Source organism: Numenius arquata, chromosome 4, assembly GCF_964106895.1.
Source record: "Numenius arquata chromosome 4, bNumArq3.hap1.1, whole genome shotgun sequence".
NCBI lineage: Eukaryota > Metazoa > Chordata > Aves > Charadriiformes > Scolopacidae > Numenius > Numenius arquata.
Genome location: NC_133579.1, coordinates 14,362,614 through 14,647,851, shown reverse-complemented (window position 1 = coordinate 14,647,851; position 285,238 = coordinate 14,362,614). Strand labels below are relative to the sequence as shown.

The 285,238-nt window shown below is 42.2% G+C and overlaps 1 protein-coding gene across 4 annotated transcripts; it reads left to right on the top strand.

Annotated features, from left to right (window-relative positions):
- The first annotated feature begins 159,821 nt into the window (after window positions 1-159,821).
- DTNA (dystrobrevin alpha) lies at window positions 159,822-258,851 on the top strand. Of its 4 annotated transcripts, XM_074146437.1 has the most exons (23): window positions 159,822-159,888; window positions 164,624-164,704; window positions 186,748-186,961; window positions 195,254-195,339; window positions 196,897-197,051; window positions 203,726-203,831; window positions 206,329-206,495; window positions 208,967-209,091; window positions 212,156-212,164; window positions 214,215-214,295; window positions 216,181-216,270; window positions 221,758-221,835; window positions 222,444-222,536; window positions 229,363-229,456; window positions 231,953-232,047; window positions 233,420-233,533; window positions 237,894-237,990; window positions 239,489-239,509; window positions 243,986-244,145; window positions 246,986-247,075; window positions 247,590-247,758; window positions 248,711-248,843; window positions 258,696-258,851. In XM_074146437.1, the coding sequence occupies exons 1-23, from the start codon at window positions 159,822-159,824 to the stop codon at window positions 258,849-258,851; spliced, it is 2,481 nt and encodes an 826-aa protein (XP_074002538.1). The 4 variants fall into 4 exon arrangements, with proteins under 4 accessions (XP_074002538.1, XP_074002540.1, XP_074002539.1 ...); XM_074146439.1 differs by lacking the exon at window positions 212,156-212,164 and having other exon boundaries at window positions 229,363-229,450; window positions 231,950-232,047; window positions 239,489-239,506; XM_074146438.1 differs by lacking the exons at window positions 222,444-222,536; window positions 239,489-239,509 and having other exon boundaries at window positions 229,363-229,450; window positions 231,950-232,047.
- The last annotated feature ends 26,387 nt before the right edge of the window (window positions 258,852-285,238 follow it).

Here is a 285,238-nt window from a genome sequence, read left to right as displayed (position 1 = left end):
CTGTGTCATGAGAAAGGGGAGTGAGGTTCAAGTGGTTGGGAGTTCATGGGAAATGAGCTGTCACCTACTCAGGTCCCTAGGACCGTAGATTTATATAGTGTAAAATTATCATCGAGACTGGCCCTTAGTGGCTAGCCTGGTTCGGATAGTCGGATGAACTGGTGGAGATGTGAAGAAGTGCTGTGAGTTACATTTCACATGGTGCTTTCACCTCAAACACTGACAGCAAAGCTTGGGGCTGTCTCTCCTTTCATGCATGAGTGCTTTGGGCAGGACAAGCTTCCCTGCGGTCACCCAGGACTCACCAGCCTAAAACCTGCCATGGGTCTGCTGAGCTGGGGGAGGAGGGTGACCAAAGGGGGCCTTAGCCCATACATTAGCACCCCCTGATACAGTATATCTCCTCTGGGGCAGGACGAGAAAGACACCACAGACCGTGACCATCACAGCTGTATCCAGCTGTATCCAGCTGCATCCATCCAGCAAACCCCAGTGAAGAACAGGGCCACAGGGAAACACAAATCCTTCAACAACCTCTGTGCACAGTCGCTGAGCACTTCACTTCCCCGTGCTGTCGGTCACAAAAAAATTGTTATCCTGATTTCAAAAGCTGCTGTCTTCGGCTATATATAGGCTGTTCTGCATGTGGTTCAACACTGGGCTCTTCACATACCTTAATATCTCATTGTGTCACGCCGGGAATGTTGTTACCATTACCCACTGGTAACGCAGCACACAAGTTGGGGCCGCAGCCCTGCAGACGGTGACACACTTGCTTTGCCCTCTTAGAAAAACAGCCTCATGAAATCGGTGGGACTCGTCACGGTTATATCCCCGGGTGTATCCCTGCCGTGGCTGCAGGACTGCAGCCTGTGGGCTTTGCAGGTAAAAACCGCAGTCACCCACAGAGAGGAACTGGATGAAACTCAGACGCCTTTTTGTGAATGAAGCTTATCTCACGGTGACCCACCTCAAGCAGAGGGGGAAGAGAGGGAATGTTACCAAACATGCGTTCCCAGAGGCAAAGAGAGTGCAAACTCATCCTTCCCTACAGAACACACATGCGTAGAGTGGCCCAGAAAGCACCAGACGCCACTTGTTAAAAATTGGCATCTCTTCAACACAGCTACCAGTGATTTTTCCATAAAACACATTAAGATTCAGTATAAATGCCTTTACGGATTTCACACCACATTAAAAGGAGTGAGTGATTGACTACATTCCCAGTAGCTTATTTTTCATCCTTTGACAGCTGTTAACCAGACAGAAGCATTATTAGGTCAATTTCTCATGCTGTAAAAATATTTGAATATAGGAATTTGGCCAAATTTTTCCTTCTTGTTTCTGGCCTCCGATCAGAGTTGATTAGATTGTTTTGACAAATCTAGAGTGTAACTAGCGCAGCATCTTAACGTGAATGCTGGGTTTAGAACCAACCTCCAGGTTTGCTAAATAGATTTGAAGCTGGAAGTAAAGAGCCACAAGCTCTAATTACAGCACTCCCAAACAATGTTTCAGGGTCATTGGGGCTTGGATTTGGTTTTGCTCTTCACAAAAGTAAGAGCTGCTTGCAGAATGCAGGTATCTGGTTCAAAGGTAGGATCTCCCTGCCATGGTCAAGAGATGGCATATGAAAAATAGGTATTTTATGCTAATGCTGAGGCAAATCTGTTTTTTCCTTATATAGGCTACAGACAGGAGAATAGCCCTTCTGTTCATCAGTCTCTTCAGTCTTTATTACTACTTGTTTGAGAAAACTTGAGTGCTATCTGTGTGTCTCCTGGAATTTACAGCCTCAAAGTAAATTCCCTTGCAATCAGGTATCAAAGTTCTTAAAGCATTACATATGGAAATAAAAGAATTTTCCGGATGCCTCAATACCACTGTCAGAGTTGACTGGGAGCATCTGGTACGGCCCCCCAGGGAATTTACACTACCCAGGCGTTATTCATCGTTTCAAGCAAAACGGTTGTGCAATATCAGCAAGGTGACGCTTACACAGGACCATGTCGTGCTCTCAGTCAGTCAGGGGAAATGCAAGGCAGCAGCATCAAAGTCAATGAGTTGCTCTGCGTTTAATTTAGAGGAACCAATAGCAGGGCCTGAGTGTTTCCGAGACGTTCAGGTGTTACAAACAGTGTCACTTCCCTACCATGGGCTCTGGGCTCCACCAGCTCTGTGATGGGAAACCAAAGTACTTGGTAAATCCCAACTGCATCTGAAAGAGTTTCTCATGGCGTGGGAGGCAAACACCTGAACCCTTCTCAGTGTGTTCCTCTGAATATGATTTACACAAGCTTGTAGAGCATACAGAAAGGGAAAGTTTTGGACCAAACACAGAAGCAATTTTAACACCTAGTCCCCTGGAATATGGTTATTTTCAAATCAATTCTGAGTTTTGAAATGTAAATGTTACTGGTCATCACTAAATTACAAAGTAAGTTCTGTTTTTCAAATGTTTGAATGTTGGGCATTTTCTAATAGGCACACTGGAAATGGGCATATTGAAGGAGCATAAAACACTCACTGGTGAGCAGCATAAAATAGCCATTGCAACTACTAAGTTTACAATTTTAGCATTCTTGAACAATACTAAGTACTTGGTTCTTGTTCCAACTAAATATTTATGATTTTATATGCAGATATATAACGCTTTAAGCAAGCTATTGGCAGAGAAAGTGTACATTTACCTTCCCCTCAGGTTAGAGCCCTGGTAAGCTCCAATGATTCAGGTGTTTGCTTTCCACACCACGGGAAGAATAGGAGTGTCAATAAAGAAGTTCTTCCTGTAGCTACAGCTCCTGGAGAGGCCTCGTAGAATGAGCAAATAACAACCAACCAAGGGGAAAACAAAGCTGCCATGTCCATCTCGATCATAAAGAATACGTTACAGCGTTACAGAACGTTCACATTTCCATTTGCTGGATCAGAAAAGGGGTACTATTTGTCCAGGAGTTTAAAAAAAGCAACACCTTGAGCTCTGAGGTTCCCCACTTGTCCAAAGGCTTTCTGCCAGGCTCTGGCGTGTGTGGGATATAGGTACATCAGGCAGTGCAGGGCAAGGCAGAAGTCCCCGAACAATCACCTCATGAGCGATCCCTGAGCAGAAAGGGAGGCAGCAGTGTTAATGCACTAATCCCAGTCTACCTGACTCTTGCAAAACTGGGCTGAATTAACCCTGGAGCGGCACTACATGATGAGGGCACCACTGCGGCCAGGACCTGGGAGGGTATCTGCACCCACCGCATCACCGGTCCCCGTGCGGCGCTTACCGGGAGCCGGCTGCGGTGCCCCATACCACGCACGTCTCTCCCCTCTCTGCGTGACTCGGGTCCTTCTTTGCATCTGCCCCGACCAAGTAGGGCACTATGGAGTAGTGGATCAGCTCACAGGGCAAAGTGACCACTGGCAAGCTCCGCATATGAGGCATTAGCCCCCATTACTCAGACGAATTAAGACAGAAACCTACTTTTATTTTCCTAGGCTTATTCATATAATTAATTAATAACTCAATCAACCAAGAACAGGCAACGACATAACAGTATTTCAGTGCATCCCTTGGGGGAACACTACACAGAGACAGCACAATTAATTTAGACAAGATCCATTTAGATAGCAAGTTAATTTTAATGGATAGAAGCAGAGACATTTTTTGGAAAACTATGAGGAAGCCAAATTTCCTTTCCCCTTACCTGTTGCCTACCTCAGTCGAACACATTTTTGTCTGAAAGCAGACATGCAGAAAGCCCAGCAAAACCTCTGTTGAATTTCTGCAGATTTCTGGGGCATTCAGGCCAGGCAACGGTGATGACTGAGCTACTCATTGGTGCTCTACTGGGTAAGGAAATTTGCTCCTCCACACACTGAAACTGTATCAACACTGAAATAAGACAATGTCTGGCTCAAATATTTTAAAATCAGTTGTCTTATGTTTTGTCAGCATTAGAAATACAGCTTCCCAGAGCTAAGTCAGTTAGTGAATTAATGAATGTTTGGGGTTTTTCTGTGTGCCTTGCAATGATCCGACTGAAGGGGGAGGGGGGGGAAGTGGCAAATAATCCTCATCCAATTTATAAGCAAACTAGGTTACTTTAAAGTTGTCCTTGTCACCAAGTGCCAAAGTGCAGCATGCAGTTCTCGCCTCCTTGTGGGTTGCCATCTGCCATTACATCTCCCTCTCCTTCCTCTCTCTCCCTGTTGGGGTAAAGTCAGACCATCAGGGGCTTTGGCAGGCGGTGGGAAAAGAAACCAACCCAACACTGTGAGTTTCCTACAGGCCAGTGCAGTCTGCTTCTAATATTGTTTCAGTCTCTGCCTGCAGGAGACGAAGTTAAACAGACCTTGTACTGCTCTCGGGCTCAGTCCCCGAATCGCCGTAAAACCAGTGCACCTGAGAGCCTCTGTTCAGCCCAGCAGATGGGATTCTTGCAGTGAAATGTTCTGCGTTCTCGCACAGCACAGCAACAGTCACCGACTATACCACTTTGTAGTGAAGCAGGGCTTTTAAAGTTTGAATAATACATCTTCAGGCATTTAAAAATTGCTTCCAGTGTTTTTCAACAACTGAATCTCTTAACAGCTCATGGGAGGTTTTTCTGTGCAGTGTGAAATTCTGCCCTTGTTTGTTCAGGTTGTTAAACCCCAGCACAGATTAGGCTCAAGTCAAGGAGAACTTCACTTAGAAATCGTAAGGCAAAATGGGATCCACTAATTGCCATGTGACAACAACAAATCAGATCCAGAGAAAACATCTGCTTTCTGCCTCAACAGTTTACTTGCACTCCAGGCTGCTTTTGCAGCACACAATAAAAGAAAATCCCAAGTGTTACTGACCAAGATCATGCATTTTCTGAACTAGAAAGCAGATTTTAAAAACTGGTTGCAGGTATAGCTGCCCCAAGTCATGGGGTTTATACAAGAGGAAAATTCACTGACCATGAATAAAGACCATGCCTCTGTTTGCCCAGGAAATTTTTAGCTATTTCAAACTCTTTACATCCAGATGGGTATTTGCTTTCCTGGCTTTTTAGGAAAATGAAGCAGGACACAGTGTAGACTTACTAGTTTATGAACTGTTAGTTATAATTTATTTTTATGCTTATGCAAGACGGAGCTTGAACCTTTTGAACAGGATCTGTTCTGTGAAGACCATGACATTCATGTCAAATTTAAGGCCTGAGTATTGGGCAAAGGGAACGTTCAAGAGAGGCTCTTTTATACGTGTGGTTCCATATCTACCATCATTTCGTTCTCGTATCACATCACAACACAGGGAAATGAAGTCTAATGAGTTTTTAGGCAACTCTTGCTATAACCTATATTTCATTCTATTTTAAGTCTGTGAAAACGTAAGTTTAAATGAAATAGCCATGTCTGGCTCTTTGGAGTTAAGTAGGCAATTAATAGAAACCAGTGCAATCTAAGCACCCTGACTCACGTTCCCTGAGGCGAAGAACTGCTGTGGCTTAGGATGCTCTGTTTTGCAGATTAGTTCTCTCACAGCGGTGTCAGCAATAAAATGTTTGCACCTCAGCCGCTGCAATGCCAGAGCAGACCTATCACTGTAAATTCATCTTCATCAGAGGTTTAAACCAATATGCCCGCACCAGACCATGAACAAACATTTTCTTCTTCCAGCTCCTCTACAGAAGTGTTATTTCTAGGCACTGGAGCAAGGTTGACATCTGGGGATGACGGGGCTGGATTTGCCAGAGCTTCTCTGTGGGTGCTGTGCAGCCGGTGGGTGCAGGACTGGGTGTCATCATCCATCGCAGGATGTTTCTCCGGGGACCTGCTCAGTATTTCTGGCAGAGTGAGGATTAAGCAAAGGAAGGACAGGTTTTCCTCTGACGTCCACTGAAAACTGACCATCTTTTCCACACAAAAGGCACTTAGCCGCATCAGTGCACTGAGAGGGAATATTCTTGCATCAACCCTCCCACAAAAGTGGCTTATTTTACATGAGGTTTTAAAAGGTTTCACACTCAGTTGAAATAACAATTGTTTGCCATCATATGATGCAGCAGCCTTCTCCTTTCAGAGTCATTCATGCAGTTTTACCCTGGACAACATGTATAGATCTATCTGCCGCGTGGCCATAAGACTTCGCACAAATCTGCCACGCATTCAGCTCTAATACTCTTCACATGAGGTTACTGGTTCAGTTTGTATCTATTGCTTAATCAATGAGAAATAAAACTCTAGTCACTGCCAAACTGCTGCTTCAGCTAATAAAGGCTTGGTCTGCTTTGCCCGAATATCCTAATTAATAATAATGAAATAATGTAAGTAGATCTGATATATTTGGAACTCTTTTTTTTTTTTTTATTTTCTTTTACCAAAATGAAAACTCAGTAATTCCTGGAGTTTTATTCATCACTGAATTACTCTTTAATTGGAACTGATTGCCTGAGCTGCTGTTTGTAACTGCTGCTCTCCCTCTACCCAGCTTAGGGAAAAACCTTTAACATCACCACCAACGGGGCTGCAATGTTTGCTGTGACAGACTGTAAGATACTGGAATCCATCCCTGGGTAGAGACAGATTTAACATGCATCCTTTTGCCCGAGCAGGTTAGAAAAACTGACTGACAGTGCCTCGCCTTTTCTAGACTGATAAAGATAATGGTTTGTGCCAGTAGCAGGCTGTAAAGGGACGGGCAGCAGCCTTTCAAACACAATACCGAGTAACAAATATCAGTAATTTGCCATCTACTTCTGTTCCCTGTACCTCTGCCCCACGGAGGGCACTGAGCTGAGCTGCTGCGTGCTACAGAAATCCCTGCCTGGACTGTAAAGGATCAGTGGACCTTAGCACTCAGTAATAAGATTAACAGACACAATTTGGGCAATCTGCCCCGAAACAGCTGGATTCCCATCTCCTGAGGAGTCGAAGATGAAACGGTTACGGGAGAGCCAGAAAGGCTGGAGGTCTGTTGAGAAAGGCAAGCCTACTTCTACCTGCCCGGCAAGCAGCGGGTTCTAAACGAGCTTCCAGAAGGGGAAAGGACTGCAGTGACACGGAGGTAAGGGTCCTTACAGAAACATCGCTCAGTGGCCGAGGGGAACAGATCAATCTCTCAAGCCAGCGGTGAAAGATCTTCTGTTGCTTTGTGTTTCTATGGTTTGAAACAATGCAAGAAGCTATAATGCCTTATGACAAAAACGAATTACTCAGAGTAATAGCCTTGACGGTTATACTGTAGGAAACATATTTATTAGAATCTTCCTGTATCGGTACCTAGAGCATGTTTTCCTGCTGTCTTTTGGGGAAAAATGTCTCCGCAGTGTGAAAAACGTGCATCTCTTAAAAAGACTGATAAAATCCTTTTTAATTGGTGGCTGAATTATATCCTTTATAATGTGGTGTGCAATCGTTAGGACACTTTTCATGTGACTTCCAGTCATGCTCGTTAGAAATACTTTATTCAGAGAAGCCTGTCTTGTCCTCTGCAGAAGTCTGCTGGTCCGTTGCCAGTGGGATAAATGGAGAAGTAGCCGCTGCCCTCCAGTTCGGGTGAGGCCTGGATCTCAGTGCAAGCTTTGCAGGAAATACCAAAGATGGAAGAGTTACAAAAAGCACATATATTGCATGCACACAGGTCAAAGATGATCTTCTTCCAGACCGTGTTTTTCACAGAATGCAATAGCAGAATGAATCTCAGCCATGCACTCAAGCTTCCTCTGTATTTTTTCTGCATATGAAACTCCACTCAGTTATAAAAAATGCTGACAGTACTTTACTTCTTATTATTTTAGATTTTATTTCCCTCTTGCTCTTCTCCTAAAGGTAATGTAAACTATGCAAACCAAAACGAGCTGATGTGCGGAAAGGACATTTGGCTGGAGGTTAACTGGGTATGGCCTGATCAAACCGATGTTTCAAGCTCAGAAAAAGAGCAGCCTGGAAAGTCTCCCCAGTGTATGTCTCTGAAAGTTCAAACATGAATGAGTCCGTATTGCCATTCTGAGCTCTCATGTATGAAGAAGCATGGCCAGCTCTAGGCAAAGGGAGCTGCTGCTGGTAAACTGGCAAAATACCTGCAAACCACAAGCTTTGGACCTGGTGTAGGTGCTATCAGGGAAGGTGGAAGGATTCCTGAGGCAGTAGCTCCTGGCTGGGGAATAAAGGGGGAGAAGATGAAGCCAGAAGCTGCTCTCTCTCTCCCCCTACCCCATGTACCGCATTTGGATTACAATCCTACCCCCTTTTCTCTTCAATGACAGTGCTGGCCAAGGCAGGCTGTCACCTCCCAGCCCCGAGGTAGTAAATTCAGCTTAACCAATCCGCTGGGAAACCTTGAGTTTTCTCTGTAAGGAGGGCTCCCGTTCACATGGTAACATTTGATGGAATTCCCTTAAATTCTTCTAACTTTGCTTTTCCATACTTTCCCTGCATTTTGTTTCCTTTCTTTTTTGACTCTTCTATGCTATTTTGGCTATAGCACAGTTCAGTTCTCCTTCTTCCTCCTAATCAGCTAAGTAGCTTTAATATCAAGTCTTCTTTGGGGCTGGATTAGGAGGTTCTTGAACAGTAAGAAACCAAATAAAATGTGCAGTGCAGCCCCATTACCACAAAGTTCAAAGGTATTCATGTTTATATATCAAAGGAGAGGATTATATGTAAATCTTGAGTTCAGATGATTATGCATGGCTCAGGTAGCAGACACACCTGGAATTATGAGCAGTTCCAATTCAAACAGTGTAAAAGTCTGTGCACCCATATAAAAGAACCACAAAAAAATATGGTCCAGGGCAACAAAAATTATTTCAGACCTGGAAAATAAGTTGTACTACATGGGGAATGTGTAAGGTATATTTTGTATTGTCTGGCATAGTGAAAACTCTAGGGAGAAATAAGCAGGGCTTATAAATATTATCAGACCAACAGCATAAATGAAGGAAGGGAATAATTTAGTCTTAGAAAATAACAGGTCAAGAAGAAAGGGCCTCAAGCTAAGAATGGGAAAGCTTAGATTACAAAAATATCTTCACAGAACAATTAGATGGTCATATATATACCTAAAAGAAGTTTGGAATGATGTGTTTCGATTTTTAAAAAGTTCCTATTAGAGTAATTATTTCAGAGCAAACCCCTACTGAAAATCAGCTGTACTAGTACAGAACGGGACTTGCTCTTGGTGCATTGAATAAAAAAGGCAGCAAACTGGGAAGTATCTCTGGTGCCTGCGCCGTACCTGCTGTATTATGTCTTCTGCAAAGTAGGCATAAAATGCTAATACGCCGTCAGAAAAAAATGCCATGATTCTGGCTGCAGTGAGCTTCACGCTTATTTTGCTATGTTGTAAATTTCTGCATATGGCAATATGAAATCTTCTTCTCTTGCTGTAGATATTTAAGTACAGTTTAAAGAAATCAGAAAAATGATGTCTTTGTCAGAAGGCAAGACTGTCCTTTAAATAAATATGTGGGAAAGGACTGAGTGACCTCAGTTCTGACACTGTTATCTGTTCTTTCGAGTACCTAATCCCTCTTCCCAGTGAAGTCAATAGGAATAATGTTTTCCCCCTTCTACACTTTGTATGGATCATATGCCAAAAGCGTATGATGTGGTTTACTTTGGGGTTGGTTTTTTTATGAATATCTCCAATGTAATCAGTAAAGTCAACACTACTCTGGAAATAGGATGCACACTCTTGTCTAAATATCTTTACTCATCAACAGAATACAGAATTTGACTGGATTCCCATTTGCTAATTTGTTTTCTCCACATGGATAGCTCTTCTCTTTGCAACAGCACTTTCAATATCACACATTTAAATGGTTACTCTGTTAGAGCTTATTCTATTTTTCAGAGAGAAAGTAGTGGATATTCCTAAAAAAAATGTTAAAATGTGATTTGAAGATGAAAAACACATTTCTTGTCATAGCACTGTATTTTTAAGGCAGGTCAAGCTTTGAGTTCAAACTAATTGGTAATATTCCTTCAAATTAGTTATGGTTTGTCACAGTCAAAATCTGTTTCTTTATATTAGCATTACATTTTCTTTCTCTTAAGTTCTCATGAGAACATATGTAAATTTTGATGACAGTTTTTCAGAAAACCTGCAAAATACACATCTGAACAGGTTTGAAATGTGGACATAGTCTTAAACTATTTATCAGAAATAGAAAATAAAAAATGCAACATTAGGCCATTGTCTTTAAGTTAGCAGTGCCAAATGCTCTAACTTGTCCCTTAAAAGTCTTGGAACTGGGAGTGAAAACTTGATGAACTTAACTGGCTGCAGAAAGCTCCCAAAGGCTTTCATATGTTTCTTATGTGAAAGAAATAAAACACTTGCAACTATTCCTACTGTGCTACATTTGTGAGAGATAAGTGTATCTAGAGTTCCTTCTGCTCTGGAAACGTTTCTGGAGAGCATATTCTACAGATGGAAACATAAAGTACCTGACATTGCACTTACTCCAAGTTTATGTTGATGTAAATAAAATCCTGGAGAATCTCCTCAGCATAAAGCCCGTCTAAATGAAATCTGGAGTGAAGCCTCAAAAAAGTCTTTCCTCCCATCTAATTTACTAGGACAATTCTCTATTAACATTCAGTTCAGATTAATCAATGTATTGTTCAAATAACTTAATTGTGCTCATTAAAAATCATCATGACTTTACAATAATATATGAAAGACTGAAAGTTAATCCATATTTCAGTCACGTGTAGTTCAAAAGTAAGAACGTCCTAGGGACACTGTGGGCATCCATCAGATGAGTAAAGAAAGATAAACAATGGCATGTAACGTTATCCACTTAAGTACCACTACCCAATCTGTAAACTAATGAGAATTCATTACAAAGATACCAGAGAAAAGCAGATTACCTTGGATTTACGGCAAGGTAAATCTGGTTTTGCTTATTATCTGTTTTCTTGTTTGTTTTCAAAGTCCTTACAAATGAACAGGAATTATCTCCTTCATTGTGCTTTTATATTTTTCCCCTCTGCATGAAGCTGAAAAGAAAAGATTAGTATTAGAAACTTGATTCAGATCTGATCCAGTCTATCAATCTTCTTTTTGAAACACTTGGGCTTGAAGAAGGGAAGCTTCTTCATCCACATTCTCACAAAACCTTTAGCAAGCATCAACTAGTCACACAGGAGATTTTCAAGTGACCACTGAATATATATTTCCTGCAACATGTATGATTTTTCTGGAAGTGTTTAGTGCTGACCTTCTGAAAATTCTAAAGGAGGGCTGGGAGACACCATGGTAGGGGACGCATACATCTGGGAGAACCAACAACAATAGTCTGGAGAAGGAGAGGAGGGGGAAAATGTAAGGCATTTAGAGAAGAGGTGCAAACAGAGGTGAGTTGAGTGTCCAGTGTGAGGTGGCACGCAGTACCAGCACTTCTCAGAGCATCCAACCTATGGACCAGTGTTTCATGCAAGGAAAGGTATTCCCCTAGAATCACAGAATCACATGGGGTTGGAAGGGACCTCCGGAGATCATCTAGTCCAACCCCCCTACCAAAGCAGGTCCACATAGAGCAGGTTGCACAGGAACTTGTCCAGGTGGGTTTTGCACATCTCCAGAGACGGAGACTCCACCACCTCCTTGGGCAGCCTGTTCCAGTGCTCTGCCGCCCTCAAAGTAAAGAAGTTCCTCCTCATGTTTAGGTGGAACTTCTTATATTCAAGTTGGTGCCCATTTCCTCTTGTCCTATCTTCTTGTCCATCTTCTTCCTGCCCCTCGGGGCTCACATCTTTATATTAATCATTATCATAAAAAATTAGTTTCCTCTGAGAGAGATTTGCTGAACTCTTTGTGGATTGTTTTGGTGGCTCAGGCTGAGAAGAGTAGCGTAATGTCATGTCCTCTGGGGCAAGACACTGAATGCCTTTCTATGAGAAACTGGGAGCCTATATACAACTTTTGAAGTCAGAAAGCCTGACCGCTGATCTCTGCGCTGGTAAGGCATACATAGGTCATGTTTATACAAGAACTCCCTGTTGGAGAGGAGCTCCCTTCTCTTGTTAGCCTTCTAACACCTGGATGCTGAAAGGTGTCTATCAAGGTCTATCAGAGTAAACCTCATTTTGGTAATCCCTGCTGATGCACAGTTAGGAACTTTAAAGCAATGCTGTAAATTGCAGCAGTCTGGCAGCTGCTGTAAATTGTATCTACATTGGGCTGGATCAATAAGATCCAAAGTCTCATATTCTGCTCTTACACCAGGAAGAGGCTCTAATGCTTGTTATCATTCTTCTGTCTTAAATAAAGATATCATAGCACAGAGAACTAGGACATTGTCCCTTCCGTGTAAAGTATGGAAACCCTTACCCACAGCCCATTTATCCAATCAGGTCTAAGCCTGTGCGTGTTCCCTGCTTGGTTATGACTGCAGTCAGTCCCCTCATCTCCACCCCATATTGAGGTGTCCTGTTAAAAAAGAGGACGGCTCAGCAGTTTAAGTCCTTGCTGGTGAATAGAAATTTTGCTATTCCCTGTTAAGGTTTGTTGTACATGAGGAATAAATTCTCTTGCCTGTAATATTCTGGCAATGAGTACTTTTTGGAGATTGATTAAATGCTTCAGCTTTTCTCAGTCTATTAATCTCAGCAGCCATTTATTGCTTCGTACACTACAGTGCATTGGGGATTATCCCTTAAGCACTGTGTGTAGAAAGCATGTAGCAGCGAGATACAAATCTCGTGTCTTGGAAATGCTTCTCTGGAAATGAAGAAAAGGAGCTGTCAGTAAAAGCCAGGATAGTTTATATTGGCACTGGATGCCTCAACCTTTTGTCATCAGTACTGAAAACTCCCATTTCCCACATCAAATACGTGATACTAACTCAGAATCCATGGTGTAACCTGGTGTGCCACTGCTGCTGCATCCATACTCGTCTCTTAATTCTTGCTGATACCTGAATCAGTGGAAAGGGGACTTAAACCACTGCAAACTTCTAAGAACAATATGAGCAGCTGCTGTTGTGTATTGGCTGGAACATCCAGCCTCTTAATCCAGTGAACTGTTACCACCACCTGCAAAAGTTGCAGGTATTACTATTCTGCATATTAAGTATATACTTAAAGGTAATATGTGCATCCTAGTGGATTAAGAAAACATACATCAACTATGTTAGCACTGAGGCTACCAACATAGAATCATAGAACTGTCTGTGTTGGAAAGGACCTTTCAGATCATTGAGTCCAACCATCAACATGAGTAAACCAAACCCTAAGAAGCCTCTTACCTCATTCCAAGTTTTTGACTACTTATTTTTTTCTTTTTTCTTACAAAAATTGATGCTTCTCTAACAACATTAGCTTCAGTGGAGTTATGCTAGTCTACAGCAGCAGAGGGGTGGACTCTGCTGTTCACCCACTGTTACTGACTTTGAGAAATCGTCTCAGGACTGTCACTGTCTAAATCCTTTGCTTGGTTGGTTGCTTAATACTGGATTGTCTTTCATTTCAATAATATAAAAACAGATATGTATATGCATCAGGAATTAATTCCCTCTGTGCTGAGTTTACAGTATAGTTAACCAGGTTGTGCTTACCTTTCTAGTTATTTGAATGGGTTTGTATAGAACTTATTTTAGAGAGCTTGATAGCCAATGAGCAGTGAGGCACATGCACAGAGAGAGAAAAGACACTGTGACCAGAGTGTTTTGATGCTCCTTGCGCTTTCTGACTTCCCTTTTTATCCTGCTCTAACATGTTAGCATTTAGGTGTGTCTGTCTACCTATGTTCATCCGTTCTCCCTTCATGCACTCCTAAATCATTGAATCATTGCCTTGCCAGCCCACCAGAGCATTTTGCATACCCTACCTCTAGAACATGTTTCTGATGGGACACATCTTCCACGCTTGAATCCCTTGACTTATGGGAAGAGATGGTATAGAAGATAGAGAATAATATTGAAGCTGAACTTTGCATGAGAAGGACGATTTACAGGGACATATGAAGTCATGGGATTTGAAGTCCTCTGGAAACAGCACAGACAAGACCATCAATTCTCAGGGCACCTGGCCAGGATACAGAGATAGTTTCCTGACATGCTACTCTGGCAGTGACACGGCAAGAGTTTAGGACATCAAGGAGACTATGATGCCATCCAAGAGCCCATACCGCTCTGTCTCCCAGAACGGTGACCTGCTTTCCTATCACACCAAGCTGGGCACTCAGCCCTGCATCTCTGCTGCCTGAGATTCAGGTCACCAACAGCCCAGCTGAGAGTTTTGTTCCTCCCCAGTTCCTTGCCAGCCTCATGTCACTGCTTCCCTCTGAGTCTTCAAAACGCTTCTTGACCACAGGCAAGAAAATCCCCCACTTGCTCCTACTTCCCTGACAAAATAAGCCCCAAATCCATATCCCACCACATTTCTACTTACCACTCAGCTGGCTTAAAGTCTTCTTCAAAAGTGGAGGCTGTCTTTGATCTCGGTCCCCCATGTCACTTACTCTGGTCCTCACAACATCAAATTATTTTCTACGTCCCTTAAGTAAAATTTAAGTTTATCGAGAACAACCCATGTATGATTATCCCTTGTATGATTTGTTGAGGAGGGTATTAATACCAAAAATTAGTGCACCATCATGTTAATATGGAGAAATGTTTTGGGAGCAATATTATAGCAACAGAAATCAGTCTTCTATTTTAGCATCATTAATTTTTGTTCTTTTGCACGCGCTAGTTCAGTGATGACAAAGGGTCCAACATAAATTTTTTTAGCAGCTTTCTTCCTTGTACCAAATTTATTATTTTATTTGTTTTTAAATTGTTTTGTTCTTCTATTTGAGAACCGCCAAAATTATTTTTTTTCTTCCTTTTCCCTTCCTAGATAAGGAGGAGTCTCAAATGCCTACTGGTGGTTTCCGCAGTAGATAAGCCAGATATGTCTCCAGAATTTCCCAAGATTTCGAGCAGCACCCTAGGTCACTGAAAACTATGGGATGAACACCACCACCCTCCCTCAAAATCCAACCCCCGAACCCATGAACCAGTCTTTTTACTTTTGCCAATTCAGCACCTGTAACATTCTTTAGAGGCATCGGGCTTAACCAGCACACAGTTTAAAGTGAACTGAAAAGTAAAAAGTGAAACAAAGTTCAGGGATCTCATGGGAACCTCCAGCTCTCTGACACACAGAGTTTCTCAGACTACAGAAAATATAGGACAAGTGGAAGTAAAAGGGGTAAGAGCAAAGAAATGAATGTGTAGAAGTATTAGAGCGAGAAAGAGAGTTTCAATCTGACCTGGCAGCTGCCAGAAAACAGCCTCAAGATAACAGAGCACAGTCTGGCCAGAACAGAGAGGGCAATTAGTGGCTATGGAGATAGCGTGGCAGCACAGGGGCATTATCAATAGGTCATTATTACTACTGTAAAGAATAGCCTGTCAAAGCTGCCATCCCTTTGCCTCCCCTCACCTTTGACATCTCAAAACTTCGAGATACATCACAAAACTTTGTGAGCCCAGATCCTACCAGTCCCTAGTACTGATTCTACTAGGAAAAGGCATTTGGCATTTGGCTACCATGGCCACAACGTAGCTCAGTCTGAAGAAACCAAACTGCTCCCAAGGATGCCATGAATCTGACACAGACCCTCAATATGTGGGTGATCCCCAATAAGAAAGACTGCTCACCAAGAGCCTATGCCTTCCCACAAAAAGTTCTTATATGAAATTTAACTCATCCTTAACTACACTTTATTCCTACCACATACCCGCTTCATTTCTCTCTTTGCATAGTTCAAAATGTGTGTATGCACCTTTGGTGATATTTGTTCTGATGCACATCAAGGACAACAGAGTCCTATTTTATTTACTTAGTGAAGCTACATCTTGTTTACTGATTAAACATCTTCTATTTTCTCATCAGCTGTTTCTAAAATTCACAACAAATCCATATAGATAATGAAGCTGCTAATTCCGAAAGGCAAAGCATACGACCGAGTGTGCAGTTTGAAACAGAAGAGCAAAACCTTACCAAGGGAAAAAATCTGGACAACGCACAGAAGACCTTTTGGATTTGGTTTTTTTTTTTTAGTTTTCATTAGGGAAAATAGATGACAGTTTGTGAATATTCACTCACAGTCTTTCCCAAACTGACACACATTGCTGCTGCTATCAGGCGTAAGAGTTAGCAGAGAAATATTCTTTTGGTTTTTAAACTCAGTGGGTTGGTATGGAGACAAACAGTATGAGCTGAAAAGAGGGAACAGCATTTTTGCAGAGCTGTCTCTAGCTTCTCATGGCTGGACAACCCTTATGATAGGCAGAGGAGTTACCTCCTTCATGGCAGTATGCAACACAGCCACAGTAGTCCGTTCAGTGTCAATCTCCTTGTAATTAATTAGAAGCAAGATTTTGAGTTTCCCATGTGCTTATTTCCAGGAAAATATTCTTTGACAGTCTGAAGTCATTCCGCCATCACTGGTCACCCAAATTCTGCTGCAAAATCCCCTCCAAACAATCTCCACTTCTACCTGTACAAGGGAAATTAGTAGAAATTAAGAAAATGAATACATTTAACAGACATAAAGCCAAAATATGACACACTGGGAAATGGTTTAGATTATTATTATAAATGGAAATCTTGTGTTACCAGTTCATTAGGGTATTTTTAAAAGTCAATGAGCCAGTAAATAAGTGTTTTATTTGATATAGTATACTTTGATTGCCAAAGTTCCAACAAGCTTCTCAAAGAAGCTAAGCCTCTTGAGAAGAGAGAAGGTATCCTACTAAACTGTTACGCACACACACACCGCAATTAAAAGGTGTAAAATAAAAGACAGGATAAATGGCCAAGTTTTGCAGCAGAGGTTGGTTACAGATACTACTATGGAAATCTATGTTAGGGCTTGTGCTGTACCAGATGTTTACAAGTTACGTAGCAAAAGGATAGAGAGTGAAGTTGCAATGTCTGCAGATGGCACAGATGTTCAGAGTAAGGCTGACTGCAAAGCTGTGCAAAATGGATTCTTGCTGTATTTTATTAATTTGTCACAAAACAGCAAACGAAACTCAATGCCAATACTTACAAATGTAACACACATGGAAAAAATAATATGAACTATACATACATAATGATGAGACATAAAGTAGCTGTTACCACTCAGGACAGTTGACTTGGAGCAATTTTTGGTGGTCAAAAAAAAAGTGAATTTCAAATTAGGATTGTTAGAAGCGGAGCAGAGGAAAATAACAGTAAAAATGATCGTATTGTAAAAATCTATCATGCATGTGAATCCTGAATACAGCAGATATTTCTGATCACCCACTTTCACAAAGAACACAGGAAGGAAGGAAGAAGGTGTCAAAGCAATAAATGCATACAGTGGGTTTTTTTAATTCCAAAATTTTCCCTTGTTGGATCCCCCATGAAGCTTCAGGCCATCTAATTGCTTTTATTATCATCATACAGTTAGTATAATACTGAAAAGGCAACTAGAGATCCCCATTAGTAAAGGTATCTCCTATGTAGGTGCCAGGATTGTACAAATCCAAGGTCTATACTGTACTAAACTTGTATATTAGGAAGACATGAGGCAGAGGTTTTTATCCAGGACCACAAATCTAGTCCAGTCTTCAAAGACAGACAGATCACACTGCAGAAAAAGGAGACAGGCTACAAAATAGCCATCAAGTTACTTCAGGGCAAGTTTCTAAATATTCCTCTGTGTAAATGAAGTGATTAATGGTCTTGCTGTTCCTCCTTGTATCTCTGTAGATCTTGTGGTTGATAATTACATTTTGTTCTTCATTAAAATGGCTCCCCTTTGCTAAAATCTTTGCCGGGTTAATGGGTCAGACAGCCAACATTTGGTGGGATTAATCACTCCAAAGTATTCAAAAGTTTCTCCAGTATTGCCCAAGAAGGCTGTTTCAGGATAGGAAAGCAGGACACGTGGAAGAAGAATTTGTGGAATCCAAGCTGGAGTCCATCTCTCTGTTGGCATTATCTGAGCTGCTCCGTTACAAACCCAGAGTACTTGGCTACAGTTACGTACCTCCATACTGTTGTGTTCATGTCCCCCAGGTGACACGGTTGTATATCTTCATGCCAATAATGCCAACTCAGTAAACCAGCAGCTACCGCTGCCTGTGACTGAAAGCACCAAAACCCCTTATTAAGCCGCGGGTTCAGTTCTGCTGCCTTAAATCCACAAAGCGATGCAATGGCCACTGCTTTACTGTAAGTGAAACAGTTTAAAAATGGTTAATCTGACAAATGTGGTACAAACCCAAATAACCTTTTGCCAGCTGTTTACTACACTTATAGTTGTTCAAAGTAATAACTGATAGGAAGGCTTGGACAGCTGCAGAACAGGAAACCAACATTGATTTAAGCAGATATCTTTCTTTACACAGTAGATGAGTGCCTAGACACAGTGTCATGACCCTTAGACTGAGAGCACCAACAGTTGCACTCTTCTGGCCCCAGCTTTGTCTCCTGAGGAGGTTATTGTGGCTCCCTACGCGTAACCACCCACTGGCAGGAGGATCCCATCCAGCTCGTCGCCAGGCACAGTCGAATGCGTGAGCACTTCTCAGTCCACTTTGGTGTAAAACCACCAAGGTTAGTACAGTCCAGCTTCAAACCAGCTGCAAGCAGATGCCTTTGCACGGCTGATTCTGAGGAGCCCCTTTGCCAGCTTTGCTGTCAGGTGGAGCAGTGGTGGCTCGGTGAAGAGAGTCATCTGCAAAGAGAGTGCAGCTCAGCCCTGCCTGCAAATCCTGCGGCCTCCGAAAGATGCAGCAGTAGCACATTACCTGCATTTAGGTAAGAAGGCGTTTAGGAGCAAGCAAGCATGACCAAAATGATGCATTGCATTAATGCACGAACTGAACAAATCCCTGAAAAAAAGTGCGTGCACAAGATGATTTGCACAGCTTTCTGTGAGGTCTGCCTTTTCTGCCAAGTCTGTCCCTCTCGGTTATTCATGATTTAAGTCAGCAGTATTTATTTAATTATAAAAGTGCTGGAGGGAGTGAGGAAGGGTATGCTTTGCATGAATGTTAAATGCAATCTACCTGTACTCAAGAATTAACATTCATATTTAAGTGGGTCAGTCTCTAAATCAGTTTTGTTAGTCTGTTTGAGTTCTGATGCTTTAAAAAGTACATGACTTGTGTTAGCGTGCTGAAGGCTCCGATAGTTATGTTTTTTTTATAGAGACATCACAAAGTGATGTGACTTAAACAATGTTCTTAAGTCTACATTCCCATGTAGCCCCACTTATTCAAGTAAGCCATGCTAAGGTTTTATCTTCGTGATAACATGATTCTAATAAGAAGTGGACTAATACTAGCTTAGGCCTAACATTATTAAAGCCTGTTATTTCTTTGCTTTTCCTGTTACCTAATTTGTAACTCACACAGCGTAGTAACCAAAGTGCCTGCTGGGAGACTTTTTGAGTAGGTTTTCTTTGCAGCCATTTGCTTTCTTGTAATTGAACGAGGTGGGGCTGAATCTGCCAGTCAATTTTAAAAGGCTTTTTGTGAGAATGTTATGAGCCACCACCTCATGTTTAGTGCTGTGATTGCTTTTGAAAAGGACTGTCTTTTCAAAAGACATCTCGCTTTGTCAAACATTGGAAAGGTTTACTTGTTTTCTTGAAATACAATTATCCCTGGAGTTCTAGAAGTGGTAACGGTGAAAAGGCTAAATGAAGCTGAAATCATTTATATCATCTGTGTCAATTGATCAGCTGACACAAACAGTCGCAGCCTTATTTTACCACATCAGAGTATTGAAACTACTGTGCCCAAATTCTGTTGTGATTTCTGGTGGGTTGTTATGTACTCATTTATTAAGTTTGCCCAATCTCTCTGCTGTCGGTAAGGCTCTGGTTCCGTGTTATTAATATGAGACCACTACAGCACTTGGGAAAAGAAACCTCATCGGGATCAGGGAGGAAATTACATTTCTGCTCAGTTAGCTGGAGCACCCAAAACATGATTCACACTGACGACACTTTATACTGCCTCTCCGAGTTATTCCTCATCCAGTACCGGTGTTAAGAGGATAGTAAATACCTGATCTGGCATATAGTCTGTGCAAACAAAGTTATCCCTTCAAAATATCTAGAACGAATCTGAAGCGGTTGAGTGAGTTGCACTACTTCAGCGCTTTTCATCATCCAGCTGCGGCACTTCAGTTCCCCATTGCTAGGCACCTAAAGCCTCGTGTGATTTCTCTTGGAACCACAACTTAAGACAATTAGTCCCCAATTCTTTGAAATCCATCTGCTTTACTATTAAAGTGATAAACTGTGAAGTCTTACCCTGTTGCGTATAATCTCTCTCCTTCAGAGCAGTTCAGCTGATGCACCAGGGAGGCTGTCCGTGCTCCCGCTATGAAATACAAGATGTGTGTCCTCACCAACTCGCTGCTGCTGGACCTGACACTGGCTGCCGTGGATGTGTAAATAATACAGGAGTTCACAGATAAGCAGGGCTTTGTAAATAAGGCCACTGCTGGTGGTGATAATGTTCTCCCAACAGAAGCAAAACTGCGTACCGCAGGTCTGGTATCTCAAGCGCTACGTCTCTGTGAGATGTGAAAATATCAGGAGTTCATTTATAAGTTTTAGTGAACAGGCTTAAACATTAGCTAAAAATTCTGAGTCTTACTTTGATGTCATCGCTGGAACTGGTAACCGCAGATATCTCATTGGTGGCATTGTTTTCTAGCTGACGCAGCAGATACCACAGCATTGCTACAAAACTTGTTGCCAGTCATGTTTGAACTGACGGTTTGGGAAACCAACATATCCAGAGGTTGGAAACACAGAATTATATCAATATGTGAAGATACCTTTCTCCTGTTGCATGGTGTTAAGTGTCCATGGTGTCTTCTCCACACAAGAGGCAGTAGCTCCCATAGAGCACAGTCTCGTCTATTTAATCTGTCCCAAAACTGTTTAGGAAAATGAAGGCTGGAAGGCTGTCAGTACAGTTTACTCACAGTTACTTGCTCCCCTCCCACTAAATGGGGTTTCTCTCTTTACTGCTCTCCACTGTGTGAGAAGAATACATAGGGGCCTCTCTGCTCGTATCAGTCTTAGATCTCTCTGCCTGACAGAAGATATGAAAAGGTTAAAGAGCTGCTATCGAGGAAGAAACATTTTGTGTATATTCTTCTCAACCCGCTCCCCTGCTACCAAATACCCTGTTTTATTTGTTGTCACTAACTCCTTAAAGTGTAATTACTATTTGATTTCATTTTGTATTTTGTCATTTCTGTTCAATTCTCAGAAAAGTAGCCTATGACTTCCCGTTGAATGTTACACAACTTTCTGGTGTAAATTATAATTTGAGCAAAATCTGCCTTTGGTGAAAATTCTTCCACACAGAATGAAAGAAAAAGAATGATATTCACCGTAATGTCACTGAAGTGATACAGAGTTCAGCAAAATAAATGACTGTATACTAAACATTTGAACTAGTTGCTGGGTAATTCAAAAAATAAAGATATTCTAGGCATTTTTTAAACAGAAGTCTAACATTCTTCAATTTATTCAGCTTTTCAAATGTTTCTGTTCCACAAACTGAATAGCTGAACAGAAAAGAGGATCTTGCAGATGGAAGGCACAGATACAACTACAGAAGAGATATAAAAAATAATTTATTTGATTCATAGTCTCTTCCTACTTCTTTGTCTTCTTGTAGCCTGAGAAATGTTTGGCTGAGTGGGGTTCTATGGCTCTTTATTTTCAAGAAATACTTACTTTGTTTTAATAAATCAGGGCTTTGCCATTTCCTCCATAAATCAGGGGAGGGAAGTAATCCTATTACTTTTCTTCCATGTACAGTCAGGTGATGGAGTTTCTACTCATCTGAGTGTTATGAAAAAATTGCTCTTTGAGATGAGCCCAAAGACTGGTTCTTTTCTGTAGACAAGTAGGTGTGCACTCGGTGTCACACAGCATAAAACAGGAGAGGCTGGGATCGCTGATCTCAGCCAAATTGGTGGTGGCCAGAGAGAGATATTCTCTGGGGTAGTAACACTAACCAGCTCCTGTGTGATTAGCTGTTAACCTCCATGCTCGTTCCTTCTGCTGCTAGACACTAACGATACCTAGCCCCTGGAGCTCCATTTATCTGTTTCTGTCTCTGTTTTCACAAGAGGAAATATGAAATGCCATGCACTTCAGTTGACCTTAACTTTGTGAGATACTGAATATATCCTTGTGCCACTCAAGTTGTTCTGTTGTAATCTTAATGCAAGTTGTTGGAGAAAATGAAGCCTTCTTTCCACTACCTACCTGCACCCCACACCTGGCACTAGCATTAGATGGGGAATACTATAACCACATCTCAGAGCAGACAGAACTATCCAGTCTTTGCTCCAGTGAACAGTTCTGTGTCTCCATCAAAAGCAATCTCTTCGTAAAATTAAATCCACTTTGTTCAGTCACTGAGCTCTCCAAAGCCAAATAGATGTTGATACTAGACTCCGACATCTTACTGCTGTTCTTTCTTTTACAGTTTCAGAGTCGAAGTCCAGACGACTTTTCTCTTAAGTGCTATATGATTTTAATGGATATAAGTGTTGGTCAGAAGCTTAGATAAGTAGATCTACAGCAACACTTACCACCTGCACTTAGCCATACTTAACTTTCAAGACTACAATAAGTAAGAAGGTCAGGATGAAGGAAGGGAAGCAGAAGACCGAAGAGCCAGAGGCAGGGCTGAAGGTAGCCCCAAAGTGGCCAACGCCCAGACTGCAGAATGGGTTGGGGTGGAGGTTTGCTGTGTGGCTATGAGGAAAGACATGGCAAGAGGAAGCTTAGGCCTGGGCTCCAAAAGGGCCAGCACCTTGTCTGTTCTTTTCACTCATGTCCACACAGCTCTCTCTGCCAGCCTCTGGCGTCAGGATTAGAGAAAGGGTGCCAAGATTCCTCCAGGATTTTGAGTAACCTGTGGAGCTAACTGCAGGCTTCTGCTCACAAGGGACTGGTCATTCCTCCTTTGCAGAGTTTCCATGACCACCTCACCCCAACTCCAACCCCCGCTCCCATGAGGCTAGGAGAAACTCAAGCCTGAGCTCTGGGCTCTTTCCAGCCACCCTCACATTACTGCTTCTTCCTGCTCAGCTTTGTCCCAAAAAGCTGGGTCCTGCTATGCATCCTCTCCCGAAAGCCAGCCCCATTCCTCCCGGAGCACTCTAGGGTTAGGGTTAGCTGTGCCCCAGACAATAAATTCCTCAGCAGAAAACTCTTTTTGCAGTCCTCAGCTTCCTTTGGTAGCTACCTCAGGTACCACTCTGCTCTTCCTCATCTTCTCTAACCCCAACCCAAACTCTAACCCTAACTGTCACAGCCCTTGACAAGCTCCCCCCACAGCGGAAGAGAAAAACTCTGTGCTTTTCTCTACCTGAACCTGCAACCTAAAACCTAACCCTAACCCTAGAGTGACCCTTTGGCCATGTCCCTAGCCATGGCCCAGGCTGCTTCAAAGTAGAATTGATTCTGCAGCTCTCAGTTTCTGTCCCTAAATTAAAGTCTTTCTCTTTGCCTATACTTACCCTCAGGCAAAGCTCCCCAGCTCAGGGGAGAAGAAAGGGTAAAAATTAAACTCAGGGTAAGAACAAGGCTTCATACTGACCCAACAGTGCAGATCCTCTGGACTTGTCCCTAGCCCAATACTCTGCACAACTGACTGGAAATATCAAATCTCTGCAGAGGTCTCTGGAGACCTCAACTGCCTCTCGGTACACTTACCTGGTCCCCTACACTTACAGCTGGTAATAGAAACAGGACAAAACAATCAGCGAATAAATAAGCAGCATCTTGTTGCAGCTTGCTGGATTTTACAGCACTTCTTCTACTCTCAAGTCAAGGATCCTGGGAACGGAAGAGAAAGAGGCAAAATGCTAGAACAGAGTGTACATGGCAAAAATAAATTGTGTCCTTTCATGATGCTGTTATTAGAGCTGCAAAACGGTACTCCAGAGATGCTGCAGGGCAGATCCTCAGCTGCTGCAGCCTGGGCGAGCCCTGTACCCAGCAGAGCTGTGCCAGCCGGGGCGAGCCGCCCATCCAGCGTGTCTTGCTCGCGCGCAGTCGGCACCCTGCCGCTCTGCGTGGCAGCAGCCAGCAGGAATTACACAAGGGCGAAAGCAACTGTAGTATTTCTTTTCACACACAGAGTTGGGTTGAGGTTTCATTTTAGATGGACTCAGTCACAAATAGCAGTGGAAACAAGCCAATGACATATATCACCAGGTTGATAAAATTTTTTGCGCTGTGCATACCGGTAGTACAAGAAGAAGCCAAATCCTTCCATTTTATACAGAGCTGAGTAGCTGCTTTTTTTTTTTGCCTGAGTAAAGGTAACATGATTGTACAAAGATCCTTTTGAAGACTCTTAGGACCAAGTCCTTTAGTAGAAGAAATTGTGCCATAGCAAAATATTATGGTATATTACCTTCTATCTTGCAAGAGCTCAGAATTAATTGACTGGTATTGACTACACACTTTAATGCTGAATTGCAGAATTAGATTATTAAGAATTATGTTATCTCTTGTGATTTAAGCTGTTAGACAAAAGTCATGGACACATAAGGTTGGAAGAAACATAAAGGTTCTATCTCCTTTGACAAAGATTCAACTCTATGTAGCATATTCCTGAAAGAAGTTTGTCTGTCTTGTTCTTCTAAAACGTTGACAATGGGAATTCTCTAAGAAACCTCTTCAAATGCTGAGGTACACTGAGAAAAGGATCCTCTAACACGTATCTCTCTTCCTGCCAATCAATCCTCATCTTTTTGTTGGCATGGAGAAGACTTGATTTTCTCTGCAACTCTTTTACACAGGTGAAGAATGTTACCAGGTCATCACTCAGTTTCCTTTTTTCCTAGATCAAATAAATCTCATCATTACTTTTCCTCTTCTCTGGTCATTTTTGCTTTCTTTTTTCTTATAGTACTCCAAACTGGACACACAACCCTCATAATTAGTGCTGAGTAGCACAGAGTAATTATCCTTATATTCACCAGAATGACAGTTGTTTGGCTTATGGGGCAGTAAAGACATCGTAGGGGCAAATGTTTTTCACCAGCATTGTAGTGTTGGCTCATCCTCAGTTCATGACTGACTGTAGGACCCAGAGCCTTGCCTCCAGTACTGCTGCCTAACCAGCTGTTCTCCACTTTGCACCTCTGCATTTGACTTCTCCCACCTAAGAGAAGTCCTTTGCATTCTTTATTGAATTTGATCTTACTGATTTCAGAGCATTTCACCAGTGTAGCAAGATTATTTTAAATTCTAATCCTGCTCGCCAAAGTGCTCACAAACCCTTCCATCTTGATGTCATCCACAGATTTTACTCTCTATACAAATCATTACTCTCATCCCAGTCGTTAATGAAAGCATTGAGTAAAACTGACCCCAGGCAGACCCTTGCGGGACCTCATTTACAACGTTTCCCTGGTTTGACAGTGAATCATTGATAATTACGCAGGACAAGTGGTATTTCAACCACTTGTGCACCTACCAGACTACAGAGTGATGTTAGCCTGGCCTTATTTTATTTTATTTTATTTTATTTTATTTTATTTTATTTTTAGTTTAGCACGTAGGACCACATCAAAAGCCTTTAAGAAGCCTTACTCACATCTGACAGTTAGCATATACCAGCTAGGGCAGGTATGCCCAATGTAGACAGCTTGTGGATGGCATCCTCATAGTTAGTTCGTGTAGCCCGTAGCCAACTGCCAGGCATCTGCCTTACTATGTAGGCAGCAAATGACCTTGTCCTAACAGCGCTGCAGCAGGGCTTCAGCTGACCACCTTCCCCCAGACATAGCCAGAGGGTGGGGAGGGATTCAACTGTACACAGGACCCTTGTAGCACTCGCCCAGTAAATCCAGCACCCAGGGAAAGGGATGGACTTTTGCAGACATAAAGTGTTTTGTGGGTACAAAGTTTCCATAACAGAGGCAAGGCAGCCTCTCGCTGCCTCCCAGAGATATCACGTCACCAGCAGCAATAAGGGTAAGAGCCTATGGCACTAGGCTGTTTGTCCTAAAGAAGAGATTAGATCCATTTAATAGGATTTGTTCTTCAAAAGGTTTTGTTGCCTGGCCGTATTCTACGCGTTTAGGAACAAACTGTATCAAGTTTGTTTTAAAATGTTTCTTGGTGACAGTTCTAGCCTGGCTTCTCTGAAAGTCCCTATTTTCTTCACTTTCTCCTTTTTAATGACAGGTACTATGTTTATCCGCTGGGATTTTTCTTCTAGCAGCTGACAAAGATTATTGTTAGTGCTTCCAAGACTGCTCCGGTGCTTTAAATTTGCCAGCGTAGAGCTCAGCAGGCCTGGCTGATTTCAATGTATCTACATTTCTTCAATGTTCAAAATGTATTCTATACTCATTTTGGACTTTTCTATACACCTGTTAAAATGAGGCATTCTAAGTTTCTGGGTACCAGCACCTTGTTTGTGACAAAAAAACATTGAATATGTCAGTCTTGGCATCACCTGCTTTTCTTCTCTTTCCCCACTAAGTAGCAGACCTTCCTTCAGCCTTCCCCCGTTTCTAACATCCTTTCAAACTTGTCATTACAATTTGTCCCTTGTGACTCATTTTGTGCCTTAGCCTTTCTGTGTCCTTCCTATTCAGGCACCCTTTTGTCCCTGCATCCCTTTCTCTACGGTTGCTTTTGTGTGCTCCCAGCGTTATTTACTTTGCAAGGTGAACCTGGCAGTGCAGTAGGGTATTTCTATGCTGCCAGGGCTCGTTGCAGTCATGAGGACAGAAGGGAGGCTGTGCAGTCACACAGTAGCTCCCTGTCACGCAACGTAGCATGTACACAACTGACAAAGCAGCTTTGGCTTTTTCAGAGCCAACAGTAGGTTAATTCATGGACATGTTATCCTCTCAAGATCATACAGCTTCATATTCACATCCTGCAAGTGTCTGTGAGTGCAGGCCACCGTTGTTTCAAGTGCCTGCTCCCATAAAGATTTTTCCTTTGAACTATTTTAGATGGTGGGTATGGATACACCTAGTTACCTTAAGGATAACTCACATTTTTTCCTTTGCAGATCCTAAAGCATTTACAAGAGACCCCACCCTTTCCTTCTGCAGGTGGAGGAACTGAGATACCGAAGGGAAAGGGCTGTGCCCAGGGGAAACACTCAGCTCAGGCTGGGTTAGGAAGTCAAACCGGGTTGCCAAATCCCCATCCCACATTCTTGCAGCAGCATCGCATTATCTCCACAGATGAACCACTGGCTTTCCTCAGTGTGTGGAGAGAGGTCTTGATGACACACATGTTTAACTTCACTTTCCATTTTAAAATGCTGCATATTGTTAGCTGTTTGGCAAAGACAGCTGCAATGTGCTAATGAAATTAAAGTCTCCGTAAAGCCCTGTACACTCTGAAGTATCATTACAATATCCAGATTCCAAACTCTTTAAAGTTAAAGCTTTTGCATTTGCAAGATGTAGAGCACAACAGCACGGCAATACACCATACACTACATTAATGCCAATAACAGTCGTAAACTTGCATGTATCGGCTGACAATAATTGTGTAGCACAATGTTTTCACTCTCTCAAAAGATGACTGCCACTGCTAGAGGGTATTATTTTTTGAGAATAAAAACTAAAAGGGAATGAAATATTTTACTACTGTAACTGGCAACCTTTACAGTTTCATCCTCTCGGACAACCTGAAATCTGATTGTTTGAAAGAATGAAAATTTTCTGGTGAAAAATCACTCTGCTTCCTCACAGCCTCCTGTGGTATGTATTTGTATTGGTTTGTATTTGTCTTTCTCTCCCTCGTGCTCCTCTCAGATTTCCTTCAAGCCCGTTATTTTCTCTGGTAGACAGGCTGGACTCGTAGGGCGAGGGTGGGAGCCTACTGGAGCTCGGCTGAGCAGCAGCCACACAAGGGCAGCATTAAACCCAGGGAAGGCAGACGTCTCCTGGCTTCCCCAGGCAGGAGTAATGGCCAGCAACACTTGCCGCTAAGAGTGTTTTAAACTCCTCTTGGAGTAGAATAAGTGATACTCTCAGAAGGTGCTTTAGAACTTTTAGATGTGAATAGTCCCCTAATTTTGCACACAAATAAATGTCTGTTGCAATGTATTTCTGGTACAGCGTGACCTCTCTGGGACTGCCACCGTATTCTGAATAAAACTCACACAGCTACCACAAAGCTACTCATTTTGTAATTTTAATCACAATTCTAACTTCCAGGTCATTAAGATAGCCCAGAGTTACACATGTAATCTGGTGCTAAACAGTCCACACCGTTTCTTTCTCCTAAGGAGCAAATAGATAAAATTATTAATGAAAAAATTACAATAACAGTGTACAATGTGTTTTGTACTTGTCTGCCAGCACATCACCCACTAAAATCTTTTATTTCTGTATAGCAGAAATCCTATTTATTTCTGCGACATCTCAGTGTTAAGCAGTGCATTTTTCCAGAGTGGAGTGTGGACTTAATTCTCTGTCCTGTAATGAGTAAAGCAAGCCACCAATGTACAGTGTTGGTATTCTCACTGTAATTGTCTGTATTCTGGTATTTCTGACAAGTTAAAGATCATTGTAATGGTGAATTCAAAAGTCCGGTTTGGATAATGTACCCAAACAGAACAAATTCAGTTTATTATTTGATTGCACAGGCACTTAATCATACAAAATGATGCCCAGTTAGCACAGTGATAGATGAACTAGGGCAAGATTAGATTTGTTAACGGTGACGTTAAGATCAGCACTGTCTAGTGTGACCCCTGCTCTCCTCACACTCTCTTAGATGTAGCAGGTGCGATCTTCCCTCATTCTTCAGTAGTGGGGTGATGTCAAATTAGGAGCCCCAGAAGCTGACAGCAAATGGGTGGGAGGGCTGCTTGGTCAAAACGTGTCGTTATCACGTCTGTCAACAACTTCAGTGTTAGAGAGCCATTTATGTTAGCCTAGAGAAAATTGGCTATGTATGGAAAACTTAAGAGAACTGCTGTAGAGTTCATAGGTGTTAATGCTATTAAATGTAAAACATAGGAAAGCCAGTAAAGGGGTTTGTAAACTGCTTCGTGAATTGCTGGCTGGCAAGAAGAGCTGGTCAACGTGTGATAGAACACCTTCCTTAGACGGTGCAACAGAAAGAAGGGTCAGAAGTGCAGGAACTACTTTGAGCTTCAAACAAAACCACAGTTGGCCACAACTGAGATGCTTCCCTTGTGCTGGAAGGGAAGAAGTCAAGCCACACAGTATAGGTGCAAATTAGAGTCCTGGTTTTGTATGGATGAGACATCTTAAGAACTCAAGCTGAAAGATAATAGGGCAGCTAAGGAAGAACCTGTTGTTAAATTTGCCCTAGAACTACATTTTGAGTTTAAATGACTTCTCGTTCCTGTTTTCCAGCCTTGTAATTAGGAGCTTGACCTCATGCCTGGCTGGAATGAACCTTTAATTTGGTGGATGTTTGCACTTGTGTAGTGTTGATGACAAGCCTAGGAGAAGCTAATGAATTTCAGAGTATTTTCTATCTTGTGAGATAATCCAAATGCCTCCACATAAAAAGGCATGAAGAGGCAGTTTCTGGGGGAACTGCACCCCAAGATATGTATAAAGGATCAGCAAACGGAGTGTGTTGCTTTGCAGGTACAAGAATTAATGAGGGAACAAGATTTTTCAGGTGTTTGATTGCAGAAAGAAGCCTGCTCCAGCAGACAGAGGCCAATGCCTCTCCTGCAAGGAACAGATGTCTGAAATGTATCTCACAATCACAGGCAACACTCAAACTGCCGCGAAGGAACTCAACTCTCTATTTGAATTTGTACCATCAGCACCTCCGTGAGACTAGCCAAAAAAGCAGGATTTCCACTTAACAGAGGCTTCCACTTTTGATTTGGTTTTCATTTATTTTTCATCCATCCATTTTTCATCCATCCAAACCCAACAAACACATTGTTTTCCTGCAAACTGGACATTTGAGGAAAACTTCACTTAACAATATGTCAATGTAATGGTGCACCCTAAACAAAACAACCTTCCTGATGTGGCAGGAGCTCCATCAGATGGGCACACTTGTCTGTCCCAAGACTGCTTACAACACCTAGAGCAGCATCAAGCCCTGATGTCTTGTTCCTGTGGTGCTCTGTCAGGAATCAAAGCACTTTTCTATGGGAATTCTGCCTTCTATGTAATGATAGTTTGTTGAAGAGCAGCCTGCTAACTCTGGTCTCAATCCCCCTTGAAAGCATTACCTCTTGTGCCATGCAAAGAGTGTCACAGCCAGGTCTGTGACCCATACAGAGGGCAGTCCTTCGGCCACTTAGCCTTGGAAGGGCATGCTCTAGAGAATGAAACATTATGGTCTGTCGGGGTGAAACTACCCTTAAGTGCAAATAATTTAGTGCCATGTTAAAACGGTGATGAATTTAGCCCATAATTTTAAGAAATGAAACAACACTCCCCGACAAAGCCTCAAAAGCTATAATTTATAGCAGCCTTCCCGGTTAGCAGCCCAGAGAGCTATGAACGCCCTCAGCCCCGTTAACATCTTAACCGGCTCCCTACTGAGCATCGAGGCCTCCCGGTATATTCTCTTGTGAGCTGGAAACAGACAGGTTCTCCTGGGGTCTGATCTCCTTTATGTGTCACTCTTCCTTTTCAGTAAGGGTACTGTCACTTAAACGTCCCCGTTGAAACACAAGTCTTCGCTTACCTCATCATTACAGTGACAGAATCCCTTGTTGCAGGCTCACTCACTTCATCCTCTGTGACGCTGCCTTTTCCCCACGTTTTTCTACTATACTCAAGGAATAATAATAAAATTCTGTAACTGATATCATCTGCAGACACACAGACTTCCCCTGCTGGCTCTCCATCACCTACTGCACCTCATTTCAAGCTCCCATTTCAATCTCTGTGTCCTCCACGACCTCACACCTTACTTCAGCTGTTTTGTCACCTCTTAAGCACTGCATCCCTCCCATGTTGCCCGTGTGTCTTCCTGAGCCAGAAGGTACCATCGGGCCAGTCTCCGGGGTATCCGTTATGCCTCAATCGCGTTCTCATCCTCTTCTCACCCCTCCTTCCCACAGCATGAGGAGACCAGTAACTGCAAAGTGGTGTAACAGGGCATTGGTGCAAGAATCCAGCCTCTCTGTGCAATGCCTTTCTCCTGTGCTCAAACCCTCAGTCTGCTTTTTAAATGAGGATTATTAGATTCTTAAAAATGTGCATGCAGTTGGGTGGTGTAATGCCCTAGCTATCTAACAAGACACAGTTCTGCCTACAACATGATCAAACCTGCCCCCTTTTTACTCTTCTGCTTCTCTTCTCCGGTCCGAGAATGCTTTTCTCCTTCCCTTCTCGGATCTTCTCATGTTGTTTTCAGATTAGTCAAAGCATCAGTCCCGACACTGGACCAGCGTGGCAGCACCCCAAAAGCCTTCAGCCCTCCTGACAGCAAGCAATGAGCAGGATCCAGACCCTTAAGCATTATCTGAGCTCAAGGTTAAGTACTGTAGCTAAAAAAAGTTATATATATTGGTAATTGCTTTCGTAAGTGGATGGGAAAACCCGTGAAAGCTAAAAAGAGAAAAACCCAAACACCCAGCTTCCAAATTTTGTTGTTTTAAAGACCGTACGTTGCACTTCCAATGCAGATAGCTGTGTCTTATTTTCAGGTCATACGTGATGGGTGGATGAAGGGAAACATGAGGCTGCTTTCCCTGAAACGTGCTGAATTTTCTTCTCGGGTTCCCGTGCATTAAAGCCTACGTGGTTAATCCCTACGGTTTATCCGCCCAGCGCGGGGGGCTGGGGGGGGTGGGAGTGGGAGGGAGAGGGTCACAGAACTTGAGCACTGGAGACAAATTCGCTTCCTGCACCAAACCTAAACCTGCCGATTTTGAGAGCCGCCGGACGAGCAGAAGCTTCTGCTCATGGCTCCCCGAAGCCGGGCTACCTACGGTGCTGGGAAGGCTCCCGCACGCCCCGGGGCTCACCCCTGCTCCTCAGCAGCGAGCCGTGTCGATGCTGAGCGTGTGACACAGCCACCCGCACCGGCAGGGATCCAAACCCAGCGGCAAGGCCGACACGGCGGCCGAAATAACGGCTCCTGTGCCCGGTGCGCCGCGCTGCGTGTCACCCGTGGGATCTCAGCCCCCGCCTGGGGACCGGCGGCGGAGGGCTCCCTGCGGGGATGGAAGCAGGGATCCGCGGGAGCACCCTCCCGTTTTTTGGGATGCTCTCTCCCGCCTGCCCAGCCCGATCGCAGCCGCCGGACCGATCCCCCGCCTCCCTGCCGGTTTTACACCGTCAGAGCTTCCAACCCCGCCGTCCCCCGGGGTCCGCCGCACCGCGCTGCTGCCGCCGCTGCTCCCGCCCCCCTCTCCCCACATCCACGTCCCCGCCCACGCCCCTCCCCGGGAGAAGAGGATGACATCATCCCTCCCGCCCCGCCGCTCCCCACGGCGGGGTAGGGGTAGGGAGGGGGTAGGGAGGGCCGGGCCGGGGGAACGGAGGGGCCGGGCAACGGCTTCGCGGCGGCTTCAGGGCGGGCAGGGCGCGTGCGCAGAAGGCCGGCGCCGGCGCGGTGGGGCGGCGGCGCATGCGCAGGCGGCGGCGGTGGGCGGGGCGCGGCGGGGCTGGGCGGGCGGCGGGGCAGCTCCTGCGCTGACACCTGCAGCATGTGCCAGGAGCTGCAGCGGCAGCGGCCGCCTCTGCCTCTGCGCGGCGCGGCCGCCCCGCTCCGGCGCCGTGCGCGGCGGCGGCGGTGGCGGTGGTGGAGGAGCAGCAGCAGCAGCAGCAGCACCAACAGCAGCAGCAGCACCACCACCACTACTACCACTACCACCACCAACTCCCGCCCGGCATCGGCGGGTGCGCGGTGACCTTACGGAGGGTGCGTTACCTCACAGGTAAATAGTCAGCGGATCCGCGAGAGGAGGAGGAGGAGGAGGAGGAGGCGGCGGCGGGGAGGCTTCCTGAGGTAGCTCATCCCGGCTGGGGGTGCGTGGTGTGGGGCGGGGGGCGATGCCTGTTGCCGTTTACCTGTGTGGGGCGTCGGGGGTGTCTCCTCTCAGCGCCTCGGCGGGGTGGGGAGGGCGGTGGGGGGTGGCCACGGGCCGGCGACCGCCGGCCCGTGGCCACCCCCCACCGCCCTCCCCACCCCGCCGAGGCCGCCCCCGGTTTCCCGCTGAGGCGATCCCGGTGCTGGCAGGTGTGTGTGAGCGCACAGCGGGGTGGGTGGGCTATCTCCCATCGACCCACCCAGCAGCAGGTCCTGGGGTCCCCTCGGCGAGGGTGGGCCGTCCCCCTGCTCCGCCGTCGTCACCTCTGACTGAGGTGAAAAGGGTGCAGAAAGACCCTCCCGGGTCGGCTCGTCGGCCGGCTTGGGTAATTGGTGGTAAAAATCTTAGTCATTGCCGCCAAACTAGCTGGTGCTACAACTCCCATGCTGAGGAGTAGCTGCCCCCGCCAAATTAAATGTCGCTGGCTACCCTGGTGGTCAGCGGGATCCGATGCTTGCCCACTGGATGCGCTTCCCAGCATGGGCGATGGGGTGGTATTTGAAACATTGGTGGGAATGGGTATTGCCTGATAATCTTTGGTAGCTACCGGTGGCCCAGAAGATGTCAAAATGAGAGGTTGGCCAAGTAAAAAGCAGCGTCACAAACTTGGTGCTTGTTGACTTTCAGTGTAATTTGTCGCCTTTGAAGTTTGGTAACTTACTGCTCGCTTCTGAGCGCTGGTACCTCAGCTCTTCCCCTCGTTGTTGGGGCACAGACGTAGTTTAATAATAATGGCACGGACTCTGTGGTTTAATCCTGTCACAGCTATGGAGCCGTTTCCATAACTTTTACCTGAACGCCTGGTTGTCTCTCACATCTATGAACACACACACAACTGGACATCTATTCACTCATAAAACAATGGCAGTAGTGAGTGCTAGATTTTGAAGTGGTGCTGGTTGCCAAAGGGTAAGTGAGCATGAGATAAAAGCCAATGCCATGTCTATTTTAAGTTCATGTCTTTATATTGCTCCTCAAAGAGAATGACCCTACTGACACGTTTTTGGGTTTCACCCTCCTGTTGCAGTCACCAGTCAAGTTTCTGTGTTTATTCGAAGTCGGTATTTCATGCACTAGATGTTTTTGTGGTTTCATGTGGATTTTATTTTTTCTTTGTCGCAAGACAAAGTTAAAATTCAGAGAACAGAATGCCTAAAAATAAATCTCCCCTTCCTTTGAAGAGTCACACATAAAATATCAGCTTCTGACTTGACCTCTCAATGAGCTATAACTGTAATCAGAATGAGGTGCTATAGTCTTGCAGTGGTAGTAGTAAATACAAAATTACACACCGGTCCACACTGTGATCACAGGCAATTGGATAATTCATGCATGTAATACTCGGTATATGTGGCTCTCCAGTGGTGTGTAGTCATTTCCATAAGCAGTTTTCAATGTGTTACTATTTTTGTGAACTGATGCCCAGGACAGATAAACTCTGCAGGCTCAACCATGGTAGATTCAGCTCTCTCTGGGAAGTACCTCAGGACCCAGTTCTGAAAAATCAACGTGTGGCTGTGATTTCTGCATGCTAGAGTAGCCTACTGATCCCACAACTAAAAACCAGGAAAAAGCACAAAGTACATTATAATAAGCTGCTGGATAGCAATCTATTAAGGTTTAGAGGAAGGTGAAGGATGGATTTTTCTGTTTTGTTTGGCTTTTGAAGGTTTAGTCCTTTATTAATGATTTCCTTGATTTCTACAATTGTGCTCTGTCAAATACTGTAGGATAGATTATCTCCTCCTATCCATTCTGCCCAGCGTAAGTCTATTCAGAATTGCCTATAAGGGTCAGCACTGATCTGTCTAACTTCCATGCCAGGCAAATAATCAGATATAATTGCACGGAAATCAATGAATATATACTGACATGAAACTGTGAGAAGAAAATCGGCCCCATGGTGTTTTATATTTGTATAGCTGAAAGCCAAAAATAGCTGTCATAAACACAGCATGTCCTTTCAGAAGACATAGTCAATGCATATCTTACAGTTGTCCAAAAAGTTTCTTGCTTCTGTTTCAGCAGCTTTGGGTTAGCAAAGTGGAGGCAGCAGTCTTGGAATGAGAACTGTTCGGGAGAAACTTTTTGTTCCCGTGACTAATCTCCTTCTCCTTAATTCTGTGCTGTTAATCTTAGCATGCACATACTCACACTACGAGCATTTGGCAAGGGCGATTTTCTTAAACAGGGCTCCTTAAGTGTGTTGCCAGGTGTCACAGGGCTAATTCTAATGACTGTTTTAAACCGCTCCTCTTTACATTAATTATGTATGTTCCTCTCTCTACGCAGAACAGCAAAATGTAAGTGGTATGGAATGTTACATTCCAATTAGTTTTGCCATGCAAATGGGGATTATAGTTGATGGACTGCATGACTTGTCATGTTTTTCCTGGAGAGAGGGGAGTCTTGGGACTGAGTCACCGTGGAAGAGCATGGAGCCCTGTAGGCACAAAACTGGTGCAATGGAGTGATGAGTCAGACCTCTTATCTTTACATTTGGTGTTATGTGGTATTCACGCACAGGGTGTATTGCACTCATTGTGCACCTAGGCAGGTAGCTAGCAGGTGGAAAACTCAATCAGTCCTCTGACTCTGGGATGCCTTTTCTTTGCATCTATTGAATCTATCTTGCATCTATCCTGCTTCTGTTGAAATGAAAGGCTGTTGGTTAGGATCATGTAGGAAATCTACGGTATATTAACTTGCCGAGCAAATGGTGTCTCCCAGGCCATATGTGTCCATTTCTTGCATGTTTCAATTCCAACAGGTACTCATACCTAGATTTTCGCTTTCTGCATTGTAGATTTGCATCAGCTTTTTCAGACTTCTGAGACCTGATAAAGAGTAGAGGAGTTAAGAGCAGTGTTGCATCTTCCTAGGCCCCAATATTTGCCTCCGCCAGATGACTTTTATGAGTATTGCTACGGAATGACTGTATTGTTTCTGATTCCAGAGGAGGCTGGTGTTTTTGCTAAGCTAATGAAAATTATTGGAATTTCTCAGACGTGGTAGCCTCAGAAATATGTTAAACAGTGAGAGCGAAGACTGCTCACTCAGCTATTCTCAGAAACAAAACAAAGCTTTACATCAGAGATGTCTTCACTTAGGCACTTACTCTGAACTTCCTTGAATAGCGATCATTAATAACACCATCTCCTCAAGCTAACAGAGCATGAAAGTTCCTTGATTTATAATCATTTGGGAGCAGATGCTCACAATTCTGTCCACTTACACAAGCAGCACAAGAATGACACTTTTGCTGAAAACAGGGAAGGAGTGGGGGCCAGGGAGGCAATAGTGTGCAGGGCAATCAGAACGGCTGGGAAGAGTAATGCAACAGCTCCCTCTCCTACTTCATTACAAAAACTATTAGAGGGAGCGTGTTTAGAAGAAAATACATGAGGTTTTTTTATTTTAAAGTAGCAGAACATTATTGATCTGTATATTTTTAAATCTCCTGAATGTAACCAGTCACCATTTTGTGATCACCACAGACATTAGCACTGGTTTTGGGGTGGGGAGTGTGTGTGTTACTGGTCTTGCAATAAAAACTTCTGTCTTCTTGCCTTAAACTGGGAAACTGTTACAACAAAGACACACTGGAAAACATGCAGGAAAGATGTGCCTATTTAGGTCTGTCATAGCAATTCCAATTAAAGCATAAATCCTTTATTTGTTTTTAAGTTATCAGATACACCTGTTGTATTGGCTAGTTGTATATAGATATCTAGAGTGTCACAGGGAGGGTTTAGCAGTCTCAGCAACTGAGATAAAATGCAAAGCCACTTGCAAAAACTTGGAAATTGCAATGGTCTCTGTGTCCTGGTGTGTAGATCAGCAAACCTGAGACCAGTTGCACTGATGAGGAAAGTGACACCATAACTGGGAACGTCCAGAGAGACCCATCTCAACTCTAGAGAGATGGACATCTAAGAAAAGCCTTCATATACCTTTTGTTTGGATTTAATTACCGTAGAATTGGAACAGCATGGCGTCACAAGGTGATATGCCCCCTGGAAATCAATAGCATTTCTCTGTTGTCTTCAGTAGAGACAGAGTTTTGCCCCACTATTTCAGATAGCCACGAATGAAATATATGAGGCTAAATCCTTCTCTCATTTACGATGATGTAAATCCAGTCCTAGCGTATTTTCTTCCTCGCAGTGGAGAGAGAAAGAGACAGCAACTCTGCTACCTATCCGCAGCATATCCACAACTGCTGCTAGGGAATAAAATTATTATATGCTGTTCCTGTGTGCTATTCAAAACCTTTACCATTAACTGTGTGACGTCATCTTCTCCTCCTGTATCCACTTTATACTGGTCATAGGTGCAGTGCCCCTGACAGTTTACATACCTGTGTGTATGCCACAGGGACTCAGAGGGAAATTCCGAGCTGTATCTTGTATTGGGCAGAGGCTGCATTTGTATAAGGATGCTCTGTATAGCCCAGAATAGCCTGTAAAGGGAAGTACAGAGATTTTTATAATTGTTCAAAAGAGATTACAACTTAACAGAATTCCATCCTATAATGTACAAAGTACAAAAATAAAGGCTCTTTTCAGTTAAATCCTCTACCAGATTGATGCCAAGAAGCAATGCAATATCTCAAATGATTTGGGCTTTTTTAATCTTCTTAGCTGGAAGAGATGTCAGAAGAGCCAGGGGTGGAGATCTGCAAAAATGAAGTAGAAGATTCATGTGGAATTTCCTCATGTAGTGGTCTCGATGCCTTTGCTTATTTTGCTTAAAATGAGATTCAAACTTCAGAAGCACACTTGATTTTCTTTTCTCTTGGCGCTGACAAGCTCTGCCTTGGCTTTGTTGTCTAAAGAGGTAACAGCAATTAAAATGTGATGTGACAGCGACTTCTATAAACTGTTCTGTGATGTAAGAATCATAACATAAGATTTTTCTGACATGATGAAAATTAACAGGGGAAAGGAAATCTTTCAGCATTATCTGTGGCTTTTCAAAAGTTCAGCCAGACCTTCCTCCTGATCGCCAACTCCTTGCACAGCGTGTGCAAGCTGAGGCCCGTTTAACTGGTAAAACTCCTCTAGAGTGAAGTTTGACCATGCCGTTTTAAATAAAAGCCTGATATAATTTTGCCCTTGGGCCTTCCTGGGGAACAGAGGAGCTGCTGGTTTAGTGCCAGAGTTTGTCATACTTACGGGTGAATAGATCCATTGAACAGTGAGACCACGTTGAGCTGTTCATCTTGGCTTGTGCAGGAAGGTGGAACTGAGTTGGCACCACACTTGGCACCAGGCAGGATGGGTGAGCTGGTTCCATCCAGGAGGAAGAGCCACGTCCAATGGTCCCAAAGCAGCCTCCTAGTGTCTAAATCCACAGATGACTGGAGGAAAAGAAAAGTAGAACATAATGCAACATTTTCTGGAATGTAATTATTACCATTAAAAGATTAAAACCCAAAAGGAAACCACAGCCCATCTCTGTGATAAAGATGAAACATAGTGCAAGTAGAAAAGTAAAGATCAGCTTTACTCAGAAGTGTAAGAAGGAGCAGCATATGCAAGGTGGTATTATGATCTTCCTGGAAAGATTTGAGCTGACTTTAAGATCTGATGCATGTTGTTGTGATCTTGACCCCTGGTTCCTGGGCAACTGTAGTTACTCACCAAGTCTGGACACCTGTGAAAGGAGCTGCCTTTTGTAGGCCATTTGTATATGCCCTTATGCCTCGCAGAATTGCCCTGTATAGTGGCTATTTACATCTATTGAGTTTCCTCACAATTGCCCTGTTGTACTTGATTTCTGCCAGAGCTAAAGTTAAATGATGGTTGGCCTGCGCCGAGCCACAGCAGCATTGTCCACGGTAATCACCGGCACAAAGTAGGTCTTGATCACAGGCTGAAGTACCAGTCAGCTCTCCTCTTTTCTTCCCTCTTTGAAATCTTCTTTGCTTTGGCAGACGTGTCAATGAAGCGTGGTCATGTGGCGTGCAACACAACCTTGAGTTGCGCTGGGAGCCTTGCCTCCCTGGAGAAAGAAAGAAGGGCTCTTGGCTGCCCACCAAAGCCCATCACGGCTTGACAGTTCCGCTTTAGTGAAACGGACCGACCAACTTCTCGGTGGGCAGAGTGCCAGCCTAACAGATGGGCCTGAATGTAGGCAGCCAGCAAAGCACATACATACGTGTAGATGTAGATAATTGTATGTACGGGCATAATAAATAGGGATCTTTGCAGTTTGCAAAAAGTTGTTGAAGCGAAAGGCTGAGTACTAAAGCCGTGAGCCTGAAGAGAGAGTTCTTTCGGGGAGGGGGTACGTCTGAGTGCTCAGAGGAATGATCTGTGCTTTCCTTGTTGCTCTCTGCTTGCAGTTTTGCAGATTATGTAATAAACAAAGGAGGCTATTTAGTCTTTTGAGCCCAGGCACTCTGATTATTACAACTGGGAATGTGGAAAATGACACTTTACTGCAGTGAATCCCCTTACAAACTGCTTGAAGCTTGCTCCCAGCTCAGATTCTACCGATGTGTTTACTAGTACAGCTTGAGATCAGTGGAAATCTGTGCAGGCTACCTTTTTTTCTCAAACTGCATTTTGAAGTATGAAATACTTCACTGAGCAAGAGTTGCATGGAAATCAGTTGCCAGTACAGAATGTAACAAAACTTTCTTTATAGGTCGTGGCTTCCAAAATCTTGGTTTGTGGTTGGCTAGAGAGTAAATGCTAAGCCCCTTCCATGGATGGCAGTCAGCTAACACATGCATGTGGGTCATATAATAATTGATAATTAAACACTTTTAAGTCTTTTGAAGATTTAGACATTAGTTGCATCTCTACAGAAGAGACATAAAACAGCTAGATGACTTGTCTGCCCAGGGGTTTGATTGCAGAAGCCCATTTCCCTTGAGCCCATTTCCCTAATTTTATTAGTGTGATGCTGGAGAATTGCCTGGCCTTGCTGTCTCAGGACACGCAGGTATCTTGCTTGAAAGTCTGGCTCTCCTTACTAGGAGAGAGCACTGGTAGATTGCAGGGTGGGTAGCATCCCACACCCAATGGGAAATTGCCTTGGGCTCCTCTTAAAATTCTGGAAGATCTACGGATGCAGTTTTCCTCTAGCTGATAGGGCAAACCAAGGATCTGTGATTTTTGGTAAAATCTGTAATGAGCTCTGGATACCCTCAGTATAAAAGCAGAGATTAAGCTTTATAATTCTAGGACCCTTAAGTTAGATTAGCAGGAATTATTGGGATAAGAAAAATCTTTGCCTGTATCCTGGAAATAAATTATATTTACCAGATCTAATGTAATCCCTTTACGCTTAACCTGATGACATGGCAGCTGTCTGTGTGACTCCCAAATAAAGTATCGCGGTTGTTGGCTTCTGGGGTGCACACGGTGCACAGAGAAATTTTGCAAGCCAGCAGGTTGAATGGGCCAGCATGCCTAGGGAGTACCTTTTGGCTTGAAGGATGGGACCAGGCTTTTGGTGGGGGCTGACCTACCTGGCAAGGCATCCAAAATGAGTACAACAAAAGGACGTTTTTTAAAGAGGAGCAATAATGAGGTAATTTCTTAGGGCCCAGGTTTCAAAAGATGATTAAAAACTCCTGTAGGCTTCAGAGGCAAGTATTTGCTCCCTTAATGGAAATGATCAGTATGCCTGGTGCATTCTGAGTATGGAATGGAAGGATGTGAGTATAATGCCTGATGTGCACACTTTTACTAACTTTTTCTTCTTCTTTTAGTCTTTCAGATGTGTTTATCATGTGACTCTGCACATTTTTTCCCTTCTTAAATAATAACCAGAACAAGCAGTTTAATGGTAGTGTGCACTAGTTAATGGGAACTACAGAAATTTAAACCCCCTGTGTAGGAATTCCGCAAGTTTCGACTCATTTAATCCCCGTCTCCTTAGCCCACATCTACCATTCCCCTTTGTGCAGATTAGGGGGAGCATAACCCTTAAGTCTCAAGTGGTTTTTATCGGTTTTCTTATCACCTGCATTCAGCTGCTTCTGGTGGGACTATTAGAAAAAACACAGGTGCAGTCCTCCAAAGGGCTGGGAGAAGGCAAACGGAAAGAAAAACAGGATGGAGGGAGGAGGATTGTTAAAAGTGGAATGGAGAAAAATGAGATGTGAAAGGAGAAGGAAAGCAAGGGCAAAAGGGAAGGGTAGAAAGAAAAGACCTGAAACCAGTGGAAAAGAAAGAGGGAGAGGAAAAGAGGAAAAAAACACCCCAGATTATCAGATGAGGACTGTACTGTGTTAATGAAAACTAGTACATGCTCAGCTAAGTTTCTTTTCTCTTAACATGACAGAGCAGGACTCATCTTGCAAAGGCTTCTTTGGGAAAAGGGTCTCATTTGACCTTATGGGACTCCTTACATGAGGAACTTGCTCGAGAAGACCTTTATGGGCTGAAGATCAATGGTAGCAGTAGCAGGGTCAAGCTGTATCTGTTTATGCCAACGGACAGGACACTGATTTCCTTTTTATTACTGAGTCTGCTGAGGTAGGAATATCTTTATCCTCAGTTAAGCGCTGGCACTGAAAAGAGGAAAGTAAGTGGCTGTATGTTTTAAGCCTGCAGACAGGCACATGGGAAGCTGCACTGTATAACCTTCTGCAAAGAAAGGTGATACGTACTATCAAATACTGTAATATTAGAGGTATTACTTTTGTAGTCCCTGTTTCTCTAGACAGGTACAGAAGATTTAAAAGCAATCAGTGTTTGTGAACATCAGTCTATCCTAAAAGGCACTTTGCTAATTTTTCCTTCCTGACCCCTGTTTGATCTAGTCATATTAAGACCGGCATTACTATGGACAACTGCATGAAACTTGTTTGCACAGAAGAGATAAACAATAACTGTTGTACCAGATTAGTAACTTAAAATGCAGCTACTTAGTACATTTCTCTGCACCATGGATAGGCCAGTCTTAGGAAGAAGAATAGGTAGAATACCTTCACGTTTTGGTGAAGGGTATATTTCATTTGTCCCATTGTAATGCTCTTCTGTATTTTCACGGGGAATGCTCCATGGGGCTAGGAGCCCCATCATTGCTATTTGCATTTACACTTAAATGTTGCCATCTTACTTTTAAAAAGAAGCTAGCAGGAGTATAGTTATTCTTGTGCAATTTGTGGCTTTTTTTTTTTTTTCTTTAACACATGAAATCATGTAGTAGGACATTATAAAACTCTCTTGATTAGTTGTAGGCAGACTTTTGATGGTGTGCTTGACTATCAGAACAAACGACCATGGCTTCTTTACCATAAGCTCTGTTCCCAATAATTAATGTAATGTTAGTGGGCTTAGTGGAGCAGTGGGCTATATTACAGTGACTGCAGAGCATGGAAACCTACTGTGTCTTTCTGTCATAAAAAGGCCCTGTCTGTGCTGTAGATCCTATGAAGAATTTGTAGAGATACTTGAAAGGATAAAACACTGTACAAATTCCTAAAGTTCAAAGAGAAAATACCATTCAGGATAAAAAAGGGAGCTTAGCCCAGCAGCAGCTTAACCATATATGACAGATCTAGTGCTAAGTCCTGCGCCATCAATGCAAATGCCTCTGGAGTTCACCAAGTAGCCAGATGGAAGGACTAGAAGAAAGGCTTTGAGTGTACTGACCTTGGGGGGGTGGAGGCAGAGGGGAAAGGCATGTGCTTCCCAATAAATGACTCTGATTTTCTGGGCAGGATACAAACTGGGAAGGTTTAAGACGTGTACAGCTAGATCTGTCTTGCATTTCCCGTGAAAACTACTTTTAAAGGCATTAACACATATTTGTCTGTATTTCTGTGCAAGTATTATGCCATAAATATAATTGGGAACTATGCAAGTTGACAACCCTGTTATTCTAACGTACGGATAGATTGCACCAGGCCTGAATGATGCTTTTGAGAGCTGAGACTTACAAAACTCACTAGCTACGTCCTCTGTCCTGTGCCACATAATGACATGAACCTTGGATCAAAGTTGACCACCTTCAGGCCATGAGGGTAACCGAAAGTTCAGCAAAAAGGCCTGTTTAGAGGTGACACTTCCTTCTAGGGAGTTCTCTGTGACCTTCAATCATCTCTATGTGTGTCCTGGACTCAGCTGTTTCCTTGTCTTGCCAGAAAAAGACAGAAACATGCCATGGAACAGTCAGCCCCACCGTGCTCGTGTTGCCCTCCCTCCCTCCCTAGCACGGAGCTGCTCTCCTCTGCAAGTCCGAGCATCTTCTCTCCCCTTCTGCCAGAGGTGCTTGGATTTAAGCAGCTCTGTCATCTCTCGGCCACTGCTGCATGTTGACCACAGTTGGCATATGAGCATGCAAATTATCTCAGTAAATAATTTGCACTAGTTGTCACGCAGAACACCACAAACCTGGGTGGCTGGGGCAGGCTGGTGTTGCCGTAGGAGATGTGCAGGGACAGCTTTTATGGGCACCCGAGGAAGGGCACGACACAACGGCATTTTAGCGGCTGTATTGATACCGGATGCTATTTCAGGCACCCTGCCCCGTGCTCACAATCTTCGTTTCGAATAGTGCAGACGTTTGGAAGGTAGGAAGTTATGTGGTATCTGGACGTTCTTAATGTTAAATAAAATTAAAATGGACAAGTGCAGTCCTAGGAAAGTATGTGTGAGATTGCGGTCGCTGCTAAGAAGGGGTATGCTTGTTGGAGGGCATATTGCAGCTTTTGGCCCCTTACTGATGACCATAGGCATAGAAATGGTTCATGTCGCTTTTGTCTATTTGTAGGAAAAGGAAGAAACATGGAGCTGCATCTCTGTTCTGAAGCTAACGTATAGATTAAAGATTTTATTTTTTTTTTTTCCCCCCACAGTTTCGTTTTTTAGGAGACTGCAGCAATGTATTCTAAGCAGTCACAGGAGCTTTAATGACAGCTGTTTTGCTTGAAAGCCTGTATCTGTCAGTGTCTGTAACATGATTTGATGTAATCCTTTGGATTTCCTCATGTTTAAAAAAGCTGCAGAGTGTTCCTTGCCTACCAAACCACATTTAACAGTTGAAGTTTTAGCAGGGAATATTTCTCAAATCTACCATTTTGCATATACTCTGTTTGATGATCCTACTGTTTATGTATTTTTAATACATCTCTCACATTAGTCTGAACATCCAATTAAGGACATGGCTTAGGAAAATATGGGAGTTTGGAAAAAAAAAAAAGAAACAGAAATAAAATAACACTAGCAGAAACCCTAGTAGTCCCATATCACTGTGATGTTTCCTGCTCAAAACTGAGGAAAAATATTTAAAAGCAAAGTTGTCTTTCACAGCAGACTTTATGCCTATGAGTCAATCTCATCTTACTACTCAGCTGTCGAGAAAGTTTGTCCTTGAAACCCAAATTTCCCCTACATACACTGACATGTGTTTTGCAAGACCTTGAAACTACACAATGGAAGGAGAGCTGAAAATTGCTGCCAAATCTGTGAGATGGTCATGGTTATCCAGAGCTGACCAGAAGCTTTTTAATTTCATGCGCTACGGTACTGCGGATTGAAGCCGGGGAGCTGCTGTGTGCAGGCAGGTCATCGACACTGAGCGGGTGGCTGGCCCTTTGGCCAGGTGGGGAAATGCAGATTTACCACCGAGGGCAGGATGTTATCGTTCCTTTGAAGTTAGCGGGCGGGCTGTCACTTTCCTCCTGTTTTGTTTGCCCACAACACTTTTTCTCAAGTGGTGGTACTTGAAAGGGGAAGGTATGGAGCGGCACAGTGGGTCCTGTGGCACGCTGCCTCGGTCAGAATGAAAAAGAGGAGAGTGGGGATAAGGGACCTGATTTTAGTGTTCCTGAGGTAGCTGTTCTGAGACCAACCAACTGCAGGGCACTTGATACTGTTTTCATCAGATGACTCTACATGGCCCTGCCTAACGGAGAGAAAAAAAAGCAGTGGTCGTCCCTTTGGTATTATAATTTACATCCCAATTTGCTGATAACCAACATGCTTGTCTTTGCTAAGCTACAAACAAACTAACTTATTTCATCAGATCCAGTTATCCCAAATGACCAGCATCCATTTGGATGACTCTCACAGGGCTTTGGGAGAGGGGAAAAGGGTGTTTGGTTTTTCATGGTGGTATTTTTCCTTCCCTTGCTTTTCTTTTTATCAACTTCTTTCCACAAAAATGACAGCAAAGCTTGCATGTTGTTGTAGTTAACTCTTCATGCATCGATTTAAATTTAAGGACTAAGATACTGGGCCAATATACATTTTTCTAGTAGTCTTAAAATGCAGTAATTAAGAACAATTTACTGTTCACAGAGCCCCAAACAAAAAGGAAATGTGTTTATCACTTGTCTTTGGCAGCCTCACAGCAGTGAGACTTCCTGGGCCTCTTGCAGTCTGCTTGGCTAAGTCCAATGAATCTTTTGTTAACAAGTGGTTAAAAATTCATTAAGAATATTTTTGCTCTTTATGCTTTACCTTATGCTTCTACTTGTGTTTGGGTAGAACATACCAGCGATTGGAACATAATTTGTGAAATATTACTAGATGTTGTTAACCTGTTTAAATTGAAGCTCCAGCATACACTCATACGCAGTCCTTGAGTATTAAAACGTTTGTTAGCGTGTGTTATGTGAGCAGTTAGACTGGAAGCTCAGACCTTGAAAGGGCTGTTGTTATTTTTTTCACACAGCTTATTTCACAGTTTATTCCTTCTTTCCTTTTTTTTTTTTTTTTTTTTTTATAAGACAATCCTCCCCTACTTTGCAAGAGCTGAGTGTTTGATGATACTTTGTTTTGGAAGGTGGTAGCACATGCTTCCATACTATTAATGACTCATCAATGTCATTAGATATTAAGGTGTTTAGCTGGATTTTGATATATAAGGCTCTGCTCCGTGTCGTCTGTGCATCTGTATTAACTGGCTTCCTAACTGTTGCTTTTTTCTATTTGCCAAATATTCTTAGCAGAAGCAACTACAGCAGTTGCTTCTAAACCTGCAGCATTTGTTACTGGTACCTGTACTGTTACCATTGTTTTTTTAATATTCTATTTTTAAATCTTCCTTTTACAATGAAAACACATGGAACAGTTATCAAGAAATGCAGTAAAAAAAGTCCAGTCTAGAAGGCTTTACAGCAAAATACAAAGCAGTACAGCTAATCTGTGCCTTCTCATACAAAAGGAATAACACACAATCTAGGCAGTAGATTCTTAGCTCCACTGAAGTCATGTTTGAGGGGTCTGCCCTGACTCCGAGTGTGTTTCCTGTGAAGCTATTAATAGTGAAGCACCCAGTGCATACACTGGGGCACGATCAAACTACACATCCATCAGAGAAGGGAAATAAATGCTTGAGTATATGCATACATACGTGCATGTCTGCAAAAGTGAGGTGACTGGATTTCTTAGCAGTTTGGAGGGAGGAGGGGAGAAGACAATGATAATGCAAAAAAAAAAAAAGTAAGGTATCAACATCCAGGAGGCTTTTTCGAATTATTTGTACAGTGCATGACAAAAAAACTACAACAACAAAGAGAAGGTCAAAGTCCTAAGAACATGAATTGCACTGGTCAGAGGCCCTTTCAAATGGCATGGGGTCCCTGCCTGCATTAATACCGAAGTGACTTGTTTCAGTAAGAGGGGATATTTTGAACATCAAGAACTGTTCTTCTCAGTGACCTGACAGTATGAACACGTCGCAGAATCACAGCATGGTCAGAGTTGGAAGGGACCTTCAGAGATCATCTAGTCCAACCCTCCTGCCGAAGCAGGTCCACCTAGAGCAGGTTGGACAGGAACACATCTAGGCGGGCTTTGAATGTCTCCAGAGATGGAGACTCCACCACATCCCTGGGCAGCCAGGGCTCTGCCACCCTCAAAGTAAAGAAGTTTTTCCTTATGTTGAGATGGAATTTCCTGTGTTCCAGCTTGTGCCTGTTGCCCCTTGTCCTGTCACTGGGCACCACTGAGAAGAGCCTGGCTCCATCCTCTTGACACCCACCCTTTAGATATTTATAAGCATTTATGAGATCCCTTCTCAATCTTTTCTCCCCCAGACTAAACAGACCCAGGTCTCTCAGCATTTTCTCATAAGAGAGGTGCTCCAGTCCTTTGATCATTTCCCACTTGCAGCTGGAATTGTATTAAGTCAGCCCATTTCTTACTGTGAGGCTTCAAGTCCCAAACAGGTGGGAACTCATCCATTGTTTTATTTACCAACCAAGTGAGTTTGTCTCCTGTGGTATTTAACTACTGCATCCCTGATGATACTGGCCACTGCTAAAAGTAATGATTTGGTTTTGTCAGATTTAGATCTATTTAATAACACTGTCAAATGACAAACGCTTCTGTTTCTGTCAATACACCTCCTTTATAACTTTTTCAGCTGAAGTAGGAAAAAATGACATCATGAAAACACTGGGAGCTGGTACTAGACCTGACTTCCCATCGCAGTCTCTGTGTGCAATCCAAGCTGGTTTAGCGTGATCCAAGTGCCAAGTTAGCCCCTGGTTGCGGAGGGAAGGCTTCTCAGGGCTGAGTGATAATAAGTTGCAACCTTCTGTGTTGCATACACTTATTTCCTCTTTTATTTTCCTATCCAAGCACTTCAGATAATCAAAAATAACTGGCAAATGTTTTTTGCTTGTTTGTTTTTAAGTAGTCTTTTGAACTGACAAGACATGAAATCCTTAGACCAAAGGACAGTATTTTTCAGTAGGTTACAAACGTCTGAAAGTAGAGATGCTGAATATATTTACCTCAGCCATGATTTTATTGCCATAATAAGATTTTTTTGCTTTGCTGCATACACCAGGACTTTAAGATTATGTTAGCTTACGCTGAGCTAAATCCAGACACAGGATTTGGTTGTAAAATATACAAGGAGAGTTTTGTGGCTGCAGAAAGTCTTTACAATCCCCTTTCCCTGAGAAGATATTAGCAGGGTTGAAAGGAATCCATTGCGTAGTGCTTTCATGCCATCCTAGCTAGTGACCTTGTTGTTCACACCGCTGCACGGCTCCCGAGGAGCCAGGGGGGTAATTTCATTGTGCATCTTCCAGATGGCAGTGTCCTTTCCCTGCAGGTATTTTGGTTTTGATCACTCTGCTGAAGCTTGTGTTGACCGAAGGTATATGAACTGGGTGAGGGATGCTCACCTGTGCTTTGTCCTCTTCCGCACAGCGCTCATAACCTGCAGTAGATGTAGAAGAGGCACCTCCTGAGCGTGGACAGCCTGTCCCAAAGGTCACCCACCCATACGGTATGAGTGCCTGAGTAAACCCATGTGCTCCCCCTCAGCAGGAGCATCCACAATGGCTGGAGCTTAACTACTATCATTTGATGATTCATTTGCAGTGCTTATTTTCTAAAAATTGCATAGCCTGTTCTCAAAAGCAAGGCAAAGAAAAAAGCAGCTGTTATGAAAAGAGAGGAAGAAAAACTCACACATACAAAACACAGAGCTTTAAAGAACCAAACTCACATTGTTAGGGTAGGAAAAAACCAACAATTTGCCGGGTCTTATCTTTGAAAAAGATCAGAAATAGAATTATATTTTTGAGGTACTAGTCATATTTTAGACAATTAACAACACTTTTGAGTCTAAGAACGTATGGATTTGAATTCAGTCCTGACTTGCATTTCTTACTTTGTGGCATTTCATGGAGAATAAAACAGGGAATTTTTCCCTGTTGTAAAAAGATATGCTTTTATATTCAGTACTAGTGAATTTTAGGCATGTAATATTGATACTGAAATAAACAAACTGCTTTTTAAGTGTAAGAAGCATCAGAACCAACCAGTCCAAATTTTACTCGGTCATATTATTAAATCTGAAGATGGACTTCATTGTGCTTCTCTTTATTCTAGCATATCTTATAAGAATTTGATTCAAAAAGAAGGAAATCGGCATGACTGAAAAAAATAATTTTCAGTGCTGAGCAATGTTTTGCAAAAAAATTTGCTTTCTGTGAAAACAACTGATCAACAAAAGACTGTAGCTGAAACTTCCCATTCAGAAATTTAATAACATTACATTTAAAAAATTCATGATTGAAATGAAACATTTTGACTTGTCCAAATTCTTTGCTTTCTTTCATCACAGTCTGAATTTTACTTTTTTTTCCTTCCTGAGCTACTGCAGCATTTCGTCCATTCCTCCATGTCCCCCAGTAAGTCAGGCCGGAGAAAACATCTTTCATGGTGTCACCCCTATGCAGCTTCTGTGCCCAGTGGGGAGGTTGTATTTACTTCTGAGATGATGCTTTGTCCAAAAGCAGCCCCACAGTCCAGTCTACGAGGCACCGAAATTGGAAGTCCAGTGAGGTGCCCCAGCAGCCCAGAGAGACACAGTTTATCCCAAAACAAAAACACTCAGTCCACTCTGAAAGTGATACATTTTTTCTGCATGACTTAAACTTGGCTTTTCATGAAGTACGTCATTTGGATTTTGCTGATGGAAGATTTCAGTTTTCAGCTCAAGTTCAAGCACTTGTGTGCTAAAACTCCCGCTGTTTGGTTTTATTCACTCACCAGCTCTCTTCTGAGATTCTCTTGCTGTTCGTTTGCATGCCTTGTAACTGGGAAATATCCTTGTGGTGAAGGCTTATCTTCTTCTGAGGTACATTCGCTGTTGTTACAAGTAGGGAACTGTGGAACCAGTACTCTTTTCTCAAAGTGAAAGAAACACGTCAAGGTCAGATGATAAATTTTCTTGCAGACTGATACACCCATTTATGTTGAAGGTCCTGACCAACTTGGAGCCTGGAGAAACAAAAATTCCTGTCTCTGTGTGCGTATTTAAGGGAATAACTCGCAGATGAGTCATGAATGCAGCATTACTAATGACCCTACCCACACCACAGCTGCTGAACCTTCCTGCAAGGCAGAATGAGCTACAAACCTCCCCCAGATGCCAAGAACATCTCATCAGTACATCAGTACTCCACCATCTCATCAGAGCTGATGGTCTCTGACAGGCTTTCAAACCTGGCCCCCACCTTCTAGCTGAGGAGCGTATGCAGAGAGTCCCAGGAAAAATCTCTTCCCTGCCCCGTGTGTGACGAGACCCACCCACATCCTCTCCATGGTCTCACCTCCTGTGTGATGGAATCTCCCAACCCCTAGTAATCCTCGTAGCACTGAATTTACCTTTAAGTCATGAAGCTGCAGCAGAGAATCACGCTGAGTGAGTGAATGCATGCAAATAAATGTAAACCACAGACAATGTGGTGATTTCTGCAATCTTAATGTCCTGGCTATATGCCTATTAGCATTTTCTTTGATGGACTACCTTTCCTTTGACGTAGGACATCATATATTTTTTTAATGACCTTTGTAAAGGCACTTCATGAAAAAAAAGGTAGAAATAGTGCAGTGTTATTTTAGAATAAATTAAAAATCCTTTTGTGGCTCTTCTTGTTAAGCAAGCAATGTTTCTTCCAGGGCAACAAAAAATATGTTAGTTGAAAGTGGGATGAGAGCAATTAAGATCCAAGAAAGGGCTAATCCTAGAAAGCCAGGATTAAAGAAAGCTGAAAAATGAAGTTTCAGCTGAAGAAGAAAAGACCGATAAATATATTGAAAGCTTTTGATGGCTGCAAAATATATAGAAGGGCGGTTCATTTAATTTTGGCTTTTGCTTTTAGCTGTCAGTTTACTACAACCAAATTTTTGTTTTCATTCAGAAGAACATTTTGAGGAATGGCATTTCTTCTGCTCCTAACTGTGATCTGCAAAATAAATTTGAAAGATTTGCTATATGAATGTTAATTAACTCATTTTTTTCATTAAATCTAGATTTAATTGATTTTTCTTTTTGAATTGAGATCTATCGTTCTTTTTTCTCCTTTGTATTTTGCTTTTCTGGTTTGCTACTGGTCTGTCTTCTGGGCCAGTGCAAGCCCATGTATTAAAAATAAACTGTTTTCGTAAGAATCCTGGCACTTCTCATTTGGAACCCTATTAACAACTGTCTTTTTAAGCCCTGTGCTTCCTTGCAGTAGAGCCAGGGTAAGAGCTTGCCTTTTGATTGCTCCCACTCTCCCACTGCTACAAACTACTCATCTCTCTGAATGGGAGGTATGTGAACCTTTCCGAGAGTTGCCCCTTCAAGGTTCTTCTTGTGGATGCTTCACCTGACAGATGCTTCCCAGAGTAGCTTAATCTGCTACTGCATATTTGGAAAGGTGTTTGGTGGGGTTTTTTTGGTCAAAACTCTGTGTTTGCAGGCTTCAGGAAGCTTTTCTTATTTACAGTCATTCCTACCATCTTACGGTTTCTGTGAACCCAGGTGCTGCTGCTGGTCTTCAGTTGTAAGAAGAACAGTGATCCTGATTCCAATACAAGCATTGCCAAGCAGATGGGCTGGTTTTAAGCATGGCTCTGTTCCCCTTTTCATTCTCAGTGTCAGCAGTAAGAAAACACACCACTTTGTGCACTCTGAAGAAGGACATTCACTGGCTCTTGGTCCTAGATTATCACCTCAGAGGAACGTTCAGAACGAGAGAGCAACCACACACCTGACTTGATGTTCCTGGCACCAGGGGCATATCAGTTTCTGGTGGAGACTCTGTTCTGTTGAATGGCGAGATCAAAACACCTTTGACCTTAAAATCAAGGAAGGAGGCTCCATGACACTGCTGGTAACAGTTTCCAGCCTGCAAAGATGTGGGTTGTGTGTGATTGTGAGGCTTTTCAGGGTCTAGGAACACCAGTTGAGATAAAAAGGCCCTTTGTTGCACTGCTGCCACGTAAATAAACAGTTTCTGTGAAAGTTTTAGTGGTTAATTGGGAGTATGAATACAGAAGCTTCGGGCTTTAGTCTTTTGCTGGCTTTTCCACAAGGGGGATAGAGTTCTCAGGCCGTGTTGCAACTCTACCAACCCTCAGAATACTGGACTGTCTTTTAACATACAGCTGCTAGATGGTACAAGATTTTAAACTAAAACAATATTATCCTTTATAGTATTACAGAAAACCTTGGAAATAAGATATATTAGAAAAACTTAGAAATCGAAACCCACAAATTTCTGAGCCAGTACTGAGATTTCAGGGTGATTTGTAGTGTTATTCTCCATTTTCTTTTGAAAATAAAATTAGAATCAAACACATTTTTTATCTGGAATTAGATAGTCACCAAACAACTAGCTCACCCAGAGCATTTCAATACTGCTGTACCACAGACCAGTTTGAATCTAGGGCTTAATAAAATAATTTTTACCAGTTAAGAATAGCAGTGTGGATTAGAGTTGCATATGTAGCAGTATCCCTTAATCTGAATTAATTGATTCTAGGAAGTGAAAGTCAAGTGCACAAATCTACTTTATGAGCAAAGATAATAGATTTTCAGTTGGGGTGTAGGAGATATGAGCCAATTTACATCAGCGTACACTTACTGGCATTTTTCATGCTTTCATTGATGAAATTAATTGTGTTATTTTATTCCTTCCTCTTCTTCTAGCTTGTGTATCTGAGAATAGGAATTGCGTTTGGTTGTCAAGCATCATTGCATGTTCACTGAGCATCTAAAACCAAAAAGTAATAGTCATATTTTAGAAGGCAAATGAAAATCACTGCTAATTCTTCCTTCTGAGTTGTGCTGTGGATAGAACAGTTTGAATTGCAGAGTTATGATACAAGTGTCTTTGGAAAATTTATTCAAGAAAGAAAAGCTGAAAACAGGCTCAGTCAACTGGTGTGTTAGGTTTCATTCTGCCTTTATCTTTAGCTCCCACAGCAGGAGAAAGAGCTAATTAATGATGTTCTTCTGTATTTGACAAAATACAAATTTACTGTGACTTCCAGACTTTGCTGAGGATGGATTAGGAGTCAGGGAACAGGGAGAGCTGCTGCACATGGTCAGAGTGGTGTGGAGAAATTTGCTCTAAACTTGACCCATATCCCTGCTACCAATCTGTCATTATTCACAAACATGAGTGAAAAATACAACAGATATATTGACGGGGTATCCTAGCAGAGGCTTTCAGTTTTTAAAAATGTTTTTTTAATTCCTTTTGGAAATAATTCTAAGAATTTATAGTTACCAACGTCCTTTCAACTATAATGAATTGTAATAATCAGAATAGTAGAAATACATGTTTGAAGAATAGATGTGAGTAGGACAAACAATCTATGGCATCAATAACTTTATGCACAGAGCTGTGCTATGCAAACCAGCGGAGTTTCTTGCTGTGTGTGAGGTTCAGTGCACGTGTGTATCCTCCCTGGCTCAGAGCCTGGGATAAACAACTTGATCTTCTTTTTGGGCAGATGAAGTGGTGCTGAGAAATGTTTTTTCCGAGACCTTTTAGGTGAAAATCTAATACCAAATTGTTTCTGCTGCGCTTCATTAGAGGTGCTTGCAACTGGATTGCTATTGATTGCCTTTTAAATCTGATTCTGCATTTTAAAAAGCTGTAGCAGAAAAATGACAGTGATGTATCTGTACCGTAGTAGCCCTCTTGTCATATGTGAAGGAAACTGCAGTTTATCAATGACCTGTTAGTGTCAGAGAAGCCAATGACTATTCACAACCCAAAGGCCCTGATCCTACAATCACTTAAGAGTTGTGTGTCCTTATTAATGTAAGTAACTGCACTGAACATCATGGGATTACTCACGTTGATAAAATGATGTGAGGTCGAGTGATCCTGGAATCAGTTCCTCAGAAGCTGTTCATGTCGGGAACAGCTCTGATCGGATAATCAAAATCAGAAAGGCAGCAAGTATGAAAAAGTTACCAGTGCTCATGATACTAAAAGTGCTTTCCAGCTCACAATGGCAAAACACGCAAGGTTAATAATACAGTTTGTGGTGTTAATCACTAAACATTGTTTTGCTACTTTTGTGCTCAGCTTCTGTGGCTGGCTGAAGTTAGTGGGTTGTGCCAGTTAGGTCAGGCTGAGATTTCACTCATATTCGCCTGTTCTGTACTTTCTCTTTGCTTTGTGCTGGCCTGATTTTTTTAAGCAACATTGTTGATACATGTGACATTTCCTTTTCTTCTTTAGCATGATAAAGACATCAGACAGTACTAGGAAATGCTGAGGCATCTTCAGGTCCTGCTATGGCAAAGGAACATCTTTCATGGGTAAAGTTGTCCTGATACGCACATGTGTATAGCAAAAGTCCACAGCTCCACTGAAGGTGGGCCTTTAAGGACTCCACCAGCTGGTGTGAGAGCCTCTAATGATCACATCTCCTCATCCTCACCCTCCTTTTCACCCATCCTATCCCACCCTGCATTCCCCCTCATTTCCCTTCAGGACTACCCTATGGATTTGGTCACCACCTCAGCATCCCAGGGCCCCGGCTCCCTGTGCTGCAAGAAAACAACAAAACACGCTCTTCAGCAGTCACTGCCAGTCAGCCATAGCTTTTCTTCTGTGATGAAGGTTATTCTGAGAGTTTAGCAGTTCCTGCTTGGGGGGATAGGATATTAAGAAATGTGTTTGATTTTTTTCAGTTTATGTCTTTCCAGATTTTTCCCTTTTGTTTTGCCTTCTGTCTTCCTTTATTTTAAATCTCCCCCTTCTTCAGTCACAGTAGTTAAAAAGTTAAAAAACATGAAGTATGTTTTGAAGGCAAATATTTTGAAAGCTGGAAAAAATATGAACAATTGATACAGCTTTCACTGAAAATAAATTTAGACAGTAGTAATATTTATCATTTCACTGACTGTGCCGTGTACAGATGTTAAAAATGGTCCTTCAACTGACTAACATCCCATAGAGAGCTCAGACTCTGCAGGAAGACTTTGAAAGACAGAATAACCTCCCTGCAAATGAAACAGATTGTTTCTGAAGTGCAACAAGCAGCACCTGTTGCTCCTCTTCTCCTGAGTGTTAAGCTACTTTCTGTCAAGACATCAGGTGTGATGGACCATCCTCAGCCTGTTCTATGTCAGCCTGACTGTATCTTTGAAGAAGCATGGAATTTTTTTTTTCCGTGACCATACTTCTTCCAAAAATGGTGAAATGCAAGATTTAAAAATATTTGAACATATTGTCCTACTCTCCCTAATTCCTAGACAGTTTGAGGAAGATTGCTGCCTTTGTTCTTTGGTATGTTGTTTGCAAATTTGTAGTTGGAAGTGATTATAAGAAAGCAAAATATGCACCACGGTAAGTTTCACTTCCTGTGGTCCTTGACCTTTGCAGTAGCCTTTGTTTTGGCCAGTCTTGCTTTTCAACAAAATTAAGTCACATCACGTTCAGATTTATCTGCAACACCACCCTGTATATAGTTCAAACTGTTACTCCTGCCCTCTTTTGATTTGCAAACTACTGCTGTAGTGGCCAGTGTTTAACCCCTGGTCTGTACTCCGAGTAGCATGTCACTGTTAGGGCACAACTGCTCTAATGGCTGAATGTCACGTAGCTGCAACAAAGTGCTTGGGTCAAGCAGCTTGGCCTGGCCGGATTAGCTCAAATAACACTTGCCTATCTACAGTAGTAGAGAAAATATTGGAAAACAGAAGAATCAAATAAAAAGTCTGTGTTTCTTTCTTTCTCTCTACTTCTAAGTGAAAATATTGAACTTGTACTCAAAAGATCAAATGTTTGTCTTAAATATGCCTTTAAACACAGAATGAATTAAACTCAAGTAAAACATGGTGTAACCTGTGACCAAAAATTCTTACCTCTCGTTACACATAAAACACTCAGCTCTTAAATTAGATTCAATATATTCTCCTCAGCTAAGGATGTTCTGTCCCAGCAAAATGAATGTGCATATGAAAATGAAATCAGCGTTGCTTTTATTGTTTGGGGGAGAAGGGATTCTGAGTAAAGCATCGTTACATGAAGTCTGTGTAGCATTTAGGCAGACACTCTAATAACATGTGTATTTATAGTTTATTGCATACGGAGAATTGGTTCCCCCAGCCATTGCCAAGTAGTACCCTGTGAGATCCTGTCTGTCTGCATTACAATCCATGCACAGAAACTCCAATGTCAAGCCACAACTGTGCTTGTATGATTCATAGCTGTTAGAAAGAAAGACTTATTAGTCATCTACTTCATTGGCCTTCCTATATAGAGTTATTCTATATTGTGCTGTACATTTACTACTTTTTTGTCAGTCTAATTTTAATTTATCGAAGTAATGGAGTTCTTACTGCTTTCCTCAGGAAAATGTTCCAAAGCATAATAGGTCTACTGTCAAGAAATGTACTAATTTCCTGATATTTGTTTTTTCTTTATTAACTTAATTTCACTGTGCCAACTACTGTCTTCTGTGCATTTTCCCATGATCTCACTTTGAAACTTAGGCTTTGCACCCTGCAAATGTGTTTTGTTTACTTTCACCTATATATGTGCATATGAAGGGTTAAATAATGACCTCTGCAGGCTTATAAATTTGGCCTGCGTTTCACAGGAGTAAGGCAATAAAACTACTGAAATTAATTGGTTCATTTTAGAGCAACACATCTTTGCAAGAGCTCCAGAAGTAATTACAAAGAACAGCTAAAAACTTCATGTGAGTTGAAAGTTGATTTCTTAGGCGACTTTTTACAAAGGGTTGTTGGACTATCTGAATGTAAGCAGGCAGAGTGAAATTAAGGGAAATTAATTGTGTAGACATTGCTTTTGATTTGAGTTTTCTAGTTTTCTAGAGGATTAATAGGATATTTCAGACAGCTGAAGAATTTACAGTTTCCCAATGGAGGTACACTCCTATGTGAGCTTCCCTACACCCTTTCAGTGCAAACTTGAAACCAAAGTCAGTATTGGCTTTCTGCTACTTCTTGTTTCTGCCCTGAAATGGATGAAGAGCACTCTCTACTCATCACAAATGCATGGTACAAGATGGTGGTTTAAGAGATGCCTTTCTGCTTTGCATTCAGATGAACTTTGTTGCCTCAGACAAGGGACGGTAGCTGAGCCGTAAGATTTGTCAAAATTCATCAGACACCTCGCTACACTTGAAACCTACTTTCAATGGGTATCAGTTGAATAAAAAAAATAATTCTTAAATGGAAAAAGCTCATGTCAGGTTTGCCGTAGCTGCATTCTGCGTGCAGGAATAAAATCTGAGTTAAATTGTGCAACTTTACAATGTCTTGTTTTAGATATGTATGTACTTAAGTGGCTCCACTTAACAGAACACAGCAAGTCTCATTTCCCTACTTCTTTGAAGTTTGCCATCATGAATTTCCTTGCAAACTTCAGACTGCGTGAACAACCTTCAGATAGCTTACATGCTTCTAGAATTCATCTCTGTTTTCCTTCTCTTCCTGGTATTGGACAAGTCTGTTTTGCACTGACTTCATCTGAACTGCCAGCCGTCTTTCCGCTGAATTTGCTATATAATTCCAGTTCACAACATTCCCTCTTCTGCTTTGGACAAAGATTCATCCATGATGTCTTACCTGGTATAGCAAGTTAAAATAGAGACCATGTTCTAAAAGTTTTAGAGTTCATGAGTTTTATTAAGGATCTGTCATTATTTTCCCAGGAAGTGACTATGTTTTATATAATACTTTTTCCCTAGCAAACAGTTATAGTAGAACTCAAGGATTTTGAAAATATTTTCTAACTGAGGCTAAATGTGGGCAAGAGCGTAAATAGAACTTGATTTTACAGAACACATTCTGTAGTTGCGGTGTCTGCTTTATGGAGGACGAAATAAATACCTGCAATGCAGAGAATAAGATGGCAAACATGACTGCCCTTTGCTCAACAGTATCTCTCACTTCTTCTTGAAATATTTGAATCTTAAATGGCCAGCTTACCAGTCCTTTGAAATCAGTGAGAAGACTGCAAATGACATCTCCTGGTGTTTTGGTGTATTCAGTGTTCCTGTCTAAACATCCAGAGAAGCCATACAAGGGCAAGATGACAAAAGAAGATCACACAGATCATACATTTCCTAAGAAAACCTGGGCATCCTAACTTCTTCAGTCTTTGCCAAGGTAGAAGGGAGACACTGCCTTCTGAGATAACAAATCTTAATGTTCTTCTTAGCTCCTTTTCAAGAGCCAGTGTGCTGTTTTACTCTGTAAAATGGAATTAAATGAAAGTCAAAACTGAATCAGTCTTTTGGTTTTTGCCCCGATATTTGCTCTAACTGGCATTGCTAAGGTTTCCATGAATATATTACAAAAACTACAATCAAATGTTCAGCATTTAAGCAGGCTTTTCCATAGCTTAGCTGCTCAGGCTGTCTTTACCTACAGTATGATCTTATTGCCACTGAATGATCAGACTGTCCCTTTTGTTAACTCGAACTGTTTCTTAAAAGGTAGTTGTTCTTTTAAAATTTTAATCGGATCTTCAGACTTTATCTGATAAAGCTGACTGTGCAAAATGCATGAAACAGCATCAGGGTTATTTTATGTAGTATAACTGACCATGCATAAAATTCATGTAGTAAATTAAACCCTGACAAATGTATCTTTTGTCCCTTTTATTCTCATTGAAGTCTGGGTGAGCAGAACATATGGAAATTCCATATATTTAAGAGCCTTAACAGGATCCATGCTAAAAAGGTAAAAATAGTCATTGGGTGTTTGAGGGTATTTAGTCCTACCTTAACATTGCCTTGCTCAGATCTGTAAACTTTGTGCCAAGAGAGAGGTCCAGATTAAATGCCTTTGAAGATGCCAGATGTGAAGCAGCTGCTCTGCACAGAAAGCAAAGATTAGTCCAGACCAAGTAAGTTTTCTAAGGCACTGTAATGGATACATCTGTTGGGATGAACCTCATTTTTGGGATTGTATCAACTAAGGCAAGAAGCAGCAATTGGCTTTGCAAATCAAAATGAAAGCTGTAGGGTAAGAAGTAACCCAGCAGAGAGCAGGCTGGACTAGTGCCCTACCCAGCCTTTATATTCAACTTAAGTTCTACCACCCTTATGGTATAGTGCGTATTTTGCTATGCAGGTTTAATTGGCTATATAAAGCATTTATATTAATTTGCCTTTGAATGTATGCTCTGAAAACAGTGACTTTGCAGATTCATTTATGAACTCTACGTTTCTGTTGGCAGATGAATGATTTTTTGGGGGTCCAGTTTAATAGCTGAGAGAAAACATCAAAAAGTCAACAAAGGCAGCTAAATAAGAGTGTATGGGGCTGTAGTAGTGTACAGGGCTGAGACTTCTAACTATGGAACATAGTTGTCGTGTTCTGATGTCATGTCATGATCCTCAGCTCTTGTGTTGAAGTCAGGTGATAAAAAATTTGTGATCTCACAGCAGTAAAAAATGAAGATGTATGACAATGACATCACTGGAGGTGGAAGGGAAAGGTTGAAGTTGAGAACAGCATGTTTATCTACAGAATAGTTCAAGGAAAAATTGCTTATAAAGTAATTTGCTCTCTTAGTTTGCCCCAGGAAAATTCTTAAGATATTGTAGAACAGCTTAGTGGAACAATAAAAGCAATTGCCAACCTGAGTGTATACAGAAAAACAAGCCTTTTTTAGCAAAGGGAGAAGTTAATTCTGTCACATACTAATGAAGTGTCTGTTTTCAGCTAGAAAAACCAATTTCATTACCTACTCATCGGCCTTTTCTGAACTGCTAGGAGCTTGAAAACTATTCTGAACTCTTACTAGCAAGTTAACCTGCAAGTTCTTGATAGTTGTGTGGTAGTCTATAGACTACGGATACAGAGTTTGCCAGGCTATTTTAGTTTGACCATTTGGTTATTTTATGTGCAAATAGCCTATACGATTAAGTGTATGTGACTCCTTCTGCTGGTACTTCTGTCATGTCATAAATGCAGTGACCCTCAACAAAGAGGTCAATGGCTTTTGTGTCCTGATGCCGTTTGTCCAACAGAGATGTAGAACAGAGCAGTAAAGGGTGAATTTGCAATGTTATTTGACTTATTCAAAATATTTTTTTATAAATGGCAGCTAAGAATGTTTCAGGATATAGGATACCGTTAAATCTCTAATTGCTATCTTCATTATCTTTCAAGTGAAAAATACTTGTTTTCTAGTGAAAAGGGCCTGGTTCAATCTTATGAAAAGTATTTTCAGAGTAACTTAAGGGTAAGTAAATATTTATTACTGGTGCAGAATCGTAGTAAGCCACAGCAGAATTTTGTTAAGAAATGACCTTATAGTTGATGATTATGTTATAAACTTAAACTGCAATAATCTACCTTCAAAATACGGGTCAGTGACTCTCATCACACTGTCATAAAGGCTGTCATCTAGGAAGATGTGGAGTATGCTAAAGGGAATGCTCCTGGGACCTGGCAATTAACACATCCCGAGCACACAGCTTTCACAACAGCGCTCATTCTGCTTGTGACTCTGCGTTAGCAAAACTTGTATTGTTTCATATTTTCTTTCCAGTAACGAAATTCACTGTTACTGAAGCGTAATTTATGTATGCATGAGATGGAGAAGCTATAGGCATTTGTGCAAAAAACTATAGGAAGTATGTTAACTCCTTTTCCTACCCTTATCATAAAATTTTCTGAGGGTCACCACTCCTGTGTGACAAACCTGTGCATCATAAGACTGAGCAGATCATTCGCCAAGGGCTGGAAGGGATTTAACGCTTGGAGTTGGTTCTCCCACTGCTGCTTTTCAGGGTTGGGGTTGGCCGCTGTTGTGAGTGCTGTGTGCTCAGGACCTGTGCTCCCGTGATCCTTTCCCCTAGCCTGATCCTAAATCTTCCTATATGGCAGCCTCTTTGCAGCTGGCAAACATCTCCTCTGAGTGCTGTGTGAAAGACTGCAGAGAAGTCCCCCTGGGTAGCTCCTCTGTCCTCAATCTTCCTTCACATTTTCATTGTCTTCCAGGAAGCAAAGGGCCTTTGTGCCAGAATTGTGAATCTCACCTCACCTATAAATCCAGTAGCATTGATGGGAATGGCACACATATATTTCTTGTAAGATATACCGCCGTTGTTATATGAGTGTTCTATACAGAAACCCCTTATATACCAAATATAAGTATAACCAAGGGGGCCAAATCTAAGTATAAAGCGTTCAAATTAAATCAGCCAAAACACCATGTTTCTATCCAGATTGTCACCGTCCCCCTTTTGTTTTTATCCTCAGTTGCCTGCACCTTAGATATGACAGCGATTTAAGATATGCAGATAAGTATTTTTGTGCATTTTGGAAATCCAACCCTGAGCACAGGTTCATGCATTTTAGGCATCAACGGAGGAGTCTTATTAGCTGGGTATTGCTTGCATACCGCAGACAAAATTTTTCCTTCTGCTAGTACTACTGCAATATTTGCTTAAAAGGAATTGTTGCACAGAGATGTTCGTATGACATCTTTAGTTTCTTTTTTTTTTTTAAGCTCAGACTAATGTTTGCAGTTTTGCAGGGACCTGATTCATGCCCATTGGTTTTGAAAAAAAATGAGTTGTGTCAAATAGATGTCAGCAGGACAAGTTATCTCCTGCTTTTTTGCCAGTCCCTTGGTGTCGTGAAGTGCAGACTTGGAACGTCTTGTATGGTAGGAAAGGAGTGGGCAGACTGTGGATATTAGTACTACTGTCGACCCATGGGGGAGCCAAAATCAAAAAATAACAACCTGTATTAGGTTTACAGTAAAGCTCCTATACATTAAGGAGCCTTCTCAAGAAAATGGACCCCCATGACCTGGGCTGGCAGGTGTTTCTAGAAGAGCATCACCATGGAAAAGGGCTGCCAGCAAGGTGGAGCAACAAAGCACATTATCAGCTCCTCCAACCAAATGGCCTGAGCACTGAGGACAGGCGTGGGTTTTGGCACTTATCCCATGATGACTTCCCTCTCATTAAACCTTTTCTCAGGGCAAAATCTGGTAGAAGGATCCCAAGCAGAGCTGCAGCCTCCCTCCCATTGCAGGGTTTGCTATAGGAGGGAAGGAGCGAGCCTGTGATCATTATGGTTCTGTTTTACTGCCCTGTTGAATATGATGCCTTATTGCTATTTTTAATTTAATTCTTTTATGAGAGTGGAGGCGATAAAACAAATTGTTTCTATGCTTCATTCACACACCTAATGGGAGAACAGTGCAAGGGAGCTGCAAACTATAATTCACATGAGGTACAGCAACAAGAATTTCCAAATGCAAGTATGTGGAATGTGCTGAAAAGCTGATGTTTGCTAATGAACCCACTTTATTCCCCATTTCTCATTGTATCTAATTATAATTTATAACAACAGTGCCTTACATCATGAACCCGAGGTTCATTTGTGCTATCCTGTAGTTTTCATTGCAAGTCAAAGAACACCCATCTAAGGGTGTATATCTGACCTTGTAAAGGCTTTTTGCTGTTTCAGCAGAGGTAGGAGAGACCACAAGTGAGAGCAAAGATTCTTATCAGGGACCAGAAAAAGAGACCAAGCGTTGGGAAAATTGTGCTTGGGATCTGCCCATAGCCATCCAGCTAGGAAGCGAAAGGATTAAAGAGCCCCGCAAGTAGAGAGCTAAGAGCTCAAATTGCAGGGCCATGGGGAATGATGAACAGTGTGAGGGAGATTTAATAAGCCAAGCAGAGAATTGATGGATTTTATTTCCCTTCTGATTTTTGCATTGAGAGTAGGAGAAAGCAGCGTGGGTAATGTGAGACTCTACTCCAAGAGAGGAAGGAGAATGCAAACTACCAAAAGGTGTAAAGAGTGGATTATTGATGAACCTCCTGATAGGCAATGAAAGAAATTGCATACGCTTGCTGTGGATGCCTAATACTATAGATTGTGTGTAAGTGATACCAGTGAGCCGTGTGGGTCTGTCCACTGCTGTTCCAAGAGGGGAAACTAAGGTAAGATATAGGTAATCTCTTAATGTAAATTGACCTTTCTACATATTATGTCTATGTTTGTTCACATAGCTGCTTCGTAATTAGTTCTGCCGGCGCTTGGTTTCCGTATGTCTTAAGGAACGACAGTATATTCTCAGATTTATTTCTATTTATACTAATTAAATACTAGTAAAACTGTCCACCTAAAGGACAAATTATAAATCATCTTTTCCTCAGCTCTATGTTGGACATCTCTATATTCCTAATTATTAAAGCTGCTTTATTTTTTGTGTTCTTCTGTCTTACAAACAGTTAGGTAAGTTTATATTCCTGCATAATTTAGCTATGCACTCCTTACATTGAATTTATACAGAGGAAATCATGAGAAATTATGTAGGAGGAGGATTTCCAGTTATTCAAGGCCTGAAGTGATGAAATTGTATAGAGATTTATATTTTTATTAAGCAAAATCATGGTGTCTCCAGAAGATCTCCATTGCATATGAGCTTGAATATACATGAGAAAAATAATTATAAAGGTTATGTACCTGATTTTTTTTTTTTTAACAAATGGTTAGACAGGGTTGGAAAATAGCGTTGAGCACTATACCTCTTAGGAGGGTAAAACCTATAGAAGCAAGGTAATTCCTGACAATGTGGAAAGTCCTCAAGACAGACTGTATGTTATCCACTGCCAGTGTAAAAGGAAAAGAAAAACATTTTTAAAGTAAAGAAAATGTCTGAGGTATCATCCTTAACAATTTGGAGCAAGAGAATGTCTAGTTCTGCGGGACAGTCGTTATTTGTAAATGTGCTCGGTGGCTGCAGGCTTGTCCCGGACCGACTGCATCGCTTGTCCTTGCTGCACCTCCCCTGTTCTCTGGCTGACTTGTTTTATGATGAAGGCAGACAGTGTATCAGCCCATGGATTGTGATCCAGGTTCTGCAGTCAGCAGCAGTGTCCACTGAACGGTTTGTCTTCCTCTCCTTTCCAAACCTGGAACGGAGAGGAATGGACGGAATCCATTTTCTTTCCATTCCAACTGAGCAGGGAGAGGTCTCCTTCTAGGGCTCTGTGGGCAAAGAGCTTGTGCGATGGAGTGGGGGTCTATCTATTGCCTAGCTAGTGCAACTACAAATTGAGTTGCTTTTCCTGTAAGTATACAGATTAATCCAGGGAGGGTTCCTGTGTGGTCAGCCATGCCACAGAAAGTCAGTGACAATCCTAACAGAGAGAGGAGCCTTCAGGTGCTGAGATGATACAGAGTTATGTGCCCATTTACCTTGTGCCATCGAGGCTTCCAGCTGACTCTGACAAAGTAAAAGTAGATCTGTGCTCAGAAACACACCTGAAGGAGGAACGCAGAGCACGATTTGTAGGTCTGGCTGCAAGGCAGAATGTAAGAAGCGGTATTACCTGCGCAGTGATGTCTCTGAAGCAATGATACAGTAATGGAAATTTGGCAGAGGGGATTGCCATGCCAAGTACCCTATGTCGTCATTGTCCTTCACAGTGAGGAATCCTCAGTCTCTTGGAAGAGAGTTATATCTTATCCTACAAAGTCGTGTGAATGGTGCAGTAGAAATGAATATTTTTAACATACTGTAGCTACGAAGGGCTTGGCATCATCACCAGTTAGTGTCAGTTACCCTGCAATGCTACATGCCTGTGGGAGTGAAACATGGGAAGCCCAAATCACAAATGGGGGTGAATGTCTTTCAACACAGGGTACATTTTAATACTCGGTGTTATCTTTTAAAAATCTTCACTTTTGCCTCCCTCATGCCTTTGTAGTCTTTCTTCAGTCTCTCCTAGTAGCTCAGTTCCATTCCCAGAGGCCTGAAATGAATAAATCCAAACATGCTCTATTTAGACTTCTACCCCATGGCCAGCACGCCCGATACGGCATTTCAGAGGCTGAGGGAAGCAAGCCACATTTGCTCATGGAAAAAAAGAGAGAACTGCAGCAATACAATGACGTAAGGTTTATCCTGCAGGTTCACCTCAGGTTACAACCGGATCTAATTCAGCATGCTCTTGTCAGTACAGCTTAGTTCAGCTAAACCAAGAAAATACAGTTCAATTCTACATACAGCTAACTCCCACATAAAGCATCAAAACCTTTCTGTGCTAAATTTTTATTGCAGGCTTTTTTTTTTTCTTTTTTTTTTTCCATTTGAAGAGCTGTTGGGCCTGAATAATGTGGGTTTATTTATCTGTCTGGTACCAAATGAAACTAATGAGTTTGATTAAAGAACCATCTCAAAGTAAACAAGAGAATCACACATTTAAAGAAGATGTTCCCTCACATCAGATGCTAATGAGGTCAGCCAGGAGGACATTGCTGTTTGGGGCCTCCTCTCGTCCCCAGGGTGCATTTTCTCACTGGGAAGAGGTCCTGCTATGCAGTCTTAATCTAGAGCATGTTTTGAAATAGGTCTTTCAGCTCGTGATGTGTTAAACTGCTTCTTTGTTTTCATCTTCGTAGACTCCGAGAAATGAATTGCATAAATTTTGCAGCAGTGAGATTTTTTTTTTTGTTTTCTGTAATAATTTTACAATTTGACTCTCATATCACAGTGTAGCAGCAAGTTTCATCAGCTGGAAGACCCTGAAACTCCTAGAGCTGCAAATACTCTTAATGCAGTGGCAGACCAGAAGTCAAGTTTGCATTGAACATGTCCAGCAGCTCAACGAAGTGAAATAACGTATCTTGGCCCAAATCTAGGCCAAAGTGTTTTTACACACCAAAGCGAGTAGAGTTGATGTGTTCTTGCTGCCTTCAAGTGCTGCAAGCTACTGGCAGACAGAGCAAAAAGTTGTTTAGAAAGCAAAGTTTTATGGTATACTCCCAAGTCTGTAATCTTTTTTCTTCAACAAAAGTTTTAGACAGAAATATCTTGATTGAACTTTAGTGTTAAGCAAACATCGGTGTGTTGGATCTGACCCAATGCATTGTTCCTGACAGCGCTCGGGAACTGGCCAGCCGATAGTTATGGGATAATGTGACAAAAGGGGGATTTTCTTAATCCTTGGGGACTCCCCTTAAGGGGAATGTCTTAATCCCTTACATTTAATCATTGCTTGTGTCAGGAGGTATAAATGTTTGTCTTCTATTGCTTTAAAAAAGCAAGGTTCATTAAGGATTGTATTGTTTCTTTTTAAAACAAATGAGTTTCTAATGGGAACAAGCAGGAATTCATTAACAATCTAATGAATATTTTTTTTATAGTCCTTTTTGGTCCCAATTATATTATGCTGCAGACAGCTCCACAGGGTAAACTATGCTTTAAGTTTAAAAAGGTAGAACAGAATTTTCCTTAATCTCTTTTAAATTTGCCTGTCAGTTTTAAACTCCCTGTGTAACTTTTCTTCCATATCTCATTAATTATTTTGTCTTTTGACTGCAGCGTATTCTTTTTCTTCTGAGAAAATAAATATGAATGTTTCATTTCCCTTCTTTTTACTATTTATAATTTTTATACAGCTAGCGTACATTCATCATCTCTCTCCTCATTTGCCTCCTCTCCAAACAAAAATCGGTCCTTTCTTCATACAACTGATTTCCTGAGACTCCTGGTAGTTTCTTCCTGGGGTCCGAACCCTTTCTGGGGCTGCTCTTTTTGCAGCCCCTTGGCTAGCGCTGCCTGTAGCATTCCTGATGCCAGGTTTACAGTTCTTTCATTTTATTTGCTTAGGTGGAGGGAGCTTCCGCACAGCCCCTTGAATTTCATGCTGTAGGGTTGACATTGCCGGTGTCATCAGAAGTGGTATGAGCTGGAGTTCAAACAGGTGGTACCGTCGGGCTGCTGTCACAGGGAATGAGATCATACATTCATTCTGCCTCTGTGATGGATTCGTCTAACTCTCTCCAACTTGAGCTGACTTTGATCCCATATAATGAAAAGCCTTAAAATAGAAAATGGAAGGGAACAGAGAGGAGCTTTAATTATTTACTGGCTAGGTCGAATCCATACCTTTTGTAAAGAGACTTCTTTTGTTGTTTTTTGGTCTATTCAGTTTTCATTAAGCCAAATTTAAATCTTTGTGCTCAGCATTGATTCAGATTCTGGGGCTGATTAAAGAGACTTTTGAAGGAAGCTGCGTTTTTTCTTCTTTTGCTTAGTTATTTTTTCCATTTACTAAATGGAATAAAAATGCTCCCTAAACATTTTCAGTATTTTAGTCACAGTAGTGCTAGGAGGTCCCAGTTCAAGGTTTTAGTTGCTCTAAGCACCTTGTGACATGACACCCATCATAAAGCCACTGAAGGCTAGGTAGACGAAACAGATAGAAAGTGGGTAAATTTGTAAATTTCCAAATTCACAAAACAAATCTGTGGCAGATTTGAGACCTGATCAGGTCTCCTGCCACTGCTAGCGTGGTATTTAACTGCGAGCCCACACCGCCTCTGCTGTATTCAGCCCTCAGGTAACGCCTGAACAGCACTGGTACGGAGTGGTGGTCTCCGTAACACAAGTACCTCCATGACTGCCTGCCCTTCAGAGCAGTATTCCCAATTAAAAAGAGGCCCTCGTCATCCTGAACATTTTGATAATGTGTATTTGCCCTCCTCTGAAAACAGTAAGAAGACAGGCTTTTGGTGCGCCACTTCCTTGCATCCTTACACTTACAACCAGCAACAACCTTGCAGTTACCTCTGTAGTCTTGAGCAAAAAGCTTGCTTGATTTATTTTGGAAGCTGGTGTCTTCATAGTGTGTGTGGCTGTAAAATCTGCATGCTTGGGTTGAGGCTTGAGGAACCCCAGTGCCTATCAATATCACTACGTCTACGGCTCCTTCACAAAAATAGACAGTAATGTGAAAGATAGTGGTGGTTCAGAGAAATGTCCTTGCTTTATCCTCACCCTCTTGGTGCCTGTGGATACGTTAACAGACTACTGTACATAGGGGAAAACATGCCTTTAATAGTTCTGTCTGAGCTGCTGTTAATTTGATTTCCCTCAGGTAGTCAGTGTTCAGTCACAAAGTCCTGGAGCAAGACTTTTTGTATCAAGAACTACAAATAATTTATGCTGTAATGTCTGAGGCTCTCAGATAAAGCATACACTTTTCTGAACAAAGCAAAAAAATTTCTTTTATTTGGGGATAAATGTGATGAATTTGGAAAGATGGGAGGGAGTGCTATAATGAAGAGCATGTTTATTCAAAGCAGCTTTGTGCTATCTTACAGCAAATAGACTGTGTCTCCAGACCTGTGCTCTGTTTCTGTGCCACGCACATTGTATATTCGTAGGCTGTTTGTCATAACACTTCACAGGACAGTGTCAAAATCATTTGTAATTATTATTGGATTACTACAGATAAAATATTTTTCAATATCTGTTTCCTATGGAAGTTGTTAGTTTAGTTTATATTTTCATCTCCATTCCAGCTTCTTTCATGTAAACCGGGCAAACGTGAATTAGGTGCATTGTGTCAGTCCTGAGGCCAAACTGCATTTGTTTGCATTTATGTAAATCCAGAGTAGTGCCTTGGAAAAGAATGGGCTGGATTCTGCCCCAAATCATCAGGTCCATTCCTTCACTGGAGCCACTCATTTAGGGGTGGGATTTTTGAGCAGGACTCAATACTGCTGCAGCAGTTCTGGTACTGCTGTAGTATTGCATGGCTCCTATAGCTTTGCAAAAACTAGAACTGAAGAATTTAGGGCGGAATTAGGTCATGACCAAGTGCATTTGAAAATGCCATCCTAATTATTCAAACTTTAAAATTACTGAATGAGTTTCTTTCACATTTACTCTGTTCCATAGATCCCATTGACATTTAAATGTAATTCACTTTATCACCATGTTATGTCATAAAATCTGGTTTCCAGTATTTTCATTAGCTGGTAGACATTCTATAATACAGAAGGAAATAAGATGTGGAGCATGGAGAAAGAAGGGAATGCAGTTAATCTGTTAACATTGCCTTTCTGGAATTCACTGATTAATTTTTTAATCTCATATTGGTATTGGGGAGGTTTTTTATTTAGTTTCTAAGAAAAGTTATGTAAAGTTCCTGAAATTCTCCAGAAGGTTTAAGATAAGTGTATGACTGGTCTTTCAAAGACCTGACATTGCATTCCAGCCTTTAAGACTTTTTTACTATGGAAAGTGCCCACTTTTCCTGAAATTGCTGATTCTTCTTATAATTCCTCCTTATTCTGATGAGTGTGCACCTTCTCAGGGAAAAGTGCTTGAGACGGATTTCTTCCTTTGAGATGTTTTCTACTCTAGTTTGGATTTCCATAAATCAGTGCTAAAAGGAAAGTGTAGACTAACTGAAATACTGCTCTGAAGATCAGAAAAAGCACATTGTAACATTTGGGCATTTGAAAATACGTATTTTTCTTGGGGTACAAGTTTTCACTGTGTTCAAAGAAAGGCTTTCATAGCTTCTGCAAATGTCTTTTACAGGTGGTACCCAGTGCTGCCAATTTCTCAGCCCTCAGAAATAGCATACAGAGTGGGAGTATTGACTGGAGTTGCGTTCAGGTGGTCGTGGGTTAAAAAATTGCCATTCTCTCTGACAGTCAGATTGATAATTCCCACATGATTAATTGACTTCACAAGCCATTTTTCCCCATTTTTTGCCTATGCTTCATGTTGTTCAAATTCAGCATGGCACTGGCGTGACTCACAGGTGGAGTGTTTTTCTCTGTTTGCTGCCTACATTGCCTAACATTGCTGCCGGCAGCCATGCTCTGGGAGCTTTGTGGGCCTTTCTCTGTGGCTGATACTGACACCCATCCGTCTCCGAAGATGAGATCATTGTCTAAATATGTGTAATGAAGGGAGACGATCATGCCCAAGGAGAGGCATTATTTTCCTAAGAATAACACTGGCAGGTAAAGAGCAAAAAAGGTTTGATATGTTAAATGCACGAAGATCCGTGTCGTGCCATCTCCTGGGCGTGATGGTGGTTTCTTCCTCATCAGCCATGACTTTATCCCTTTCCCAAGTCTGTCTGGTCTGTGCTACCCGCAGATTGCTCGCTGAAAGCTGCCATCCCTTATCCCAGCTTCTCGCACTGACATTTGGGATTTCTCCACAGGATGGGTACAGCAGAGGGAGCAGTAGGACAAGCTTCTCCCAGGCTGTCTCCCAAGCCCAGACCCTCCGTCTGATCTAACCTCTTCCCTTCCACTGGCATATCCCCAGCAGCACCAAGACCCCCCCAAGCCCGAAGGGTCTGTGGGACCGGCATGGAGGGGGAAGGAGAGGGCTGTTTGGCAGAGACGCCGACCCCAGCCCCTGCAGAGCACTGGTGCGTTTCAGAGAGCAAGTCAGATGCTGCTTGCTTTTACATAACTCATCTGATGGGATTCCTGTTGTTGGCCTATATATTAATGCTCCAGCTCTCATTAGCTGTTTCTGAGACTTCCAGGCCTCCTCCTGTGTTCTTGCTATGTATTTTTTTCTTAAAGAAAAAAAAAAAAAAGTCACTTCCCCTTTTTCCCGAGGTTTTCATCTGGAGGGTTGAATAAAGTGAGTTTTATTTTAGAGCAGGAGGGTTTTTCGGTGGTATGTGGGATGAATGAAAGGGGATTGTTCCTGCCTTTGGCTCAACTGAACAGGGAATCTGTTTCCTAGATTATCCTCTTCCAGTTCTGAAAAAAGTGTATATGTGTCACTCCATCCACATGCGTGTCTGCCTGCACGCACACTTTAGGCACTGGCCAAATTTCCACGAAAGACCTGTGGTTGTCTGTCCAGGCAAATATAAATACATAATGTTTGTGGTATTTTTATGAAATAACTTACTGGAAACCTTTTTTCAGTGTAGAATATAGCACTGCAATGAAGCCAAGGTGCTGGAGTGAGATGGGGTAACAAAGCCATAACAAAAATACTCAATTCATTTCATAATTTCAAGAATCAGGACATTAACTTCAGGAGAAAGTTATGACCACACATTTTGGTGTTGCAATCTTTACTTTCACAAACATTTCAGTTATTCTTTTCAGGAACAGGCTGCGATGAGCTCTCTTAATTAGCAATCTTTGCTACCGTTTGTGTACTCGGTTGGAGAACATGAAGCCTTCAAAGCAGTAGAGGGTTCTTACCATCGAGGAGACAAAGAGCGTCTCGTGCAGGAGCAAAGGCTGTGTCACGAATCTTTGTAGCTGGCATGTGGGGTGTTTGTTTATTTTATTTCCCTTCCGAGTTTGTTTTTATTTTATTGTTTTTATGCTTTTTTTATTTAAGGAGAAATCATGCTATGTTTGTTTGTCTCACGCTGCAGGACACGGCCAGTAGTTTTGACCTCATTCGACACCTTCTGCTATATTTAACACAGAGGAAGAAACCTCAGCTGTAACTGATTCTGCTTGGCTCTCATGAAGCAGGATTCAGGACAGCACCCCAGTAAGGACAGGACAGGCAACATTCCCCTCTTGAAGCAGCTGTTGCGTGTGTTGGGTGGTCAGTCTGAGCACACACAGCTCTGAACCAGCTGCACGGCCTGCTTGCTGGCTCTTTCCCCAGGTAGGGAGAAAGTACATGAGGGTGTGTGGAAGAGGGTGGGAGTACTGATTAGGGAAGCACCTGGGAGAAGGACAACTGCGGAGGCCTGGGGAAATTAAAAGGGTTATTGTAGAGTTGGCAGCGCAGGTTGGTCGCGTGGTATGTTAAAAGAAGCTGAAAGTGCAGGTGGGCAACGCTCATGTCCTGAGGGGTAGGAGCAGTTGTGAGAGTTTAGAGGAAATGGGGATTACTGTCGTTGGGAACAGTAAATAGCAAAGGATCATAAATCCTTAGGAAAACAATCTTCATTAGATGCATGGCTCACCAGGCAACTTTAATGAACTACAGCTGTCACTTCAAACCTTTCAAGTTCAGCCTGTTTTCAGGTAGGGAACCAATAATGGATGATACAGTCTTTTTATTTATCTGTGAGTGCCATCAGGCCAGGAAAGACTTTTCCAGGACTCAGCGCTGTTTGGGATTAGGTTTACGTGTCTTTTTTATTATTATTATTTTTAGAAAAATATTTTTCTTCCAGCGTGGTAAAATGAAACCATTTACATATAAAACTAATTTTTTAAAAAACTTTTATTTTATTATATCTCAGAGATCTTAACTTTGCTGATCAATTTGGACATCTAACAAAAAGAGTGGTCTTTTTCTTGTAGTGTTTGGATTAGACATAAGTGGAAGCAGAATTGTTCTAGGTGTCCTCTTAGGTATTTTTCAAGTAAACTTGAAAATACATCTGGTAAATAACGGTTTGGTTTTACAGAGAACAAGGCAAGTGCACAGAGTTTCTCTTAGTTTGCTTAATTGTTCATAATTAATGTTTGTACTTTGTTCACATGTAGAAAATTAAAGCCAAGCCCTTTATATCCTGGCTCTTGTAGATGTGATGTGCTTGTATGTAATGATAAACAGTGGTTTAAACTATGGGTTTGTCAAAAAAACTCGAGCAAACTGTAGGAACACAGGAAACAGGGAAGAAGGGTGAGGTAGGCTGGGGGCGTGACGGGTGTGTAGATTGAGCAATATGGAATAAAGCCAGCGCTGGGTCCCCTGTGACAGGCGGAAACTGGGTTCCTGTCAATGCAATGGGAGTCCCCTGCTCGAAGCTCTTACTCTTGAACAAGCCCGTGCTGAAATCATCTGCAGAGGTTAACGAGATTATTCCTAAGAGCATGAAGCACTCTGAGTAAGACCTAGAAGGACTGAGCCCGTAGGGTAGAAGACGCTGCTTGTCCCAGTAAGCCCAAATCTTAAGACTGCCAAGACAAATGAATTCAAGACTCTGACAGACAAGGGAAGACAAAGAGCAAATTCCGTGCGCATTAAAAATAGCTAAACGTGAAGGGACAGACCATGCCTCTCGGGCACTGGGCTAAATTGGGAATGGGTAGGAAGTCACACAGCTCCAAACATGTTACATATTTACACTTGTCACTGGTACCAAATTACTCTCCGCTCCACCCCGCTCCCTTCTCTGCTCCCACGCTGGCTCCAGCTCCAGCTCCTCTACAAGAGCTTGCTATTGGTAGATACGCTTCTCAAATGTAATGCCACAGAGGGCTCTGATCTATTACACTTGGTGATGGTTTTATGCGACAGACCCTGCTGAGAGAGAAAGAGCAGTATTCCCTCTCACGGCTGTGGTAAGTCTCTCCCAGCTGTACACTTGGCGTTGCGTGTTAGACACTGGTATTATTGCACATCTCTTCATCTGAGGAAACTGGACACCTGTCTTCTCCTTTGGCTTAATATCATACAGTTTTTGGACGTATGACCTCTGACTGTCCCATTCATGGGAATGGGATCATGCTGTCCGTTTTGACATCCAAGATTTCCCAGTAATTTCCAGCGTCCTGTTTCCCAAAGCTCCACCTCCCACATACTCTTAAGTTTATAAATAACCTCTTAAGAGGCATGGGAAGCAAACACTTTAGGTGTTCTTTTAGAGGATCCAAACCCCAATTTCTTCTTCCCTGTATCTAGTAAGGGAAATACACAAGTTTAGATAAAAGCGTGGATGTGCTTCTGTGGACTTCCCTGCCTTTGTTTTTCCCCACACTTAAGCACTCTCTAGAGGTAGGTTGGAGTCCTAGAAAAAGCTCAGTCTTAATCCTTCCTGTTCATGACTTCCCTTCTGAATCACCACATTTGTCCATCACACCTTCTTCTACGGGGAGCTTCTTCCTTCCTTCCTTGTTGCCCTAATTAAAAAGGAGCCCTCAGCCACAAAAGCAGGACTTTTCTTTGTTCTCTCTTTTGTCTCTCTGAGGATCTGAAGCACTGTGCTTTTTAAGACCTCTTGTTAACACTTGATCTCTGCTTCTAGTGATTAGCTGCCCTTCGAGTCTGACATCCTTACAAAACAATTGAAAAAAAACCTGATTTGAGATATTGTATTCTCATTGTGTTATATGAAGTTGCTCCATTTGAATGGGAGACACTGTGGCTCAGTGACTTTCTCCGCTCTGAGAGATTTGTGGCAGTCTTAGAGGTGGCTCCATCAGAAAGCGGTGCCAGGCAGCCTTCCTGCAATTCACTGCAGCTCCTAAAACTGAGTAATAGACACATTCCCTGAACCCTCGTATCAGCAATCAACAGTTTTAGGACCCGAGGCAAAGAAGCGAAGTGACTTCCTCCCTGTCTGGCAGGAAGTCCATGGCATGTTTTTCTCTTGCTGGAGTGTTTGAAGTGGTCTGAAAGGCAGGCATTAAGCATACTGAGGTCTGAGTAACAAAGGTGAGTGATTCAAAAGAAATCTTTCAACTTTTCAGGAGTCATCAGCTAGTTTATTCTTTAATATTTGTATGTTGCTGGCAACTTTTCCAGGCCCATGAACCTGAGCTGACTCCAGGTTAAGAAGAGCTCTTGCCTTCCTGCCTGTGGGACTGACCATGAAAATGGCTGTGGAGTTACTGCCTTTTATATCAATATGTTATATATATGTTACCAAGCACGTATTTATATGTATTCTATCAGACAGTGTCATGAAGAGTAGCTGGCAGGCAATGAAATGCAGGCTTCCTTCACGCACACTAATATCCAGCCCTTTGGATGATTCTTTTACCCTCCTTTCCTGTTTGAGCCATTTCCTTCGTTAGCCTGAAGTAAACACATGATTACTTTTACTACTAAATCAGTCTAGCCTCTCAACACCGGTGCTCTGAAAAGTGTAATGCCTCATCAGATAGGGCATTGGCAAGGCATTTATAAACCATGTTTTTAGCTAAGTGATTCTGGGCACAGCTTGACCTTGCTCCCCCCCCCCGACCTGTGCTCGCTGCTTGCTTGGCTGCATCCCTGGGTATGGACCCCTCTCAGCAGCAGCTCAGACAAAGGCCGAAGACTTTAAACCAGAGACATGTACCACGTTGTTCTGTTTGAATTGGTGTGACCATCAATTGATATTTTCCAGTTTCAGTTGAAAGCGCTCAATAATTCGTATGTTTTACATGCGGTCTTGTGGCTTGTTCCATTGCCACCCATGTCTGAGATAAGGCAGTCTTGATGGCAAGCAGTATTCAACTGAATGCCCGTTTACAAATTAAAAACAGGGCTACTTCAAAGGCTGGTATTAAGGGCCAGGGAGGTTTGTCAACATGAGTGACTCCTGAAGCCTCTGGTAGGGATACCCACTTTCTGGGTTACATGCAAGGAATTTTTTTCCCCACTTCAATCACCTGGGATTCTGCCGTTAATCAGTAGTCTCATTATTTCAGAGTCTGACTTCTGAGCAACATGGCAATGCATTGTTACTGTAAGGAGCCACAAATTTAATAAGAGTGGGTGTTTAGAAGCTTTGTGTTTAAGATCTGGTAAAATCTTTTTTGTTGTTGTTGTGGGTTTGGGGTTTTTTTTTTTCTTATACGCCATTCCTCAGTAAAGCTCTCTGCGCAAGCAGAAGTGCTGTAAACATCCAAATAGGAGTCTCTGTGGAAGCTTGACGTGACAGAGGGTGAAGTGTTTCCTTGTACTTTCCTCCCCCCAGCCCTTCAAGCCGGTTGGCTTTGGAGCCCCCTCCAGGAAAGGCTTTCTCTTCCCATCCTCTTTCTGAGCGCCATTCAATCGGCGACTCCGGGATCCAAACCCAGAGACTTTGCCTGGGTGTGGGGGCACAAGCGATCGTTTGAGCTGCCTCCGCACCCAACCACAGCAGTTTTTCGAAGGCACAGACCCGGTTCGAGCTGCTGGCGGGGGGGAGCCCAGGGCTCCCTCCGGGGAAGCCGGCCTCCAGCCGCCCGGTGCCCGCTGTCCGGCGGCGGCTCCGGCGCTGCCGCAGGCTGTCGGGGCGGCGGCCGGCAGCCTCCCTGCTGCGGGCAGCCGGGGTTGGGAGTCGGTGAAATCCTGCCTGCCAAAGCCTCCCTGTGTGTCTGTGTGTGGCAGGGAGGAGAGGCGGGGATGGGGGAGATGGGGGTGGAGTGGCAGGCTTGGGGGAGAGGGAGGGAGGAGAAGGGAGAGAGGAGGGGAGGGGTCCCGGGTGCCTGCGATTGGTAAAGCTCTGCAAAGGCATCTGCCAGCAGGACTTCAGAGGAATGTGAAACCAAATCATTTACAAGTTAAAGATAGAAGCAGAATACACAGCATCTTGAGCCAGGGTTTAAATTCATCCCTCTCCGCTTGGCTTCTCGCAAAGCTCTGCTTGTCAGCTTGCCTCTGTCTCCTCTAACGACTCTAACATTCCCTTAAAAAATAACATAATTCTGGATTCTTTGGAATTACTAAGGTGGCAAAAGAGATCATGGTGCATACCATAGGGTAAGTAGGAAGCTTGCCTTTGCATACATTTGCTAGGGTGATTCCTCTGGGCTTTGCTTCTGCTTTCAGGGCACTCGGCAGTTCCTGTAGGATGAGGTAGATGTTCACGTAGCACATTCCCCGTGTGATTTATTCCCCCTTGTTTTCCCCATACGGATGGTTTGAACTTTGTTCTTCAGTGAAGTGTTAACTCACAAGGTTACTTGCTTTGGTGAACCTAAGGAGTCGTGAGCTTTAATAATCTCACCATTGCCGTTTTGAATGCTGTTTTCCTATCGGCTGAATTGTGTTATAATACCTTTGCTCTTCATTAGTGGGAGATGCTGTTTGAAATGCTGCTTATTATTACAAAGTTGAAAAGAGAGTTGGTTTCCACATTAGAGAGGATGTAATCAATGTTTTTGCATGCTTGTTTGGCCATGGTTTCACTTACCTGCTATTTCCTCATGTGTGAACTTGATCACAACACAGGGTTAATTACATTTAACCTTTCTGTTTGTTTGTTTCCAAATAATGATTTTACTTGGCATTTGTTTTTGATTGGGTATTTTTTTAACATTTTGACCTTTTTGTTTTCTCTGAACAAAAGTCCTTCTAGCAGTAATTAAAGAACGTGCACATTCCCTTGATAGTCCTCACTTTTAAATAGTGAGTTTGTGAGTAAAAGAGGATTCAGGCTGTCATGTTCTTTTTACAACTTGTCAGAAGTAATTTCAGTATCTAGCAGATACAGCACTTCATTGACCGATCGTATTTTGAGACTTTCTCAAATATTTCTGGTGAAGTTGTGGTGTTCCTATGACCAAAAGGATTTTGAAATATCAGAAACCGAGTGGGAAGTTAGATGGAATATTTGTGATACAGCAAGAACTTTTATTCTGAGAGTTTCATCTGAATCCATGCTTTGAATGAGAATCGCCTAAACGCCAGCATAATTTTTACCATTTATTCTGGGCACATGTGTTTTACACTCATAGTAGAGGAGCTCCTAACTTTGGATTTGGTGGCAGTTCACCCAAACATACTCAGAATTCCTGACATGTTAGTACTGCCCGTAATAACTGTAGGAAGTAGGTGCTGTCTGCGGATAACTGAAACGCCTAACATTTTTGGTTATAGATATCAGTGCCGAAGAGGCTCACGTAATGTCAGTCTGTGCCTTGAAAAATATGTGGAACTGGGTGAACCGAAATAGAAATGTTTCTTCTGTTTGAAGGAAAGATGATGCGCCTGCTATGTTTTGTGATCTTTCTTTCATTTGATTGAGTTCAGTTTACCCAAAATTTGCAAAAAATCTGGATATATTTGGGTGAGCAAATCTGCTGTGAAGTGTTTTCTGTGTGGTTAAATGTAGGGGGACGGAGAAGAAGGAAATATATAACCTGTAAGGTAAATCTGGAAAAAAAACTACTGCAAGGGTGAGAAACAACAACTTCAAGTCAGTTCTCTTATAGTTTGTACTAGTTGGGTGTTCTTTTAACTAGCTCAGGCTAGCTAAACATTTCACTGCCATGCTAAATTTCCAGGCCAACAGTTACTTACATTAAGGTATCACTGTAGTATTTGTTTTGGTATTGAAGTGGAAGAACTTTGAAACAAAACGTGTCAAGATGAGTAAAAACTTGCAGTGGGGCTTAGCAAAGCTGTGGTTAGTTTCTGGCTCTTGCACAGGATCCTGTGCAGCTTCAGGCAAGTCATGTGAGCTCTCAGAGCCCCTGCAAAGCTGAAGGGGGTGGAAATACCTTTATTACTTTTCTGTGTTAGGTTATCTAGATAGCAGTTGCTCTGGCTAGGCGTCGCACTCTGATAAGACTTGGCACGATAGGCTTCTGTTTTCAGGCGATGCGCACCCTCCCCAGGGCTATGGCAAAAGGCGGGAGGGAGGAGGAATCCACAGATTTGGAAGCAGAGGTTTGCTGCACCTTTTATAAGCTTCCTAAACCAAAAGAGAAAAATAGACTGACATTCAGAGGTGAGCAGAAAATAGAATTAATGTTCCATGGGAAATTCCTGAGTCAGTTCAAAATTAAATTGCATTTCCCTACCACAGTGTATTGCTTTTCGGAAGTTATAGTTCAGGAGCATGGTGTTCCCATTTCATTATCTGAGACCCTTCTCCCATAATTAAATGTCCAAGAGGCACTGGAGAGCCTCATCAGAAGGAAACCTGCTTTGTATTCTGGGAAGTGAAGCTGCCTGAAAAACATCATTCCTGCAAGGGAACAAGCATCTGACCCAGGAACAAGGAGGTCCCAGGGTAAGGAACTACAGTGTCGTGTTTGGATTGACTTTTAAAAAATACATTCTGGTGTATCTGATCCGCCTGAAGGAACATCTTCCAGTTGTCCTAGCAGTAAATGGGAAATCTTCAATAAACTGATATTCTCCCATAGAAAATGTTGCTGCATTTGATGTAGTTTATATATAATTATGTGGGCATTTTTTCTGAAACGGAAAATCCTTGGCCAGCTGTTGGGGTTAGATGTCTCCTCTCCTCTCCTCTCCTCTCCTCTCCTCTCCTCTCCTCTCCTCTCCTCTCCTCTCCTCTCCTCTCCTCTCCTCTCCTCTCCTCTCCTCTCCTCTCCTCTCCTCTCCTCTCCTCTCCTCTCCTCTCCTCTCCTCTCCTCTCCTCTCCCATTCCCCTTCTTCCCCACTAGCCCCGTGCTCCTCAGGTGACTGGGGTTTGTTGGGAAGCAGGGAGGGAGGAAGGAGAGAGAGACAGAGGGAGACATCTTTTTCTTAAAGGCTTTTGTAACAAGGTGGGTGCTGTGGGTGCTGAAGCCCTCTTTTCCTTGATCTCCTGGACTTATAGCCTCACTGCAGCCTTCCCTTTGCTCCCTCCCCTTTTCCAGGACCCCCACTAATCCCACACAGGGTGAGATAGAGAAGTGCTGCTGGGACAGAGGTGATGGGAGGGTGAAAGGGTGCCTGCCCCCATCCCTTGCCCCTGGATGCTGCAGAGAGGAGAGATCACAGAGGTCCCGGTCTTCAGGGAGATCAAGCAGGGGACAGAACTTTGATGAGGGGAGCACTGGCCTACAGCTGGGGTATTGGTACGTCCTGGGTTTGGGGACTGTGTGAGTGGTTGAGGTGCTATTCTGATGCTGGTTCGGTGTTCACCACTAGCCTGTGCCACGCTTTGCTGTTCTGAGGAGCTGACTGTTGGGTGTCGCTTAGGGACAAGCCCTGATTCGTCACGGTTAGTAACACGTCTGCTCTGGGAGCAGGCGGATGACGGTCCCTCCCTTTCCCTTACCATTAAGTTGTAAGTGACTGTCACCAGAGTTCAGAAGAATCATGCTCTCTGAGGTGAAAATGGGTTTGCAACATTTTTTCCTTTAATAAATCCTGCGCTTCTTTCTTTGTAAACACTGATAAAAAGTGGCAGGCATACCCATATGGGTGTTAAAAATCCTTCCTTGCAGTTATTGTGTATGGTTCCCATTTTCTTTCTTTCTGTCATGATCTTTTTTTTCCTTTGTAAATCTTTGTTTCTAGCCTCATCTTCAAGGTTTTTGCAATTATTATTCTGCCTAAATAAGAAAATAGAGGTGTCATCAGGAACTACTTGGTAAAGAGTGGTAAAGATCAGGACTGTTTCCCCAAGGTTCCCTGAGAATATGCTGGCATTTTTCTGAGCTTAAAAGTACGTAGAAGCAGCTCACAGTGATGTAATTTCCTTTGGGTCCTAATGAATCTGCTCCCAGCGACAGCAGCTAATTTGTTTTGGCAGAGTATGACGGGCAGCGCCTTATACAATGCAACATTCTGTAGAAAGCCTCAGTTCTATAATTTTGTAATTCCGTAAAAAGAGAACCCCCAAAACACCCACAACCCAGACTAATGAAATTATGATGTCCTGTGCAGCCGTGTTACCGCCTCTGAGTTCATGAGTGGACATCCAGGGAAGCTGCCAGTCCGAGCGGTGCCGGACCTCCTGCGCTTACTAGTCATTCCGGCTCCTGCTGTATGGAGGAACAAAGTATTTCCTGAGCTAATTATTACTGTATGAAGTGACTTTACCTGGAAACACAGTGATACTTCCCATTAATAGGATGCTTTAAAATGCATCTAATTGCAGCTGTGGTAGTTGAGAGAATGCCTAATACCTAATAGTCTCGAGAAGACCATCCTCCCTGGCAGGGAGGGTATTACAGGAAGCCAGGCTTTACTGTATCTTTCCTGTATCTGAAACAATTGTATGGCCTGTTGCCGCATTTAACTCTAAAACCTGAACCGGGGAGTATACTCCGAGTAATAAAGAAGATATAGGAAAGCATTGGAAATAATGAATCTTTATTTATTAATTTATTTGTTGGCACGGTGCTAGCTGTTTGCTGAACATTGCCCCTAGGGCAATGGGGGAATAAGTCGGCTTCTCTGCCTGTGATCTTTGACGAGGCGTGTAGGGAGCTTGGCATATCCTTTTCTGAGAGCAGTGACAGTAATACTTGCCCAGTATCTATGAAGTGCTCTGAGATCAAGGGATAAAAAGTGGTACCTAAGTACTGCATTCTTATTTTCTTTTATATCTTTTGTAAGGATAAGACTACTCTGGTATAAAATACCTCCTTGTAAATTTGTAAGAACATTTGCTCTCGGTGGAACCTAAAAAAAAAAAAAAAAAAAAAAGAGAAAAATGAAGCAGAGACAGAGAAGTCTGAAAGGAAGTGGGCTTTAAAAACAATTTATTGACAACTACGGACTAGTTCTTTTAAACGCAATGAAAGTAAGCACAGGCAAAGCCCAGAAGAACATGCTTTTGAGTGAAGCTGTCCTTGAGTACTCATTACCAAATAACAGCTGCAGATAGAATTAGTAATCTTATCCTTTCATTCTACATTTTTTAAAATATACCGTTTAATGAGAGTATATGCTTTCTAGTAATTACTACCTTTTCAGTTCGTGTTCATTCTTAATGTGACATTGTCCTTGGAACAAGATCAGGAAATGCTTTTGATTCTTTCCAGATTTATAAAGCAATGATAGTTTGACTGTTATGTGTTTCTGTCCCCCCTTTTTTTTTATACACAGCTCATTTATATTGGATCAAGAGAGCTACTATATCATTCGTTTGATATGGAAATATCCATTCCTTCAGTTTAGATCATTCTTTTTTCCTATAAATTGACTTCAGAATGACTAACTTTACATTTAAAAAAATGCATTAGATTACAAAGGCAACACATTGATTTCAACATTTTCTAACTTTTGAGCTGATAATTCCTGAAACCTTGTCCCTCTTTTAACTTGGAGTCCTAGCTAATTTGTATAAGTGAAAGCTTCCTCACCTACCTAAGAAATTAAACTGAAAGTAGGAGAGCTGGTTGGTCTTTTGCAGACTAGAACCCAGGAAAAAAGGCACATCGTATTTCCAACTTTGAAAGCATTTATCTTGGTATTTGATGGGTATTTTTAATTGCTATTACAATTACAAATGTTTCACTTTTCTTTGAATATACACGAACAAAATGTTTGTTTCCAAACAGATCAAAGAGATTTCCAAATGGATCAAACCAAACGCAAAGCGTCTCATGGTTTTATTTTTGTCCTTTAAAATTTGATCAATTTGCATGTCTTATTAGGGAAAATAAATCACATTGGTTTAATGCGGGTACAAATTACATTCTGCTGGTACAGGAATACAAGGAGAGCTTAATGGAACTGAGAGTCAAGGCATGTACTCTTCCACGCTATTCTGTAAACAGGTCATGTTTTTCTTTTTAAAAAAAAAAACACTTCTGAAGCTATCACATTACTTTCCCTACAACCTCTTCTGCATCCTCCTGGCTTCCTACCTCTCTCTGCCACCTACCAGGCCATTGATAATGCTCTTCATACCAACATCCAAGTCGTCTTCCCTCCGATTCCAATCATAGAGTTGGATGAATTTTTGGCTGACCCAGTGAACATGTAGTAACAGCAACCAGGACAGGCTGGCAGCACATCCAGAAGTGGTGATTCAGTGGAAGTCCTTGCTCCATCTCCTCCGCTTCCCTACAGAGACTCAGTTAGGGAGGAAATTTCTGGAGGAGACATATTTGCAAACAGAAGAGGTTGTGTGTGGCTTGCAAGAAGCCCCCTGAGCACGTCTCCTGTAGACCCATGTCAGTTCAAACCAGAAGTCATCAGCAAGGTTCAGACCTTCAGCTGGTAGAGCAATTGCTTGCACTCGTAAGCTCTAAAGCTCCCTGTGACCCATCCTCGGAGGGGGATGAAATATGCCTTTCTGTTAATAAGTTCAATGGCTGTTTGCTGATAGCAGCAGAAAGATAACAGTTGTACCTGCCAGACTTCAAGTTTTTATGTGAAAGCATGGAGGAATGAATGCTTCTCAGCAAAGGATTTATAAAGGAATTTTTTATTTTTTTTTTTTAACACAGGTAAAACTATTTATTTTCAATAACTTTAGCTTTGAAAATTGCTGAAAATGTATAAATAATACATTCAGCTTGACTCTAATATCCGGTATGTAAAATTTCAGGTCAGACATAAAATTTAGAAGAGCAACTGAAAAGAAGTTTTGTAGTAGGAAGTGGGTGTGAGCAGAGGAAACTTGCTAAAATGATAATGGCAGGAAGCATTTATGTGAGTCTAGGAGATAGTAAATACAATTTCAGCAATCATACAGCTAAATAAATAAATCAGGTATCTGATGGTTGAAAAGAATCCAAGCGAATGTAAGCTCTTCCTCTACTTTAAATCTGGTGATATATTCCAAAATAGAATTAAAAGTGCTAGAGTGTAGGTCTTTTTTTTTTTTTTTTTAAATAGTTTCCTGCCTTAGGTGAACTCTTAGCAGGATGGTGCGTTTTCACTGAGAGGTGAATAGGTGGCTGCTGAGAGTCATGCACAGTTACTCATAACTCCGTGGTAACTTGGACTAAATGGGCCTAATCTTTGCTGTTACACTGTTTGATATCCACCCACATTGAAGCAGTGTATCCTCTATGAAAAAGGCATAAAGTAAGAAGATTAAGACTGATAATTTTTCAGGCTGCTCACTTTTCCTGAAAGTGGAAATAAATTCCTTGTGCACAAAGCCTCAGATTTTGTAACTGTGGTGTAAAGTACTAAATAAGTCATCCACTGTGTTATGTCCAAGAGAAACCAAGCTTTGCCAGAAAGCAACATCGGACCAGGCAGGTCTGGCCATGCCTATTTCACAGGTCATTAGTCCTATCCTTTCTCTGTTGCACGCCATCGCCATCGTAGATGACTCCTTGGGCTTGTATTAGGCATGACTGTGTATACTGACGGACTCAGTACAGAGCAAGGAAATAAAACTGAGCGTCTCAGCCTCGGAAGAAATATTCCTAATTGTTTTCCCACCCTGCCCCTTGCAGGCAGAGCAGGCAAATAAAAAGAGGGAAAGGTTATGCAAATATTGGCCTGGTCCTTGCTGGGTTTGCAGTATTTTTCACTGTGTGCTAATTAAGAACTCTACATGACTCGATGCCTTTCGTGAGGCTGCATGGCAAGGGCACGCTTGGCTCACCAGGCACTCAGAGGCCAGCAGTGGTGGCGTGTAGCTCCAGAGGCTTCCCTGGGCTGCGTACTGGTAGCTCTTGACACCAGTACAGGCTGGGGAACAACTGGTGAGACAGCAGCTCTCCAGGAAAGGAAGGGGTTACTGTGGATCTCCGTTTGAACATGAATTCAAAATGTCTTAGAAAGGAAAAAAAGAAAAGCACAATATTGGGATGCATAGGAGAGTACAGCCTGCAGGGAGTAATCTCAGTGTGGTGAGTGCTCAGCAGGAGTCCTCTGTTCAGTTTGGAGCACTGCTCTTCAAGAAAACACCAGCCACTTTGGAAGTAGAGAGGAGGGCAAGAGAGGAGGGCGGTAAAAATGACCAGAGATCCAGAGGATGTGCCCCAGGGGAAAAAACTGAAATGTTTATTCCCCAGTGAAATGTCTCCGGTAATCTCTTTTCTGTGCCATAGACAAAGAGTAACGGGTCTAAAATGAAGAAAGATAGGTGAGGAAAACCCTGGGAAAATCCCTTAAATACACTGCCAGTGGATTTTGTGGAGTGTCCGTCACTGCAGGTGTTTGGAATGACTTTAATAAACAGGAGTGAAGTGTATTTGACTTTATCTCGGAGTGGGAGGTGGATTACATATCTTTTCTACCAACCTTATGATTTGGTGATACTGGTGATAATATTGCCCACACAATTATTTTCTTAATGAAAGACGTGTTTTCTAAATTCAGGTTGGAAAGATCTCTCTGCAGAGTGGGATGCATTTTGCTGAGGTGCAGAGGCACTTAATCATCATATAATTTCCTCATTTTGAAATGTTCCTTAGGTAAGTGGTTAAGGCATAAACAGCTGCCTTTGCATTTCAGCTCAGATATCATTATCCTGAAATACTTGGGGACATCACTCTGTCAGCTGGCACTTGACAGTCCATCCTAAATTTGAAACACGTAATTGGATTCTTAGGATGAAATCCGAGTCCCCTTTGAAGTCATGGGTTTTTTATAGGGTAGAAATTTCCCACTGAGGACAGAGTGGTGTCCACTTGTATGTGCTTGGCTTTACTGTCCTAGGCAGGCCTGTTGTTTCCAGGACGAGGACATAAGGAGTGGGTTGTAAGAGCGTGTAACCTTTGCTATGGCAAACATGTGGTTGCAGAAGAGGGCCTTTGGAGTGCTTGTGTGGGTGAGTGAAAGCTTACAACAGGCATTATGTGAGGCGAATTAATTATTTTTTTCCCTTTTTCAGATAATGTCAACAAAACTAATTTACACCATCTGTTCTAAAATAGAGGCAGTCAGTAAAAAAGAAACGCCTATTTTCGTTTTTAAAATTTCGTTTGATAAGATTTTAGGCATTCTGTGTTCTCTTTAGTGTAATGTAATTTTTTTCCTTTTTCTGTTTCAGGAGAGATGATTCTCCCCCAAAACGTTTGTTGGTTGTTTTTTTTTTAATTACCAATGGCCTCTAATTTGCATTTAGTATTCAGATAGTTGCAACTACAAGTTAAACATTTCTCCAGCTACTGGTTAATCTCTCCTGATGAAATGCATGCAGAGAAGTCTCCAGGTGCTATGAATTGGAATAGTTCCACTGCAAATACTCTGGCTTTGTTTATGGCAATATTAATTCAGAGCAAGTTCACTGTTCAGAGTGTAGCTACTTTAGATTTACAGTAGGTGATAGTCAGAATTTCATCCTCAAAAAGAGATCTCCTTGATGTAAAAGCTCAATGTGAATCTCAGAGCTGAGAAAAATTAAAATTTTGTGCCTCGTAATGTATTGTTGCATTTCCACATCCAGGTTTCTTTGCAGGCTTTTCTTAACTCTGCAGTGGCTGTGTAGGAATTGCGTACCTGAGGCTGGAATAAGCCCACAAGAAAGCACAAACCCCGGACTTTAGGACCACCAATATATCAGTTGTTAATAACCTTGCAATGTTATTATAGCTAACACTAGAAACATAATTAAATCGGAATGATTTGAAACTGCCATTAGGGGGAAGAGGATGGAGGAAAACAGTTTCATCCTCACAACATCATGTTTTCATTGACCTACTTACAGTAGGGAAGAAAATGTGTCCCTTCCCGTTACAGCAGAATAGGTTTGTTCAGCAATTTTATAATGCAGCTGCGCAGGAGAAGACCGGCTTTCCTAACCTCTCCAGGAGGATTTGGAGAGGAGACTAACGTTATTTCACACACTTAGTACTAGGAGGTGTAAGTTCCTGTCCAAGCTATAATGCTATTAATCTAATCAATTTGGTAGAAAGTGCTTTGTCTGGAAAAAAAAATAAAAGGAAAAAAAAGACTTGTATTCAGAGGTGAGAAGAAAAGGGCTGTGCCTGGGCTTCAACTGTGCAGAGGAACCTTTTATGGGCAGTCATGTTTCCTTCATCTTCCCCCATGCAAGGTCCCTGCCATCCCCGAGGACCCCATGCCCCCTGCCTGGCGTCCCTTGCAGCTGAGCATCCCTGCCCTTCGCAGGCTGAAGGGAATGGCTGTGGCCCACTTCCCCTTCAGCAGGAGTTCCCTCCCATGCTTCACCTCAGAGACTTACTGACATGGAGGGGATGGTGTAGGACCTGGCCCTTTTTGAGCGCACAAACTCACGCTGACACCAAGCCTCTGAAACCACATGGGACACAGATGTCTGGGTCACTCCAGCCATGGGACATGGTGGTTCCCATGGGATACAGCAGGTTGGGGGGGCGTGGGGTGCAGCCCTCCTCCTCCGGACCTGTCCGTGTGGTGTTTTGCCTTTGTTATGCTGTGCCTGGGTTTAAAAACCATCTTTATCTGAAAATAAACACCTGCAGGTAGTCCTTTCTAGGCCACTCAGGTCACATTCCTACACAAGGTGTTGTTGGTAATTCGGTATTGTCCAGAATCATTAGTCACTGCCACAGTAGCTTAATAATGCATGGTAGGAGCCAGCTGGTAATTAACGAATTAAAGATACCATATACATTTTTCTCAAATATTTCATAAGTGGCGAAAATAATTAGAAGCAGAGCACTTCACTTGTTTAAAGCTGTTACATATACTTAAAACATCTCACCACGTTAGGAAATTATTCATTCTTTTAAAGGTCAGCTAGACCTAATTTTGCCACTGTCCCAGGACTCATAAATATGCATCTAAGAGTTGTGAGGTAGGGAGAGAGCCAGAGTCCTGTCTTTTTTTAACCCTTTCATTCTGCCTTGTTTAACGTATTCATCCCAACGTGCCAGTCTCAGCTGCTCTCTTTTGCACTTAACTTCGTGTTAGCAGTGTCTTGATTTGGGAGGTTATGTGCACATGTGTATGTGTGATGTAATCGGTTGGAAAGATGAAAATCAGCCTGTAATTGAAGTGAAGGAGAGACAAAGCTAACACAAATTGTATTAAACTGCTAAAGTGGGAAAAACACGACAGTATGAACGGAGGTGATGGTGGGTTTGGTTTCATTATGTAGTGTACAATATCCCAGTATGCACAAGCTTGCTTTAACTCACTTGGTATCTCCTTATTTTATCACCAGATTGTGACCAGAGGTTTCAAATTAAGTTGCTCTCAATTACCTGTGCGTGATGGTTGAATGGTAGTGCGCTTTGATATGTCTCCCTTCCATGCTGCTTCAGCCTAGTACTCCTTGATCCTCCTGCAGCCTGACTCCAGGACTGGGCTCTGAGTATCCCAAGCCTTTGACTCTGCTTTTTCTCTGGGGCAGGATCTGATCTGAGCACTCTGAGGCAGAAGAAGCAGGGAACAGAGCAAGAGATCGGAGGAGCATCATTTCTACGGGTAGGGTGCGCTTAACTGTCTTTGTGGGGAGCGCTTGGGTACTGGCAGCTGCTTTGAGAAATAACAATTATGTTTGAAAACTTCCTTCTTGGAGAGAAAAAATTACTGTTGAAGATGTGAATGGGTGCTTTTTGATACAGGGTGCAAAGTCTTCGCCAGACGGTGACAGAGTTTCTGTTCAAGCTTTGAACTCGTGGTACACATGCGAGTGGCTGCACAGTGCAATGAAAAGCAGAGAGGAATCTGCCCCATAATACCTCTGCTCTTTGCTGCATTTATTCACCTCCACGTTGTTTGACGGGAGAGCACCGGGGATTTCAAAGAATGTGTTTCTGAAGCTTATGAAAGAAAAGGAATTCCATGTGCAATTTCTGTTAAGATTTTTAGCCTCTTAGGGTCAGGCTTAGGCTTTTGGAGTGTTTCTGAAAACCTTTTGGTATTACTGCACAGAGGGTAGAGGTAGAAAAGGGCTATTAAATTATTCACCCAAAGCCGTTAGCAGCGCAGACTCGTTCTATGCACCCTGGATTCTCTTTTGTTGTTGGGGGTGGCTTTTGCTTGGGGGTTTTCTGGTAGTGCTTTGTACTGACTGTTGTCTCAGCAGAAAGCCTTCACTGTTTTTACTGTATAGCAGTAGAGCATGAAAGCCTGGGCCACGCTGGAGTCACGTAGCATGTAGACACGGTGAGAGAGTGACCCTGCTGACTGCACTCAGGATGGGGGAGAGCTGACATCCGAGAGGGCAGACAGAAATACCGGAACACGTTGCCCTTTACCTGCAATCCCACAGCAGCGGAGAGAACAGGCCCCACATCTGAGAATGCCAGAGAAGTTGTTGATGCCCCATCCCTGGAGGTGTTCAAGGCCAGGCTGGATGGGCCTTTGAGCAACCTGCTCTAGTGGGAGGTGTCCCTTCCTGTGGCAGGGGGGTTGGAACTTGATGATCTTTATGGTCCCTTCCAACCTGAACCGTTCTATGATTCTGTGATCTCCCAGCCTGCGTGCAAGCAGCAGGGCAGGTACTCTTTGCAGTGCTGCCAACAGTCCTGGTCCCTCCACTGTCCAGACCAGGGAGCTCGTTGAGTGCACTGTGCTTCTCTTTTTGCTGGTATTTCTGGATTTTCCCCACCAGCACAGCACGAGGGCAGGGTGTAGCAATGGTCCCACCTGGTTCTGCCCCTGCCACGCCATCGGGTGGCAGCTGGGCACACACATAGGGACCTGGCAGGGCTTCTGGCATCCACAACTGAGATATAGCTGGAGAGCCTCACCTGTGTATCCCTCCCAGTGACAGAATAGCATTTCCTAGCACGGGAGCTGCCTGTCCCACAGGCAGGGTCTTGCAGAACATCCAAGGATTACAAGGCTCTTCAAATTTTACTACAATCAACATTGAGAAAATCTTTCACATTTTCCATCCCCTGAAGCCCTTCATATACACAAACAATTGCACAGAATTCATAATTATTATGTCCTTTTAAACTGCTGTATTAATGTTGGTACTAGATTTTTTTAAATTGTTTTTTAGCCTTTGAGTTAATTCAGTTCATGACCTTCACACTTGAGGTTTTAAAGTGCCATTACATCCCATAGAAGACTAGATTTCTGTTGAGGGGAATGAAAATAAATAGCATAGCAGGAGGAAAAAAAAAGTTTTCTTCCTTCAATCTGATAGTTCATGTAATTGGGGAAGGTAGGGGGTGTCTTTAATACCTGTCACTCCCCTGCACTGATGCTTTCGAAATATTTGGACACAAGTGATGGAGCTTTCTGTTCACCTGGGAATAAAGGCAGGCATTCAGTCTGAATCTCCTTAGTTGCTACTTTTCTTATCTCACATTACATTGCAGGTTAGTATTTCTGCAAAGAGGCTATACAGAAATCTCACAGCAATTTAAGCCGCAAAGATTTCTCTTTTCTCTAGTTCATTTTGGCAAAATAAGATCCATATAGCTCTGGATTAAAGGACCATTGTGATGTTTGAATATTGCCTTCAAAGCATTGCATCTCAATACAATTACTCAAAAATAAACTTTTTATAGGTAAAATATGTTATTTGCAGCATTTCTATTACGCTGAACAAATCTGTAAGTTTTATTCTAGCTGTATAATTTTCTGGAAGAAAACCCTTTACTTCTGACATGTTTTATTCTGTGCTCATTGCCTCAAATGTTTAAGTCAGACTTAGGCTGTCCTCTCCAGTTTTTATTTTTATTTGATATTTGGGAAGCAGTAAGTTAACCTGTGTCTTCTGTGATCAGTCTGGGTGACCAAGTAATTCCACAAAGACTACTGCTCACCGGCTGATGTCTGCACTTGCAATTTACTTTTACTAAGATAAATGCCAAAGCCCTGCAGCTGAACAATTTGGTTCGAATGCAGATGGCTAAGCTGGAAACCTGCTTATTTTGTAGTTTTTAGCACTGACAGATGAGATTCAGAGTCCCCACCAGGGTTGCACGGGCAGTAGTAGAAGTGGTGCTGGTACTATGAGAAATTTTGCTTGAAGTTGTGGGTGAGCTGCTGTGAGAGTTGTTCAGCGCTCTGCTTACTGCACGCTTACAGAAGGTATTTCCTTTTATTTCAAACAGCCAAGCAAAGTGTCATTCCCAGCCACTGCCTCAGTGTCTTCCATCACTGAAGTAAAACAGCAGGTGACTCGATCCTAATGTGCCATATCTGGCACATTTTGCAGTTGTTTTCTGCTTCTTGATAATGCCGGGGTATGAACTTGAGGTCATTCCAGCTGCTCTGGCCACCTCTCTGCTCACTGAAATAATGACTGCCTGGTTTAGTCGTCACTGTTTGCTGAGGCTGCTTTTACGTGTGCGTTTACTCTGTTTATAGGATCACAAACACTATGTGTAAAGATCTGTGTTGGCATCTTGTAGTGAGAGTTTCCCTGCCGATGGGAACCCAGGCACGCATATCTATGTATTTTTAAAGCAAATGGTTATGGTGATACGTGCAAGCTTATCTGCTCAGCCTGTTCATTTGAATGTAGCCTTCCACGATTAATGGCTCGGATGAAAAATTAAGTTCATCCTGTTTAGAGTTACATGTGTTTATTCAGTCCATTGTTAAAGCTGGTGCTGTTATTCATGCACAATTTTTGCTTCCATGTAAGTTTTATTATACTTTGATATTCTCCTGTAGCACCCGACATACTTTTAAAACCCACTTCCCCAGAAACTGATATTTCACTGTAATTATAAAAGAACATGCATATGAATCACAAATGAGAATATTACCCAACTAGATGTTCCTAGAAACAGGAGAGCACTTATGTGCAATACAATACATTAATCATTTATAAGAAGTCAGCTATTAAAATGATTTTTTTTTAATACTGTACATTGAGTACAAAGATGATGTGAAAAGCCTTTTCACTGAAGATGTTTGTGGGCTTTTGAAACTTTCTTAAGTTCCCATCATCACACTCTTGTCACAGATTTGAAAAGGAAAAGCTCAAATACACTAGTTTGGGTGACTCCAGGTTAAGGTACTTCTAGAGTGTGAGTATATATGTATACATGTGTATATTACACATATATATGTATATGTATCTGTACATATATGGGAGTGTATATTTTGGTGCCATTTCTACAAGCTTTTGTCTTTAAGGCATGTCCACAGAGTGCATGGTGCTTCTCCATTTCAACAGAACTCCTGATGGGCAAGGCGTTTGCCTGCTTAGACACTTTCACAGTCAGGATTGTGGTCATTGTAAGCAGATTTCTCAAATGAACGAAACTGATAAATCTGGCTGAGCTGTCATTTCTCCACAGGGCTTTATCCCTGGGTTGGCTTCAGACTACATATTTGTAAATGTCACAGATAACAGAAAAAGAAAGGAAAGGAAAGCAAAGAATGAAGAAAGCTTCAAGCAATCTTGTTTTGATAGCCTGCATCAAGGTGTAGTGTCCCCACTCCCCATTTGGACACGTGTCTGCAGATGGCAACGTGAGCTCCCCTCTGTTGCTTCCGCAGGCTGGTGGGGTGTGCTCCAATGCCAGTCATGAGCTGCAGAGCTCACTTAGCACCACGCTGTGCCCAGTGATGATACACAGCATATGAGCAACTCCCAGTCTTTTTTCAGTGGTGCCCAGTGACAGGACAAGAGGAAACGGGCACAAACTGGAATATCAGAAGTTCCATCTAAACACGAGGAGGAACTTCTTCACTTTGAGTGTGGCAGAACACTGGAACAGGCTGCCCAGAGAGGTGGTGGAGTCTCCTCTGGAGACATTCAAAACCCGCCTGGACACGTTCCTGTGCAACCTGCTAGATGATCTCCAGAGGTCCCTTCCAACCCCGTATCATTCTGTGATTCTGTGAACTGCTGCAGCTGGAACCAGCCTAGAGCTGCCTTGTACCTGGGCAGCTCAGGGAAGAAGGAGAAGTTGGGGTCTCTCCGTGCTGGCTCTTGGAGAATTTCCCTGGATGATGTTCATTCGCGGTGGAGGTGGCCCGGCAGGAGACCTTTGAAACACTTCTTGGCGTTTGAGGCTTGCAGTGTCTGCTCTGACTCCTGGTTGTGGAGCAGGATTATTAAGAGTCTTCTCAGCACTGGGCAGTGATGCAGGGCACTGTTCTGCTTCCCTGGGCATCTCCACCTCAGCTCCCTTGCTTTGGGGTGATAATAACTGGGCAAGGGAAAGGACCTGCTGCAGAATTGCAGGTGTTTTGAAGCAACTTTGCACCACGTCAGTAGAATGGAGGTACAGTCTGGATCACTTTAAATTCCCTTGTTGATGTAGGCAACAAATCGGAAAAGAGAGGTGGTTTGGGGAATTAATAGCCACGCCTGATAACACAGCATTTAAATAAAGAGCATGATTTTCCAAGTATTGAAGGAAGTGGCAAAAGCAGCAGGAGATAACAGATTTAAAGCTTGTAAATGATCTTCTTTTTTAAACACTAAAGTTTGGGCAAAGAGATTGCAGTTCTCCTAGGAAGAAGAGTGTGTAATGAATAGTTGGTTCCCACCTAAATCCCTTCCACTCTTCATACTGGACAATACAGCAGCTGTGATTCCTGTAGCAGTATTTAAAATGACAGGCGTATTTAAATCTGAGTTTGTCTAGTGAAACTTTGCTGAAACAATCACACCAGCATGATGATCCCATGAGTAAACCAAATCTTTTTTGTCTCTGATGCCATCCTGAGCCTTGTTGTGGTGAAAAACCCAGATGGTCCATGCTTTCTGCTTCCAGATGGATCTGTAGTGATTCTTCTGTTTCCCCCTTTTCCGGGATCCCTCTGAAACCAAGGTGCTGCATATATGTGCCATTCACAGCCTCTCTGATGGAGGAGTGCTGAGAGGAAACGGCATTCCCTCTGTTTTCACCCAGCCAGCAGCAATCTTGATTGCAAACTGGATGTGTGTGCTTGGGGGGCAGGGAGGGGAGATGGGCTTTGACGGAGACCAAAATGAAGATATCCCAAGACCACTTTGTGCTTTAGCCTTCCTCATGGGGTCGAACCCCAAAGGAGATCAGATCCTCTGAGGGTAAAGAAATGAAACCCCCACCTTTCTGACACCCTCCTGCCCTCTGCCTTAATGGCTTTTTGGGAAAGGATATCCATTCATTCATTCATAAGTTCATGAATTTTTTATTTATAAAATAACCCTGTTTCATGCTCTAAGAAATACTGGTGGTGGTGGGCAGTGCATTGCACACATATATTTTCCATAGCTTTAAATGTGGTAACACCCTTTGTGTCTTATTTTCAGAGATGCTGAGCAGCTGTAGCTCTGAATGAAGTCCATGAAAGTGTACATGGCAATCACACTATTAAAGTGTAGCTCTCTTTACCAGGTTTCTCCTCTTTTGCTTTCAACGCCAGACCTTAGTACTTGCGATTCAACTGTTTATTAAGGGTGAACTCCTTATATTTTGTCTCCTATTTATCAAATGTTGTACTTGTAATTTATCCTTGTTTTATGCTGTCATATGCAATTCATGGCCCAGAACAACAGTTCTTCTGACCCTATAGAAAATTGATGGGTAGAACTGCTTGGAAAATAATCTCCACTGGAAATCTTATTAAAAGTAGAATTCAACTAGTTATTACAAAGTTGACAGTCCGATTCATTCACCTGTCCAGGGCAGAATGGAAGGTCAACTAAAATTTGAACCCTTGGTAAAGAAGTGCCACTTCATATTAGAGTAACAGGCAGTCCAAAGATAGGATCACACATTACTAAAGGTAAGAGGTATAAAACCCCTCTTACCAATTTAAAAGCAACAACCTGTACAAGTATGATTATTGAGTAGGACATTGGTATTATAATCTTCCAAATGACAGCTCTATCTGACTGTAATTCATCATGAAATAAAGAGTTTCTTGTGTGCCAGGAGTTCTCTTGATCTGATGTGGGAACTTTATAGCTTAACTTTATGACCCCAGGAAATAAAATACATTATTGCAATTCTAAATCTAGTCTTTCCCTGCCTGAAGATAAAAAAAATTCTGTAATACCCACTATTTATTACACGATGGACACCTAAAAATCCTGAAACTTTGCCTTTTCTTTATAGCTCACACACACCCCTGCACTGAAGCGGCTAAGAACATGTTCCAAGCTACTTGTTTGTCCTTTTTAATTTTGGAGTTAGCAGAAGATAAAAAGTCAAGCTGTTAAACCCCCACCCATCTTCACTTCCTTGGAGTTATTCTGAGAACTGCAAACCATACATTCAGAGACTGGTGTCTCAGCCTGATCTTTTGGCCTATATATGTGCCATTGCAGAAACCTTTTAAATTCATCTGTTGAATGAGGAAAGGAGACTTCAGTGTCGAGAGCTCCTCATAGTCCCACAGGTAGATCTGAGGTACAGTACTGACCACGCCGCCGTCACACGGCTCTGGAAATGCTCGTTTTCTGCCTCGGAAGAAGGAATTGTTTTGCTTCTCTTTCTCTGAAGGTTGGTTTTTGTGAAACCTGCTCCAGTTTTCCTTTCGGCACACAAATAGAATTGCCTGTTGCTTGTCCAGGTATCCTCTTTCTTGCATCTAATCTGAGCGCGTATCTCGGGTTTCTTTTTCATCTGCTGAAATATGACTGTGATAATTTTATCTCAACAGCCTGTACAGCTCCACTTGCCTTTAAGCGGCAGCCTGACTGGCTGTGGGCTTCAGGCACATGACCTTGGGAGGGGGACAGGCTATTCCTGTTGTGAAAGCCTTCTGTACCGGAGCGATGTGTGTGTGCACGTGTCTGATACAACTTGGTGAGGCCATGGCAGACACAAGAAACTGTCCTTCGGTGTCTGTCACTGCCGGACTGCTCAGTTTTTCTGAGCTCGTCCGAGTTCAGCTGGCAGCTCTGCCTCCTTTTTGCTTCCCTCCTCCCTTTATTTTTCTGCTTATTATCAGCTCACTGGGGGGTAGTTGATAGTGTAGTCTGCGATAAACAAAACGCATAGAGTCCTGACTGTGTAATAGGTTGGTAGCACCGCCAATTAGGAAAGTTGCCCAGCAGTTCCCATTATAGTACCCTGGTTTTCAGAGTATTTGTGAAACTCTTAACGTTTGAGCTGAAATTTTTCAGGCCAGCTGTTTTCCTCAGCCTGAGTATTTTTGGGATATTTCAGCTCAAGTGATTCAGTAAGGCTGAGAACAAGGCTAGCATAAAAATAAGTTTTTTTCTTCACCTTAAAAGAAAACCTCAGATATTTTCTTTGGTGTGCTTGTCGTTTGGAGCAAGGATGTAGACTTGAGTAAAGCACATGACCTTTGCATGAGGAGCGCTTCTTTTATTTGTCCCTGTGCCAATCTGCCCATGCTTGGCCTATATAGTAGCCCTCCAGGGAAAACAAATCCAGAGCAGCTTACCTGGGCTGAGAACCAGCTGCAGGTGAAGATTTTTGGCAGATCCAACCCCTCTGCACGTGCTGGAGAGTCTGTGTGCCTGCTCCGGGCATCTGAGTTGTTCCGTAGTCCTGGAGCACCTCGGAAGCTTTCTGCTGTAGTTGTCTTCACGCAGCTTGAGGAGACACGGAGCTCCAGTCTTTGGTTTCCAACAGAACGATGCACTGAGTGAGGAGTTGGCTGTGAAAAATGTGTACCGAGGAGTTAAAGGCTGTACCCGTAAGTCTTTCTTACACACCATGAGGGCAGCGCTGCAGTTTCACAGGCAGAACTTTGGTATCTTCTGTCTCTTAAATGCTGAGGCTGCTAAATCAAACGAACACGTAACACTCTTGTTACCTGATTCCTCTGGAATAGTTCTGCATATAACAGGGCATTGCTCCTTGTTTTGCTGAATAAAGGTCACAGAATCTCCTGTGCTTTGTGGTAGTGATGCTGCTTAGTATTCAAAACAACCTTGATCAAGGATCCCAAAGTACTTTGAGGCTTCCACGTATTGCCCACATGACGTATGCGGAGCATATACATTTCTGGCAGCTCCGGCAGGACAGGAGCAGGCAACATCCTGGGCAGCATTGGCTCAATGGAAAGAAAGTGGCTTACATTAAAAGTTCACTTCCATTTTGGTTTATGAGGAAGTGCTTTTCAAAACTTCTAGGTTTCTACCATATGCCCAACCTTGAGCTAAACAGATCTCAGAGACAAAAAAAACAAACAGAAGGAAAATAATTACATTAATAGTTTGAAACCTTGGTTGTGGAGCGTTGGCCAGTATTGAGTAGAAAATAATCCTGCTGTCATCAGCGTGTCTGATGTTAGGATTACACCTCTCTTCAGCTCTGCATTTTTTTGTTGTTGCTGTTCTCTTAGAGCAATCTCCCTTTTCTTCAGGAAGAACCTTATGATTCAATTTCTGTTTTGGTCTTTGTGGTCAGGTGGATGTTATTTCCCACTTATTAAATGCCTCATACTTACTGCATTTTATCCACACAAATACATTTGCTTGAAAACAATGTGAAATTTGCCTGATGGGGGGAGCAAAGAGTTAATTTTTTTTACTGAGCTAGATAATACTTTCGGATACATTTCTCTATTGACCCCCCCCAATCCTCTTATGTCTGCCTAAATAAATTCTTTGCAATTTATAACGCTATGAGATCACTTTCCCCTCAAAAGATCTTACTTAACGTAGTCCTTTCTTGCTTTCAGACTCACTGCTGCTGCTCCAGTTTCCTCTCTGGTAGTAGTGGTTTAAGAACAAATAACAGACAAAGTTTGCAAGAAATAGTGTTTTTTTGAAAGCCAACTTGTACCTGTTGAAAACAGGAACAAAATTCTGGGAAATGGGAGTGGTGGCATCTTAAAGAGATACACAAATCAAAAATCCTCCCCCCAGTTGTCTGTAAGAAGGTGGCTTTGGGATATTTCCTGATCTCTTTCACAAGATTTTCTGTGCTTGCTTCTCCTGCCGTTCACCTCACTGGACTTCATGTTTCTTGACTGCTCAGTGAGAAATATTCTGGCCAAAGCATAAAGAACATGGGGAAGGTATGAATATGTCCCAGTGACTCTACCTCTACAGTTTCCAAAATCATAAAGTAATTCATCGGGTGGACAACTCAAAAATAAAAAAAAAAAAATCCATAGTTAAGTGGTTTATTAAAGGCAGGGCAGGTTTTCCCACTATGGGGAAATCCATGTTTGGAAACAAACAAAAAGAAATCCCACATCCCGGCAATTTACTCTAGACAAAGGTTGCCTTCCTGACTTCTTCAGGGAAACAACCCGTTTCATGCACTGCAATTGGTGTGTTAAACCACAGGCCTTGGTATAGCAATGTATTAAGGGGTTCAGAAAGCTATAGAGAACTCAGTCATTAGTTAAATACGTTCTGGGCTTTCCTACCTGAATAAATGGAATACCAGCTGCTCAGACAAAAATACTTAAGACAGGAGAGTAATTGGTAAGTTCCATGGACAAACATATGTCCCAGGTTTTAGATAATACAGGAAAATCATGAACTTCATGTTACAGAAAGGAAGGATGCTGAACTGAACGAGCTGATGTGCAGATACAAGCAGCTAAGAGCTTATATTGCTGTTGCAAGTGGTTTTGTGTGTAGAGAAATAACTGCTGTGCCAGCCAGGCTGGGTGCCAGAGTCATCTTCTCTGCTTGTATGGTGCTGAGGTTGCCAGTGCTTACCCCAAACCTGACGTAGCTGTTGGCATAAGCCTAGACTAGCAGTGATCACTTTGATGTCTGAAATATAATACAGTGTATAGGCGACTTCTTTACAAAAGGAGGAGCACAGATAAGAATCCCTGTGTGTCCATGATGAGAAGTAACAGACGGGCGAGGAAGGCACCGTGTTTGCTGGAGGCCGGAGAGGGGAATGAGAGGGCAGAGCACAAGCGCGATTTTCCTGTTGCTCTCCTGCCACTTGCCAGATGCTCTGACCAGAGCCCCGCCACAGCATTTTGTTTGCAAACAAAATTCAGGTCGTTGTGTACAAATGGGGTTAGAAATAAAGGCTTAAAAGGAAAAAAAAAAACAAAAAACAAACCACCCTCCTAGATTCCAAATAGATTTAAAACCTTGGCTGCATAATTGCAAGTAAAAATCTGTGACAGTTCCTCTCCAATCACATGAATCAAGCAGCCTGTAAACAACAAAATCGTTCGGATGATCAGCTGGGGAGTGGATTTAGGATGTCAGCTCAAGTGGGCTCACTTTACTGACGTTAAGCATAGCTTTGGAGAAGAAACTTTGCCTCTGGCTGTGTGCTAAAGGATGTAAAACTCCGGCTCTCAGATAAAATATGTTGTTCAAAGGGTACGTGATACCATGAGATGTGCTTTTCATCCCAGGAATTTGCACCTTACGCAGCAGAACAGAAAAAACATAGTAGGCACCGCACAAAGAAATAGGTAAGTCTCATTCACAAAAAGCACCTTTACTAATGTCATTGGTTAATAGGCAGCAGCACAACATACACCAGAACCACTACTCTGAAAAATACGGTGCTGTGTGAGGATTTTCTTTTTAGCTAGAAGGATGTGGTGCTCTCAGCACTACACTCAGGAACAGAAGCTCGTATTTTTGAGAGCGTCTTTGTTTTCATACTCTCCTAAGATTTCTCCTACCTTAGTGCCACCTCTGTTCATTTAATAACCTCTATTTGGAATTAAGGATACTTGAACGTAAAATACTGATTCTTAGAGAAACTGTTAAAACTGAAGCACCTTTTATGAAGCACAGCAGCTTTTTATGAGTTCTGTTGACGCATTGTCTGGGCTTGCCAAAGAGTTTTGTTTGTACATATCCGAAAGCATGGCAATTTCTTGGACAGGGATGGCTTTTATCTTTATTTTTTGTTCCCAGCATATGGTCACTGCTAGACAAGAAGGCCAGAGTTTGCCCTAATAAAGGCAGATTCTGGCTGCTGCGAGCACCTTAGTGTGCATTTCATTTAAAAAAGAAATAAGTAGCACAGAAACAGTGAGTTTGAGGTATATGATTTTTATCAAAGTAGTTTTAGGTCTGAGCAACCTCTGTCCGGATTCTCGCTTATGGCTGTGGAGGGCATGTATTCAAGATTGCAAGGAAAGTGGCAGTTCTTTCAGATAAATCATCTAGTTTAGAATTAATTATTATTGCCATTATTGTTGTTATTATTATTTTAAAGGGAAAAGGCTGATTTTGAAACATGAGCTTTTCTAAGCAATCTGTCAGTCTTAAATCATTTTGGAAAAGAGCTCTGGCATCCAGATTCATATATCTAGCTGAAGATGTAGAGACCTCAACATACTAAATAACTCACTGGCTGAGACACCGAGGCTGCGTTGATTGTAGTAAACACGCCGCGGAGATGCCTCTGGCACTGAGACAGACTAGCACAGCCCAGCACGTGTCCACGCCGCTGAACTTGGTCTCTGAAGTAGGGCACACACGAGCAAACAGCCTGATGGAAATGTCTCTGGTCCCTGCAAATTCCCAAGCTGTGCCCAGGAGCCCTTTGGAGGAAGGAGGCTGTTGTGGGCCAAAACCATGCCAGGGACTGCTGTAATGCTGTAGAGGTGTAGGCAACAGCTCCAGCTCCCAGAACCGTTCCCTTCCCCAGTTTTACTTACTAATACAGACATGGTCTTATCAGGAAGGTGAAACCAAATACAGAAGAAGCAGGGGTTTGGTTGCCATCACTCACCATCGTATTGCACAACATCGGTTTTGAACCCCATTGCGTGCTGTAATAGATTATTCCATAACTCTGGGCAAGCTGCCTCCCTAACAGCTCCTGAGTTAAGTTGGAACAAATCTGGCCTGGGAAACACCAGAGCCCAGCTTGACTGCTTGTCTTTTGCCGGGCTGGATCTGGCTATCAGCAGGTTTTTTCGAGAGACATTACACATTTGCTTTCAAAAGCCATGAAAATATTTGTGGGGAAATCTTGCCATTGGATACAAAAAAGTTCGTCTCCTGGGCCCAGGACTATAGTCAGTGTGCTGCAGTAAATCACTGATGCCCTAATTTCTGGCATTATTTTTCTTCTGATTTCCTCTTTATCTGGCATTCTGTTTTCTTCTGTTTACAAAGAAGTATTTGTACTGGTACGTTTTACTGGTACCTCAGTAACATGTAACATGGTGCTGTTACTGTGGTTTAAGTAGCGACATGTAGCTCTGCTGTCCTGGAGATCCCAGATGTTACTGGTGCATGTGTGCAAATAGCTAAACAATCTGGATGGGAAAATCTGGTTTCAGAATGGTACTGAGCTTCCAGGGATTTTCAGCGAAAGTCCAAATTGGTCCAAATTGTGTCAGGATGTGCTTGCATGTGGGTGTGAGAGGAATCTCAGTCAGGAGGTGATCTAAAGGACCGGTACTGCGCAGCTCTCATTCCTTTCCAGAGGCAAGTTTTCCTGAGTCATGGCTATAAAGGAAGCATTTGTCCATGTGCACAACACTAAACAGAAAATTCATTCCACACAAACTCTTAAAATTAAAAGCATCAAGTTTGTATCCATTTCTAACTATTATGTGAAGATCTGTTTGCTGGTTGCCCAACTTGTTAAAGTAGCTACATTCAAATACCGTAATAATGGGCATCGTGAGAAAGCATAAATGTAGTAGAACTGCTCATCATTCTGTTTCTACCCGATTCTACCCTGACGTTATCCACAATATCAAAAGGCTTGAGGAAAAAAACCCACTTCTGCGTAGGCCAGCTGAAACTGCTGAGCGCTCTGCAGTTTAATAATAACAATAAACATAGTGACATTTTTAGGGAGGTAGATTTATTTCTTTTCTTAGAAATAAATTCTGTGCTGAGTAAGCAGGCTGGTTCTGTAGTTTCCTTAGTATAAATCAAAAATTTGATTTGACAGATATATATTAGATTCATGCTTTGGGCTAAAGTTTCTACTTTAATTTTCAAATATTTTCATTTTCCTTAGGGACAAGAGTCCTTGCACTCATTCTCCTTGAGTCTTTTAATACAGGAGCTTTGGTTTCCAGTTCAGTGTTTGTAGTTTCATGCTTCTACAGCTGGTACTCCCATAGTGCGATCACATACATTTTAAGATAGTGGCGATTCTGCATGTAAATTGAAGGCTCGGGCAAAGCAGAACTGCCCAGAATCCAGCTCAGGACTTGATCCACAGCCTAATATGGATGTAGAATGTCCCTGGCCTCAGCCTCTCCAAGCACATTTGGAGCCTGCCAGGATCTCACTTTGGACCGTTTGGATGATGAATTCATCCTAAGCAGTAAACAAAATGTGGTTAATGCTCTAAATAGACTGCCCCGTTTCCTGGGTTCGCTGTGGTTCAACTGGTGCTTAATGTCTATAGCAAGATTTTTTTCAAAACAGAGAATTCGCGTTTCAGCTTTTTGTTGTATCCATGCAGACCTACTTAGCAGAACTGTGGCACTGTGAAATTACCGTTTTACTTAAAAACTAAACTTTGAAGATCAATTTCACTCTTTTTAAATGTTGCTCACATTTACAGTTTCCCTGCTTTTCAAGTTTACCCCGAGAAGGATTTTATAAATGTAATACTATCATGCTAAGAAAGAGCTGAGCAGTTCCTGGGTAGGATATCCATGATCCTGGGCAAGCGGCTCCATGTGGCCCTGCTAGAGCTGGGGGTTGGAGCAGATGACCTCCAGAGGTCCCTTCCAACCCCAACCATGCTGTGACTGTGACACAGTGCAGTTTCCCTGCGGCTGCTCCCATTCCTGTGAGAGCAGCCACCTGAACACGGATGTTAACTGCCAGAATCTGACTACTTCATTTTTCTGCTGTTTATAGTTGCCAAGAAAGTTGATTAAAAATGAAAATCTCTCTTCGGTGCCACTCCAGACGTGCATGGTGGAGTTGTCTCCGTAAGAAACCTTAGATCTGCATTCTTTGACCATAGCGTGTGGCCATATGGGTTAGCTGGTAGTGGGAGATCCGTTCATTACACAAAAGCCCACTTCAGAGGTATCTGTAGGAAAAGTCCTGTGGGTCCTAGGAAATGAAGCAGAGGCAGTCCTTTCTACTTTCTATAAAAATATAGTTCAGGAAGAAAAAAAAAAAAAAGGCATTCCCTCTGGAATGTTATTTCTGGCCCTTGTTTGTTTTGAATGGAAGGTCGAGAGGGAAGAGGCTGGTTTCTCTGTTTTACCCGATGGCATTCAATAGGAGGGATTCTCATCCTAAACTTTGTCTCTGAGAACCAGAGCTAGTAACCAGCTCACTAGGACTCCCCTGTTCTGCTCCAGCGTATTGAACCTAAGAGTCACTGGAGAATTACTCAAGCTGCTTTTTTCTGGAGAGCTGAATTACCTGCAGGGAATTGCCAGACCTTCCCAGATAGTAAAAAGCTCTTCCATCACTTCCTGTGGGTGATCTCTGACCATCGTTAATCATGTGTTTAACCATTGTAGTTGCTTTCTACTGTTGTCCTGTGTCATGGAATTATTGACAATCAAGCCCTGTTGGTGTCCTCAGCATTTCATTTTTAATGGCATTGGGGTCATTGAGCAATCTGCCTGATTGCTAGAAAGGCCAAATGGGGGGGAATGACACAGCCACCCACCCCCCAGAGAATAAGAGCTCAGACAGGAAAAATGTGTGTGCAATGTTATGATTGAGATAGAAATCGTGTTATTCCTACTGCTATCCCCAACAGAATTAGCCAAGTTAATTGTTTTGGAGATGTGGGAATGTAGGGTTTTTTGTATGAAACTTCTTTAAGGAAGTAGTTAGTTAACTCTTGAAGACTAAATCATTTGAGGGAATGCACTGCATTTAGGACTTTTGTGAAACTTAATGGATCTTAGATAGATCTAACTTAATCTTAGACTATTTCTCCCATCATTTCATTCCTTTCCTGGTTTACCTTTAGTCCCAGTCTAGACACCACTGAAGATAGTACATTGTTAGCAGGTAAATACTTTGGAGAGGGACCTAATTTACTGTGAAGACTGTGAGACACTCCTGGAAACTAGCAGGAAAAAAAAGGAAGGCAAAAAAAGTGTAGAAAAAAAAAAAGTGGTGAAATGTGTTTTTCTGTGTAGTCCTTGAAAACGGCAGCGTAGCTCTTCATTTTCTCCAACCACTAGTGAATTCTTCTTTAACACCAGGGGTACCCGTAGTGTTGCAGGTTAGTATTTCATTTTTCTCTTGTTCTCACCAACAGTCTTGTAAACACATAGGCATGTGTTTTACTCTGTCCAGGTAATTAACTCTGCCTGGTAAAGAAGTGTTCAAATGCATTGGCTAAACATCATGATTCCTCCTCAGATTCATTGAATTAGAAGATACTTATTAGGTACCCTCATTCACTAATACCTGAGTGCATGGTCCTTTATGCGTCTTGCAAGGTAGCAAAGCAATTGATCAGAAATAATCATCGAATCATAGAATCGTCTAGGTTGGAAGAGACCCTTGGGATCATTGAGTCCAACCATCTACCCTACTCTACAAAGTTCTCCCCTATACCATATCCCCCATCATCTGCAGATCACATTCTTTACTATGTTGCAATGGAAAGAATTGATGCACAAGGACTAAATATGAAAAAAATGTTAGAACTATTTTTCTTATTTAACAGAAGTTGTTAATGAGGAAATTCGGTAGAAAACTACTTTTATACGTGATGAAATTCATAGTTGTTCTAATGCACCAGAAAAAAACCCAAAGGTTGGCTAAAAAGTCATTATTAAGAAGACAGAAAAGGTGAATATTCTGTACCTCCTGTCATGATTTTGACTCTTGGTACAGTTTTGTTTTTCAAATATTTGCAAGTAGCTTTCAAGTTACAGCAGGCAAGCCCAAAGGTTTATTGTTTTGTTTATTATTGTTGTTATTGTTGTTGTTATGCAGTAAAGCTTATCATCAAGGTCTAATAAGTATATTTTCTTTAATTCTTAGTTGGAAATGAAAATAATCTATTTGTTCACTTTTAACATCAACTTAAAAGGATTTTTATAGGCTAGCAGAGAGGCTTTGGGGCTCTAGCACAGCCTTGTATGTGCCTAAGTGATTTTAGGGATGAAATGGACATGGTTAGTTGCATATTCAGACCAAATTAACCAGTCCTTTAAGAAATCTGACATCTTTGAAAAACACAGCTAAGAGGTTTTTTTTAATTCAGCCTTTTCTCTTGACAGAGTATTTTTAAAAGACAAAATGGGTGATTAAGGAAAATCACCTCTGACCCACGTTGAGGCCCGTAAAGCTTCTTACTACCTTACCTACGAATCAGGAGGGTACCAGGGTTTATCTCCTCCAAGCACCACCACATGGCACCACCTCCACCTCCTCATAAATCTGCTGCCCAGTCTGTGGGCTCCCCGAGCTCCCCAGGAGCTGGATCTGACCCCATGGGGCTGGCAGGGCTGCCCGGTGGCATGGCTGTTCCTCCCCAACACTTCTGGGTAGATGTGCCACAGCTCTTACCTTGCCTTGACCCCGTCCTCCCCTCCCGCCGTGAAGGGAGGAGATCTCCGAGCTGAGATTTCAGAACACTTTGTCATGACCTGGTTTATTCACTTCCTTTTGGGCCGGATCCTGCTTGTTTGAGAGCAATAAGCCAGAGCAAACCCACAGCTGTCTCCTCACTGCCCCAGGCCCTGCAGGCAGATGCTCCTTGAATCCATGTAAGCGATCGGGAGACTCCTCTGCAGTATTTCAGTGCAGAGAATCCACCCTCAGCTATGTAGCCAGGCTGGAAACAGGTTTAAAACTCCCATTTTGCACACAAATAAGACTTGAGTGGTGGGGAAATACATGCCTGGTGTAGGCTGCTTGTGATACTGAGTTGCCAGGGCTGGTCACACAGGGCGGTATCCAACTCTGGCCACTGCAAAATGTATCGCAGGGACCTGCCTCCTGCCTTTTTGGATGAGGGATATGTTGGATCACGTAGCAATTCCCATCCTGGATGTGGATGGAGAGCTGGGTGGGCATGGTGTGGAGGGAGGGAAGCCTTGCCTGTGTAAGATGCTGGTGCACTGGCAGAGTGTGCGCCTGAGACCGGGAGCTGGGTGTCCTTTCTGTGTCCAGTAATATAACAAGTGCAGCAAGAGTTATTTGTTGAGTTGAGAGGGATCATATTTTCCATAGGGGACCAATACCTAGTCTTTTTTTGAACTTTCTGTAACAATTGCCAAGGACAGACAGAAAATAAATTGGAGGGAAGGATGAGTTGTAGCACGAACCAGTGAAACACTGTCTCAAGTAACTGTTTGAAGGCTTGTTTTAGCATCTTGAAAGGAAGCAGGAATTCACGTGTTTTATTTTTAGCTTGCAAGGCAAGAGTTATTTAATGCTCCTTTATATCTCATCTCTGAAAATGTTCTCACTGAGGCAGGATCTGCAGTCTTGAAGCTACTTAACCCAAGACTTGCCTGCCTGTGAAAATTTATTTTTACAAAGGGGAATGACTGAAATTGTTTTTCCCCTATAAAATTTTAAGTAGAACTGATTCCAAACTCCAAAATCAGTAGAGTGTTAAAATACTTTCTGCTGCTGGCAGTGATTTGTGATTCACAGTGTATATCAGTCGGGTGCGTTTTGCTTTCAGGAAGTCATAAGCATCTTCAGATTTTTATTGCAGAGTTGCTTTTGTTGCCATTTGCTTTAATTTTGGCTCCCGTTACATTATATACAGTTTGTTTACTTAATTTTTTTGAAAGGAATCTTTTCATCCAGCATTTTGATAGTATTGCTGTGACTGGGCCTTAAGTCGTTAAGCAGAGGTGGGATGAGCTACTGTTAGTGATGAAAAAACCCCTCTCGCATTTCCCTCTCCTCTCCTCCCTGGTCTCTGAACTTCAGTACTGTGGCTCATTCTTCAGGTTCGTGAAAATCGATGAAATATTCATGATACTTCATTTTCCAGCAGTTGGGTAATGAATGAGGTTGCAAGATGTTGCTGGTCAATACTCGCATCTGTTTTCCAGCACTCTTGGGCCAACAAACATCTCCAATGCATCTTTAACCTCCTTGTGAGGCTGCTCTTATTTTCCTTCCTTTTCTTTCCTGTGCGCTAGCAAAACAGGGTCAGCAGCAATGAACTGAGAGCTATCATCTTCCCGAATGGGTATGACAATCTGCAAAGCATGCATTAAAAATAAAACAGGAAGTCAGTGATTATCAATTTTTAGCAAACACGTTTCTACAGATCTTCAGACTGATGCTTAATGATAACAAAAGGAGAAGCTCTGCGTCTGGGCAATATAATTTCTAGTTATTTGTAGTATCTTTTCCCCTTGTTATGGCACAGGCTGTTTTTATTTTAAGGCCATGGACCTGTAAGAAGAATATCAGAGGCCTAATGTTGTTGCTTGTGAACAGCACGTGTTGAACAGTGTGGCTGAGATAAATAGGTATTGGGGTAAAAAAAAAAAAGGGAACGTCTTTTTTTTGTGCATTTACAGTTTGCTGAAGTAAAAGGCAGCATATGGCAACGCTAGCAAGGAAGAAGTCATGCCTCTCAGAGACTCTTCCCTAGCTTAAGGAGTTAGCAATTGCTTCCCACCTTCATAAAAGAAAATTGCTGGCATCCCTGTGCCGAGCGGCGTGCGTGTGGGTGACGGGAAATAAGGCTTCCTCCAGACCTGGCCACCTGCTTGAGGAGCAGCGCTGGCAGTGGGAGGGAAATCCACCCGCCGGCTAGCCGAGAGTGTTGATTGATGTCTGTTTTCACCGCCGGAGGGGAACCAACACCGCTCTGCTGCATGGCGAGCTTCTCCTTTGTGCCTCTCTTTTCCCCTTGAGAAGAAGCAGGAGTGTTTATTTGGACCCCGCTGCGGAGGAGGGGGAACAGCCTACACACCTGCCAGGAAAGGGAATCCTAAACAACTGCTCCCGCTCAGAAGAGATTGGGAGCTGGGCCAAACATTTCATACGTGGATGATTAAAATTAGACTCCTGCATCCATATGTACGTTCTCATTTTGAAAACACTGCCTGGCTTACTTCTTTTCTCTCCTGCCTTTTATGTAGTCCCCTAATGGGTGAATGCTTCCCCCTTTCCTGTAGCTCTGACAGTGGCCCTTGTACTTGCTGAAAGTACATTTGTCTTTCCTCTCTGTAATCATACCTGATCACAGGCACAGGAACACAGCTTCTGTCTTTCATTTTCCATTAATATTCCCTTGACAAGTATCTTTTTGAAAGGGGAAAAAAAGTGATAATCTCTCCTTTGGAAAAACAGCCAAGTGTGGAAACGGACTTGGCTTTCTGCCTCTCCTCCTGTGCTTCTTCTGCCTGAGCAAACTGAGACCTTCCCGCAACCCGCACTCGCTGATCTGAAGAGATCCAGGTCTGGCTGGGAAGGCATTCCGAGGAGGAAGGGGAGCATGTAGGCAGCCCGGCACAGCACTCGGCTGCGATGTGCTTGTCTGCCGCCTGTTCTGTTCACAACCACCAAAACCACCGAAGGATAAAGCAGCAATGAGGCAGCTGGTGCACGGCTGCACGACCTCCGGTTGTGAAGGATGGAGACTTGCAGTGAGCCACGCAAAACTTCTGCTGCGGGAGGAGTTTGTGCCAAATTTCAGCTTTCCGTGTCCTGTCAGTTGGATAAGCACATGGAGATGCTTATCATCATTAGACAGTTCCCGAGAGCTCTGAAGCATTCAAAGACCCCAGTACTTCAGAAAGAAATCCTTATGTTTCAAAAGACTTGAGTATTTTTTGATGTTCCCCTCTTAACAGCTCTTCGTAGGAAAATGAGGAGACTTCCTGGAATTAGCACTGCTAGGAAAGCCCTATTGATGCTGCTGTTTTATAAGCAGCCAGGTGCCTGCACCCTCCTGCTTCACACTGTGTACCCTCTGCAGAGTCTAAGGGCCACAGTGGGGAGAGAGCGGGGGAGACCTGCACTCCCCTGGGGGCTGATCAGTCGGGTCATGATTCAGCTTCAAAGAGAAAAATCCTTCCTTGGGTAGACTCCTCTGGGCAAGGAAGCAGCAGCGCAGCCTCCACTGCACCCTGTGTGTTTGGCTGGTGCGGGCTTCCCCATCACCCAGGTAGTTGAAGGGCTGTCCTGGTCCTGGCCCTTGCACGTGCACCACCACACAGGTGAGCAGCCACCCCTGCACCGTTCCTGGAGAAGAACCTGCTCACACAGAAATGCTGAATTATTTTCCCTGTAGAAGCACATCTCGGATGGTAAATCGAGGCTTGAGTCCTCCCCTCCTGGTCCCAACTGGGGCCTGGTGAGGGTGCATGGGAACTCCCCATGCTGGGTTTCCTTTCCTCTGGAAAAGCTGCAAGCGACTGGGTACAGGCCAAGGCAGAGAGAGGAGGCAGCTGATGCACACCCTGTTCTTGCCCTAACATGGAGTGAGGACATGGCTGCAGGGCACACACAGATACAAAGGCTTTTTTTTTTTTTAATATCAAAACTAAGAACAAAGCACCTTGTATAGCAAAGAGAAGTTTATAGCTTGCTTCAGCCTGGAAAAAGACTTTTCAGAGCAAATAGAGCTGGCATTGTCTCCTAACAACCCTGCAGTGTTTACTGGAGGTAGTTTTATCTCAAGCTGATTTTTCATTCCTGCGTATTTTAAATTGTCCTCCCAGATCCTCAAAATTAAACAAAAGCAGTGACTTCATAATGAAACATCCCAATAAAAAAGCTCAAGTGAAATTCGTACATTTTTACAGAGCAGCTCCCCAAAGCCTGCCAGGCATTGTAGTTTTAAGAGGACTTGCAATTTATGCACAGTCTCTAAGCATCTCCCTCCATGAATAAGAGTTTTCTGATTGTTCTTGTTGTATGGAGTACAGGATATATTCGAGGTATAGTAAATGGCATTGTTAACGTTACAGATGCAAATGTTCGTTGCATACGAGGAGGAGGGCGAGGTACGTGTGAAAGAGATTTCCAGAATTATTAAACTCCTTCTGCTGTCATAAAAATGTTGGCAGCTGAGCAGAGAGGGGAAGCCAAAATATGAGCCCCCGAGAGCAAAAGGGGAGCAGGGCTGAGCAGTTACATGCTGTTGGTCGTGGGAGCTGAACCCTCCCCACGTGTGTAGCCCCTGCCAAGCCCCCGCGCCTGCTGGCTCTCGCCCGGGAAGGCTGTTGCAGCCTGTCTGCCCACAGCCGAAGGAAGGTACAACAGTCATTACATTAAGGAGAGAGGAAGCTGGAAACGATATACAAAGGAAGGAGGTCCTTTGAGAGTCAGGTTTCACTGTTTCAACTACTTAAGGAAAAGCTTGTTTATAATAATAGACTCTCCACGGGAGGGGGGTGTGTGTCTGTATAGGTGTGTGTATTTATGCACGCAGCATATGTTTATGAGAAGAAGGAGCTTTCACTGTGGTCTGTCAGCCTTAAGCACATTGTTTCTATTCTCAAACCCTGTGACTTCATTTTTTAAAAAAAAAAAGACATTAAGAAACTCCCAAGGTAGAGAGTGTGTGTGTGTGTGTGCACACGCGAGGGAGTATGAGTAACTTATCTTCACATTTAGCTGGAGCCTTGGTGTTGTCAAAGCAGCTGAATCACTGCCTGCGAGCTGCCATCTTTGCCATGGTGATAATTTGACAGCGTGCCAGCATCGCTGCCTACCGTCTCTGAAGACCTGACCTTGTAACAACATCAACACTCTTTCTTTGGCTTTTGCTGACATACTCTAGGCTCTGGAAACTGTTTTCAAAACAAATATATAATGAAGTATTGTGCTTGTAAAAGCAATTGTGTTTCTGTCCGTCAGATTATTTTAGGGTGTCTCACCTGCCAAAGGGCAAAGCAAAGGAACAGGCAGGGAGGACGTGGCTCTTCAGATGAAGTGAGAGGCTCTCCGTGTACAGGAACGATGGGAATCAAAAGTAACCTTGACGAAATCAGAAGTTAACGGTAAAGTAGCAACTTAGTGATTCCTTGTGCTCTTCCATCATAATCCAAATTGTTTCTCAAGGTCACGAACAAAGCAAGGACGAGTGAGCAGAGCTCTACAAACAACGCAAAGAACACACAAGGGCCAAAAGCAAAGGAACCTGTTGTTGTATACTGTTATATGTCATTCTTTATGCAGGTAGGAAAAAATCACCATCTAAAATACTGATTAAGACTTTTCATCTAGACATTTGTTACGGAGGAGTGATAGAAACTTGGCTTAGCAGGTGCGGTAAAAGCATTGTCAGTATCTGAGTATACCAATCTTTTTGGCCCTAGGTTTAGGCTACTTTCTTCTGAGTGGCCTGACATGTTCAGGCGTTCCCCAGTCTTGCGTGATTACCTGAGTACTTTGTATTCCCACTGCCCACATACGTGTGCCAAACTTCACATGCCCTTTACTGTGAGGGTGGTGAGACGCTGGAACAGGTTGCCCAGAGAACTTGTGGATGCCCCATCCCTGGGAGTGTTCAAGGCCAGGCTGGATGGGGCTTTGAGCAACCTGCTCTAGTGGGAGGTGTCCCTGCCCATGGCAGGGGGGTTGGAACTAGATGATCTTTAAGATCACTTCCAACCCAAACCGTTCTATGATTCTGCGTGTCCAGTATGTTTGCCAGGACCCAGCTTGCAAAGGAAGCAGAACAAAGCCGACACGGGACTCACCCAACACTTCATACCACTTTGGTCATGGGGACCAGTGGTAGTGAAATGCTGTTACCGATGTGTTTTCTTCTTGCTATCCTTAGTAAACTAAATGAATATAGCAAGTACTGCTGCCCTAAATGACATTTTGTTGAAAGTTTTTATGATACCAGAGATTGTATAGTGGATGCATGACAGGCTTTCCTTAAAAACTGCCATGCAGCGTACAAAAGCCATACATATGGTTAGGTAACAGCAATTTTAATTTTAGATATGGGATTGGAAAAGGCAGTTGGATTAAACCTAGGACTCTGTAGGTTAAGACCAGAATGAAAGATGTAACTGACAAAAGTCTGGAGGCAACATCTTCATGAGACACCCCAGTTTTCACTCCCCCTCAGAGATCTATTTTCAGGTGTTGCCAGAAAGGAGAACACTGTAATTTATATCAAAATGTTTCTCCTGGATCCTTCTTAAAGTGCAATCTTTTAGATTTGTTGAAGCCAGGTGAATATTTTATATACCTGAAGTTCCGCTTTTAATTCTGTATGTAGAAGTAAAAGTTACTCTTGATTTTTCATAGTTGAGGATAAAAATTGTATTGTTTGCCCGCTTTCTGACTTGTCTACTTAAAAAGCCTCCGACAGATAAAGCACTCTGACTTCAGCTTCTTCTGACACTTGGAGGAGCTTTAAGCTTAAATGGGATTTGTCTGGCGTGTATCAGTGTATTACTCTGCCTTTATGTATAGTTTGTGTATGGCCAGCAAAACTTCAGCAGAAAAATGTATTTGAGAGAAACAGCAAACAAATTATATTGTTTCTTTTTACAATTCAGTGCTGGATTTTAACCTGCAAGTTTCTGTTTGGGATGCATTTTCTTTGCAGATCACGTTTCTCCCTCTGTTGATAGCACTTGAATCATTGGGCCAAACAACAAAAACAGGTAAAGGCTGCAAACGGGATTTTCAATGTGAAAATAACTTGCCATGGGACCTATTTTCAAACCTTTAGGCCCTTTGTATTGAGGAAGACTGGGTCTGTCACTCTTCAGGACATTGGAATGATGTAGCATCTCAAACTGCAAGGAGGGGTGCTTGAAGTTGCTGGGCCTGTTGTGTGTCATCTAGATGGGATGTTCGAGTTTAGCTTTTGTGATCAGGAGTGTTTGTGCCTGAAAAAAAAGGGGGTTTGTTGCCTTAACCAGTGGCATAGCTAGGAATGGAAATCTGAATGATCTCCAAGCTATGGTGGACAGGCAATGGCCAAATCATTTTAAATGTGGCCACCGCACAGGTTCAGATTTGGGAAGGCTTAGAAGCTAGTTGGGTGGGCAATGTCTAAAATGTTTGCCTGACCCAAGCTTATAACAGAAATTTGGTGCAAATTAGCCTTTTGAGATACTACTGAAAGCACAGTTGTTTGTGCAATGGAAATGTGCATTTTTTTCTGACAGTGAGAAAATTCAGTCTTTTAGTGCCTGAAATTATTTCACTAGCCACATGGTTTATAATTCGTTCAGCTTTATTCTAAAAGCAGAGACTAGCTTTTTCTGCATTGTTTTCAATTTAAATGTTAACCCCCTGTACAGCAGAATCCTGCTCCTTACAGGCTTGGCTTCTTCTGGGTGGATGGCAAGGACTTTCAGAATGACTTTCCAGGGGACTGTGAGCTTCTACTGGCAGTGTGTAATTTTAGCTAATGGATTTATTAGGTTATGCTAGTTTTTTCCTTTTTGTGTGAGTGGGATCACACAGCAGAGACCCTCTCGGCATGCAGCTTTTAATAATAGGTAAGGAAGATTTTTCTATCAAGGGACAGATGAGAAATTGTTCCTTTTGAGAAAGCTGTTTGAGACCAACCAAGGCAGAACTGCTGGCATGTCCACCAACTGGTGCTGAAAAAATGCAAATTAGTTTTTAAAATAAGTATTGCTTGAGTCTTTGCTTTTGAAACCAAGGGAGCCGTCCATTAGCTGCTTACTGAGCAGAGTATCCAACTGGACCATAGAAGGAGAAGAGGAGAGTGCCATGGAAAATAAAGCTCTAGGCTGAGCCAGATTTCTTTCTGTTTTTGTGCACAAAAAGGTCTTGTTACAGCCACATCCTTTAAGCCCCGAGGAGACAAGACCCATTGCCAAGAAAGGCTTTTGCATCTCTGATCGCATGCTGCCTCTTCCACCAGCCTGTATTTTTCTAAAAATAATCCTGATTTCATACCTTAGCCGATGGACCTCCTAGCAGCCACAATAGACACAGCCTCCCCGGAAAACACGCAGTAGTATGTAAAAGCATTGGCTCCACTCTTTAAGAGAGGTTGTACACAGCTTCTGAAAAGGCATCCTTTGTATTTTGAATTGTGCTAAAATGTAGTAAGCTTATCCCGAGCCCTTTCCGCTTCCCTCAGAACAAACAAGTTGCTGCTGAATACCAGGTAACTTACTCAGCAGAAGAATAAGAATTTCTTTTTTTTTTTTTTCTTTAAAACAAAGAAAACAAGAAGTCACTTGGCAGGGGGAGGAGAAAGGATTTGTTTTTCTAGTCCGTGGGGAAATTTGTCAGGCTGCCCAGTCTGAAAGGTCTGCTCAGGGTGTGTGTGATGGTTGCTAACAGTCAAGGGAGAGTCCCAAGACGGGTGTCATATTCTCCGTTTGATAAACAGAGAGAAGAACAGCCTTTGGAGGCTGTGGGTCTGTGTCACTGCACTGTTGGTGTTAGGTCGCTTTTCCACCCCATGCTTCTCCTCCCTCCTCCTCGTGCCGGGGTCACCATCTTCACCCCTGTGTCAGCTCCTTTATCCGTCTGGCTGCCAGGATGCTCCCGCACCAGCTCTGCTGCCGGAGTAGCAGTAACATAAAGCTGCGCCCTTCGTGGACGTACGAGCTTGCAAACAGCCCTGGGATGTTGCATGTGTATCCATCAGGGGTACCAGAGGGTAGGGAAAATACACTAATGATCATCCAAAATATTTTCCCAGCACAGAGACGTCTGTGGCTTGAGGACTTCCCGACCCAGAGGTGAGGTCTTCATGTTTAACAGCGTTAAGGTACGTCATATGGTGGTATGAATGTCCCCAGGCTTCATGCCCTGAACCAGACCTGCTGGTCTGTGTTGTATGTGGCGCTTTTCCTCTGCATTTTCTCTCCCCAGCAAAATGCAAAGACAGTGCTGGAGTTTGATATCTACCTTGTACTCACGGTGCACCCAGGACTGCCTAGACCTGGCTGAGCAAAGTCGGACCTTAAAATGCTCATTGGATACATCTGTACCCATAAGGTTGCCCAGGCTATAGCCAGATGGCACCAGAGCAGGTTGCAGCCATAAAAACGTTGACATGGGAGGGAGCACCTCCATCATGTAGACTTGTCCTCTGCCATTTCCAGTGGTCAGGAAACAAGTAGCATAACAGCCTCCATCAGTTTCTGTCACCCAGAAATACATTAATTGGATAAAGAGTAAAAGTCCAAAAGCCAGAGGTGTAAAGAAAGCAAGCAGCACTGACAGCATCCTTCTGCAGGTTGGCCGCCTTCTCCCCAGCTGCTGTTTGACAGTACAGCACACCAGCCTTCGGCTCCCAGAGCCAGCCTCGGGCATGTAACAGCACCAGGGGAGGAGGTGGTAAAACACTGATCCCCCTCTGCAGGCTCAGAGCTGCTCAAAAAGCGCTGACAGGGTGACCTCCTGTGCATGGTGTCAGGCCAACATAAGCTGCATGTTGTATGCTGAGGTAGATTTGACATCAGTGTGCTTGTGTGACGGTCTCAGTGGCGGGTCAGGCTTGTGCTGCTGAGTGACGTGTCAGTCACAGGTTGCTTTAATTGTCATAGCATTCTAGGGTTTTAATGTGTGTGTGTGTGTGTGTGTGTACACAACAGGAGTATCAAATGGAGAAAAAAATCCACACCAAGTGAAAGGCTTTTCCTTCATCTTGTCCTGGGTCTTAAAACCAGCAGAGAAATGCGTGACCTCAGTTAAAAGATTTTTTTACTCTGATGTAAGAATCCTAATCTTCAACATTCTGCATAATTTAGTGTGTCTCAGCCCTGCCGTCCTGACGGTACACAATTTTACAGCATATCAGTGGTTTGTTTCTCTCTTTCCATCCCTCATTTATGAGATTTTCCCCAAAAGGTTATTTATCCATTCTAATAAGCAGAGACGTTTTTAATCTGATTTACTTTATCTTGAGAAAAACCTCACTTTGGAAGTTAGCACCCAGTTGGCTTAGTCCTGCTGGTCCAGAACCATCCAGCAGCAAAATCACCGTGTTTACACTGCTGTGAATAAAGAGCTGGGTCCACTTGCCTCTGGGTGTGCGTTGGCTCAGTAGGTCCTGCAGCCAGACTGCCCTTTGAGTTTTGGAGAAGAATCATAGTTTTGCTTTCATTCTGTGGCCAGAGATTAGTGTAATTGTAAGGCCTTGGTGGAAATAACAAGAACATAATAACAGGTCTCTGAACGATATTTCTTTGAAATTCTAGGGGCTGGGGCAAGGGGAAGCCTGGCCTATAAAAACATCAGTGAGTGCTACTTGCTGTATGTTTGGAGTACTGAGGTATTTGGTAGCTGGTGAAAAATACAGCATCCATGAAGAGCCAAATAAAACTATTGACAGTATGACAAGATTTTCCCAAGGGGCTTTGCGCTGCCCAGTTTAGAAATGGTATCTGAAAGGCTCTGATGGGTGAAATGGTCTATGGATTGTGGATTCATGTCTTACCATTTAGTTGTCGAGGTGAGTGGATTGGAAGTTGCAATGAGATGCTGGAAATTGCTACAAAATCCTGTACTGTTTAATAGTCCTATACAACATCAGAGCTGTATTCATCGCTCTAGTAAATAAATTTCTCAAGCTGTCAAAATAAACAAGAAAGAGGTTTCCCACACACACACACATTGCATCTGTAAGTAGTGGTTGTAATGCTTACCTGGGTGAATTCCTTGGGAAACCCTTGCCTTCATCAGAAGATGATGCCTTTCATGTCACTTGTGTGAGGGTTAAGCGCTATTAACCAGAAGGATGAAAGCTGGTGTGGTTGCCTGAGGGAGCCAGAGGGATGTTTAGACTTTTGGCTTGCTTGATTTATTGCTCAATTATTAGACTGCATCCTAACAATGATGCGTGAGAGGCAGGGAGAGCTATACATTTCTGCCCGATTTCTGTTAACAGCCTCCCAAATAACAGCCTGTGTTAGCAGCTGCTTTTTTCTTTTCTTGTCCGGGGAAGAAATGTTTAAAAGCTTTTATACTGTCTGAGTGAGTTAGGGAGAGAAAGAAGGTGCCCTCGTCTCCAGCTCAGCCTTTACGTGCAGTCATTTATGTTTTCACAATGAGTGATGAAATCCAAGGCATGTTGTAATACTGGTTGTTATTTTGTTATCTCCTTATTTATGTGGTAGTTTAGAGAGGGGCTAACAGGGATGTAACTGGTGAAATATTAAGGGCTGAGTGTTCAGGATATGTACCATGTGAGTGGTGGGTGACAATCAACCGATCAATCCGTTTCCCTCCCTCAGACTCTTCACAGCTAATCTTTATGTTGATCCTGGTGGAGGGAGTGTTGCCTTTGGGTAAGAAGGAAAAGTATTTGACACTATGAAGCTACTCTTCAGGGGGATGCGTTTTGTGTATTATGTGGGATAAGTTAATTGTGCTTCTGTGTGTTTGTGTGGAGTGAGAAATGTGACGTACTTGGGCTGCTCGGAGCTGACGCTGCAGATGTTGTTACAAGACACAAGGAACATAGGAACTGAAGCTTCTGAGAAAACCTGCATTAAAACCTGAGCTGACTCCAGTTGGGTTTCCTAGGCAGCTCCAGAAACTACTGATAGGTTCATATAAGCATCAATTAATGATAGTTAATTCTTTTATGATTCATAGCTGAAGTACACGTGCCTTGAGCAAGAAGGTTTCTTTTATAGCTGCTTACACCTTCTTCTCTCCATTTTCACCATCGTTTGCCTCCACTGTGTCCCCTCTCTCCTGCTCTGATCCTGTCTTTCATCATGTCTTTACCTATTACTCTGCCCTCTTCTTCCCTCCTCCTCCTCCTCCTCCTCCTTCTCCTCCTCCTCCTCCTCCTCCTCCTCTTCCTCCTCCTCCTCCTTCTCCCCAGCCTCTTCTGGCTTCCAACGCCACCCTCCTCCCTGGGAGCCCCCCTTTCTCCTGACAGCTGCTGTCGGGTCTGGCTTTCTCGTTCCCCTCCCCGGTGTAATGAGCGCTGACCCGGGGCTCAGAGGGACTTCTCTTAATGTCGGGCTGGTGCTGGACCTGTTCAGTTACAGTCCAGGGAGCGCTTGCAGGAGTGGTCTGGCAAAGGTCTGTCTTGGGTATTTCTAAGCTCCTTGTCTACGTGATCATCTTATCGCATCAGGCTCATAAATTTCTGTGTCCCCAGAAAAATGATGTGAGATGGGATGTGCTATTAATCCTCTTTTATAGATGAGGGACTGAGATCAGAACAAATAGGGAATTAATCCAGGGTCTCCTGAATTACAAATTAGTACCATAATGCCATCTTTATGAATATGCTCTTTGTTTCAGTTTGCCTGCACAATTTTTCTAAGTGCTATTGCAAAAGAATGCGAAAAGTGGAGGAGCCAGCATAGTTGCAAGGCCATTCTGGTTTGGAGACGGTGACTGTAGCAGGAAGGAGGAAGCAGTTAGGGAATTACATTGTTACCAGAAGTGTACACAGTAATGTCCTCTTCATGTTGAAATCTGGCAGTGTTGATAGTATTGGGGTTTTTTTTCATTAACCATTGGTTTAAAGCCATTTTCAAAATATCACACAGAAATGGGTTCATACACATACATTTGTAACAGCCGAGAAGTTAGGAGAATGGCTTTTCCTGGTGGCATTCCAGTTTCAGGGCTCCTGAGCTACAGTGACAGAGAAAAGGACCCAAGCATCTGTCTTCTCAGTCATCGGTGGAGTCCTAACTACTGGACGTGCATGGGCTTCTTTTGGGCTTTGAATAAAAATTCTACCTTAGACCCGAGAAACCTTTCCAAGAAAACTGTTATCAAAACTAGGGTATGCAGATGATGTGTGTTGTGTTTGATAAATCAGCATGTTCTTATTACAAATTCCTTTTGGAAAAAGTCCCAGCCAGCTTGGCTTTTCACACTGTATTATAAGAAATGTTCTCATCTTTCATGAGCAAGTTTTGAACTTTGTTTATAATGCTTGCTACAGGGTCTGAGCAGATAAGCTGATTTCAATTATCTTTCATTTGATCGCTTTCTGTTTCTTTTCAGCTCAGTGTCATTAAAAAAGGGAAAAAAACCCACATTTATTTATGGTACTAGTACTGGATTTAGCTGTAGCAAAAGTCAGCTAAGTTAATCACTGCTGAGGAGAATAGAGGTCTGAACTCTGACTTCACAGGAGAAGTTGTCAGGAACTGAACAAAGATTTTGAGATGCTCTCAAGGGAATCAGAGGGGCTGCCATCCCGAGCTCCAAATAGTACCAGGAGTGGGCTGACTACACAATGGCGAGAGTATTGCTGATTCCCCTTCTCTCATTTGATTCATCCTCCTTCGTCCCAAATATACTAAGCAAGAAACATGGACCAAATGGAAGAACTAGTAAAGTTTCCCATTTGGAAAATCAGACCTACGTGGGTTTTCTGATAATCTGTGAGGCATTTAATCTCTGCAGAATAGTTAGGGTATCCAGGTGCCTGGCATATTCTCTGAAATTTGCCCATATTATGTGTCTACGTGGTGAGGATCAGGAGGCAGGAAACAAGTCCTAGGTGCACCTCCTCACTCATTCCTCCAGGCTCAAGAGAATTTGAACCCAGGATCGCCCTGTTTATCTGGTAAAATTGTAGAACAGCACTAGAACTGTAAAGTTCCCTCCACTCTTATCTACTAGTTTTAAGTATTTATTGCAAATACAGTTGAATAGAAGTGATTTCTAACGTAAGTGTCCTTTTGAATTTTTTTTCTAAAACCAATTTCCTGCTGTAAACCAAAAGTAATGTACCCAGTTATGAATGATGTTGCTTTTATTGTATTCCTTAAGACTTTACAGCTTGCCTCTCATCCCTCTCTGGAACAGTTTTTAAAATAAAATGTTTTCAGTGATATTAAAATATAAATAATAATTGGCTTTCATGTAAAAGCCACATTTCATTTTGAAGTATTTACACAAAGGGTCTGGTATGTTTTACTATTAAAATAATTTCCTTACTGAGACCCACCTTGTTGCTACTGCACCGAAGACGAACAACAGGCTTGGTGTCAGGTGGGGCAAATTCAGGAGGAGAGTGTTCAAAAGAGAAAGTAAAAAAGAGAAATCCACAGCTTTTCCTGAACATCAGTAGCTTTGATTTTTAACTATTTAGGTGAATATGGTATTTTCAAGGTAAATGTGGACCCCGCTCACACACAGATTAAGTTTATTGCATCTCTGAAAAGTTTGTCATAGTTTGTCATAGTAAGTCATAGTAAGAACCCATTGTAGGCAAAGTAGACAGGTCTGTTGGGCTGATGCTACCTGAGGACAGTCAGGATGGACATAGGTTGTCATTACTTACACTATGGGGCAAGAGCATCTTGGTGCCCATTATATTTGTCCCCTCTCCTACGGTATAATGAGATAAATATATTGGTCTATGTGATCTACATTTTGGGCGTTGCTTCCTTCACTCCAAAAAGCTTTCATTCTAAAATGCAGGGGTCCCTGTCTGTTTCATTGTGCATCTTTACCACAGTTGAATGACCCGTCACGCTCCTGTTAGCTGTGGTTGCTTTATGATCTGCATGCATTTCAGCTGGGCTGCTTCTCTACTGACTGCTGCACAGGCTGTACCAGGAGCCCTGGGGTGCCCAGGAGATATGGGATGCCCAGGAGAAGCAGGATGTCCAGGAGATGTGGGAAGCCCAGGAGAAGCACGATACCCAGAAGTCCCAGCTCTCGGCCTTACAGGACAAGCAAACACTTCATTTGCATTCTTGCTCCCAAGTGCTGGCCAACTCTCTCAGTACTAGTTAAATTAAAACTGTTTAATCAGCTGCAGCTGGATTCAACTTGGATGTTTTGAAAACCAATTCCTAGCTATCTTCCCCCAGCATTTTTCCTTAGATATATTAATAATATCCGTACAGACAGATAAGGGTAACATCAAGATTATCTATATTTACACAAGTGCTTCATTTGGAGGTCCACAGTGTAATTCATCAATCATTTCATGTGATTGAGTCCCAAGAGGGCAGAGTCACCTCTGTCTCCTGGGCCACGGTGCACTTAACTCATCAGGTCATAGAGGGTTTTCTACTGCAGTGCTTAAGGTGGAGAGCCATCCCCGAGAATGGGCAGCTGTTAGTCACCTGAAAAGCTCCGTCCTTTCTGCTTGCAGGTCGAAATACCACAGGATTCATAAACATCCTTTCCCCCTTATACACACATCCAGTGACGCAAGTTTTCTTTTGTCCAGAATTGCTGAAGAGGTGCTTTAGGGCAAAGAACACTGTGCAGTTCCACAGTGGGATGAGGACAGATGTGGCTTTTAAGATGTACGAAGCTGGCTAAGGAGAAACAGATCCCACGAAGCTCAGGATAAGTATGGGATTTAGAGGGTAATTTAGGGGCACTTTAGAGCTTCCGTTGCAGGTGAGTAGTAGCAGAGAGAAATCCTTCCTGTCATGCTTCATGTTTTGTTGTTTTACCTGCAGAAGAAAGGCGAGATTAGGTGTTCTTGCATGAACATGAGGAGGAATTTCAGAATACGTCAATGCCCCATGGGCAGAAATGCCACCATGCCTTTTAAACCTGTATGCCAGGGAAGCAGGAGCCAAACTGCTGTCTTACACGACACAAGCCTGGGGGCTGGAAGCTCCTCTGTCTTCAGAAAGGGCTGGATCTGGAAGGGAATAAGTCAGCTTGTCCTCAAGCTCCCATCTGCATCCCGGGACTTTCAGCATCTCTCAGGTGTGAGGAAGTGAGTTAGCAGGGTGCCGGCATCTCTTCCTACAGGCAGGGTACACATGAAATAAAGGATGATTTCTCAGAGCAGAGGCAGAAGAGGAGAAGTTGCATGGGTTTTGGTAGTGCATGCAATACTGTGGAGCTCTTGTCTTTCCCACAGCTCCACAGTGGCCTGCATCTTTTGGTGGAATTAGAGTGGGAAATTTGAGAATGCAGATGAAGTGAGATATGATTAGATGTAGCTCATTTACCAGACGATTGACAGTCTCTGAAAGAAGATAGAAGCATCCATGAGTTTGGTGATATGTATTAGGACAGCTATAGGTGAAACGTTGCCTGGAACCGGGAGATCTGGCTTCCCAGATGTCTCTGCTTGTCTTTCATATGCAGTCAAATCAAAACCTCATTTTATCATTTTTGTCCTGTTTCACCTTTTGTACTACAGATGGCAGTCCTGTATATGCTTCTCAGTGCAAAATTTGAAGGCTGAGAGAGCACGCTTCCATTTGAATGATGAGTTCTAGCTTGGCCGGGGGATCAGAGGAAGTCAGGTCCCCAGAAGGACCAATCAGAGAAGGATTGGTCAGTTAGATTTTGAACCTTATTCATAACTTAAGCCAGAAGTTAGTTTTCAGTTCTTTTTGTTTTCAGGAAAAGGCATGGGCCTTAGTATTGCTATATGTGGCAATTTATAGATGGCCAAACGTTGTTTCTAGAACTGTTTTGATAACACTCAGTTCAGCTGGGTTCACAGTTAACAGATACCTCCTTGCTATGGTGATTGTCTGCTACAAATACAAAATGCTGCTATTGAAGTAAAAACAGCTGTAGTTAAATTTAGGTTAAAACGAAACAAATCACTGCCAAAACAAAGATGATAAACTGATTTTAAGAGAATACTTTTCAGCTGATATTAAAAGTAGAGCTTAAATTAACAACAGTGAAATTGCTAAGAATTATTTGACCACATCCTTGTTTAGTGAAAACTAGTTGAAACTACTGTTTCACTTAGCACGAATGCAGTTTGGGTTGATGCTGTATTTTTAAATGATCAGGAGCACAGTCTATCTGAAGCACCAGGCGGTCTCAGTGTGGTTGTTGTAAGACTTGTGCAGGTCTCCTCAGGAAGGCAGGGACTGTTTCGCCTCTTTTTTTAATCAACATCGCTCCTCTGCTTTCCCACATCGGCCTCTCCAGAGCAGAAGGCTGCTTATCTACTCAAATGGAGTGGGAACTTCTTTTTTTGTGGAAGATAGAAAGGGAAGGGAGAAGATAGAATTTATTTTCATTTGCAATATAAGTAGAAAACAGATCCAGCCTACCAGAGCTGGTAACTAAATGTATTAACTCTTTTCAGACTTCCCTGCCAGAACCCCTTATGCCAAAACTCCTTATGGGATGTTTTTAAGGGAAATCAGTTGGATAAATGTCAGTAGAAGGCAAACCAAACATCTGGCTTCAGTGGCACTTGTGTTTCTCACAGTCTTGACTCCATCCTGCAAGCCCAGATGGATTCCCCAGTGACCCGGTTCAGGGGTGATACCTTTCCTACTCTCTCTCATCCTCTTGCCCCTCTGTTTTCCAGCTGCTGTTAGCTGGCGTTGACAGTCTTTCCATGCACTCACTGACGAGGGGGCAGCTGTGGGCGCTGCCTCTTGCAGCCTTTCTGGGGACCTCCCTCCCCTGCAGAGCCACACGCAGGGACAGAGGGTGGGCGCAGGAAAGGGTCTCCCAGGTGTGCCCGCCGCATACTGGTTGAAGAGACACATGGGGAACCGCTTGCCCGTTTTATATTTGGGAACAGGCTTGCTGCAGTAATTCTGAAGTCTGTTTCAGGCTTCATGTCTGAAGATTGCAAAAAACTGGTTCCCGAGGAAGCTGGGAGCTCGTTTAACCATCTGAGCTAATTTTAGCCGGGATGCACTTCCATTTCCTGCGCAACATTTCACACGTAAACGAGTCTACGTGAGAGAACGTGTGGGCATTATGAACGAGGTCCCAACTTGCAAACTTGGAGCTCTTTGGACATCGGTATGTGTAGTAATTAATCGTATGGCCAGATGAAGGGGTTGAGATGTCCTATTGCAGTGCCCTTAGTTGGACACCGGAAAGTGCTTCATGTACTGCGCAATGACAGAGTTCACTGAAACGTGATTGTTAGTTTACAATAGTTAACGATTTCAAATTGCCTGTGTCACTCCTTCTTCTTTCCTTTCATTCCCCTTTATGTATTTTACCACACTCCCAACAGGAAAGGTCAGGCTTGCTTTGGTTAAAGTACTGTAAAAAACAGTACTGTGGTTTACCTACTGTTTGTAATCACATTTTCCTTAAAGGTTTCTGCGGAAAGGCTTTTACATTCATCACAGTGCTATTCCTCATACCTTTCAGGATAATAGTAGACAGACATATGCAGTTATACTTACAGATTATTGTAATTGTTGCTGATGGTGCCCTACTTTGTTAACATCACTTCTTTCTGAGTAGTATTAGATTTGCTGAGTCAGTCTGTTTTTACTTTTGCTAAATTAAAAAAAAAGACACATTAACATGCTTTCAAAGAGGTTTAGGGAGAGGGAAACCACTACATCCCAGTGCATGAATTAAAAAAAAAATGCAAATAGGCCCATAAATGAAAATCAAGAGTTGTTTTTATTTAATAGTTGCATCTCTGTCAATGCAAGATTTATTGGTTTCCAGTCCTCCCAAGGCTTATGAATGTGCTTAATTGGACTCATTGGCTTCAAAAACAGGGTTTCTTCCACACTGCAGAGCAGGGGCGCAGGAGCTGGCTAAGTTTCAGGACATCCTGTGAGCCTCACTGGTGTTCACGTCGCCTGCTTTGGTTTCCCCTGCGTGGGGGCATGGCGACCCTCCCTCAGCGTGTCTGTTCAGAGATACCTGCTTTGCTCGATGTGAAGCTGGGCCTTTTAAAGAGGGAGGTTAACATCTGATTTGCCTGCTTGGAGTCAACCAGGTGATGGAGATGTATTCTGCAAAATATGATGGGTTAAACGGCGGAAGATTTAGGCTAGTACACGTGGCCTTACATGCGCTTGGCTTGTCCATGATGCAGGTGGACCCTTGGGCCAGCATGAGCAGCAGGGTGGTGGCCCAGGTAAGGCAAGGTCCAGTCTGTGTTTGTCTAACATCCATGCCTGAGTGTGGGTCTGGATCCACCCTGTAATGCTGGGAGCAATGAGGCCCTGCGAGCTCCACAGTCAGTGGGGCTCTTCTCCCTCTGTTTGGGCAAACTTACAGGGAAACGGTTGGGTCTGTGAAAGCAATGAGGAGATGGAAATATCTCAGGCATGTTACTGCCTGCTACTGATCTTCCAAACTTATTAAGGCAAGTTGCTAAAAAGGACAGAAGATAAACACTATAAGCACAGTAAGTAAAAGCATTTTACTATATGTAAAATTGCAGCAAAATCTTGCTCTTTTTCTCCCTTCAAAAATGTAGATGGGTCATGAAGTGTATTCAAATATTAAAGTAAAAGTTAAAAATAGTTTCACTTAGCGTGCTTCCCTTAATCTCTTGTCCAAGTTTTTATTTCAAGTTTACTTTTATTCTATTACTACTTTCTATCTCCTCTGCTATTATATTAAAAAGCTGCGCAAACACAAGTACGAAGTGTTGTTCAAACCATAAAGCAAGCAAAAGAAATAAAAAATTATTTATTTTTAGAATTTTTTTTATTTGAAGTCATTTTAAGTATCACGTAACAGTAACATGTTTGAAAGTCAGAGAGGTGATTTTTTAAAAAAAAATGTTGATTGTATCTTTTAAGGACTGTTCATATAAATACTGTGGTTCTTTGTAGTAGAAGCATAGTCAAACAAAACCCTGTGCAGATTACTGTTGCTTGAGGGCAAAATAACTCCCATAGCATTCAGGATGCAGCCCCACAGCAGAGCACACATGCTGCCTGGCAGCATGGTAACACGGCAGTGAGCTTGAGAGGGACGTGTATAAAAGTAGATAGGTAGGAATTCGTTCTCGTTGCCATGGTGTTTGGACACTGTTTACTTCACCTGTCAGCCGAGTCTGGTTCTTTCTCTCTCTTCTGGAAACCTGCAGCCCTGACCTATAGCCAGGTTCAGCCCCAGGTAGGCACGCAGGTTCCAGTAGCATATGGACAAAAATTTTATTTTATTTTTTTTTTTTAAATAAGGTTTCTGACATTGGTGGCTGAGGAGGAAAACTCCAGACAGTGAAGTGTGCATTATCTGGTCAGTGGTGCTCCAGGTAGCCTAAACCCTGCCTAAGCACGCTGTCAGCCAACCTGTGGGGCTCACAGCCCCGGGTTAGCAGCAGGAGCCCCCCAGAGGTGGGTGCTGCTCCCTCCTTCGTCCTGGCAGCTGCCAGGGAGGATGGTGCCACTGCTGCGTCCTTTGTCCCCAGGGCCCAGGAGAGGCGGTGGAGCTGCTCCTCCTAGTGATGAGATTCTCAGCTCCTGCAGGTCAGTGGGAAGAAGGTTTGGGGGCAATCAATCAGAGGTGGTCCTGAGGTCTGACCCAGCTGGTGGTCTCTTTGCTGCAGTCCCACTCTACCTGCCAGCCCACAAAATTGCTATCAAATAGAGATGCTTAACTGTTGTAAAATCTGTGGCAGTGCAGTGATTATCTCAGATAAGGGGTGAGACGAACTCTCCACATCAGTTTCCCTTGTAGTTTGTGCCAAGCTGTGAATATAAAATGCCAGGTTCTGGTTATAAAAGCACTCTGGTATATATGGCACCCTTCCCTTGATATCCTTAAACTAACTGCAACAAAACAGACAGACATGCATAAAAATTTTAGCTTTTCAACTACTAATGTCATGGTACTATTTTCAGTGACTTTGGTTTTATCATGGTCCCATTACTGCCAGTGAACTACTGTAGTTGAAAGGTTGTTGGCATATCCTTCATAATTTTGAAAATAAAATATCCTTGTCTCCCTCTGGCTGAGTGGTTAAATCACACTACAGTGGCCCTACTTGATAATTTTCTCATGAAAGACTCAAATCCTAGGGTTAATTAAAGCATGGAATAAGTATCTAGGGAGGCATATATAAATGCTAACAGGATTCCTACCATATATCTGCAAACATCACCATGTATAGTTTATGCTAAGCTGAGGACAGAAAATCCTTAGATCTCTTACAAGGCAGAATTTTTATATTTTGTGACAGATACAGCTCCCAAAAAAACCCCCAAACGATAACAAAACCACACAAGATTTGATAATGATGATACATAAATATATCCCTAATAATCACAGGGATTAAAAATTCTGGGAGATTGTATAAAGCTTTGTATTTACAGGAATCTTAATACCCAATTCTGCCAGAGGAACCTGGATCTAGGGTCAGAAAGTGAGGAAGACTGCTGTGTCCGACTGAAACTGCTGGGGAAACTGTAGCAACCAGAATTACCTACAGATAATGTAATCTGTCCAATGCTGCAGGCCAGAATGTTATGGAGAAGAATTGCATGATCCATAATGGTAGGTCATTAGAAATATCGTTTGGCTTCTTGCCTAAAAACCCTGGTTTCGAGAACATCCACTGGCACTCACCATCCACCCCTGGCACCGCCACGGGCACCAACGCAGAGGGAAGGGTGCCACCTCCTTATTTCCACCCTCCTCCTCAGTTGGCCTCCATTTACCCCCTGAGGTTTGTTTTTCTGTACTGGCTTGACCCTCGTTAGTTAATGTTGGTTAGCTGAGGTAAGGGGAAATAAAAGGATGAAGTAACCTAGAGCTTTTGGCAGAAGCCCTCATCCCTCTTCTGTCAGCAGCTGTTTCGACCACACTGGTATAAGGGTCTCTCTAGCCCTTAGATCGACTGGATTTAGGTTTGCATTCCTGTAACTGATTTTGTTCATTTTTGAAGAGGTTAGGGTTTGTCTACTCAAAGCAGAGCCTTAGGAGATGTACTGATACCATCTGCTTTAAGCATCCAACTTGGATGCAATTCAGAGGACAGCGTTAGGAGCAGCAATTCCCCGTAACTTCATTGTAGAGAGGCAGGTGTCTCTACGCAGGCAATTCAGGTCATTCATGTTAGATGCTTAAAATAGAAGATATGCAAATTCAGACCGTCTGCTCTCTTCACCTAGTCCATTGCTTACATCTATTTATGTCTTAAATGTGATTTATCATCGAGCCGCTGAAAGAAACCTTGCACTATTTTCAAATTGCCTGCCCAGTGGAAAAAAAAAACCAAACAAACCCAAACGAAAGCATGTACATTAGATGGTGACTGCGTGCCCATTACAACACGTGTGCCCCCAGCACAGGCACAGGCTTTGTGCCTAAACTGCCTGGGAGGTGGCAGAGCAGGATTGCCGGGTACCGGCAGCAGCCAGGCTGCTTTCGGGTGAGCGGCGAGAGGCCGGTGGTTGGGCTGATTTAGCCCAGATGGTTCTCGAGGCGGTTTGAGCTATTGCCTTTGTAAAAACATGTTAAAATATAAATGAAGAAGTGTGTTTCGCGTAAAACCCTCTCTGCAGGAGCGCAGAAGTGACCACAGTGGTAGGGAACCTAATTGCTAATTTATTTGTGGATGTTTTTTTTTTAAATGTGTCCTTTTGAGAACCATTAGAAAAAGGTCTTTTTATCAAACTGCTCCCTGGTCCCTTGTGCTTGCGTGCTTGTTCCCATGCTTTGGAAGTGCTTGAGCTGCCATTCTGCTGCGTAGTCGTGGTCTGGTTTTCAAACATTAGTTCTCCCCAGCGCTGTAGTGCTGCTTGATATGGCGATGGCTGGCTTCGTGTTCAGTGCCATAGTGACCGTCCCCCTGGAAGGGCAGCAGGACGGGGCGAGGAGCGTGTCAAGCACCCGAGAGAGAGAAAAAATGGAAAACCAGACCTGACAAAGTCTTGACAATGGATGGCAAATACTTGACAACGCTTTGTGGTGGCCAGTGAGTTGTCCTTAGCTAAAGGAGAAGCAAATAAGCAATTCAGAATAGTGAACAAAAAATATGAGTGGCTCACCGGTATTTAACAAAGGATTGCACAGATTGGTGCCAAGTGTGGAAGAGGATGCTTGTGTCAGGATGGGGAATACAGGTCAAACCTCCCAGTTCCTATAGGTCATTCACCATCAGCACATTTACCTTGGGGAAGGGGTAGGAATGATGGGAAAGAGGCTGGAAACGACATATATCATCTCGCTTGGTTTCTTTCTTCCTCTCTCTTTTTGTGTTCCCCTGCCCGTATATCTGGTTTCCCCAGTGGCTCAGCAAGCCTGTAGGAGGCTTCTCAGGACAGCCACGGAGCTGTGGGCAGGCAGGGTCCCTGTCCTCCCTCTCTGCCACGGCGCAGTTCCTCGCTTGGCTTGGTGTGAGGGCGTACCTGGGTGGCACGTCCCAGCCACCCCGGGGACTCATTGCTGGTACGTGAAAAGCGAGGCTGAGCCCTTCAGTCTTCAGACTGAAGAGGTGTTGCTTCATTCTGGCTGGTTTTGGCTAATGTGTTTTATTTTGCATTCAGGGTTTAATCGCAACCAGAGGCACACACCAAGGGAGAAATCCTGTTCAAATAATCGAAATTATTTCTTGGAATGCTGTGGGTTCTTGCACCATAGGGCTTGCTTGAGCTTTTGGCTGCCAGCAGTGTGCAGTGTCGGCAATGGGATACATGGATCCTCGGGGAGGAGGGAAGGGAGGGAAGAAAGGGCTGTAAAGACTTTAGTTGTTACGTCCCTTTTTCAGCTATTAGAAGATGAAGGCTGCAGTGTCCTAACCCAAGCTCTCTGCCTCCCTCAGTGCAAGGTCTCCTCTTCCCATGCCAAACTGTGTCTGTCTCCATGCTGCCTCCCCAGCACTGCCAGAACAAAATATTTGCGGTGCGATGACATGGCTGAGCCACAGAGATGCTTCTGCATGTGTTTCCACCCCTACAGCCTGAAGCATTATTAATTTGAGAAGGGCACCCGGGTCAGCTTGAGTCCAGACCAGCTCATTAGTGCCGGGGTAGCCGCAGCCATGCCAGGCTCTGGCTGTCCCTGCTGTCCCGTGCTCCAGCCTGCAGGGCTCTCCAAAGCCATGCTGGACATGTGCTGTTGGGGCTTGCAAGACCCAGATCTCTGAGGAGCACCTGGCAGTGACATCCAAGTGGCTGTACGAGGACTTGCCTGGGTCCAGCATGGCAGACTGGGAGCCAGAGCTGGCAGAGCATCTTGCCGAGACCCTCGGGAGCCAGCTGGGTGTCCTGCGCCATGCCCACCAGCCCTGCCAGGACACAGAGGCTGGCTCAGCCGGGATGCGGCTTAATTAGTAGTTCTGGCTCCTTATGAAAGCAATTAAGTGGGGAAAAAAGAGTGAGTGCTGGCCTCTATATAGAGGAAAGCCTAAAACTGATTATCTGTGGCTCAGAAATCAGACAGCGAACAGACCCAAGCACAGGTGTTTGCTTTTAATATCTTGCAGTCTCCTGGGGTCTGCAGCCTGACTTTGGGCCATTTGGGCAGCACTGGGGAGGCCTTTCCTACTCGTTGACCCGAGCAGCTGCCCAGTGCCAGGGCAGGGGTGCTGTGCGGGCAGCACGGTGGAAGTCACACTGTCCATCAGGCAAGTGGGGATGGCAAGTAGAGACGTGATTCCCTGTGCCGGTTTCTGCTCAGCTTGGGAAGTGCCAGAGCAGTGCTGGAGCAGCCCAGCTATGCCGTCTCCTGTGCTCACACCGTGTTTTAAAAGGAGAGTCATGTCTTGACGGCTACTGCAGGATGAGTTCCTCCAGAGGGAGTCAGTTCTCACAGGAGCCAGGCTTTGCATTTATTTTGCGTGGCTTGAGTATTGTGTGAGAGGATCAGTTATTCCATGGCGGTAGGAAGAGAGCCCTTTAGAAGGCTCAGTAGGATTTCTGGTGAGAAAACATTTTGGTGGAAAAGCGACCATTCACCTTACAAGTCCAGATGGGCTTCGTGCCATCTGTGTAAGGCAGCCCCTGGACAACAGGTATTTAAAGAACAGCAGAGTAACCTTCCTTTGAGTACATTTGACATTGACTCAGTCTCCTGTTGCATTTTCCAGGTAGTGTATTAACTGACTCTGTTCCAGAACAATAAGTACACAACAATGCTTCAAGCCATGCCTGACCCTTTCCATACAAAAGTGCCACCTGGAAGCTGGTTGCCACCTTAGGAGCACGTTCTAGGTGCCTGGCTGTGTTACAGAAGAGTTTGGGGCTGTTCCCTATTACTGACAAGAACAATTTTTAAAACTGGCATGCTTCTCCTGCATGGAGAAGGTCCTTCAGGTCCCCTGAAGTTCACTACAAACCCATAGGAGTGAAGGAGAACTGAGTTTGGTGAGGGAACAGAGCAGCAGAGATAAAGACTTATAAAGCACGAAATCGCGAGTGACACAGGAGGCTGCTTTTAGCCTTGGGACACCAGAGCGGACATGAATTATTGACATTATGGCTCTGTTAATCTTTGTGTTGTCAGCCCTTCTATAAACAGTGAGCAGGTGCTGAAGGTCCACAAGTCCTGTTGAGTGGGAAAGCCCTCTGGTCAGGGAGCCGGGAAGCTTCTGCTGGGGCTGAAGCTGCCTGACCTGGATCATTTGTTGATTCAGGCAGAGGGATATTGCTCTTCAAAAGCCTGTGTTTGTTTCTTTTAAAACAGGTGACGTCCTTCAATAGTCCATTAATAGTCCATTAGGCTCCCTCGATACGTTTTCTTTTTTTCTTGTTTACCATACACTCAATTAGAGTGAGGTCACTAAAAGTATACAAGACCGACAGTAATGTTAATAGACATGCACGGAAGGTTTGCTTTCCTTGCCTTTCAGCTTTTGGGGTTTTTTTTTGCAATTTTTTGCATGTAAAGTTTGCAAACGACTATGTAACAACTGAAACTCAATCGCATTATACAACTTCAGAATGCGCTTTATGGCCTGTCTGTTCTCCTGATAGTATTTGGGGAAGAAAATTCACTGTGTAGTAACAACTAAGAGGATACGCATTGAGTAATTGTAGAAATTGTTCTGAGGAGAATCCTCTTGCACTCTATGTTTTGTCCCTGTATCCAGAATGGCAGACAGAATTTTAAAAGTGAATAGATAAGTACCTACTTCAAGGCAAGGTAAGGTGACTCTTCCAGGAGCCTGCATTGCTGTTTTCCATCTTCAGGGGTCTCTTAGAACAGCTGCAGCTCCGAACATCTAGAAAACTGGGGATCTGTGAACTCCAAAGCCAGCCTTTGCGGGGGGTTGCAGTGAGATACAGATTCCACAAAGAGCTTTGGCAGGGCCTATGTGAAAAGGGGGTAAAAATATTATGGATTAACTTGGACAGAGTTTGACTGTGCTCATAAAGCAGTATGAGAGAATGAATTAGAAGTTAGGACTTTATTTCTACTTTTATTGTTTTGGACTCTCTAACAGGTTAAGTTGAGATCCATGATAGTATTAGCTGTCTTTTCTGAATCTTCCATCCCATTCAGACAAATGGAAAACTGAGTAGAAAAGTTGGCCTTTTGATGATATAGTTGCAGGACTACATTCTTACTTAAGATGCTCCTGGAGCGATAGTATCTTTCACACTTTGAACAGACTTTTTATCTTGGAAACGAGAAGAGAAGCAGTTATTTTGACTAAAAATTCCTAGCAGGCTTTGGGGAAGGCTGGTTGCTGGGAAAACCCTATTAAGATCACTTCAGAAGAGCCTGGCATAGTTCTTAAGGCACGTATCAGGTTGCTGCCAGTTCAGTCCCTGCTCTTGAAGAAGCTTCCTACAGGTGAGAGGCCTGGCTCCACTGCACCTTCAGTCCTTTTCTTTCTGCTGAAACTGCTGGAGGAAGACTATGGCCCTGCTTCACAGGAAGAATTTTATTCTCAAAGATGCAGTTGCAAGACTAGGACCCTAGAGGTGGTAATTCATGGTCTAATACACTTCCCAAGGCAGGCTTTGAATGGTATTACTAAGATGTCTCAGCAGAGCAAGAATTCATTTGAAGCTGTAAAGCATCAATGTTTAACTCGGAAGGCTCTGCTAAGGTTAGTACTCATGTTTAATGCAGTAGGGCAGTGTTAATAATGTTTATTTAGCATTTTCCATATAAACACAATCCTGTGACACAAGCAAACAATTTGTAAAAGTTTTTGCCAGTCCAAGAGGGTGGGAGTGTGTGGCTGGTTTGTTCTGAAGGTGTAAATCTGGTGTATTTCACCTGTACTGGCTCTGCAGCTATACCGTTGCATTTCTGGCTGCCGAGCATGATTATGTGGTTGCAATTCCTAGGGACCTACATTTTGCAACCCATGAATGGCGTGAACAGAAAAATAACGATCAGCTGTTTAAGGGATCAGTGGTGATTTCACACTATTAACTCATTTGTTTTCTTAAAAATAAACCTCAAGTCCTGCAAAGCAAAATGTATAGTTTAATTGTGTCTTTCTTTTTAGACTTTGCCGCAACTTAGCTCTCACAGGTGGCATTAGTCTATCTGGATTAGATTTGCTGCACAAGAAAACAACCCTGACTTTTACCGGGTGGGTGGACAGGAAAAAAAAAAACCACAACTTTTTGTCAGTCTTTTGTGTTGCAGCAGCTGGATTCATTGCTGCCATGGCAACACACCACATGATGAGGTGTATTAGATTGCTCTGCGCGGAGCACGAGGGGGAAAATGAGCACAGCTCCTTGCTGAAGGTAAAGGTTACGCTGGAGTTTCTGCCGGAGAGCTGGGGAAGGTCAAATGCTCTGGTTCCCAGCACATGTTGTGCTCAGCGGAAAGAAGTAGGGGCGCGTGGCGGTGTTAAACTGCAGAAGCAGGTAAGGTACAACTGCATCAACTGCATCAATTAACCTGAGGTCTTGCCCTCCTCGGTGTGGCAGCAGAACTTCCCAGAGTTTTCTCTCAGTTTCTCCAAGTGGTCTTTTTTAGAGTTACTTGGCTAATGTGGCAATGTGAATGCACTGACAGTGGTTTAAACTGTTAGAGAGACTGTCTTACTGCAGGGAGACCAGTCTCACAGATTAGGAGGTGTCAAGTCAATGCAAAAGTGTAGGTACATTTTTGCTGTTGCTTCAGCTTTACTTTAAGGTGTTGAACAAGTTGTGGTTTTCTTACTGTCTGCACAGTGGTTCAGAACATCTCTCTTGTCAGTGGGAATCCAGGGCTTTACCTACATAGTGATTTTTATTATCAGTACTTTTTAACGATCTGCTGTCTTTAGCGTTTATTAACATTTCTTCTCCCCTCCTGATCAGCTGCATCAGGGTGTCTGAGTCTTCTTGGAAATGAATTTTCATGTCATTTCTTCCTTCAGATTTTATGCTGCCTCCTTAAGTCTGGCAGTTTTGTTAATGCAGTTAAGCAAACTTCAGTGCACCTGTAAGGACGTGAAAGTGGAAACAGTGCCACAGGATATTACCTGTTTTTACCCTGTTAACCATTCATCCACCTACAGGTGAACAGAAATAATTATTGTCAGCATTGAATTATCTGTTTGTTCAGACCCATATTAAACTTGTTAATGTTCTCTATGCACCTCCCATGTTCTGTATGCACCTTCTTTTTTTTTTTGCTTTGACACATAATTTGGTTAAATGCAACAGGCTTTCAAGTAGCTTCCATTAGTTGGAGGAAGACGGCGGTACTTTAGAAAGGTGAAAAACTGAGGGACAAAAACAGTAGTGGAGAGGATGGAGAGCATGCCTGAAATTCAGGGTAGATGGTTCAATACTCTTCCTGCTTCCCATGAGGTGCTTCCAACATTTTGAATACTTTCTATTATCTGCAACTCAGAACAAATTTCTTCCTAACCACTGGCCTCCTGCTTGTTTCACCAAATAGTTGCTTTTCTGTCGTGACAGTCTAAAAGGTGATTAAGAGCTTCAAACTTTTGCTCCATAGATGATTCTGTTTACACAGATAACAAGAGGCAGAGGCGGAAACCCAAGCGCATTTTGTGCGGCTTCAGGAACAGCGGTGAGGCTAAAGCCTCATCCACTCCCTGGTTCTGTCAGAAAGCATAAGGCACGGTATGGATGTGTGTGCGAAGCCAGTCCATGGGAAAGGCCCCAGCACGTTTTCTGGTGCACAGATATAAAATATAAAGAAAAAGTGGCCTGACCCACTGCTTTTACATGGGGTGTAACAAGGGTGTGCAAATGTGCAGTCTTTCTTCACTGCTCTAAGTAAAAGATTTCAAGTTTCTCCAGATACAATCTAATATATTGGGTTTTTCCAGATATATTTATATCCCTGGTGAGGCACTGTTTAAAAGCCCTCATCGCCACTGCAGGCAAATGGGAAGCATTCCTGTGGAAGCTGAGGGCTGGTGTGAAGGTCAGCCTTTCCCCCCTCCACTCACTCCTTTAAGTGGCGAGAAGCGACAGCCTGAGTTATGGTGTAACTAACCCAAGTCTGAGCGGTGGGCAACTTTGCCACAAGCAAAGAGCAAGTGTGCTTTATGTGACGCTGTAGGAACTGCATGGCCAGCGCTCAGATTTAAACGAGGCTCCTTCTTCTGTCATGAGGTGACCTTAACAGAGGTGAAGAAAGAAGCAGCCATCCTGCCCATAGGCTCCCAGGAGAGAATGTGTGAGATAAAGAAGAGCATAAACGACCAGGCCGTTTATGATCCCAGAACAAGAATGATTTGCAAGGAGCTGAGTTGGGATTCTTGAAAATGCAGATTTGGAAAGGGTGGAAATCTTTGAAGGGGAAGATTAGCTGTACAAGGAAACACTCAAGCAAAGTACGACCATGATTTAGCTCTGATTCCACCAGTTCAAACACAGCAAGGAAAATCCAGATCAAATTATCTGAGCAATCAAAGAAGCTTAATCTGTCTAGATTTAGGGACCTTGTTCAATTGGGTGAACGAGGGATCTAATTCAAATACCCAAGAGCTCTTTGTCACTAGTAGAGCACATCCATTGTGGCCCAAACCATAAGGCACCAGAGATGCAAGTGATTCATAGCATAGTATCACTAACACACTAACTGACTGTCCCAGAGATGCACTAGGGGTGAATTTGTCCAGGGAATTCAAAAATTAAGGAATCTAGATAAAAGGAGACAAAACCCCCTCTAATAAGTACTTCCCTCTCCATGAGTTTCATTTGTCTTTGGAATCAGAGCTGTGATAGTTTATCACAAGGTAGGGAGAAAAGGAAGTGAGAGTCTTAGTTAGGGGCTTTGTTGTTAAGCAACAACAACAAAACAAGATAGAAAAGAGTGTCATCTTTTCTAGAGTAGCAAAAAGGTAAGAGATTATGGAAATATGGGTATGGAAAATCATATTCTCGGTGAAGCCTGGTGAACAGAGGCAACATGAGCACTGTCAGCAAAAAGTAGTTTCCTTCACCAGAGTGTTCCTTTGCATGTTTTTTCTGGGATCATGTTGGACTCTACAAATGTTCCTAAAGATGACAATCCTGGTCACGATTTGGTGAAGAATACTGTATTTTCAAGTATCACATTTTGTCCATTTTTAGGATCGTATTGAGTACATATGAACCTTCCCCCTTGGGCTTTTGTTCCACCTACTTTCTACTGTCTCATTAATCCCGTTGAATCTTTTATAAAACCTTCAAAACAAAGGACAGTATCTTATATGTCAATAGACTGGACAGTTTATTAACACCCAGCATCCAGTGCTAACTGAAACCTCTGAAAGGTGCAGTAAAACAAATAGTAATTCTTTATAACATGTGGGTACCTCTTGTACATGAACCAGCTGAGAAAGTCATGGAAGACTGCTAAAATGTACTACTATTACCATCAGAATAATTTCCCTGCACGATTTTGCTATTCAGATTTTACCCAGCATTATAACTATAACTCATTGATAATGTCAGCAAATTTATAAGAAATATCTCATTTGCCCTCTCCTACAGATTAAAATCACACAATTCATTAATATAGTATCTTGTTACTAGTTTTGAATTCATGGAAAACAGCGTAAAAAACAAACGGACTCCACTGGAAAGAAAACAATTATTCCACTTGACTGACATGACTGTGTGTCAGCCTCTGAGAAGAAGGAAATCAAGAAATCTGGGATCTTGATTACTAGGAATCAAAACAGACACAAAATTTTAAGGCCATGTAATATGGTATGTATATGCCTTGTATGCAAATAATAACGTAGGCAAAATTCCAATACGGAACAACTTGCAGTGACTAATAGATGTAGGAATATGTGCATCGATAGGAGCAGGCCAGTCCCTCGCTCAGCCGTCAGATGGCAGAGATATTTTTCTAGGGATAAATATGTACAACAATGACTACAGTAGCAGATGCTAACTCTAGGAACTTGGGCTCCGCATCCGAATGTTCATCTGGCTCAAAACAAAATGGGCAAAAGCATTCCCAAAGAGAGAGGTAACGTCGCCAGGGCCACATCTCAGATCAAGAGGGGGTGTTTTGATAGCAGTCCAGGGTGACTTCTTCACGTGCGGGAACTGTGCTCTCAGGACCAATTGTTTCCTAAAGGTCCAGTCACTTAAAGCATTCAACATGGAGAATTAAAGAAATCTGTTCTTTTGGGAAGGAAGTCCGCTATGAAATCATCCCAGGAGAAGGTGATTCGCTTCTTCATAGAGCACAAGAGCTTGTGGCATCAGGATGTTTATCTTGGATGTCTGTAGGGCTGGCTCCAGTACCCATTTCAGCTTTAAGGGTGTGCTGAAAGAGGTGAAACACACACAACAGTTTGTGGAAAATGAGGCTCTTGCTCCTGGACTGTCGTGGCCGCTGAGCAAAGAAGGGAGGCTTGTATATGAATGCCTCAGGGAGAGATATAAAGCTGCTACCTGGCCACATTTGCCTGTGGTCAAACTTCCTGTAAGTCTTCCTCTGAGGAACTTGCCTTCAATATTGGCAAGTCCCAAGTGCTCACAAATCACGAGTCTGTGCTGCAGAACAGTCATGAGATGTTAGAGCTACCCTACTTTCTGGCTCGTTGCATGTTCTTTTCTGCAGCTGTGAACCGTGGAGAACTTCTAAGTTCACAGCAGAGCAAAAGAGTCTGTTCAGCCTCCTGTTTCCAGTAGTACAGTCTGTTAAGGAGACAATGCTAAATGCTGTGACACCCTGAGAAGAGAGATCTGCTTTTCATGCTAGAGCAGTAGAGGTACAGTGAAAAGAAAAGATCTCTGAGGTGGGCAAGGTGAGTATATAGTGCAGGGACCCTAAAACTTAGAGACTTATTTGGGAATATGTGCAGATAATTACTTTCAATGGGGAATTAAATTCCTTTGAAAGAAGGCGAAAACAGCTTCTTTAACCAACAGCTCAGGGCATCTGGTGGCTCTTTGAAATGTTAGGTCTTTGAGTGGAGAGGGAGCATAGCTTCTTCCTACAGATTTGTCCCCAATAAACCTTTGCTGAGATGGTCTCTGTCTCTGAACATCAAAGACTAAAGCTCCTATCCAGATCCTGTCCTAAGGAAGAGCTCCTCTCTGTGATTCTCCTACCTCCTCTGTCAGCTTCAGGCTATACTGATTAATTAATCTACGATGAGGCTCCTCCCTCCTTGCCTGACCCATGTAACTTAACCCTCATATACATGCTTTTGTGAGTGCATATACACACAGATGCACACACAAACACACTTAAAGCGGGTCGTATAACATGACATGACATGACAAATTATTACAAATTATAAAACCTTCAAAACAAGGGACAGTGTCTTATATGTCTGTAAACTGCACAATGTATTAATCCCCAGTGCTAACTGAAACCTCTGAAAGGTGCAGTAAAACAAATAGCAATAAAAATAATAACTGCAACAATAATAATAATAATGTATGACACTTATTAGACACAAATTACTGAGTTTGTGTTGAATTACTTTGGTTTTCATGATTTCCAAAGAGAAAAATGAGTGAAGAAAAGATTAAATGCCATGAGCTCTTTTATTAAAGGTAAGTGACCTAAGAAGTGCTATCACATGGGGTCAAGGAGAGTAAAACAGGCACAAGCTGCAAGTCTCCCCTTCCTATTACTTAGGAGGGAGCCTATTAATTGTGCCAAGCTGTGTGCTGATATTCTGCGATGCTGAAGTAGCCGTGGCCACCTCTGGGGCTGACCATCCCGCACTCACCCCCAGCTGCAGCCAAACGCTGGACTGAAAGCAAAAGGGGTTTGCAGGGCTGAGAGGCACAGTGCCACCTACCTACTAACTGTAATTAAGAACCTTACTTCTCACGCATTTATGTCACGAGGTGAAGACTAAAAGCCCGTTAGCTGTCTTCAGTTACGGGTATTTTTGTGTGGAGTGCTGCTTAGAATGAAAAGTGGCAGATTAGACTTTCAAGCACCCTTTGACAACGGCAGCGAAGCTGAGGGTGCACTGAAGAATGCTAATACTGGAAAACTGGGAACATCTTGATTGTTAATTCTGCTGAAGTTAGCAGAGCAAAGCAGAAAAAAATGGTTTTTTTTTTCCTTTTCATAACCCCTAGGCTTCATAAATGCATCACACTTCCTTATTGTCAGTTTGCTCGGGAGATCGCTGCTGACATCTCACCTAAGAATTTATTATCATTCCAGTCAGGCTATCTTTCACTTATATTGAAGATCTCTTGGATTTTTACCAGTTTTAAATTATATGGAATGTAGGCAGATGAACATTTAAATTAAAAGGTTAATTGAAACTGAAATATTGCACTGGCACAGTTAATTTGTTTCAGTTAAAATGTTTATTAGCTTAATTGAATATTTACAGAACCAAGGCAAAAAGAAGTTGTGCATGTGTTTCCACACACATAAAAGTAAATGTACTTGTATTCAAAAGGTAAATAGCTAGTAATAGCTAGCCAATAGCCTGTAAGAGAATATTTCTGAACATTTTCTGTAGCCAAAGGCCAATTTTTTTATGGTTGCCTATCAGTCACCAGTTTCTTTTATGATTCTTCAGGGCTTATGAGCACAGTGAAGTCTTCAAAGGTGTCAAGAGAAAGAGCTTACATTGTACAAATGCTTGGGCCGGGAAACGCTGGTAAGGTCTTCTGCCTGACAGAAGAAGACCAAATATATGATTCTCTAGTCTTCTTTGTGGACCTTTGAGACTGACCAGCAAGATCCTCTTGAGGAAGAGCTGTTAGAGAAATCTGTCTGCTTTTTCTTTTCCCTAATTGGAGAGAGGTCAGGCTCTGCTGGTGACAGGAAAGGGAAACAGTGGTTCATTCTGGCTTTCCTGGAAGAAACCAGATTTCAGTTACTTGGCTTTTCTAGGGTGCCTAATTTAACAGTGCAGTCAAATGAAAAAAAATTTTTTTTTCCTTTGAAAGAACTGTATTCCCAATCTAGGGGACAAATTCAACAGCAATAGTAACACCAAACTTAAACTAAACAGGTTATGTCTGTATGAACACAAATGGTTTTTTAGACAGGGCAAGTGCTTACAGTATGTTCTGAAATAAGGAGTAACACATGTTATTTGGAATATGTTTAAAGATGAAAAATGTGCTTTAATTGGATTATTTTAAAGAAGTTTATGTTTGAAAACATCCAAGCTTAATAAAAATGATATTGTGTAATTTCCTATTCAAAGAAATGTTATGGCCCTAAATAGCAACACAAATAGATTATTAAATTTTTTTCAATATCTAATAGATGGACTATTTTAAATTCTACTTTATCCTCTGTACTAGTTTTCTGACAGGTTTTCCATCATTGGGCTTTAGGGAATACACTTAAGCACTGAGGTCTTGAAGCTATGGTAATCTTTAATCTTTAGCAAGTAACGGGTTAGACCTCATTGGCTTTATGGCATTCAAACCTCTCTTCAGAATTTACTGGGTATTCTGCCCATTGTAGCATCTGCCTCAGTTATACAGATGGACATGCTGGGAGAGTATCGTAGCAAAAACTCCAGTGTGTGACAAGTGGGGAGGGTGCTTTTATCCCCCAACAGGATTTTGTGAGTCTATGCATCTTAGCAGCAGCATGGGAGAGGAGACAGTAGGTAGTCTTGGGCAGTGAGGTGGATGCGAAGGTCAGGAGGCTCCTGTTTCACTGGAAGTGTGGCTGTAGCTCTCCTCAAAGAGTATTATCCCACCCTATAACTAACTGCATCAGTTCTGAGCAACTTAAATGTGGCTTCAAAAACAAAGCCTAGTCCTTTGGCCTCCAATCAAAAGAGTTACTGTTTGATTTTGGTGATCTTTTTTTTTTGATGATGATGGTCACCCAGCAGGTGCGAGGTGCCCAAATGCTTCTCTGGTGCACTGCTTCAGATTGCTGCATTTTTCATGAGTAGACTGACCACAAATACCTGTTGTTCGGGTTTTATTCTGTGAGCGTAGTGTGTTCCATGTTAGTAACGTAACTGCTGACCTCTGAAAACTCTGTATACAAAGGTACAATTCAGTGTCTACAGCAGGCTTTGAAAATACTTCCAACACCTTAGCGTGAAAGGTACTGATAGGTGCACCTGAGCTTCCAGGCTGTATGTTCATTGTATTTCCCTTCTCCTCTGGTATCCTTAATGCCCTTCCCACTCCCTTCTTTCCCATTTGTCCTATTCCTCCTCCATCCTCACTGCGTATATGTACTTTTTTGCCTCTGTTTTGCTGTTCCTTGGAGCCAACTCGCGTTTTCTAGTGGCCAGGTCTTCTTCCTTCAAATCCGTCCTTTAACATTTATGGAAGGAATCTCCTCTTCTAGCTCTCACTACCAATAATCCTTGCTCCTTTTCATTGCCTTTAGTTGTTTCTGTATGTCTCGTCTTCTGTTTGTCCTGTCTTTGGTGGCAAGTTTTTCCTGTGTTCATGAAGCACTGGTTACCTGTATGATCATTGATGAGTGCTGATTGTTATCAGCATTGTGGCTGCAATTGTGTTTACACTTCCTATAGGGCCAATCGCTGATGTTATTCAGAGCTATTAATTGGACTACACCCACACTCTATCGTATTGTTGCTCTGTGCCTGATAAAACAACCTGTTCGGTGTATCTGATTGAAATGAGTCATTATCAGAGCCCAGCACTTGCCTGTTGTCTGTTAGGGGAAAAGTACTGAAACCGGGGAGCTTTCCCTCTGCTAGACCTCTCCCATAATGAAGCTCACATCATTCTTCTCCTGAAGAGAAGCTGTTCTCAGGAGAGGCTGTGAGCAAAATGTGTGCCTTGATCCACCTGCAGTGGACGTTCACATGGTTGCCTTGTGTGCAATGCTGGGCATCTCCAGGTAGCCCATGGGGCACCAAGCAAATTTTGAGCTGTCGGCCTGACTGAAAGGTGACATCTGGAGGTGCTGGGGGCTGCGGCACCAGATCTGGGCTCTTGTCTACAGGGCAGCCTCAGGAAGGCTGTCACAGGGTGGTAGAGCCAGACCCTAAAAGTGTGCTCACGTGCTAGAGACTTGGAAACTGCGAAACAGGGAAACAAGCCTGGTTTCTGCACCTCGAACACTGAGCAATGATCTCTGGAAAGGAAAATCTGTGGGGGAATGAGAGACGGTGATGGTGGGGGATCGTGAGCACAGAGGCGAGGGACTAGGTGCTTGCAAAAGAGGAAACCCATTACAGCTGCACCACGTGTAAGGAGATGAAACCGGCTCCTGCTGTGCCTTCTTTTTTCATGTTGCTGTTGCACCTCACTGCTGAGTCTCCTTTTTAGAGTGTTTTTATTACAGTGATATGTTAAATGCAGGAAAATGATGTAATCCTGAGCCATGATTAGAAACTGAAGAAGGAGGATGTTTTAAGCTAGCCATTAGTTGGGGGGGTTCTCCCAGGTGGCAATGTAAAAATCTGTAAATCACATAAATAACCTAAAGGACTAAAAGCAGAATGAAATAATTATTCATTTTGGGTCAGGTTTTGATTTTTTAAGAGCCTAAGCATAATTATTCTGGCACAAGGGACTTTTTAATGATTTTAAAGCAAACAGAGCTGGCTGCAACAGGAAACCTTGTGCCTTTGAAGCAGCAAGCACTCTGGGCTGGGCAGAGTCCCATGAGCTGGAGCATCACCAGCTTAGACTTGCTGTGGGGCTGGGTGGTTGCAGGACTGGGTAAGTGTAACAGCCTTCCAGCCGTCAGGGGAAAAAAGATTATTCACCTCCATTTTCTTTAAATGCCTGGGTTTATGATGATTATACACTAAACCACCACGTTTTACAACAGAAATAAAGAGTTCTAAGTCAAAAGCTGAAGAAGGGAATCTTCCTTGCAGGAGAAATTGGGACTCATCACACTCGACCTGTGTATGGCCACCAGTGAAGCATGCTCTTTACAGGGCTTTTTTATCAGCCTGCTTTCTGCTCCCTCTCAGTTAAACAAGGGGCACATCTCAGCACATTTAACTGAGCTGCATGGAGAGAGAGCAGTGATTTAAAGCTACTGAGTCTCTTTTTTTTTTTTTGCAAGGCAGAGTATGTATCAGGTAGGTACTGAAATAGATCTCGCCGTTCAGAAATAGATTTTGAATAGCAGAACAGCACAAGCCCTTAAGTTTTGGGTGAAGTTCAAAGAAATCCTTCCAGAAAGCCAAATCAGAATTTAGCCAGGCCATTCTGTTCCCATTTGGCTCTCTAAAGCCTAGGAAATAAGAAGGAGTTTAGTCAGCAGTCCACCAGTGTAGTCAGTATTAGCTCAGAAAATGTTCCTCAGTTTGGGGTGTGACTTGGCAATGTAGAGAACAGCTACGAATCTGAAAATAGTGATACATGGAGCAGAAAGTGCTTTTGCTCCCTTTTACTTTTTTTACTAAGCTCACATCACTATTTTGGATTCTGACCAAGACCCAGGATAATGAAGTTGTAAACAGAATAAGGACAAAGTTGCAATGAACTCAACAGTTCATTAGAAAAAAAAAAATAAAAAATTTAATTTTCTATTTACCTGAAATGCCCTGCCCTTGTCCATAAAACCAAAGTTGTATGTGTAAATTGTAATTTCTTATGGAAATAAAATACTCTACACATTGTATTTTAAATTGGGTGCTACCACATGACAGAATATGTCTTCATAATGATATTTCTGATCTTAACTGTCAACCCGGGACATTGTTATTGTGCAGTCGTAACTGTTGGAAAGGGATAGTAAAAATCTGAAGTCCCATAACAGTTTCTGAAACTCTGATCTTTTAGGGAAATAATGCCAGGGCTGTAAGTGCGTTCTACCTGGGAAAATGCTAATCCTTCTTCCATTCCACTACGGCTGGTCAGATGCGACCAGAAAGGTCCCACTGGTGTGCTGGAGGCAGTACAGACCACGACTCTGTCGTCTTCAACGTATTCCATCTGGCTTTTGCAGTTCCTTGCAAAGGGCAGGACTGCTTGAACTATTGCTAATTAGAGTCCTGTCTGTTTAAATTCCTGTTGTGTCACATGAAAAATTGATATGTAAAAACACCTGCAGGCCAGGAAGAAGACTTCTTGCATAAAAATAGCCAATATTTTAAACCTCTTTCTTTTGGGAGTGTCCCACTCAATCTCTGTGCCTTTTCATCCTCTCTTTTCTATATTCACTGTTTGGTAGTTACACTTTTCCTATCAAAATTCTGGAGAGCTAAAGGGTAGATTACATTCACTGGAACCAGTGACTGAAATCATTACATCAAGGTCATTAGGTTAATTTCCTGTCTTTGTAAAACAGCATATAATTTTAAATCCAAAATTATCTAAAGTGGATAAAGATGTGGGAAAAATGAGCTGATATAATGATGCATAAAATCTCCCATCAGTATTTCACATCTGCTACTTCAGAGTGAACACGATTGTGTGGTTTCTAACAAATGCCACCTTTTTCATTGAGAATCCTGCAGTAAGTAAAGAATGGAAGACTTTATCCACGCATTGCCGTCATTCACTGTTTATCAATTGTTATTTCTGATGTTGCTGTTGTGTTGTCTTGACTCCCCCTTGATTGTGAGTCTGTTCACTTTGCAATTTAACCTTGCAGCATTCTAATTTTAACACTGCAACACTGCAAAATAGACAAACATACAGACTAGGCTCTGTTTTCAAAAGACGATGTTTATTTTCATTGCCGAGCTTGATTTTTGGGGGGAGAATGAGAACTCTTCCTTTGTGAAAGGCAGACACCTAATGGACATCTTACAATGTATCCAGAAATAGAGGTATCCTAAATCACAGGTTACTTCTGAAAACACAAGCCATTATGGCTAAAATTAAACATAGGTAAAATCCTGGCAAAATTGACTTCATTGTTACTGAAGTCAGTGAAAGGCTTTTCATAGGTTTAAGTGGAACTGGGTTTAAACTATTTTATATAGAAGATTAAGAGCTTTTACTTCTTTCACATGCAGACATACGCACCCTTCCTATTCCCTTTTCTGCTCTGAACGTACTGTGCTGGAAAAGAGCCGGTTAGATGTTCCCAGCCTTTAGGAGAGGTGGCGTGCCAGCCCTGGGGAAGCATTAACGGGTCTGGGACGGGCACGGCTGCACACCTCAGCCAGCGCCTTGAGTTACCAAACTGGAGGGTGTTTCACTCGACAGGGCTGCAGGAAAAAAACTCCAGGTGGATTTCAACAGGCTTCAACCCCCAGTGTTAAAAGGAGAAATTTCAGACATATTTACTGAGGCTGTCGAGTTCAGCGCAAGACATTTTCCGTAAGACGGTGTGCAGGCTGCATTTGTGGAGGTATATTGTTATAGCAACTTAATAGCTTGGATATCAACTCAAGGGAGTAAGTCTGCGGCAAGCTACGCCATAGCAATACTCAGAGTAAATGACTTCTGACTTTTAAAAGTTTGTTTCCACGGGCAGGTGTTTGTTTTGCCCTTTCTGTGTGGCAGAAATCTTGAGGAGCAGGGACCAGTGTCAGGTCTGTCTTGTTCCAGGTGTTGATCCTGAGGGAGGTTGCCTGGGGCCCTGCAAACAATGGAGCAAGTGCTATTGCATCTTACAGTGGACATCCTTAAGGAAGAAGCAGGGCTTGTACCAGGATGCCATGTTTTCAAGATAAAATTTGCAACGTTTGTTCCAGCCAAGAGAAATTTGCCACAATATTTTGCTTCAGTACTCATGGTAACTCTGGCCAGGAGCCCTCAAAGGCAGATCTCTTAAGTGTCTGCTCTTCGTCTTTCAGGGGAAAACTTTGGCCCAGACCCTGAAAAAATCTAAATGCTTTATTTCAAAGAGCAAACGTTTACTTTCCCACACAATCACCTGCCTGGAATACAAGAGAACTGTTTACTGAAAAAAAAAAAGAAATAAATGACATCTTTTTTTTTTTTGAAGTCACCCTGTAAAAAGGATGAGAACTGTAAAGTCCTTTTTTTTCCAAATCTCTATTTTTCCGCATAAATATCAGCATAAACTGATGCATATACTGAAGTTTGCATTTGTTGTAGGTAGATCCATGACTTCAAGAACAAGTAAAACACCTTTGTACCAGGACAGAGATGGTCCAGATGCTCTATCTTGCCTGGAAGGACAGGAAATCTGTGTAGAAATCTTTTTCATGGATTGGGATATAGCAGAAAAGATTATACAGAGTAGCTGTTGCCTGCAGCAAGCTTAAAAGGTTTAATCTTGAAAAGGTTTTCTATCCCATATACATTCAGGTGTTATCTGTTTTACAGTGAGTGTTTGCAATACTAGGGAAACAAATATAAAGCAAACTCGCTTTTATCCCAATGTAACCAAATGTGTGCAGATGTGATCTCTATTTGTTTGGTGTGCATGAGGAGAATGGGAACAGCTTTGCTTTGGACATTTGAGACAGTACTGTATTTGGGTTTTTTTCAAATCCTTCGCCATATCAAAATCTGAGCAGTCAAGACAAAGATTATGTGACGTGTCTTTTTGATCCCAGCAAATACATTATTCAAGTCTGATAAGGTGTGCTTTTTAAAAAATGTTTGTACTTAGCTTTTCTATTGAAAGTTGAGAAGCGAACAGAAAGCATTCACATATGAAGCGTTGGATTTGGTGCTCAGATCCCCTTCAGAGTAGCTCACATAAAACTGTTCTAGGATCCGAGTTTTCGGCATTGTTCAAGAGTTCAGCTGATGCCATGCACTGTTGCTGACAGATGCAGCAACTTCCAGGGGCTCTAAAATGTTGATTCTCTAACTTTTTCTTTGTTAAATGTGTTAAACATTTTTATGTGTATGGTTTTACAGTTTTATAAATCGATAATCTTAGAAAATTTAAAGTTTTTTAATGATTTCTAGTCTCCCCCTCAAGATACTGACCATTTTAGTCAGTACAAATCTTTCTGATCTTTCAGAAAGATCTTTCAGCAGATCTTTCAGAAGAAAGAAAATATAGCTATTTTTGTCTCAATCTGGAGTATTTTCCTTTTACAGCTAACATGATTTTCAAAAGTCCATATTGGTTTTCTTCGTAATTCAAGATCTTAGATGAAAATGAAGTTTGAAAGGATCCTGTTAGGGGTGGTTTTGCCCTCATTATTTTGACCTTATTAATGCTGCAGGTTATTTATAGCACCGTGACGGCTATGATAAAACCTTCGCAGGCAGACTCGACTCTATCAGAAACTACATATTTGAAAGACTTCCAGGGTTGCTGCTACTTCTGAGTAGGCTCTGCTCCACGCTGGCTTCTTATGGACCCTTTGGGGCTTCTGCTCTGGGAAGCCCAGTTCATATGACTGGCATCCAAATGCTTCCCTTCAGAAGTGCTACCCTGTAGTATTCCTCTCCCTCACCCAAATCTCTGTGGTGTTGTGCATTAGATGGTACAACCTTAAATAGCCTGTTGCTGATATTGTGAGGAAAGACTGGCACTTGATACAAACAAATCTCCTGGTGTTGGAGGCTGCCAGTGGAAATCCTTTCAGTGCTTCTCCTCAGCTGTGGAAAAACAAGGAATACCACCAAAAGGCCTTTCTTTGCCAAATATTTCAATACTTTACAGCATATAAGTCTGTTCCAAGCAAAGGTATTTGTCCTCTCTGGCTGCTGTACAAATAGGATTGAGTAGCAAAACTGTAAATAAAATAAATAAAATTGTAAGCAACTGGAGAAAAAGCCTCTCTGGCTCTTTCAAGTCCCCTTTTCAACTCATTTGTGTTGTAAAACCACACTTCCACAGGCTTGCTTAGAAGCAGGCCTGCAGCTAAATATTTACCCCATAGATTTTGTTAAATTTGTTTCAGTGCCTCTGGAAATGAATTCACACCTCTTATTCCTAAGTACCCTTTGCCTCTGGGCATCTGTAGAGAAATGCAGGTATTAGAAGATCTGAAACAGAGTTGAGATAACTGATAACCTGAGTCGATAGGCAATGGATTGAGAAGACAAAATGATCCTTTGTCTCTCCAGGGTTTGGAAATAGAAATTTTTGAGCTGAAAAGCCAAGCTGGCCTGGGGTATTTCAGGTCCTTCGGCTGGTGCTTGAGAAGGATTTTCTGTTGTGTTGTCAGGCTTCCTGCGCCCTCCAGGTCAGCTCCAGCCCTTCCCAAGTTGGATCTCCTGAGGGGAAAGCAATGCACGTGGGGAGGTGCCACTGCCCCATGCAAAAGTGGGAGAGGTGAAGAGGAAAAGTAAGCTATTCTGTGGGAAATCAGCAGCAGAACACGGTGGTGGCCTACCCAACTGGAAGGACACTGTCTTCCTGAAAGCGCCTTGGTCAAGGGACAGCAAAAAGCCCTGGTCAGCTGAGACAGAGCCTCTCTAAGACCCATAACCATGCAGTGGGCTGTATCCTTGATGGAACAGGCCAGACAGGTTGGGAGGAGCTAAGGGTTGGCCACTCAACCCACCAGAAGCTATAGCAGATGATCTTACCAGTTTTTCTTGGCTGTTCAGTGTCTTACGCTGTGTTAATTCATCTCACTTCTTAGTCCTGCCCCTTTTCTGCGTAGACCTGGTTCTGCTCTACTGAAATGCTTTTGCTTCTCCAGTTGACTTCTCTGCAGCTCTGTCTTGCTCTTGCTTGGGATCCTGCTACACAAGATGCACCTGGTTTCCTGATGCAGAGCCCCACCTCTGACCATGTCTGCCCCCAGACCTAGCCTTGTTATGTTCTTGCTTCTCAGGTTTCTGATCCTGAATGGTTTTGACTTGGCTACCTGGCTCTAATTTGGTCCCGAGCTCTTCAAAGCCAATACCTCATAACAGTGCCTTGTGACAGCATAGCAAGGCTGGCCATTGTTTCTCCTCACATCAGAAGGACACCAGACTGTAAGGAGTTCACTACATCTCTTGAGAGACTGTCCACAGCCCTATACGTCTTTCACTTCAGAGTTCCCCTGTCGAGATCGGACATTTACATGTTCTGTGTTTAAGTATCATTCCTTTTATTCCTAATTAAACCCTTTGTATCACACCTAATAATTCTCTCCTCAACATGAACAGCAGATAGCTTTTTTACTCCCAGCTCATCAGCATTTAACAAAACTGTATAGATTTGATGTAAATCTCTTCCCAGAAATCAGACCGTCCAGTCTCCACCCTCTGAGTATTTCCCCGTCTCTTCTCCTCAGTCCTTCTGCTCTGTCAGTAGCTTCCAGACAACGTGGTGCCTAAACCAGACCATAGCATTGAGTGTGGCTGAACCAGAGCCAAATGAAGGGAGAAGGTCTCTTGCTTCCTGCTCTGATGTGGTGCACTTGATAAGGCAGACCAAAAATACTCAGAAGAGTATTAGACATGGTCTCAGAATTAAGCAAGTGACACCTGAGATGCAAATGCACTTATTCTCACTTTCAAATATCATTAGGCAGCTTAATTCAAATCTGCTTATTACCAGCTTAAAATACTTCAATTTGGGTGCCTCCGGATGAATTTAAGGGCCGGTTCCATCTGCCAGCAGGGTTCAAATTGGACGTGGTTTTGTCAAGGCAGTGATGTGGCACTTCTAACTAACACAGGCTTCTCAGTTTCAGTTTCTGTTGTTTTTTAAAGTAAACTGCTTGCTGCTTTGAAAGCGGTCATTCAGCGTGCGGTCGGAGCATCACACCGGCGAGCTGGCTGCTGGCTCAGCAGAAGGCTAGTTATAGCCAGTGCCCTTGAGGATGGAAGTGGTCTGTGGCTGCCTGCTGGTTATAATTACCTGGATAAATGTGCCTCTCACCTGTGACAGTCGCTTCAAATACATTTTCTTGTCAAAATTCAAGCCTAATGAGGTTACACCACCGAACTAGACCAGGTTGCTCAAAGCCCATTCAACCTGGCCTTGAACACTTCCAGGGATGGGGCATCCACAACTTCTCTGGGCAACACGTTCCCGTGCCTCACCACCCTCACAGGAAAGAATTTCTTCCTAAAATCCAATCTAAATCTCTCCTCTTTCAGTTTAAAACCGTTACCCCTCGTCCTATCACTACACTCCCTGATAAAGAGTCCCTCCCCATCTCTTCTGTAGGCCCCCTTCAGGTACTGGAAGGCTGCTAGAAGGTCTCCCTGGAGCCTTCACTTCTCCAGGCTGAACATCGCCAAACCTCTCAGCCTTTCCTCGTAGGAGAGGTGCTCCATCCCTCTGACCATCTTTGTGGCCCTCCGCTCATCTTCCATTATGGCTTTATGTGTGCATTGAAATGTAAACTGTGGGTTTTGTAGTAAATGTATGTAGAATAATAGACCTCAGCAGAAACAGAAGGTAAATGAGACCTTTGCAGAGGAAGAGGGTGTTGAAAAATTGGTTTCAGGAAGTTTAGTCTTTGGCAGATCATGACAGAAGCACATACAGATGTAAAGTGCTATGTGACCATGTTGTGACTGTTTTGGCACCTCTTGTAACCTGTTGTTATTGTTACAAAAGTAAGTTTCCCACAAAAGTTGACGCATTCTGTGCATCCTAGAGCAATGGTTGCATAGGAGTGTGTCTTCTGTCTTGACTAGCCCTTATTAGGTGTTTCTAAGAATCTATTACTTCACTTTACATGAAGAAATATCTCTTTTAACAACGATTTAGGGATTTCAAAGCACATCAGGAATCTTTGGAGTGATAGCTGCCAGTTTGATAGCTGTGCTTCTTTTGGGCTTTCCTGTGCTCCCCTTGGCTTTCTTCACATTCCCTCCTCACCATCGGAAAGGTTAATTCAGGACACTGAAATTTCTCCAGTCTGAAAGTCTGCTTACAAATAAATTTGTACCAACTGAAATCTTTATGCTGCATTGGAGGGCTTTTTATCACCTAAATGTTCTTTTGCAATATGATTAATAGTGTTTTATTAAAAATGTTCCTCTTCAAGCATATTTTGCATGTGCAACAGCAGGGTCCAACCAGTGTTAGAGGTAATGTGCATATCTGAGCAGAAAGAACAGGATCAGTGAATCATACGTACCAGCCTGGTTCTGCTGTGTCCATTTACAAGCATCACCAGCCATTATCTTTACATTCAATATTTCAAGCATTAGCTTTCTGTTCTGGCTTAGTGTATGAGACTATTTGCTACATAATTATATTGTATTTCATTTTCTTCTGTACACTATTGTAGTAATGATATTGCCTAATAAAATAATGTCAGATTTTAATTAGGTTAAAAGTAATTTGGTATATTAGGTTTTTTGAGAAAATAAACTAGCCGATAGTGCATATCAAGCTGTCCATTCTTTTATGTTTGCATTTGCTTTCATTTCCTGTTGTCCTTTACCTGTTGAAATAAGGATGGGGTTTTTTCTCGAATTGTTTTAAGTTATTATGGCCCTTCACAGCCTTGCGTCTAACATATGGATGTTGTAGTGAGGAAATAAGATGCCTGACTTACTGTTTATTAAATGGATAGTTTTGCAAAAATTCCAGCTCCTAATAAATAGCTGCACCTTATTAATCACTGAAATGGATTATCTAGACTAATGTGAAAGGGTATAATAATGTTGTATGAAAGTAGTCCAGCAACAGGAGGCCTAAATTTGCTGTGAGGCGAAGACACGATACATTTGCATCAAAGACAGTTCTGTAACAGAAAAGCTTGTGCTCACCTTCTGTGGTGGGATACTTGAGGAATAACCAGCGATGTATGGCCTGACGTAAAATGTAGTTCTCCTCAAAGTTCACTTTTTTATAAGAGTATCCTGAAAAGCATCTCAACATACATCCAAATAATAAAGCGGAGAAGGGTGAAAGGGGGAAAGATTCTTGTGCTTCTTACACCCTTCTCTTTAGTTCTTCAATTCCTTTTGCTTTTCAAGTGACCTCAGTACTCTGTAAACTTCCACATCACGTGTGGAAGAGGTATGTTCTCTGTTAGCTATATCTCTGCACATGACTAAAGCTTATCGTGTGTTGGGAGATATTCTACCTCCTCCTTGAAGTGCCATTTCCAAGTACATTCCCTTTTATATACACTGTTTGTAGGCTGTCCTTTTTGGTAGACATTTATTAAGGACTAAATAGAAAAACCTTTGAGCCCGGTTCAGCAATCCATTCCTCTTCAGCTAAGTACTCGGTCAGCACGATGGAATTCAGGCATATGCTTTGAGTCCAGTGTGCGTGTGAAAGCTTTGCAGAATAAGGACAGATTAAAGAAAGCTTTTGTTGAACTGGAGCCCACAGGAGTTTGCCTTTCCTGTGAATTCACCATTACAAGGCTCAGAAAGTTTGTATCAGCCTGTAGTTTCATGTCACTTAAGTTTTTACAAATTTAGGCGTCTTGTTGCTTAATTTTTTTCTGCTGTTTCTTCTGTTACCACATGGTACTGCCAGCCTACCTGTGCTGTTTCTGTTGGGTATAATGATCGTGTTGCTGTACTGCTTAGTACTGATTATTCGTGGGTATGCAGGCAGAGAGTTATGGAACGAGAATGTACAGACACTGATTTTAATCATTCTGACTTTGGGACAGTTAGTATCTAAACTGAGTATCTTGAGGACTGAACTATTATAGCTGAGGCTGCCAAGTGAAATCATTTTAACAATGCACATGGAACTTTTTTTTCCCACCGCAAACTTAGAGACTTAGTCGTGTGTCCTTCAATGTGATCTGGTACCTGAAAACAATTAAAAAGAGTGAGTTGGCATCTTCTTTGAAAGAATCTTCAACTGAATGCAGCCACCAAAATGATCAAGTTGTATCACTTTTACCCAAGGCATCAGAGAATCATATCCCATCACAGAAGGGATATGGACAGGTAAAAGAGAGAAAAATCTCCCATTTTCTTATTCTCTGACAATAGCTAATTCCTAAAAATGCCTTCTTCAGATATTAATTAGATCAGCCTGCAGGCTGCTCTTACTTGCATTAAGGATCTGATTTCTCTCAGCATGAGATTCATACAGGCTCAGTAATCAAAGCTTTTTTTGTCTCAGAAGGTATACTTAACTGAAGTATGCTCATACATTTAATTCCCATCTTAGTGCCATTCCTCTGTCCTAGTGCCCGTTCTCACTGAAATTTAAGACAAATTAACAGCTACCATTATGAAAGAATATACGTGAACAGTTTCATCAGTACCTCATCACTCTTTCGTTTGTAATTTATTTTCCACCTTTCCCCCAATTAGATCTGGAGAGACCTGGATTTCCATGGAAAAGTTTTTAAAGATTCTTTTTTTTTAGCTGTGTTGTTTAGATATAATTCAGACTACTTTTTCATTAATCTATTTGTTATAATATTTCAGAAAATTAGAAAGTGGAAAAGGGTCAAAGGGGTCTATTTCAGACACAAAGACGAAAAAGTTTAAATTCTTCTTGGTTCTCAGTTGAATGATGGAAAACTCTTCTTAGCTGATAAGGTTTTTTTTAACTTGTGTAAATCAATGACTATTCAATTAATTTTTGGATGCTGAAACTTTTGATCAGGTAAGGTGACAAAATCCAACAGCCTCTCTATTAACTAATTTGTTTACTACCCAACAATACTTATTTTAGAGGAAGATTTTCACAGTACATGTAAAGCAGCTCAATAATTTCAACTGCTTAGGAATGTGTCTTCTCCCACAGCTACCATTTGGCTTATTTAGATGTTTTTATAATTCTAAGAAGAAGAAAGTACCTACTGCCCTACAGCAAATAATCATCAAATCCCTGTTTACAAAAACTGACAACTTGTATTATTAAAATTGGCAGAAGCCAGGAAATGCTTCCCAACACAATTGTATCACTGACAGCTTACTCAAATGAATGTGGGTTTAATTATGGCAGCACAAGAAGAACTAAAAGATGCGTTTGACTAAGTAGGAGTTTAATTATACGTGAAATCCTGCAACCTCCTTTGTGCTTCTACAATGGCAAATAAAAAGACCTGAGAGAAGGCCAGAGTACCAAAGCATCAAGAGTATCAATTACATGCTTCTTGTCATAAAGTCCTTATAACTTTTATCCCTTTAGTTTCATTACAGTTTTCCCTGTGAATTATTCTTTGCCAAACTAGCTGAAAGAAGTAGAATTGCAAATTTGGGTGTTTAAAGGTGATCAATACTTTATTGGTGATATTTTTTAGAAAAGTAGTAAAAAAACCCAAACATGAGTTGAAGGAAAAAGTATAGTTTGGGTGAAATACAGGTCCCTGGTGAGGGCATGGCAAAACTCTGTCAACAGATTAACACATCAGACAAGCAGATTTGGTATGGTATATCATCAACTTTGAGGTCTGAGTTTTGGGGTTTTCTTCTTTTTCTGGAATATGTTTTGAGTGTAACAAACAAGAAATGACTGTTAGTGGGGGTTTTTTCTAACTACCCCTCAGCTGAAATAAGGCTCTGAAGCACTGTACATGAGTGTAAAAGAAATCAATATCTGCTTTATTTGTTTTAATATATTTAATAAAACTTAGACAAAATATAATTTTAAAATAGCATTTGAGCAGAGCTTTGAAGAGCTGTATTTGCATCTCTGCCAGTTACCTAAAATCAATCCCTACTCAGTAATCAGAACTGTTCATCAGAAGTGATGGCAATGACGCACTGGAGAAAAGTTTTTCGGAGCTGACCAAAATTACTTTATTGGATCCCTTTATACTCTCAATGGATGAAAACATAGTTGAAGCATTGCATGTTAGCTTTCTTCCCATGTCCCAGGAACCTGACACTGAAAAAGTATGGTTGGAAAAATATATCTAAGCAACTCTTGTAAGACAGTTTTGTAAAGTTTCGCATACACACTGTAAGCCTCAGGTATTGGTTTTCTCAAATGTCTTTCATGTCTGGAGTAGTGAGATTCTCTGCTATACAAGAGAAGTCCTCCTTTGTGTTGCAGAGAAAAGCTGAAAATTATACTCTACAAGCATCTATAAAAAGCAGAAAAACAAAGATTTGGGGATAGATTTTGGTATAGTTAATAACATTTTTAATTCCTAAACTTGATAATGCCTAGTGCACATGGAAAATGACTGGTGGTTCCTTTGTTCCCTGAAGCCAAACAGTTGTGGCATCCTCTGATAAAGTTCTGATTCTGTAGAGTATTAAATATGAAATTAGTCTATTTTGACTCTCATGTTTTCTATCTTCAAATTGCCCTTTTCTCCTTTAGTGATGAACCTCTTCACAATTTGTTTTTTAGGCCTCACAGATAGGATTTGCATAGCATTCAGACTTCCTTGAAGACTGAGTGTTATGAAAATGAGTTGCAGCGGGTGCCTTATTAGGCATTTTTGACAGGGTTCTGCTGAGGATATGAAGGTCCCAAAAGGGGAACTGATGAAAAATCTGTTGGAAAATTCTTTCTTAAAAACAAAAGACGCATTTTGCTAAAGGAATAAATCAAGAGGAAATTTCAATTTTTTTTGGTAATATTAAAGTTGAAAAAAAATGACAAAAGAAGAGGCAGACTTGCTGAGGCTCATGTTGGAGATGAGCTTAGCAACAGCTTTTATTTTCCTTCTTCACTGTAAAAAGCTCATCTAGATAAAATACAAACAAGCACTGTAAGTGAAATGCAATTATACCTAGCCTCAGGAAAGAGCATTGAACAATTTTATTACAGTGCCAAAGATTAGTCCTGGAATGTAAAGCTGAGAGAGACCTATTAGGGACCTGCTTCATTAGAAGATGTGGAATGAGACATTCATACGGCACCAATAAATCCATTAAGGGGAAGAGGGCTCTGAAATGGGCTTTCATGATTCTCGTTATTAACTTCAAGGATTGCTGAGGTTGGTGACTTTGCAAATACAGTTTTAGCCAGCACTCACTGTCCCTTTTAACTCTCTGTTCTCCAGTCCAAATTCACTTTGAAATAAGCAGCCATAACTCTGCTCTAGTTAGCTGAGCAGCATCCTCCTACCAGGGCTGAATTTGGAGAAAATGGGAGAAGAGGAAGAAATCTATGGAAAATTTTCTCCCTCATATTGCTATGCATGAACGGCGTTCCAAACCTAGCTGTTGACTACAGCTTTTAAGATCCTCATAAGGTCACTGTGAGCTAGACCCTGGCAGGCTCCTTCATTTTCATAAATCAAAATTTCCGATGCTGGTAAATCCTGAAAAGTAATAGCAGTTTGTTATGAATGGAGGGCATTTTGATAAAACTGTCCCGAGCAATGGCAGACAAGAAGCCTCTGCAGCTGAAAAATGTTACTGCTTCTGCACAAAGCTGGGTTTAAATATTGACCAGCTGCATAGAAAATAGCATCGGATTTGTCAACAGCCTGAAAAATAGCCACTGAGAAACCAGCGCATTTCTCTGCATCCTAACGCTTCCAATTCCCAGACATACCAAAGCGAATATCTAACATCTGACGTTTCATGGAAGAAAAAAAAAAAGCTGTTTATATCAGGAGTTGAAGATTTCCTCGCTAGGGAAATACAGATTGCTCAGAATAAAGGGTGCTCAAGCCTGGTTGATGGTACTCTTTCCAGAAATGATGTCGAGATACTCACTGATGGTTTTACCAGTCTTCTGGAGCAAAACTTCCAGCTGGAAGTTGCATCCCAGAATGCTCCAAAGCTCTTTGGAGGCACAGCAAACACGGCTGGACAGGACTTGGGCAGAGGCAAGTGTTTCTTTTTTTCCGCTGTGTCTGCTGTCATGGGAAAACCAGCTTTTATCCATCCTGAAAGACCGTCAGGAATGTCACTGGTCAGGATTCAGAGCATCTTTTGTCAAACGTGTGGCTGCGTCACAGCCATCACATGGGACTTGATAAATTTTTCATGCCACAATTAATCAATTTCAGCAGACAGTTTTCCTCACTGGTGTGCTTCCCGCCTCCCCAGGGCTCTTCATCCGCCACGGACAAACGGGATGGGGATTTGTGGAAGCGTTAATGGGGTGGCTTTTCTCACAGCCATCAAACTGTGCACGGGCGTGTGTCAGGTCAGGAATTTTTTATGGTCTCCGGTGAAGTGTATGAAACTCTCCGGAGGGAAGCGCCTTCTCCGTATACAGGCAGTTACTTCTTTTGATGTTTTTTGGGAGCTAATGATTTAATTGTGGCAGGCGTTGCTTTTGCCATGCATAGCGACAGCTCAAGAAATGGAAATATACTAATTACAAGAAAGATGACGTAAAATGGGGGTTAATAAAATACGCTATTTACCCTATAAATACTAAAACAAGAAAAACACTTATGTGTGAGAGAGATTATTACAGTACTTATAAATCAAAGCAGCACAACAGCAAAGGAAAGAAAAATGAAGTATTCAATTCTCACCTTATGTATACAATATGATATTCCTTCCCACATTTTATAAACAAATAAAGTATATTAAAAAAATAGACCAACTATGCTTCTGATACATGATAAGCATGAAGATGAAAATGTAATCAAAAGAGTTCAAACTAAATTATTTCTTTATTTTTTATTTTTCTTCAAGCACTACTAAGGTCATGAAAGTTTTCAGGTTGAAACGCTGATAGAAATGAAACATTCACGGTATCTTTATCAGAGGCTGGAAACCTTATGCTTGGAATGATTTCTGCTCTGGAATGTCTGTAATATATTGAAGCCTTAATACCTTGCTAATTGGTACCTTACTAATTAGCCCGTGACAAGAATTTTAATTATACGCACAGTAGGTGTTCTCCCTACCTGCAGCGGACGAGCTCTTTCCTGGGGAGAAAAGTGAAGGGAAAAAGATAGTGGAAGTCATCGATAGAAGACAAATATAATCTAGTCCCTACTATGCGAAGAGTGTACATTAATTAATATTTTTTAAAATCACATGTGATAGTTTATTCCGTTTACTGTAAAGTACATGAAAGTTCACTTTGTGATTTGCTCTTTTCCCCTGTAGAACAAATTGTATTATTTTTTTTGTTCTGTGACTTGACACGTGTTATAAGCAAAATGAGAAATACTGGAACATGACTGCAGTCAGTTATGCTCTTGGCCAGCCCCGGGGACTGAGCTGGGCCCCATCCCAGGCTCAAAGCCTGAGTCTCTGTCATCTGGGTTAAAGAGCTGAGCTGTGTACCAGTGAGCTGGAGCAAGGTGAAGAAGACTGAAAAGGGAGATGCCCAACACCCATGACCAATGACATTAGTTGAGCCTGGGCTGTAGCACATTCTAGAGTTAAAAATGCATACAAAAAGCTTGGAAGACACAGCTGAGTGAATTCCTATCAATGGTGACTCAAAAATAACAATATTAATGAGCATTGTCTGTCATTTTTCCTCTGTCAGGAAAAGATGCGAAGGAGGGATAGAAGTTATCTATCTGAAAATACTGCCGCTACTAATGTTCTCATTAGCTTAATGGCATATATTCCATTGAAGAGGATTTTAGGATTTTCGTTTGGGATGAAGGCTGTTTTCACAGAATCACAGAATCTTCTAGGTTGGAAGGGACCTTCAAGATCATCTTGTCCAACCATCAACCTAACTGACAAAAATAAACACCCACAAAACAACAAAATGCAACACCATCACTAAACCGTGTCTCCCAGCACCACGTCAACCTGTCTTTTGAACACTTCCAGGGATGGTGCCTCAACCACCTCCCTGGGCAGCCCATTCCAATGTCTGGTAACACTGTCAGTGAAAAAATTTTTCCTAATATCCAGCCTGAACCTCCCCTGGCGCAACTTGAGGCCGTTTCCTCTAGTCCTGTCGCCCGTGACCTGGGAGAAGAGACTGACCCCTCCTCTCTACACCCTCCTTTCAGGTAGTTGTAGAGAGCAATAAGGTCTCCCCTCAGCCTCCTTTTCTCCAGGCTGAATAACCCTAGTTCCCTCAGCCTCTCCTCATAAGACTTGTGCTCCAGACCCCTCACCAGCCTTGTTGCTCTTCTCTGGACCCGCTCCAGCACCTCGATGTCTTTTTTGTGGTAGGGGGCCCAAAACTGGACACAGCACTCGAGGTGGGGCCTCACCTCGGGGTTTTAAAATCTGCAAAATATCTAGTGCAGTGAGTCTTATAAATACAAAGTTTCTTCTCTCTCCAAGGAAGCTTGAGTTGTGTGTGTATAAATATAAAGTTATTTGTCAGGCCTGGTAATCCCCATAAGCCCCAGCAATGAAAAGGGTGATTCAGCTTCTGTAGATAATGGGACATTCTGAAAAATTACCATCAGGTCCAGGGGACATTTTGTATAAGGAGATTTAAACATCAGTAAAAGAAGGGGAGGATGAACTGCACAACAGAGAGAACCAGTTAAGGATTTTTACCCCACTGAAAGGCCACTTTAGGAATGGGCTCTCTGAAGTAAGTGGAGAACTTGCTGTACAATTTGCATTATTTGAAAAATACCTTTTTTTACTTAATTTTGACTGGGAAAATTCTTCCTCATGGTGAATAAGGTCACAGGTGAGGTGAGCCACGTTCCAATGGATGCACTGTAAATACTTAAAAGCAACAGCTAAAGAATATTTTTGTGCAAGAAGCAGTATGAGGGAAGGGAGAATAAAGTTGCACCCCTTTTGCTTTCAGTGAAGTTTGCAGCAATCACTGCAAACCACTGAGACTAGTGATTATTTCATGAATGTTAGAGAATATCAGTGGAATGAAAACAGCAAATTATTAAATAGAGAAAAATCGGTAATATTTACGTGTAAGTTGTGTCAAGAAACTGAAAGAAGATGATGTAATCCTTGTGCCAAAATCAAAATAACCCAATCTCAGTCAATTAATATCAACAGTATATAGTCTGAAAACCAGTTGCACATTGTTTGTAGAATAATTCTGAATACAGAAGTCAGAGAAAATGATGGCCTGTGACCCACTCTACAGATAATAAACGTTAGTCTAAATTGTATTTGCTCTGAAGTATTCCGTCAACTGCCCTGCCTGGTAAAAGTTAACTGTCTTTTGAGAGGGCTTTATTAACCCACCTGTCCTACAAGATCTGGTCATTTACCGTGGCAGATTTGTCTCCTACTGTGAGTTCGATTAGAAACAGAGGAGTGTAGGGAACTCAAACTGGGCTTAGTGGGTTAGTTATCCTGTTTCATCTTTTATGGGCAGAGATTTAAGGCTGATCCAGGTACAAAAGATATTACTACTTGTTGTCTAATTAGGATGCAGGTTGGGTCCGGTGTATCTTGAGGCATATCTCATTTTGCAGGTAGGTGTGAGTCTTCCCTGACACCTCTGAAGACACCAACTACTTCCAGATCAGAGGCTGTGTGGCCACTTCTGTAAAGCACTGTACTGAAAGCTGTTACCTCTGCAGAAAGGCAGGATATATTAGCTCAGACTTAATGCCACGCTACACACATCTGTGTCACATTAGAACCTAAGGGTGAAGTTGAATATCCCTGCAAACAGGCTACAGCCATACCCTTTGTCCGCTTCCTGGTGGGACTGCTGCTCACATCACAAAATGTCCAGCACAGATAACACTTTAGCAGAGCCTTTATCAGTACTCTGAGAATTGAATAGGCTATTTGGAAAAGGCAGTTATAACGTACCACCACTTCGTTTGAACAGTCCATTTTGGAAGGAAAAAAACCCCACACAACAAAACACCTCCTATGCGATTGCCTTTCTTTCTCCGGGAAATAAAAGGGAACTGGTTTTCTATCCTGAGTTCTTTGGTGATGGTAGACTTCAGCATCCAGTACTTTTATCCTTCCTGTTATATACATATGTGGGTTTGCTATGGGATACAGTGGAATATTTTGGATTGCAGGCTTCTATAGAGCGTCTCGTTTATACCCCAGGTGGTCCAATATTATTTTAACAGTTTAGTTGAGATAAGAGTGTAGATTACACTGCAGGTCAGAAGCCCTAACCAGACTTGGCAGGGAGGAAAGGATATGGGTTTGGTAGAGTGATTGCCAGTAGGAAGTAGTGATGCTGACACTGGTTTCATTTTTTGAGTGCTGATAAAGATGTTTATCTGTACTCTGTAGGCTTTAGTCTTTTATGGTTTGAATGCTGGCTGTGAGAGAAGCTGTCTCTTTTCTCTATGCTTTATCCAGCAGTAGCACTCTTCGAAATATTCTGAAGATTTTTATATCTGAAAACTGAAGGAAAACACATTCTTACTTCTGAGCCTTTTACTGGAACTCATTTAATCAGAGACTTACTGTCTTGAATTTGAATGAATATTTGGAGTGTGTTTGCTTGAGTAAATAGAGGGTATTAAGTTGTGGAGTAGAGATTTAGTTGCTGTTGTGTTATGTTTTTTTTTTTGTCTCCTCAACCCAGAATTGGCTAGAAAGGCATTTTCTAAACTATAAAATAATATCCAAATCTTTTATGATTTCTTCTCTCTTACGTAATTTAAACTGAAGATTCCTTATTTAAGAAAACCTAAAATGAATTTCAGAGCTTGTGTTATGTAAGTCAGTTAGTTACATCAAGCAGAAAAACGAACATTGCCTTTGGGGGAGAGAGGGGGGGAAAACAAATGCTTGAAAGCAGAGTCTAGGGAATGGAGGACAATTTGGGGACCAGCTTCTCTGCAAACCATGCCACAGAGAGGGTGGCAAAAGGCGTTGGGTACAGGTGGAGCACCAGTCAACCTCAAAGGTTCTCCGGGATCGATTATGGATGCTTATGTACGTATGTTCAGTCTGGGAATAATACTCAGTATTTTCACATGACTTTGTCTTCCAGAATGATTGAAGATTGTGGGAAAAGAGGAAATACCATGGCAGAAAGAAGGCAGCTGTTTGCAGAAATGCGTAAGTACTTCCTAGAAATGTTTCACTGTGATAGATGCAGCCAGTTGCAATGCAATGTCAGTAAAATTTATGCAAGCTTTCTACCTCAAATAACTGATATCTCCGTTTCACAAATGATTTAATGACGTGAGACCGAAACTACAGGGAAATGGGCTGATTTGACCAAATAGCAGGAGAGAGGGATTTTCTACATCAGATTTTGTGATTGTATTATTTTTAATCAAGATGTTGCATCTTGAGACAAAGATGCTGCAATGAAGAGGAATAAAGGTGTCCAAAAGACTACGTCTTTTAGGGGAAATCTGTAGTGGGCTGACCCCAGCCAGGTGCTAAGCGTCCACACAACCACTTGCTTAATCCCCAAACAGCCCCCAGTGGGATGGGAGACAATATAGGGAGAGAAAAAGCAAGAAAACTCATGCCTTAAGAGAAGGCAGTTGATTAAGTGACAGAAAGAGAGAAAAAATGACAACAAAAACCAACAAATAATGCAAAGGTGGTCACTCACCACCTCCCAAAAGCAGACCCATCCCCAGCCAGTCCCCGAGCAATGTGTCCCCTGGAAGACAAAACTCCCCAACCCCTTTTTTCCCTACCCCCAGTTTTATTGGTGAGCATGATGTTATATGGTATGAACTGTCCTTTTGGCCAGGTGGGGTCATCTCTCCTGGCTGTGTCCCCGCTCAGTCTCTTGCCCACTCCCGGCCAACTCTGGGAGTGGACAGAGCAGGAAACAGAAAGGTCTGGATGCTGTGCAGGCACTGTTCAGCAATAGCTACGACATCCGGGTGTTACCAACACATTTTTAGCCACAGATCTAAAACACAGCACCATGCAGGCTGCTATAAAGAAAGTTAACTCCATCCCAGCCAGACACAATACAGGGACTTACGTACTACACACCCCACTTCAGCATATTTTTTCTAGTTTCTAGTGAAGCTTTGTGTTCCCTGCAGAACAGTATGTCGGGGATGTACTATACTAACAATGTTCCTGCAATTCTCTTGACTCTCATCTCTTCTCTTACAAACAATCCACCATTTCTCAAGGACGTTCTATTACATGTGAAGTTTGAGACTGTTAACCAGTTACTACATTTACCTAAGTTCTGTCTGTAATTACTAAGCTTCCTATTATTTGTTCCCTGCAACACGGTAAAAAATGACAGAACATCTCTCCCGTCTTCTGGGGGAGACAAAGATGAGCATTACTGGGACCTGAGCAACTGTGCACACTGAAAGGCCAGGTCTGTGCTGGTGAGTTAAATGTGCTCAGGACTGTTCTCCAGGGGTGAGACCAGGGGCGACCGAACGCCCTACATCTGCACTCCTGAGCTCTCCAAACTAAGGACTGCTTGCTCAGATGGATTCAGATGGCCTACTGGGAATGGTCTTGGCCCATTTCACTGTGTCCGCTAGCTCTGTTGTAACTCAGATGGATGTTTCTCTTCTTGCTTAGGTACAGCATCCTAGACCAGTGGAGGGAGGGGTTCTTCTTTGGCCAGAAGAAAAAAGAAAAAAAAAACCAAGAAAAAAGCATGATGCATTTGCTCGTTATCAGAACATACTATACTTTTAATTAGAATTATAGAGAGGACTTGAGCTTATATCTGCTAAAGTCAATAGCACAACTTCCATTAACTTCACTTCATTTGAAATATTCCTAGAATGGAAGATAATTGCTTGAGACTTCGCTGTAGGATTTATGGTTTGTTCCCACAGTTTTGAAGGCTGGTTTGCTGTTGGGTTGTTGTGGTTAAGAGGGTGTTGGGAAAATTTACAGTCAGCAGTTGAAGCAGAGGAGGGATTATTTTCCCATACTGTACACAAATAGTTATTGTCTACTATTTTTTTCTTTCACATTTTAGTATTTTGGTATGTTTATTTCTGTCTGGTTTCTCTCACGCGTTTTTCCTTTTTCTATTTGCCTGCTTCCCTTCCTCCTCCTTCTACACCTGCACGCAGATAGCTGGGTTACAACTAGGTAAAAACAGGGGAAAATACTACACTTTTGTGAAAAACTAAATGTTTTAGACAAAGAAATGTCCAGATTGATATAAATTGCTCAATTTTGCATTTTGACAGTCCCTGGGATTCCTGTATAAAGGGTGTTTCACTGAAACAGAAGCTCATCCTCCTGTCCTTGCATTCAGGTGCCCTCAGCTGTGTGCAAGCCCACACAGTCCATGTTTAATAAAAAGCCTGCTCCGCACGCTGTATGTCCTGTGGGCCATGTGAGGGTTCTTAACACTGTAACAAATATAAGCTCCTGGTAAAAAGTTAAACTCCACAACCTGCCAATGTTAGAGGAAGAAAATTCATAATATAGAGGACTTTGCCAGCGTTTTAGGTTGTTGCAGTCGTATCTGCAAGTCTGTGATTAAAACCCCACAATGCTTTTAGAAAGTGGGTCATGTTCCAGGCTACACAAGACAGCAAAAAAAAAAAATTAATCCAAGTTTTCCTGCCTTTTTAAGTAGGAAACTTGTTCTGAACAAGGAGTAGATGGATTTGACTCTAACTTTAGATATGGGTCACTATGTGATTTTCCCTGTATTTAAAGAAGTTTACTTTGACTTTTTTGTTTCTTTTCTTTCAGAAGAGGCATCATTCTAGTTCCAAATTACAAACCTTTGTGAATTAGTATCATAATCAATATCATTTTCTGTAGAGTCCTGTGGTTAAAGCTTAAATTGTGTCTTATATCTCAAAATGCACCACTGACATCAAATCACTTGGCTACCCTTCATCTCACCTGACATGCTCAGGTATATCCAGACTGATAGAGTTCAAAACGTACATCACTGTCGTGCTTCCAGCACATGTTATCCAGCAAGAAAACATCAGCCAAAGCTTGTAATGCATCGCTTTATTATTTTTGCAAGCCGTGTTACGTGAGATGAGCATATTCAAAGGAGACAGAGCGAAACGCTGCCAGCGGGCACAAGGAAGGAGAGGCCACTGGCAATCCTGTAGGCAAGTTACAAATTCACAGTCTCATTTGCCACGCTCAGTCCCGCACATCTTTCCTCTTGTTTTTCAGGACTCTCCATGTGAGGTCACTTTTCTACAGAAGTAGTTTGACAAATAGATCTCTGACTGCGGCAAAATGTGAACCATGATAAAATTAAATGGTCTGTTCCAGGGATTTGTCAGCAAAAACACCTACTCCCAAAAGAATATCAAAATAATACCATCCACTGTGTGTGTAAAAACTAAAGAAAAGAAGCAACATTATTGCCTACAAATTAGTTTATTTAGGATTAATACTGCAACCTAGGAAGCTCAATGAGCCAGAGTCTTACTTTGCTTTGCATATCTACACCTTCTTAAAAGGCTGAAGTTTTTTAAAGGAGCACTGGAAGCTTCTATGAGTAGCTTTCACTAAAGTTAAGAGGGAAAAAGTTAAATTCATTTTACTCATTGGTCCTATTAAAAAAGGAAAGACTTAATGTTACAAGCGTTATCCTCCCTTTACCAGTAAAGAAAGAATTTTTCCAAAACCTATTAATGAGATATTAATGGAGAAGAGAAAAACCTCTGTAATTTAACAATAAAGCGTATGATGAAAAAAATAAAAAAACTTTCCAGACCTGATGTTAAGTAGTTAAGGGTAGCTTCTCCCAGGAGCAGATGGTGTTAAGACAGACAACTGGCAAAAGGGAGTAGCTGGGAACCCTGAGAAGATGGTGTGGGAGAATCCGGTAGGAAAAGAGCAGAGTTTGGGGAGTGGGAAGACTATCATCCTCATTTTCATCTCGCAGGTCAGAGCACGTTTTAAAAATTTGGGTCCAAAGGATGGCAGATTGTTTAAGAAGGTGTGGGTGAATGATGCTGACATGGCCATATGTACAAGTGAGCAGCCAATCTAATAATGTCAAGGTGAATCTTAAAGAAAGCATTCGGGAGGCAAGCGTAAAAGCAGACATACCAGCCAAGGAGAAAGACAGAAATCACAATCTCCTCACCTACTTTTTGAGGTTTTGGGGAAGTGTTACGAGTGGTACACAGCAGCAGGAGGCCTAAGGACACCGTGCCAGTTTCTGTCCCCATCCTGGTCCCTGCCTGCTGCACTTGTACGTGAAGTAGCTACCGGTCAGTTTGCACCCATCTGCTGGGCAGCTGCTTTGGAAATGTTGCCAGATCTTTTAAGTTGGAGCAGCCAGAGCCAAGCTATGGGTGAAGCTGAAGCAGAGAGCTGACCCTTTGAGTTCTCTGTTGCAGAGAACATATCTCCACAAGATGGAGAAAGGCCTCTCAGCCTCTGCATTAGTTTTTCCCCTTTCTGCAGACTGCTGTCAGTCTTTTCATTACGGCATGGTATTGTTTCTAATTTGGTTTGTTGGCAGTACCTTGTTCTAATCTGGCATGTCAGCCAAAGATTTTTGTTATGAGCTTTGTTGTTAAATATTAAAATTAGATGGAGGTTTTCCCTGCTGTTGGAGCCTGGCCAGTGTGTCTTTTAGCCTGCAGCTTGACCAGATTGTCCCTCAAAGTGACAGACACAGTGGGCTGACTATTCCTTGCCTCCCTTCATAAAAGCCTTTTAACACTGCAGCTCCTGCCATTCCCCTTCTTTCTGCTCATCCCTCTCTACTCTCCCTGCAAAGGTGGTAGCCTTGAAAATTATTAAAGAGTGCAGCTCACGTGTCCTCTTTGTTCTCTGGCTTCCTTGCTAGCAAAGGTACACACAGGTCATGTTCCATACAAATGTCACTGTTATTCTCTTCCACTAGGGGCTCAAGATCTGGATCGCATTCGTTTGTCCACCTACCGAACAGCATGCAAGCTTAGATTTGTTCAGAAGAAATGCAACTGTAAGTATGTCAGCACTTCTTTCGCATCCCACAATTATGAGCTTTCCCCTGCACTCCCCAGTCTGTCCTTCAGATCAGTCACAAATGGGGGCTGTTTGGTTCGGCATTGCGAAGGACACAAATCAGAGTGCCTGGGCAGATTTTAAATATTAACCTGTTTATATAAGAAACTTGTCTCAAACATGCCATTGACTCAGTCATAGAAGGGTGGGTCATGATGCAGGCCACAGCTTTATTTAATAAGTACGTTAACTACATTCTCCAGTTTTCTCGTAAAACAACATCTGGGGATTCCAGCAAGATCCTGCAAATCAAATGCTTTTATAGCAACTCCATGGAGAAGAAATGGTGGTTCCAGTCCTCATCTATTTGGGGTGCAGCAAAGTGCATGCAATGTCAGTCAGTCCCCTTTGTTCCAGAAGACCAGCTAGAGACATCTCTTCAAAGAGGGTGAACCTGCTTGTAATCTCTGCGTGCCTTTCTTCCTCCATCTAGGCTTCGTTCTTGAGAAGTTTCCCACTGATTAGTGACTTAGTGATTAGTGACTGATTTCTTCTGAGATTCAGTGTTTCTTCCTTTACGGCTGAAGTTTCTATTAGCACAGCCATGTGCTGTGAACTTTAAAGGGGAAATACATATAAAAATCTGTACTGGAGTGTAACCTTTCTTCTCCATCCAAAATAGGATTCAAATACTTAGAATGCTATGTTTTGGTTTATGCGTTTTACCAGACCTTTATACACTGACTAAAAAGAAAAAATCCTAACCAGGGGAACTCTTGTCAGCAGTAGCAGTAGGGAAAGGACTAATGCAGAGAAAACAAGTTTTTTCAGTCTTCATATCTAAACTGGAATGACAGCCTGGCTACGCTTGTGCTATGCACAGTGGTAAGTACGTTAAGAAATGCTCACTGCAGATCGAGATTAACTGCCCAGGAAGGAGTTCCCAGTTTTCAGGCTACATCTATCTGCGTTACAGAGATGTTTAGCTTATGCTGTCCAGACACACTGGAGAGGCCAAGTTGTGGCGGAAAAGACTTTGGAGAGTGTTTATTGAGTTATTAGCTACGGAGCTTGTCGTTCAATCGCTTCTGCAGCACATTGCTCGTGCTTTTAATATGTGTTTAGCTGAAGTATGAATTGAAGGATTAGTATCACGTTATAAGCAGGATGCCAGACTCAAAACCCAGGAGAGGTTTAGTACCTGCCCAGCAGCTGGCTTCTCCCATTCAGGAGGAAATGCATTGAAAGACACTATTATGTTGTATTCAGTTGTTTATTTTAATTTTTTAAATTTTATGTTTAAGAGGATGACATTTTCACTCTATTGTCATGGTTACAGAATATAATAGGCTGAGGTGACAAAAGTATGCAATTAAGTTGACAGTGATAGCAAAGTCGTAACACTAATTGCTTTGATAACTGTATACAAAGCAAATGAAAAAAACTAAGGGTGCAGTAGCCTCACTGTTGGGAGTGGGTGGCTGGCTAAAAATACTGGTTGTTAGTCTTAACTTTGTTCCTCTTATTTGTCAACTGTGATCCGCTGTTGTGGAACAATTGCATCTCTTTGTAAAGAACCAGTACACATGCCCTTCAGTTTGCCAGCTTGTGCCAAGTGGCTCATGGACAATGCTTGCCTTCTGGTTGCTGTTGATAATCTGGGAGAAGTGATTTGCTGGTCTTATATCAATACCTATACTGTATCAACCTCTTCTGAAAAAAAAGAGGAGGGGGCCGAGACTTAAAGAAAAACGTTTTCCTAAGAATTAGGTTCTGTGCAGCTTAAGGAATTGCGTGTGTTGCTCTGGAATGGGCTGAATGGTGTGTGTCTTTTCACTGTCCAGTACAGCTTTCTTCTGATCATTTCTGTTAGACTGCTGCTCTCCCAGATGGCTTTCTCTCATTAGTGGGAAGTCATTCATTCGCCTGATGTGATTTCAAGCAATGGCTTCCCAAGGCAGAGCTTCTATAACGTTGAGCCACTGAATCGAGCACTGCCCTGAAATGGTTAATATCAGACCTCTGGCTCATGTCAGCTACTCTTTTTTATTTTTTTTTTGTTCTTCCTGCAGAAGTTGCCATTATGCACCACCTAAGAGTAAGTTCAGGAGGAAAAAAAAGAGGACATGAGGAAGAAAACCTTTCTGCTGCAACTGAGCTGTTTCATTTAGGGGAGAATATAAAGAGAAAAAGCTCAAAGGCAGTTCTGCTCCACTCCCAGTGCATAGCACCTCCTGTCACTCAAGCCATCCTTGTCTTCTTTCAGCTGTGCTCTCCTGCCCTGCCCTGGCACACCGGCCCAGGCTTACCAGGAAAAAATTGCTTGGAAAGAGTGTGTTTAAGGGGTTCTTTTAAAGAGCTAATTTAATAAATTGCAGGGAGCTGCTCTTGGCTACAGGCTGAAGGTGTGTGAGGATGGAAGCAAAGAGCTGCTGTGAGTGCCAGAAGTGGCTGTTCCAAGGAAAGCAGAGCAGAGGTTTTATTAACACCATCTTTTTTACCTGAAGGTGTTCATTAGCATAGACAGTCATGGGATATCATTTAAGAGGCAGCTACGTGTATCACAAACAATACACTGTTTGTTTCTGCTGTCTCTAATGCAGACACAGGTTCATCTCCTGGCCTCTCTTTGTGAATTCTTCTGTTAGTATTTTAATGAAACCTTGGGCAGCCGGATGGGTGTCACTGGTGAAGTAGGCAGTGTGCAGTGGGCAAAGGTGCCTTCATCATCCTAGAGCCATTCTCTCTTGCAGCATTTCTCCTTAAAGTGGTTAAGCTATCTGGCCAAAGATTATGGAGGGGGTCACAGTTTACCGCTATGTATCAGAATACCACTACCTATGTTGCACTTCGAGTACTAACACTATTGATCAAATTAATCGCTCCATGGAATTATTTCATTTTCACAGGGGCAAAACTACTTTAAAATATTTCGCAAACAGTCTTCAAAACTGCAAATATATGTCTTTCTGATAACTCCATAAAACTTTAGGAAAATTACTATGCACATGAAAAGTATTTATTTTAGAAAATCTCTCTGAGCATTTAAACCAAAAGGCAGTTTAAATAAAATCAGCAAAGTGAGAAAAATCAATATCAGTCATAGCAATTATTTGTCAAACAGGATAGAGTTGAATCCAGTCCAGCCTCATTCTTCACAGAAGCAAGAAATTCTTAAGAACTCAGAAAAGGATGAATAGATAAATTTTAGAAAGCTCTAATGTTATCTTTCTAAGAAAAATTTCTTCAAATTTAAGCATTCCCCTTTGCCTTTGTTAATTCTACAAATAAATAACAATAACATTTATAATTATTGTTGGCACACCTCTGAATCTGCTAAGTGCCCAAACATGGGATGCAATATGGGACGAAAATTCCAAAAGCAAGAGATGCACACAATTCTACGTGCAGGAATCCTAAAAGCTGTGAAGCTTTGTTAGTGCAGCAGGAATATAAACTCATTTTACTTTTCTGTATTTCTGCTGACAGTTTCTAAAATTGGAAGTAATGAAAAGAGAACTTCTGTAGGTAATGCAGGTACCTCTGAGGATGTGATGGGTATAGGAGGAGATGATTGCAGGCTATTTGCTGGTTACTTTGCAGAACTCCTGTAGCAAGAGACCTGTTGCAATAGCAATAGTATTCTCTGAGTCATAAATACTAACACAAGATGTAGGTACCTTTTTCTTTAAAAAAAAAAAATCAAAGAAATACTAAAGAAGACTTGAGAAGATCTTGAAATTTGTGCGTGCAGAATTCCAAATGAATGCCAGAAGCGTTGGACAGATGGACCCTAAAGAAAACACTGCTGGTGGTTACACCATCTTCAGATCTCAGAATGTAAAGCAGGAGTGTGCGAGCTGATTGTGGCTGCTCTACTGGATCATGATGTGGGATACAGTCTCGGAAATAGCAGCGCCCTAATCATTTGAGGTTAAATTTAATAAAAGGAGGTAGGAAGCAGGCGCAGAAACTTGATCAAACATGCCACGTGTTTATTCCGGTCTGTACTGTACAAAATGTACAAAATGCGAATAGCTAACTTCTTCATCATCTAAATTTTCTAAATGTGTTTTAAAGGTGGGCCTAAATATTGCACACTGCAAAAATCAAGGAGGGGGATGGAAAAACTACAGGTGAGCACCATGAGGTCTGCAACAGTTGCAGAACTTGAAAACCCCATGAACCAGTGTTGCTCTGACAAAGTCAAACATTGTCCTTCACTCCTACCTCCAGTGCTTCAGAGCAGGTTTTGGAGCATCTGATGTACATTCTGACCATACAGACTCCTGCTCAGCTCCCCTTCCTGCAAGGAAAATGCCATCCTGACAAGGTTGATTTAAAGCTGTTTGTCTATATCATGCAGACACAGAAACGCAATAGGCTTTCCTAAAACAAGGCAGGAAGGACCGATGACAGCAGTTGCACACATCTCTCGATATTCACCAATATTCAGGAACCACCAGAAAGCACAATGCATAGTTATCCCCAGTGATCATTGTGCAGTTGGTTTATTTTAATGTTTGGGTTTTGGTGAATTTAGTAAAACCCAATTGTTTATACTGAAAAACAAGCTGAGATGAAATACTGTGTTCACATGCAAATTCCCTCTGGGCTACGGTGGCAGCAGCAGTAGAACATAACAACATACCCTAATCAAAACCATTACACAATTAAACATCACTCACTAATACAGAACTGTACAGCTGGAAAACTACTGATGTCCTTGATGAACTTTCCTGAATGTGTTGCATGATTATTCTGTGACTCTGGCTGCAAAAAGCAGATTTTGCTGATTTCCCTAGATCAGAATAAATCATTGGCAGTTGAAAGCTTGAATCTAAAAGCCATGCCAGCGATCATAATATGGGGCTTAATTAAAGCAGACAAAAAGGGAGCTTGTTTCTCTGGCAGTTTAATCCCAGCACCTTAGGGTTTCAGTGTCTTTGTTTCTCCCTTCAGTATTCTTCTGCGTGAGTGATTCTTTTATTCTTTTTTTAATTTTTATTTTTTTTTTGCCTTATTTTATCTTATCCAAGTTTTGGTACAGCTGTTTCTACATAGGGAGCGCAGCTGCCATGACTGTGATGGAGACCTTGTGAATGTCCAGGGCGGTCTCCTCCACCTCCACCCTGCTCTTCCTCCTATGTCCTCTGGGCTTAAGTAGTCACAGCTGAGACATGTAGGCATGTCAGCTTAATTTCCATACATGCTCTTGGGTGCCTCTCTGATCTGATCTGCCTTTTTACATTTGTTTTAAGTTAGAATAATTTCTCACCCTCCTGAAATTTAATAATTTCCCACTGAAAATGAATGACAGTTATTGTAAACACACTATTTTTAGACACTTTTCTTAAAGCTTTTTTCCGGCTGTACTCTTATACCTCCGGTAACACTACAGCAAGCTGCTGAAACTGGTTTTGTCCTAGAAACTGACAGTTTGATACCAAATGATGACATCAGCCTGTGTGACCTACTGGCCCCCATCAGGGTGGCAAGCACTTTTAAAAATTATTTGATTAAACCTAAATAAAATGACTAGGTTTTGGATCTGGGTTTTGGTTTATTCTGTACTGGGCTGACACATAAAATATCATTTTATCCCATCCCGTTCAAGATGCCATTCACCACAAAATGAAAAGTCACTGTACTTGGTACTCGTAGTAAAAGGAAAGGATATGAAAGTCTTGATTCCACACTGGAAATGGTGCAGTGACCTTTGTGTTATCCAGTGGCTGAGGAAGTCAGCAAGAGATCCAGGTTCAACTTTCTCTTCTGCATGACAAAATACGTGCTGATCTTACATATCCAAAAAAAGAAGTTCCCTAAACACAAAGCTAGAGGATATTCAGAAGTCTTACAGTCTGTCCTGTTGTTGCTTAACCACCAACTCTTCATCTTTTTACTTTAATTGATTCAGGAACTGACAACTGCTTCTCTTTACTTAAACGAGACCTCTTGTTGGCATAGTATAAAGCCATTCTATGTTTGACTCGGTGAGTATTTATTTTCTCTAAAATGAAATGGAGTGCAGAAAAAATGTTTGATGGTGGTATCATCATTGTGCAAGAAGCCCATGCAGATCCCTGCCGTGGCAGGAGTCATTCACTCTCAATATCTTGCCTTTTCCTTCTCAAGGACTGTATAGCCTGTGCAATTTTGTGCTTGCCCCTCATCCTTTTTTTCTCAGGCTGACCATCAGAAACAGAGCCACCAAATTATCATGATTACAGAACTGTTTAGATTAAATAACTTAATCTTTCGTCACTGTAGGTTTCCATGGTTAGTGCTCTGTTCTCATTGTTGGTTTTTATCATGTTTTTCATTTCATCTTGGAAGCAGTAAAGCACAAGATTCGGGCTGGGTCACTGAGCAATCAAACTGAATGACAAGCAATGTTGCCTACTTGAGTAGTGCAAAAGGTCTGCTTGGCTGCAATTTGAAACGTTATTTCCTGAGAAAACAATCTGCCTCTTGAATTTGTGATCAGGGCATTCTCATATTCTTTTAAACCCTCAGCGGTTGGTCTTCTAATGAAATTTGCTCTATAATCCTATAATTTGGGAAAAAACCCCACATTTTTAGTTCTTAGTTTTATTCTTCTCTGTTGACCATCTTGGATATTCTATGATACTATTATCATCATCATTATTATTATTATTATTATTATTATTATTACTATTATTATTAATAAAATGTAAAGGCTGAAAATGTTAGTTGTGTTCTTGTTTTCTATTTTAACAAAAGCTGAGACTTAGAGTCATTCACATGATTCCAAGTGATATACCTTGAAAAAGAAATAAAGAAAAAGAAAAAGCACTCTGTATTACAAGAGTCATGATACCATTGTGTAAGTTACTAATTTGGGTATCCTGCAGCACTTGAATAATGGAAAGAAAGATGAGTTAATGATTTTTAAAACTTTTTTGTTCCTTTGTCTTTACCAGCGACTTAGAGACTAAATGCTCCTGGAACTGCTAGCACCGTTCCATATGGGTTTCCAGGCAACTATGGGGAAAGGACGCATATATTATATATTCTGCATTATGCATCAATTATTTAATCAAAAGTTCAAAAGGGCTTGATTTAGCATATTCCCTGCAGACGAATCCCTCATAAGGATTTTATTCTGTAAATGTTCACTCACAGCACTCCTGAAAATGGGTTCAGCTTTTCTGTTCTTTTCCTTTTAACTGTAAAAGTTTATTAATATACTCGACAGACCGTAATAGCTGTTAGAGAGCTGACATACAACCTGTGTATCTGGCGTGTTCGTTGAGGGACTACTATTCAGCCTTTTCTTCAGTGTTAGCACCAAGTGGACTGTTAATACCTAAAGGGGTTGTGGTGTCTCAGATGTCCCTGGGTATTTGCGCTTGAAGGCTACCACTGCAAGTCTGCCTCATGCAAGATTGATACAAGAGCTATCAGTGGACATTTAGAATTCATTTTAACGTCAAAAAGAGTGAACCAGACAAGGATATGTATCTTAAACTCTCACATTTTCATTTGCTTAGAGATGGATTTTTCAAACACGCCCGTGATTCCAAGTGGCTCCTGTTTAAAACTGAGTTGCAGAAGTTTGTCAGCTAACGTTATTTTGCCCTTTACAGAGGAAAATGACCCAGTTGGCTTCCTTTGAGTCCGAAGCTGACAGGCACACAGACTAGGCCACGTCCCAAGTATACCTACACGCTGCCCTCTGCTACTCAGGTGGCTCAGCCCTGCCGTGATGCAGACAGCTTTTGTAATTGGATCATAGCTGAAAATCTCTTCTTACTGACTTCCTGAACTCTGCTAAAACTACCATTCACTGTGCTATTTCTGATGGCTTTCCCGATGCAGGGGACAGGTTGGACAGTCTGTTCAGTTCCCCACTGGTGTCTCTGAACATCTGCTGCTGGAAACAGGCGTCAGTCACCTTTGTCTGGCAGGCTTTGGATGAGTTACCCAAAACCAGAAAGTTTGTGCGTCTTATTTCACATCAGTCCTCATAATGAACACTTCAAACAAAATAAAATAAATTATTATTAGCTTAGTACTCTTTTAGACAGTTTAAAAATTGCAAAATATATGCAGACATACAGTCTTATGTGAACAAACTTGATACCTTGGTGATAATAGGATCAGCGTGTCTTCTGAGGGATCCTGCTTTTTCACGTGGAAGTTTTTTCTTCTTTCACCCTCTTTATTTTTCCCCTCAAACTGTAACTGTGTATTTAAGTCTCCTTCATCATTCCCCTGTCCTTCTTCAGCTTTCTGTCATTAGTTGTGGCATTTGCTTTATCTCTGACTTCTCTGCAACCCTCATTCTCTTGGCTGCTCTCCCCTTTCTTGTTGTCCTCTTGGCTCCAAGCACCTTTCTTCAGGCAAACCCTCTCTTACAATTGAGCCTTTGTTCCCTTTCCCTGGGCTGTTCTGGTCTGTCCCATTTGGGTATTTTGCTGGGCGTCTCCTGATGTCAGGCGAGCACCTCCATAGTGTGTCAGAGTGCATTAAGCAGTGTTACTTACTGCCTGTCACATGTTGGTCATTCTCTTATTTTTTTGCTGTATGACAACATATTTATGTGAAAACGGGGCGGGGGGGGGAATAATTTAGAAGTCTTCCTTGGAGTACATATCAGTGAATTTGGTGATAGTGGTCCTTTGATCCTAGGGAGCTTCAGTCCATCATCTTGAACCACTGTGGACTCAAAGCATTAAGTCTTGAGGAGTCGTACCTGAGCTCAGTCCATACGTGCTTTCTGTGGAGAGTAAAGGACTGTTATGATGTCCTTGCAGAAAATTGTTTTCCTAAGAAGATAAGCTGCAGCATTTTGCCCTACCTGTGTACTGTAGCTTTGCATTCAAAGTGTCCTTCTCCAATGCGTCTGCTGAGTTGGGATTTTTGCAGAGGATCTTTTGCCTTTTCCTGGTTTTGATGCTTGTCATTCAGCTCCGGAGAATGAGTGGGCACTACACAGCTTTCCTCCACCTTAACCACCTTAACCACCATCTTCCTGCCTAAAGAGTGGTCTCTGCTGCAGCTCCCATAGGTGGTCCAAACTGGCTCCAGCCTTTCCTTGTTCCCTTTCGGTATCCGCCTCCAATAAATTTGACAAATAAAACTGCCGTGGAGCCAGCAAGGATGCTGGTGGTCCATGTTCTCAGCAGTTATGGGCTTCTTCAGGGTGAAGACAGCAAATTGTCCACAGAAGGACAGTCAGAATAATTTTTAGTATAATTTTCTTCTTTTGTAATTCACAGAGAGTGGTTTTTTCCATGTTCATTTGTTTTCAGATTACATCAAAAGTCAGTCTGAGTATCTGTAACAATGTAGATCAGCTTCCTAACACCCCGATTATTCAAAGAGAAGCTTTAGCTTTACTGTTATCTCATGTTTTTATCCCCCAGCTGCACCTAGGATTATTGTCTGTAAGTCTTGGCGGAAGATCTCATACGGCATGTATCTGGTATGCTGGGACAAATTGTGAGAATAGAAGATGTTGGCCATAAAAATAATTTCCTGCTTTTATAAGTGTGAAGAGTCCTCACAATATAATGTCCTCAGTGTGCGTTGTTATTAATACAGGTCTGGGACTCTACACAATGAACGCTCAGCTTCCTGGTGTTAATGTTTGTGATATACGATGGCTTTACAGAGGCAGGTTTCCTTGTACTGAATTAAAGTGTTTCTAGGCTGAATTCAGACTGAATTTTATCTGTGATATTGTTGTTGGCCACAACAGATTTCTCGCAGGGTATTTGCGAGCAGTCCTTGGCCCCAGTGCAAAGTGTGGGCTAATTCCAGGAGAAGTTCTGTCTGTGCTCAGCCTTTTCTTTGCTCCATGTGGATGGATAGATGGATGTCTCCTTTCCTGACAGAAAGTAAATTGAAAGTAACTCTGTTGAACTCACTGACATTACTATGCCACGAAGGAAGGAATGAATCTGTCTCTCGGTGTACATTGTTTGTGGAGGTTGAACTCAATTTCTGATAAATGAAGCCGACGCTGGTATCATACTGCATCTCTTGTAAAGGTGCTGATCTTCCCCAAGTTTAATTTTCCACACTTCATTCATCTGTATTTTGCCTTAAAGCTCTTATTTTGTCTTGGATTTGCAGGATATCTATAAGGATTGTATTTGTAAAATAAGGGATGACAGATAAGTGGCCATGTACACCGAGACTCTTACTCCATCTAGGGGCCCTGACAACATCATTAAAGAGCTTCTCTCACACAGAGGAGGAAGGATAGATGTGCAGGACTGCACCTAAATCCCATTTATCTGTCATTTCACATTCTGCAGTCTTGTTTCCTTTCTCATTGTTGCTGATTGTCGAGCTATGTTTGTGTCAGTGGGAGCTTTTCTCCTTTTCTTGACCTATTCCTCGTACCTGTTTCCTGAGGAGATGTGAAGTTTCAGTGTGTGATGCTGCAAATAGCTGCAACGGGAGCCGCTGCGGTTGCCTCCTGGTGCTGGTGTTCTGAGCAGGCCAGCCGGGGAGCTAGAGCACGGCATGGCTCTCGCAGAAAACATTGCTTCGAATATGGGTAATGGCAGGAGGGCAAATGTGGAAAGATTCTGTGAACACAAACCCAGAGTTTAGTCAAATATTCTCTACGGTTTGTCTGAATGAGATATTGTCTACTCAAATGAATTTGATTAAAAAACGTATGGATCTTACGGATACCAGGATCCATCTCTCCCTATCTCAAAGCTGATGATAGCTCAGATCCCAAAAGATTTTGCGGCAAATAAATCCTGTTGGTTTTAATGCAATAGGTCTTTAAATACCTAGGAAAGCTTGAACCTATGGCAGTAACTAGCACCTCCATTACCAATCTCAGCAAAAGGTTAAGTAAGACTAGAGTCTGAACTGTCCTTATGACTTCAGGCGTAAGATGCTTTTTCACCAAAGTCCTGCGTATCACATGAATGTCCTACTTCATAGCAATGATCTCGCTCTCAACAGCTGAGGTTGATATTGGGATTTTGTCCCAGAAACCCTCTGGGTTGATCCAAACTCTTCAGTAGAGAAGCATATGACATCAATCTTTAGTGTGTTTCTTCTATTCTGGGGGTGAAAAATGTAGTTCAGGTATCAGTCAGTTTACCCAAGCATTAAGTTCAGCTTAAGTATTTCTCTAATTATTTTTAATAGATGTAAACATTATGGGCCAGATTCAGTGCACATTACATAAGAAATTATTTAAATTAGTAGAATAAGGATCAGCTTAAGAATATGCATGTATGTAAAATATTACATCTTTTATATTAAAGGAAACACACAATTCATAGTATTCTGTACCTTGTGTTGCTGTTTACAGTCTTGCCAACCCTAAATGAATAAAAAAAGAAAAATTACAGAAGACAAAATAGCCGTGGGTCAAACTCTGAAAAACAGGAGATGGACCAAGGAGGGGTTTTCTCTTCAAGCGGTTCTAGATGTATAATATGTGCTCGTTCTTTTTCATTGACCTTTGTGATATGACTGAACCTCAAGGTTGATAACGTAATCTCAACTTGTTTTCTACAGCCACCAGGGAGAAATTCTTATAAAGAACTGTTAAGTCTCATATTTTCTTGTCATTATGAGGTATCTTTTAAAGAAAACAGCACTTACAATGAGATTGGGGATAATACCCTATATCCTTAGAGCCGTTACACATACTGCTTGAAAATTAATGAAAAATACAAGTAACTCAGTTTGTTAATATTTGCATTCGCTTTACACTTGTTTTTTGCTGGTAACAGTGCCAAAGCAAGCTGTAGTCCTCTTTTGGCATGGGGAGGCTTTTAGGCGGGATGTATGGAGCTGGCAGTGGTTGTATCAAAGGAAAAAAACCTGAAGTTATTTAAGAGAGAAAGATGTAGTATTAGTCAGACTTGGCATTTTAAGAAACATACTTCTGGAGGAGATTTTATCACTGTAATAAGGACATTCAACATGAAGACATTCTGCCCTGTCACATGTGATTGCTTGTACAGGAACATCCACACCTCCAGATCTCCAAGCACGTGTAGTCTTTATTCAACCGTGGGGATGCACAGCCTTTGATTTGTGTCAGCTCGCTTGATGCTGTGCCAGTGGAGAGTTAAAATGGTATAGCAAATGTGTGCTGCATTTACTAAAATATACCCAGTAGTGCCATCCTGTGGTCAGGACTGTGGCTACCAGAAGGCTTGTGCACCCCGTCCCGCTTGGTTTCTAAAAGCTGGTTTATCTTGGGGTGCTTGGGGTGTTACACACGATGTGAGTTGTGACAGATCTAAACTTAGGTTTTTCTTCTCATATTTTCAGTCATTTCTGAACTTCTAGTTTAATCTCCCAAATAGGAGGGCTGGGACATGGCTTTTTCTTTCCTCTGCAAATATTTTTTGAAATTCTCCATAGTTCAGTTTCCATCACCAGATCTATAACGGAGAAAACTTTAAAAATCAGCTCCAGATACAGTATCACCAAGCCATGGAGATATTTTTTGCCACCTTTTGGGTGTGCAGAAGTGTTTTCCTAATATAGGATTTGCTGTAATACTGTACAGAAGAGTTATATTTCATTAAAAAAATTGAAATGCTGCAATTTTACTAATTGAAATATGAACTCAGATGTAAGGGAAATTGATCTTATTTTAATAGAAATGGGAAAGCTGGTGTGTGTCATATGTGTTTTCTGACCAAGTTTTGTTACCCCGTGTCTCCATGAATTCTTTGGCTAATTTAAAGTTGACACTTGCAAAACCCATTTGAAGGAATTATTTAGTCAGATTGAGGTCTGATTGCACAATGTCTCAGATAAAGCCTTTCTCTTTAAATTAGGATTACAGTGGGATAGCAAGAATAATAGCGGTGCATAATTTAGGAATACCATTGTCTGTTGCTGGGGGGGGGGGTTTATAAATTTTCTGGCTATAGAATACAGGTAACAACAGGTCTGCTATATGCACATTGGTCTTTAATTCATAAATAAGCTTAAGTCTTAAAGCAGGAAAATGATGTCTAATCAATGGATTTAAGCTGTGCGACTTACTAGCAATGGTGCAGAGTTTTAATTGAATGGTCTTTCGTGATTGTCATCAAAATATTAAGAAGCTTAGAATCAGATTTTTTTTATTATTTTATTTTATATATGTCATACTTCATTCAGCATTTTGAATAAATTATTGCAAAGTATGTTTAAAAAAAGGAAATACTTTCGTAGCATCTGGATGACAAGTAGATGACAGCAGTTTCCCAGCCCAGCACTGCAGGGTACATCACCCACCGTTCCCTTTTGCAGAATCGACCGTCATTAGTGCTGCTCCTTGGGGAGACCGATGACCTCTTCTGCCACCCACAGAGAGCCCCTCAGGCTTCACTTAAATATAGGTGAGGCAAAATAGGCAGGAAATGACAGCAAAGGGGGAAGGAACTTTTATTGTAAGTTAAATTAATGTAAAAGAGAATAATTTTACTGGAGATCTTTACATACTCTTACGCAGTGGTGGATTTGTCAGGTACCATATTAAAAGTAAAAAAGAACACATTTCAGTGTATTATTATCCTAATGGTTATTCCTCATTAGTAGCACTTGGCCAAGTTGACAGACACTTCCAACAGGCCACGTTTGTTTAATGTTCTGTAGTGATCAGAATCTGGGAAGGTTTCAGAATAACTCATTTTTCCTTCTGGGCAGAACAGTAGGTGAGGACACAAGGATGCAAGCCCAGGTATGTGGACAGGAGAACCTTTAACACTTTTTGCCAAAGCTTTCAGTGCCTCAGTTGTACACATCACATCCTGCAGATCTCCAGATGCCCAGCAGCCAGGTTTGGCCACTTAGAAGTGTCTCCTGTGAGGGCAGCTGGCCAGCACATGCACAGAGACAGAGCCCAGCTCCTGATGGGCAGGACATCACTTGTGCAGACCAATTCCACACACCGTTCTGCACAATGTGCAGCATGTCCCCTGTGGTATGGTGTCCCCCTGTCCCACATGGACCGGTGATCCACATGAATTCAGTGAGTCCAAACACAGCTGACTTGATACACATGCACAGTAGTTCAGAAAAAGAGATGTTTCCCTTGGCTGGTCTGAATGTTTTGTTCCTTATCAAGACACTCCTGCTCACTTGAGGTGTCCATCATTGGGTGGGCAGGTAGAAGTGAGTAGCCTTACTCCAGCCTCTCGCTGGGCCAGTGCGCACTATCACAGCATGGACAAAGATAACGAGGAGGAGGAGGAACGCATGCAGCTGACAGGACTAAATGATGAAACCATGACCTCACTCTGAGATCCGTTGGCGTTCAAAGGAAAGCTTGAGGGAATGTTTGAGTAGGCAGAGCACCATTAGGACCCTCTATGCACCTCACACAAAACCTCTTGAGGATATGGAGGACTCTCTCCCAAGTGCTCAAGGGGCCCTGGGGCAGGCTGTGTGGGTTTTTTTGTTCATTGTGTGAGTCAGAAAAGGGATAGCTTACTTGAGCAATGGCTTTGGAGAAGAATCAGTGGGGCAACACTGATTCCTCTCCAGCAAGGTTTATTATGTTTTTGCAATATAAGTTAATGACTAGACAAGGACATCAGACAGAATCACTGATGTTGGCAGGGACCTCTGGAGGGAGCAGGTTCAGCTAGAACAGGTTCCTCAGGGCTGTGTCCTGTTCAGGTTTGAGTATCTTCAAGGGTGGAGACTCCACAGCCTCTCTGGGCAACCTTTCACAGCGTTTGACAATTATTTTCTTGTGTTTAAATGCTTTCCTGTATTTTGATTTGTGCCCATTTCCTTCTGTTCTTTCACTGTCCTTTCACTGTCCTTTCCCTGAGAAGAGTCAGGATCACCTGCCTGGTGGATGCCAGCTATGCTAGAAATCACAGGGCTGTATGAACTGTGTCTGGCAGCAGACGTTGGCAAGTGAGGTAGACCAGGGGTCTGAGACATGGAAGCAGGAATAGGAACATACAGGACGTTTCCAGGTACAGTCTGAGCAGAGGTTCAGGTATTTGGGCAGTGAGTAGCCTATGTGTGACAGCTGTCACCAGATGTACCCAGCCAAAGAGCCGGGTGCCTCCTTCTAGCCCTAAGCAGAAGCAACACCCTGGTGCATTTTCTTTTTCATGTAATTTGGCACCAGAGAGCATAAAAGATTGCAAACCATCATAGCTGGCACGTCAATCTCTGTAGTGTTGGGACGTGCAGATAAAGCTTTTGGTGATCATGCTACAGTTGACTGATTTGAGGGGCAGCTTGGCCACAAACAGGTGTAGTTTAGAGGGAAAACACACCTCGCTCAGTCCCCCATTACCCTCCTGGCAGCGGGAGAGAGGGAGACAAACAGGCAGAGTAAGTTACTTCCATGGGCTTCATAGCAATGATGATGACAAATGGCTCCAATACCCTGATTTGTGACGGGTTCGTAGATTCTAATCAAAAAAAAGAAGAATTGTCTAACATATTTTTTAGTATTTTTAGGTTTGTTAGACAAGGAAGCATAAATCTGTCCCTTTTAATGAAATGCACCTGAAATACTTGACATACATTCAAATGCCATTGATTTCAAATGACATTACTAGTATGTTTAAACTCAAGTCTGCCTGGAAGAGCTTTGCTGGACTAAAATCTTAATGAAATGTATACTAAAATTTTGGAAATAATTTAAGTTCTTTAAAAGTTTTGCCTGTATTCACCAACAAAGGAAAATCTATCAAGGAGGAATTCTGTCCTATGAATTGGGCATGTTTAACCTAGATTTAGTTAGACCTGCTGTATATTAAATAAATTTGGATTGATTATTAAAGCCCTAATTTAGTCGCTCCCCTTGTTTGATTAAATGTAATCTCCTCTTCCATGTCCATTTAGTAATAAATGGAAGGATGACATTGTAAAGTTCATGGTTCAGGTGGAATACAAGGAATGCAGTAGAACAGATGAGGAATTTTCCATTTAATGGTAAAAAAGTTTAAGCACACAGGTTGGTTATAATTATTATTTTTTTTACTACTTAACAGATAAACTTCTACTACAGTTTTCTTTTTTATGGTTGCTTAGGGCAACATCATTTCTTGATAACTGATGTTTGAAGTTATCTGGCTCCTTTGAGATTAGTGATATATCCAAGGTTATCTATATCTCACAGCCTTTACATAATACTAAATAAAATGCATGATAGAAAGAAGACTTCATTTTTTCACTGCATAAATAAATTTTAGTTTCTTTGCTTTGAGTTGAAAAAAAAATGAGTGTAGTCCGTTTCTTCTCTCACATTTTGGCTATTAAGATACCTTTATCTACCAAACAGAAAATTACTAGTTGCAAGTAAATTAAAGTTACTAGTTACAATAAATTTTAAATATATTGGTTTCCTGCTGATGAAGAGACTTAAAAACACTTGAAGAAAAGAGGGAGGATCAAGATCAATAAAACTGACACGCATTTATAGTAAGCAACATAATTTTGTCCTAAATTCTGCTTTCTCCAAATGTATCCAGAATACACCTCTTCCACAAATTAACCTGTTGACAGAGTTGTAGGTGTTGGAATTCTGCACTGTAACCATTAATTACTCTTTTTCATCATCAAAGTAGTAAAGGGCAATAGGAAGAGATGTTCTGAGCATAGGTAAAGGCAGAAGGGCAGGATGTAAAACTTCAAAGGTGTTTGAAAACTTTTTAGCTTGAGGAAAATATAAAACTCCTTTCAAACTGAGCCAACCGTCTCCATTCTCCCTTACATCCCGCAGAGAGGGACTCATCAATTCAGTTACAGTGTGTTGGCAACAGGCACTCTCCAAATGTTGTTTTAGCAGGTGAAGGAGCCCACTGAAGGAAATAACATTTGTTATTTGGAGTATATTTTCATGCATTAATCTTAATTCTCTGCAGTTCAGCCAGGTTCTCCTCAAAGTATGCGTTTGTTGGTAACGATTGCTGTGGAGTGAATGGCAGCCATCTGTAATGCCACTTCTGTCCGGAGACTGAACATTATTTACATTCACTAATCACTAGCTGTTAGAGAAATGCTCAAATATGAAACCCTCTATGACAGTGTTTAAACATTGCTTAATCTCATAAAAGTTAAATTAGCAGACGGTGTTTGCCATAGAAGATATAATCATGCAGATGTTTAGCTTACCTGTGACTTTCGGAATCACTTAACAGAAAATCTAAGGGGAAATGTATACTTTAGCAACAGCTCGTGGAAATCATTACATTTTTTTCAGACATCAGGCAAATGAGGGAGATCTTCTAGATTGTATAGCTGTGCTGTTTACAGAGCGCGAGGCCCTTGAAGAGTGTGTGAAGATCGGCTGGGCAGCACGATTTTGGATTGCCTTATACCACCCGAGTGCTAGATACAAGCAGCTTTTACTCCCGCTGCCTAGTGATCACCTGCTGACACTGAAGAAACAGCTGGCAGATTTCTGGAGCTTCACAGATCCATTTCAGAAAGGGCATCTTTCTCATTTTGAGGGATGATTCCCTTTTCCGAGGGAAACGTGGGTAAGGCAACAAAAGCAGCAACAGCAACGAGACGTTAAAAACAAACTTGTAGAGTTTGACTTTGTTGAAGGAATTTAAGGCAGATTTTAGGAGAGAGAAAGCTCTCCTGCATCTGCAAGCTATATGTTACACTGCAAACTCTTTTTGTTAGCATCATCATAGTATGCAGAAAGCACATTTGGGCTCCATTGCACTGCATGTTGTGCAAACAAAGTAAGGAGACGTGCCTTCTTCACTGAGATTAAAACAATCCCAGGGATGGATAAATAAATAAATGGGCATAGCAGATGCTATAGAAAATGGATAGCAGAGAGGATGGAAATCAAAATGAGAGGAATGTAAGCTTATGCAAAGTTTGCAAGGTTAACTTTATGTTACCATATTGGAAATACTACAGATACCGTATTAGCTGTAGGCATAAATTTCTAAGAGTAAAAACGAACAGAGCGGAGCTTGCAGAGGCCTGTGTTGTCTGCCTGTTCCCAGTGTTGATAGGTTGACTTGGCAGCATGATATAATACATAAGAGTCTGCTTACTATGTGAGTAAATGCAAAAAAAGTTAGATTCGAAGAGATTAGTAGGGCATTACACCCAGATGTAATCTGCACAAGGTCAAGCAATGCAGCGTAAGAGGCTGTAGGTAGGATCTGGTAGCTTTTCATACAGATTAAAGTACTTATTAGTCATATTTTATATAAAACCTGAATTATTCCAGATCATGCAGTAGTCAGAAGAGAAAAGACATCTTTTCTTAGTGTTTAATGAGCAAGGTATGGGATTCGTCTCAGTTAACTTTACCAGCTCTGAGGTTACATGTCTCATGTAAACTTGAGGCTTTAGGCTTTGTCTGTAGTCAGTGAAGAAATATGGGCACCTCTCAAGTACCATTCATCCCACCTGTCTCCAGACGTCAGCTTTAAGGTGCCTTTTTCTTCCACCAACACTGGAGGGAGTCTTGATCACCAGCTGACAGTAGGCACCTAATTTTTGACATTTAAATTTAGGTGGGTGAATTCTTGTCCGCAACAACTGACTTAAGGCCGGAGACTTCAGTCCTCTGTACGACAGTCTTAACAAACTCTCCTTGTGATTTTGAGCCAGGCATTCAAACAGGTATTTTCAGAATTACCAGATCTGGTTAAAAAGTCTGGCTTTTGTCCATCTTCCATTTCCTCCTGCAGGAAGTGTTACTTTCCAGCCTCTGCAGAGAGATTTGAAATTCGTGAATAAAATGCAAAATAAAATGGTGCAGTAGGATTGTTGTTTATTCAGCTTCAAGTGGAACCAAAGTGTTTCTGGGGAAAAAAAAAAAAAAGCCCAAGTAAAATTATTTATAGTACAAATGCACACTAGTTCCTCGAGACTAGTATTTCATAGTAGGTGGGGGACTGTTACTGCTGTGTAATTTCTCATAAGTCTTGTTCTTGTGCCCTGGCTTTCTGGCATACCAATGAATGTCAGGATAGCTTATGAGGCTTTCAGGTTAGAGTTAACACTAAAAAGAATATTTTTCTCACAGATTTATTAGTGTACTGATGTTATTAGTCCCCTGTCATCTAGCCTCTGGGTATTTCCCTTCCCAGGACCATCATCAAAACCAACTCTGGATATGACTATGTTATGAAAAATGTAATATCAGTGGGAAAAGAAAAAGAAAAAAAGTGAAAACCTACAAGCACATAATATCAGTACTGGATCATGTGAAGAATGAAGACACCAAGCCCCATTTCAGCTTCATTCCTCGTGCCAGCTGTTTTCCTCCATGCTCTCTTATTCAAGAGTTTTTCACTACTAGGCTGTAGCAATTAAAGTTAAATTGCTGCATGAAATTTTCACTGTTAGGGAGTCTGGATGCCTGGTTCATCCTCCCTGGATGTCCTTTTATCAGTGCTGGGGAAACCATCGCAGTCCCCCGTGACTGCAGAAGTAAACATGTATGGTCAAAGCAATGGGCTTAATGCCATGTTCATTCCTTTGCACTGATGAGGTGCGGGGCTGGTTGAGAGGTACCCCAAGCAGCGCTAATGACATGATTTGTTATCCTTTAAATTCCCCTTTTCCACTGCCATGCTGTTTTTCCTCTACCACACTCATGCACTCCCAGATAAACAGCCTGTCCCTATTTATTCTTTTCCCGCTAGCTTTAATGTTGCTGATTTTACATCCTTATTCAGTCTTTATGATAGGGTTCCCCTAGGAATTTCTGCCTCGGGCAGCAGTGCTGTTAAGCTAGGACCGCTGTTTGTGCTGTTTCTTGGGTTGCTATCTTGTTAGTGTAGCCCCAAGCCAAGGTTGGCCGTCTGCATACGCCTTACTCCCTTATTGTCATTTGTTACGCCTGGTGATTTCTCACGTTGTTATCTTGTTGGTGTAGCTACAGTTCAGGTTCGACAGCTTGCACACATACCCTCGCACCCAGAAGCCAGCCTGGTGAAACTGCTGGTGGAAGCACCTTCTCTTTCGTCTGCTTGGTCTGGATTACCAGAGATAGCCCTCATGGCCAGTGACAGCTAGACCTTGAGGGAAACATCACATTTAACCTTCTGCTTTCTGCCTGCCCGTCCCTTCTTAACAAGGTCACAAAATACATGCGCGTGGTCCAGCCTGTTGCTGCATCTTCTGGCATGTTGCTCTGTGTTTCTTCCTTGGCTGCTTTACAATGGTGACCCAGAGCAGGAAATGCTCATTAACCCTTCTGTCCCGGACCAGATGATGGCCTGCTTTCTGGTGACTTCTTCCATTCTCTGCATAGTCTGGCCTCTGAGCCATGTGGCCAAGCTGCCCAGAAAGGATCGATTATTATGGGCAGGCCATTTTCCTAGAGATCATTCATCTTTCATTTACCCAGATTACCTCTGTGGCAACTTGGCAGTGAAAACTGGTTGAATGGGAATGGGAATGGCTACATTAAAAGGATCTGAGACCTATGCCAGACTTTTTTTTTTACAGGGAAGATGCTCTTCCCCCAGCTAGAAGACAAAAAGGAAGAGTTCAGAGAGGTTGTATGCTCCCCCCACCTGGCTTAATTCAGGATGGCACTCTGAAGACAACCTGCCAGCATACAAAGTCACCTATAGAAGCTTCCTTTTAATACAAAGGCCAAATAAATAATTAGGTTTCACAATGGAACTGCATCTTTCAGTTTTTCCCAATTATTTGCTAGGGAACAGCAAGAAGAAGTGGAAAAGTGCCTTGACTGGTGCCTGAAGTAGTTGCTGCTGCTGTTGCCACTCACCTGTATGGTGTATCTTCCTCTCTGGGCTTACTCATGCGGTAGCAGGGTGTTAGAGATTATTTTTTTTCCAGAGGTAGAATGAAAAAAACCCAATCATAGGGAAAAATTCTAGACTAAGTAAAACGACTATATCTAGTTTCATTATCTATCTAATATCAACTTACATTTCCCTGCCATCAGACCATCATGTCACACTGCAGTCTGGGACAGCACCTGCAAACCAAGCAAGTAAAAATGAAATGATGAGGATTAAAATAACATTTCTCTATCCACAAAAAAAATGTATCTCCTTCTACATACAGATGGCTCTTGATATGTCATAAGACATATCTCAATAATAAGTAATGAGAACTATACAGTAGTTTCTCTGGTAAAAAAAAAAAAGATAATTTGCACTCTGAACCTCATGTTTGTTTCTCATTGGCTTTTTTATTGTTTCTTATAAAAAAAATGGATGATTCGTTGAGTTCAGGTTTGAACTAAATCCAAATTTTGAATGAGTGTAGGGTTTTTTTTATTTTTGGCATGGTGCACCGCTTCTGGAAATGCCAATCTGCAGCAAGCCAATCATACTGCCACAGGAACAGTGCCATGCAAACAAGATTTCTGTTTGGGTACAATATGAAGGGTGAGCAGAGATTGTCCTTTAAGCTGTTCATTGTAGGTTAAAAAAGCCCCCATGAAATTCAGCTTAGACTGGGACTTTTATCAGAGCGAGACATTTAACAAATAGTTTGGCAAATATATTTAGAAGACACAAAAAATTGCTTTGGGATCACTTCATTACGTGTTCTTTGTTTAAATGTAGCTTGTCTACCCTGACTCAATTACAATTCTGTTTCTGTAAAATTTTTTGTTTTCCATTCAAGTTGCTGAAAAGAATTTTCAAAATGTCAGTACCTGTTAAGCACTTAGTATTCACAGGGTCTTCTGAAAAGCCCATCTGCTATGCAAATTAATATCTAAGAGTAATTTCTCAAAGGGGATTCATAGAGGCATGGTTCAGAAAAACAATTATCATATGTTTACTTTCCAGTGATTTCCGTAAAATATAGATTTTGACCTGAATACTTTATACAATGAGGATGATTTCCGAGCTGGAGTTATACTTATTACAACTGGTAATGTCAATATATTGTTTGCTTATTAACAGATTTGAATTTTATTTGCTCTTTCCTCTACCAAGTTCACTCCTCAGTGAAGGAAAATACATTAATTCATTTAATTATTCATGAAGCACATCCTGTGTGGTTCCCCACTCTGTGGGATGAAGTGACTTTTTTCCTCAGTTGCTTTCAGGAGCGCCTGTCCCCGCTGACTCTTTCTGTCCTGTCCCCTAGTGCACCTGGTGGACATCTGGAACGTGATAGAAGCCTTGCGGGAGAACGCACTGAACAACCTGGACCCCAACATCGAACTGAACGTGGCTCGCCTGGAAGCTGTGATTTCCACTATTTTCTACCAGCTCAACAAACGGATGCCGACAACCCACCAGATCAACGTGGAGCAATCCATCAGCTTACTGCTCAACTTCTTGCTAGCGGCCTTTGATCCGTAAGTCTGCCTTTCTTCCCTCCTCTCCCGACTGGGGAAAGGATTTCACTTGCTCCGGAAATATCTTGGGAAAACAATTGAACAAGCTAAATTCTGACCCAAATAAAGAGCATGTGAATAGTGCTAACTAGGGAGAGAACCTAAATTAAGGACCTCTGCATTCCTTTCTGTCGAGCCAGATTCAGCACAACTGTGTTTTCATCCAGTTACTCAGAGTTGTTCCAGTTTATATCAAAGAAGAATTATCTACAGAAACAAATTTACATCCACTTCTAATTTGCCTTGTTATTTATTGACACACCAGTGGCTGACACCACTGCAATGCCTCTGCAGCAGTGACATGGGTTAATAGCTCATTATTTTGAAAGAGCTCATTTTCCTGCAAGTTCTTGCAGCTGTAAGCAATTTTTCTTTTTTTCTGGCTCATGCCAGTGCAGCATGATTTTGAAACCATGACAGAAATAGGATAAAGACCTGGAGGTGATGCAGAAATTCATGTTGTTTATTACTGCACGGGACCCATATTACAAAAAGGACAAGTTTGAGATAGAGTGAACCACTTACTGTAACAAATATACTGTGTATACATATTACAGCTTCTGAATACATAGTCATCAACCTGCACTGCCGTATCCGCAATCCTCAAAACCAAATTACTAGAGAACAGCGGTTAAGTCTGACAGATGCAGATGACCTATTGCCTCTTTATGGCAAAAATTCACCAGCTGAAAACAATGGCCATGACACATTAAAATCAGGATACTGCCCCTCTCCCCCTCCCTCTTTCCTGTCCTCTCACTTGAGGGCCCCAGTGCTGGGTACCATCGAGCACCTTTTGGAGCCAGACCAGCCAGCAGCTCAGTTGCCATAGCAACAGGGAGAAAAAGTAGATGTTCCACATGATGAGGCTTCACCCAACCTACCCTCCGGCCCCTCCGAGGGGAAAAAAAAGGAGCCAATCCATTGTGAAACTCTAGACTTCGGGAATATATTTCTCCCCTCAAGGACAGTAAAAGAAGGAACAGGCATTTTCATTTGTACTGTTGTGGCTGTGACAAGAACATGAAAGGACATCGAAAATGGCCGAACGCGTGGATTGGCGCGTGCCGCGAGCAAACTGCTTCCTGGCTGGTAAACATAAGGAAAGACCCAGGACTGTGGAAGCAAGACCTGCAAAAACATGCTTGTTTTGTAGCTTCCTGTAAGAGGGGTAGAGATCTCAGCTAGATGTCAAATCCACTTGAAGAGGAGAGGATTTTAGTGCTCTGTAGGGAAACCGAGAATGTGCTAAAAGGGGCAAGGTTTTGCCTTCCCTGAAAACATCCCATGTGCTGTGGATCATGACCTGTTTCTGGGCTCCCATAAGGACCTTCCAGGGACAAGGAGGCTGTGACCCATATTCCATTTGCCGAGCAGCAACTCAATCTGTCGTGCTGCCTCCAATCAGGGCGCACTGGATGAACTTCCCAGAAGGAGAACCCAAAGGAGACACCCAAAGGAGCCCCAGGAACAGACTCCCAGCTCTGGGACCTGAGACAGGGACCTACTGCCTATCACCTTTTTTTAAATGCACCAAACCTTTGGGATGAGGTTCAGGTGTAATCTGAGATACGGAGATGTGGGTCTTCATGGAGATGTGGATCAACTAGATCTCTCTCTACTGTAATGGGAGTTTGGACACCTATCACAGATACAGACATATACGTTAAGCATCTTATTCTCAAAAAGTGCCCTACCCTTTAGTACAGTTCAGATTATTTGGGTGTTGGTTTAGCAACAGATCTGGTGGTCCAGATTTTCCTGCTTCTGGTAAACAGAGGGAGGGAGGTGGCTCTACATGCTACAGGGGTGGTGTGAGAGCTGCTGGGGTCTAATCAGACCTGATGTCTCTGCTTCCCATGTTGCTCCCTTCCCTCCCATTCCCTGCAGTGCAGCATAAGGGTCCTTCTCTGCTGAAGGCAGAGGCTGAAGGTGGTAGAAGGAGGAGCAAGGTCTTTTCTGAAGGTCCCGTGCTCACAGAGAAGCAATACGTTACATATAGGGGGAGCAGGAGGGGAACTGTAAGGCAAGATAAAGTCTTTTTCTCTCTCTCCCCCGATTTATAAAAACTGAACAGTTAAACTAAATTGCTTGCAGTCTTCTCCAATGAAAAGAGGAGTTTTAGTAGGTGCATGAATCATACTGAAATCATAACAGTCACCCCTAAAATAATCCTGTTATTTTTGATCTGGGTTCACTCCTCTGTTTCTTTGCCTTGTGTTTTAAGGAAACTGTTGACCTGTAGAAATACTATCTAAATTTCTAGATGAGTACTGAGGAATTCTTTTTTACATTTATTAATGAATGTTAATATGATCACATTTGATTCTATAAACACAGGCAACAACCAAAAAAAAACCCCAAACCCTAAAAAACCCAGAATAGCTTTCTAAGACCAAAACAGTAGACCAAGACCAAATAGATCTTCAGTATAAATGAGAAGGCTGTTTTATGTGAGGATGGATGGGTTTGGTATTTGTGGCTACACAGAACGATGGCTGCTCCTGCTGTACTGTGGGCAGGTCCAGAAAAGGTTGTGCAGTTTCTCATGTCCTGTTCAAAATGCAAAGAAAGAGAATGGAGAAATGGAGTCTGTGACTTAATGTGTATGAAAGGACCACAAGGGACAAGTTAATGTGTGATTTAAAATCTAATAAGCCTACCACTGTCATTTATTTAGTCCTAGTTAATATATACTGCCCCATGTGTACTGTGCTGGCTGAAGATCCTCCAAGCTTTAAACAGAGCTTCTTCCTTTGTTTATAGCCTGCTGAAAACCTGACAGTTTTCTTTGCCTAGAGTATTTTCTAGACTATTTCCCTAGGTCTGCAATACAGATGTCTTCTCAGGAGCTAGAAACTTAAGAGGAACCATGGTGCAATACCGTGGCACATGGGCCAACTTGCCCACTGCCTGTGCTGAACATTCATCCCAATTTTTTTTATGATTTTTTCACAGCCTTGGGGATTCATTAGACCTACAGGTAATTATATTTCCCTGCTGCTCAACCCTGAAGGGAGGAAAAATTATAGTGTATAAGATTTCACGTGACACTAACTCTGGTGCTCCTTCATGCTAAGCCAAAACCAAAGTGCAACCTTATAGAACTGCAAAACAATGAAATCAAAGTTCACAAACAGAAATGCAGTTAAAATTAATTTGCCATTGGTGTGTGAAAGCCATCATCATGTGGTAGAGAACCCCGACAGACCAAAACCAGTGAGCAGAATGAGGCGGTCAGACTTTAAAGAACTGGGACAAAAACATGCCTGACTTGTGTTTTTAACTGCATGATAAAATGGAGCAATAGCTTTTGCTTCAAGGTCTAAGGTGATTAACTGGCTTTATGGAATAATAGCATACTTTCTTCACTGGCACACAAGTACTATATGAAAAAAATGACAAGTTCAAACCTCTCTGAAAAATTCATCCCAGGCCAGTGTCAAAGCCTGTGCAGGAGGCAAGGTGGAATGTCAGCCTCATTCAATCGAGCTGTTCCCAAAAACACTCTTTTTAAACAGACTGTAAAATATTCTGTGCTAGATCATCTCCAGCACTGACTTACTATTGCAATACAGCTATTGCTGCTGCAAAGTTTAACTGACAAGATCATAGCGGATTTTTCTCTGTCCCTTGACATACCTGTCCTACGGATGGGGCTGTGAGCTCTGGGCTATGAAATAAACCCAATCTAAGTGGAGGGGCTTGACTTCTACAAAGAAAAGAGAAAATGTTCATGTCCTTGTTTAATCAAATGCACATTTGAATCATACTGACTTCAATACAAAAAGGTATTCACTATCTGTTCTGGAAGTTTAATTTCTTGTTCATCCATCTGTTCAGAGCTGTCAAGTGTTTAATTCCCTCCTTCTCCACCCTCGCTCATCATTGAAAGCCATACAGGCCAGCTAGCCTTTATGAAGGAAGTGCAGCAAAAACATGCATTTCAGAGATTTGGTCATTATGTGTTTTGCTCTCCTAAATGAAAGAATTTTGCTTGATTCCAATAAAATTTCCTCTCTGAAACCTGTTTGTGAAAATGGGAATTTGTAATTGCAGCCTCTGACATTTCAGAATTGGCTGCCCTGATTAAGGTGGGCACTAGAAGGCCCGCAAGTACGTGAAGAATGAAGTAAAGTAGCTGAAGAAATTTCGTCCCTTTTGAAAAGATAAGTGTTGGGGGAGCACCACTTCATGCCTAGTTAATGAGAAAAATCATATTTTCTCGATGTCTCTTTCATGGGACACATTCGGTATTTCTAAAGATGTGATGTTATTTCTTTGTAGCCTTCCCCACCACATGGCTCTCTCAGTATGAGTATTGCTAGAGATCCTGACAAATGTCAGTGTCATCCATTTGGTACCGCTCCCCTTGCTGACCCGAAAGGCAAATTCCAGCCTTGGAGCTGGACTTAACCTCGTATGGTCTGTGGGTTTATCAGGCAGTCCACAGGGCTTCCTTGCTCCAGGGAGAGGCTGTGTCTCTCTGCAGCCATGCATTTGAGGAGGAAACCTTCTGCTCTTTCGCTGATGTCTAAAAGCCTGTGTTATTTTTTGCCCTTTTTTTCCCCAAGCAGCAGGAGATAACCTTAAGCCCTGGCCATCATTCCGTTTCCTAAGTGCTCCATCCTGTGTTGTTGCTAAGTGCACATCAGCGTCAAGGTTTGCCTTTGCCATCATTTATGCTTCTAGTGCTTTTCTGTAGGGATCTGAAGAGTAACCTTAATAGGAGAGGTGCTACAGAAAATCAAAATATTTTCTGTCCTCTCCTATTTCCACTAGTAAAATTTTTATCTCTTTGCATTAGCCAACCTAAAGCTTCTTTCAGGCAGCACTGACTTCAATAGAGATCTTCGTGCCACTATGATTCACTGTTTCACGATTTGCTTTTACACAGCAAACACTGCGAGGCTCCAGTGCTGCCAGTCAAGGGCATCTGTAGTGCTTACACAGGGCTTAGGGCACTTCTGGATCAAAATTATATTGGCAATTCTTAGGCCCCATTATCCTGTCTGTTCATCAGTCATCTGTATTTAAATATGCACGTGTGTATATGTATGCATGCACACATGCACACACAGATATATATTTGAAGGGCAAATTGAATTTATACTGGCTCTAGTGATGCTTTTATGAATACAAATGACCAATACAAAATACAGTGTCAAAACTAATCAGCTCAAACAGAGAGATTGAAGAGATAAATGAAATATTTTCTTTTTCTGTTCCTCTGTTCCATAACCATTTGAGTATGGGAAAAGCCAATGGCATTGAAGGCGAGTTGATATGTGTCTGCCATTCAATAATATAATCCTATTAGTAAATGTAACTATACCTACTGGGAAAAATAATCTAAATCTGAAGCACTTCCGCATGGGTTTTATTTTTTCCTGTAATTCTTCCATTGCTTCTTAATAACGCCATTGCTTCCACTTAGCATTTGTTTTTCATATATATATATCTAAACTCTATAACAGCTCTTTTAAACGCAGGTGCAGAAAAATTCCCAAAGGGCTAAAGGGTAGCATGCACAAAAAGAATACAAAATGACCAAATTCTCGGCCATAACAGTGCTAGGTTCTGGTTTACACAAATTAGAATCCAGTCAATGAAGGATGGAAATACAGAAGACTAGAAATTCCTGTACTGTGATTTTAATCTTATGAAGCCAGTCAAAGGGAAGAGAACGCAATGAAAAAGAAAATATGCACGAAAGCCAGCGTTAAAGAACATAGTAAAGATTTATTTCTTAAATACTGAAGTAGTGAATTTATTTCTTTTTTTCTGAATCTCTATTTGATTTTCAGACAAAAAGCAGAATTTTAAATGAGTGTAAAGAATATTTATAATTAATATTTAGAATCATGGGTTACACTGATGTAGAACTAAATCCAATTCACCGAACTGTGAAGATTATTAGCTAGCCAGGCTTAGGGAACTGATTCATTTTCTAAAGTCTGGGTGACTTAATGAACATAGCAGTGAAGCATGTAGCATGCTTTAATGTGCTGATATGAGTATACCATTCACGTCTACTCTATATGTATACATTACTGTATTAGTCTGGTTTGCGGTTTGCAAAGAGAGAGAGACAGTCACAAGCCCTCTGTCTTTCCAGAATCAGTTTATCTTTTAGTTCTGATGACACAATTTTCTTCATTAGAATTATGAGTGACAATCAACAGAGTAATTTCAGAAATACTGATGAAGAGCTTAATTTCTATAATTCTATATTTCATATTTTCTATTGTCAGTGCAGTTGGACTATCTTATGTAAGACATAATTATATATATTTAAACAGGAAATCTCTTAGAAACGTAATGTTCCCTGACAGAGTAGAGACTGAAGGTCACAGAAACCCCGCTTCCAAAAAGTGAGACAAAACCTTATTATCTGGTCCCATCATTAGCCCTATCAGCAGAATTTAGAAGGAGACATGGATGCCATTTTGTAAAGCTCACAAACATTGGGTGGCTGACTGTCTTTTAAAGCAGGATGACAACATGTTCTCACTGATGCCATTAAACAGGCATATGGGAAACTATTAAGTAACGCTAAGGAGCATTGGATGACGGATAAAAGTTGCTCCAGTGCAACTGTGGACTCGCACTGCCTTATAGTAAGACTCTGAGAATTCCAAGAAAATGGAATTTTCTTGGAGCACCTCTCCTATGAAGACAGACTGAGAGAGCTGGGGTTGTTCAGCCTGGAGAAGAGAAGGCTCCGGGGAGACCTTATAACAGCCTATCAATACCTGAAGGGAGCCTACAGAAGAGCTGAAGAGGGACTCTTTGTCAGGAAGAGTGGTGACAGGACAAGGGGCAATGGTTTTAAATTGGAAGAGAAGAGATTTAGATTAGATATAAGGAAGAAATTCTTTACAGTGAGGGTGGTGAGACACTGGAACAGGTTGCCCAGGGAAGTTGTGGATGCCCCATCCCTGGAAGTGTTCAAGGCCAGGCTGGATGGGGCTTTGAGCAACCTGCTCTAGTGAGAGGTGTCCCTGCCCATGGCAGGGGGGTTGGAACTAGATGATCTTTAAGGTCCTTTCCAACTCTAGCCATTCTATGATTCTATGATTCTATGATTGTTTGGATGCCAAAAAAATGAACATTAAAAACAGATGAACTTGTGAGAGTGTGATCATTCTCATCTTTGGAAAGGGACTGAACATTACAGCATTTGTGTTCTGCCATTCCTGTCAACACTGGACATGGTTTTGCCTAAACTGGGGGGATAGGTCTTTTAGAAGGTAAGAGTGCCTTGCAGCGTGTGAAGTCACGTATTACTCATGCAGCTCAAATATGCCACGGTTTCTATAATGGCAGTTAATCATTGGGGACCATCATGACTATAGAGGGAGGATGAGGGTAGCAAGAGGAGCAATAAAGTTAAGCCATTGCGTGCTTCCAGGCAGTTGAAGGAAGAGTTGGCAACGTGCTAAAGGTGAACACAGCGTCCTGAGAGTGAAGTATATCGTCTGATTCTTCCAGGGAGAACAAAAACGTTGTTATTTTTACCTGAAAGTGACTGGATTTACAGAAAAAGCTACATCTTTTTGCCCCAAGGCATGCTCCTGTGTGCATTTGGGATTTAATAGCATTATGTAGTTTAAGTTCAAAATATGGAGCTGGGCATAGCCTCAACTTGAACAAAGCAGGGACAAGACTCTTTTACATGTCACAACAAATGTAATTCTGGATGCAGGTATATTCCCCATTTTTCAGCAAAATTCTTAAAGTTTCATGGGGGTCAGGTGTGTCATTTAAAAGGCAATTGTCAGGAATTATTAACAGGTACAACATGCAGCTTGTGCAGTCGTGTGAGCCCTTTCTGCTTTTTCACTTTTGTTCCCAGTGTTGATTTTTTGCACTTATTTGCAATCTTCTAGGGGCAGAAGATATGCATTTCACTTAGGATAGAGACATCCTGAGTGTGATAAGTGCCTTCCAGTGCTACTGTAGCACAAAGAGCAGTAATAATCATCACCTCAGTGTATAATGAGATAAGCAGTTTAGTTCTGAGCTTCATACACATAATAAATCTGTCCTGGGATCTTTACAGAACAATGTACTGATGTGTGTTCCCACAAAGCAAACTTTGATTTTAAAGGCCTTATTTCTTTGTATGTCAATCCACATACAGTGTACATTACAGTATGTCGTCATGTTAATGGTATACATTTTAAATGGAAAGACGTCCATATTATAAAATGGACATATTAAATATGTCTACTTTCTACTTCTGAACAGGGAAGGACATGGTAAAATTTCCGTTTTTGCTGTCAAAATGGCCTTGGCAACTCTCTGTGGAGGAAAGATCATGGACAAATTAAGATGTAAGTCTTTTGGGTGGCATTTTTTACCTCATTTTTGTACTTGGAGAGATAACACTGCAGGTAGGAAAAGAGGGAATTAAGACAAGTTATAGTTTGATGGTTGGATTTGAGGTTTGCACTATATATATCTCCAAGTTAATCCTAGTAAATGTTTGTCTGAATTTCCCACTGGACTTCACATTTTTGAAGGCAAATTGCATATATTGAGATTCTGATTGGTGGATTTTATTTTTTTTTCTTTGGGATAATTGAATTCAGAGTACAGGTAAGTGCCTCAAATGTTCAACATCATGAAGTATCATTTAGCAATTTCTTCAGACTTTTTCTGAATAACATCTCTCTCATTTCACACTTAGTACCATATATTTAGGTACTATTTATATTTCTTCCCATAGGGCACAGACTAATTCCATCTATTTTGTAGAATAGATTCTCATTTAACAGGATTTATTGCCAGTTCCCCAATGGCCAAGGTGTAGTTTACTTGTAGCTGCAATGAAAGACTTTCTCTTTAGTGCTATGATGTCTGTAGCTCAGGTCCAGAACACCATTTTCCAGACTTTTTGACCAAAGGATTAATGTCAGCCTTCAGTTTCCTTGGAGCCTTTTACCACAGACAAAGAAAATTGAGTTTACAAATTGTTGGTGATTAGAGTAAACAAGTAGAAATCCCAGGTGCTAATTGAGTCTTCCAGATTTGGTGCTGGTTTTTAATATGTTATATCTATGTAGAAACTCAAAGACAGATTGAGTTTAAATTATAAGTTGAACACTGTTATAAATTCAACACTGTTTTTTCCCTAGGTTGCTTTAAGAATAGGAGCAGGGTCCATCCAGTGGAAGGCTGGAGTAAGATGATGATTTTTCAGGACAGCAGTCCCAGGGTCCTGTTTTCTGAATTTCCCTTCCAGGTTTCTGCGGCTGACATGACAGCGTGAAAAATGATAAATGTTCCTTAGTCTGTGATGCCCTGCTAAGCTTAGAATAATTTTAAACAAAGAGAAAGGTAAAAGCTGAGAAACATGCATCTCTGGAATAATAAAACTGTGATATTTTTATAGATGAGCAAAAAAGAAAAAAAATATGGAGAAGACTGAAAAGTATTAAAGTATTGCATTTGAAAGACCTTTAGTACTTCGTGTGTCCAAGACAATAATAACTGATTTAATGAACTTATTGTCAAGATTTAGATTTGACACGGTAAGCCAGCAGTAGGCAAAAAGCTGATGTTGCGTATCTTGTCAAATTAGATCCTTCTTATCTGATTAAATTACAGCCTCATGCCATGCATCAGACTTCAGTTTAAAAAATGACCACACACAATGAAAAAATAAGCAGGCATATTCTAATATCAAAATCAGCTACTTGTATGTAAATCATTCTCTTTGTTTTCTATTAAGAGGGGTTTTAATTAAAGATGCGGTAATAGTGGAGGTTTCCACAAGCGGAACATGTTGTTTAGCACTTCTGGTTCAAATCAGATGATACTGAATTCAGAGCAAATATGTAGCTCCCACTGAAGTTGCTGTGGCTTTTCCTTGTCTTTTCCCCCCTCAGATATTTTCTCAATGATTTCTGACTCCAGTGGAGTGATGGTTTACGGCAGATATGACATGTTTCTGCGGGAGGTTCTCAAGCTGCCCACGGCTGTTTTCGAAGGGCCTTCGTTTGGTTATACTGAGCAATCAGCAAAATCCTGTTTCTCCCAACAAGTAAGTGAAGAGTGAGCATCCTAAAGCCATGACTTTCTTACTTTCTTACACATATGTGCATATTTGCCCAGGAAGCGAATGGCTGGGTGGAGGGGAGGTCCACTGTGCTAATTTCTGGCATGTGGGCTGGGTGCCTTCTATAGGAAGCCAGTTTCTATAGGTTCTCCATATCACTATGGAGGAGAGAGAGTCTTAGTCAAAAAGTAATTCAGAGCAGGATTTTAACTTACATATTCCTGAATTAGGGAGCCTGAGGATACTTACTTCCTAATTTAAGCACCTAAGTTAGATACTTACAGTTAGGTGATATAAATACCCCAAGACATGCAATCCTCCACTACAGTTAGTTGTTGTTGCTGTGACTATATGAGACTTCAACTTCTCCATACAAAGCTCAACTCCCACTGAAAAATCAAGCTACATATTTTCCAAGTGATGGTGTACACACATGAGAACTTTAGAAGGGAAAGGAAAATTGCCTTAAATCTTTATTGAAAATGGGAGTCAGTAGGTATTAGAAAACCCCTAGTCTCTTACAGATAACATCAGTGAGATAGGGTCAGGAAAGCAATGAGTTTGTCCTGAGGAAAATACAAGATTTTTCCACAACTCACCAGACTCTGTAGGTGCACTGAGTACAGTGCGTTGGCTGCAGCTAATACCTAGTGCTTCAAAAGAACCTATAATTGGGGCTGGTTGTTCCAGTGGAGAAAGAGAGAATTCCTCTGGCTCTTGCAACACATCACACTGTATAAGTCCATTAATATTAAGTAAGACAAGATGCTGAAACTAGGAAAATGTTAGAAATAAAGTGGTATTTTCCTTCGCTTTATCCTTCCATTCACTAACTGAATACTGTTGAACAAATAAGTTGAGTGGAGCATAAATGTTGTCATTTTCATGCAAAATGGAGTCTCATTTTTTGTTTTCCCTCAGTTTCATCACTAATCAATAGGCACTCCAGTCAACTGAAAGGCATTGTTGAAATTCATTTATTGAATCATAGAATCATAGAATGGTTTGGGTTGGAAGGGACCTTAAAGATCATCAAGTTCTAACCCCCCTGCCATGGGCAGGGACACCTCCACTAGAGCAGGTTGCTCAAAGCCCCATCCAGCCTGGCCTTGAACACTTCCAGGGATGGGGCATCCACAACTTCCCTGGGCATTCTGTTCCAGTGCTTAACCACCCTCACAGTAAAGAATTTCCTCCTAATATCTAATCTAAATCTCCCCTCTTCCAATTTAAAACCATTATCCCTTGTCCTGTCACTACATCTCCTGACAAAGAGTCCCTCTCCGGCTCTCCTGTAGGCTCCCTTCAGATATTGGAAGGCTGCTATGGGGTCTCCCCGGAGCCTTCTCTTCTCCAGGCTGAACAACCCCAGCTCTCTCAGCCTGTCTTCACAGGGGAGGTGCTCCATCCCTCTCATCATCTTCGTGGCCCTCCACTGGGCCCGTTCCAACAGGTCCATGTCCTTCCTGTGTTGAGGACTCCAAAGCTGGACACAGTATTCCACGTGGGGTCTCACGAGCGCAGAGTAGAGGGGTAGAATCGCCTCCCGCGACCTGCTGGCCACACTTCTTTTGATGCAGCCCAGGATGGGGTTGGCTTTCTGGGCTGCCAGGGCACACTGCTGGCTCATGTTGAGCTTCTCATCCACCAACACCCCCAAGTCCTTCTCCTCAGGGCTTCTCTCTAGCCATTCTCCGCCCAATCTGTATTTGTGCCTGGGTTTGCCACGTCCCAGGTGCAGGACCCTGCATTTTGCTTGGTTGAACTTCATGCAATTTGCACGAGCCCACCTCTCAAGCCTGTCCAGGTCCGTCTGGATGGCATCCCTTCCCTCCAGCATGTCGACCGTGCAACCGAGCTTGGTGCCGTCAGCAAATTTGCTGAGGGTGCACTCTATCCCACTGTCCACGTCTCCGACAAAGATGTTGAACAGCACTGGTCCCAGCACCGACCCCTGAGGAACTCCACTTGTCACTAGCCGCCAATTGGACATTGAACCATTGACCACAACCCTTTGAGTGCGGCCATTCAGCCAGTTCCTTATCCACTGAGTGATCTATCCATCAAACCCATGACTTTCCAATTTTGAGACCAGGATGTCGTGCGGGACAGTGTCAAACACTTTGCATAAGTCCAGGTAGATGACGTCTGTTGCTCTGCCCTTGTCCACCAAACCTGTGGCAGTATTGTAGAAGGCCACCAAATTTGACAGGCACGATTTGCCCTTGGTGAAGCCATGCTGGCTGTCTCCAATCACCTCTTTATTTTCCATGTGTCTGAGCAGAGATTCCAGGAGGATCTGCTCCATGATGTTGCCAGGCACAGAGGTGAGGCTGACTGGCCTATAGTTCCCTGTGTCTTCCTTTTTTCCTTTTTTGAATATCGGGGTTATGTTCCCCTTTTTCCAGTCAGCGGGAACTTCGCCAGATTGCCACGATTTCTCAAATACGATGGAAAGTGGCTTAGCAACTTTGTCCGCCAGCTTCCTCAGGACCCGTGGGTGGATTTCATCAGGTCCCATGGACTTATGCACCTTCAGGTTCCTTAGGTGATCTTGAACCTGATCTTCTCCTACTGTGGGCAGTTCTTCATTCGCAGAGCCCCTGTTTTTGCCTTCTGTGACTTGGGCAGTGTGGTTAGAGCCCTTGCCAGTGAAGACTGAGGCAAAAAAGTTGTTCAGTAGCTCAGCCTTATCCATATCCTGGGAGGCCAGGTCTCCCGTTTCCTTCCGGAGAGGGCCCACAACTTTCCTAGTCTTGCCTTTATCCCTGACATATCTGTAGAAGTTTTTCTTATTGTTCTTGATGTCCCTGGCTAGATTTAGTTCTGCCTGGGCTTTCGCTTGCCTGATCTGGTTCCTGGCCACTCGGACAGTTTATTTTATATTTTTTTATATTCTGCCCATTCTATCCGTCCCTGCTTCCACCCTCTATAGGCCTCCTTTTTCGTCTTGAGCTTGTCCATCTCCTAAATCATTTTAAATCATAATGTTTGCACAGGTGAAGCTAGTCTTGTTTCACAGAGGAAGACTTAAGATAGCACTTCATCTTATATTGAAGAATCATATATGTATATATTGAAGAATTTATATAGTGAAGTGACTTTTGGTACTTATGTCTTAAAATAATAAAAGAGTGCTCTTGCATGGCAACAAGGCATTCAAGTTTTGTATGTTGGACATGGTATTATTAAAGATCAGAGAAAGCAATTTCTTTTCTTGAAAAAATGTGATTAGCCTCATTTTCTACCTAAGCAGCCATCAGAAATGGCACTTTCATTGACCTTGCATCCAAATGAGTAGACCAGATGTACTAAGGTGCCTTAAGAAACAAAGTCTCCAAATAGGCATTATACAGTTTAGTTCACAATCTCCACAAGTCTCCAAATAGTCTCCAAGAGAGTCTCCAGACTCTCACAAGTCTCCAAATAGGCATTATACAGTTTAGTTCACAATCTCCATTTAAAGCTAAGGAGAGTTAGGTCTCTGACGGATGTGGGTACACAGAGGATTTACTAAGCTGCTGTTTTACATCTGTAGGCAGCCAAGTGTTCTTGTAAATCTAGTCTAATTTTTCACTTAAATTCATTTTATGTACTTCTTATTATATCTTCACTAGGGATAAACCAGAGTTTTGAAATGAGACTCAAAACAACATATCCCTATGATAAATGATAGCCACAGTCTTAGTCATGCTGTAGGTCATTCTCTCGCTCTCTTGTATTGGACTTAGTGTTATCAAAAGTTGATGCCTTGGGATAAGTTTGGCACTCTCTCTGTTGTTCTAAGTATGGATCACTTTCACTTACCAGAAACCTTTCTGGTATCAGCCCTCTGATACATAGATTCCTCAATTTCAGGGAAAGAAACAATTCTGATTTTGGGGAATGATCTGCTCACAGCGTCAAATCCATTTCTGTTTGCATCTGGAAGGATTTTTTTTTCTACTGCAGCAATGTTTTATTATTCCCCATTGTACTGGTTTACTTGATCAAACCATGTATTTTCTTCCGTCTGTGAACCACTGCTAGATTGAACAGCTATTCAAAGTAGAAACAATAGCATCTCCTCGTCAGCAGATTTATGGAACAGAAATGCCAGAGCAAGTGACTTAATGTTTCAGAATACAAACCTGTGGCTCAAAAAGGAATTTTATAGCCACCACTTTACCCCATGGGTAGGTTTAATATGATGTTATACTGTATTTGAATTTAAAAGTGTTGCTATTATTGTAAAAAACACTTTTTATTTCTCTTATTTTTTTATCCCAAATTAAAAAGTTAGACATGAACTTCGCTTTCTTAGCACTTGGCTAAGTGTTATTCCACAAACCTAGACTCCATCTGCATGTAGCATATATTTAGAAAACAGCTTTCATTTTCAATTTTCCCAGCAGCTGAAAAAAACTGCAGGAGGAAAATATGCCTTTTAAAGTATATGGAAATTGCTGTGCTCATTTAAGAAACACCTTCTAATCCATAAAATCAGTGACCACCGGAGGAGTCCATCCATAAAGCTGTCAGTGAAGCTAACATGCTTTATTTGGTGCAAATCAGGTTTTAAATTATAGCTGCATTCAAAAGGCCTAGTGCATTGCGGAAGAGCAATGTCTTGTCTTCCCATCCATTTGCTTGTTTAGACCAGTTGTGTGTTTGCTGCCCAACTTATCTACCTTCAAGAGCAGAGGAAAGACTTAAGGCTACTCAGCTCTGCAGTATGGGGCACCGGAGGAGCTTTCTTTTCCTAAACTTTGTTCTGCCTTTTCTCCTCTTGTTCTCAGCTCTGCTGCAGAGAGCACAGACATTTGCTGGTGGCGTTGGCCAGCAAAGCCATGCCAAACGTCCACAGCAGATCTCCGAGAGAAAGATCCTTTTCTCTGAGCTTATAGCATAGGATGCCTATTCAGGAAGTGGTTATCCACTCTGCGTGGCTGGGAAGATCATTCATACAACAAGCAGATGGTAACTGTTTGATTGGACTTTGATACTGCAGGTATTGTGGGAAAAGATATTTTGGTGAGACTTAGAGCTCACGTTCTGGCTATTTCTGTATATTCAAGAATCAAGACCATTTTCACAATTAGCCTGAAGTGTTTTCTTTTAGGGACAAATACCTTTATATATTTCCCAGTATCTTGCAGTATTTCAGCCCTGAGAATGTTACAGAGTGATATGTTTTCTACTAATCATTCAGTGCATAAGAGAAATAATGATTTTCTTTACATCTGTTGTCAATTTTATATAAATGCAGCACAGACACTCCATCTGGAAATCTCAGCTCTTAAAAGCACTCCACAGCACACGGAGATGATACATGTCACTGCGTAGCTGCTGTTTTGCTTCCTCATGGGGTAACCACAGTTCTTTAGCAAGTTAAAGCAGTAACTTACGCAATCAAATATGAAAATTTAGCAATCCCTTTGGATATGGGGATGCTACTTAAATATGTATGTCTATAAATTGTATCTGCACACATTCTCAACAGAGCTCAATATTTTTGCATCTTAATTTTATTTTAAAGGAAGGCTGAGTTGATGATTCCATAGAATCATAGAACTGTCTGGGTTGGAAGGAACCTTAAAGATCATCGAGTTCCAACCCCCCTGCCATGAGCAGGGACACCTCCCACTAGAGCAGGTTGCTCAAAGCCCCATCCAGCCTGGCCTTGAACACTTCCAGGGATGGGGCATCCACAACTTCTCTGGGCAACCTGTTCCAGTGTCTCACCACCCTCACAGTAAAGAGTTTCTTAAGAATTCTCTGTCCTTGACCACCCAGTAGCTGTGTACTTTAGTACACGCTTATGTAGCTGGTCTACTAGGTAGGAAAAAACAAGTACTTATGGTTGAGATATCTCAGGCTGAAATATCACTTCTAGGTATGAAAAAAATGAACTAAGATTTGTGCTGACTTTTCCCAGATGCATAAGAACCTTAAGGCCCTAGATTACACTTTTTAAATCAACAGGGATATTTTAGAGTTTAAACCTCTGTGAAAGATATAGGGCCATATGCTTATAGGTGTGGAGAGTTTAGGAACAGTTGCGGTCCCTGAGTGTATGCAAACAAAACGTCCCACAATCACAGCCCACCCAAAAGTAGTTGCTATCGCTCAACATACAAGTCTCTTAAATTACAGTAACACAATTGCCTATGATGGTCTGTCCTTACCCTATATTTGTTTTGAAATTATACTCCCTTGTCATTATTTTCTTTCATTTTCTTTGTTGGAGTACCATCAGTCATTCTCTGCAGTGGCTTTTCATGTGAAAATTGGTAATACATAGGGATACCCTACATGCACTTGTACTCATTATAGTGTATTCAAAACACATGAGAACATGAAGAGTTAAGTGCCAACCTTATTCACAGAGCATCTTCAGGCAAGGACTTTAGAAGAGAGTCTTGAAGTAAATGGGAGCTAGGTGTCTCCAACCCAGCCTTGTGAGAAGGACTGCTAGTCATTACTAGCGTACATTGTAACTACTAAAAATAGTCCAGGAAATCGTTGCTAGTGTCACTTGTTCTTTTTAGTAAACCAAGGCTACAAGTAAACAGTGTCTGAAACTTGTTCCCAAGTGTTTCTGTAAGGACAAGACAAAAACCATTTTGATATGTCTAATTACTGATTCTTTGTGCATGTTTGTTTGCTTGTTTGAGCAGAAAAAAGTCACGTTAAACACTTTCTTGGATACTCTCATGTCTGATCCCCCGCCACAGTGTCTAGTGTGGTTACCACTTCTGCATCGACTGGCAAATGTTGAAAATGGTAAGTAAGAGCTGCTGCCAGCAGAGAGTTACAAGAGTAAACTTTTGTGTGATGATTTTCTCACTCTGTAGATGGTTTCATAGGAGCTATTGTGCTGAGTTCATTGACTCCCATTCCTGTTTTTGCAGTCACTAGTAAAATATTTAAAGAATCCTGTTGGTCATTTGGTCGGGAAGGTGGTTTAATTTTTGCTATGCTCAGGTAATTATCCTGATCACGTCCTCTCCTCCTGTGCTCTGAATAAGGAAAGAGCAATAGGACTTGATTCATTCACACACTTACATTTGGTAAAATATCAGGGCCACAACTTTTATTAGCTGTGACATATGGCAATAGAGAAGGAACAGCTTGGCAGTTTCCGTTCATGCAATATCTTTGGCAAGAGGTGTCCAGTGCAGTGCAAAATACCAGCCAGAAGGTCCTTATGAAGCATCTCCTCCTAAGCTTACATTGCCAGACAATATACAAAATATACAATATACAAAAGGAGCAAGGAAGTTCCAGATTTGTCCTTATCCTTTACTTGTGTGGATGATAAGGATTTAACTGTGGGGTGCCTCTTTCCTCTTTCTTCTCAAGGGTTGTTTTTCCCCAAAATAAGTACATCGCAGATGTTAAAGACAGGAAGGGACCATGAAAATCAACTCAATTGATTATTGCACAGTGCCTGTTGCATGTCCCTGAAGAGTAACATCTTCCTCAGCCTTCCAGCTTGTTGAGCACCTGGGGAGAAGTTCACAGACTCACATATGTAGTCCTCCAGCCAAAGCCTGTTTCTGTAGAAGGTGCTGCCACACTGAGAGTGCAGGGGCAGAGCTAGAAAGCCTGTGCACTGTGTGCATCTCCAAATTGTAGCCCACAAATGCTGCACAGTTCCTCGTGTAGTTCTGGAGGAGTTCCCCAGCTCCAAAGCAGCCTGCTTCTGCTGTCCACAAGGACCAGCACTGCCAATATTAAATAGAAAAAAAACCACAAAACACAAAATGCCTTTTTACTGTCTTGTTTAGCTGGGTGCACTTGTTCCTAATGTGGCATTTCTTGCTCTTCATCGTCAGAAGGCAATGATGCTGACAGTCATTATTCCAACACTGTAAATCTAGAAAAAGGAAGATTTTAAAATGCAGGAAGTTTATACAAAAGTGTTAAAACATTAATTTAGCAAGATAAATTGATTTTTTTTGTAAACAATTTTCCAGCCCAGTATTTTGCCTCAGAGGTTGTTGTGTAAGGGGCTTGTTGAATATTCCTGTGTTTTTGCTCCCTTGAAGGTTTACCTGTAGCGTAACTGAAGCTTTGGGACGCTGCAGGGAAAAAGAAACAGGGGAGGTGGGGACAGGAGGAAGAAAAGATCATATATACTCATCCTTGAGAAATAACATTTATATCATATCTCCAATAAGAAAATGGGGCTGGAGAAAGGCTGGGGGCCTGGGGGGTGTGCAGCCATTTTTTGGTGATAAGAAGAAGAGCAGGAAATTGTATGTGTTCCTTTACTAAATAAATCCCTCTTCCACTGAAAGTTACCAAAGAGGGTAAGGTGATGTTTCCAAGTCCTTCCTGGCTACTGAGCCACCTATCTACCCCACCTTCTTCAAGCTCCTGTCCTCCATCCCTGTCCCTCACCAGCTTCACACTGTTTCCCAGCCTAAAGCACTAACCCTTCCTGCTGCGAGATTCTGGCAAGGAATTAAAAACTTGATGCACTCAGCACTGATCCAAATCCGCCCAGACTTAACCTTACAGTAGAAGAGCAGAAGGTGTCTGGGAACAAGGAGATGTTCAGTACCCCCTGGCAAATTGGATACAGGCTGTAGTGAGATGAAAGGAGCAGAAATAGCAGTATTTTCAGAAAAGGGCTTCAAAACATCGTGACTGGTGCCTTAGCACGCTCAGTGACTTGCATCCTCGTTAGTATCTGTTTCTGAGTGGAAGAGAGAACAGGACGACCAACATCCAAAGCTAAGCGTTCAACTCCACATAAAGGTACCTAAACGATGCCAGTTGTTGTACAGATGAGACAGCAGTAATTAAGAGACAACGACATTCATTTTTGTGCTTCCAGTAAGCAAACAGTTGAGTTTGGCTTTTCCCCCAAAGAGCATCGCTTTAGCTCCTCACAGGACTGCAAAACACCCAGCTTCCCCCAGTAATGCAGCTGAAGGGTGCGGCGGGTTTTCCCACGTATGAATTTCCTCTGTCATGGGTTCTGGGAGACGCTGAACACATCTTTCGCTGCTGCGAGCGGGAGGTGCGGGTGTCAGCTCAGAAGTGACGCAGGGTTTGGGGCTCGGTATCGGAAGCGTTGCCCGTGGCTCAGGGCAGGTTGCCGGGTGGCTATTCTAGTTTTTACGGGTCAAAGCTGCAGGCGGCATCTGACGCTGCAGACGCTAGAAACAACGAAGGGATTCACCCTTCGATTCGGGGCTCTGTCTGTAAACTTTGGCTGGGGGTTTCTATGCTTTGGTTTACGGCTCGGCGTCTCTTTCTCCTTGCGCAGTCTTCCACCCCGTCGAGTGTTCCTACTGCCACAGCGAGAGCATGATGGGGTTTCGCTACCGCTGCCAGCAGTGTCACAATTACCAGCTCTGTCAGGACTGCTTCTGGAGGGGCCATGCCAGCGGTTCCCACAGCAACCAGCACCAAATGAAAGAGTACACGTCATGGGTAAGGGAAGGCTCACGCCTCGCTGCAGACTGCTTTGCCCTCCAGCCGGTGGAGAAGCCCCCGGCCGCAGCTCCGGGCCACCATCCGGCACGGGGAGGCCGGGAGCTGGGCTGCCGGTTCGGATCGGCGACCCCGTCAGGGACGCTCCAGCCTTGGGAGCCGTCGGGAGAGCACGGAGGTGGGAATGGTCCTTTCTGGGTGAGGATGTGGGGCGCCTGTGAGGGTGCGTGACAGTGGGAGGGCAGCGCAGGAGGGGCTGGCAGCAGGGCACCCCCCGCACGGCAGCTTCTCCCCTTCCCACAGGACTCACGATAAAATCGTCATTGGCTTGCTTTGTTTGGCTACATGTAAATGAAGTGATGAATACATAACGCTCATTCACCAATATTTTCAGTCAAGTGGCTGCAGCATATGCGTAGCATTTGGGATGGTCCTGGCACTGTGGATCTGAGCACGGTCACAAGCTTAGATCCACAGTAGTGTTTACTTCCGAGAAAAACACACTTCAGCCTTTCCGTTGTGAAACAAAATAATTCAATGCTTTAAGAGAAGTATCAACAGCTACATCAACCTTCTCTAAAGGGCATCAGACCTGGGGTCTGAGCTTTCCACAGACTGGAGCAAAGCCCCCGCAGAAGCCCTGGGTCATGGAGCAGCCCCATCCTTCAGGGCTCAAATCCAGAGACCGACAGAAAAATCCTAACTAATCTCAAATATTCCAAAAGCCTACTATTATTTAAAAAAAAAAAAAAAAAGCAATGCATATAGCAATGACTCATATTTGTACAGCACTTTGTGTGTATTTTTTAACAAAGTTCTGAAACTTACCTCTTCTAAAATGTCTGTTTTTCTGTTGATGGAGCAGGCAAGGGTTAAATTTGACGTGATTTGCTCTGTATGCCAGTCACACAGCCCTTCGCCGCCTCCCAGCAGATCTGGGTCTGTAATTGTTTTTGTGGGTCCTAATTGTTGCATGTTGCAGAGACTCGAATGGCTTGAGTTTAGCCTCTGAATAGGAGGGTGCCCACTACGTAGCTCTGATTCGATTCCTAATAGCAATTTGTGCTATAAGATCATTTTTTCTGTAGCCAGGGAGCTGTAATTATAGGCAGGAAGTAATTGGAAAACTTAAGATTTCTGCTCAGCAGAAGACAAAGACATGACTACATGCCTAGTGGTTTCAAATGTTTCCTTGTCAGAAGCAAATGTTTTGCTTCAAGTTTGAAATTGCCTTTCTCTAGCATTCATTAGCATTTTTTCAAATCTGGTTAGCATTCTCCTTAATGCATCCTTATCAAGCTCCACATGCAGACTAAAGGTGTTCATGGGTGCAGTGGAACTCAACTGTTCTCAATTCAGAGTGAAGTCGCATTTATAATGAAAGAGAAAAAAGCCTGAACTTTACATATTTAGGTTGGATTTCTGCAACAGAAACATTTCATCATTATCTTGATGACAGTCATAAGTTGATGCAGGATGTGTGTGCACAAATACAATACCACTCCTGTAAAGTTCCAGAAAGATTTTTAAATTTCAGTGTGTAGAGCTGTGTTTCAGGGGGAGGAGCCAGTGCAAGGATCGTTACCCCTGTTTTACTGGCAAAGAAGCTGAGTCAGAGAGAGGTGGGTTGGATTCCCTGAGAATCTCTCACATAGCCTAAAAGACACCTTAGATCTCCAAGCCCTTTCTTAGAAAAGCATTCAACTGCAAAGAGTGTCCGAACAAAACTAGAAAGCAGAAAACAGTGATTTTCTTTTCTAAGACTCGCTGATGGGATTTCAGGGTGAGAAGCATGCTTTTTGCACAGAGCCTCCCCGTCGTTTGGTGACAGCGACCCCTCTTCTAGCACGCTGTTGCCATGACGGGGCAATTCCCGTCGTGCTGGTGTCTGAAATTTCCCGTTCCCCAGTGTGGCAGGGGCTACAGCGGCCACAGGAGGCGGAAGAGGAGCTTTATAACAGCAGGAAAAGAGGACAGGGTACTGGAGCTGAGGAGGGAAATACTAGCCAGGAGAAAGAATATAGCAGCCTTGTGCCTGGCCCACAACTTAGGAAGGAAATGGTGTCCCACTGGGTGTATCTGTATGGACAGGCATCCACAGATTTGTTCTGCTTGCACTCCAAGCTGGTGAGGTGCGAGCCAGCTCCAGGCCAGGCGACACGAACTTTGTGCAGTCCTTCATTCAATACTACCCAAGGGCAACATTGCAAAGCAACCACGGCGACTGCATCTGTCCATATAGATATATCCCCCCCAAGCCTACTCTAAAGGGCCCTGAAGGTAAGAGTAATCTTTCCTCCAAACTGAGCGGTCTTTGCTTTACCAGACTCTCAGGGCGGGAGGGGGGCAAGGGGGTTGTCAGTCAATATGTATGTAAGCTGTAGAGCTTCCTGTTGTTTTGTGCTTCCTATAGCAGAAACAGTATGCACCTTACTTGTCCAGATTACCTCTACCTTCCTTGTTCCTCCCAGAAATCACCTGCTAAGAAGCTAACTAATGCACTTAGCAAGTCTTTAAGCTGTGCTTCCAGCCGTGAACCTTTGCACCCAATGTTCCCTGACCAGCCTGAAAAACCTCTAAACCTGGCTCATATTGTGTAAGTATCTGTGTGCTGTAGAGAAAGTAAGCTTTGTTGTAGGTGTTGCTTACACCAAGCGTAGATACGAGAGCTCTGAACAAAACAGGAGGCAGCTGTGGCATATCAAGCTCAATGCATCACAGGTGCAAATTTGCTGATAGGGGTATTTAGTATAAAAATGTTCTTCTGGTGTGACTTAACTTGAAAAGTCAGTGGGATGTGTATGAATAACCACATACTGGGATACAGTGTTGGCATGTCACCAGTCTACTCAAGATGTAACTATGCAATCTCATGAGTTTCAGCACTTTGGGATGTATTTGTGCTGAGCACATTAGTTTTGTCATCTAGAGACTCTCAACTTCAGTGTATCGCAGGTATGTCTTGACACAAAGCAGCAGAGAAAAGGGAAGTCTTACCAATTTTGTCAAAATCGGTGTCAGAGCTCTCGCTGACTTTAGTGGAGCTGTGCCTTCATCCAGCCCTGAAGACCAGCTACGCAATTTTGCATAAAAGCTGTGTCTGTAATTGCGAAGTCACTTGAAAAGGGTCTACTAGCTTTATGTTTTGATATTTCGGGAAAGCAAAACTAGTTTTTGATACAGTAGTTTGTGTTACTAGTCTTTCTCTGTAGGAACCAAGAAACTCAAATCAGGGAGAAAACATATTTGTGCAGGGTGGGGAAATCATCACTTTGGATTTTATTTTTCTAAAATGTGTCCACCATCCATAGTGGCAGTTGCTCAGATGTTCTCATTTATCCATTCATTTTACCTCTCCTTCCTGGGTCCTTAAAAAAAAAAAAAAAAAAAAGTTAAATTTTCCAGGAAAAATCAAGACACTGGTTGGAAGAAAGTTACGAAGAAATTAACTTGGAAAAATTATTTCAAAGATACTGTCTTTGTCAGAGGCCTAGGTTGAAGCATTTCAGGCAGCAGCCATTAAAACTGTATTTGCACGCTGCCTATCTGTGTTACTGGCTGCTGGAACTGTTCCGGTCTGTAATTATTATACATGTTTACTTTTGTCGGTGCTGATTGTTTGTATGTAGCATCTTTAAGAGCAAATGCATGCTGGCCAACGGGGGCTGTGTGACACCTGGAAAGTCCATCTAACCAGCCTGACGTTTTAAGGATAAATCATGCTGATGGTGTGGCTACAGCAGAAGTTTTTCAAGGCATAAAAGAGTGCTCTGCTTTTCAGACGCAAGGTGCCTCTGCCAGATAGATAGTGCCAAATCGCTGTTACACTTGACTGCCAGTTAAAGCTTATGCACCTCTTTATAGAGGTGTAATGGGAGGATGATGTTCTCTGGAAGAAATCATCCGGAGGTGGATCTGCTGAGCTCCCCCACTGCTGTGTGTGGTATAAAAGCCTGGCTCTGCTGGCGAGTCAGTGATAATTCCACAGGGCGGATTTTGGCCATCCTTAAGAAAAATGGAAAGAGACAGCACAAAACTGAAAGAGACGCCTCTGTTCCCTGCTGGCTGGAGGCCCTCGGAGGCCTGGGGGTATGTCAGAAGATAACGGGTAGTTAAAACTGGGCTACTGTGAATGGTTTAAATGCATTTGGGCAAGGCAAGGAGAAGGTACCATAATTGAGTAGGATCTGTTCCAAATCTTTGCTGTGAAATTAACACCCTTCCTTCTTCCTAACTATACAGACATAATTTAGGGTGATTGGATGTGAGAACAAACCACCATCTATTTTGTTTTATGAGTTTCTCTTTATTCATAGATTGAAGGCAATATAACCTGGCAATATATATTGGCTATAATGATACATGAGTGAAAAAACTTGTAAGCTGTGGAGGTAGCATGATCTACAGCATAATTCACGTACATTCACTGAGGGGAGAGATATGCTACAGTACCTCATTGAGAATATCTTCTCGCTGATGTGATTTTTATTTTTAAACATAATGGAAGTTGAGAGAAACAGCTCTGGGCAGGAATCCAGGCACAAAGGGTTTTTATATGTGCATTAAATGGAGGAATTTTGGCAACAAAACAGTATCCTTTTCTTAGCTTCTCACTTAAATGGGGACAAGTATTCTCTGCATTACTATACAGCCTTTTCATCGTTATTCCACCTTAGAGTGGTACCAGACAGACTGCATTGGTTTTTTGTTTTACTGGTGCCACACACAGAACTTTCAATTAAGCAAGAAACGCATCTAAGGCTCATCTAGAGAAGCAGTTATCAAGGTGTCATTAACCTGGTGGAGGAGCTCCTCCCACCAATGGAGGAGTCATTTTTCCTTTCTATATGTGAGATTGGCAACAAAAAAGAAACACCAGACTGCAGAGATGACAAATGCCGCGGTCAGTGCATCATGGAATGATTTTTCAAATGCATTCTGCACTGGCCTGACTTCATTTCCATCTAAGCCTGGGAGAATTATTTTTGACATCAGTGTGAAGAGGTTAGACCAGCACAGAGTACTTGGGAAAACTCCTCCTATTTCATTTGGTTTATTGCTGTGGGTATGTGTTGTGCCATAACATGCATTTATTACATAGCATATTTCAATACTATGATTTTCTGTCTCCTTGAGGAAAGTTGATTAACATCAGCTCACTTTTACCAGAAAGGTTAATTGCTCACTTACAGAAATTTAGAAATAACCTCAGAAATACATACATTTTTAGTCAATAGCTGAGCTTTCAATTACTATAACATAAAGTCTGCTGTTCTTGTCTTATCATATCACACAACTGTATATGTATGTTTCAGCATCCATTTGATATTCAAGCTGAACCTGAGGAATGTGAGCATCAGCCTTTAAGAAACTTGCTGTGGGAAAGCTCGGATTAGTTTAATATGGTTTTCTTCGTATAAGAATTGGCAAACTAATCACAAAACCTTAGCAAAGCCTTGGGGTTTATAGACATTTGTACACAACAATAACTCTGCATATGTAAACAGATCAATGACCTTTTATGCATAGAGGCTCTCATGCTTTTTGCAGAATCAGGGTCATAAGAATGGAGTATGTCCAATGCATTACTTAGACCACATACATATTAAACTGACAATTTAATTAATGATCTCTTTTCCATTTCATTTTGGCTGCAAAAGAGATACTTGGTGAGTATTTTTCTTCTTTAGTACATTTACTGGAGGAAAAAACTTGGAAAAAAATGTGATAATCTTATTATTACCAATCCTTAACTTTTTATCAGGGTCCAGAGCCAAAGAAATAGTTCTCTTTGCATACAGAGACAGTGAAAGGGGAGAGCTCTTTTGGGGGTTAGAAACTTCTCTTTCACACCTATTTTGAGCTAAAGCTTGGAGAAGACATTAGCCTGAAGTATGTATGTGGTGATCTGCTGGAGTCCATGGGTGCCACATACCCACTTCCCACTCGGTCAGCAGAGGTGGGCTGGGCGCAAGGCAAAGCAGAGCCCAAGCTCTGCCAGGGGAGCACTCTCCTGCCACCTTCTCTGGGACAGTGTTGAGAACCAGCCTCTCCTCCCTTCTCCTCTGCTGTGTAGGGAGGACCAGGGTTTGAGCCATCTTTCAGAATCCTCAGCCTGTACCCAGTTAGTTTGGGAATGTGTTCACTGGCCAGTGATTGCATTGAGAAAAGGAAGAAGTCAGTAGTCACATGTACTTGGTGTGAACTTTTTCTCCTACATCAATTATCAGTTCACAGTTCCCAGGCAACAAAATACTGCTTGCTTAACTATTAAATAAAATTAGTTTCTAAGTATCCAAGTTCCTCCTAGCTCTGATGGAGTCCATGAAAAATAATATTAAACACTTCTCTATAAGTACACAGAGCACAAATTGCTGCTTTTCAAACTCATGAGAGACCAGAACTGGAGTTTTTCGTGTGGGCCTGCAGACGCAGGGTTAGGCTAAAGCTATATTTTCATATAAATAACGTCATCTTTTTATTCCCAGTTTTAGACTTCTTAAAATCAGTGTGGTATTGTCATGCTGAGAAACCCATTTGGACTTGTCAAAGACTACATTTATGCTTGTATTCTGTTACAAAATAAGAAAGAAAACATATAGTAATAGTTCACTTCTGTGCAAGACTGGCTTCCTTCATTTCTTACAAATGGTTTGAATGACCGGTTGTCTTGCACTATTGGAGCCCAGTGAATATTTTGCAGATGGCTACTATAGTTCGATTTGCACATCTGCAGAATTCAGAAGGCAAGACAGATCTTTCACAGAGCTTAAAAGGAATATTAACCAACTTGAAATCTAGGCAACTTGTAGTCTGAATTATAGGTGGCTTCAGGTTCTGCTCATTGAAAACCTTGTGAATTTAATAACATATTTTTTAGTTTTTCCAGAGTATCTATGTATTTTGCCCAGCTTGCATAAGAAGTCCATTAAGAAGGGGAAATTGCTCCTTAATGGGTACAGAAGAAAAAATTATGCACAAAGTACTTTTTAAGAGTAGACAATAAAAGAAAGCAGAGGAAATATTCTTTCTCATTTCATTTTTAGTAAGAGCAGGAAATAAAGAATGTAGTAATAAAACCGTCCATTATTAATGGGTCCTCTTAAACTAGATACTTATTTTAAATTTTGATTTGGGGGTTTGATATACCAGTTGAAAAGCTTTGCAGTTAAACCAGTTTAGTACTACATGTATTTCATGGGACACTGAGGGCTACAGGTACACTGCAGTCACTACGTGGATATGGCATCACGGAGCTTGGAGCCAGGGATAACCTCATGGAAAAAAAAAATGTGTAATTTATTGGCAGTCGCCCCCTGCAGACCTTCATGATGCCGCAGCAAAGCTGCTACCAGTGCTCAGCCAAGCTGGCTGGAAGTAGCGACTGTGCCATGGACTACACGGTCTGGAAAGGAAAAAATGGCATAATGGTTATTTTGCCCAAGCAGGGAAAAAAAAAAAATCCAGCAAGTTGCTTAAAACTCACTTCAGCATGCACAAAAGCATTATTTCTTTCCAGGCCTAAGTACCAGTGTGTTTTTATTGACTTCTGGTTAAAAACACAGTGTCTTTAATTTGGAACTATTGCTACTTAAAGCCGAAGATGCTAGCAGTAATGTTACTTTAACAAGAAGCTCATTTTGTTCTCTGTAAATACTGTTGCTGATGAGTTTTCTTCTGTGCAAAATTAATGCAACTGGATATTTTGCCTCCTTCTAGGCCCCCCCGACCTGTAACCAGCATGAACGACACACTCTTCTCCCACTCTGTTCCCTCAGGAAGTCCTTTTGCAAACAGAAGGTGAGTTCTTACCCTAATTTATGTTAAACCATTATATGAGAGAGGTGGAGGTTTCAATTTTCAGTTTCCCCCAGAAAAAAAAAAACAAACCCAAAATAAGATTAACAGACATGAGCAGAGAAATGCCGTGGTTATTTTGGATTGATACTGAGACATCTGGATGGAGAGCTGGAGTTAGGGCACCCCAGGCTCCTCACAACGGAGCACAGAATTTTGGTTCTCATTTGAACCATTATGCCCTTCTGAATGTGCTCACTTGCAACATAGGCACCCTCCTGCAGGGGCTGAACATGGGCTGCTGGTGAGAAGTCATTCTGTAGCAGCACTGTGGGAATAGAGAAACTGGGACATGCCTTTCCCTACTGGGAACGCCTGCATCGGGCTGCAAGATGGGATATGAGCAAACAGAAAATGTCCTCAGGGTTGCAAGGTACAGCAAGACATCCTTACTCCTGTTAAAGCATTCAGATTTTCATTAAAGGCTACAAGAGAGATGGTGACTATGGCACATGGTCATATGGTGACCCTTCAGCAAAGAGCGGTCAGAAACATGAATGCCACAGAGAAGGTGCTTGCAGCTGAGCGTACATTTTGGCTCAGTATTTTGACTCATGCAGCCAAAATACGTATGTAGCGTTTGCTAGCTGTTTCACCCCATCCATGTAAGCCTAACAATGCATGTAGGTGAGAAGGTGGCCAAAAAATAACTTCCTGCTGTACTGGGGAAGGTGAGTGATACGACTTCCTTGGGTGGGTCTTATTGCTTGGTTTTTGCTGTACATGTCAGTGCTTCAGTGTTCCTGAATAACCAAACACAAGCTCTGAGTATGTATGACTACTTTTTTTAACACCAAAAGCAAACCCGCAGGGTACCATACTGCAGTGTCAGAGCAAAGATGGTTTACTACTACTTTGATTTGTCAACTTCGTTACCAAGAGCTGTAAACTGTAAGCTCTCGGTGTTATCTTAGTGCAAGTAGCTGCTGGCTGTGACTGAGATGCTTTCTGAAAGCCAGTCCCAAAGCAGCCCCCAAGACCAGATCTGCTGCCTGTCCAGACAGTGAGACTGCAAATGCTCATTCATTTCTGTTGTTGGAATATATGGAACCGTATGTGCTAGGGCGAGGCAGGATAATCTATTTGTGGCCTCTCCAGGGCAGGTCGTTAAGAGCAATGCTCTTTAAGAGTGGAGCTGTTGCTTCTGTTTATCCCCAGGAGGTCCCTGTGCTGATGCTTTGCCTTTTAAGGCCAGATACCTGCAGTAATAATCACAGCACTAACTACTGTGCTACTTGTTTTTCTTTACTTATGAAAAAAACCTGATGATTTTACTTTTGTTTTCTTTAGTAATTCATCTGTCTTTAACTATCAGGATTAAACTTATGATCCCCAAGCATTTAGAATTTCTTTTTTCCTAGAGGAAAAACTCATTGATGGCAAATCCCCTTAAGGCAGGAGACAAAAAAAGCCCCACAACCATAGGTACCCAGACTTCCTTGTAAGTGGACAGCATGATGTCCTTACACAGCAGTTTCCATGATGCTGCAGCAGTCAGTTCTGACTTTTCAGGGTTAACAGCACCCTGATATGTAAAGCAATCACATTGCTTGTATATTAAAAAAATATTGTAACTTATGTTTCAGTAACCTAACAGGAATTTTAAGTTTTTGACAACTTACTCTCATTATTTTTATTTTCAACTCTTATAAATTTAATTTGCATTTTTAATTCAAAAAAAAAAAAGAGCACCCTACTAACTGTCAAGTCAGTATCCTTTCTAAATGGTTACAAATTGCTTTTATCGTCATGAGCCCATTCTGAACACGCTGATCTCTGAATGCACTTTTTAGGGTATTAACAAGGTTTCATTGTTTGAATCATTCAGGTTACTTGGGGGTATAAATGCAGCCAGTCCTGTGGCTGATGAGCATTCTCTTATAAAGCTGTATGTAAATCAGCTGCACAACAATTCACGGTCAGTATGAGAGCACTAACCCACTAATCGCTGTAGTTCTGTAGCTTATGCACTAAATCATTAGCGGTTCTGCTAAACTACTAAAGATACTCTTTAAGGAAGACTCTGGTGGGCTAGAGGGTTTCTGTGGCTCTAATCAGCCCTTTGAATAGACTTCCTGCTGGCTGTGGGCTTTGCCAACTTCTCTTGCTTCTGCAGAGCACAAATCTTTCATTTTACCCTTTCACGTAGGATTAATATTAACATATCTAGAGGAAGTTGGAAACATTGTTTTTGAAAATGAAAAAAAAAAATACACCGTTATGGTTTTGTCGTCATTGTATGACTTGCCTGATGCGTTCTTGACTGAGGAACGAGAGAGGCTCACAGAGGAGCCTGGAAATGACTCCAGGTCTCACAGCCAGCCGCCGCCTCCTCTTCCACGGCTCTCACTGCTGGTGGTTACTGTTCTGCAGTTACCACCGCTTCCCAATAACCTTTCCCAGACCCCTTTGCTTTGCTTCTCAAAATCGCCACAGAAAAGGGAGATCTGAATCCTACTGAAGCTAACGAAGACTTCCCATTTACGTAGTGAGCGTGGGATTTGAACTGATGCCTCTGGTTGCTGCATTCTTTTTCCAGCATTCCCTCTCATCTTAGTGACCTAAAAGAAGAGCCTGTTTCATTCTGCATAAAAGAAATATGCAGTTGCATAAGAACCGTTTCCCCATTTTCTTTTACTGTGGAGTGTAATGACCTTTCTTTTTCCATTAATCCATGAGTATTAGCTATAATTCAGTAAGAAAGTACTGAGACCGAGGTACTTTTCTGCTAAATGCCAAGTTCTTCAATCTGTATTAGACTAATAACAGTATCTTCATTTATTCTTTTAGATTTTACTATTATTATTGCCCTGGGAAAATCAGGCCTCATTAGTGGAAGCTCATCCTCTCGTACATCAGAGAAACAGACTGTGACAGCTCTGTTTGCAGTTGTGCTGATTTTCTATTAAATGCTCCGTGATTCGTATTATAGCAAAAATTGTACAAACTCAGGGTAAAGTTTCTAGCTGGATGTAATCAATGCTGGAAGCTCTGCTGGCTGTGTTTTCACTGCACATAACTTACAGTTACTTTAATTTGTGTTGCAGTCTAGTCCAGAGGTTTCAGATAGCTTTAAAGAAAGTTTTTATGGAATTAGAATGTTTATGCAAAGGAGAATTGGCACCGACTGTCATTTGTAGCTTTCCCATGGTACTTATTTCAGGTAGTTGTGTTCACATAAGGACACTACCATGCGCAACCCGTTTCTCCCTGTAGCAGGAAATGCTGAATTCAGCACACGGAGCCGTTCTGCTGCTGGAAATGGGTATGGTCTCATAAGTTCAGCGCAGTATCATCTTCATTTCTGGATTCATGGGTGAAAAAGGGAAATGAACTGGGAAGGAGAAAAACCTTATTAGAGGAAAGGTCTTCGATAACTCGTAAATAAAAGGACAAACTGTGGGGAACAACCGAAAGGAGACTGAACGTTATATGTTCCTTGCAATTTAATTGCATCTAAAGCGCCGATTTTGGGTGGGTGTGCAATTATTACAAAGCTCAAAGGAGGTCAGATTCAGGCTTTCCCTGAGGTGCTTCTTAGTTTCTTCAAGCCATTTCAGAATCAAAATCCCTTTAAAATTTCTCTGCTTGCTTTGCTTAGTTTGAGCCACCATGTCCATAAGAGCTTTCATGGGGAGGTTGGCATAAAAATTACAAGCACCTTTCTTCTAAATATATCCAGCGTGCAAATTGATAATCAACAATATGCTCTGTACAGCTCAAGAACAACTTTGAAGCACTTATATTTGAAAAGAAACAAAAAATCTGTGATCTTCTCCCAAATACCAAATCACAATCATTTGCTGCAATGACAGCTAATACGTGATTAAAACCACAAGTCCTGTAATTGTTTTAATGTAGCTAATGTTCAGGTTTTAATCTCACATTTGGTTTTGTGATCTCCAATTACCTAGAGGGCAGCAGAGCAAGGGAATGTTGCTGCAGAGTTGGTAATGCCCTTGCAAACCCAATGAATTGGATACGTTATGTCAAAACAGGTAAATTGAGCATTATAGAAACTTCTGTCCAGTCAAGAGGAATAACTCTATGCCCTAAATTAATGTTTTCTTCCTTATTCGGATTCTTTTGCTCCCCAGCTGCGGTCTGTCAGTGCTGCCTTAAGCTACATAGCTACCACAGTAATAGATACAATCTCTTTTTCTCTCTTAATATATGTTGTCTTTAAGCTATTGAATTATAGGGCTAAGGAGGGATAAGATGAAACTGAACATTTTTTCTTGCATTTTCCTCAGCTCCCCCCTTTCCCCCCCCCCCAGCTAATACATTTAGTTCTTCTAAGGGGGTGATAAACTGGAATAAATGGAGTGATGCAGCACATTCTGATGAACTTGAAATTACTTGGCAATTCTGTGGTAGATAGATAGAATGCACAATGGTATTAAATGCCCATAGCCAAGGAGAAATTGGGTTTTATTTAGTGCTGAGTCAGGGTAGCTGGTGCCTTTTTTGAACTCCACATAAAAGCTAAAAAGAATTAGATATTCTACCTGGGCATAGCGAGAGATTAGGTCAAATTTCTGGACACCAGCTAACTTTGGAGCAAAACATGCTGGTTGCTGCTGCTGTTGTCCATGTTTCTATCTCTAAGGGGCATGGTATATTTTAACTGTGTGTTGCTTTCATATGTTGTTTTCAGAACAGGATGAGAATCTTCTTTATTTCATCAGCAGTATTTTGCCTGCTAAAGGAAAGCAATCATATATATATGATTGTTTAGTAGCCAGGTTGACGCTAAAGAGGGTATAACACTTATATCAATATTGTTAGGTCTACCTCTTGTACATACCTGCTCGGAGTTGGAGATTTTGTCTCTTAATTTGGATGGGGAAGCATTCTTTGGCATCTTACAAAATGTTCCGTTTTAAGAGGAATATATCTTTAAAATACATGTTCCAGAGAAACTCACTGTGGCCAAAACAATCTCTGAAGTATTAACTGTATTTTGGGGAATATGTGGAGGATGTAGGAAGATGTGGAACAACAAGAAGGACAAATGTCAGCCCTTCCAAATGAGGGAAGGTTGAAGGCAGAAGCAGGGACAAAGATAGAAGGTTTTATACAAGAGACAGCCTGACCTTGGTATCCAAAGATACTGAAATTATGAACGAATTAGTAAGCACCTGGAGCATAATAAACCAACGAGAAATAACCAGCATGGATTTGTCAAGAAAAAATTATATCAAACCAAACTAATTTATTTCATTGACTGGATAACTGGTCCAGTGGGTAAAAAAGAAGCAGTTCACGTGATACAGGGTTGACCTTAAAAGGACTTCTGACATAGTCCCAGATGACACAGAAGTACCCAAAGGAAATATGGACTAGGGGAAATTAGTATAAGAGCAACATTGAAAATCAGTAATTACATTTTCAAAAGTTTCCTGTCGTTCTAGGAGGACATATCAGCTGGGATTCTTGAAGGCCATCCTAAGTCAGACACTATGCTCTGTTTCTTGTAATGACCTAGTGGGAGCAATAGACTGAGTGTATGCAATTTGTAGATGGTACAAAGGTTGAAATAGTTATGGGAAGGAGTGCTTGGAGAGCAGTTTCTAAATTAAAAAATGAGCTCAGTTGCAACAGTAGTAATTGATGTCCAAATGATCTGAAATCCGTTAGAGGAAACTCAGTAATTGTAAGTGAAAAGTGCTGTAGCAAGGAAGCAAATAATCAAATATAAGATGGAGCATAACTGGATGGAAAGCCACCAAAACTCATTCCCTGGAGGAGGAGACCTCTGCCTGGAGGTTTGCACCCAGTGTAGCACAGGGACAAATATGCTAACCGGCAAGACAGAGTCCAGAAGAGACACGCAAACATCAGAAAAGCTTAGAAAACATCTCATAAGAAGAGGTTGCAAGATATAAATTTGCTTAATCAACTAAGAAGGAAATGGACGTTGATAGACATGATATCAGTTGTTCAATGTGTCATGTTTGCTTGTCTGTCCCTTCACCCCACCCTGACTCTGTCACTTCTGGAGTGTAGGAGAGGAGAATTTAGTTGGCAGAGGGGCCATCACACTGCACTGTTAGAAAGCAAAGCACAAAATCTGTCCCGGGGTCTTTGGTCTCCCATTGTGGCAATGTATGTATCTTTACTTTGAGAACCAAAAGCTGCATTTTTGGCTGAAATGGTACACCCTGTACCCCTTGAATGCATTTTCCTTCTGCAACTGGGAAGAAAACATGGGTGGAAAACGTATCTTTCTAGATGGCATGGAGCACATTTATCTGCATGGATGTCGCTTCAGTGGAAGCGCAGCACACACAAGTAGCATGCTGATGGGCATAGAAACGTGAAGCAAGAGTTTTTTCTTGCTGTGCAGTACAGCATTTCATTCAGGTCTCTTCCAGATTTATCATAAATCAATAGGGCTTGGGTTCTTATGACACCCTTCGTACCATCCTTTTCAGAGCCCCACTGCCAAGCTTGACCTCCCAAAAGGAGGGTAATGGCCCACACCTCATCTGACCGAATACCTTCTGTGTCCCAATATTAAAGGTTTTGATCTTCAGTCCATCAGAGCCCCATCTGCTCAGATTTGTCATGCATCACATTTGTGCATCATCATCTGCCTATACACACACACACCCCCACACACCCACCCCTGGATGCACAGGTGCGTGTATGCTCACACACCTGTCTTTTGATCAAAGACATTCACAGTATCAGTAAAATTAAAGGTGAAAAAATTTTAAGAGAAGAAAGTAAAATATATTTTTGTTTTGCTTTGTTGTTGTTTAAATCAAAAATGTTGCACCATGAAAGAAAAACTAACATTTTAATCTCTGCATTTTTAGCTAGTGTTATCTTATTAACATGGGTATTTTAGCATTAGGAAAGATGTGGTTACTGCAATCTATAAAATAATGCAATTAGAGGGGAAAAAGTGGGTTTGATGAACTATGTATTTTTTTTAAATCAACAGAGGAACAATACTTCTAAAATCAAACTAGTGTATGCCATCACTGGATCTAAATAAGCACATTTCCATAGATTATTGAAACTATCTTATGGCAAATGTAGAGAAAAGCTATTTAGTTGTTACGGTGAAGCTTTCCCAGCTTGAAAGCTGCATTTAAGATCATGTTTATCTTGGACTCCACCTGGAAACTACAGGGGCTTTCAGCTCCCCATTTGTGAGAGAAGCACGCTTTGTCTTTTCTGTAGTGAAAGCTTTATATTTGCTTTTGGAGAACAGGAGGGAAAACTCTAATTCCTGACTTTGCATTTCCTGGAATTTTCTAAAATTTCCTTAAAGCTTCTATTGCCATTTTACTCAGTCCAGGGCACTCGAATGAGTTTCTCCAAACTCTGTTCTGTAATGAATTTCAGACATCACTGTTTACCCTCTTCTTAGTTTTCCTGTCTTATTAACTAGCTCTCCTTCCAAGAATACTGAAGTAGAACAGAGCAAACTGCTGGCTAGGGCTGCTCCAGCTTTCTTGAAAGGCAAAGGGTAAGTTAAAGAGAGAGTATGTTCATAGCTTGCACTAACACAGCTAAACCAAAACCTTTTCCTCTATTCCTCCTGCGTCTAATGTATTCTATAAACATCTTTCCTGAGAAACCTGTGATAACCAATTAACCCAGTGAGCTAAGTTGGGCGTGTTTAAATATATTTGTCTACAACTGGATGTGTGAGGTCTTGATCAGACACTTCCAAACAAATCCAATTTATAATTTCTGTATGTTAATCATATGTGTAACATATGTTTATTTAACCTATATATTCAATACATAGTGTATTAAGTGTCGACCTCACAATCTGTTGTATTTAAAATAAATGGTACTGTACAGCTCCAGTCCCTGGCCTGATCTGGCATCTCGCTGATTTTTGGGGCTGGTTCTGTAACCGAGTGGGATTCTACCATCCTAAGCCATTAAACACTTAACATAAAAATTGCAATAATACAATAATTTCTGGACTTTTTTTTTTTTTTCTTAAGAACACTTAAGTATTCGTTCCTAAGTTCCCATTTCACAATCTCACTTGCTCCTGCTTTCTCTGTTTATTTCCCTCTGTCTGTCTGGACTGCCCCCTCTCTCCCCCCGACCCCGTTTCAGGTTACAGTACAGCCTCGATGTTGCAGACAGGCTGGCCGATGAACATGTACTCATCGGGTTGTATGTCAACATGCTGCAGAGCAACCCCGCACGGTTAGTGCAGGTTTGGCACCTTTGGGGAACCCAGGAAAGGGAGCGTTGGTGGCCCAAATGTCCTCACTCTCTCCTCCTGGCTACAAGCTTGAAGGAGCTCTTTATGAGCACTAACCTAAAGGGAATGTGTGATGGATATGGGGTGTGTCCTCCCAAAGTTGGTGGATTGGGGCAATTGCTGTTATTCTCTCTAGCACTGCTAAGTAGCAAGGTATGGCAAATAATTGCTTAGTTAAGAATGGCCATACAGATTGATTTGGGATACCATTGGGATACCAGACAGTACAGGACTTGGTGATAGTAGAGGAATCTTCATACAGCGATGACCAACAAGTCCGTGTTTTCAAGGTAATAATTTTTGAGGTGGTGTATGAACTGTAGCTTCACATTACCTTGAAAGTAAGAAGTTGTAATAGCATATAAACAATGATAATAATAATAGGAATTTGCTTATTAGCCTAGTGAAGGGAGAAGTTCACTTCAGTTTTTACACGTGTCGGGCATTGTTTTTAAATCTGATTTCTGCATTGTTTGAATCTTATATATAAATTTGCCCATATCTTTCATTCAGACTCAAGTATGATAATTTTTTTAAGGGCTGTCTTGAACATGGTTCATTATTTCTGATGGAGTGAATAGGGAGCTTTGTCTACTAAACCTACCTGCTGTCCCAGCACTTGTGGATGGTGGCATCGCAGCAAGCCATCCCAGGGAGGGGAAACGCTGGCTCACCTCTCCAAGTGCAACAAAACTCTAGACTCTGCAGCCCTGTACCAGCAAGGTGGTGAGCAGGGTAGTATATGGCCCTAGAAACTGTGGCGCTGAACAGAAAGCTGTACAGTGTTTCCAACAAAGCTATGCTCATGAGGTTTCTTTTGCTCATAACAAACCCTTCAGTTTCAGAATATTTCCCAGGTTATGAGAAACTCCGTTTCCTCCTACATGTAGCAGGCAACAAGGAACTTCATTTAGGATGGTGCATACAATGGTTCTCTGCAGTCTTACAAAATTCACTTCTGCGTGTAGCTCTGGTTGAAAATGGGAGTAATTTGCCATGCCCGGTGGGGAAGGAAGTTTGCCCTTCTATTGTTCTGGATCTCCTTCTCTACCCTGTAGCCCACTGGAATGTGCCTGTGGGGAAAACAAAGGCAAACTAGTTTTTAGTGAGGAAAATGAAAACCATTTGTGCAAAACAAAAATGTTTTGAAGGCTAGTTTCATTCCTGGAGAAGCACTTCCAGAAACCTGGCTTATTGAGTAATATTTACACCGTGGCTGTGAAAACAAGCTGGTGGAGGCATGTGGTGGAGGCCAGTCATTGCCCATCCGTGATTGAGGACAGGAGCATGCTACTATTTGGTCTCATTTGACAGGTAGAAAGAATGTGGCCCTGCCTATCACAAGTGACTTACTTGATACAGTCATTCAAGAAGTGAGCAAAGAATGAACATGGGTTGGAGTAATTTTTGGTATAGGCTGGTTTGCTAGGCATGGCATTTTGGATGCCGTGTCTGTGATTCATTTAGCTTCAGCGAGAACCACCAGTTAGATCCCCTTGTGAGTGCCTAGCCTCATGTTTACCATCTTCATCCTCTAAATTTTATCCAGTATATATTCCAACCTGTTCCTTCAAGCTTTTGAGCCAACCTCGCCAAGTCATAGTACATCTGTATCCAAATATGCATATAGAAATTATGTGCCATAACATCCTTCACATTTAATGTTTTTGAGGGATGAATGGAGAGTGACTGATAATGGCCTTAATTGTTTAAATAACCAATGCAAAGTGCAGTACATGACATCTGATTACTGATACTAAATCAGTGCAGTCACAGCATCCGCAACGAGAAACAATCTCATTTTTTTAGATAAGATACTGATTAGATTTTGAGAGAGATGTAACTGAGAGGGACAGCGGTCTTACTCATGCATCGAATCATGCTGCATTGCCATTTTCTGCTTTGTGGCAATGAAGCTGGTAGTAGAGAAGTGAATGGTTATATTTTGGTAAAGACAAGAAGAGCAAGCAGAACGTGTCCATCCCAAAGCTCCTGTGTGAAGCCAGTTTCCAGGAGAGGGAGGCTTGGCTTCTGTGGGAGGCTGAGCTGCTGCATCTCCTATAGCCTGGGGTGGCATCTTCAGGGAAATGTGAACTCCTCCTGCCCATGCCCCGAAGTGGCTGGATGCAATTTGCTCAAAACCCACACAGCTGTGTTAGGATGGTGCCGAGTTCAAGTTTTCTCACCCTGCAGCTCAACAAGATTTGGTAAATTGCGTAAAGCATGTAGTTAACCATAATCAGGTGGCTTCTGAGTAGGGGAGGCTGCAGGGTGGCCAGCTCAGCTGTGTGTCTGCCTGCAAATACCATGTGTACGTACCCATACGTGCCATCACGTATTTTCTAGTGCTGCTGGCGGCCAAAGATTAAAAGAGGAATCATTGTAGCTGCACCTTCATCTGCAAGAAAAACCTACAGGAATGCTTTGTAAGCATAATACATAAAATTATCTTGAGAACTATATAGTAGCTTTTCAAAACAAATTGAGGTGGGTTTTTTTAGATATTGACTCAGGCTAATTTATAGTAGCTAATAATCAGTCAAATGTAGCCCAGTATACCTTTTTTTCTGGTTTAAGTGTAGCTAGTATTTCTATTTTGACTTTTTTTAATTAATTTAATTAGTTTTCGCTGCTTATCTTTATTTTTCATCTGCAGTTATTTGATACCACAACTAGAAGGACGGGTTTTCCTTTCCAACCCTCACAGGCTAATAAGCTACCTGAGGGTTTTTTAGAATCCAGTACTCCAGGGCAAATTAAGAAACAAGAGAAAGACTTAATTCCTTATTTATAGTAACTGTATGGGTAGAAAAAGTATCTCTTAGCCAGTTGTTTTGGTTAGTTTAATTGTAAAGCATCTTTCAACATGTAAAACCAATACTTGATATTTCATTTAGTTCGTCTTTAGTGTCTGATTCTAAAAAAGAACTTTTAACTGCAAATAGTTTTCCTTTTTGTTCATGTCAGACACATTACCTAGTTTTGAATATTAATTCTACCAGTTTCAGTCTTTTCCTTTTCAGGTGCAGAAGAAAATAAGATAAAATATATTATAAGTAGGAGGCTATTTTTCTTCCTTTCTTACTTTCTGATTTTCTTTTTGTTATGCTGTGTAGTACTGTGGTGAGTCATATTTCTGTACTATAAAAGTGCCATGCTATTCTATGTTTTTTTTAAAAATGTTTATTAAGGGGGTGTGCACAAGAACTAACTCTAGTTGGTTAAATCTTCCCTTGAAAGAGGAAAAACATTCAGGACCCAGTGATTACAGGGGAAACGTATAGACATTTCCCTCCCTTGAATGGAGTTGGTCTTTATGGTTATACCCATATACCTGAGTGGTATTAACATTTTGATGGTAAAATCTTGGTGATTCTAACCTAAATGGCAAAGTAACAATAGCAAAGGGCTCAGATGATGTGTCTCAGTTTAAAGTGCCTTAAAACCAGGACAGTTTTGAAAGTGTCACAGATAAACAATCCTCAGAATACGTTTGGTGGGCTGCTGTTACGACATTGTTCGTATAGCCCTGAGGCTTAGAAACTTACCCTTTAATTTGTCAGTATTTTAAATTATTTGTTAAGTGAAGGTTTGTAGAATAAGAGCATGTCATGAAGACCACACTGGTACCTCTATTGCAAAAATGTCACAAGAGACTGGCATTTCTGAGACTTTTCTAACCACCGGTGACATAATTTTAAGACCATCAGGGGACATCCATATCACCTATTGCAGGGTGCCTACTGCAGAACAGGCTGATTTGACACATCTAAAGCATGAGAAATAGCAAAGATCTTTCGGTGTCACTCCTCTGTTCACATATCATATTTCATATGTTCATATCATATTTTTCATCCTTCACCTGGAGTTTTGAGATCCTTATTTCTTTTTAATGGATGTCCTTTAGACTGTGGAATATTACACAGATCAGCTAAAACCTAAGAAAGAAGTCCTATTGTACAGGCGATAAGACTATATATTCACTCTACATCTGAATGATTCTGCTAGACCAATTAATTCTTGATAATTATAAAGTCTTTAAAGAAAGGGTCACTATTGAAGAAGCAGTATTAAAAACATTGTTTACCTTTTTTAGAAAGGAAGGATCATCAACAGCATGTTTGTATGCAAAATGTTCATTTTCTTTCAAAGGGATGCCTGAACCATTCTCTCGGGTCCCAAATTCTGCACACATATTCATAATATTTTAAAGCTTGTGTGTATTTCACTGCATCAGTGTCCGTGAAGTTGCTGAAGTAAAACAGAAGTGAATTATGGCAAATCGAAACTCTGAGATATAAAAGTCTTGGCAGTCGAGGCTAATCCTGCTGTGCATATCTCTGTGCTTAATGATCACATAGAATAGGTACATTCCAGAATTAAATTTATCTCAGACACTGAAACTTAATTTACAGAGCTTTGGGGCCAGTGATTTGTGGCATTCATAGACCAAATTTGATACACTGCTACAAGTATTTTATGACAGCCACCTACACATAAATATATATGAAAGACATTAGATAGCAAGTAAGAATCAAAAAGCTGCAGTGGCTTGGTTCATTCAGTAAAGTCATTGTCTCAGGGGTTAACTCACATCTCAGAACTATGTTGCAGATTGTGTTATGCCAACAAGAGCAACCATAATCCATTATTTTTCCAGAATGGGTAGTATGGTTGCACGTTGCTGTAAAAAGGGGAATTGATGCTGAATGCTTACTGTTTTCACAGCCATCTGTTAGAATGTGATGTTTTAGTCATTATGGAAAAATTAAAAATTATTTGTACTGTCGTGAAAGTAACCCTTATTACCTGGTTCGCATGTTTTTATGTGTCTGTAAGAGTTGCATACCCCTTTCAGGAGAACTGTATACATTTAGAAAAATACCTTTAGCTTGGGTCTTTTCAGAAAATAAAACAGTTATCCCACAAGAATCTGAGTAAGCATAGAATTAAGCTATATATGTAACAAAATAAATTAAACATAACCAAAGCCAAAAAGTCAGTGTTCATCTACCACCAGCAGTCTTAAGCCGCACAGATTTAGGTTGCGCAGAACGCCTCTGGGTCTGACTTTTCATAGCTTTACTGTTTTTCTATACTTCATGTTTGTGGGCTCATAGGTTATTGTCAGAATGAGAGAAAGATGGTGTTTGTCTCTTTTCCCTTATCTCAGCAAGCCATAACAAATCCACAGGACTCCCAGCTTTAGTTTAATGATCAGTGAATATCAACCACTACTCATCTTTCAAACATAACTACTAAATCCCAGTGGACTTAATCAAGCCAACCAAAAGATGCACATTATTGTTGCCCACCGTACCTGGGGATAGGAACTCACTGAAAATTTTTGGAGAAATATTTCCTTTTCCTTTTAAAGATGCTAGTTCTTCAAAAGCAGAACTGTTTGCACAAGTGTCATTCTTGTCTGGAAGGCTTTTCAATTTCTGGCAAAAATCAGAATAAGATGTCCATGCCCAAAATAACCCTTGTCCCGCACACTCTTTTGAAACATGAAGCTCATTTGCCAGCAACCAGTTGAGTGCCCTGAAGAGCCCATGGGTGGAGAGGCGTGTGGATGTCTCCCGTCAGCCAAAACATCAGAGAGTTGCCAAGGCATAAGAAGAGAGGTCAGACTTATCCCTGGGATAGGCTGCAGGCTGTCTTCTATTCCACACAGCAAAGTATTCTTCTCACCTCTTCTTAGGGGCTGCTTTTTTTTCCTCTTGTATATTTTAATAGTAATGTGATTCAGGTTTCTAAATCCCAGGATTATCCAGGGTCAACTAAGTCCTCTTCATATTTCATTTTTGGTCAGTTCATTAGTTCTAGTCGTTCTCTGCAAACTTCTAGATATTTAGAAATAGCAAAGGTTCTCACTGTGTTACCTTTTTCCTGCTCATCTGCCTAAATAATAGCCTCCGTTTAAAATAATGACCACATGCAAGGGATTAACCTGAGAGAAATATTTGCCGTTTATATTGTTAGAGAAAAAGAAAGTAATAAGTTGCAATATTTTAAAGGAATTCGGCATATTTGCAGTAAGTGCTTACACTTTCTGAGTAATGGAGACCAAAAGCAGACACTCTTCATAGTCAGTGCTAGTAGATTCCTGCATCTCGGCAGCAGGAGTTGGCTCCAGGTTAAAGTTAGTCCAAGTCTGGGATCAGTGGTGCACCATTATGTGAGTCTCTGAAATCTGAGTCCTACCTATCAAGAAACCAAGAATGAAAGAGTCTAATTATAAATTCCTAGATCAGTGGTTCCAAACTGTGGTCCATGAGGCCTTGGTAAGTGCCCTGCAAAACTGTCCTAAATAGTGTTTTCTGTTGCAAATCTGACAAAGCTTCTAAAATTGACCTCAGCAAACACTGGGGTTCCCACTAATCCATTGTGCAAAAAGGCATGGGTTTTTTAGGTGATACGACAAAGCTATGAAGTAAAAACAAATGCTGACTGGTGGCCCTGACTACCTCCCACCCCTATTTAGACAGAATAGTCTGAGTTGTATCTTGCATGGCCTTGGGATTGCAGACCACTGCTGTTTCCCCCTAAGGGAAGGTGCTGTTGGGCCCCAAGAGCTCATCCTTCCAGGGAAGTTACTCTGCCACTTCTCCCCTTTGCTCAATTAACATCTGCCATTCTTAATTTGGTGACATTTTGCTTCTAAATTCTGTAATGAGGGTGTGTGAGTGGACAGTGTGACAGTGCAACTGTCTTTTTTACCGTGTATTAACATGTCTTCCCTCCTTCCCCTCCAATCCTGCGCAGTGTCCTCGACAGCGCGAGTCGCCTGGATGAAGAGCATAAGCTGATCGCCAGGTACGCAGCAAGGCTGGCAGCAGAAACTTCTTCATCAGTAAGTGTTTTAATTAAAGGAAGGTACTTCCCTTCTGTCATGTTCCAGGGGCTTGGCAAGATCTGGGAAATAACATCTGACAGTCTTAATGATTAATGGATTATTTTTCCCAATCCTTCTCATCAGACACTGTTATGCTTTAGTAATAACACTTTTATGCAGTCTATTTAAGCTGAAGAATCCACATACTAATGCATATAATCTATATACTAATGCAATGGTATTTAAACAATTACAGCAAAGGGAATCTGGCATCTTGAACTCAGGAAAGACTAGAAAATATTGTCTGGACTAGCTTTGGTTAAAGGTTAATGATTTACTGCAGTGGAAAAATGGGGTGGTGAATCCATTTTACTCTTTAGTTCAAATATCACAGCCACGGGGGCCCTAAGTGCTGAGGATTTTAAAGAATGATCTTCAGCAGGATGACTGTAATGACCCCCTGCATTAGCCCTGGCTCCCATTTTCATTTCAGAGCAATGATTATTCTGCTCCGTGTATCCCAAGATAGAAGGTGATGACAAGCTAAAACCTCACTAACTATATTCAAGAATAAGAGAGAATGAAGCAGGAACCTGATCAAAGTATATAAAATCTTAAATGGCACAAATAAGGTCAGCCTAGTTACTTTTTTTCCATCTCAGCACATCTGATAGAACAAGGAGCCATAAATGACGGTCAAGTGAAAAGCAGCCAGTCCGGAGTGCCAGGGAGCATATTTTCACACTGAGATTTACGCTGTGGGGTCAATTGAAAGGGCAAAATCAGGCACTGCTCTTCATGTGAAAACGCTGTGACACATTCATCCCGAGTGAAGGCAGTGATGATGAACCTGCCGCCCCATACAGCCGTCTGTCATGGGAGGTTTCACACTACCTGCAGCTGCAGGGGAAGAGAGGGGTGCTCCTGGTCTGCCAGCCCAGCCCAAATCAATCCCTTCCAGAGGTGTGACACAGCTTTTCAAATTTAAGGCAACATGTAGGTGATGGTCCTGTTTCTGAAGGATGGTAATTCTTTATGGGAACAAGACTTCCCATTATGTCTCTGGGTCAAAACTGGTAGAAATCAGTTGTATATAATGTGTCCGTGATACAAGGGAAAAATTAGGAAACAGTATTTAGCTCTTACATAGAGCTGATTTGAAGGAAAATACAGAGTTTCTCGTTGCCATCCATCTGTGCTCTTTGAAACAAGAGACAGAAGGAAAAGAGAAGGTTTCATATACAGAAATCCTTCCAAGCAAGGAGTGGCACCCCATTAGGAACACAGTGGAAATTTTTAAAGCTTTGCTGATGGTCATTCTGGTTTTTAAGGAACAAAATGTATTAATAACATTGGGCGTTCAGGACAAAGATCCTGGTTCCCTCTGTATCAGTCGTGACATCCACCAGTGTGTATCAGTTTTTCTGCTTTGTGCAGTCCTCTGCTTCCCTATGGTTGGAGTGTTAATTATGGGAAAATGTACCCGTAGCAGAAAAAATGGTAAATGGCTACAGGTGTAACATACTGTCCTTTCCCCACAGACAGTGCTAACAAAGGTTAGCACTGAAACGTATCTTCATCCTTTCTGAGGGTCCATTCCTGCAAGGTGCCACCTCCTGGAGGAGGAGGTGCCTGGCATCACATAAAATTGGGCTCCAGAGTTTACATTTCCTGGGACTCTTACAGTGGGAAACAGATCACAGCAGTAACTCAGCAGAGTATTTTTTAATGTCTGATTTTTTCATGTTGGAGTTAGAAATAAATGGATGTCTTTGATAGCTGTGAAATTTTAAATGTCTTGCTCTGCATTGTCATTTCTGCAGTACGGAAATAGAGGAGTATGAACAAACAAACCAATATTTGTTATTGCTGATGAACATTAAAAAAGAGTGTGGTTCAGTGAAGCCGTAGTGAGCACTGCCTAATTTGGTAGGAAATAGATTAATTGCCATTTAATTTTATTGGGGAAAAAAGGTTCTGCTGTACCTGAAGGACTGGGGAAAGAGCTTTCCTGACATATCATGAGTGTATAGGAAACGTGGCCAAATGGGCCACACAGGCTGGAAACTGATTACAGCTTTCAGACAAAGTAAAACCATACTTTCAGAAGAAGGAAGCATCACTGCACTGGAAACCCATCCTCTTCTTTTTGGAGGGGAACCCTGCTTTTTGCTTCAGTGTATTCCTCTTGTCTGTAGTATGCAAATTAAGAGCCATATTACAGCCACTGCCTGCAGCAGTGCCGTCGCCTTTTGCGATTGGTGCAGAGGAAGCTCCTTGAAGCAATGAATGACAGGATGGTAAACACCGAGTCTTATTTACTCTAGCACTTACCCTGCTTTTACTAGCGATGGAGCCACACTGGTATGAGCGCAACATGGATGCTCTTTTTTTAGTGTAGGCAAGCCTGGTACTGTATTTTCTGTAAGCAGATTTCACAGAACAGATCTGCGTTGAAGGCCTGGGTGCGTGCTGGCTATTCCTCCCTCAATGCAGCCTTCTCTTTTTTCACAACAGCAGCAGGGTCAGCAGAGAGGGGCATCAGATATCTCCTTCACCATTGATGCAAACAAGCAACAGAGGCAGCTGATTGCAGAGCTTGAAAATAAAAACCGGTAAGCATCCACAGAGCACCTGGTTTTGTTCAGTCCCGTATGTTGTGTTATGTTTCTTTGTTTCCTAACATTTTTTACCACCTACTTCTGTGCAATGTACTCATACATGCGTATACACCTCCCCCTACAAAACGCATAGGACACAAAAAGGTCCACAGAATATGACAGAGGCTTTAAAACCCACAGCCGCTGTGTTTTAATGAGTGTACTGTTCAATCACATGATATAATCATTGATACTTCACTGTTTGCAGCTGCTGTTTGTTAAGAGTTTAAAAAAAAAAAAGCCTATCCTGTTTCAAAACCAGATTAACTTTGAGCTGGATCCTCTGTGGCACTATAACACAAAACGATAAAAGGATCCGTCACACTGGTAATGTAATGCTCTCCTGCTTTTATTTGTGAAAAAGATGATTAAAGCTCTCCGGAGCACGGTCTGCCTGGGAAGGGTTGCAGGAAGGTTAGCGGCAAGTTAGGCTGCTGATCAAACGCAACACTAGGTATGGATGTAACTGGGACTGAGGAAGGGTGTCCAGGAGAAATAGGCCAGCTGGCCCCAAAAAGGAGTGACGCCGGTTTGTTAGCAGCAGAGAATCTGGCCCTGGGTATCAGACTGCCTGATGCCATGAAACGTGTGGCAGCAGAGCTCTGCTTTTACTGCCGGACTGTAAAATAGAGGCCAGCCTAGACCAGATGGTTTCCTCTCCCAAACTCTGCACTGCCTTCTGTCACCGTGTAATGAGCCACCAGCTCCAGTCTCGATTTGTCTTTCGTAGTTCGAGGCTGCCTCCTGACCGTCTGCTATCCAGCACGTTGTGAAGAAGAGAAGAATTCCACAAAGGTTTCCACCTTCTGCTGCGAAGCTTTCTATTAGCCTTTTGACAGCGCTCCAGGGCTGGCAAGCCAGTCATAACAAGTCCTGTTACAAGGGCTTCTCTATGGATTGTTGACCGCTCTCAGATCTCTACTTACACTAAAAGTGTTTTTTTTACACGCAAAATATTTTCTCTGATACTCAAAAGGGGCCAGATATTACTTTAGTTTTTGTGAATTTCATGTGATGCTTGAAATATTCCTGGGGAATAAGGGAGCAATTTAATTAAGCATATTGCTATTTCATGTCTACCTCTGATTTTGGGGGGTATTGAAGAAATATTTCCCTTTATGGTGAAATCCTAAAAGTTTATTTAAAAATTCTCCAGAGACCTGCCCAGTGCTGAGGGCTTCTTTTGTTGGTTGGTGCCCGGTCATCATATCCACATTGATGAAGAGCTACATACAGTCACACTTTATCTCCTCTTGCAACGTCCAGTGAGCTGGTTTTGTGATAAATATTACTGACTTGTAGTCTTCTGCTTATTCTCCTCCCCAAGAGAAATCCTACAGGAGATCCAGAGGCTGCGACTTGAACATGAGCAAGCGTCTCAGCCCACACCGGAGAAGGCACAACAAAATCCCACTCTCCTTGCAGAGCTTCGGCTCCTGAGGTAGGTCCACAGCAGTAAAACCTCCGGCAATGACTGGGGACAGCCAGTCATTCTCAATAAGAGAAGAAATAAGAGACCCAGCTTACCGTTTTGGGGGATTTTTTGAGTAAATAGCAAAATATGTGGTTTTTTTCTCCTTTTTCAGTGCAGGCTGTAGTCCTAAAAGTAATTAAGCTTATGCTTCAAACAGCATGCATGAGGAATCTCACATATTACTCATTACGTTAAATTAAGCATGTGCATTAGTGTTTGCAGAGTTAGGCCCTTAGGTCATTTGGAATAGGACTTCACAGCCCTGTCCAAATGCCATTAATTATGTGGGGAAAAATGTTGTTCTGTCAGAACAAATGTGTCTACAAAGACTTCTCGTTTATGCTAAAGTAAATACAGAGCTACATGAAAATACAGCCAGAATTAGACGTTAATTTTTGGAAATTTCCCCCATTTGCTGAACTCTTAGGAGAGGTCAGTTCTCTTCATGGTGCAAAACCAGGCTGCAGAGTGATCCTCCTTGGGAGGAGGAGTAACGTCCTCTGCAGCAGCTGAAGATTTAGAGGATCATTTCTCCAATTATCCCACTAAACTAAAAACATTGATATGGATGCGTCTGCATGTTAATTTAGCATACTCTACATGGATTTACTAATTGCCATGTATATCACATTGAAGAAGAACAATTGCCACTGGCCCAGATCTGTAGCCGCCCTGCAAGTCCTGAAGTTCTTGTTGTGAGAGCCTGACAGAGAACGCAATAAGAACTATTCAAAACGCTTCATGTGAGTAGAGAACAGAGTGTAAACACTTTCTTTCTAGTGAAACAATGCTGATTAAATTTTATCCCATCCCCCATAGAGCAGTTCTCTCATGAGAAGATTAAAGAACATTTTTGGCCATTTAGCAGCTCCTCACACAAGTAATATTTTAGTGGTTTGGTTCATAACCAAAGGAAATTACTATAGAAATTGTGCTAAATTTTTTCTTTACAAATACTGTATAGTTTTATTATTAAGTTTTCCATACTAAAGTAATTTTGTTTCACAAATAATAACATTTGCTTTCCAATCTGAAGTCAAATTAGCTTCTTCATTTCTATGGGTGAATCTAGTATGTAATTACTCCTAGATATCTGCAGGCAGGTGACATTCTGTGAGACACATAAAACTGACTGTGATGAAAATGTGTACACCGCATAAAATAGACCAATAATGTCGCTCCTGTGCATCAAGCCCAACGTCTATTTTAAGCAGGTTTATGAGATTAACTTTCTGTGTAGTTGACAAATAAAATTTATTATTCTTTAAAAAAAATAATCAAATGATTGTGCAGTGTTAGCGGACTGACTACTTAATTTTTCCTTCTTTTCAATTCTACTACACATATTAAACACACAATATCCTTATTTGAATTTTCTGACATGGGACATCCCTAGGGCAGTGATGCCAAGTTCCTCAATTATGGTATCTTTTCTGATTTAATACGCAGTGTCAGAGTCAGAAAATAACTTTTAATCTGTGGGTCTGTACTGCTTTGCATACCTTCTAAAATATTCACCATTTGAAAGGCAAAAGATTAGCTTTTGATTTTTTTTTTTTTATTTTTTTTTTTTTTTTTTATTTTTTCTTTTTTGATTGATCTTTATCAATGATCTGGACGAGGGGATCGAGTGCACCCTCAGTAAGTTCGCAGACGACACCAAGCTGGGTGGCAGTGTTGATCTGCTGGAGGGTAGAGAGGCTCTGCAGAGAGATCTCGACAGGCTGGATCGATGGGCCGAGACCAACGGGATGAGGTTTAACAAGGCCAAGTGCCAGGTCCTGCACTTCGGTCACAACAACCCCAGGCAGCGCTATAGGCTGGGGGCAGAGTGGCTGGAGAGCTGCCTGGCAGAAAAGGACCTGGGGGTGTTGGTCGACTGTCGGCTGAACATGAGCCGGCAGTGTGCCCAGGTGGCTAAGAAGGCCAACAGCATCCTGGCCTGTATCAAGAACAGTGTGGCAAGTAGGGACCGAGAGGTGATCGTCCCCCTGTACTCGGCACTGGTGAGACCCCACCTCGAGTACTGTGTCCGGTTTTGGGCCCCCTACCACAAGAGGGACATTGAGGTGCTGGAGCGGGTCCAGAGAAGGGCAACGAAGCTGGTGAGGGGTCTGGAGCACAAGTCTTACGAGGAGAGGCTGAGGGAGCTGGGGTTGTTCAGTCTGGGGAAGAGGAGACTGAGGGGAGACCTTATTGTTCTGTACAAGTACCTGAAAGGAGGCTGTAGAGAGACGGGGGTCGGTCTCTTCTCCCAAGTCACAGATGATAGGACAAGGGGTAATGGCTTCAAGTTGCGCCAGGGGAAGTTCAGGTTGGATATTAGGAAACATTTCTTTACTGAAAGGGTTATCAGGCATTGGAATGGGCTGCCCAGGGAGGTGGTGGAGTCACCATCCCTGGAGGTATTTAAGAAACGTGTAGACATGGTTCTTCAGGGCATGCTCTAGTGTCCAAGATTACTGGTTTGTGGTGGGGTGCTGTGTGGGTGGGTGATGGTTTTTGGTTTGGTTGTTGTTGTTGTGTGTTCAGGTGGTGGGTGGTGGTTTTGTTTGTGGTGGTTTTTTTTGGTTTTTTTTTTTTTTTTTACTGTTGGTTGGACTCGATGATCTCTGAGGTCCCTTCCAACCACTACGATTCTGATTCTGATTTACAGTGGAATTTCAACACCACCTCAAATTCCTAGACACTTAGGATTGCACAAGGCTGTTCTTATTGTGTGTAAAACGGCAGGACTCAGAACAGCAGCACTGATTTACATCTCCTACCCCACAGATTTTTTGCCCTTGAAGCAATTAGGGCAGTAGGGCAATTTAGTTCCTTTAATACTAAGAAACGATGAAATCTGTATATTACATTGTGGGTACCTGTCCCAGCATCTCTCACCAGCTGCTGTAGTGTTGCAGACTCGCTGAAATGAGGTTCTGAACACAGCATATTCCTTTACATTACCATTGCTGTTGTGGAGGTGGGTTAAAAAACCCATTCCTGCCAAGAACTTGCTTTGGAGTACAGTGGGAGAAACAAGTTAGAGGAGCGGTCTGTACATTGCACGCTGCTTAGATCCTCTCTCCCCATAGAATGAATCTAAAACCCAACAGAGGTTTGTGCGAGGATCTGCCACTTGGAATTACCTGGATGGGGTATCTTATTTTTATTAGCAGTTTCTTAAACTCAGTTGCCTTTGTACAGTTCATAGCATTTCCACCCATTACATGCCTAGAAATGAAAAGCCACCACAGGCAATTTGTAGCAGAAAATAGATTAATCGTCCAGAAGAGTAAATACAACCTGACAGTGTTACTATATGATCCTATTATATAGGTGAGAGATAGCATACATGAGCGATCCTGTAGAAATGAAGTGTTGCTTGTATCAGTAACTGCTCACTTACAGAGAAAGCTCAAAATCAGTGTCCTATTTCCCTAAATATGGGAAACGTAATTAGTGTTGTTGACTCTGGTGCTTTTCCATTTAGGATTAAATTGTCGTATTTTCTAGATAGTACAAGGCTAACGACATAGTGGTTTTATGTTATTTGATATACAGTAGTGTATAAAATATACCAAATATATGTTTTTTTCAACAGTAGTGTCTTTCAATAATCATATCTTCCAGGAGGTAACGCTTCTATTTTGTATTTATGTGGGGACCTCTCGCATGATTTTAGTGATTGAACATGTGCAGGTGCTGAACCCCCGTCCTGTGCAGTGGAGCTGTGCAGAATCAAAGCTGTTCCCATTTATGTGGGCACAAACCGGCTGTCACACTTGGGAGTGGCTCACTATTCACACTGCCATAGGACCAGCACTGGACCCCGAGTCCAAAGGGCTATTTTCAAGCAGTTATATCTCTGCTATGGGGTAGTCTTACTCTTGCTTCCAGAAAAAAAAAATAGAAACAAAAGCAGATCGCTGTGGTTTTCTGGCTGAATTTCTGAACGCTTGTAGCTTCTCGCATATCTCACTCTCTTCAGTGCCCCTGCTGTAATTTCCTGTCCTTCAGGGCATAGCTTTAATTTCTCCTGACGGCTAGTTGAGGTTATTGACTAGAGAGATCCAAAGGCAAAAACTGCCAGGCATTCCCACAAGGGAATATAACACAAATTTGTTTGAACCTCATTTGTTCATTGGAGAAGGGTCTGTGTGAGGGAACTCCCTGGCTTTCATGTAGCCCTGTTTCTAAGCACTATGCTGAATTCATGCAGTGTGTTTGCTTTCCTGTGGTCTATAGGCATATCCTTCATAGTCGGGCTGGGGAAACGATGCAGTAAAAAGCTGCTGACGCTGTGAGGGGTAAGCTGTGATCGGATCTGCTTTTTTCTCAGACAGCGGAAGGATGAGCTGGAACAGAGGATGTCTGCTCTCCAGGAAAGCCGGAGGGAGCTTATGGTTCAGTTAGAAGGCCTCATGAAACTGCTGAAGGTAAGGAGCTTCACTGGGTACTGCCAAGGAGAACAAGCAGAGTAAAGCAAGAGAGGAGAGGAAGGAGATATGACCACAGAATTCTGCAGAACTTTACTATTTCCACGCATGAAATTTGGTTTTGTATCCTTCTCTTTCTATTTTTTGCCTTACTCTTTCAATTCAGGGGTTTCAAATGATGCTCAGATTATGTTGTTACTGTAGTAACACTGCATCATCATCATCACCTACTGCTAAGTGGACAGAGCATCAGAGACAGGCTCTGAACTACTGAAGAATTAATACAGTCCTTTAAATAATACTGCAGCATGATGCAAAACAGTCCTGTTTTGCTCTTTTGTAGGATTTGACCACATCTCTGGATTTCAGGCTATCAGTCTCTGGATTGGCCATTTGACAGTGCCCAAACAGAAAATATTTTGTGGTCCAGTTCCAGGTTTTTTGAGAGTTTTCTCTGTTGAGGACATGAAATACCAAAAAACAACAACAACAAAAAAAAAAACCCAACAATAAAAAAAAAAGAAGAAACAAACTGATACATAAAACAAGTTAACTAATAACTGTGAGAAAAACAACTCAGCACTGTATACTACTACCTACTCCAGCTGACAATACAGAATTGCCCTTACGAGTTCCTTTAACTGTGCCCATTCAGTCAGACATGCCGTTTGGCAACCACATCTACCTCTCTGATCTTAGAGATGCTTCCCCAACACTTGGTCATTTTCATAAACACAGAAACAAGCCCTTGTTAAACAGATGAAACACACCGTAAATAAAGGATCTCTGTTAAAAATGAAGATGTCAAAAGGCGTGTGCCTTTTTAAGGCCGACTAGGGTAGGATGGAAAAGGTGTCTTTATTTGCAGAGTCCAGCCCTATTTTACCTGATGTGCCTGAGGACAGGTGATGCCAGAAATTAAGCTTGGAAGAAAGTGCTCTGAGTAGCATAAGAGTCTGTTTTGTTGTTGGCCACACCAGATAAAATGAGTGCATTGAAATTGTGTCAAATAGGGTTCTGATAAAAGCAGAAAGGATTTCACTGAAATCCGGTTAGCAACATGTATTCGCATCAAAGGATGAGTTGTGTCATTTGCATCTTGTCGGGCACAGGCTTCTGCAGCCACAATGCAGGAATTGGTGTCACCTGAGCAGCAGAGCCCACCCAGTAGCCATCAGATTTCTGGGAGCTGGAAGTAGACAGGATACTTTTCGTTCTACCTGTGACACGCTGCAGAGCTACAACTACTAGTCTGGGCTGCCTGCTGTCATTGCATTGCCTGGACAAAGAAAATTTTGGGTAGGAAATGATAGTAGCTTTCTGCACGCTTTGCCCTGTTCTGGTGTTTCAAAGTGTGCAGAGGTGGGACCATAACCTGGTGACATACCTTCAGCTGTCTCCACTGTACCTGCAGCCCTATTGCTCCAAATATGGCTTTGTTTTCTGTTCTTCACTTACAACCTGGCTAATCTCATGTGCTGATCCTCTCTTTCTTTAGGAAGAAGAATTGAAACAGGTAGTAAGTTACCTCTTTATTGGAGGCCTCACTAACTCCTAAACGTGATTGTGTTCCTGTGATTTATTTTACTTCCTTTGCTTGAAATGTGTGTGTGTTCTTTTGACCAAAATTAATATTCTGAAATTCTTTCACACGTTATTTTCAAGTATCTTGGGGCAATTTTCACAATTAAACACACAATTAGCCCTCTAGAAAGTGATCATGGCTACAAAGAGTCTTGAACTTTTTCTCACTCCTCTAAATAAGACATATAAGATATGGAAACCACCACTCAAATACGGTGAAACCAACCTAGAATACGAATTAAAGAACACTTCTACTATAGATAACATTTTGAAAATGTTATGAGAATTTTGAAACTGTAAGAAAAGCATAACTGAGTTTAAATTCAACCAGGGCAATGAGTTGGAAATCCCACTTTATCCAAAAAAAGTCAGGGCATTGTGTGCACATCTTTTAAAGTGGGCATTGATGCTAACAGTCCCGTGAGTCTTCAGGAAAATAACGTAGTTTCTAAATGGCTTCTGCAACCTAGATCAAAAAGGGCAAGTGTTTGTATTACTAAGGGTAAATTTTAGACTATTTCGTTGTTTCGGAGCTTTTTAGTATTGAAATGGATCTTGGAAACATTAGGCTAAAAAAAAAGCACTTTTCAGACAGCAGTCTGATAAAATATTTCATTTTAACAACACACACTTCCTCTTGCTTTCATCAGCAGCAGTAGAGTCACAAGTGTGATGTGTTCTGTCTATGGTAGAGCATGCAGGTTTTGCAGGTAATGCTCACCTTCATACAACTAAGATTTTGGCTAATTTTTGTAGAGCATCAGTCTGTTGCACACAAAAGAATAAATCTGACCAAACACCACCTTCATGTAAGGGCTGTCTTTTTTGATTCTGCAGTATTAAAAGATCTTCCATTCGCGATAGAGCTGTTTCCAATGCGACAAGAGTTTGCCTATCATATAAAATTTTCACTGGACAGTATAAGTGAAAGCACAGTTTCAGGGTGTTAAGAGGTACGATTTTTTTTCTCCCGAGAGTAGTAGCCTCGCTGAATACCAGGTGATGATGCTAAGGAATTACTCTCACAATTTCCATTAAATGATCCCCATTACGCTGTGCCATTTCATGATCTGTTGAGAGAAACAGGATTAAATTAATTTCTGGAGGAATTCAATTGGAATGAGCAGCCTGGCAATTCATCTAATGCTTATGAACTTTCTATTTCTCAGCTGCCCTTCCTTGAAAGGATAATGAGTTCTCCACATCTGTGTCGCTTGATGAGGGTTTTCCCCATCTGTCATCCCAGTTCAGCTCCGGCAGAGGGAGCAATGGGCTAAAGCTCCTGTAAAGCCGGTTTTCGTTTCATGCATTTTATCCCAAGCATGCACGACACTTGGTAGTGGGAAATCTTTTCCTGTTTAACATGAGCTAACTTAAAATCCATAGCAGGTTGACTAGGGATGGTGAATTAAATAAAATACGTGGAAGTTTTCCTAAAAGGCATGAGAACGTTGGTAGCTGCAACCAAGTACAACATAAAAGCTGAAGCCATTCACACGTCCGTGGTGGCTGTGGTAGCTCCCCTTTCAGCACGCCTTAGTCCTCAGCTGGTGGGGCTGCTGAGGTTTGGGAGCAATTCAGTGCTCAATTTCTCTGCTGAGATTACCAAGAAGTCATTACTGATTATCACAGCAGATTTCACGCCATTAGCTCTAGCCTGTGAGAACAATCACGTTTCTCCTGTTAACCACTAAGCAAGAATCCAATCCTAATAGCACTCCATTCCCACAAACTTTGGCTGAGGTGGATCTAGATGAGGAAAATGTAATTAATGTGCTCACTCCTCTGAAATCAAGGATTCCCTAGTATTCTCCGGGGGGGATCTGATCAATGCCTATAAATACTTAAAGGGTGGGTGTCAAGAGGATGGGGCCAGTCTTTTTTCAGTGGCGCCCAGGGATAGGACAAGAGGAAATGGGCACAAACTGGAACATAAGAAGTTCCGTCTAAACATGAGGAGGAACGCCTTTACTTTGAGGGTGGCAGAGCCCTGGAACAGGAGGTGGTGGAGTCTCTTTTTCTGGAGACATTCAAAACCCACCTGGACACGTTCCTGTGCAACCCTGTTCTAGGAGGACCTGCTTTGTCCCAGGGGTGGGACTAGATGATCTCCAGAGGTCCCTTCCAACCCCATATTATTCTGTGATTTTGTGATCCTCCTATTTCAACTTGCAGTTCATCAGTTTTGTCTGATACTGCCCAAATAGTATAAAAAGAGAAGAGTTTTTTTACTGGACAGGGGATTGCAAATGTTTCATCTCCCTGTGCTTCCCAAACAGTTTGTTCCAACACTGAAAGCTACAGATAAGAGAGCACTGTTTATGATAAACACAAGATCTCAGTCATAGCTGCAAAGCAGACACAAGGGTAAGCACTGGTCTGCAGCAGCTTTTACATTGCTCTTGTGGGAAAATTCCAGCGAAGAAGTACTGGCAGGCATCTTTTATTTTTAGTAAATAAAATGCCTATTCTGAAGTTCATTCCTTAAATGTGACTTGACTATAGGAAGCAAGTTTTGTCCATTTTTTTCTCATTTTCTCTGAAAGTTCCCACTGTTGTTGGCATTCCTTAGAACCAAGATCAAAGGCAAAGGGGAGCTGAGGAAAAAGGGCAAGCAAAAGAGGGAGCCGGGAACCAGAAATTCTTTCACAAATTTGTTTCACAGAGGATGAAACATTCCTTGTTGGGATGTGAGAGGAGATAGCTGTAGCTCCCAGGTCCCCTGCCCAGTGTGCGGGGATGCGACCTCCAAGGACCTGGTCTAGTGGGAGGTGTCCCTGCCCATGGCAGGGGGGTTGGAACTCAATGATCTTTAAGGTCCCTTCCAACTCTAACCATTCTACGATTCTATGACCTTGGAGCATCTCCAGGTTGCTCTCTGTGCCCTGCCTCTGGAGCACTAGAGATCTGCATGTCTGCTGGAGTGGGTACAGATAATTCCAGGAACAGGAGAGCATCTGGCCCTTATGTATTCAATTTCCTTTTCATCCATCATGTAAATGCTCTAAAACTGATCATTAAAGAAATTATCAGTATTAAATCCTCCGTTCTCCCATCAGTAATGTGCTTATTCTTCATAAACCTAATTTGCCCTTGAAGTCTCTCTGGTGATAATGTCTCTTAGAAAGGGGTGATAGAAGAAAAGAACAAATGGCTTAGTATTCTGATACATTATTTATGGTGTGGGGCAGGAATTTATAAAAATCTCAAGGGCAATGCTGCACTCCTCCAGCAATGGGCTGCTGTTGTCTTTTTTTAGAACATATTTGCCAAACCTTATCAGGGCTGCAGTGGCAGCCACTACAGAAGAAATGGCATGGGAAGAGTTAAGAAATCCTTCTGAATTCTCAAAATAAACCCAGGGTGAGGGAGACACCAGCCCTCTGGTTCCTTTCACTGTAAACAACCAGGCACATGAGTCGTAGTTCCCCTTTAGCAGCACTCAATCCTTGACGTCTACCAAACACAGGTTTTCAGTCAGAAGCTGTGTGCAGATTGGTGTGAGCTCCAGCATTTGTTTTTCTTACAGGGATGCACATTCCCAGGGGGTTTGAAACAGTGGATGAACAGGGCACCATCTCTCTTTATCACTCACCCAGCTGCGTTTGTAAAAATGACTACTTTGTAAAGTCTGCTTGAATTTCAGCTAAGTGATACTAACTGCGAGGTGCTAACAGCATGGCATTTTATATGACTGGTGTTAAAACATTTTCACTTCCAGCAGCTGAAACCACGGCAGGAATTTATATTGCCCTATTCCCACAGTGTTTGGGGAGTGCCTGAGTATATCCTCTCGAGCGAACAATTTACTAGTGCATGATTTAATAGTGGCTTAAAATAGTTCTCTAGCTCCGAATAAAAAGCATAAAACTGTATTATTTATTGCAAGTGTCAGACTTTATGTGACTGAGAGGTTGCGTGTGCTGTGAACTTCTCCTGCGGGGGGGCGGAGGGCAGGGCTGTGGTCAGCTCTCACGGCAGGGCTCTGATGAAAGGGGCCATTCCAGTCCCTTGCCCACCTCGGTGCCAGCGTCTTTCCCCTTCTCACAGCCTGAACGAGTTATGTTTTATCAAACATGCACGAGAACTGAGTGAGTGAGAGAGGGAGGAGGGCAGAGAGGTCTATGCTTTGGTGCTTATTAACTTGGATTTTTTTCACTTTAGCTGCCTGACATTTTCCCATGCTTAAGGGAAGTCAGGACTTGAGTCATATTTTCCTACTCAGTGTTTTTCTACACGGAAGCACTGCTGTCCGCTAACAACTGACTTCAGTGTATTTCTTTTAGCAAAATTAACATTACCCAACTGATCTACAGACAGCATGATGCCTTTAAGCTGAGGGATGGGTGACAAGGACAGCGGGCGCGGGCTCTTGCGAAGACCTGCTTAACCCCTTGCGCTTGTTTTGCAGACCCAAGGAGCAGGCTCCCCCCGTTCCTCACCCAGCCACACTATCAGTCGACCGATTCCAATGCCCATCAGATCTGCCTCTGCCTGCTCCACCCCAACCCACGCACCTCAGGACTCTCTGACCGGGGTGGGAGGAGACGTGCAGGAAGCCTTTGCACAAAGTAAGTCTCATTAATAGCTTCTCTGAGGTACTCAGAGACTGTCTGAAGAATCGTTACTTCTTGTGGTTAATGACTAAATGAACTTGAGCTTCTGACTTGCATGCAATGAAACAAACCCCCCAAAAAATCTGCAACGACTGTGTTTTGCCACTGAAAATCAACTTTGTCAGCCATCAGACTTTGCTGTCAAAGCGAGCAGGTAAGCAGAAGTTGGACAATGATGCCAATTAATGGATTTTATGGTAAGAGGGAATTTTGATGCAAGGTGGTCAGACCAGTTATCAGTGCTCCAGTTAGCCAAAAGAAGAATTGCTATTGACCTCAGCAAGGCGTTGGCAGTGTGTTTGGTTTTAAATAAGGACTTTGCTAGGAACAGATGATAAAATCACAGAATTAGTTCAGGTAGAAAGGGCTCTTGTAAGTCAACATGTCCTACTACTCTGAGAAAGAGGGATTCAAGGTGAGATCAGACCATTCAGGACCTTTACCAGTTGAGTTCTGGATGGGTCCTGACATGCATTTTTCACAGCCTCTGTTCCAGTGTTTCAGTGTAAATTTTTTGTCCTTCTGTCTGATTGGAACATCCCTTGATGCAACTCGAGACTGTTGTTCCTTGTCCTTTTGCTTTGGGCCTCTGAGAAAGGTCTAGCTAGACTAGACAGGAATTTAGTCTGGAAGTCTAGGTGAACACTTCCTTTGCATTTCCAGAAAACTATCATAGGCTGCAACGTGTTTTTCACTCCTCTTTTCACTCTTACATCAAGTAACAATAAATTGGAAACTGTTTTGAATTTCTAAGGCCACAGATTAAATGATTGTGCTGAGTACTAAACAAAGTAAATAGTCTATGCGATCTAAATGAAGAAATATTTCTTCTTTTTCTTATCTGCTCTCCTAAAATACTTACATCTCTGCAATTATTTTATTCGAATACATTTTTTCCCTGTTTCCCTAGTACGAATCAAATGTAAGTGGAGCTCTGGAGTTCCTCTTCTACAGTGGAAGCCTGTTTGTACCCAGGAGCCCAGTTCAGCCCTCTCATGCACTCCTCCCCTTGACTTTCATGGCATTTATGTCTGTGTGCATCTTACCAAAAGGTTGAATATATAATGCAATCAAGAACTTTCTACTGAAGTGCTAGTCGGTTCATGTATTGAACATGTTTTACCAAGGCATAATACCTAGTCCCAACGTAACAGGTTGCTGGATGTCTCGTTTTCTGTGGCAAAAGAAACAGGCAAGACATATTTTTCTTTCTGCTGTGAAAAAAATCAAGACAGGCAAAAATATGGACTGTTATAAGACAATTTCTTCCAGAACTAAGAGCAAGAGAAATAATATAGCAGCCACAATAAAATATCCATAAATAATGCTAACGCTGCCACAGGCAAATGCTTAAGTAAATAAATGTGTTCTGTTCAAGAGAAAAGGCAATATAAAAAGGTAAGCGATCACATTTAAAAATTGCTGTATTTGATAAATATCTAGCTTTATGGCATTATTTACCATATTCTCTAGATGGGAAGGTCAAACCAAAAGAACTTGAAGCCAACTGTTCTGCCATGTCTTGACTTACAACTCGGGGGGGGAGGTGGGCTAAGATTTTATGACTCCGTTCTGTGCTGCGCAAGCAGAGATACGCCTATAAATGCATTATGCAGACAAGCCATGGTTAAAGCATGGTTTCTCTTTTTTTTTTTTCCTCTTTCATAACATTTGCAATACTTCAAAGATACAAAAATGAGAAGACTTCAGAAAGGGAATGGCTGAGTGTGTGTGTGTGTTTAAGAGAGATTAACTACTTCAATTAACATTCCAGTAACCATTTGCTAATGGATATATTAAAAAAAAAAAAAACCCTCTTTAGGATTTGGGGGATTTTTTAAAATGTATTGGTTTACATTCAGCCAGTTTGAAAGAATCTACAGCAGTCGAATGAATCTACAGCAGTCGAATCCTCCCAGTTCCTGTGAATAATCCAGTCTGGAAGATTAGAGATTCTGTGGGATATATTGATTATTCAGCTACAATAGGAGCTATGTTTGGGATTTTGGGGGAGTTAAGCATGCGTTACCCACAGCCTGCTCCTAGGGAAGGAGTATTTCATGCAGCTCACAAGGATCTTTCATCATTGATGGTTAAGGGAATATTGCCAGGTTCAGCAGGGAAGCACTTCTAGATCCATTATTAGAAAGAATTTAAAAGCAGCCTAGGGCTGTTTAGAGAGGCAATAGTGCTTGCTTTATTAAAAAAAAAAAAAAAAAAGAAAGAAAAAAGAAAAAAAAAGAGAGATATAAAGTAAATTATGGAATATTCAAGAAAGTCCTTGAGCTACAGGACAGGCTGAGCAGAAGCAAAGAGGAAAAATCCGTATCAGTCTTGATGAGGTCAAGTGTGTTTCTTCAACATCTGCCATAATTATCTGGCAAAGACCTGACAATAATGGTGTCATTAAACAGAGCTGTGGGAACTTAGAGAAAACACTTCATTTCTTCCCTCCTCCCCTACAGACATTTTAAATGAGTTCATGCTGGATTTAATCTTCCAGGCCTGGTCTGCTGGTGTCACCACACAAATGCAAGCTTGATGGCAATGAATAATCTCCACATATCTGGCATTGTGATTAAATGAAGCATGAGAGTAGGCTTCTGCTCTTGCATACAGCATAAGTAAATGAGGCCATTCTGCAGAGACCTCTTCTGCACGTGTCCCTCATAAGGACTTCGATACCCTGAATTATCACAATGGCATCTTTCAACAGGGTTAAAACTGCTTTCAACCAGAAAACATATGTCTTGTGAAGAATATTAACCCTGTGTTTTGTCTGTCTCTTGCTTCAGGTGCAAGACGAAACTTAAGAAATGATTTGCTGGTGGCAGCAGATTCAATCACCAACACCATGTCTTCTTTGGTAAAAGAACTAAATTCTGGTGAGTGAGGCTATGTTATATTTGAAAAAATGGGAGGTAGGAAAATATAAACCAACAAAAAAGCAGTGTACTGTATCTTCAAACCTTTTTATGCTTTTAGAAAAAATAACAGCTTCAGGAATACAGCAGTTCTGCAAGCCATGGACATAGAGGTGAAGCTGGATAAAGTGAAAACTTCGAGAAGTTTGTTTGTGATTCCACATGGAGCAGGATTTCACTCTTTAGAAAATTCATTCCGTGTAGAACCTATAGGACCTCTTGTAAAATGCAGTCTGTAGTATTCTCATAAAAATACTGTACCTAGTAACCCAGATAAGTAAAAGCTTCACTCTTCTGTCCCACCACAAGAAGAAAACAATTAGCTCTGCAGATATATGTAGAATAATATACTGTTATTCACTATGAGGAGGTGGCATTCTAAGCTGGAAAGGCAGAGAAAGGCTTACAGAAATAGGCAAGTCTACTTACTCTTGTGAAAGTTAAATGGAACCGTGTGTCACCTTTTGCTTCCCAGAAGTGGGCAGCGAGACAGAAAGCAATGTGGATTCTGAATTTGGACGGACTCACTTTGATGACCTTGTTCCATCCCCAACATCTGAGAAGGCTTTCCTCGCACAGATCCATGCCCGCAAGCCAGGGTACATCCACAGCGCTGCTGCCACCGGCTCCATCCGCAGTGACATGTGGGTACCTGCTCGATTCGCCTTCCTAATCTCATTCTTTTTCTGTTGAAAAAGGAAAAATTTTTACACTGAAAGGGTTATTAAGCATTGGAATGGGCTGCCCAGGGAAGTGGTTGAGGCACCGTCCCTGGAGGTATTCAAAAGACGGGTTGACATAGTGCTTAGTGACATGGTTTAGCGATGGTTTTGTTTTATTTTTTTATCAGAGTTAGGTCGATGGTTGGACTAGATGGTCTTAAAGGTCCCTTCCAAGCTAGACAATTCTATGATTCTGTGATTCTATGAAAACAATATGCATCATGTAATATTTTCATTCCCTCTCAACTATTTGATTACCAAAAAAAAATATGCCTAAATCCAAGTGAGCACAGCTTCATGGTTAGATAGTAGTGAGCTGTGTAAACAATAAAGGCCAGAACTTAGGGTGCCCTCAGGGGTGAGCTGTCTCACATCCAGTCTGGTACACTGGGGCAGCATGGAGGCTGTGGGACAGCTATGCTCCCAAATACGTCCTGCAGTCCTATTCCCTGCTTATCCAGACTGAGGGGCCCTCTGGAGCCCACTGGAAAAAGAGAAGCTGTTAAATGGACAATGCTTTTTATTGGACAACTCAATTGATCAACCAACTGATTTCATTTTAGAATGTGAATCTTCCTGTCAAAGAAAATGGGCACCTTTCCAGTTATTTTTAGTTCAACCTCTGTGTATCAAGTTATTGATAACTTTTGTTACTCATTTCCATGGGGAAATATCCATTCCCCCAAAATGCCTTCAGCAGAATATGCCCTTTGATCTACTTCATCAATACCAGATCACTGGAAAGGGGAAATAGCAGAATTGTTTTCCACTGACTAAAAAATCCGGCTCTCCTCATAGCTTACAATAAGGAGAAGTCTTATTGACTCTGAATGTCATTCATCTCAGGAGACTATTTATTAATAATTGTCTTTAGGGTTACAGAAGATGGAGACCCCTATGTCAGAGCAGATGATGAAAATTACGAGAATGACTCTGTCCGCCAGCTGGAGAACGAACTGAAAATGGAGGAGTACCTGAAGCAGAAGCTGCAGGATGAGGCGTACCAGGTGGGAGGACAGGAGCTGCCCATGCATGTCCATAAGTGAGAAACAATAATGCGCCACAGCTGCCCAGTGCCCTTCTTAACCTGTCCTGGGCCCTGGGGCATGATGTCTTCTCTGTTACTAGAGCAGCCACATTCCGAAAACTGCTGCTGTTCTCTTCCACAGACACGCATGCATCTGGCCTTTGTGCATTTCCAGGCAGACCACACTGCCTGAGGCACACAACAGTAGTCCTTAAGCTCACCAGGGCATCAGGTGGGACAGAATTGCCTCTGAGCTTGTTCTCTGCCGGTGTCTACCAAGTCACTTAGACCTCACTCCACCATACCACAGAGGCTGGTTGGTGGTGTCAAGCCGAGTTCTGGCTATATTTAGATTATTTTTTTTCTCCAATAGCAAAAAACATTCATAATGGTTTCTCCAGTGTGAATTGAAGCTCAAGTGCAGTCTGTGTGTTATTGTCAGAATCTGGAAGGAGAGGAAAGGGTCCGAAATGAATTGTATCCCAGAGGACTAAGTGTTCAACAAGCATCTAGTACAGAGAAGCTTGGGGATTTGGCATTAAACACCCCCTAAGGAACTTTTCAAAGAGCATTTGTTTAAGAATTTGAGTAAAGCAAATTTGGCAGGGGGGAGCTGGAATTCTGCAGATATCCTGTCCTGTCTGCATAATGGTCTCCACTTCTACCTAGTGTAATGTACTATTGCCAGTTTTTAAATTATTCTGACTTCAATCATCCTAATATAAAATTAATTACTTCTTGTAATGTTGGTAGTAATGTCAGTAGGAGGGCATACTCTGTTCAGTTATTTGGGAGCAGAGCTCAAGCAAGCAAAAATAACTATTTTCCCACATGATAATCAACTAAAATTTGGAACTTAGCACTACAGAATATAACAGCGACCAAAAGTATAAATGGGCTAAAAAAAAAGGATGAAGCAGGTACTGAGATATCAGATGTGTGGAAATGAGGTTCAAAAGCACCTTCTGAGCAGCAATTCTTTAAACTGCTGATTGCTGGGAGCTAACAAGATCTAGCCATGTTTCTGGTAGTTTTTCTCTAGTGTCCACTGCCAGTCACTTTGGAGACAAGAATCTGGGACTGACAGGTTCGTCATCTAATGAAGAATGGCTGCTCTCGTGGTCTTCTTTTCTGTAAAGCTGCTAGGATAAGTTAGTCTTGTAAAATTTCATTGACTCATATCAAAACTGCAGGTAGTTTTGAGGTTGATGTGAGCATCTTTTTTTTTTTTTTTTTTTCTATTGTTTACCTGGTTCTGCTACATGCCCGTGGTAGCCTGCCAAAAGTCATTTCATTGCAAAGGTCTTTAAGGACATGATGACAGGAGCAAAATTATTATAGACTACCTACTAAGGTAACAGTGGGTAACATGGGGGTTTTTGTCACAGTTTTTTATCCAAGATAGGAAATGAGAAAAATGACAGCCTTTAAACTTCTGAACAGGATGAGCAGCTACTGCTGATGTAATGAAAAGTAATTGTCAGTTATAAAGAAGTACCTCAATGGTGACAGCTGTCAAGCATCAAATAATAAATGTTACTATTGCTGGTAAAAATTCCATTTTCTCCAGAAAGAATGATAGACCAATTTGACTGTACTTTGATTACAGTATGGAAGTGCAGTATATGGCAAGTGTTACATGAGTTTCACAGGTTGCCAAGGGATTTTGTACATGCACAAAGTTGAGTATGCACGTGCACTGCAAAATAAGGGCATTCGTTGTGTAGAAGTTACACATCGCTTAATGGAACTGGGTGTTACTCTTGCTTCAGTCAAAACAGAGCTTTTCTACTGTCTTCAGTCAACATGCCCAGAAGAAGGGGAGGAAATCTTCCCATCGATATCAGAATAAAACTCCTTTTGAATTTAGGTCAGCTAACACTACTCCCAGGTGAACTTCATTCCCCATTGTTCTAGATTATTTGTTTCCACTGGAGAAAAAAAAAAAAAACAACAGAAAAGAGAAAGGCTTTTTTCTTTCAAAAATATATTCACTGAGGGAACAGAAAGTCCTCGTTCTAGGCAAGTTCTGTTTAATACCATTTTTCCAAAAGAAATTTCATGATGTACTTCACTGTCTGTGAGATTGTCAGGTCCTATCAGGCAATGATTTGACAGTAGAGACTTGTAAGTAGAAACTATTTTTAGTAGATAAACACAGACCCAAAGCATGCAACGTTCTTCCCAGTATAAGTGATGCTCTTTCCATTAGGGAACCTGTTTAAAGCAAGTGAGAATATGTATTAATTTAGTAGGAACCACTAAGATGATTAGGAGATGGTTGGATAGTGTCATGTATTGATCCTGAGATATATGCTTTGGCTTTGGCTTGTTCTCTGCATTTTGCAGTTATTTTGTGGTATTTTGCTATGTTATTCCTTTTTCTACTAGTATCACTGAGATAAAAGATACAAGATAAAGACACAACTAACTTTCTACTTACAAAAACAAAGGAAAATGGGGAAATTTCTGTTTAGGGTATCCTGTTGAACAGTGGCCAGGTCAACTCTTCTCATTTTACGTCCAATCATTGGAATTTATTACAGGCTATTTTACTATTTGTACTCACATGTACACTGCATTCATCTGGATAGCCAAAAAAAGCTGGTGGCTGTAGCTATCGTAATGCAATTGTCAGCTGAAAAAATCTGCGAGGAGAAACTCCTACTAAGGTTACAGAATGGTAACCTCAGTAACAATATGGTAACCATTTTTATGTTATTAAATGTCTCACTTCGTGTAAAAGCAGCACATTTAGAAAAATGTGTAGATGTGGTGTAGCATGGAAGACGGTTGGTCAAAACCCACTCCTGTTATTTCGTGTCACCTTGTCTCCAAGCAAGATTTTCAAGCTAAACCCTAAATTAGTATTGACGTATGAGCAGAAAACCCAAGATACACAAGGAAATCTGGGACAGAGGACCTCAAAAGAGACTTCTTTCTCTCTCTTTTTTTGAAGCATGTTGTAAATAACAAGTATCTGTACCAGGAAAAAACACATTTAGTGCACAAGTGTAAATGCTAACAGTGCTTATCCTCCCACATCTGCTACCAGTTGTGTTCTTGTTACAGACTTTTGCTGGTTGTGTTGTGTAAAACACTTTTCGTTGGGTTTATTTTCTGGGTCTATAATTGCTGCTCCCTTTATTTCTAGGCTTGTGCATGGCTTTCTTCAGAATAATACACTGCCTGGCTGCTCACTGGCTTAATTTGTCATCTTCTTGTTTTCTATCCTTTGTTATCTACAGGTCAGTTTGCAAAGTTGAGTGCAATATCCTTCTCTCTCTCCTCTCAAGTAAGTATCATTACAGCTTAGAAGAATGTTTGGAATGAATCCTCACAATGTGTGTTTCAGTTGCAACGCACCTCGTGCTGCCTGAGTGTATGTGAAGATGCTGTTTCTTTCTTCTTTTAACATGTGTTAGGATGCCTAGGAATGCCTCTAAATAATTTCCAATAATCTGTTAGAAATATAGGCCTAGTCCTTAAGATTCCTGCTAAGCCACCACCGTTTTTGTCTTCTTCCTTTGTTGACCATAAGAGTGAGAACATGGACTTTTCGTCCCTGGGGATGATGACAAATCACCCCAAGGTACAGAGAAACCTTATCCAGAAGATAAAGAATAAGATTACATTTCAGGAGACCTGAGTTCTATTCCTTACAATGCTTTAGTCTTCCTAGGATAACTGAAATAAATCATTTCTGCTGACACCGGAACATCTACTCTAGTGTGTGAAACGGGAGTTAGGCAAACATTAAAGAAAACAATCCACCAGCTTCTTAACCATAGAGGCGTCCTCAGGTGTGCTGTGGAAGTTTAAAATGCCACAATCCAAAGTGCAAGGTACTCGGCCACTAGCTGGAGTCTGGCAATTCAAGGTAAGGCAAGAAGGTCTATAAATTCCCCCCTGGCCCATATTCAGGTCATGTTCCTTACCCGTGCCAACTTCACAGTTGTAGCACTGAGTTTAACGCCAAGTTCAGCAATTGTGTTTTTATTCAGGAACACAGACAACAGCTATTTTTATGAAGTAGCCTGTTATTCTGAACTTTTGCCCAGGAAATGGGAGACCACACGTTTCCTTCTTGCCTCATCTGAAGCTGCGGACTCTGCCTTTCTGACTTCCTAGGAGAGTGCGGTGCCCTGCTGGGAAGGTGGCAGTGAGACAGGGCTGTCCGTCCTGCTGTGACACTGAACTGTGGCGTAACAGAAGGGGAGGAGAAATCAAAATAGAGGTCTGACTCTGGTCTGCAAACTGAACCTCTTCCTCAAAGCCAGAACTAAAGGCAACCAAAAGTCAACTATCAGATGGGCACTTCAGGTTGGGAGCAGGGTCATCTTCAGGGAAGCCTGTGCCAGCTTTAGCAGGAATTCACGTTGCTAGGTTTTGTATGCCATGTTTTATGCTAAACCTCCTTATTTATATGGCAGTTTTGATGGAAAAATTTGACCCTGATGGCAGCAGAATTTGGATGTCAAAGTGTGGCCCTTGTGAAAGCAGCTGCCAGTCTTCAGTGTTAAAAGCTGTTAGGTATTTCTCAAGCATCTGTCTCAGTGTCTCCACCAGCAAAAGCAGAATAAATGGATGTGAAAAGCAAATAAACAGCAATACCCAGAGTACTATAAACACCAAATTACTGCTCATAAAAATTCTCCTAACATTGTCCCTCAGGTTACATTCATTTTCTCAGTAGTCTTGTTAAAAACATGAGCTGTGTAGAATTTCCTAAACAGAAAAACTAGTTTTCTTCTTCTGTTTTGTTGCAGTCATCAGTTATAGATCAGAAAAGGAAAATAGATCTTTCAACAATAGCGTATGTGTGTATAACTATGTATATAGTGGAAATGTTATATATAACTGAATTTAATTACGATGAGTAACTGACTTTAAACAGTAGTAGCATTTAAACAAACCATTTGCAGTATTAAATGGAAAAAAAGTCCTATTCATTGGAATTATAAAGCTCGATCAATCCCATTTAAAGTTTCTGCTTTTGTTAGGAAGCAGCGTTAACATAGTGACGTGGGGAAACGCATACTGCCGTGCAGCCTAGCGTTCTTGAAAATACGTATCCTGTCTCAAATTAGCAGAGACCTGAGACTGAGCTACTATATCATCTCCTGGAAGCTTTTGAAACCTTTTGAAACCCTGTCAAAAAGAAAATTTTTTAAGCACTGTGCTCTGGTTAATTCCGTACTGAAACTCTCTTTAGCTCCCAGGGGAGCACTTCAGCCGGTACCAAAGACTGAAACACTCCCACCGGCGGTAAAAGCCTGGCCCTATAGAAATTAGCAACAAAAATCAGTGAACTTGGCACTTCACCTGTATCCACAAAAGCAAACTGTGTATTATGGTAGATTGTGATAAATACATCTGTACATGATAAGTGTGGCTTAGTCTTCTCAAGATTCACTCTTTTGTGAATATGGAAGATTAAAGTGTCTTGTGTGTTTCATTTGGTACTAATATTTCATAGCCTTGGAAAATTAAATCCAAAAATTGTTCATACCAGTCACAATGTCTAAAGAGCTTTTGCTATTTGCATTGGGTTCTTGCTTGAAGCTTAGCAGTTGCATCAAGACCTTTGCTTCTAAGATAATATTATTCAATCAATGATGATACAAATACAGTCAGTATTACATTGCCTAGATGGCCATATGAGGTAGAAAGCCAACAGTATTATATTCATGCTTATTTTTAAAAAGGTGGGAAAAAATAGAAACAGTTTATTGTAGCTTCTTATAAGTGATATTGCCACTGATAGCCAGACACAGAGTTTTGTTCTTTTCCTCATTCCTCAGTCATGGACAAGTGGTGTTGGTGTCATTTGATTAAGGCTTTTTGCATTCTATTTGCAATTGTATTTTAAAAAGTGCTATGTACCATTCTCTAGAATTCATTTGGAAATAACATCTAGTATTTATCCCCCTGACAGCAGTTGCTTTTTTGCCAAGGATGGCCAATGGGAGCAGAAAGCCTCCGTCTCTGAAAGTGGTTAAATAGTTGTCATTTTCAATGAAGAGCTGTCAGCTAGTGCAGTGGACGTGTTCCCATGAGATGTACAGTTTCCTAGATTTTCTAAAGCAACGCTTTCTTGGTGCTGGCAGGGCAACATTTTAGTTGGTCATGTCCAATTCATTTATATGCATTATTCTAACAGAAAAAGAGGTGTGAAAACCTAATAAAAACAGACCGTAAGCATCCATTAAGAGGGAGTGCAGGGAGGAGTCTTTATTACTCGATTTTTTAACTGTGATCACATTTTCTCCATGTTGACGAAAACGTATAATAAGTTGAAGACTCAATTCCATTCCCACTCCAAAACCTTTCACTTGCTCTAAACCTTATCAGGCAAATTGTGGGGTCTGGCGCTTTGGGTGGCCAGGGCTGACATTTTCCATTGCAAAAGTAACTGTATGGTTTGTATTGGAACAGGTGGAAATTTTTCAAACATAAAAACCCCAAATCTCTTCAACTTTCTTATATGAATGCATTGTTAAATTATTATTTATTCAACTTGGCTGTTTTTCCAGGACCAAAGTCTTGTTGAGTAATTCTTTCATGTTTTTCTCAGCTTTTCCCTTTTTCTCCAAACTCCGTCATGTTTACCAGTAGAGATGAGGAATATTGCCAAATGCCAGGTGATAAAACCTGTGGGCCAAGGGAGGTGGTGTGATCAGTCCAGTCTGCCTGGCGTGCTGCTGTGAGAAGGGCTGTTGGTTAAGCTGAAGGTCACAGACAATTCGTTTAAGAGCTATGAAGACACAACTGCCCTGCATCTCTGTTTTTCTTTTTTTTCTGGGAAGGAAATAAGATTTTAGAGCTAATGTGCATTTCACTGGCCACTGACATTTTCAGCCCTTTGCAACATGGACCTGGCCATTTACTGTTTGGGAAAGGCTGAGATGCAGGATCCATAGCCCAGGGTCCAAGTCAGGTTACTAGCCCACAGTTAATGGATGTGTGGGTTTCAGATTTGCTGTGCCCACTGCTGGAGGTCACCTTTCCCAGCCGTGCCCAGGCCTCCCTTTGGCTGTAGGACCCCAAACTCCTAGTCAGAGTTGACTGGGTGCTTTTAAAGCTGATGCACCGTGGTTCATTCAGTGTGGGCTTCATGCCAAAAGCTCAAGAGATCAGAGTGGTGCAGGTGCATTGTCTGATTGGGCCCTTGGGAGATCATCTGGTCCTGCCTGATGCAGGTCTAGCTCCAACACAATACCATGTCAGCCATGGCTTTGGCTCGCAAAGACTTGAAAACTTCCACAGATGGAGATTTCACCACCTCTCTGGGCATCCCCCTCTAGTGGAGTACTGCCCACATGGTTTTTTTTTTCTCCTTAATGTCCAACCTGAACCTCCCAAAATGCAGGTTGTCTTTTTGTCCTTTTTGTGTGATCCAGCACTACGAAGAAGATTTTGATGTTGTTGTCCTTGTAACTACCCCTCAAATAGCTACTAATTGATCCTCCCTTGCCACCTCTGCCCCATCCTCAGCAAGCCCAGTTTCTTCAGCCTCTTCCTCCCAAGTCAGCGATGCAGTGAAGAAGTAGGATACAGGCACTAGACGAACTCCCACATCCAGAAGTCATACTCTACTAGCACAGCCAAATGATTTGGCATCTCTTTTTTGGTTTGTTCATGGTTTTGGTTTTTTTTTTCTGAACAAATACATAAAAAACAGCATTATGTGGACCGTTCCATTTGAAAATAACAGCAGGCTGCCAGCACAGTAATTTTCAAAAATGCCTGCTACATTCACTCAGCTGTATTTTGGTTTTCCTCTTTATTTTTCTTCCGAGGTCCTCCTCTTCTTAGCATGTAGGTGTAAAAAAGCTGTAAAGGAACTGTGAGCAAGTTAGCTGGGAAGAAGCAGCTTTAGCTTTGTGAATTTATTTCTAAAATTACACAAGTGATAGAGATGTTTTTTGAAAATTGCTGAATGATAAGCTACAGAAAAGAACATTGTATTAAATTACAAAAAAGGTCAAGAAACAGTTTCATAACATGACAAATGATGTAACTCTTAACTTGAAATTAATTCTGGCATTTCCAAAATGCTGCCATTAATTTAGAGCTCTGAGGTTCATCAGTACTCGTTATTTCTTGTATGAAAGTCTCTCTATCCCAATGCTGGCTGCGGAACAGAGAGAAGCCTCGAGGGCATTTAGAATAACCTCTCTGCACTCCACCAAAGAGAGGTAATTTATCCAGAATGTTCGAAACAAATCCAAATACTTAACAGTGCTGTCAATGCATCTTAATGCATCCAGTGTTTCACAAGCCACTCTTATCTTGCTCTTGTGGTTTATAACGATACCATCAAGAAATATGAGATGTACCTATATTTACATAACCCTGAAATTGATTCAATAAAAATCAGTCTCAGGCAGCTGAGAACTGACCTCTTCCATCCCTTTCATTTGCATTTTTTGACTGACTTGTGAAGAGCAAAATGTTCCATTACTAAGATTTCCAAATTAGTTTGCAGAGTTAAGCAGTGCAGATACATGTCTGATTTTTTAAAAATACTCATTTAAAATGTACCTCAAGAATTTTTTGTGAACCTCTCATTAGACTTGCAGTGCAGGTTTCCTTTCCATTTATCAACAAGATGTTAATGCTAGGTCTTCTGTAACTGACTGATACAAGGAGATACTAAATTAAGATCATCGTACCATTTGGCAGGCTTAGGTATTAAGGAATCGGATGGAAGCATTTGTGTTTGAATAATTAATACAATCAAATGGTGTCAGGAAGGAGAAGCAGCAAGCTAAACTACCTGACCTTTCTTCATTCATCAGCTTTAATTTAACTCTTTTTTACTGAAGTAATTTGCATTTCATATCTCATCTCGTTAGGCCACCTTTATGCCTTGAAATGAGTAGAAAAGAATTCACGTCAGTAGGACTTGGTCTTTTATGCCATTATTATCAGATCTCACGCAATGCGAGCTGGTTTTCTGTCTAGAAAAGAAACCTAGTTCAAGAGAAAAAGGATGAGCTCCTTAACATTGAAAGGGTCAAGTATGTAAACAGTGCTTTTATGATAAATATGCCAAAGGCAGAAGTTTGCAATATTAGCAGACTGTAGATCCTGACATAGTTCTGAGAAAGAGCAGCAGCTGTCTATCAAGCATTTTCCATTACCAACTAAGACTGATGCCTGGTGATGTAGGAATTTAAGATACTGATGCTTCAGGATACGGAGGAGCACCAAGGAGAAACTGGTGCACCAGTGGATTAGGCTGTTCATGAGCGACAGCACCCAGAAGCATCCTTTTAAGTAACTAAATTTATTTTTAGACACAGTAAAACATACCCAGGAACGTAAACCAAGGGTGAGACATTTACGTGTGAGGGGAGGCTCATGGGGGCGAGTGACTCATTAACTGAGTGGCTGAACACTGTGCTCAGGGGGAATAATCCATGGTTTTGCTACCAATAATCTATTGATAGAGCAACCTGGAAGGGTAAAATGGAAGGGTAAAATGAGTACATCTGCAAATCTGTGTCAGTGCAGACTGAGTCACCCCAGGGTTCCACAGCAGAGCAGGCAACAGCCTTCTCACTCATGGTAAGAAGAGTTTCCAGCTTCCCACGTGCCCTGTAAGTTTCTGTTTACAGCTCCAGTACCCATGGCTCACCCAGGTAGAATGGCTTTTTCACTTTTTTAGCTTTTTCAGAGACAACCACGGGAACTGGCCGGCTCTTCCTTTTTTTTCTCTCAATAAAGCAGCAGGCACAGGCTTTACTCGCTCTGCCTGTGTGGGTGCAGCATCTTAAACCAGCACTTCTTTTAAAAACCTTCCCTAAACATTTCTCAACAACAGGCAAGCTGCAGTCAGACAGACAACGAAAGCTACGTAAGAACTGATGATGAGGAGAGCTGCTTTCGGACAGACGATGAAGAAAACTCGGCTGCAAACTTCACAGAAGAGTGGAACCAAGAGGTGCAGCGTCTCTTGACAAAAAAATCACATAACTAAGTTCTGAGGACTGTAGCACAGTACTTTTGTTCTAAGAGTTGTAGTTTGTAGATGTGTGTTTTTGACAACAAGACTTTTGTTTAAAGCTAACTTATATTAGCTACATCTTCTGTAACATGGCTCATTACTGGTGAAGAAAACAGACTGACGTACGTACTGCTGTTACAAAGGATGGTGGTATTAATAACTCACATAAACCCTTTGCACATGATATTGAACCTGTTCAGTTTACAATGACAATACTGTTTATAGATAGAAATTTGATTTCTGAATACTTTGGGATTTTAGTAGATCCATTTACTATACACTGTACATTTTTTCCACGGAAGAAATAAAAAGCTACAATTATGCATTTAACACTGAATGATTATACTCCTGAGTGTATATATCTAGTAGCCCAAAAAACAAAGTACCTGACTATATTTGCAATTTGTTTGCAAGTCTTTAAATTAAGACTTATACAAAATGTACTAAAATAATAATAATATAATTAATAATAATATAAAAAACTTCTCTAATTTAGGGCTAATGTGTAACTTAGGAATGTTTCTTTCAAAATAATCTAACAAATCAGCCATAGAAGTTAGTGTAAATATTTTTTTTCCAAATAGATATCATATACAAAAGGTGACATTCAAATGATATAGAATCTAGTTTTTAAATCAGCACAGATCTTCTTAAAACTGTGAACTATGTTTTGAAATACTCGTTGCTAAAGCTGTTTATAAACCACAGGTGCCATAAGATCCCTGAACTGACTGATGTTACGTATAATCCTCCATGGTATTGTTTCATTGATGTTTTAGCTTTAGTAAGCATGTGTTCAACAAACCGGCTCTTTTCCATCTCTCTGCCCCTCCTCTTTCCCCCTCCCCTTCCCCCCCCCCCCCCTTATGTTATTTTCGAGGCCTTCAGCTTTAAATGTACAGGCTTAAAGTGCGCTTGCAACTGTTTTCTTTTGATTTCCGAATGTGTATTGCCTTAGCCAGCCACCAGATGTTCTGCATGCACTCTTGGAAATGTGTAGTGAGACTCTTTCGGAGCTGGATGGAGAAATAGCTGTCAGTGAAAAGCACAAGAAAAACGGTGGATTTTTTTTTGGAAGGACAGGCATAAAGTTACAGAATTGGAGTTTTGTCCGGTTTAGTATTTTTCAAGTATAAAGGCATTTCAGGACTTACCTGGCCATTTTGGGTGAGGCAGCGAGACTGCTGGCTAAAAAGCCCTTGCTCTGCTGTGGCTACAAACCTACAGATACTCCCGAGCGGGGACTGACACAAACTAGCTGGAACATCCTCCCCACGGCATCTTGCTTGGAAATAAAGATGACCCCTGTACGGCACGTAGCACCGCCCTGCAGAGAAGCGGGAGCCAGGCCAGGGACAGCCAGACCAGAAGCCGGGCAGTAACAGGGCACGATGCTACACGCTGGCCACACAGCCCGCCCGAAAAGTGGTGCCTTGGGACCACCTCCCCGCTCATGTCATTTTACTGCCCTAATACGCTTTTAGGGCTTCCGGTCTCTGGCTGATCTGAAGTGACACTGCTTAACAGCCCTGAAAACAGTAGCGTTTCATACAGATATTTCACACCAGCACAGTTTGCCTACGGCAAGCGATGAGATAACCCATCTAAAGCAGGTTAACATGGTTTGTCTGTCCTCGCTTTCATGGTGACGTGGATGTGCGCTGCCGTATTTACGTGAGATTGCGATGTAGCTCGACCCAGTAAGTCCACTTGTTTGCATGCACTCTCTAGGCTCGTGGCTGTTTCCCTGGGCACTATGTGTTAGGGAATGAGTATCTGTATGAAAGAGCTGCTGCCATTTTTCACTTTCATATTGCATTATTGCGTATGCAGATCTCTTGTCCGCATCTCCTTGCATATCTGGGCTCGGTCTCAGACATCCAAATGCATACTAAGGCGTCCAGATATCTTCATGTAAGCTTTTCATTCTTGCAATCGCTGGTCCTTGCTCCTGGGGTATGTGCTGTCCCGGCGAGGCAGGCACCATATCCCCCGATGCCCTCTCCTCCAACCTCCTCTCAGGAATGGGTGAGCCTCCACTAGTGCCTAGCACTCCACATTTAAAGCTACTCCAGAGAAGCTGTAGATGTTGCTGTCAGCTCAGGATTCCAGGCAAGCATTTCCTGAACAGAGATAAAACAAGCTAGAACACAGCTACATGCAATGGCTGACTAATTCAACCCATGTCGTGTTTAACTGTACCCAGAGTAATAGATCCCTCCCATCATCTTAATGTCTGTGTGCTCATTATCGCTATGCTTAAAATAGATGCAATAGAATAAATCCATTGCAAGGGCTTCCGGACTAGGAGTTAGGAAAAGAGTTGACGGATCAAGCGCCTTTCTCTCGGGCTGGTGTCAACAAGGTGATCCCAAGCAGAGCTCTGGGTCCCATATGCCCTGGAGCTCTGAGATGAAGCACCTCTTACTTGGCTTGCCAAATATCTATTTTAAGCATTTTCCAACTGTTGAGCTGGCTGCGTTTTCGCCCAGCTGGTCTTTGTCTGCTTGTTGAATATTATTTTGGTTGTGGTTTGCGGTCATTAAAGCAAACAGTTACAGAAGAGGTCCCTGGCACGGGCCTTTTCTTAACTACCAATGGCCCACCACAGCAGTCAAAACTCCGGGTGGTTTTACTGTCACTGGAGGGAAACCAGTGGTTTGGAATCAGGAGACAGGGATGTGAAGATGTATAGGGTCCTTGAATGTCCAAAGCGAAGGTGGAGAATGGGTTGTCTGTAAGTAGTAATGTTAACTAAACTGCATAAAAAGGTGTGTGGCCTTTGTTGTGATATAATATGTATTTTCTTATATGCATGAGCCAAATTGTTGCATCATAATTTATCATAAATGTGTCCGCCTTTACTTTCAGTCATCTTCTCCCATCCTTATTGGTTCTTGGCAATTACTGTAGATAGACCTTGTAAATATTGCAACCTCGGGTTGCTGTAATCACGTTGGTTCAATTCAGCAGACGGAGCTGTGAACAACAAGCACTCCACTGTGTCCTGAAGACAAAAGGGCATTTTTACCTTTGAACCAAAAAAAAAAAAAAAAAATGAAAAAAAGTGTGAAGAGTTACATCTTGAGGCTACTAACTGTAGGACATTTTTAAAACTACTTGACACCACTTGAGACATACAGAGACACTAAAGATGTCACGGTATTCATTGGTATTGTAACAGAACTGCTATTGTATGGGTTTTTTTGTATTGCTGTTAAGTATTGTTTTGTGTGTGTGTGTTGGAACCTACTGGGGACATGTTATATTTTGAAGTGATTAAACTATTTAATTGTGTGTCTATATTTTGGAATGGAATTATTTCTTCATTAAAAAGATTTTTAAAAGTAATTTCTGGAGCATCATATTTGTGGCTTATTTTGGTTTTTGGAAGCAGTGGGTTTTCTTCTGTAGGGAAGGAAAATGTGTCCCCATGGCACAGCAAGCAGTCCTTGCTTCACCCACAGACTCCACCTCTGTGCAAGAGAACTTCTTCCACCACTCTGAGCATGGTACCAAGCAGTGCCTGCTTTTGGTGGCCCAAGCAATTTCTTCTTTCTTCCTTTCTTAATCCTCTGTTATCTTTAGCAGCTTCACAACCTGAAAATGCAGTTCTGCTGTCTGTAAAACATCTCACCTTGCTTCCACGTAACAGCAATGAAAATCACCATAAGCAGAGAGAACAGGGGCCTGACAAGGCGCCTGGTACAGACCTGTGAGGGGACTCTGCTCCTCAGGAACCCAAACCATCTCCAATAGTGTAATTTTTCTCACCTGCTGTGTTTCTCTTGGTCCTTGGAAGGAGCAAGACCATGGAAGAGGTGCATTTTAATGGCTTCACCATACATAGTCACATGTTGTCTTTTATTGCATGAAGTCTTTGGTTTTCCAATTACACTTTTAAGATGTCTTTCCATATCAGGTGTTGGTAATTACAACAGGTTGCTAACCTAAAAGAGCACAGATTTGCAAAGCAAGGGCTCTTACTTAAAGCAACAAGTTTGTGCCCTGATGAAATACCTCCAAGCCTGGCAAAGACAGTCGGGAGACAATGCCTGGCTGTGCCTTTTGTACCCATGGTGCTGGTGGTCCTCCACAGGGTGTCCTGCTGGCCCGTGGTGGTAGCCCTTTCCAGCAGATGCCCTGCAGCCAGCCACTGCAGAGCACATCCCTAGCAGCTCAGCGCAGCCAAAATGTCCCCACCTGTTCACATGATTTTGCTAACGACATTGCTAACTGGCCAATTAATTACACCAGGGTGGGTCTGTTGGAAGGAAAGCAGTAGGAGCATATCAAAAATACCCTCTGTACTGACCACATATCCCAGTATCTCAGGAAGCAGATAAAACCCCAGCCTGCTGCCTTCTCCTGGGCCGCTGACTGCTGTGGTAACCTATAAATCACCAGGGTTTGTTTGCCCTAATTCCCCTGTCGCCGTGGTGACGTTCTTCAATAAAGGTGATCATTTTACACTGTAAATTATTTGCCAGATCTGTTGAACTTTGCCTCCGCAATCCCAGTCCAAATTCATATCCGCGGGATTGTAATATATGATGACATATCAACAGCTCATGAGGATAACTCTGTTTTATCCGTGCATAATCCCAAATTGCTGTATTTCTTCCTAACCTACAATCAGCCTATGGCCTTTGGGGAACAAAGGAGACAGTGGAAACTAATTTATAGGCAAAGGCTGTTTTCCTCTTTGCCCCTTGGTTAGTCAAGCTACATTCTGCTCCCCACAAGGAGAATAGACTCATACAGGAAGAAATACATCCATTACATTTGCAAAATAAAATAAAAATAGCATAATAATAATGTAAAAATAAGAAGTTTTAAAAAATAAAATAATAAAATAAATGGTCTTTAGATCTGGAAAGTTGGCCCCTGGCTGCATCAGCACTGAACTAGGTGACTGAAAGCATCCAGAATTTTCTGAAGGCACCTGGGAGTTTCATTCAGCAGCACATGGATCCATGGCCGCTCTTCCAAAGTTTGCTTGGGAGGCCTGTTGCTCAGCAGCTGCACGTTCCCTTGTGAGCAGCCCCTAGTTCTGAGTGAAACCTTTTAAGAGAAAAATCACAGGAGTATGATGCCGAGCCTACCGCAGAAATAGGTTGTGGGGTGGGAAGAGAAATCTCCTCTATTGTTCCATGATGAAAAAATGCATTGAAAAATTTCATATGCTTCAGGATCATCCCGTCTAATACCCCAGATAATCCACAGATTAAGGATTCCCCTTTGCTTTCTCCTGAGTGATTGCCACTGTTGCCTGTGGATGAGGACAGCTGTCCCACACTGCCAGCGCAGCGCCAGCAAGCCTTTGGCTGCAAAAGGAAAGGCAGCAGAAAATGAGAAGATGAGAGGCTGCACCTCTCACCAGCTTCCCCTTCCTCCGAGAGAGGTACAAACCAATGATAAACAGGTTCCAGACTGGAATAAGCCTTTCTGAGGGCTTACAAGCCTGGAGCTTTCTAGAAAAAGGTGTTCTGGGGAAGCAACCTCCCAGAACAAGGTTAGGGGACGTGGGCAGGGGAGTCATGTGGCCACATTGTGCAGACTTTGAGATAAGATGGTTAATGCAGCTTGGAGATAATAAAGGCTAAAAACCGAGACAATGTGAATGAGTAGTTGCTTTTCCATGTCCTGGAAGAAAATGGAAGAGGCCACCACACATTTTGTCATTGTTATGCAACGTTGCAGAATGTCTTTTGCTATTTAATACAACGTAATTTACTACTAGCAAATTAATTTGCCCCATCCCTGGAAGTGTTTAAGGCCAGGCTGGATGGGGCTTTGAGCAACCTGCTCTAGTGGGAGGTGTCCCTGCCCATGGCAGGGGGGTTGGAACTCGATGATCTTTTAGGTCCCTTCCAACTCTAACCATTCTATGATTCTATGATAATTTCCTCATGATTTACTTATGTTTTTTACATCATGCTCAGCAGTGGCCAGATGGCAGGTGTGTTAGGCCTGCTGCTTGTTATGCTAACTGTCAGCCGTAAAGGCCTCCCGGTTAACATTTCTTCTCCTCTGCTTGTTATAGCCCAGCGTTGTGTGCAGCCCGCGCGCCCTTCCAGAAAAGAGGGTCCCTGCAAGTGCGTGTTTGGGGTGGTTTTCTTATTACTGCTGGGTTCAGTTCTGGCCCCTCTTGGTGTGTTCCTGTCTAAAAAAATATGCATCAGAGTGATTTCCAGTCTGGGGATGTGAGTGTGCGAATCTACATTTCTCAGCCTTTGGTCTTTGCATCCCCCAGATCTTTGGGATCCTCCCCCAAGCCCAGCCTGGGGAGCAAAGCCTCCATTCTTCTGTTCCTGCTCCTGCTCCTGTTCCTGCTTCCTCCGCCGCCTGCCCTGCAGTGTGACAGCAGGACAGGAGGCTGCTCCACACCCGCACAAAACCTTGTTTCTTGTATTTCTGCTGGCATTCCACTCTCACACCAGAGGGAAATGGGATTTGCTTAAAACCTCCCCAAAAGCTGTTGGGCGCCACCTGTTCCTCAGGACAAGAGGAAATGGGCACAAACATGTACATAAAAAGTTCCATCTAAACATGAGGAGGAACTTCTTCACTTTGAGGGTGGCAGAGCACTGGAACAGGCTGCCCAGGGAGGTGGTGGAGTCTCCATCTCTGGAGACATTCAAAACCCACCTGGTCCTGTGCAACCTGCTCTAAGCGGACCTGCTCTGGAAGGGGGGTTGGACTAGATGATCTCCAGAGGTCCCTTCCAACCCCATATTATTCTGTGATTCTCTGATTCTGTGGCGGGGCAGGGGCTGCTGCTCACCTGGAAAGTCCATTTCTCACCCTCGGTGGGCATCTCTCTCCCCACTTCCTGTCCCGTTCCCACAGGAGCTGCCATGGGCCCCAAACTGGAATTTTTCCTGGGTGGGACCCCTCGCTCACGTCAAAAAGTTTCTTTTGGACATCCAAAACTCTTCCCTGGTTTCACTGAAAACATTTATACCACCCCCAACCCCGCAGACCTGCATCTCCTCCTGCACCCCTCACTGTTGCCTAGTCCAATTAACATGCCATTTTTTTTAATTTTTTGCTTTGTTTTTTTGTAAGGCTGCTGACACTAGCCTTAAATCCCCAGAGCTGTTGTGCACATAACACTGCTGCTGTCAGTAGGAATCAGGTGCTTCACAAGCCTTGAAGATCTATGCTTTTGTCTCCACACTCCTTTTATGTCTGCCTTCATGTGAAAAAACAAGAGCTTACAGGCTCTGTAAGAAGCAGCTCTCATCACCATACATATTATGTAGGAGCAACTAAACTTAGAAACGCCCCCCAACAGACCTCAGCTCTGAAAAGCCACCCTATTTTCCTCTCTACAAAGCAGCAATGTAGTATTTTAGAATTTGTCAATGGCACTGCGTGCTCTCCAGGGCTGGTTTTACACTGGCTCCCTATAACCGAATGCTTGCTCTCAGCTTGGTCGCCCAGAGCCCCCCACAGCCCCCAGCAGACCCAAGGGCTCGAGCCCTGTTTGTTTCGGCTGAAAAACTGATACTGGAGCTATTGCAGATGGTAATTAGTGCTTGAGGGAGGGCTGCTTCCAGGGAATCCTCTCATCACTCCCTCTGAGTCACACACACATATTGGAGGACACTTCACCAGAAACACATTCTCTGCTACGTTTTGGATCTAAGCTCTTACAAATTAATTGAGTTCATGTATAAATGCAAGAAGGAGGAAGGCAGAACAGGCTCCTGAGGTCGCAGTTGTGAGAAATATATGCAGAAAGACACCTGTTCACCAATTAAAAACTGGTTTTAGAGAGGTTATACAAAGTCTGCACAGCTCTAGCATTGGTTGTTTTTCTGGCAAAGCGATAATCAACACAAAAATTAAGTGGGCTTGGCTGCGAGCTGGGGTTACTGAGGCTGATGGTCCCTGGAAGCAGTAAAATTAAAGCATCTTATGTTTAGCTGGGGATCCATTACTTTTAGCCTGAAGGGAGCAAACCTGGAGGATGAAAACCAAATGAAAACCAGATCACTGGTTAAGTAGCTATTCAGTGGCCAGCTACTGCTTTCCTTGGGAAGCAAGTCGTTATTCCCCGTATGTGTTGCGCTGCTGGGAGCGATACATCTCATCTGCTGGGCTAACGCTGCCGAGTGGCAGGTGGTTTTCCTGCCGCGAGGACGCAGCGAGCTCGCTCCTGCCATGCCTGGGCCATTAGGTACAGCTGAGGTACAGCAAGCAGAAATTTGCCCTAATAGCTCTCTCGAGTTGATGGCAGGACTGCATCTGGTCAACCCTTTGATAAAACGTGATGAATAACCATGGGGTGTTTTCCCTGGCAGCTGAAACCTTTTCCAAGATGGGAATAATGCTCATGTCTTCAGCCACCTAACAGATGAGACAGAAAAGCTAGTGGCCTTGGCCAGAAAGCACGAGCCAGCCTAATTCTGGGGTGAGCTTTCACACCGAGCTGTGTGATAATTCAAAGAGCAAGAACCCTTCTATCGGGTCCTTCCTCTGTCTTTCTCTATAAACTGTCTGTACAGTAATAATGTTCATTGTCTCACCTCTGAATACAGAACTTGGTCAACACAACTTAAGCCGACACATTAAAAAAAACTGGGAAAGGCGAGGTTTGAGTTTTGTTGAGTATCTGCGTCATGCTCTGTTGCCTTGGTATCTGCATATAAATTCAAGGGCTTGTTTCTAAGAGTTATGAACTAAAGAAATAAACAAGCTCTTTTAAGGATGCAGAAGAGAAGAGGACTCAAATTTGGTTTGTTATATTTACTGTGTTGTGCTGATTTGAACATTGCATAACGATGGCCTAGAAACGTAGATACCCTGCAGAAGCATTTCCCTTACTCGCTGCAGCTAGCTTTATATCCCTGGCTCTGGGTAATCCCTGGCAGGGGCAGATGGATCCACACATACACCGATGAGTGTGTTCTCGTTATGTTAAATAAGAAGTGACATTCCAGATTGCACGGGGTGAGTCGGATGTGGTAAAAGGTTATCCTCACCAGTTTGCGTGGATAAGGTGGTTCTCATTTTCCCTGTACAAAAGGATGAACAGTCCCCCAGCAGGTAAAGGTGAGAGCTGCGCTGCACATGTCCTCATGCCAGCCCCCTGAGGCAGTGCTGGCTCTACCCTGCCCGAGGTAGTACCCATCCACACCCTAGGAATTGCCTTTCCGTGGCTCACAGCTCAGGCACCAGCTCTGTTTCTCTGGCACTTAGCAACTATGGGATCCCATTGGTGTGAGGGCCCTGATTTTACTGCACGTTAGCCACCAAACCCTCTGGCCTTGGTTTTGTATCTGTGGGGTGTGCAGCTGCTGGAAATCAGGGCCCCATCACGCCAAACATGAGTGGGTGTCTCTCTTCCTCCAGTGGTGAGATGTTCCAGACTAAGAAGAAATAAACATGAAGAAAGTATAAAAAGAAGAGGTGACCGGGATGCTCTCCTGCTAACATGAAGTATCAGTAGACATAACTGGTGGGCTTCAGGCCAATTTACTTTTAAGATCCGAATAGGCTGTAGCTGTTTAGAGTACCAGCAAGATGTGCGCGCCCAATAGCCTCATCCGATTGAAGCAGCACTGGTACAGTTAGAACTACAGAAAGAACTTTTCTTGAAGGGCACAGTAGTAATGAATATGTTTATTCTTTATGGTCTATAAATGCATTTCATTACCATTTAGCGATACCATAGCTGTAACTCCAGGAAAATCTATTTTTCACTACACTGTATGTCTAACAGACATTCAAGCCTGCTCCAGAATTCTGGGTTTAATTCTGGCGAGTTTAGCCCAACCCAACACTTCCCTTCATCTAATTTCCCACAGAGGCCTGTGGACATGTCTTTAGCTGCATAAAACTAATTATGCTCTCTCAGCCCCAAAACTGACAACTAAATTACTGTTCCAGAATACTTGCAGAACAAAGCTTAACCAGAAATGTTGCAGCTTGATTTGTTGGACCAGCAGTCTGAAAAGAAAGATTGTTATGCAAATTTAATTTGGAAATTATTAGCAAGAGGGATGCTGTAGAACAGAATCCTTTTATTTTTTTAAAGGGATTCCACCTTATAATAACCACAATCTGTTTCTTGTTACATTAGCATAAATAAATTGCAGGTATATGAAGTATTTTTGGTAGAGTAGACAAGTTTTTGAAGATGAAGTCTTTTTCATACAATGCAGTCCTAAAAGAAGTCTTAAGTATTCATAAAAATCCAGCATTGATTGAAAGTGGGATTTCTTTCCCCTGTGAAGCTACAAAATTGTTGTTCTGGATGGACATGTTTTCAGCAGAAAGTTGGCAGTGTTCATAAATGAAGTCACACTATGAAAATTACAAATACCCACCCCAGCCAGTCCTAGTCCATACCTTGCTGCCTTCAATGCCTTTCCTCCTATATTTGCTGCCTGAAGTCAAAGTCAGGCAAGGTCTGAAATCTCATCAAACCTACAGTCCATGAAGATCTGGTGCTAAACAACATAATCATGCAAGAAGTAATATCTGTCATAATTGAGACTTCATTTGTACGCCTATTTTTCACAGTTAAAAGGACTGATGTACCTTCAAACTGTAGAAGGATAGATAAGTGTCTTGGAAACCTTGGCAAGGACTATTGGAGATGTAATTCTTCTTTACATTAGTTCTTGTATCTATCAATAGGGGTTACATTTTCTATCTTAGTTAAAATCAACACTATTTGTACTCTGCTGACATTATTTATACTTGTTTACATGTGACATAATACGGCTTGGAAAAATTAATCAATTCAAGCACAGTCTTCATAGAAGAATATTGGCCTGATCCATTATCCACTGATCTAAAAGATAAAGCTCTTATATGGAGAAATTTTTAACTTTTCCTTACATTTCTAAAGAATCTAAAAAGTAACATCCAACAGATGTGAAACAGGAAAAAAAATAGTTGATTTTTTAAAGCTCAAACCTGCAGCCATGGAAGTTATAGACAGCAAATGCAAAACATTCAAATAACTATAGAAAATGCAGAAAGACATGAACATACAATACTGTATATATTTCTTGACAGCAATCGTCAGCACATACGTCTTTGAAAAAAGCCTGCAGCATTTCCACTAACAGCTGTATCCTGGCTTTTTCACCTAGTAAAGCAGAAATTAAGTAGCAAAGTTCTAAAACTAGAAGAATTCAAGAAAAATAAACACAGTAAAATAAAGACAAAAGGCCAGGGTTTATTTATTGCAGATAAGGACTTTCCCTTAGAAAATAATTGTAGGAATGGAAGTCATGTCACATTTTTCATGACAAACAAAAAAAAAAACCAAGCAGCACAGATTTTTGGCATGACATTAGGTTTGAGATTTTGAACAGCCCTTTTCTCTGCATGTAGAGGCAATAATCCCAGCGCGATGTGAGCCAAGGTGCTGGCACACAGCATGATTTTCAGCCATCCTCTCCTTCCACCCTGCAGCCCCAGTTACTCCACGGCTTGGTGTGAAGTCTTGGTCCCATGATTTCCTCTGCGTCCCTACAGGTCTTCGGTAGAAACAGGGGAACTATTGAGCAGCAGTGAATGAGTCCAAGAAAGAGTAAACATCACTTTGAAGCATTTCCCTGAGTTTTTGTGGGTAAACAGTAAATTAAGATATAAGGGATATTTAAAACATTGTCTTTAAGCATAAAGTCATACCTAAAGCCCACTGTTGGCTTACATTTTCAATTTATGACCAAAAAGTATCATCTTGCTGCCATTTCTGCATTTCCTCTCCTCCTTCATTCTCCTAACCTAACGAGTTTTTTCCAATGCCTCCAGGCACGGGCCCATCCCTGCTCCCTGGTGTCCTCCTCCAGGGCCCAGTCAATCCACACAACCTGCATTTTGGCCTGGCTCTTCTCACCAGTGGGATGCGGTAGGGTCAGAGCTGCCTCCTCACACCCTGGAGACAGCAACCCCAGTCCTGGGTGGCCAGTCCTGCTTCCTCCCAGCAACCAGGAAACTCGGAGTGCTCATGTCTGTGTGCTGTCTTCGGCTTGAGGCTAAACATCTACCTGAAGCACACCCCGATGAGCTCTCCAGGAGAGCACTCTCCACCTCAGCTCTAGGAAACCTGGTCCTGCGTCACAACTTCACACACACAGAGCAGAGCCTACCGCCTTCTCCATCCCACAGTTTAACTTAACACTGAAGTTCAGAGCGACTCGCAAGATATTAACAGTGACCTCTGAAGGAGAAAAGATTGTTTCTTCCCATGCCCTATGCTTTTTCTATGGTGCAGTGAAGGCCTTGACTTCCATGGCTTTGAAGTTTTTTCCCTCAAGAGTGTCTTTGTTTTCTGCATGAGACACTTACCTCTTGTCTAGCCTCAAAAATTCATGTGTCTGGGAAGCTGGAGAAATTAAAACTTCAGAGGAGCCTCAAGACTAAACGATGAAGAAGGAGAGGAGCTTCCAGGCAGCCTGTAAATTCTTGGGGCTGAGAATGTAATTACCCAAGCTTACAGTCCCTTCCAACACAAGACTGGTGTAAAAGAGCATAGAGGCAAATGTGAAAAAGCCCTTTGTGCATTTGTTTATTTTCTCAAATACTTGCTTTAATGCAGTGATGGATTAACATTTTATGGTACCTCTGTTCAAGTTTATAGACCACAGCACTGACTGGCACCTGTGACAGCTGAGGTTCCCAGCTGGGGAGCACCTGCAAAAGGAGAGAACAGAACTGGCTTCACCTGTTCTTCCCCCGTTCAGAGGTCACAGGGGAAAAAATGTGGAGAAGGTTTTTTTCTTTTCAAAAAAATTGCAATTTATCTTTTAAAATGGACCAGAAGGAATGATTGCAAAGAGCCACAACACCACTTGAAAATATTTGACATGGATAGTCACCATTAAAATCTATTTGACTGTCACATATACTAGCTCTGTCCAATTTTGTACACAGGTTTCGTATGAAAAAAACCTTTCTTGATGTTGTTATTTTATAGATTAAAAATGGATTCAGATGAAAAACAGTTGCAAGAGGATGTCTGTCCTTTTCAGAGAGACATTGGCATCGCTAAAAGGGAAAAAAGATCCCCAGGAGCACCCACACAATGTTGAAGAAAGTAGCATTAACTCATTCTAAAGTGAAAGCCTTACGATTACATTATATATTACACTTTTTAATAAGCTGCATTTGGATAAGTGCAACAGGTCCAAAACTCCACTGACATCAGACTCAGGCAGGGAAGGGGGTGAGGGTGCATGTGCGCACATGCCTGGAGGGGGGGATGGCGGGGGGACACTCATGTGCCTTCTGCGTTCCAGATTTATTTCAGCTTTAAAGAGAAAACTCTAATTAACAAAATTGAGTTGCTGTCAAGTGTGTTCTTTTCTGTTGGTTTCTATTTATAATTACCGCAGGACAGAAATGAAGCTGAAACACAAATTGCAGAATGTAACAGTCGGGATACATTAATTCTAGCAGCTCTGGCTGCTCCACTGAAGAAGCTGTGTGAGAAGACAGGGCAGGTGCCTCCTCCCTCTGCACTTATATCCATCCTTTTGTTTCTCGACTGCTTGGAAAGCAGGTTGTGGAGATACATACATGCGCTTCACGATGACCTGGAGCAATGCTGTTGCAGAGATTTCCTAATTCCTGAGGGACTGTGCAGGTCAAGCAAATGCCAAACTGTTCGGTTCTGTTCTACGAATACACTGCTGCTGGAGAGGGGGATTTCAGGAGACTGGGCAATGCTGGAAGATGTTAACAGACACGAGGTAACATGCTGACAGTGTTATTCCAGTCTATTAGTAGCTGTCCTAGCACTGGTGACGCTGTTGCAGTAGACTAGCTAGACCTGCTTATTTTGTTTGGGCATCCATCAGGACTTTCAAAGTTACTTTATCCACTGTTTTGGAATAACATACCAATTGGTGAGTAAGCGAGTAAAACTTTTAAGTTATGCGTAAGTAAATGGTTTCATTTCTGCCGCAGCTCCTCTGCGAAGGAGGTAATTCACTGCTGTCATGCTTTGCAAAGCTCAGCCAAAGATCACAGTGCAACTCCCTGGCCAGCTGTGCCATCCTCTTACTCACTCGGCAAAATTGCTTTTATACCTCTGCTCTGGTCGCATTTCTCCTCGCTTAGCTCATAAAGAAACCCCAGTAAATCTCCCTTGAATCCAAATTCACAATTCCAGGAAACTGGTTCAGTCAGCAACGTCTGTACTCTTCTCTGCTGAGGAGAACACGCCTGAATTATCCATGTGCCCCCTGGCTCTGCCTGTACTGTCAGAAGCCAGGACACTTCATAGCCCCAACAGCTAAATCCCATTGTATCTTCACTGAGTCCTTTGCCACAGATATTCCTCCTCCCTTCCCCTGTGCCATGTCCTGGCAGAAATCACCATAAAATGTGTTGATGAATTAAGGACTGTGGCCAGAATACCTCCAGGAGGAGTTAAGAAGCTTATTAATAACAACAATTAATAACAACAAGCAAAACTTGTTTAATGGGATGGCAAGGTGGTATTAAAGACATTTGTTGTTCATTAGTTGATTAAAATCTCCAGGAACCACAGATCATATTGTTCTCACTAAGGCTTAGCCAAAGAATGAGAGAAAGATAGTGACATCTCTACTACAAATAATTGATTTCAGTAGTTGATCATGCTTTGAACTAGTGATGGAAAATATTAAAATTGCTTAGTAATTGGTGCTAATGCATGGAGTATCAAGTGATACCAAAATTAGTAAGTGTTATCACCATACCATGAAACCAGACTTGTGCCTGATTTTGGACGGCCCTTTCCTGGTGGTGTCATGATAATCTTTCATAATACACAAAATAAGTTCATCCTTACTCCTTATCACAAAGATTAAGAGATTTTTCATTCATCCGTGGGGTCGAACATCGCTGCCATAGGGCACCTGTAGCCAGGCACCCACCAGCCCTGCACTGAGACCTCTCCCTTTGTGGATAAGGTGAGCAAAAAAGCCTTCAGGTCTCACATCAAATTGAATTTAGCCAAACAGCCCCAAAGCCTGATGTTTCTGTCCTCTGTTTCTGACCATCTCTTGAGACATGCTCCCAGTGTCTTTTTAGCAAGGGTAATGTGGCTGCCCTGCACCTACTAATAATTTGTCACCACCTCCGATCCTGTTTCCCCAGAACAAGGAGCAACATTTCCCCAGAACAAGGCGAAGACATTGCAGCAAGGGGTAGTCACTCGCTTTTGACTGTTTTAAGGGTTAGTCATTTTCTCAGCCGGCCTATTTAACTGTTCAAAGCAAGGATTCCTGTATTTTTTCTAGGATTACAGTAGCAATGCTTTATCCACTTGCACGCTTTGAACAGTGATTTTTTTCAAATGAGGGCACCGTGCCACACCTTGCTGTATCAGATGCTGTTGGGAGTATTTTAAGGCTTCATTCCCCTGAGTGCTCACAAGGGAGCCTTGTTGCCACCTGCACCCCATCATTACGTGTCCTAGGAGATGCTCTCAGCCTGAATCCCAAGCTTGGTGTGTACTCCAGCTTCGCTCTCTTGACGCAGCTCCATTTATTTCGCCCTTTGCACTCACTCATCTCTCTGCTGTGCCGACTTGGAGCCAGAAGGGTCAGTTTTGTACAATCAAAAGCGGATTAATTAGATCAATCTCTTGAGGCCTATTTGTAAGGGGGAAATACCTCCTTGTATTAATTTGCTTCAGTAATGTAAATGATGTATTTCTGGCTCATCTTCTCGGACCCCGTTTTCACTATTTTCACACTTCTGAAGGGAGAAAACAGTGCACCAAACAGACCAGGTTTAGTTTATGAGTGCCTGCTACACCATTAATCTCACTGTTACAGCTCAGAACTAAACTCTTATCCTTTCCTATCTGCACTAAATACTATAATTTTTATATAAAAGTCCGCTAATGCCAGGTAAAAATCCATATTGTGGAGCCATTGAGGCTGATATATCATAAAAATCCTGCCATATCACAGAATCACAGAATGAAATGGTGTTGGAAGGGACCTCTGGAGATCATCCAGTCCAACCCCTGGGCCAAAGCAGGTCCTCCTAGAGCAGGTTGCACAGGAACGTGTCCAGGCAGGTTTTGAACGTGTCCAGAGACAGAGACTCCACCACCTCCCTGGGCAGTCTATTCCAGTGTTCTGCCACCCTCTAAGTAAAGGCATTCCTCCTCATTTTTAGGTGGAACTTCTTACATTCAAGTTTGTGGCCATTTCCTCTTGTCCTATCCCTGGGCACCACTGAAAAAAGACTGGCCCCATCCTCTTGACACCTACCCTTTAAGTATTTATAGGTGTTGATCAGATCCTCCATCAGCCTTCTCTTCTCCAGACTAAAAAGACCCAAGTCCCTCAGCCTTTCCTTGTAAGAGAGGTGCTCCAGGCCTCTAATCATCTTTGTGGTCCTCTGCTGTAACCCTTCCAGTAGTTCCCTGTCCTTCTTGAACTGGAGAGCCCAGAACTGGACACAGCACTCCAGACGGGGCCTCACCAGGGCAGAGTAGAGGTGCAGGATAACCTCCCTGGACCTGCTGGTCACGCTCTTTCTGATGCACCCCAGGATGCCAGTGGCCTTCTTGGCCACAGCTGGCACATTGCTGTGTATCCACACATCTTTTTGGATCGTCCTTCTCTGTGGATCTTCTGTTTATGGCTACTTGCACTACAGTGGGATAATCAAGGCAGAAACCACTGCCTGTTGTACATCTTCCCCTAGGACACTTCTTCTGCCTTCAAAGCTATTTGATAACTCCTGGTCCTGCCCCACACCAGCATCCCAGAGAGCAAGGAGCTCCACCATATCCCCAGCAGCAGAAAGGACCTCCCAGATGGAAGGAGCACTTCAGGGGGAGCTGTGCCAAGGCTCTGGGGTTAAAGCACTTCTGCAGGCTTCACCCAGACACTCAGCTACCACCCCACGCACCCTACTGCAGCAAGAACCTGCCCTGCACCTCTTGGAGGAGGGACAGACTGGCACAGCTCCCTGAGACAGCACACTGCCACGACTACTGGGCAAACTAAGTTTAAGGCCACAGATATCTCACCTTGTGCAAACCTGCTTCAGGAAAAGACTCTTGTAGTAAAACCAAATGGGCAAGGAGGGCAATAGGGAAGGTATGGTTCGTGTACAGTACAGACAGCCTTTCAACATCTGCCGGTTTCTAACATGAAGGAAATGGTGTTTTTACATTCCAGGCATTCCCCTTCTTCTGCTTTCTGGCTTTTGATCAGCAAACATACTCAGTTTTGAACAGTCAATTCACAAACTATACATGGTATAGAATAGGGCAAGAGCCAGCAGATACTTTTTCTAGCTCCTGACTTGCACCTAGTACACGGTCTATGTTGTTTTTAATAACATTAGTACATAAATATAAAGACTACTGTAGCTCCTAACTACAGAGAATAATTTCACTTAAAGGGAACACTGGGATTCTGTGAAAATGTTGGCTTTTTACTGCTTTTTAGCTGCTCTGATCTATCACAATTCCATGTCTGCTGAGCCTATTTAATGGTAAACCATTACCTATGATTTGCAGTTCATTAAGTTCAAAGTCCTGCAGAAGGTGTGATGTACAATAACTATATGGGACTTGTACCATGCAGAGCCTTGGTGTCTGCCAATTACCAATGCACCAAAAAAATTCAAATGTATCTTATATCTATAAGGCAATTGTCAAACAGCCATGTTGCCACATACACCCTGGTGTCTGGCTGACTGAGCCCCACAGAAAGTCTGTCTCCTGCATCAGCGAGAACAGAAAAGGTCAATATCAGTACCTCAAACAACTGTCGATTTATAGTAGGCGACATCCACCAGATAAAGTGATTAAGAGATCAGCTTTCCAAACCATGACCCCGGTTGGCCAACAAAGATGCAGAGTGCAAGCGCTAGTATGACTGCATCTGTCAGGACATATTAGCTCTGAGAAATCATTACCCACCCTAGGGAGAAAAATTAGCAAAGAAAACCATCCACCCCCTCCCCCAGTGTTAGTCTGAGCCGTGTGTAAATGGGACTTTCGACAAACAGGAGAAAGAAACAGAGCAGAGATTTTCCTTACTGCCGGGTAGCCATTAACTTTCCAGATCTGTTCCTGGAGAAACAAAAAGCAAATGAGTGAGAATAAAGTTTGGGAATAGTGATTTTTTTTAAAGAGAGCTCCTTCTGGCCTCCCCAGCCCACCTTTTGTGAGAAGTGGGTTTGGCAAGACCTGGGAGTTATTTCTTCCTCTTGGTTTTGAGATCATATTCATTCCCTGGATGCTGCCAGCTTTACATTCAAATGATACAACGAAACACTACTAATTCATAAACTAAGAAGGGTTTTCCCTTTTCTGGGTGTTTTTTTGTTGTTGTTGTGTTTGTTGCTTTCATTACTAATTTAGATTCCTAGTAAAAGCACTTCTCACACTGGTGGCTGCCTCTGGAAAGGCTAAGCACGTCCTAAAATGCATGCATAGATACATATATTACTCTTTAAGACCTATTATATCTAAACTAATCCCTGGCAGTTGTGTTGCACCCTGTTCTCTACAGATGTGAATAAACCAGCAGCATGAGCTCTGTTCCACAGGTAAAGAAGGAGGGGTGCACAACTTTCACTAATTCTAGACATTCAGTTCAAGGGAACTGCGGTCCTGATTTTCAGAGAAAATATTATCTCAGTGAACCTCAACTTCTCGTTTTTACCCATTTCAGCTTAAATTACTTTTTGTTTAGATTACTGTACCAGTCTTTCATATACGGTCCTAATTACTGTATATGATGCACAGAACAAAGTCATCTGTGGTGGGAAGGATGGCTTCATTGCGCATTTCTAGGTCTGGTAACTTTCTGAGCTCGTAGGAGGTGTAAAGTTTTTGGTAAAAAAGATGGAATTTTTGGCACATGAAGTTGACAGACAAGTATATATCTTCTTATGAAAGACTGTGTTAATGTCATTTTCTTTTTCTGTATTTTTTAAAAAAACCAGTGTGCTGGTTTGGGAATGCTTATTTTTTTTCACATACTACATTAGAATATAAGCAATAAGGAAAAATCTATCCAGGTCATACAGTACAAAGGAGTATTCCTTCTACTTGATGGCAGACAGCTACTGGTGATGGAAATAGGTAAGCAGAGAAAAGTCTTTGAAGGTAAAACTTTACTTTTCTACACCAGTTGTGTAGCAGACTGAAGGCAGAAGAAACGTGTACCCGTGAAAGCAAAGCAGTCAAGAAAAACCTTGAGAAAACATCCTGGGAAAAATCTTAGCTCTGCTGAATGAGTTTTGCTATTGACTTGTACAAGATGAGGTGTTTGCTATCTTGCCCCAGGCTGCTTTACTGGTCCTGCTGCTGGTTACAGGGTACCCTGAGACCTAACTGGTCAGGAGTGATGGCCCAGGACATAGGAGGTTATATAAGTATTTAGCTCTGCCTTGTCAAACGTCTGTAAGCACATCTAGGCTCAAACACCTAACACAAGTACTAGCATAGCTAGTCCTCTTTGCTTACTCTCCCTTCCACTACTAACTTAGCCAAGATCCTCAAAGATATTTTTACTTTTTAATAGTTTTCAGAATCCCAGTCATATTGATGGACTGTTGTCATGGTTTAACCCCAGACAGCAACCAGGACCACACTGTGGGAGGGCGAGGGAACTCATGGGTTGAGTTAAAAAACAGTTTAAAAAACAGTTTAATAGAACAGTAATGGAAGAAAATAAAAATAATAATAATAATAATTGTAAAGAGAATATACAAAATAAAGTGGTACAACAAACATAAATTGATGATTGGTTGCCCGCCCATACCAAGCAGCAATGGCAGATTCCCCCAGTCAATCCCCATTTATGTACTGAGCATGACATCTATGGCATGGAATATCCCTTTGGCCAGCTTGTCCTGTCTATGCTCCCTCTCAGCTTCTGTGGGAAGCTGAAAAAGTTCCTGACTAATGTGAACATCACTTAGCAACAACTAAAACAATATGTGTTATCAGCATTATTCCCATACTAAATCCAAAACACAGCAGCTACTAGAAAGAAAATTAACTCTGTCCCAGCTGAAACCAGGACATCTCTACAGCCCTGGCAAGGCCATAGATCCTGACTCACAGTCATATCCCCAGAGGATGGAGATGTATTAAGAAAGTTAAAAGCATTTGGAGAGTCAAGGTACTTACAGACAAGGGTTACTCCTACATTTGCTGCAGGTTTCCTGGATGGCTATGGGTATGTCACCAAGCCTCGATGTGCACCAACTGCCCACCACTGGACTGGAGCATTTCACTTTGTTTTCTCTTTTTACAATGTAATTCAAGTATAATTAATGCAATGTAGTATCAAAAACGTCTGTCAACCTTCTTTTTCTCCTTTTCCCTTTTAATCTCTTGGCCCCTGTCCTTTTGCCAACTGTCCTACAATCTTTGTGCCATGGTGCTCAAACTAACAAATGTAAAATCTATGTGATTTTTGCATGTCACCACTGTGACCTCTGTTTGAACACTTTCAGAATTGGGTCTGGGTTGTGCAACCAAAATACAGCTAAACAAGTCCAGCAGGGCTTATCAGAAAAGATGCTCAGATCGAAAATGATGGGTAACACAGAAGATCCCCACATGCATACCTGCAAGGTACACAGGTTCATCCAAGACTGAACGAAAATGAGGGTTAAATCACAATGTGGATTTGGGGGATTTTGACAAGAAAGCCAGAGTGTGCCCAGTTGCCCTCCACACCCCTTTGGGAGAAAAGGAGAGCATATCACTGCACTTTGAATACGGCCATGTGCTAGGATCTACCCTAGAGCATCCGTCCTTCAGAAACTGGGGATGGTTCTGCTGCTTTTTTTAGTTTGTGCAAAATTCCTAGACAACAATAGTTCTGTAAGTGAAAGAGAATCAATGGAAATGCTTTGAATAAAAGCAAATGAGAAAATTGGCCTGGCATTGCTTCCTTTGGCCTCGGAGCGCTCTTCTAGTCATTCTTCTGTGAATGAGTAATGCTGGGCGTGGAATCTCCCATTCATCACACAGGCTGCACTGACTGCGAAAAATCAGAACTGTAGGTTAATCTGAGGCACACAGAAAACTGCATAAACACACCAGTGGCAGCAGATACCATGAAAATGTAAAGTGAAATTTCAAAGCAAGAGAGAAAAGTTCGGATCAAGGTGACTCAGTTGCTGAGTGTTTACCTTGGCCCAGCATGCAAGTCTTAAATAATACAGTATATTAATACACTGGCATACTTTCAGCTATCACTGTTTCAACAAGAAGCAATTACAACCTGTCAGATGTCCATGTGTTTCCAAAGGTGCGATGCTGTGAGGCAATCTCAGCCCCAGTGTCTCTCCAGGCCTGGTTCATAGACGATTGAAGACAGAGGAGGGTCCTCCACTGGCTTCCTCAAATATTAGCTCAAGATCTATGGGCACATGAAACAGAAAACAACAAGCATCTGTCACCTCAAAAGCAGGGAGCCAACAGAAGTGTCAAACAGATTTCATTAGCTGTGTACAGGCAGGTGTTGCATTAACACAAGTCTGCGTTTTGGCTTAAAAAATATGCCCTTGGATGCTCCTGCAGCATCCTGGGACTGAAAACGTACCCAAATCTACACCTGTTTTTCAGTGAATTTCTTACATTGCAGCTTTTTTAGCTCTTTACCCTCTCCCACCAAATTGAGTATCAGGAGGAGCTGCCATCTCACTGGCAACAAACTTAAATCATGGGGTGTCTGGTGGTCTTGTAGCTGCAGAGTGACTGCGAGGTCACACACAGGGCCACCCCAGCACAGGCACAGCTACGGACAAGCCTGCTTGCTGTGTGTTGTTGGCAGGCTCTCTTGTTCTTTAGAGAGAGAGGGGAAAAACACAATACGAAAATAGAGAGGCTAAAGCTGCCTTTTAGTCCTTTGGCTCCCAACTGATTTTCGTTGGACAGGAACACGAAAACAAAGGGAAGGATCAACCCAAGGCTGAGATCTTTGGACCAAATTCACCCTGACACAAAGTGGGAGCAGGTCCCTTCAGGAGCTGTACCTGCCTACTCATTGTCTGTCGCCTTCCCATCCTGGAGGATTTGTTGAGACGTTTTGCTGTGTGCTGCTTTTCTGCTCTTTTGTCACCACTTTTGGGAACAGGGGACATGAAATCTTCTGATCTTCCAGTACAAAGGAGCAAAATGAGCAAACGCACGCCTGCAAGTCACAGAAAGGGGTCAAGATGGTATCGCCTTCCCCATCGCTGCCTCTCCTCGGGCCAGTGTCTCTCGTGCTCAGCAGCCTCCAGCGCTGAGGCTGGTGGAGCTGTGCCACGGGCAGTGCCATGGAGGAGTAGCCACGGTGCCAATGTTCCACAGCCCCTGGGCACGGGCAAGCTCCCATGCTGCTGAGATGGTGACAGTAGAGACACCACCAGCTGCTTCTCAGCAGCCTTTGCTGCTGGTTTAGGGCTGTGCAGGGCAGAGTTGTGGCTCAGGGGCAGCACAGCAATAGGCTGTGCAGAGTTTCTGCAGCAGCGATAGAGGGTCTGTGGAGATAGAGCTTCCTACAGTTTATCACGCTGCTTTCAATTAGAAGTCTGTCAGAAAAATACAGTCACAGAAACCAATCATAGCAAAAATCTGTAAGCATATGTAGGCTCTGAAATAGGGGGTAGCATGGAAAATGGAAATCCCCAGAGCTGGCTTAGCAAGGCCAAAGGGAACAACAAATATTTTCCTTGAAAAACAATGCATATGAATAACTTGAGCTATTTGCAATGAAAAATTTATTCTAAACATGTAACCCCTTTTCTCCCCATGATTTCTCTACAACTAGACCCAATTGTTTATGATTTCCCTTCTTGAAGTAGTCTGTAAATGTTTTATATGAACATGTTTCAGTCTATGCATGCTCTTGAATACTGTGCTTTAGCCTTGAGCATTTGCTTATCCTGATTTGCTCCGTGTTCTCTCATTGCTCATCTAAACAACAGAAGTTATTTTTCTTCCATACGATGTGAGTGAGCCTGCACAGATGGGAAGATCATTTGTTATTACTTTGCTGAGAACATACAAGTGACCACGTAAGAGATCCACGTTTCAGATAAGAGGGAATGCATTTATTTCCCCAACATACTTTTATGCTGTTATAAACCTGTTGTCCAGGGAAATCAAAGCACTCCCTGTATTAAATTAATTCTCCCAGAATTCTGGTGATTACTACCCACATTTTACAACTAAAAAACATGGAAGAAAGGGGACATCGGTGATGTGCCTTGGCTTGCACAGACAGAAGGTGAAGGAAAAACAAAGAACTGAAGATGTGTTTTGCTGCAGCAAGGTCTTATTTTAGCAGTGAAACCACTCTTCATTTTTCCAAAATGCTGCCTTCTGATAATTAGTGAAAGACCACAATCATAAATTGGGGATTTCAATTTTTGCTTTTCTATTTCTATAGTTGAATGTCTATAGTGAGATTTAGAGGTCGGTGAAGCAATGAACTCTTTGCTTGGTGAATCCATTCAGTGCTTACCCCATCTGCTTTTCTGGAGGAAAAAAAATGTGTCTGACTATCTGTCTGTCTGTCTGCTTGTGCTGGTATATGCTTTTAATTTTCACCTTCTTCAGAAGTAATTTCTTTGCACATATTTTGCTAATCGAGTATGTTCTGTAGATCAATTTTCATTACACTGCATTTCTGCCTCACTGGTTATGAGGAATGAGCCATGAACTGTAGACCATATCTCATCCTGGCCAGGGGAGATAATCAAAGAGATGGTTAAATCTGCTTCCTATACAGTCTGATAATTTTGAGCAATAAACTCTTCTTTTTTTCTTTCTCTCCCCTCTGACCCCTGTGAATATGACTTATTAATCAGAGCTTCGAATGAAAGAGGAGGGGAAAAATAAAACTACATACAGTAAACTACTGTGGTTCAAATTAACAACTTCATTTAGTGATGCTCTCTTGGATTCAGAACTGCAGTGGAACAAATCACATTATTAATCTTTTAATTAGAATTTTTTAATTTGAGTCATGTGAAGTTACACTTGATAATATAAAAACACAAATGTGACACTTAGCAGAGGAAGCTCCTGAACAATTTTTAAAAAACTGCCAGGGAGCTTCAGTTGATTCTTGGTATTTTTTAAGAAATATATGTGTGGAGAAAGAACTACTGTTTTATAACGCTGCCAGAATCTTATCTGAAAATCAGATATTACACCAAAACAATGGTGCAATCTATTGTACTTCAAGATTGTCAGAAAACAGCTGTGAATATGTTTATTAACTATGCTTTATTTTGGGCTCTTTTGGCATATGGTCTAGTGGGAGGTGTCCCTGCCCATGGCAGGGGGGTTAGAACTCAACGATCTTTAAGGTCCCTTCCAACTCTAACCATTCTGTGATTCTATGATTCTATATCAAAGTTCTGGTTTACCATGCAATGTAGCCCACGTATTTAGGAATCACAGATCACTCAAAAAACGTTATTTTGATTTGATATCCATGAGATTTAAGTTCTTTTTTCTCAACTCTAGGAACTGGACACGGAGGCTTCAAAGTTTAAAAGCCCTGAGAACTAAAATGTCTCCTTTTTTTTTCCTCTTACTGAAAGTTAATATAAGATCAGAAGAACAGATACATTGGAGCAGATTCAAGGTCCAGCTAGCCCCGGATCCTGTCTCTGGCAGTAACAAATATTACCTACTTTGGGAAGAATATAAAAATAGGCAGTAATGGAGTGACATTTTCTTAATATAGTTACCAGCCTTCTGTGACTGCAGCTCAGTCTGCAGTCTGCAGCTCAGACTGCACCAGAGACAGCATCTTGGTGTTCAACAGCCCACGAGAATTTTTCTTCCATTAATGTATTCAATCAATTTTAACCCTTTTAAGCCCTTTAGATACATAGCATCGTGCGGCAATGAGATCCCCAACTTACATACCTGTTCTGCGAAGAATACGTTTGTTCTTGCATTTCTTCTCAATCTACCATGTAAAACCTGGATGTTTTACCCCAAATACCTTTGTGCTTGGAAAGAGAAAAAAATCACTCCCAAATGACCTTTAAGTGCCGCTCAGGACTTAACAGAGGCCCCTGTCATATCCCCTCATTGCCCTTTCTCCTGGCTGTAGAGCAGCAGTCTGTCTGTCACTCCTTGAGCAGAAGTGATGCCACATCATTGGTCAGCCTGGTTGCCTTTCTGTGTAGCTCTTCCTCTGCTATTATATTCTTTTAGCAGCAAGTGGGGAGAGAAACCAGAGTGAGATGCACCATGGATTTATATATATTATGGTATAGTGATAAATAGCATAATAATGTGAAACACCATAAAATAGCAGGAGTTAGCAACACGGATAGTGGAAGCAGCACTGCTGACCCGTTAGCAATAGAGGAGAACACAAAAAAATCTAGTTTAGAGGGTGCTGTACAAGCGTTTTAATCACATTTGCAACTTCACTTCCATGAATCAAAAAGATGCACTTCTTATTGAATCATTACACCTGGTTTAGAAATTTCAGCTCTTATGGAAATGATGAAAATACTATAAGCTCCAGTCTGATGTGTCAATTTTAGGCCAACCTGTACTCATCACCCAGCTAGGGTTTCAGCCTCAATTTTTGCTTTCAATTCTTCAAACTTTGGTAATATTTTCAAGCTTCTAAATGAAATATTTCTGGTTCTATCTTGGTGTAGATCGTTTCAATTCAAATTTAAGAACTAGGACAAATGGAAAAACACAGATTCTTTTTAATAATCTCATTTTTAATAACTTTTCAGCGTATCTGTACAGCTGAAGTTCTCCCATGCCAAAAGCTGAAATTTATCATGGAATAGCTCCAGTTACTGAAAAGGGCTTTGAGTGTTTTGGTGGAACTGATTGTGTGACCGATTTAAACCAACCTAGAGACCTATCACTGCACAAGAATGTTCATTCTGTGCAGCCAGTGGCAAAGTCGGGGCTAATTTAGCACCACAGAGGGGAAGGCACTGAAGTTACAGAGAAGAGACCCTTTGCAGAAATCTTTGATTAGGTGCCCACAGGTCAAATTCATGCAGGTGTTATCCAGAGCTGTTACCTGCTTTGTAACCCATGGGTTATGTGGGGGACACACTGCGTGAGTTAAGCTTCACATATCCAGGAGTAGTGGTCAGTCCTCAGGTCACCATGCAGGAGGTGCATCCCATGGAAAGCAAGATGTAACCCCCTGAAATTGCACAAAATGTTTCCTTCTTCTTCCTCACTACCTCATCTTGGCACAGGTGCCAACTTCCTTTCAGATGGTTTCCAGATCTTCTGGGTGGTTTTGGGATGGGTGGAGAACAGCATGGCATGCACCAAAACAGAGAGACCCAGAGCTCAGTGTTGCAGAGTGTGATGTGCTGCAAGCTCAAATTGCTTCTGTACATCCCTGTTGGAC

Bases quoted from the DNA above. Each gene is read 5' to 3' on its own strand.
- DTNA (XM_074146437.1), top strand. From the start codon at position 159,822: ATGATTGAAGATTGTGGGAAAAGAGGAAATACCATGGCAGAAAGAAGG. The intron at 197,052-203,725 runs GTAAGTGAAGAG...TTGTTTGAGCAG, and splicing joins AATCCTGTTTCTCCCAACAA to AAAAAAGTCACGTTAAACAC. The intron at 222,537-229,362 runs GTTAGTGCAGGT...AATCCTGCGCAG, and splicing joins CTGCAGAGCAACCCCGCACG to TGTCCTCGACAGCGCGAGTC.